The sequence below is a fragment of the Equus asinus genome, chromosome 3 (genome assembly GCF_041296235.1).
Source record: "Equus asinus isolate D_3611 breed Donkey chromosome 3, EquAss-T2T_v2, whole genome shotgun sequence".
In the NCBI taxonomy this organism is placed as follows: domain Eukaryota; kingdom Metazoa; phylum Chordata; class Mammalia; order Perissodactyla; family Equidae; genus Equus; species Equus asinus.
The window spans coordinates 96591341-96842500 of NC_091792.1; the positions used below are offsets into that span (position 1 = coordinate 96591341).

At 41.5% G+C, this 251160-nt stretch overlaps 4 protein-coding genes across 15 annotated transcripts in view; 3 read left to right on the plus strand and 1 right to left on the minus strand.

The window, feature by feature from the left end:
- Positions 1-50459: 50459 nt before the first annotated feature.
- TMEM150C (transmembrane protein 150C) lies at positions 50460-129766 on the plus strand. 3 transcript variants are annotated; one of them, XM_070505525.1, is made up of 9 exons: positions 51056-51097; positions 102210-102294; positions 115192-115281; positions 116142-116195; positions 116321-116353; positions 116801-116868; positions 122459-122586; positions 125229-125406; positions 128570-129766. In XM_070505525.1, exons 3-9 carry the CDS (start codon positions 115202-115204, stop codon positions 128776-128778), a joined length of 750 nt encoding a protein of 249 aa, XP_070361626.1. In that variant the 5' UTR covers positions 51056-51097; positions 102210-102294; positions 115192-115201; the 3' UTR covers positions 128779-129766. The 3 variants fall into 3 exon arrangements, with proteins under 3 accessions (XP_014720704.1, XP_044622161.1, XP_070361626.1); XM_014865218.3 differs by lacking the exons at positions 51056-51097; positions 102210-102294 and adding an exon at positions 50460-50840; XM_044766226.2 differs by lacking the exon at positions 102210-102294 and having other exon boundaries at positions 50958-51097.
- Positions 129767-144930: 15164 nt separating this feature from the next.
- On the minus strand, positions 144931-177058 carry ENOPH1 (enolase-phosphatase 1). 2 transcript variants are annotated; one of them, XM_044766224.2, is made up of 7 exons: positions 176703-177058; positions 159152-159279; positions 157522-157623; positions 155886-156088; positions 153739-153871; positions 151655-151778; positions 144931-145976 (listed from the first exon to the last, which is right to left on the minus strand). In XM_044766224.2, exons 2-7 carry the CDS (start codon positions 159164-159166, stop codon positions 145837-145839), a joined length of 717 nt encoding a protein of 238 aa, XP_044622159.1. In that variant the 5' UTR covers positions 159167-159279; positions 176703-177058; the 3' UTR covers positions 144931-145836. The 2 variants fall into 2 exon arrangements, with proteins under 2 accessions (XP_044622159.1, XP_014720708.1); XM_014865222.3 differs by lacking the exon at positions 159152-159279 and having other exon boundaries at positions 176674-177058.
- A 616-nt stretch (positions 177059-177674) lies between these two features.
- Positions 177675-183032, plus strand: HNRNPDL (heterogeneous nuclear ribonucleoprotein D like). Of its 3 annotated transcripts, XR_001401890.3 has the most exons (9): positions 177675-178354; positions 179146-179314; positions 179417-179578; positions 180059-180190; positions 180341-180455; positions 180994-181164; positions 181515-181607; positions 181981-182085; positions 182773-183032. XR_001401890.3 is itself a non-coding variant. In XM_014865219.3 (8 exons), exons 1-7 carry the CDS (start codon positions 177912-177914, stop codon positions 181583-181585), a joined length of 1263 nt encoding a protein of 420 aa, XP_014720705.1. In that variant the 5' UTR covers positions 177675-177911; the 3' UTR covers positions 181586-181607; positions 182773-183032. The 3 variants fall into 3 exon arrangements, 2 of the variants coding, with proteins under 2 accessions (XP_014720705.1, XP_014720706.1); XM_014865219.3 differs by lacking the exon at positions 181981-182085; XM_014865220.3 differs by lacking the exon at positions 182773-183032 and having other exon boundaries at positions 181981-182106.
- Positions 183033-238342: 55310 nt separating this feature from the next.
- Positions 238343-251160, plus strand: part of HNRNPD (heterogeneous nuclear ribonucleoprotein D) — a 17451-nt gene continuing 4633 nt past the window's right edge. For 4 of the 7 annotated variants that reach the window (XR_011502157.1, XR_011502158.1, XM_070505526.1 and 1 more), the window contains exons 1-4: positions 238343-238882; positions 240754-240810; positions 250097-250265; positions 250878-251039. Coding sequence is in view for 4 of the 7 variants with exons in the window: in XM_070505526.1 (XP_070361627.1) it covers positions 238650-238882; positions 240754-240810; positions 250097-250265; positions 250878-251039 (621 nt within the window). In the remaining 3 variants the exon portion in view is untranslated. The remainder of the gene's footprint in view (positions 238883-240753; positions 240811-250096; positions 250266-250877; positions 251040-251160) is intronic. The other 3 variants (XR_011502159.1, XM_070505527.1, XM_070505529.1) reach the window with 2 other exon arrangements.

Here is a 251160-nt window from a genome sequence, read left to right on the forward strand (position 1 = left end):
AAATGGGAACCTCTACTCCTACGTGTCACCCAAAAGAGCGCTTTCCTCCCCGAGCCCCGTGAGGCCCCACCGGTGGTGACCAGAGGTGGGGGAGATGGACTCAACTCCCACTCCATTGCTATCTCTCTCAGCTTCACCTCTGTGCTGCCTCAGTCTCTGCCCATCTTTTGCCCCAAAGCGGCTGTGCCCATGCCATCAGATACAGACTTCTTAGCCTGCCCACAGTTGAGTGGGATTCCAGCCATTGGTGGCTGCCAGACCAGATCTCATCTTGTAAGGAGCCTTTGGATATGACTGTGGCATTTTTCAGCTGCTTCATATGCTATACATATATTGCTAAGACCTTGTACGGAGTGTCGGTAGCATGCAGTTGTGTTCCAAGATGAATTTATATCAGCATGACCTAAGATGGCCCTGATTGGGAATGTTTCTGTGAACTTTTGACCCCTAAAAGTACTGAACTTACTTGCTTGTCCATTAATAGAAAAGATTATGCTTGAAACAGCTATTTGGAATCTTCTCACAAAAGGAGGATATTCCCCAGCTAGTCCAAATAAATCGAGAAACCCACTCCTCTGAACCTGGGTGTTGGGTCTTTATCTGCGGCAGTACCATGAAGGAGATAAGGATTGGGATGGTTTTGATGAAGTAGTGGATGAAGGTTAGAGCATTCTAATGTCTTCCATATTAACATTTCCTGTAGGTCTCAGCAGCACCTAAGGGAAGAAAGTCACCCTGGGAGGCATCTCCAAGCCTATCTAAGGTGGCCATGGAGAGGTTGGTACATTTTTGAAAGGTTCAGTTTAAAGTAAGGGAACATCCTGTCTTTAGCCTCTTGTGTCCTACAAGGCTTGTTTCAGAAGCTCTCCCCCCTGCATCTAGGTGAGGGGAGCCAGAGGGAAGCAGCTCCAATAGTGCTTATCCCATGTGTGTCATGGCGGCTACACAGAGCTAACCGGCGGCGGCGGAGCCAACTTAAGTGCCCTTTGAGTCCCCAGCTGTGCTCCTGGCCAGCTGTGTGACCTTGAGAAAATCAGTGTTTCTAAATCCAGTTTTCTCATCTGCTGAGAGAACGGATGAAACCAGACTCTTGATCTAAATTGCTGTGTTTCCTGAGACATGTTTTTAGGCTGAACAACATGAAAGTACCATTTACTAACCTATTGAACCTCAGTGTCCTCACCCACAGAATAGGGACAGTAACACTTACGTGCATCAATCGGATAAACGTAGAGGCCTCCAGCACAGGGCCTGGCGTGTCCTCGATCCCCAGCAGACATCAGGTGAGGGTGAGAAGCGTGTCCCAGACACAAGACGGAAACTGAGATGTAGTCAAATAACCGCAGGCTGGAAAAGAGAAGGACCAACATCTAGTTTCGATTTTGCCACTAACTAGCTGGATGGTGAAGGGTAGCAAAATATGCCCAAAATATGCCATTTTGACGTGGGATTATTTTGAGTTAAAGGCACTTCAAAAACCTGCAAGCACATGCAAGAAGGGCACTGACTTCTCCTTTTCTTCCTAAAAGCAAGGGATAAAACTGCCATGTAAAAGATGCCCTCTCTATATGAGGAGGAAAGAAATATTCTCATCGCCAGAGACGAGAAGGGGCTGAGAGAAATCAGTACAAGCAAACCTTGTTAAATGACCCTTATCTTCCTTTAACCGGCCCCTACATTTAGATACTTTTTCACAATTACTACTCTTTGTTCAACCTAGTATAGAAGTGCTTAGGCCCAACCACTTTTGGGGTCTTCATTTTTCTGTGAAGGCTCCCATGTACATGTAATAATAAAATCTGTGTGCTTTTCTCCTGTTAATTTGTCTTATGTCAACTTAATTCTCAGGCCCAGCCTGACTGTCAGAGTGTAAAGGAAAAGTTTTGCCTCCCCTACAATGACCCGAATGCCCTTTCAGAGCTTCAGTGTGCCCTTCTGTAAAGGAACCCGACTGGTTTGGGTTATCCTGTCCAGCTCTGCTATTTTAGGAGTCTTTCTCCCTCCATGTAAAGAAGCCTCAGCATGCCGAGGGCCTTTCCTGCAGTGTGCCTCCACCTGGGCCCTTGCGTGTCCCTCTGAACCCCTGGCCTCCTTCCTGCACCTTCACACCTCATCAGAGGATAAGTCTGCCCTGTAACGTCGTTTATGCTTCCCTCCGCTCATTTTTCTCCTCATCAGGAGCTGGGATAGAAGATTTCTGGAGGGAGGAGGTTGAAGCCAGTAGATAAGGATGAGCTTTGGGGATTATCTGTGAGCTGCGTTTATCCATTTCACTCCTGTCCCCAGTTACAGAGGAGACTGAAAGCCAGTTGCATTCTCAGTGGCCGCTCATGTGAAAAACAAGGAAGGAAAGAAAGAACCTAACTTTTATAATACTTTTTCATTTCCCCATTTTTAGTTCAGGGTATTAGTCAAAGTCGTTTCCTTCCCTTTCCTCGACGTCAAGGAAGTGCTATAAATGACCTGGAAACTCCTCTCCTTCTTCTCCCTGGGGGCTGTAGAGTCCACAACCACCCTACTCCCCGCCCCCAGGAATGTGCCTGACGTCTAAATTTGCACCATCAGAAGCAAGAGGAAGGAAAGCGCTGGCCTTCACGTGCCTGTAAGGCACCAACCTGTGTCTGAGCAGCTACTGTGGGCTCCATGACTGCCTTTGTCTTTCTGCTTCCTCTCACCCTCCCGTGATGCCTCTGACTCTGCACCTAGAAGCCTAGTCAGCCGCATGCTGCCCTGACTTCTCCCAGGATTCAAAGGGAAAAGACCGCCTGACAGCAGCCCGAGCTGGCTAGGACTGTGAAGGCTTTGTCCTGAGAAAGGACCCTTCCTCACAGCTCCTGACCTACGGTTGCTATGGAAAAAAGACGACTTTGCTCTGACCACCTGTCCGAATCCTTACAACTCAGGACTCAGTAAATCCAGCAAATCCTGTCCTCTACAAGGCCACCTTTCTTGTCATTGAGAGAAATCTCCAAAGTTGCTTTTCTGATAGAAGCACCCATTGCTGGGCAGAGCCACCAACCCCTGTGCTGTCAGTGGACAAAGTAACTGGGTCCCATTGGAGTCCACATGGTGTGGTTGTATTTTTATTACAAGATTTCACATAAGCCGGTGTTCATGGTGTATGGATCACAAAACACAGGAGCTATGTGCAGAGGCTGCTCCTTATCTTGGACTGTATGACAACACAGTGTGTGAGGGTGAGGGTAGGGGTGGGAGGAAAGGGACCATGTACATGTTATGATCATTGTGATCATTGGAAGAGGATGAACTGCGCTAACTGGGATATCCAGTGTCTCAAAGCAAGAGCTGATGAGCAGTATAGGTGATGACTTTCCGGTTCCAACAAACAGGCTTCTCACACCTGAAGCCTAAGGAGAGGTAAGACCCACTTCAGTTCCTTCCTGGGCCTGCAGTTGCTGCCCATGAATGTGAGAACGGCTCTGTTAGAGCCGACTGGGCTCCCTCCACTCCTTTCTCTGAACTAAAAGGCCCTCAAGCTCCCAGCATCATAAAGTGCTTGTTCCAGGTGTCCCAACCAATGAGCATGTCTGTTTGCCCTGTTCTCTACAGCTCCTGCGAGACTGAGCTATTTCTAACACACAGGGGAGTCAGCTTGTTAGAAAGAATGCATGCACAGTTGCACCATGGCCAACCAAGGCAAAAAATGATCTCAGAGTGGATGCTTTGGCCTGGATGGTTTCAAATCACTATTTTAAAAGTGAAGACCTTGAATTTACCTCTATGTGGGAAATTTTGAAGCAATGATATTTTGGACTCTCTTCAATCACCTTTTTAGTCTATTTGAAGCCAGGGGCATGGATCAGTTTTAAGACACTGAAATGGACAGGCCATTTTGATGTGATTTTGTTTATCGTTAGTTGACTCCTTGGCCTGCATCTACACAACCTGGGGATGGTTAGATTTTTACTTTGTTGGGAGACAAGTAGCCTAAGGAAAAATAGGCAAAACCCTCACTTGTTTGTCTGTAATGTATAAGAGCTGGATGATTCATAGGTCCATTCTTAGATCAAAAACTGTAGGAATCGACAACAAGCAAGCTTAGAAAATGCTAGATTCTGCTTTACCCAAGCAAAACATGGGGCCAGAAGCCATCCGAGTTCTGTATCCCTATAAAAGAAAAAAAGGGAGGAGGCTCAAGGCCAGAGGATCGCTCAGAAAACGGACTGTCTGTTGAAGGCCATGTAAACAGCTGTAGGTGGAGACAGAATCCTGAGGCTGGGTGATATTCATGGGGACGTCACTGCTATGGCTAGATGTTTCTAAACAAACGCATTTTTTGTTTTTGTTTTGCTTTGAATTGTTTTGGTTTTTTCAGTTTCGATCTAAGAGATGTCTGTAAAGTGAGCATTGCTGTGTCCAGGAAATTGCAGCATTTTAAAACTTGGGAACAATAACATGCTTCAAAGTCAAGTCACTAACCATCACATGCCAGAACGATGTGGATGCCAGAGGTCCATGCTCTGTGTTAGAACTAGGCGGAGCCTGCACAAAGCTCAGAGAGGCCATTTAAACCTTCCCCACACTCTTGTCTTGGTTAATCTGGTTGATACAGTGTCTTTTGTTGTAACATTCAGTCCATTGTTTTTCGTTTGCTTTAAATTCAGTACTGCCACATGAAAGAGAAAGAGAAAATAGGGTAGCTTGAAAAGATGTAAAAATATAATTACTCTTTTGAAAGTAAGTATATTTATTATTTTTTTGCCACCCCCATTTCACATGGCTTTCCCGCTCTAAGTAGATGAATGCTCCTGGCTCATAAATATATAGCACTGATGAGTTACTTCTAATTGAGAAGAACATCCTTTATGACAACTTCTAGGCCACTGATTGTAGCGCATTTTAAAAATTTCTTTTGCATCAAAAAGGAAATCAAATGAAAGCACATCAGGCTTGAAAGACCACTGCTGGGACCAGGGAACCAGTCTGCAAGTGACCCCTCAAATCACTGGAATTTTGTTCAGCACACTGTGACCTTAAGAAAAAATAATGACCAGAAAAAGAAAAAGAAGAAAATCTTCATCAGAAAAGTGTTTTCCGAAACTACACCTAGCTTTGATGACCTTTGGCACAATTTTCTGGATCTATTACAGCTGCATTTATAAAATGATACACGAAGAATTCACAACTCACGTTTAAGAGCTGTGCAGACCACGCTGGTCTTAATCACCAGTGTTTTCCCAGCCCACAGAATGGCAAGAGAGGTGGGAGGCGCTTGATAAATATGAGTGAGTGAGAGAATGCATGAATGAATGAGTGGATAAATGGATGCAGTGCACTGCCATGCAGAAAGGAACTCTGTCTAGCATTGCCGTGTCTCATCTTGTGACTTGTTGCTTTGTTTGCCCTGTTAGAGGTGAAACCCCAGGCAGGCGCGCCCACCTCTGTCTTGTGCACAGTCATATCCTAAGCTTCCAGCAGAGTTTACCATGTAGCAGGACCTCAAAATTTTTGTTGAGCCCTCACTGTTTATGAATACGAATAGGCCCTGCTTTCAGAAACAGTTGACCCAGAAATCCAAACTTACAAAAGGAACTAAATTAGAAGCCAATTCTTAGTTTTATGGAAGTACTTATTACAGGTTTCCTTTCATAAGCAGGCCTTGAAAATATGCCTCAACGTATAAAAGTCTTCACCAACTTTTAAGAAGCATATGTGGTGGGAGACACAAGATACACCTCAGTCTGTGAGGACTGCCCCTCACGGAGCCACGTCCAGATGGGCAGCGTTAAAAGCCACACCTCCCTTCTGAGAGGTCACCCACTGAGCCACAAGAATAAGATTATGCTAAGAAGTGAAACAGGCAAAGATGGTGTTATGAGCTGAATTTTGTCCCCTCAGATTCATCTGCTGAAGTCCTAACACCCAGTACCTCAGAATGTGACTATATTTGGAGATACGGTCTTTAAAGAGGTAATTAAGTTAAATATTGTCTCGTCTGAGTCTTTCCCTGCATTTCACACTGTATTCATTCTCCCTGGATATGAGGCAGTGATTCCACCAGGAGGGCTGTCTTACAGAACCAGCATCTCACCAGCTTCCCAACAGAAAACAGCGCTAAAGGATGTTTTGTCTTTCTTTTCAACAATCCACAGGATTTCACTTAGTTCCCACTATGGGGAAGACACAGGACCGAGCATAGCAGGGAGATAGATGGCTATTGTTTCTGACTCTTAAGAAGGAAACAAACTCACCTGGAAGAGAAGGGATCAAACCTTCCCCACCTCCCATCCCGTTGTCCAAATACCATCATGTCATCTGGACTTTTTTCACAATTACCTTTGTAAACGTGGTGGGAAAATAAGCGGCTTAGTAAGTTTTGAGGTTTCACTTAAGAAGTTGGCCTTGGACTTCCTACATGCGGAGTGGGAGAGGAAATGGTCAGTGTTACAGACAAAAAGAGTTACATTCTTTCACTGAAAATAGGCCAAGCATCTTCAAACAATTAAATACATTATTTCCCTTTAACAGAAGCTCAAATCAAATGTCTCACTCGATCAAATGAAGTTAAGAGAGAAACCATCTGTCAGCTCTGGGTTCAGCTCCAGTAGGCCTGTTTTGAACACCATTGGCTGAGGCCTATTTGTATCATTAAAAAATTATCTTAACTGCCCACTGCCAAAAGTAATTTGCCTAGCATTGTCCAATCCTCGGAAGCAGAACTAATGTTTCCTGTGGCTGTGAAGGTCTGTGAAATAACATCGCAAGATAAACGCCTACAGGCAGCTGGAGAAAGTGAGCTGATAATGGAGAGGAGCCCTCTGTGGGAAGTGATAAGAAAGAGCTAAGGCGCCAAGTGCACCGAGGGCCAAAGGCCACTCTGCAAAGCCTCCGGAAGATGGACATATCTGGGGAATGTGGACTGCATAGACAGGTTTATAAGTAGTCTAGGGAGTGTCACTGGTTTCAGATTCTGGTCCCCTCATCGCCTCTCACCCTCAGATGTAAGATCTAGGAAAGTAGAATGGGGTGTGTGTGCACACGCGTGATATGTGTGCATGAGTGCTCTCCAACTCTCGTTCTTCTCTCCCCTTTCCCTCCCCTCCCCTCCCCTCCCCAATCTCTCTCTATCCCTCCTTCCTTCCTCCTTCTTCTTCTCTTTCTCTCTCCCCACCACCCCAGTCTCTCCCGCCTTTCTTCAACCTCCAATAAGTTACTCTATATCACTTGTTCCTAAGGCCCTTGCTTTGACACGTGTCACTGCTGAGGAGGTGGAGAGCAATCGCGTAAAAGCCGGCCAGTGGCTCAGGGATGCAGGCGGCTGGGGAGAAGCCCAGCGAGGCGCATCTTTCCCTGACTCATGCCTTCTCCAAGGCTGAGTTGTCTCTCCCTCGAAGACTTTGTTTCTCCTCCCTGGCCGCCCTTGGAGGCTGGATGCGTTTTGTTTGCCCCCTGCCCTGCTCTCTGCTCAGAGAGGCTGACAGATGTGCATTGTCTCAGAGAGCTTGGGAATGGAGAATGGGGCCATCCGCAGGAAGGAGGGAGGAGAGTGAGGTCCAGGTGTTTATTCTCGGGGTTCCCTCCCCGCAGGGTGGCTGCAGGCTGGCTGCTCCCTCAACTGACAGTCGTGATCCTGTCTCTGTCTTTGGAGCTGGGGGGAGTGGTGGTGCCCATCTTACTAGCTCTGCTCACTTGCTTGTGGTTGCTTGACACCCGACCTGTGCTTTTGTGAGTAGTTCGTGCGACGGCCATGGAGGTGCGCCTCTCAGATCTTCTCTCAAGAACTTGCTGTTCAGCTGCAGGGCTGCAGTTAACTGACTGCCTTCAAACTTCAAGATCTGTGTTGAAGGGTGTGGGTGTGTCATCGTTGCTGCTGCTCTTTTGGCACGCTCTTCCTGAACAGTGCCCATCCATGACTGAGCTTGGTGGGTACCAGGGCCTGGCCATTTTTGCCCAACAAGAGGGACTCCACGAACTGGCAGTCTTTGCTCCAAGCCCCAGTTGGGTCAGCTAAGACTCAGTCTAATCTGAATCGTGCCCTGAGGCTCCTCTGACCCATGCTCCTTCCTCCCCTTTTCTTTCACAGGTGTCAGATCTGCATCAAAGAGTGAAGGCTTTCCCTGTTCACTTCTGCTACCTCCCCCTTTTATCTTCCACAGGCATTACCTCCAATAAATCATTACACCCCTAACTCCATCCCGGCATCTGCTTCCTGGACAATCCAACTAGCACAGGCCTTTTTAAAACTCTCCTCGAAGGACCTTATCTGATCGTGGCACCTCTTCCCTACCAGGTGCCTGACTGAGACACCTTGATACTCTGAATGGATTTTCACATGAGTTCACATATTGACATGGTGGGGAGCCCCAAGCCCCTCCGGGGCTGCTCTGCCCATGATTGAGGACAAAGAGAAATGAAACTCAGATCCCAGTTCCTGTCACCTCCCAGCTTCCCTACCTGCATTTCCACATCATCCATGTCTCTGCTTCCACCCAGGCCCATCCAGGCCCATCCAGGGAAAGCTGGAGAGATGGGGAGAACCTGCTGGACTGTGGGGAACAAGCAGTGACAGTAATAAGAAGTGCAGTCTCTGGCTCTCCTCAGCAGAACCTTAGAAAAGCTCGTTTAATCCTAGTCAACTGGAAGAAAACATCCAAAGTCACCGAAGCAGTGAGGCAAAAATAGCGTCAGAAAGCACAGAGTCTATTCATTAACCCTGGAACCCAGGCTTGTTCCTCCCTGGGAGTTGGGCTGGTTGGCCTTTCGGGCCTGATCTGCTCTGTAGAGAAGAGACTAAGACGTGGGGCTTCTCTGTGGGCAGGAGGATTCTGAATCACTTAGGGGAGGCCATGGGATGTCTGACACACTTCTGGGAAATATCTAGGCTAGAAATTCCTAGTCCTGGTTTTTTGCAACACTGCACATATTTTCTAATGCTCTCAAGATGGGGTGAGAGCCACAAAATCCTAAAAGCAAAATTACCTTTGTTATAAAAAGCCAGCCATGGTGATCTAGCAGTCAAGATTTGGTACAGCTGTCCGAGTTTGTTTCCCATCAGAGAACCACACCACCTGTCTGTCGGTTGTCATATTGTGGCAGCTGTGTGTTGCAGTGATGCTGAAAGCTATGCCACCAGGATTTCAAATACCAGCAGGGTCACCCATGGTGGACAGGTTTCAGCGGAGCTTCCAGACTAGACAGACTAGGAAGAAGGAGCTGGTCACCCACTTCCAGAAAATTCGCCATGAAAACCCTATGAATAGCAGTGGACCATTGTCTGATATAGCACCAGAAGGTGAGAGATGGTGCAAAAAGATGGGGCAGGGTCCTCTGCTGTACACAGGGTTCCTAGGAATCAGAATTGATTGGATGGTGCTAATAGCAACAAAAAAAACAAATATGTCATAGAGAGCTTGTATCTATAGCCTATATTTTCTAGGGGCATTCTGATTTCAAGGATTCTGGCCTGTTGAAAAACGTACACTTATGATCAGACTTAGGGTTCAGAAAATTTGGTCTTATTGTTCATGCAGCATGTTTAGGAGAAGGAAAGAGATGGAGGAAAAGGAAGTATGGCTGTAATATTCCTGAACTTCAAAAATTCTAAGATTCCTTCCTCTCATATCAGTTATTGGTTCTTTCAGGTAATAAATGAAGCCAATGTTTTTCTATTAGTGTCCCTCAACTCCGAATCTTTAGATTTGTAATTATTTCTTGATTTTCTTTTGAGTCCTTGAAGAGCCAGATGCCAAGATGGAATTAGATGGACAAGCAGTTTGTCGAGGAAAATGCCTATGAAGATAAAGGGGCAGGGAGCAGCAGTAATCACGGAGAAACCTCAAACCATGATGCAGGTCTGACATCTGTGAAAGGGGAGAGGGAAGGAAGGATTGGGTAGGAAGCACTGCTGACTGCAGCATAGTGCTGAGAGAATCTGGGTCAGGTCGTTGGAAAGGCCCTGAGTCAAAATTGCCCATTAGAGGGATCCTGTGTTTTTCAAAAATGGCCTGGATCCAATGTCCCTCTGCATTCAACTTCCTGCTCTTTCGACCACCCACACATTTATCTACATCCCCCACAGTCCATGCGCCTCGCCTGAAATCCAGCAGAGGCTCTCCCCACCTTCCTTCCTGTGTCCTTCATTCCTTGCTTTCTCTTTCCTCCAGGTCCTGCCTCATTAACTAGTCCATTTGTTCCTACTTCTTCCACCTTACCAGTAAGAGGTAACAGCTGGAGCATAAAACAGCATGGTGGGGTCAAGCAACTACAAGGCGTTTGGTATGGCTGGAGCAAAATGTGTGAGGTAGGGACCACTTCTTGGCGTAGCCAGGGCTCCTTACACAGGGCTTGTGGGCTGTGCCAAATAGCTTAAACTTAATCACGTGACAGGTAGGAGCGGGCCACTGAAAGGAATGAATCCGGAAATGACAGTTGGGTCACCTTACAGCCAGTCCCGTTCAGTTGGGCAGCATGAACAGCGAATGTCATAGAGGAGAGGCTGGAGCTAAGGCCTGGAGAAGACCTGTTCACAGATCATGCAGTGGGCCTGGGAAAGGAAGAATAAAGATTGTAAAGAAGAGACCTAGAAACAAAAGTTAGGATGTAAAGTCGTCAGTAGGATGTGAGTGTTTAGTTGTCCTGAGCTCCAGGCTCGGATTTGCATAGCTCTCCCTCCTTTCTCCTCAAGCAGCTCAGCTCGACATCTCCCAAACTGACCGTTTCATCTCCCCACTTCCTAATTCTGTTCTCCTCTCCTGCTTGGGAGTCAAAGTCAACTCCACACCTTCCTTGTGCCTCCGGGGCGGTCAATCAGATCTCTGCAGCCCTGTCTGAGAACCGCCTCTGAAGCCTATATCTCGGCCCTGTCCTGAGTGTCTTGCCTTAGGTCAGCTTGCCTGGACCACTGCAGCACACTCCTCATTGGTCTGCCTGCCTCTGCTCTTGCACCTCCAATTCATCCCCCGTGTTGCTGTCAGTGACTTATGTTATTCCTCTGATTATCTAGAAACCACCAAGGCTCAGGGATGAGCGGTAGGCAGGGGCCATGGTCAGGTGTCCTCCTCCCCTGAATTTAGAAATACGATGCACTTTTAAGAATAAAACTATAGAAATGCATCCTGCAAGGGTGGAACTGAAAGTTTCTTTCAGTCAAAATATCAGGGTATCACCTCGGGTGAAACCAGGCTGTATTAGAATGTAAAGTAGCTATTTACACTCTGTAAGGCATTAGTGTGTCTAAGGGAAGACAGGGGGGGCGTTCATCAGAGGGATGGCGGACAGCATAAACCATGGGTCTGCCGTGAGGATCCCGTATTGTCTGCACAGAGTGCGGGGACCCTGTTAACCTGTGCAGTCCCAGGGTCAGCGCATCTCTGCAATAGACAGGCGTGATCAGACTGTCAGGGAATGATGCCACTGGAAGCATGGCCTCTAACTCTTCTAGCTCTGATTCATTTGCACCACACTCTCTTCTAATTATAATCTGATTTCTCCTATAAGATGAGAACCCACCGAGTATTATAGTCAGCGTGTCAGTTTCATTTCTTGTTGTAATTAATACCCTGGCCTTTTGAATTGCTTCTTGGTCTCTTGTGAGTTAGTCTACCGTGAGTCTTTCCTCAAGGATTACTGACAGAGTCACGGTTCCAAGCCTGCAGAGCTGAGGGCAAGACCTAAGAATGGTGACATCAAAACACCAACCAGAGAGGCCCTTTGGTGGACAGGCACACAGCCAGCCTTTCCTTGTGACATCCTGCTGTCTCAATAAAGGTCTTTTCAAGCTATCACCGCAAGGCCAGCCGTGTGGATGGCTGAGTGAATATCCACTAACAAAGGGTGCAAAGACAAGAAATTGTGTGTGTGTGTACACAAGTGTGTGCACACATGCACAGGTGTCCAGAGAAATGTAACTTCTTAACAACTCTGGGAAACTCAGATGAAGTCATCAATCTGCTAGACCACGTGGTCTTTCATTAAAGTCACACTTTTTGTAAAGTAAATGTTGGGTGGGTAGATGAATGAAGGACTGGATGAATAAACATTAGCTATCTAATTTTTACATTGAACTTAATAGTTCACAGGTGTTAGTACACAATTGCTAAGCTGAATATTTGAGTCCCCCTAAAATTCATATTTTGAAATCCTGACCCCTAAAGATGGTAACATCAGGAGATGGGGCCTTTGGGAGGTCCTTAAGTCATGAGGGTGGAGCCTCACGGGACGGGGGATCTCTGCCCCTTCCACCATGTGAGCACACAGAGAGAAGGTTCTGGCTGTGAACCAGGAAGAGGGCCCTCACCCAACCACACCGGCACCCTACAGACTTCCGACCTGCAGAACTTGGGGCAATAAATTTCTGTTGCTTATAAGCTATTCAGTCTGTGATATTTTGCTAAAATAGCCCAAATGGACTAAGACAGCTAGAAAAGATGATCTGCGAATTTCTTACTGTATTGGAAACAAAATCATTTTTCCAAGTTCCTCATTTCATTTAAAAGATGACTTTAGGGAATAGCTAAATTCAGAATAGAGCCAAATAATAGAATATTATGGATTTTCCCTAAACAAAACAAATGAGGAATTATCTGTTTAAAAACCCTCACATTAGAAGACAATGGCTTAAGCAAAAGAAAGTCTAAAAGCTGTGCTGAAAGGGACATTTTAAAGATTCATACCGAGAGGATGAGAATTCTCTTGATCCCCGAGTCATATTGATATCAGGAGGGAAATGGAGACGATGAATAACATTTAGACCACAATTTTCATCTTTGCAGAAGTGGAAGTGTGGGAAGTTTTCATGATTCCTACTTTTATTAGAACATCATTTTAAATCCAAGTATGAAAGTTTTTGGGAGTGGTAAGTTGTATACAATATTAGCAGTCAGGTGGCACATCTATTAAAATCCAGCTGGTGAACAAAATGATGGTATCGTTTAAAAATAAAATGATAAAAAATGTAAAATGATAAAAGACGTAAAAAATTTCCCCAAATCACCAAGTGATTATTCATATTAATTGAGATAACCGACTATAATAAACTGCCCGCACAGCACCCTTGTTCCCTGCGTCGGGGACCGCGAAGTGAACTCAGAAGAGCCGCTGGGTCCAGGTTTCCTTGACAACCGCTCCCGTAGAAGCCGTGATCAAAGACAGGCTCCCACAAAGCCACGAGGAAGAATAATTGATGATCAGGCTCCCAGATCTAAGATGGCATCGCGATCTGATGATATGGTGTGAACTTTTTCTAAATTTAAATGGAAATTTGAGTGTATGTGTGTTTTAAACCTCACTCCTTTTCCTTCACTGTTGTTTTTTTGTGGAATTCCCCATTTTTCTTTCTCAGTTCCAAAATAAGAAACTTCTTTTTAAAAAGGGTAGCAGCCGCAGTTAAATTGCTGCCTTGGAAAACCTAACCTAGAAAACAATTATTTTTCATTTAAAACCAGCAATCCCATCAAAAGGGCAACCCGTAGGCCAGGCAAAGGTGAGTGGCAAATGGGAGCTGGTTCTGAGAGATTTAACTGCAAATCTAAAAAATCTCCTTGTGTGTGTGGGTGTGCTGGATGCCTCCACGATCGTGGTATGCTGCCGAACAGCAGGAAATTAGTTCATAGCGCAAACTGTCAGAAAAACGCAAGCACACTCCGAGAAAGGGAAGGCAAAGGTTCTACTGTGTCAGCCTTTTTCCCGTTTGCTGGCAGAACAGAGACTTCTCAGCAAGCAATTCCAGGTGCGGAGAGAAACCTGTGTGCCAACGGGAGACAATTGGAAAAGGAGTGGGGATAGGGAGGCGAGGAATAACAATGAGGATAAACAACACAAAGAAACCCAATATGTTGTAACAAAAGGAAGCTTTGAGGTGTTTAATAGCATCACCAAGCCAATTCTGCTCACCCAAATGGGAGAGATCAGAAACGCAATTACTCCAACCCTGAGGAGTGAATACATAAAATAAGAAGCCGGAAGAAAGCAAACCAGAATAAAGACCTCAATTAACAGAAGTACCCTAAGAAATCGCCTTTCTCCTTTCTTGTTTTCTTGGTGAAATTTTAGATGCCTTTCCCCAAATATGCAATTATCTCAGTAGAATGAAGTAAGAAATGAAACTGCAGTGTAAACGCACTACCGAGGAGGAGGGCAGACGCGGAAAGGGAGGGCTGAAGGATGGTTGCGAGGTGCAAGCTTTCCCGGTCACCTGTGTGGCCTGTAATGCAGAGAATCCCACAGGCCCTGACACGTTGATCCTAAGGAAAGCACTTTGAATTATTTCATCCTAAGTAAAGCGACCAGCTGTTCCTCTGTTTCAACAACAGCAAATCCACAAAAAGTTACGGTTCCTTCCTGATAAGAAGGCAAAGTGGAATGTCCAGGCAGCGAGCCACGTCAGATGCACGATTTGACCTCGCCACTTATCGAATGTGGTTTGAGAGACCAGAGATGTGTCTGCATGCAATAACCAAGGTCAGCGAGGCTGTGTAGCCACCGTCTCAGCCAGAAGCACTTACTCACTGTCTGAATGTGAGGACGGTATATAGTGGCAGATGCCGGCTCACAACCCTGGTCTTCTAAGAGAGGGTTCTCAACTCCAAGGCACTCCTTGTAGTTCAATCATTTCAGGAAATGATTGATTCACTCCAAAGACAAATCATTTGAATTAACTTTTTCTTTTAAAATTTAAAGCAATACATTAACTCATTGTTGATGAAGTCGTGGAGAAATGGCTGCTGCCTAAAGTGTCAGTGGGAAATACAAGCTTTCTGGAAGAAAATTTGGTTATGGGTATCAGCATTTAAAAGGAAGTGATTAGATAAGTGGCTCTATCTTCAAAATATCTCTACAGTCTGACCATTTCTCATCACCCACCACCACCTCCCTTGTCCGGGCCACCATCATCTCTTGCCTGCTTTCTGCAGAAGCCTCCAGACTTCACTGGGCTTTCACCTTTGACCTTCAGTCGATACTCAACAAGCGGTCAGATCATATCACACCTCTTGTGACCGTCTGATGACTTCCCATCTCATCGTAGTAAAAGCCAAGAGCTTGCAACAGCCTTACAAGGCCCCTCCTCCCATTTCCTGCACAAGTGTCTCGGACTTCACCTTCTGCTTCTCTCCTCTGTGCTGGTTCCACTCCAGTTGACTAGCCTTGCTCCTGTTCCTGACCTCACCAGGCACACTTCTGCCTCAGGGCCTTTGTACTTGTTGTTCCGTTCCTGGAAATCTTGTACCCTCTCTGTCCTACCTCCACCCCTCCTTCACCAACCTCAAGTCTTTTCTCAAAAGCCATCTTCTCAGTGAGGCTTCCTTTGTCCGCTCTATTTAATACTGCAGTGGTCCCTCACTTCCTATTCCTGTCTCCTGCTTAACTTTTCTCCATAGCATTTATGGACCCATCAGCATCTGACACCCTCTGTAGTTGACAATTTTCATTTAAATGTCATGTAAAAGAGTGATCCCCATAACTCTGGAACACCTGGGGAGTACCCAGGCAGCGGATCTCTGAGTTATACAAACTAATAAAAGAACTCATATGTCATTAAAAAATCAATTTTCTTGCTTTTTAGTTACTTCTCCCTCTAGAAATAGCTATAACTGATATTCACATATGTCACGACTAATATCCTCAGAAGGGAAAAACAATTAACCACTGTGAACAATAATCATTTGTTAGTTTGAGGTCTTCTTACGTCTTACTGACGGCGATCGTATCTTAGCGTCAGATGGACGCTGGAGCTTTCTGTACGAGGTGAGATGTAGGAAAAGTAATTTCTTATGTGCAAATTAAAACATACTGTAATTAATTTAATACAGGCAAGACACCTTCTCAAAATCCTGTTTAATGAGTTTAACCATCAGCTTTCCTGAATAACTAAATAGTACCGCTTCAGCCACGGCATTAACGTCCTTCTGTTAATTTTGCAGTATTATGATTTATGACTTCTTGTTTATTGCTGACACTAATGCAAACTTCTTGAGCCTGGAGTTTATGTGTGTGTTGGGGGAGTGATTCTTCTATTTCCCTAAGTCTGTCTGGCAGTCAGGAATTCAGTCCACAAATATTTCCAGATGACTCCCTGTGTGTTGACACTGCGGACGCAGCATTGGGCAAGCTGGAGAAGGCCCGCCAGCAAACGGAGGAGACAGAGGTTGGACTAGAGCCATGAGTGTTACGAAATCGAGAAGAGCGAGCCCTTGGTGTGTGAAACCGAGAGACCTAGCCTTGCAGAGGGTCCCTGGGGTGGGGGCGAGGGGGAAGAAACACCTGTCTGAGCAGTGGGGTTTAACTCTGAGTTTTCTCGGCAAAGGTGATGGAGAGGAGAGGACTCCTCAGGCAGAGGGAACAGCATGTACAGAGAAAGACCCCAAAGTGGGAGAAAGGATGAAGTGTTCCAGAAGCAGAAAGAAAACCCGTGAGACCGGAAAGGCGGACACGGTCTTGGAGTCGGGGCCAGGAAGGGCGAGGGAAGGCAGGGAGGGTTTTGGGTCAGAGATCGGTTTGATCCGTGCCCTGTGGTCAGTCGCTCTCTGCAGCCTTTTGATTTTCTGGCCGTGTCCTTGCCTAACTGCTGGGCTGTTACGTAAGGACAATTCCAGACTCATTGTCCAGGACTTTAAGGGAATTCATTGAATTCATTTTACTCTCTTTCATGTTTATTTGTAGGATAGAAAATTGATTTTAAATAACCCCTAAAGAACCTAATCAGTAGCTGCTTACGGAAACAAAAGCGATATTTCACTTCCATATTCCCCGACCAGACTGGGCGCGAGCAGAGCTGTGTAGCATTTAGAAGAGCATGCGTTCTGGAGCTTGGACTCAAATCCCAGCTCTGTCACTTGCTTCCTTGTGTGAAGTTGGGCAGGTACCTAATTTCTCTGTGTCTTGGTTTCCTCATTTGTAAAATGGGGGACAATAACAGGACCTCATAGGCGAGGTGGCCACATAATTAATGGTACGAACTGGACATTTTGGAGAGGAAGTGGGTACTAGCCTGGGTCAATGTGTGTGAAGCACTTAGAATAGTGCCCGGCACACAGTAAGGCTGTAATTATCACTATCAAGATGCTTTCATTTATTCCTAAAAGGACTAGAACCACCAAATGATTTCAGATGTCAACATGGTATAAAGGGAGAATTAAGGAATATTTAAAACTCCATGGTGCTGTGGCAGACTCAAAAGTGTTGTAACTGGATGAGGATTATCTTTTGACAGAAAACTAAGCAAAGAAATGAAAACCTAAATAGAAGCAAACCATAGCTGTGCTTAGAAAGACAAGTACTTTTGGTGAGCAATACTGGTTAAATACCAATATTAGCACTTTCTAAAATGAAATTTAAAGCAATCTGGTTTACAGATTGGGGTGTTAATCTGCCAGAAGCATCAATTATATGAGCACTTTATTTAGTTCTGGCTACTAAAGTAATAACTGCTAGTTATAGCAAAATTGAAGATAGGGGGCCAGCCCAGGGGCATAGTGGTTAGGTTCACATGTTCCACTTTGGGGGCCTGGGGTTCGCTGGTTCGGATCCCAGGTGTGGACCTACACACTGCTTGGCAAGCCATGCTGTGGCAGGCGTCCCACATATAAAGTAGAGGAAAATGGGCACGGATGTTAGCTCAGGGCCTGCCTTCCTCAGCAAAAAAGAGAAAGACGGGTGGCTGATGTTAGCTCAGGACTAATCTTCCTCAAAAAAAAGGAAAGAAAGAAAGAAAGAAAATGAAAAATTGAAGATGAAAAAAGAAGGAAATGAAAGTCATTCATTCTCATACCACTAAAAATAACCACCAACATTTTGCTACATGCTCTTGGATGCAATATGCCACTTTTCTGTATGCTTTCCCTGTGCAGGCACAAATATGTATGTATGTCCATCTATCTACTTTTTCAAAATTAAGAGCATTCTATAAATGTAGATGTGTTCGTTTCCTGGGGCTGCCATAACAAAGTATCACAAACTGGGCTTCCTAAAACAATAGAAATTTATTCTCTCACAGTTCTTGAGGCGAGAAACCTGTACTCAAAATATTGGCAGGGCCGTGGTCCCTCCGAGGACTCTAGGGGAACATCCTCCTTGCCTCCTCTATCTTCCGGTGGTTTCCAGCAATCCTGGGGTTCCTTGGCCTGTGGCAGCATTGCTCCACTCTCCGCCTCTGTCTTCACATGGCCTTTTTCCCTGAATGCCTGCGTCTTTGTATGTTCACAAAGCTTTCTTATAAGGACACCTGTTACTGGATTTAGGGCCCAACCTAGTCCAGTGTGACCTCATCTTAACTAATCATATCTGCAAATGCATAATTTCCAAATACAGTCACATTATGAGGTCCTAGGTGGACATGAATATTTGGGGGACACCATTCAACTCTGTACAGCATGTGATGAAGATATCTGACTTGACAGTGTAAGACACAAAATCCTTCCCTCCATCCCGTGGTATCCCAAAGTGAAATATTTGAATCTCCTCTTACCATGAGTCCCAGGAAGTCCAGCCTAGCGTCCTTCCGTACATCCCCCTGGGAATGTCTGCTTACTCACTGGGCTGGGGGTGGGGTGCTTCTGACATCGTCCAGGACCCAGAGAGGACAATGCAACCTCCCTAGGATCACAGGGACTGTGGCCTGGCTGTGGCCTGGATTCAGCCACTTCCCGAGCCCGTGCCTGCCTCCCAAGTGCTGCCCTCGCACAGACTCCTGTTCTGCTCTTCATGGGCCCAGAACAAGCACTGACACTTGTTGGCTCAGGATACAACAGACTACCAGTCCTATTTCTTTCCACCCTCAAGGTAGTTTTATTTCAGAAGACCTTTTGCCTCATCCTGATCGTGAACCTTGGTGACTCTCCCAATCTGCCCTGGAAGAGTTGTTTAACTTTGTTTCAGCAGTAAGGTATCAGAGTCTCAGTCCCTTTCCCCTCAGAAGGCCCCTGGGCTCCTTATGCAAATGAGAGCACTTGCTCCCTGGAAGGATTCGCACTAAGAAGCACTGGGAGAGATCCCGCGGCTCAGCCACGGAAAATAGACTGTCCTCCCCTCAGGCAACAGGTGCCTAACTGCCTTCTTACATTTCAGAACAAGTTACTGACTATTAAATACTTCTTTCCACAAAAGGAAGGTGTGAGTCAGGAGGCTGGTGGTCTCCTATAGACCTAGAGGTATCTGGCATAATTTTAAAGTCGGTCCCCCCACACCACGTCCTACTTTTGAAACTTAGCATCGAGTCATCATTTGCCTACCATCCTGTCACGTGGCTATTCTATGACTTATTTAACTGGTCCCATATTTTGATACATTTAGGTGGTTTCCAATCATAAACTAACTGGGATAAAAATCCTCATTCACTTAACAAGTATTTATTATGCATCTACTAGGTGCCAGCCAATGGTTTAGGCCCAAAGGGTCTAAAGGTCTTGTTCTCAAACAGCTTACCTTTCAGTGACAACAGATGCAAACAAGCAGATGTACGATGTCATGCCTTCACAATCACCATGAAGAAAAATCAGGTAACAGGAGTTGCTTTTCTAGATAGGGTGAGTGGGAGGGGCTTTCCTGAAAAGCTGGTGTTGCATAAAACCTGCCCAATCTGGTGAACTCGAGAAGGCTCTTTATAAGGCATGGCAACACTCAGATGAAATCTTGCCTTTTTTGTTTGTGGTGTTTGTTTGCTAACTATATCACATAGGAATATAAATAAAGTGGAGATCTCTCCGTTAGGTGAAATTACCACTTAGATCAACATAAGTGCAATATGCACAAGCAGCTGATGAATAAACTGGATTTAAAAAATCAATAGCTGTTCAAAAAACTACAATTAATATTATATCTACTCCATGAAAATATGTGTGTTACCAAATGAAGGGACGACATTGTAAACCATGACAAGTGGCCCCCGGATCACATTCAGTTGAGATGTGGCTGGATCTATTGGTAGCACATTCTCTTTTCTTAAGAGATTTGACAGTTTTTGCCCCTCGATAGTTTTCTCAACAAAACTGGTGCCAAACGAAGACCAGCAGAACTACTGACTCTGAAAGTAAGTACTTCACCACCGATTATTACAATTTACTTACTAAAAAACCCAGTCTGCCTTTAAAATACTGTCCCGAGTTTCAAATGCTTGAATATTTTTGTCACACCGAGAACCAAGCTCTTCACAATGTTATACCTTGGTTTTATCATGCTGCAACATTTTAAGTACCCGGGTGTTGAAATGTCCTGACTTCATTGTTAAAGTCTGCGTGTGCTGTTCCAGGTACCAGTCTGGTGCTGCGGAAGAAACAACCCCAGAACTCGGTGGCCTCAAACAGCCATCACGTTACTATGCTCACTCCCTGTGGGGCAGCAGTTTGGACAAGGCCTGACTGGGCAGTTCGTATGCCGTATGGTGCAACAACAAGGTCACTCGGTGGGCTCCAGCTGGTCACTGGGCTGGGCCGGCAGGTCCAAGATAGCTTCTTTCACATGCTCGGTTCCTTAGCAGAGACAACTAGAAAGCTGGGTCCCTTTACCTCTCCATGTAGTCTCAAGGCCCCTCTTCATGGCCTCTCCAGAGAGCAGCTGGACTTCTTATGTGGCAGCTCAGGGCTCCAGGCCTGTGTCCCAAGAGACAGGGGCTAGAAGCTGCCAGTGTCCTAAGGCCAAAGCCAGCAAACTAGCACAGGGTCACTTCCGCTGTATTCTATTGATCAAAACAGTCGCAGAGCCCACCAGAAAGAGGGGAGGGGAGATAGACCCCACCTTTCAAATAAGAGGAATGTCAGAGAATTTGTAGCCATCTTTAATCGGTGACTATATATATATTTAGCTTTTATTATGGAAAATGTTAAACATATGTAAAAGTAGACAAAATAGTATATAAACCTCCATGTACCCATCATCCAGCTTCAACAGTTTTCAACCCATGGCCAATTTGTCTCATCTATGCCTGCACCCTCTCCCTCTATGCCTGTTATTTTAAATCAAACCTCAGACATCATATTAATTCACCCATTGATGCTAAGCTTTAAAGTACTGTAATGAACAGAGAACAGAAGAACTTTTGAGGGAAAATATATTCATTTCAGAGGTTTTTCTTTTATTTATATCAAGTTGTTCTTACCTCTTGGAAGATGCGTTCCTTCCAAGAAATCTCTTAAGTATTTGAACCGCAAAGAACAGCCACTTTGCTGTACAGCTTCTGGTGAAACATGAATGCACCGGACGAGAAGTCAGGACACCCGGGTTCTAGTGTCGCAGCCCCTGACCAGCTGTGTGATACTAGGAGTGATAACAGCTATCTTTGACTGAGTCCTCGCTTGCAGCTCCACATTCACCATTTCACTTCTATTACTATTGCTATTTTACAGATGGGGTTAGAATAGGTAAGCAACTCGCCCGGGAAGAAAGAATGGCAGACGTGGGATCTTATCCAAATCACGTTGAGGCTCCATTTCCTCTCCGTCCCATGGAGTCTATCACTCAAGTTCAACCTACTGCTCTGGAGAATAATGTATTAAGTGCTCGGCAAACCGCTTTGAAAATATTTCAAATTCCAATCACAAAACCTTTTCGAGAGGTAATCTATTTTCACGGCTCAAAAATCCAAACAATGTAAAATAGTGAGGAGTCTGGCTCCCACTCCTGTTGCCATTTATCTCACTCTCCTACCCACTTTCTCTGCACAGGTAACCATCTAATTATTATTTATTTATGCAAATACAGCAAATGTGAATAAGTGCATTCCTATGGACCCCTCATTACACAAATGCAGCACCTGTGTGTGTTCAATCTCTATGCAAGGTATTCCTGTGCCAGCAAATAGCTGGCTTCCAGGTCCTTTTTGATAGCTTCCTAGTACCTCATTGTGTAGATTTACCATCGTTTATTTAACAAGTTCCCTATTGATGGACATTAGATTTTCCCCCCAATCTTTTGCTACTACAGACACTCAAGCACAACGTTTTGTTTTTGTGGGAAAACAGTGATATGTAGTGCCTATGTGCAGATACTATGAGAATGCTGATATGCATATGTTGTGAGGGCCTGTGCGCATGTTAGGAGAGGAGCAACTGGGAGCACAATGCCCTGGTTCTCTGTTTTGTTCAGCGCCATCATCCTTTCCCACTTTTGATACTTAACACAAGGAGAAGTTCATCAGGCTTAACTTAAAGAACTATACCTTCTTTTGGAGTCTTCCCATCAGGGAACCCCCAAGGACCAGAGAATTAAAGCCCGTAGATGTAACATTGTCATTGTCACTTCTATCAGTCTCGTCTGGATTTGCTTATTTTAAAGCTCTGCCTATACAACTAGATCCTTGTGATGTTCACATATTGGTACAAAGGCTGATATCTTAGAAGAACTACTTCTAGGAAAAGGTATCCTGGCCTATGTGTTTCCTTTATCACAGTTAGTGCAATTATAAACCCAAGCGGATTAACCAAGGACATAACCTGGAGAAATCCACAACCAGTGACATAAAAAGAGGGAAGTAGGAGGCAAAATCCAAGGCATAAGGGGAGGGATCTCACGACTTTAGAAGAATAGTTTCTCCTCGCTGTCCTCTCTGCTTCTTCTCAGATGAGGAGGTGATTCTACAGCTGACTTTAAGTAGGGTTGAGTTTGCTGTGGCCTGAGTGAGTGGTGTCGAAGACACCCCCTGATTCCCCACACCTCTCTTCTGCTTATCACTGCCTGAAAGTCTTCTCTTTTGCTTCTCTTTATCACTGCCCGAAATTTCACCAATTCAGGATTCATTTGGGTTAAAAGCATCTCATTTAAAAGGTAAATATCTCCAGTCATTCATGCCTTAAAGTACATTGATTTACTCCATTACCCTATTGGAACACCCAGTGTGGGTCAGCCATGTTGAACTAGAATGTACTGAGGTTGCTGGGGTGGGGTGGGGTCGGGTAGGATGCCCAGGATAGTTTGGAAATGGGGAGCAGGGGGAGACGAGTGGGAAGGGTGCAGTGGGGAAAGGACTCGGGGATGCTGGAGACAGAGAACTCATCATCTCATATTAGAAGAGAAAGGAGGCTGTGGAGAGAGACATGCAGAAGAGAAGTGGGATGGGACCCAAAAGGGACACAACCCTTTTTGTAATTTTACCCAAGAGTGCCCTGCTTATTTGGCCATGTCTCCCAAGAATGCCTCAGTTGCTTAACTCTGGATCTTTCCTCTGTACTGTTTGTCCTGGTTTACTATTCCAACTGTAAATTGGAATCTAGAGATGGCAGGACAATGTCCAACCAGAAAGCAAACATTAGTATACGTGGTTGTTTGGTTAGTGGTATCCTCAATGATACTTTCCCATTGGCACTGTGGTTTAACTACAGTACATTTTGTTTCATGGTCTGGATTTCAAAAATCTCAAACATATCATTACACCCACACCAAGAACATGACTAGAGCAAAGATTTTTAAGAAGGGCTGGAGCTGGGGGAAGAGAAGCAATACACACATTTTCAAAGAACTAAGTCAATTATTTCCAAAATGATTCTGTGGAAATAAATCTCAGCTTCATGCACATCTTAGCTTCTCATCTTCTCCTCTGCAAAGACTCCGCAGGCAGTTGAAGTCTTTAACATAAGGTGCCAAGCTGCCCTATAAATGGCAAAGCCGCCTTAGGCAGCATCTGTGTTTTGACAGATCGACTTCTAGGAATCGGGGGGGAAAAACCATCATGTAACACCGTGTGCAATGAACGCTTTGCAAGCCTGACAGATATTAAGCAATAGTGTCCTACTTCCCGGACTTCTCCTGCCAAGGGTACTTTTGACATCTGTATATGTTCTCTGGGTCTCCTTTTGGTTTTTACTTCATCCCTGTTTGAGTGTTTCTTCCTCACCTGGCCATAGCAAATACTGTATGTCGATCGCTTCCTCCCTTCTTTCCCCACATATCATAAGTTGTATTTCTCCAACATCCCATGCAGCTTCTATTTTCTATTTACCTTGTACCTCAGTCTTATGCCTCTTCTGGAAGACGTCATGGCTGAGCTTCGGGAAGCCAGGTGGTGGGAAGTGCTTACAGAATATTTTAAGTAGCGCTGGTCACCTGTAGAGAACATAGGCCAATACTTCAGATCACATCGGACCAGGACTGCTTGGGCAAACCTGATAATGGCATTTCATTTTCCTGTGCCTTAGTTTTTCCTTCTATAAAATGAAATTCTAAAAAAAAAGGACCACTTAAAAATAGTCCTTAGAGTATAGCACTTTTGCATGCACTAGCTCATTTAATCCTCAGAGCAACTCCATTAGGTGGGTATTTCTATCCACAAACCAGTTTGGCTGGGTTTGGTGGAAATGTTCCTGATTTGGAGCACTGCAGACACTATTGGTTCTGTACATTTTTCTCTCCTTGGCAACAGAACTCTGATTTACCAGATGTCCCTCCCTTGGGAAGAAGGCCCTCACCCAGCTCCGTGGTGAGCTCTGACTAGCCTAAGCCAACCATGGTGACTTTGTTCTCTTTGCTAGTGATTGTTTTTGGGGTGGACAAATGACTCAGTTCTGGCTAACAGAACAGGAGACAAGGTCTGCTGGGGACTTCTAGGAAAATCTTCTAGATCTTAGAAAGACACAGGGAAGAGGCAGACTTTCCAGACTTTGTGCCTGCATTTGTTGCCTAGAACTGCGGAAGCCCCCTCGGGACTATGTAGGGAGCTAGCCCAGAAGAAAACCATCAAGTTAGGATGATGGAGGGAAAAGACAGAAGAACGTAAGACTCTGATGACGTTGTTGAGCCACTGAATTAACCAAGCCTAGATTCACCCTACCTTAGGCCTTCATGTTACATGAAGTAATAAATCTGCTTATTGATTACCTAGCTTTTCTGTTCCTTGCAGCTGAAGACAACCTAAATAATAATAATGTGTCACACTTCACAGGTATGTTTGAGTCTTTTGGCTCCAAAGGGACCACTCAGCTTGCACCCACCTGAGTTTAGGTGCCCTCCCTGAGTTCCTGAGCCAGTCCTCAACTTTGCCTGTGCATTATAATCACCAAGGGGCATCAAGACATGTCCATGCCTGGCCTTCACCTGCAGAGGTTCTGACACGTGGGTCTAGGCTGGGGTCTGGGGTTTGATATTTTTTTAAAAGCTCCCCAGGCAATTTTAATGTGAGAAGCATTGGTCTAAAAGGACGCAAAAAAATACAATTTTAGGACACTTTTTCCTTCTTAACACGGTCCTGCCTCACTGTCCACCCCCGCCCCCATGTTGTTAGCACCTCCTAGACATAGGGGGACCGTACATCCTAGTTTGCTTGGGGCAGTCCCAGTTTGTAACTGTTTCCATGACATAATTATCAATAGCAAACCCTTTATCCTCAAAAATGTCCCAATTTGGATGATTGGTCATTTTACCTAAAAGGACTCTGAGTGGAGCTAGTTTCATCAAGACTCGTATCACCCCCCTCCCCTATTTCAGGTGAGCGTGTGCTACCCCAGCATTGGTAGGAGGCCCACGGGTGCAGAGGACCTGTTCAGCCTGCTGGAGTTTTTAATAAGTGTTTCAGTCCCACCCCTGGAGGCTTTAGATTTAGGGTTGAGAGAGAATCTCAGCTGTCTAGTAGAAAGTTAAGTATTTCCTGAGTTATTTTTATGTGCTAAATTATTTGTCACCTCTCTGATGTGCATGAATCCCGCCTGAAGGCAGGGCAATGATGTAAACGATTCCTCCAGGTCCCCCCTGCCCCAGGATGCTCTGATAATGCACATCCTGCTGCGGCCCTTCAGAACTGGAAGAGGAAATTACACCATGGGAGCTGCTGAAGCAGAAGAGAGCTCTTGATTTAAGAGGTTGGAGTGGTGTTCAAAGCAGATAGCTGAAGCATTGGGCAGGAGAAATTGAAAGGTGGAGAAAGAAAAAAACCAGAGAAAGAGACTGAGTCGCTTTACTATGAGCTAATGAAAGTTTTGGAAGCTTGCTTGGGATTAATAAGACACTTAAGATATCATGCAAGTGGCTAAGACGTGGCCATGCGAGGATACCAGACCTGTCTTCCAGGGCAGCCAAGTGGAGTCCTAATTTTACAGATCTCTGATGAGTTGTGTAGGAGAAAACCAAAGAGCATTTGGAGGACTGCTAGTTGGCATCCAAGAAGCTATAGTGAAAACTTCCAATCAAGAAGGGGCCATCAAGGCTGTCCTCTCTTCTGGACGATGCCTTAGATATTTAGAGAGATTACTCTGTGGGAGGGCAAAATTGAAGGTCCTGAGGACACTCAAAAAACACTGATCACTTGTTGAGAAAGGGAATTCTTTAGAATGTGCCACTTAAACCCCTGAGTTCTCTGACACAACCCAAGAAGAGATTAGAACCTGGAAGAGTGAGTTTCTTGCTTGTACCTCCAAGACAGCAGAGCTCTGCTGCACCTGTAGGAGAGAAACTCGGTCCACTTTGGCGACTGTTTCAGTTATACATTGCTGTGTAACAAGCTATCTCAAAATTTAGTGACTTAAAACAAGGACCACTTATTTGCTCACAATTTTGATATTAGGTCAGGGTTAGGCTGGGACAATTCATCTTAGCTCCATATAGCATCTGCTGGGACAGCTTGACTGTGACCGAGGATCTACTTTCAAGTGGACCCACTCCCATAACTGGCAAGTTGGGGTTGGCTGTCAGGGGCCTTGATCCCCTTCCACATGGACCTTTCCAAGTGGCTTCATAGGCTCCCTCCCAGCATGGAGGCTGGGTTCCAAGAAAATCAAAGAGGAATCTCACAGCCCTGCTGAAGGCCCGGCTCAGAACTGGCACAGCCTTGCTTTCACTGTGTCCTACTAGTCAGAGCAGTTGCAGACCCAGCCCATATGCAGAGGGGCAGAGTAATAGACCCCACCTCTCAGGGATGAAAGTGGCAAAGAATTTGCTGCCATCTTTAATACACTACATGGCCCATGGAAAAAGTCAGCCATAAAGTGTCAAAATACAAGGTTATCGAAGTTATGAAAGTAAAACTTCAAGATAGTCAATGAGAAAGTGTTCTGGTCCTACAAGGAGGAAGGAAAAAGAAATTTGGGGGGGCTCAATATTCCTGGAGATTTGCTGGGGAGGGAGAAGAGACAAAGGTCATTTTCATTATCACTGCTACTGTAATTCACACTCCTGGTGTTACTCCTAAATTTGTGCAGCCAGGGGAACAAAATGTATCTATCTATAGCTTAAAACATCAAAGTTTAAAAGATTGACATATGACTTAGATTATTTAATTTAAAAATATTATGTTAGGGGTCAGCCCGGTGCCGCAGCGGTCAAGTGCCCATGTTCTGCTTTGGCGGCCCGGAGTTCGCCAGTTCGGATCCCGTGTGCAGACATGGCACCGCTTGGCAAGCCATGCTGTGGTAGGCATCCTACATATAAAGTAGAGGAAGATGGGCACAGATGTTAGCTCAGGGCGAGTTTTCCTCAGCAAAAAGAGGAGGATTGGCGGCAGATGTTAGCTCAGGGCTAATCTTCCTCAAAAAAATAAAATAAAAAGAAACACTAAAAAAAATTACGTTAAATTATTTACTACGTGCAAGATAGTATAATAGGTCTTATATTAACTATAAAATTACTCAAAACATAATTTCTGCTCTCAAGGAGCTTTTCAACTGGTTTAGCAAGCATTCATCAAGATGTGCCAAACACTGTGCTGGATGCTGCCAGCTGGTGGAGGCAAAAATAGAAAACACTTACTCCTCCGCCTTCACAGAGTTCATAGTAGGGAGAGAGAGAGGAACAGAAATATTATAAGGTCGTGTAACAAATATGACCCAAGCTCTGTAACTGATAAATTATTTATGTGTATAATAGAAGACAAAATGAAAATATACAATCTTAAATTAAATTAAACAATGGGATTATGGGTGGGCTTTTGTTTTCTTCTTTATATTTTATAGTTTGTTTTAAAAAATGAACATTACTTTTAAGACAGAAAAAATGATACTTATTATTTTTAAATGCCACGTAGTCTTTTAATAGAGGAATCTTCAGAATGTTCTGGGAGCTGAGAGGGCGTCCCTAGCTCCTCCTGGAAGGAGAGAGAAATGTGCACAAGCCTCTTGGAGGAAATGACATCAAAGTCATGGTGTGAAGAGTGAGTAGAAGTTGTGGTTAGTATTTGTCTTTTGGGGGATAACCTTACCTAACCCTCTTATCTGGGGGAAATTCTCTGTCGTGTGGTACTGTTGGGTCTGTCGGGCTCTGTCCCCTCCAGGGAAGTCAGAGAGGTAAGAGACTCCGTTTCCTTCCTCCAGGAAAGCTGGAGCGTGAGCACAAGACCTGGGTTCAGCCTGCCAGACTTCCTGCCCAGGATATTGAATCCGGTGCTAGACGAGCAAAGACGGGATGGGTAGAATTCATCTCTAGCAGCTGTGAAAGGGTGCAATGGTGGCGACAGTGGTGGCTAATGGCAACAGTGGCCAGCAGCAGAGGTGGCAGAATCATGTTACAAACCAGCTGCGTCTCTTGCTCTTGGTCCTCCTTGGTTCCCTGTTCCTGTCTGTATTCTAATCTTGGTTCTCTAGTCTCCTGTTGTTCTGTGAGTCCCCAAAACTCTTACAACAAATTCCTTAGGGAGAGTCAAGATTGGGTTCTGTTGTTGGAAGCAACTGACTGATACAGTAGTTGGCCAGGCAGGGAGGCGGGTGGGTGACAGGATCACAGCATGTGCAAAGACGGAGGAGCCTGAAAGAGTGCATGCAGCACCACATAGAAGGCGAGACCAGACACACTCAAATCTGTACACAGCAGGGAAGAAGTACATGCCACATATCTTGGGGGTGCAGCAGAAGACACGATCACTTCCTGCAGCGTTAGCAAAGATGCAGTGGAAGACATGGAATCAGCTTGATCATTGGAGAACAAGAAAGAAAAGGGTAGTTAGTCCAAGCAGAAGGAAAAGTATATACATATTGAAAAAAATCCATGTGTATTTAGGAATCTAGCAGTAAAGTAGTTCAATGCAGCTGAAGCCTAGAGCAAAGGGGCTTGGAAGGTTCGTAGGTGCTGAATTCTTCTGGTGTTTAATGCCTGCACATAGATTTTGGACTTCATTTGGTAGGTGATAGAGAAACTTGAAGGTTTATGAACAGGAAGTTTCATCGTGCAAGCGATGCTTTAAGATGCTAAATCTGGGGCCGGCCCTGTGGCTGAGTGATTAAGTTAGCGCGCTCCGCTTCGGAGGCCCAGGGTTTCACCAGTTTGGATTCTGGGCGCGGACATGGCACCACTCATCAGGCCACACTGAGGTAGCATCCCACATCCCACACGCCACAACCAGAAGCACTCACAACTAGAATATACAACTCCGTACCGGAGGGCTTTGGGGAGAAGAAGAAGAAGAAAAAAGAAGATTGGCAACAGATGTTAGCTCAAGTGCCAATCTTTAAAAAAGAAAAAAAGATATTACTGCTATGATGTAAGAGAATACTATAGTAAAAACCTGATTCTGTAAAAAATAAAAGTAAAAAAAGATGCTAAATCTGGTGGCTATGGACAGAATGGTCAGTCAGGATGTCGTGCAATTCCTCGAGATGGATTGAAAATGTCTTGAATTAGGCTGATGGCAGTGGGAATGGAGAGGACTAACGTGCAAAACACAAATAAGGATTTGTAAACAGACGGCTCCTCTGTTTAAAAAAAACAAACTAATTTTAAACACGCATATGCACACAATCACTGTGTTTATAAATGGGCTGTATTTACATATATACAGAGTATAACACACCACATATGCTGGCTGTAATTCTTTCCAACTAATAGAGTGGTAAATTTATTCCATACATTATGCAAAACAAATAAATAAATACAGCCAGGCAAAAATGCTCTGTACCATTCCATGAAAGTGTTTGGAGTGTGTGTGAGTGCTTGCATGTGTGTGTGCGCGTGTGTGTGTTTGTGCCCGTGGACTTGGAATGCAGCATGCAGCAAAAAGCTTAGACTACAGATGGAGTTCTCAGATTCCCTCAGGAATCAGTCTGTTTCCCGTAACTCTGCTCATATTGCAGTTGGACCAGGTGATGAAGACAATGGACTGTTGCCAAGGTAGGTGGGAGTTCACTGGGTTTGTCTATAGAAAAAACTCTCATAGTTCCAAGGAAGTGGAGTTTAAAAGGTTCCTTCACAAACAGGATGAGCTAAGGCAATTATGTGATAGACTGAGATTGACTTTACAACCCTTCTGTCATCCAGTCAAGTCTCCACTCTATTCTAGTCTAACCCCTCATTGTCACCCCAAAACTCGGCTCAAAGCCACCTTCCTGACCACAGCATCTCTAGTCAGAGTTAGGTCTCTTGCTTTCCCACGAAAGGGACACGTTGGTCAATTTGTCTGCCTTCATGATGGCCCCTTTCCAGGAGCTGAGTCCCCTGGCTGAGCAGACAGACAGCAGGCTTCGTGACTCTGCTCCCAAACGTATTTGGACCTGACTCAAGACTCATTTATGATATTCCCTTTCTCAGGAATTTGGACTGGGACCCAGGGACTCGAATTAGCTGTAAGTGTTGGATTTGACGATCATGAAGAGTCTGGAGCTTGGCACCATTTGAGGGAAGCCACAGTGAACCACGGGAAAACAGAGCAATGGGATTAGTGTGGAGTGAGAGAGAAATCGATGCTCCAAAGGAAGTGGAGACAAAAGACCCCGTCACCCCAGAAGGAGTGAGAGAGAGATGGAGAGAGAAAGACAGAGAAATGGGGAGACTACTAGCTACTCTGGTTCCTAATGTATTTCAGGTGTAGGAACTAATGTTCCTGGATCTTGAGGGGCCAGGGTGCACTTCCTCCTTGGGTTCCATGACATTTCCCTACATCCTTATAGTGAGCCCTACTTGATTTCAGCTGGTTTGAAGTAATTCCTATTTGCCTCAGACATGTCCTAATTAAGCATCTCGCAGCACCTAGTCTGTGCTCTGCCTTAGCACTTACTGTATTATACTGTAGCTGGTTATTTGCTGTTTCCCTTCCCTGTTGGGCTTTGAACTCCTATGAGGGCAAGAACTTTGTCCTCTACCTCCTTTGTATCCCCAGCACTTAGGAGAGTGACTGGCATAGAGCAGATATTCAGTAAATGTTTAGAAAGTCCTTTCAGAATTAGGGGTCAACCCTTTCACAAGTTGTATTGATTCTGCCTTATCATAACTCTATTTTTCCACTGGGTTTTGACAGCATAGACATTACGCACAAGCAATTGTTTCTGAGCTGCTCTGGGAGTCTCAGGGTGTGGTCGCAGGAGCTGGAAAACACTGACATCTGGGCTGGCAGTGACCTTGAGAGGCCATTGTTCTATGAAACCCTGAGGTGGTTCTGCAGTGAAAGATTGGCTACTCTCTTCTGTTTAAGAACATTGTTTAATTTCACACACAAAAAAAATATTTTAACAATACTAATGGAAAACTAAAATTTAAGAAATTCATCTCTAATGGCGTCACTGCAATAAAATAACCTGTTTTCATATGTCCACTTCCCCTGCTAGTCCTTGTTTGTATGCATTTATATAACTTTTATAAGGCTGTGGTCATCATTCAGATAAATTTTTTCTCTTTTTCACTTAACAATTCATCATAATTATTTTCCATATCGCTGCACAGACTTCCTAAGTTTTATTGGCTCCACAATTTCTTAATTAATTAGATATGCATTAAATTGCTTAAATTCTCCTACTATGGACATTCACATTGTTTCTTTTTCTCTTTTTTTCTTTCCCTTCATTCTTTCCCTGATGGCTCTCTCTAAGGGAAAGAGTTGTCTACACAGGCACAGTGCTAGGAAGAATACAACATCTCTCTACATAATTTATGCACATTTCATGAGATGAGAAAAGATTTTTTATGTCTATGATCCAGCTGGGCTGACTACATTTAAAAAATTATCTTTACATCAAATCAGACTAATAGCCACCATTTATTGAGCATGTGCTTATGATAGTCATCAAAATAACCCTTCAAATAAGCTTTCTCAAGTCTTTGCACCTCCCTTGGAAGATATTATTCCCATTTTACAAAGGAAAAAAGCAAGGCTTAGCAGGGACAGGCTACAGGTCCAGCAGAGCGAAGTCGGAATGCAAATCCAGATCTGCTTCCAGAGACTGTGTTCTTACCCGCTGAGCAGTAGGACTTCCGAAGTGGACTCTGTTTTGAGCAAGATGCCTTTTACAGGTTCTGTGTGCTCATCCCCCGCTTCTGCCTGCTGCCCTTCTAGCATCGCGCACCTGTGTCCTTTGCCTGTGTAGACAACTCTTTCCCTTAGAGAAGGCCATCAGTCTGGAAATCAGAAGCAAGCTTCTGTTAAGCATGCAAGCAGGAATAAACTTTGTTCTTGCTCATCAATGCTTTTTATTTTTAACTTTTTACTGTGAAAATCTTTGAACATATGCAGAAAGAGAGGAGGGCATAATGAATCCCCAGAGGCTGTAATGAACCCAGTTTCAACAATTAGCAACTCATGGCCAATCTTCTTTCATCTACACCCCCCCCCATCTCCCTCCCTCCCACATTGTTTCGAAGTAAATACTAGCTATTGTATCATTTCACCCATGAATATTTCATATGTATCTCTAAAAGGTAAGGAGTCTTTTTAGTTTTAATTTTGAACTTAATATGCAGTAAACCACCTTTTTGTGGTGTGTATAGCTTCACGAATTTTAACACATGTAGATTTGTGTAACCATCATTACAATCATGATACAGAATAGTCCCACCGCACCAGAGGACTCTTTTTTTTTCGTAGCCATAATACCATTGCCACACCTCTAAAAGATTGACCCTCACAAATAGACTTTTAAACATAAACGTGATTCCATTTCTCTACAATCATGAGACAGCTCACTCCAATTCATAGTGTGCCTTTTACAAGAGAAATGTTCACGTCTAGGCATTCAGATGTGCCATGGATAGAACGTGTTCTGAGCATTCTTCAGCCTTCGTTCTGACAAGATGTCCAAACAAACTTGACCGTTTTGTAACAATCCACTTTCTTCTGCATACAGTAACCTTCCTGCTCAAGGTTGTTCCCGTTCTTTGATAGACGTTTCGGAGCGCCCTCAGTTATTCCAATTAGTAGAATTTATCCACCTTAACATGACTAACTGTTTACATTCAAGGGAGGGTGGAGTAGTCTTAATCAGTTTTAGTTGAATAATAGTTTTATCTGAAATAACTCAAATGCTACCTTTATTTCTTAAGAAAATAGTTCAGAATTTTAGATATGGAAGGGAGCTTAAAAGCTATTCACTTGGAGCCTCTCATTTCAGGGATGAGAAAAATCAACTAGAGAAGTTTAAAACCTGCCAAAGTCACGCAGCTGCTCAGGAGAAGAGCTGGGACCAGGACAGGGTCCCCTGGTCTTGAGGGGTCTTTCCACTACACTGTAGCATTGGCCATCCTTTCTCCCTCATTTTGCTGTCACCTGACTGTGGGTTCCATTCCCAGTTACATATCCATATGCCATGAAAAGCAGTTAGGAATACTTTCAGCTACAAAAAAAAAAAAAAAGTGTTTTAGGAAATGTCCGGAAAAGGCAAATCTATGGAGACAGAAAGCAAATTAGCGGTTGCCTAGAGCTGTGGATAAGAATAGAGATGGCCTGCAAACTGGCACAAGAAATCTTTTTGGGTTGCTGGAAATGTTCTAAAACTGGATTGTAGTGGAGATTTTACAACTCTGTAAATTTACTAAAATTGTATGCTTAACATGGGTGAATTTTATGGTGCCTAAACTAAATTATACTTCAGTAAAGCTGTTTTAAAAAAACAGTTGCATACAGATATTTAATTATCTCTTACAACAAGATGTCTGAAGGAGGCGAGTCCCAGCTCGGTTCGGCAGGTCCACAGTGTCCCAGACGCGTGCCCTGGCTGTGGTTTTAGTCCACCCCCCTGAGCATGTTGCCCTGTTATCTTCATGCTCGTCCTCTCGTTGTGCCAAGACGGCTGTTGTTGTCTCAGGGTCAGGTCCACAAACACAGCAACAAGAATAAGGGTATCGGTGACTTCTTAGCTCCCCCTCATCTACTTTATAAGAGGATGCCCCCCCCAGTCGACTTCGTCTGGTCTCTCCTTGGGCAGAACCAGGTCACACGCCACCTTTATATACAAAAAAGGCTGGGAATGTGAGTAAATAGCAAATGAGAGTGGAGTTATCAAGACTGGCTTAGTGCTGGGGCTGGCTACATTGCCTCCCGGAACCAAAGTGAGGCTCTATTGGCAAGAAAAAGGGGCGGGGGCTGAGATGGATATTGAGTAGGCAGCTAAGAGTGGCTCCCACACCAGGAAACTCAAAATGTGCTAAATATGTTATTATTTGTTTAGAGTTTCTATAGCATAATGGTTAAGAGCACAGACTCTGGAGAGAGACTGCTGGAATTCAATCCCAGCCCAACCTAGCTCGCTGTGTGACCTTAGGGGAGTTAATTAACCACTCTGTGCCTTTCTTTCATTCACTGTAAACTGGGGCTAATAATAACACCTACTTCATGCAGTTATGTGAGAATTAAGTGAGTTAATACATATAAAGTGTTTAGGACGACGCCTGGCATACAGTAAGTACTATACAAGTGATGTTACTCTGTACATGTGTAATTACATGTAAATGTGTTATCTTGACACATCTTTTATTCATTGTCATTCTATTAGTCAATAGATATTCATTGGCTATTTAATATGTATCTGACAGTGAGCTAGACACTTAGATAAAACTATGAACAAGATAGACTGCCTCCTGAACTTGCTGAGCTTGCATTCTGATGGGAGAAACCAACAAATATATAAACAAGGTAATTACAGACTGTGATGAGCGCTGTGAAGGAGACACACAGGGTGATGAGACAGAGAACAGAAGGAGGTAGGGCAGGCAGAGAACAACTGAGCTGAGATAGTCACATGAACACCAAAGGAAGAACTTCCCAGGTAGTGAGAACAGTTAGTGCAAAGGCCCTGGGGGAGGACAGAGCTTGGCCTGTTCTAGACTGGACCAGAAAGCCAATATCACTGGAACGAGGTGAGCAAGGGAGATGGCGCCTTGGTGAAGCTGAAGAGGTGTCCAAGCCCCAGACCACAGAGCACCTTGTGGGTAATGGGAGGTGCTTGGGTTTTATTCTTAGTGCAATGAGAAGCCATCAGAAATGGTCTGTGTAACGTGTTTGTTTTTAATCACTCTGGCTGCTGTGTGAGTTGAAGGAGACAAGAGTAGATGCAGGGAGACCAGCTGTAAATAATGATAGGCTGAATGAGAGTGGTGCAAAGAAAATGGGGAGGAGTCCAGGGAACCATTTGTGTGTGTGTGTGTGTGTGTGTGTGTGTGTGTGTGTGTGTGTATCTAATAAGGACCATGTGTTCCACCATTATGCTGGCTCAGTGGAGGATTTCCAACTCTTCCATGTCTTCTCATCTTGGTCAGGGGCATGAGCTGCCTTTTCATTCCATTATCCCTTCTTGAGGTATCTAGAGACCCACCTGCACCACTAGGTAGTGCTTCTAGGTGGTCAAGAAGGGTCCAGGGCTGTTGTACAGAGAGTTGTCCACATGAGGAGGTCTGAGGAGAGGCAAGCATCACTGGCTGAAGGATGGGCTGGTGTGTGCTGGTCACGGTCAACTGGTGGACCTCAGAGAAGACAACTGGGCACTGACTGGGAGGCCCACTGGTGCTGGTGAGAAATGAGGCTTACTCTGGAAGAAACTGGACATTTCTCAGACTTGAAATCTTCTGTCCTCATTGTCCTTGCCCCTCCTCCTCTTCTCTAGCCCCAAAGTAGTGAGGGGAAATTTGTTCTAAAAATATTCACCTGAGGGGCCGGCCCAGTGGCGCAGCAATTAAGTTCGCACATTCCGCTTCAGCAGCCCGGGGTTCGCCGGTTCGGATCCCGGGTGTGGACATGGCACCGCTCATCAAGCCATGCTGTGGTAGGCATCCCACATATAAAGTAGAGGAAGGTGGGCATGGACATTAGCTCAGGGCCAGTCTTCCTCAGCAAAAAGAGGAGGATTGGCAGCAGATGTTGGCTCAGGGCTGATCTTCCTCAAAAAAAAAAAAAATTCACCTGAATCTCTCTGTTTTATAAGTAGTCTTAATAATTGAGTATTTGCAATCTTGGTGTTTTTTTTCTGAAGTGGGTGACTCTTGTCTCTCTTTCTAGGTGGAGCAGGCCCTCAGGAGCAAATGAGAAAGAACTCCGCAAGATGGGGAAGGTTGCATTAATTGTTTCAAATACTAAGCAGACAAGTGCATATATGTATAATAGTAATATGGATAGAGCTGCTCTTATAGAACAAGAAATTGGTTCCATTGCTCTAGTTTGCAAACTTTGGGAATGGGGAGGAGGCAGGAGTGTCCCTACACTCCCATGAGGATAGCCTGGGTGGAGCTGCACCGGATGGCAATTGTTGGGAAGAAGGCCACAGAGTGGTCCCACTAATTGCAACCAAGAAAAGACCCAAGCCAGCCCCACCTCTCTGCCAACAGGAGCTGTTGCTGGTTGTCTGGCAACCATATTGCTCGCTCCCCTTTTAGTGTTAGAAGCTTTAATTAATCAACAAAAGTTGCTGTTGATGTTGTTTCTAATCAGATTTCATCTGTGTAAACCTGTTAATAGGGGAGCACAGGAGATCCCACAGTGACCTGCCACAGCTTCGTATTGCGTGGGTGACCCTACATCTAAAATCATGTTCTACGAGGGCTAGAAGAGCATCGAAGGTCCGAGACTTTATTTTTACTGCTGAGACCCAGAGAATTTGGCTGGCCCAAGGTGACACAACCAGTTGATGGCCCAAGAACTGTCTTAGACCAACGCGGTTCCCTGACAGGAGGTTGTTGGGTAGAGTTTTTGAGTTGGTTTGACTTGACTTCTGCAGTGACCTCCTCCTCACCCACTACTCGGGGGCCTGCCATGCCCATTTGTGATGCAAAATGGCCTTTTTTAAAATTGTGCTTGTGCAGTGCTGAACTTAAACAGTCTCACTAACTCACAGTTAGGGGGAGAGCAGACTGAGCCAGTAAATGTGTTAAAACAAGGCTAGTTCTGTTACTTTCAAATACTGTATCTATTGTGACAAAAACTGTTAACAAAGGTCAGCCAAAGAGAGGTCCAGCCAGCACCCCCAGGGAAAGAATTGGGCCAGCCTGCGTCTTCAAGGCTCAGAGCTCTGTCGCTTCGAAAGGGCCGCCTGAGGAAAGATTGGAGGGCTGGCACTGTGGAGACAGGACCTGTGTAGTCACGGGGCCAAGATTGGCAGACGGTAATGTTGGATGTCTACCTTTCAATGAGCGCCTTTGAAAGAGCCAAAGGTGAGGGAGATAATTAAGTGTGCACACGCAGCGCTGAGCTGCATATAAAAATCTGATAGACTCGCACAGTGGCAGCTGTGGTCTGAGACTGTAGGGCCTGGTTGTCAGGGACCCGTTCTTCAGAAATGAACAGCCCACGGTTTGTAAGTAACTTTGTCCTAGGAGAAAGGCTCCAGATGATTCTGGAATCCAGGATGAATCAGACCCTGTGCTGACTGGCCTACCTTCTTTCACATGTCACTATGGTTTAAATGAAGGTGGAAGCAGCCTTTAAGGAGAAACGGGCAGGAAAAGGTGTTGGAAGAGGAAACAAATAACCTGGAGACAAGACAGGGCTTTGTAAGCAAGGAGGCGGCCCCAGCTTTTTGAGAGAGAAAGAGGAAAGCGATTTTGCAACTCAGGAAGCAAGAATTGAGTGCCTGCCTCGTATGGCAGGAACTGTGCTAAGATGCTGGGGGATCTAAGGTGAGTAGGGTTACCAAGCTGAACAAAGCAGAAGCCCCCTTTCATCGACCCACATTCGACTCAGGGTGTATGTGTCTGAGGCTCCCTTTCTTCTTGGTACTAATTGGTTGTACTCATCCCACGTCAGTCTTCAGCAGCCAGGGGCCGGCCACAGTCCCAAAGTGTGTGTGTATGTTGGGGGGGCGGGGGGGATGCGGTGGAGGGCAGAGGATGTTCTGCTGGCAGATTATGGAATATTTTCAAGCTGTTAAAAAATGATTAATCTTAACTCTCCTTTTTTGAGGCTACTATTACCCCGATACCAAAACCAGACAAAGACATCACAAGAACAGAACCGTAAATGACTATACTCTGTTAAAAGGTCTTATTCATTTCATACGTTTACTTCATTTTTCCTTGTAGTAGATTATTTTGCATATATGTAACTTTAAGGATCTGGAATCCACATTTGTGTTAACATGGCCTCAAATCCCACTTCGCTTTACAAATACTTATTCATCGTTACTATACACGAGGCACCACGCGGGTCTCTATGAGAGCATCATCCATCACGTTGAAACAATCTGCTTATGAGTCTGACTTCCCCACCACAAGGCAATTCTTTTAAGGCAGCATTTGTCCCTCACTCATGCTGTGTCCCCAGCACCTTGCATAGGCCATTCCCATAGGAGTAGGCATTCAATACGTGTTTGGGGAATTGTGTATTGAAATGTGTATACAACTATAATATAAGGCTGAACATAAAGAGTGACACTGTAGGAATGGGGGTTGGGAGATGAATTTGAGGTGAACTTAGGTGTGTGTAGGAGGGACAATAGCAGTGGGAAACAAGGCTGGGAGGTGGGGTAGAATCAGATTGTAGGGTGCCTTAAAGTCATGCTAAACAGCTGGAATTTAATTTTTTATCCAATAGGGAGACTGAAGGGTTTGGGGACAATGAAAGGTCATTTTCATATCAGTTTTTAGAGAGGAGATTCTTATAAAGCCCATATGTGTATCAGTTAGGGGGCTTTCCATTGCAAGTAACAAGAACTTGACTCTAATAAAATTTAAAGAAGGGAATTTAGTGGTTTATAAAATTGAGGTGGGGTTGACTTCAGGCACAATTTAATCAAGACTCCAGCTTCATTTCTCTGTGATTATCTTGACTTTTTCCTCCTCCATGCATGGTATCATTCTCAGACTGGTTTCTCTCATGGTTGTAAGATTGCTGTCAGCAGAAACCAAGACTATTTGCTAGTCCCCCCAGTCATTAATGAAAAGTCCTAAGTTTCACTCTGATTAGACTAATCTAGGTCTCTTTCTCCCATGAACAAATTAATGTAGCCAGGAAAATAGGATGAAACTGGCTGAGGCCAACTGAGGCCACCCCATGGCCAAGAGTGGATCAGTGCACCTAAACTGCATGGCTGCTACCCAGTAGAAGGGTGTCTGGAAAGCTGAGAAGGCAACCAACAACGTGCACTACACTATAACAGAATAAATGTCTAAGGATAGGGAAGAAATTTATGAAAAAGAACAACAGCAAGGGAGAATTTGCCTTACTTTATTAAAATTATCAAAATAGCATGGTATTAGCACGGAGAACCTAGAAATAAATCCAAGTGGATATTAAAATAAGTTCACGACAAAAGTGGCAACTTAATGGTTTATTTAATTAAAAATGCTGCCACATTATCAAGCAAACTGCAAAGAGACCAAGTTAGACCTGTACCTGGTGACATAAATAAAAAATTCCAAATGTATCAGAGAATTAAAACTGAAAACCAAACCAATCAACCAATAAAAACAGTAGAAGAAAATTGGAAAACTATCTGTATAACTTTGAGTTGAAAGAGACTTTTCCAATAAGACTGCAAACTCAGAGGCTATAAAAAAAGAAAAGAAAAGAAAAATTCAACCTTAAAAAAATTTTAAATATTTTAATGTCAAAAACACCAAAACCAAAATCAAAAGAAAAGCGATAAACTGAAAAAAACTGTGAGATATATAACAGAAAAAGGATTCTTACCCTTAATATATGAAGGCCTCCTAAAAATTATCCAATAGAAAAATAGTAGTCAGAGAAATGAAAAGAAAGCATCATTTTGGCAACTTTAAAATATTTAAAAACAATGATAACGTTCAGTCTTGGTGGAGTGTAGAAAGGCGGATATTCTCGTACATTGATGGCAGGAGCCCAAATTGTTACAACCTTTTTGGAAAGATGTCGAGAAATATCTACAAAAACTAAAATGTATATACCTTTTGAATCAGATCTCACATTTAGCAATTTCTTTCACAAATAAAATCGTAAGTACTTAAGCATTTATGTCTAACACGTTAATAGTGGCAAAAAATGGAAACAAACTAAACGTTTATCAATAGGGCTATGGTTAGACAAATTGTGATACATCCAAATTATGGAATGAAACCAGACTCCAACATGATTTAACTATACTTTGTTAGTTGTATGTTTGCAAAAGTAGTTAGGGAATACATTACGAAAACCCACCCTATAGGTAACATCTCTGCCGCTTGGGTCACATGGTAAAAGGTGCTTGAGTTTTTCAGGAACTGAGAGTTGACTCCTTTCCAGTTCAGGCTGGTTAAGACCACTGACTCATCAACTGGGCCTGTACGGATGACTGATAGGTGAGGATTTGACGTCAAGGAGCCAAAAACTCCACCCTTAGATCATGGTAACACTGCCATTTTGTGAACACGTGTCCTATGAAGAGCCATGAAGCTTGACTATGCTTGCGCAAATCATCAATTACTTTGCTTCTCCTTACGTGCAATCATCTAGTCCTGCACTTCAGACCACCCTGCCCCTTTAGCCCATAAATATCCCCAATCCTCATTTTTCTGGGAGGCAGATTTGAGATTTGTTCTCCCATCTCCTTGCTTGGCTGCCTTGTGAATAAATCCTTTCTCTGCTGCAAACTCATCATCTCAGTGATTGGCCTTTCATGCAATGGGAAAAATTAATCTGGTTCAGTAACAAGGATATTTAATAATATTTCATAAGTTGTTAAAAATTGACTTAATTCAACTCATTTTTTGAAGCCAGTATTACCCTAATACCAAAACCAGACAAAGACATCACAAGAAAACTACAAACCAATATTTCTTATGAATATAGCTGCAAAAATCTTCAACAACATACTAGCAAACTGAATCCAGCAAAATACTCAGAGGATTATACACCTCGACCAAGTGGGATTTATTCTAGGAATGCAAGGATGATTTAACACTCCAAAATCAATTAATATAATACATCATATTAATAAATAAAGGACAAAAATGATATGATCATCTCAACAGACAGAGAAGAAAGATTTGACAAAATCCAACACCCCTTCATGACAAAAGCACTTAACAAACTAGGAATAGAAGGGAACATCCTCAACCTGATAATGACTGTCTACAGAAAACCCACAGTCAATACCATATTCAACGGTGAAAGACTGAGTTTTCTCTCCCTAAGATCAGGAGCAAGATAAAGACATCTGCTTTTTTCGCTTCTCTTCAACACTGTACTGAAGGTTTTCACCAGGACAATTAGGCAAGAAAAAGAAATAAAAGGCATCCAGATTGGAAAAGAAGATGTAAAACTCTATTTACAGATGACATGATCTTGTATATAGAAAAATGCTAAGGATCCACACACACAAAAAAAATTAGAATTAGTAAATAAGTTCAGCAAGGTTGCAGGTAACAATATCAATCGCCAAAAGCAATTGTATTTCTATACATTAGCAGTGATATTCTGATTTATAATAAGAGATGTATATTGGGTTTTCATGCACTACTCCTGGCACATACTTCCTAAAATCCTTGGAATTTCCCAAGTGGTAAGAGTGATAAAGTTGTCTTTTATTGTTCATAACAAGCTTTTTTCAACCACACCTGAGTTTATATTAATGAGATGAATTTTAGAAAGCCCCTAAGGATGGGGACTGGTTGTCAGGGAGAATTTACCATGTGACTAGAGGGTGGGAACTTTTAGTACCACATCCTTGACATCTGGGGAGGGGGGTAGGGCTGGAGGTTAAATCAATCACCAATGGCCAATTATATAATCAATTAGCCCTATGTAATGAAGCCTCCACAAAAACCCAAAAGGATGGGGTTCAGAGAGCTTCCAGGATGGTGAACACATGGAAGTGCTGGGAGAGTGGCATGACCAGAGAGGGCATGGAAGCTTCATCCCCCTTCCCACATACCTTGCCATACCTTTTCTGTCTGGCTGTGCCTGAGTTATATCCTTTTATAATAAGCTGATAATCTAGTTAGTAAACTCTTTTCCTGAGTTCTATGAGCCACTCTAACAAATTAACTGAATAGCTGGTTGGTCAGAAGCACAGGTAACAATCTGGACTTGCCATTGGTATCTGAAGTGGGAGTGAGGAACAGTCTTACAGGATTAAACCCTTAACCTGCGGGATCTGATGCTATCTCCAGGTATGTCTACCTGTTAGAATCAAGTTAAATCGTAGGACACCCAGCTGGTGTCAGAGAATTGCTTGAGATGGGGAAAACCCACATATCTGCTGTCAGAAGTGAAATAGTGTTGAGTAGAGTATTGACAGTAGAGGAGACACACAGGAGGAGTGTGTCTTTCTTTACATTTTGGCAGCTGTGGTGGGATTAACCAGACTGGCCCTGACTCACGGAAACATGTGGTTTGGGAGGAAAAAGGATGAAAGGGCAGAAGAAAATAAAGTTAAGAAAACAATTCATTTATAATAGCAACAAAAGAATAAAATACTTAGGCATAAATTTAACAACAGAAATGCAAAACTTATACTCTGAAAACTATAAAACATTGTTGAAAGAAATTAAAGAAGACTTAGATAAATGGAAATCCATGGTCATGGATTGGAAGAACAAAAATATTTGGTCTTAATAATAGTTAAGACGGCAACTATTCCCCAACTTGATCTATAGAGTCAATGCAATCTCTGTTACAATAGCAGCTGGTCCTTACAGAAATTGACAAGCTGATTCAAAATTTCATAAGAAAATGGAAGAGATTCAGAATATACAAAACAATCCTGAAAAAAGAACAAAGTTGGAGGACTGACACATCCTGATTTCAAAACTTACTACAGTAATCAATAAAGTGTCGTACTGGCAGAAGGATAGACATATAGATCAACGGAATAGAATTGAAAGTCCAGAAATAAATCCTCACATTTATAGTCAACTGATTTTCAAGAATGGCGCTGACAATGCAATGGGGAAAGAATAGTCTTTTCAACAAATGGTGCTGGGACGACTAGATATCTACATGCAAAAGAATGAAATTGGACCCCTTTCTCATCCCACACACAAAAAGTAACTCAAAATAGATCAAAGACCTAAATATAAGAGCTGAAACTATAAAACTCTTGGAAGAAAATATAGAAGTAAATCTTGTGGCCTTGTTTAGGGAAACTCTTTTATGTGACACCAAAAGCACAAGCAATGAAAGAAAAAAATAGACAATTTGGACTTTATCAACATTTAAAACTTTATGCTTCAAAGGATTCCATCATGAAAGTGGAAAGATAACCAATAGAATGGGAGAAAATATTTTCAAATCATATATCTGCTAAGGGACTTGTATCTAAAATGTATAAAAACCCCTCACAATTCAATAATTTAAAGGCAAATAACCCAATTTACAAATGGGCAAAAGATCTGAATAGACATTTCTCCAAAGATAATTTACAAATGGCCAATAAGTACATGAAAAGATGATGAACATCATTAGCCACTGGGGAAATGCAAATCAAAACCACAAGATAAAACTTCACTCCACTCATTAGGATGACTGTAACTTAAAAACCAATTTTTTTTTAAAAAGACAATAACAAGGGTTGGTGAGGATGTGGAGAAACTGGAACCTTCACACACTGCTGGTGGCAGGATAAAATGGTAGGATCACTTTGGAAAACAGTCTGACAGTTCCTCCAAAGGTTATCATGACCCCAAAATTTCATTCCTAAGTATATATGCAAGAAAAATGAAATATATATCCACACAAAAACTTGTACATCAATGTTCATAGCAGCATTATTCATAATAGGCAAAAGGTGGAAACAATCCAAATGTCTATCGACAGATACGGGGATAAATAAAATATAGTATATCCATTCAGTGGAATATTATTTGGCAAAAAAAGGAATTAAGTACATGCTACAACACAGATGAACCTTGAAAACACACTAAGTTAAAGAATCCAGATGCAATAGATCACATATTATATGATTCCATTTATATGAAATTCCCAGAATGGGCAAATTCCATGGAGACAGACAGCATGTTAGCAGTTGCAAGGGGCTGGGCGGGGAGGTGTTGGGGAGAGAGTGGGAATGACTGATAATGGGTATGAGCTTTCTCTTTGAGGTGATGAAAATATTATAAAATTGCTTATAGTGATAGTTGCATAACTCTGAATGTACTGAAAATCATTGAATTGTACACTTTAAATGAATGACTTGTGTGGTTTGTGAATTCTCTCTCAATAAAGCTGTAATTTTTTTAAAAAGTGAGTTAGCTTTATACCCATTGACTTGGAGAGATGTCCATGATATACTTTTAAGTGAGAGGACAGAGTTCTAAAGTAATGTATGTACTATGAATCCATTTTTATGTTAAAAATGTGAATATATGTTTGTACGAGCATGAAAAAAATTTCCAAAGGCTCTATACCAGGCTGTTAACATTGGAGTAGGAAAGAAGGGATTAAAGCCAGTGAGAGAGTATTAACTTTTTCTTTATGTGTTTGGATTTTTTTCACTTTTTAATTGAGCATTTAGGACCCTGTATCTAAAAAAGTGAAATAAAGAATGAAAATAAAGGGGCCAGCCCCATGGCCAAGTGGTTAAGTTCACGTGCTGCATATTGGCGGCCCCGGGTTTCACCAGTTTGGATCCTGGGCGTGGACCTAGCACCACTTATCAGGCCATACTGAGGTGGCATCCCACATGCCACAACTAGAAGGACCCACAGCTAGAATATGCAACTATGTCCTGGGGGGGGGGGGGAGGGGCGGGGCGGGCTTGGGGAGAAGAAGGAAAAATAAAAAAGTTTTAAAAACAAAATCTTACAATAAAGAATGAAAATAAAATCATTTAAAAAGAGACTGGTAACACTGAGAAAAGGAATTGGAGTAGGGGAGAGAGTGGAGACAGAGCAAAGGAAATAAGGCAATTGGGTTTGCTGGCAGTGATGACGGCTTGCCCTAAAGCAACAGAAATGAAAAGGAGACAGATTGCTAAGACATGGTAAAAGTAGGAGCAAGAAATAGGAGTTAGTTACTGAGTGAAGATGAGCTCCCTCGAAGAGAAAAGGAGTTGTTGCTCATCTAAGATGTCAGGCTGGTCTACAAATAAGGAGATGTTCCTAGAATTCGGTTTTGAGTTGGAGGTACTGTCTGGCTTGTCAGATAGAGGCTCATGGTAGACAAGGGGTCTGGAAAGAGATAACATCACACAGAGCAAGAGACTCGTTTTAGAAGAGAGAGGACCAAGGGCAGGCTATTGAGGACCACATCCCCATATGGAGCATTCCTGTGAGGGAATGCCTGAGGAGGTAGAGCGGAAGAGGAAAATTCAAGAGACTGTGACGACATCCCAGGAAGAAAAGGACCAGAGAGTTTCAAGGAGGACAAGGAGGTGGAGTAGGAGTCTATCCAGCAGCCAATGGAACTCAGTGCCTGGAGGGTCATTCCTTGTGGACCTACCAGGGAGCATTTCTAACAGAGTGAGTGTGGAATCCAGATTGCTGGGGGCTGAGGGTAAATCAAAGGCTGGACTAAAGAGGAGGTAGCGAGTGAAAACTATGCTTTTGGGAAATTTCTCATCAAAGGGAAAGGAAGTAATGCAACAGGAGCTTGACTGAGAAGGCAGGATCTATGGAAGGCGTTCTTTTAGGATGGAGGATATATGCCCAGTTTACAGGCTAAGGGGAAGAGCCACATGAGATGGACGGATTAGAAACCCTTCAGAGAGTCTTGGGAGATGACAGAACGAAGAATAACAACTGGTAGAGTTAGGCTTGGAAGTCAGATGAGGACCTTCATCTTCTAAGAGGGCAGACAGAGAGAGAATGATAGAAGTGAAAAGGTATTTTTGGCAGACAGAAGTTGAGCCTCTATGCACGGGCGATATTTAAAATATTTAACAACCAGTGCAGAGTGGGCCCCAGCTATCAGACACTGGTTGCACCCCAGGATACCAGAGGCCCACTACTCTCTTCTGTGTTAACTCTTTTGTTGCTGGTTACGGCAAGGTCTCAGGGTAGAGGCTGGGGTAGCCGAGTGGCGGGCAGCAGAGCAGGGCAACAAAACTATAAGGCTGAAGCAACATCTCCTAGCTGGAACTTTAAAAGACTGAATAAAAATTAACTAAATTCCTCAAAAACAATCATTTGTGACAAAAAGAATATCATACTATAAAACGATTAACCTTTAGCTCTCTGATTTAGGGTTTTTTTTTTTAATCAAATAAATAATGAATGCCTTCCATAAACTTAGTGCATGTTGGTAAAAGGTCCAAAGAGAGGGGATTGATTGAAATCAAAACTGTTCACACTCTTTTAGCTTATCCTGCTGCAGAAAAAACAACAGTCTGAGAGTCCAAATGGGGAAAATGGGAATACAGTGAATTTCAGAACACGGAATCTGGAGTTAGTTGAAGTTCCCCCTCTGAGCACCAGTCACAGACCCCTTTGCAACTCTGCTCTCCCTCTGGAAGAGGAGAGTGAGAGGACAAAGAGGAGAGTGATATGACAATACCTAGCACTCAAGAGAATACAGGAAAGTGCTTGGGGATTCCCAGATCACAGTTGCCAAGCACATAATATGGAAACTGTCACCAAGGTAATTGTATCAACCTCAGCCACGTGTCAGCCTCCAAAAGAAGGCACCCCTGTACTTGTCAGTCCGCAGCATGGAAACATTTCTCCCATGCCCCTCCAAAGCACTGCAGGACACTCAAAGGGTCTGCTGGGCCAAGGGCTGCTGGCCCGGTGGAGCTGACTCTCAAGAATTACTAAGGTCCTTGATCTAAGACATGCTGTATGTGGCTGTAGCCTTTTCAAAACAGAATATTCTGACTGAAAGAGACCTTTTATTTAATCCCAGCCCTTTAGAGATGAGGAAACCACGTTAGCCAGCTATTTAGCAGAAGTTTAAACCAACATTTAGATCCACCTGGATCTTTAATCCAGTATCCTTACTTCTAACTCTCTTGTTGGAAAGTTTAAGCTATAATTTATACACACATGAAGGCGGTTTCTTGATACATATCATTTATTTGTAAATCAGGTAAGATGCCAGAATGACACATCTTCAGAGGTTTTAAGGTATAATATGGAATGCATTATATTTTGAATGTATAGCTGATACATTGACCCAGCGGGACTCATGGTATAATCAGAAAACAACTTTATTCTCTTTTATCATGCCTGTTCCAACCTGCTTTAGGGGGCTAGTTGTTTTCTTGCATAGGAATTAATGCACAAGCCCTATGACTTTTTGGGTCACTTTCAAATAATAAAAAGGCCTCTGGTTACTTTTAGTCAAAAATACAGTCTTTATCGGTCATTAATATGTCTGGTACAGTGAAACAACAAAAACCTCCATACTTCCCTGGCAAAGAGGAGTGATGGCAGACTCCCTCTGTATTTCTCCCAGCCTGGGGCTTCTCCCCTCCCACACTCACTAGGCTGCCCAGCTCCTCCAGGATTAAAGGGAGGAAGAGAGAGAGAAGGAGGCGGAACGGCCTTGGGGGACTCTTGCCGGCGCGTGGCTTACTCTGGCCATGGAGATGACACTTTCTCTCATGGGCACTTTCATGGGTTTGTCAGAACCATCCTCACCACCACCACCCTGGGGAGTCTCTCACCACCCATTTCCTTGTCTCAGGCAAGTTCATTTTGTCTCTGATTGGTTGCTTAGATCCCCTCCTCCCCGCGGTCCCCTCCCCCTTCCCTGGCCCCTGGGCATCTGGAGGCAAATTTCCAGCTTCTTTCTGCTGAGTTCTCTGCCTTTCCAAGCAGCGCTGTTGGGCAAGATCAAAGCCAAGCCCACACTGTCTGTCTCACTCTTAGACTCGTCTTCTGTGGGAGTAAATTACTTCCCCCACCATAGTCCCTACCCTGTGTTCGAGCCGCTTTGGCAACCCTGGCCCTTTAGATTTCTCAGGCATGAGCCAGACACCAGTCCATGGTGTTCACCAAACAGCAGGGGACACATCCTGAGCTCTCTGAGAGGCCTGCCTGAAGTCCCTTTCATCAACTTCAGGTGAGAGAAAACCCCCTTGGCCCATCCCCGGGCGGGGGGGGGGGGGGGGTGCATAGGAGGGGCCTCTTAGAACACTTACAACATCTTTTACAGAAACCCTTCTTAGTCCACAGCAGTCTACATTTCAACCCTGTTATACTTCAAGATAAGTGACAGGTTGAGGGAACACTCCTTTGCGAGTCCTACCTGGTAGTCCTGTGCCCTGTTCAGAATGTGAGAATGGTGGGCAACAATTACCTGGGGCCTCTGTCAAAATGAAAATAAAATAATAGCTCTCATTTAACATCCTGTTTCCAAATGTATTCTCCTTCTCTTTGCAATGATCTCTATAAGGTTTTCTTTAATAGCTAGATGTTGGTAAAGGTCAAGTGCCGTTTCGATGAACTTTGTATGGTTTTGTTGTTTATTGGAGATTATTTGAATTATCAGTGGTTGGACCAGGGTTGGCAATAGCTTTGTTATACAGCGATCTTTTTTGTTATAATGAGATTCATTGCAATCTGACCAGCAGCTGGATGCCCAGAATCCCTGGGATCGTTAGTTATGAGTTGCGCTTCTCAAATCTGTTTTTTCAACTGAATCAGGGAAGTGATTTGAATCATAAACAACAACAAATTGGCTGCCCGAATGAAAGGAAATGAGCCAGAATATAAAATTTCTTTGTAATTCTAATTGTTCTGTAGTGGTTTCAGTTAGATAACAAGTTGACTTGTATCAGAAAAACCACCATCCCTACTCAGGTGGATGCACGCCTGTGCTGCCCCCCAGGAGGGTCAGCAGACTTGCTAGGGCAACATGGTGTCAAAATCACTTTGTTTCCTCGTGGTCCTGTGGACCCTGCATATTGGTCTCCATCCTACCCTGCAGTTTGTGGCCGGCATCTACCTCCAGGCCTTAAACGCTGTTTGTTCTGTACTTGGCCCTTTCCTCAAAGCCTGAAGCATTTTGGAACCCTGTCGACAGATCATTTAAGAACACAGGATGAATCTTTATATACATTTTTAAAAAAGACAACCAGCTCTGGGATAGTATCTCGATTTTACACCCATACATGATTTAAAATATCTAAGGTCATATTGAGCACATAGTGGACAAATTCTAATGGGTGGGATATCAAGTCCAATAGAAGAAAGACAAATGCACGGAAAAACTTGTCTTGCTGGTCTTCAGTTCTCTTGAAGCATCACTAGAACCCTCAAGACATTAACAGAATCTGCTTATAGCAGCCAACTCTTCTCCGTGGCCAGCATTTTAACATAATATTTGAGCTGTCAATGTCACTGTCAGGAATGTAATTTATTTCACTCTTTGTGTTTATTTGGATGGGCATTTTGGAGATGAAGGTAGCGGTGATTTAGTGCTGCTGACAAATGGCACTCAGCCTGATGTCCTCACCAATCCAGATTGGTTTCTTAAGCAGAATTGGGCTTGGCTCTAGGTGAAAATTAAAATGTTCAAATAAATTTAACATAGCATAAGGGTTCTCAATCCTCCCATACAGAAAAGCAAAAGTAAGGGCATTTTACAAATTGGGATCCTATTTCCAGGAAAGCCAGTGACTCAGTCAACGGCGAGTCAGAATCACCTGTGACTCTCTGTAAAAATATCATGTCCAGGCCCCATTTCTCCCCTAAGCCCTCACCCTAGGTTCTGACTCAGGGGGTCTGAGGTGGACCCAGGTATTTGCATTTTTTGAAGCCCCCACTGGTGATTCTGATGTACAGAGTTGAGAGGGATCACCAACAGCTTGGGTGGACCCAGAAGTTTTAAAAGAATGGATTGGAAGAAGGTCTAGCTAGAGGGCTCCTTCAGTGACCACGCAGAGCAATGAATGGCATAGAGGGGATGGATGGGGGTGGGAGTGTCACATCAGAGCCGGGGTTCATGAACCTCCTCAAGCAATTCTTAACTTTGAGGGAGTCACAGATCACTTTGAGAGTCTCGTGAAAGCCACAGCTACGCTCCTCAGAAAAATACACAAGGCTAACCCCCACAAAATTTAGCACATACTTTGAGGGGATTCTAGATTAGAATTAAGTTTTTGGTTTTGTTCTTTTAACCAGCTGGATGACAGTCCCATTCATTCAGGTAAGGAAAATGAGAGAGGCCAGCTTCCTGGCCTCAAAAAGCTCACAGTCTAGTAGCCAGGAGAAAGCAGTAGCAACAAATCAATATACACAAACGTAGACAATGATCACAAGAGTTGTGGGGGAAGGGAGAGTTCTGGAATGTTGATTTGGAGAATTTGAACCTTGTGCTTTGAGAGGCAACAGATCATAGGAGACAGGTGTGGTATGAGGCCCCCACAAAAGAATGGAGGTCAGTCTGACTAAGGGAGGTTGATAAAGGAGGACCTACTGTGGGAGTCCCAGGAGGCTACGTTTGGAATAGAAGTTCACAGACAGCGTGTGATAAAAATGGCATTGATCCACGCTGCTGCTGGAGGTCACCGACCTGGTGCCACCGGTGGGTTGGGGTCTAGGGTGGGGTAAGTTGTTAACATGCCGATGAATACGGTTTTATAACAGACTCGGAGGAGACACTGGGAGGAAGAGAGCAAGCTGGTGCTGGGACGGCGGCCTCGGAGCCGCTGTTCATCGCCAGGGTCAGAAGTTGGCCCTGTGTTTGTTCTTGAGGATGAAAGAAAACCGCGGGAGAACGCTGAGCGGCGGAGAACCACATTCAGCCAGTGGGCATGGAAATGAATTTTAGCTGCTATGTGCAAAACCCCTAGGTGTGTGGACCGAAGGAAGCCAGCCAGAAGGTTACAAGGGGTCAGGAATAAATAACCAGCAGGCGGAGGATCCCAGATTCCGTGCTGCCTTTTGTTGGGTGAGGAGCGCCAGGCAAAGCGTCCACAAAGGCTCTGGAAAGCAGCGGTCCACGCTCGGCTCCACCGCGGGTAACTCTTGGGGGCCCCGCGGGGTGGGAGCAGCTGGAGGCCCGGGGCGGTCGGCTCTCCCCCGAGGCCTCGCAGCCGGGACCCCAGAATAAGTCGGGGGCGGGCGCGGCGCGGCGGGAGGGGGCCGGGCGCGCAGATCCCACCCCTTCCTGAAGGAAGCGCCCTCCTCGCCGCCACCACCGCCGCCGCCGCCGCCGCCGCCGCCGCCGCAGGTCACGGCCCCGCGAGGCCGCCGCGGTCCCGCCGCACCGGAGCAGGTAGGCGCGGCGCCCCTCCCCCGGCCGGGCCCGCCGGGCAACCAGGGGGCGTCGGCCCCGCTCCACGCCCAGCCGGGAGGCGGAGACCCGGGCGGCGGGGTCCTCCCGGCCGCGGGGCCCCGCTCCGCTTCGGCGCCCTCCCGCAGCGCCCCGGGCGAGGCGCGGTGCCCGGCGGCGTCCCGGGCTCCCGGCGGAGCTCCCCACGCCCGGAGTGGGGAGCCGGCACGACCCGGCTCCGCCGCCGCCGCAGTGCCGTCCCCGAGCCTCCGCGCCGCCCGCCGCCTGCGGCTCGGCTCCCGTCCTTTGACAGGTGTCCCCGATCGCCGCCCCGTGCAGATCCCCGGGCCTGTTGTGGTCGGGTGGTCCCTGGTCAAGTTTGGCCTCCCACTCTCACTGCCGTTCGCCGTTCACTTTACCGTGAGCCAAGTCAGGCTGGGTTGAGAAGCGGGGGACCCGGGAAGGAGGCACGAACTTGCCTTGCCCTGTGCACCGCCCCCCCCTCTAAATGCACAGTCTTGCTTTCCTGTCCTGGGTGCACACTTGGGAACAAATGGGATTTTCGGTTTCTCCGGGAGATGGCGGTGGGTGGGTTACCGAGGCTGTTTGGTCGTCCGTTGCAATAAAAAAGTGATTAGCTTTGGGTTATGGAGAGAGCCCTTGCCTGGTGATTTTTCTCCTCCTGAAATGAATCAAATCGAGAATGAGAGTGGTTTTCTCATTTTAAATCCGCAAACCTTTTCTCTCTACTCATCCCTCCCCTGCGTCCACCCCTACCTCCATAGCACTTTCTTATATCCGGAACACTGCACTGGTTTTTTGGTCGGGTTTATTGCAGCCAGACTGTCTTTCATGGCTGAGCCAGGACTGTGACCACGAATGTGAGAACGTAGCCTGGTTGGGGTGGAAGCTCCTCTTCTCCAGGAAACCGGCTCCGACTTCCTGCTTGCCAAGTGCTGTGAGGGAACCAAGGATACCAATAATGTGTTTTTTAAAAAAAGTTCTTGGATCTATTACAACAGCACAGCCTAAACGGTAATATGAGTTTCTGCTTCATTTCTCTGCTTGAATCAAAGGCAAATTTTTAATAATGCAGGGCTGTAACTCCATCCTGGACTGCAGTTCATCAAAGGATAGGCAAATGTGGATGTATAGAGTCTATAATAACAGTTAATAAATTGACCTACTTAAAGTTGTCAAGGAAGAATTGTTAGGTTCACATATGTGATATTTGCAGATCAAAGAATTTTAGTCTCAACTCTCATGTATTAAATTCCAAACTTTTTCTTCTCTTGTGTCCTAGAGACACCATGTTTCCAAGATTAGCTGTAGCTGCCATCTCTTAATGAACTAGAAATGTGAGTTTAATCTTCAAGGCAAAGCATAGGAATTTTAATGGTGTGTCTTTATTTATACATTATTTAATAAATGTTTTGCAAGCTCACTAAATTGGAAGCTCAAAAACCGGACATGGTAAATAAGAGGATAAAGAAGTTTTGCTAACAATAATGACTAGTTGGTAGATGTTATGACTTTGAACAAACATATTAAAGTATTTAGAAAATGCGTGTTTATTATATTCTGCCATTAGCTGAAGGCAATGTGTTTGAATTATTTAAAGCGTCTTTATAGCAGTTGCTTAATTCGTATATTTCTTATCAAATGCCTTTCACAGGTTGCCTTGTGAGGGGAGATAGTTTGCTCTGTGGAGTAATTTTTTTTGCATGCACATAATAATGCCTAATGTTTAGGCTTTGTTGTAGAACGGCCACAGACCACAGTCACGCTCACAACGACCTTGCAGGGTTTTTGTGCTCACGTTACCTGCTTTGTGATCCTCAAGAAGGAGGATACTTTGCTTTGCAGTCTTGTCTGTACCTCTTGTTTCCCCTGTGACCTAGGCACACCTCTGCAGCACAGTGGCCAGATTAGCAAGGCAGCCTGGAGCCACCAAAGAGGAAAAGCTGGCTGGCCCCTGCAATCCTAGCCATTGGGTTTCATTATAATCTGGCCATTTGGGATCAGTTCAGAAACCAATTAAGCAAGACAGACACTGACAAGATAATGTATTACCTCTCACTCTCCCCTTCCGGAGAAGAATCTACAGCACTCAGAATCCACACTCCCGTGGTGATTAGAGTTCCGTGAGGCTCAAATGAGCTATGTGCTAAAGTTCTCAAAATGTGATACAAAGACCAAATGTTACTGAATCCGAGTTTAAGTTCATGAAAAGGCTAGGAACAGTCCCAGGGGTGTAATAAATATTTTCCTTATCTTAAGGCAACAACAGAAGTGCATCCCTACTTGTTTAACTGTGAACTTTTATTCCTGGAGCTGACGTGCCATGCATCTTTCTGTTTTTTCATAAGTTGCTCTAAGGACTTGCAAACTAGCTCGTAAATTAGTAGAAATTTAACAAGCTATTGTTATCGCCAAATTATCATTTCCTGGCATGTTTGGATCTTGAAAGATAACTTGTGTCGATGGAAAGTCTTAATGCAAAGAGATTTTAGACAGGCTGATTGGAATGATACTTTGAGATAATAATGGAATCTTTGGCAATCGCCTTGAGATTCAGCCCCACAAGCCAGCTCTGCTAGATAGTGCTTGGAACTCTTTACCAAATGAGAAATGAACAATTTTCTTTTTAGCATGTGTAAATGGCCTTTTTCTAGATCAGTGCTGTCCAATAAAACTTTCTGCAGTGGTGGAAATGTTCTATAATCTGCACCAAATGGTAGCCGTGAGCCACAGGTGGCAATTGAGCACTTGCAATGTGTCTAGTGTAATTGAGGGAACTGAATTTTAAATTTTATTTAATTTTAATTAATTTAAATAGCCACATGGGGCTAGTGGCTACCATATTGGACAATGCAGTTCTAAATTCTCTCCACTCGTTTCCTGCAGAGATACCACTTGATGGCAATTATCCCTTAATTAGAAGAAAGTGGAACTTGGCATTGATAGAACCAGGAGTTAAGATTTGACTCCGTGATCCTGTTGTTATGAAAAAACACTTGCAACTACTCTGAAGAAGGTGTTTTACGTTGAAGTTCAACTCTACTCTAAAAATAAAGTTTCTTGTTTTAATTTCCAAGTGTTGGCTAGCCACAAAAGTAAGCATCCCCCAGAGTTGTTTAGATGCTTGGCCTCAGGTGTCTGTGCTCTTGAACTTATTTTATTATTTGCTGTTTTGCACAATATAGAATCATTTCTTCTTAGAGTCAGTTTCTGCACTTTTCAGTTTTTCAAGGTGAGGGGGATTTGGAGGGAGGTAGGAAGCTGATGGTGATGCAGAACTCTTCCCCACGCCCTCTCCTGCAATCGCAGAAGCCCTGTGAGAAGTCTGACGAAGGAGTACCAGTGCCTCAAGGAGTGGCTGAACTCTCTGCCTTGGCTGGGCCCTTCTTGTCTGGTTTCTTTCCCTTGGGCTTCAAACCCAGATCCTCTCACTCAGCCCAGCCCCTATGGATAAACAAATCCACTTAAAAAATAACCTACCATTATTTTTAGTAAAACCATTGAAATGGGATTTTATTTAGCATCTACCATGTTGGCTCAGTTTTTTAACTAATTTGCTTTCATTAAAGCCATTATTTTGACCATTTAGAGGGACGCACTTTTAATTAGACTTTTTCACAGGACACTGTCTCTCATATTCCTTGGGTGAGTGACGCTCTGTCCCCCAGCCGTGCGCCTGGGAAATCTCTCCCCAGGCCAGAGCTCAGGGTCCTGGGGCTTCTCCTTCTCTGGGAGACACTCTCCCTCAATCAGGTATTTAGAAATTTCTCAAATGTGTTTGTGCATACTAACTAAAATATAAGTTAACCCCTAAGTTGTCTCTGTCCTTAAGGTGTTAGCCCTCTAGGATGACATTTCCCAAATTAGTGTCCATCCCACAAGGGGATGGGCATGCTCAAATAACTTTAGGAAATGTCCCATATGATCTTCTTTTTTTGGAGATTTACAATGCACAATAGCATAGTAAAGCCTCTAAAATGAGATCTATATACTTATTTAACTTTTTTATTGTTAATGTTTGCCAAAAATATTGTCATACAACACTTAGCGTAGTATTTTTCAAATCACACATCCTAGTCATGAGATCAATTTAACAAGTTAGGGTCAGCATTTCTTTTAATGAAATGGAACATAGGCTGGGAATTATCATTGCATCCCTCCGAGAGAGGGTTACTAGTGTTTGATGAAACTTTTGGGTCCCAGTGTAGAGCAAGTGCAAGGCCACGAGGCAGTGGAGAGTGGTGGTTAAGAGCGCTACAGAAACAGGCCCCCTGGGTTCCAATCCTGACTCTGCTCTGCCCAGTCCATGTATAGTAAGCACTATATAAGCATGGTCATTATTTGTATTATTATATAAATGTATGTATGTATGCCGGATCACGATGTAAAATATAAAATACTGCCTCGGAAAGTAGGCTTGAGACCCACTTTGGGAAACACTGATCTAAGACATATGTAATAGCTAACAATAATGAGCAACGTTACTGAGTACTTACCAAGGGCTCCAGGCTGACTGCTGAACCTGGGCAGCCTGGAGACAGAGCCCACGAGTTCAGCCACCTCGCCTCCCATACTGCAATGCAATGGTGGTAGATAGATGGACGTCTGCAGACCTGTGAAACGCCAGCATTGTCCAGCATTGCACAAGTGCGGAAATGAGCTGATGACAGCTATTTTCTGTGTCAGATGAGGCCAGATGGGTGAGAGGGAAGTCATTGCACATTTAGGCCGGAAGAGACCTCACTGCTGCCAGCCTGTGGCCTCTGAAGGCTAATGCCTTTGGACCGAGAGCCTGGTGCCCAAAGAAACCCGAATGACCCAGAGACTAACTACAGATTGTGTCTCCAGACTTCAGTCTTCCTTCTCACTTCCTAACTTACGCATGCTGGTTTGTAGCAAATAGTCACAAATATTCTGAATAGATATTTCTGTCCCATAAATCCCTCACTTTCTTCTACATTCTGAATTATTTGTTTTTCAAAATTACTTCCTGCCCGTAAATGCTTCACGATATATTCTTAATAAATGGAAAACAGTATTGTTTTAATAATTTCATATAAAAGGAGATATCTTTTTGTCATTGTTGTTGTTGTTGTTGTTTTGAGGACGATTAGCCCTGAGCTAACTGCTGCCAATCCTCCTCTTTTTGCTGAGGAAGACTGGCCCTGAGCTAACATGCCCATATTCCTCTACTTTATATGTGGGATGCCTACCACAGCATGGCGTTTGCCAAGCACTGCCATGTCCGCACCCGGGATCTGAACCTGCGAACCCCGGGCTAGCAAGAAGAGGAACGTACGCACTTAACCGCTGCGCCACCGGGCTGGCCCCTCCAGCTTCAATTTTAAGATATCTCCTGTGGCCGGCCCGGTGGCACAGCGGTTAAATTTGCATGTTCCTCTTCTCCGTGGCCCGGGGTTCGCAGGCTCGGATCCCAGCTGCGGACATGCCACCGCTTGGCAAAAGCCATGCTGTAGTAGGCGTCCCACATATAAAGTGGAGGAATATGGGCATGGATGTTAGCTCAGGGCCAGTCTTCCTCAGCAAAAAGAGGAGGATTGGCAGTAGTTAGCTCAGGGCTAATCTTCCTCAAAAAAAAAAAAAAAATTGAGGCTGGAAATCTTTTTTTTTCCCAGTGCAATCTAGAAAGTAAAACTCATTTCATTTTAGAAGTAGATTTCAGTTTTCCTCAAAGGTCAAACTACATCGAAGTGATCGCCTCTCTGTAGACTGTGCCAGGTAGGAGAGAAGAGGCAACAGGCTGTCATTGTGGTTACTTTTCTTCTTGAAAAGGTACAGGGAGGCCAGCCCGGTGGCATAGCGGTTAAGTTCTCACCCTCAGCTTTGGCAGCCTGGGGTTCGCTGGTTCCCATCCTGGGCACGGACCTACACACGTTTATCAAGCCATGCTGGGGCAGGCGTCCCACATATGAAATAGAGGAAGATGGGCACAGATGTTAGCTCAGGGCCAATCTTCCTCAGCACAAAGATTTAGGATTGGTGGCAGATGTTAGCTCAGGGCTAATCTTCCTCAAAAAAAAAAAAAAAGTACAGGGCTCTGTCTAACATACTAAAAATCCTTAAGATATTCAGACTTTGTTCAAGGCTGTGGAATCGTCCATCTCCGAGAACAGTATGCAGACTCTATCTGTAGAATACAAAGGAGTGAGATGAAGTGTCTTTGAAAAAACATAGAAAGTCATGTAACACTTTTAGGCAAGTATAGACAAAGCTTAAGAAGTAATTGTGGTTAACTTCGGCAGTAGAGGAAATTAGCCTGTACTTTACATGGTGTTATTTAAGTGTGAAGCAATTATAGTGAATTATAATGGTTTTCAACTAAATGTAAACATGAATGTCTCCAAAAATAGCATAGCCTTACTATCATCAGACATTTCATTTATTAACAAAGTAGACTTCTTGTGTTTTTTTACACTTATGATGACTTAGCTGCCAAAGAAATATTTTAGATGGTAATCACTGGAAGTTTGAAAGCATAAATTAAAACTGTACGTAACTAAAATGGGTATTATATTTTTTTAACTGGGCTGGTCAATAAAATAGTCTTTCAAATTATTTTTCATTCTGTTGATTCATAAGTGAAAAGGTGTCAATTAACAAATGTTGATACCATTGTAAAGCAATCCAAATAGAAATGTTATTTTTCCCTGAACTTGGAGTGTTTGTGAATTATAATTCTGTGGTGGAATTGTCCTGTGATTTCTAATGGAAATACAGCTCCTGGAATTTCAAAATTCTACTTTTCACTAAGACTTATTTACATAGAAATGTTGGTAACTAAACTGTGCCTACATGCTGTAGCAGGAATATTAACTTGTGGGTGGCAGTTTTTCTTCCTTGTGGTATTATGTTCCCACGTAGCCTAGACTTCAAAAGTATGTCATTTTGAAAAATTATCCAGTGTTGTCAGTGACAGCACCGTGTTCACAAGAACCATATTTATCTCCCTGTAATTTTAGCAGCTAATAGACTTGTTCTTGAGAAAGCTGATTACCTTTTCCATGACATTTTGATTGGTGTTTTTCCATTTTAATTTGAGCTTATATGTGGCATAAAAATTGATTTAAATGAAAAGGAATGGGTTGCCATTTGTATACCAAAATTTTTGTTGTATGTGTATGTGTGTAAAAATGAAGACAAAAATCTTCCGTTAACTAATCTAGGGAAAGGGTACTATTGTGATCAAATAGTGACACATCGTGGTCTTGTAAGATCAGGCCTCTGAACCAAGTGAATGTTCACTTACAGAGCCATAAATCTGGCAATTCAGAAATGGTGTCCTTTATTAGCTATTGGGCAATATTTGTGAAATCGAAAATTTTTGAAATTGGGAAATATTTGTGGTCTCTGGCTCAGAGTAACTTTTGTTTTGCACTGTTACTTCCTCCTTATTCATAACACAGATTTTAACTCATTTTATCACATGGGAAATTAAAGAGGATTGTTCTGGATGATAACTGCTCCCCTACTGAGCATCTAAGAGCTAGAAAAAGCCTTTGAAAGTCACATAATTTATTTCTTACAGTCTTGGCATGACCACAGTCATCACAGAGAGGTGATGTGTAGACTCCATTCTACTTTTAGACTATGAATATTTTACATTAGTTCTTGACATGCTGTTTATCCAGGCTGACTTACCTGAACTTTGATGTTGAACCAAGGCTCACTTCAGTTTCATGTATCTCCTGGTTTGCTTGCTTGTTGAGTATTTACCTTGTCTCTTCAATTAAATCATTGTTTCTTTGTGTATGAATTGTATTATGTAATTTTTTGGTATCCCGCTGGGTTATCTGAGGACAGAGGTTGGCAGACTATTTTGTAAATAAAGTTTTTTGGAACACAGCCATCCTCATTGGTTGCATATTACCTGTGCCTGCTCTGCATCACCACCGCAGAGTTGAGTAACTGAAGCAGAGCCCATCTGACCCATAAAGCTGAACATCTCTACTATCTGGCCCTTTATAGGAAAAGTTAGTCAACCCCTGTTCATCTGATACTCTTCCTATGGGGTCCTTGAAGAAAATGTGAAAAAAATGGCCTATTACAAATTATATATGGCCAATTGCTCTCTTTAGGGACAGATTACACATCTGAATGACCAAATGAATGTTGAATATTTTCTCTCTTCCTGTTCCACTGGCCATTGACTGTGAAAGAAAGTGTCATCAGCTAGTCTTAGGTGTTATATAGACCTGGGTCACTAGCTGTGTAACCTTGAATAAGTTACTTATATCTTTTAAGCCACTGTTTCCTTGTGTACAAAATGAAGATAAGAATGATACCTCCTGGGGCCGGCCCCCTGGCCGAGTGGTTAAGTTTGCGTGCTCCACTGCAGGCGGCCCAGTGTTTCGTCAGTTCGAATCCTGGGCGTGGACATGGCACCACTCATTGAGCCATGCTGAGGCGGCGTCCCACATGCCACAACTAGAAGGACCCACAACTAAGAATATGCGACTATGTGCCAGGGGGCTTTGGGGAGAAAAAGGAAAAAAATTAAATCTTTAAAAAGAAAAAAAAGAATGATACCTCCTGTTGGGAGATAATTCTCCATGCATCCCATGCATTTCGACAGGTCTTACAAAGAGAGGCACTGACTGCCTTCTTCTCAAGGCATGTTCTTCTTCTCAAGGATGTTCGTGTAGTGAACCAACACTCTTGGATGATAGGGATAGTGTTGCCCTCAGAAGTAAAGTGCAGGCATGCTTTTATCCAGTATAATAGATTTGAGTTCCCCCAGCTCAGAGTTCCTCTCCAGTGATGCTACTCACTGCGAGTGCAGGTGTTATGTGGCCCTCTTTGTGACAACCTGCAGGAGTTGGAGCTGGGGAACTGGTGCAAGAAAATGCTGATTACTCCAGCTACTGCTATTGCTGTGAGTAATAAAGTCTTTTGTCTCTGACCCCGAAGTCTTGTGTCTTCTCCCAGCATCCATGAAACTGGGGCAGGCTAGCTCGTGCAAACAGCATAAAATCTCAGACTTTCACAGTTCTTAGACAACTATTCTATGGACTTTTTATGAGAATTGAATAAGGTAATGAATATAAAACATTTAACACAGTACCTGGCATATAGTAAGTGCCCAATAAATGTTAGCCATTAATTACTATCTAGCTGGCTATTAACCTCCAGTGTGAAGTCGAGTCCCAGTTTTGTGTGGACAACTAATATCTTAAGATGATGTTTTTTCAAACTGTAGGTCACCGAGGCTATGCAGTTAAGTAGGTTTATTTTTTTAATGAAACAGGAAATAGAATATAATTGAGTAATAAAATATCTAAATGTAATATGTAGTAAGGATAACTATTGATTTTTAGGACTTTCAGTTTCAGTTATATACATATATATATATATATATATATCTGTATACAGGATTATGATAAAAAATGTATTTTTTTATTGTTGGTCAGGGTCAAAAAAAGTTGGAAAGCCACTGCTGCCCTACTACATGTATGGAACTGTTCAGGAAAACTTTTGTTCGTGAGAGCATCAGATTACTTTCTTAGTTCTCCTTCCTGAAAAGGGCTCTAAAGGGCCATCCTGACACATCTAGATGTCACTGCCGAGAAGAAAAGACCAGAGATTCAGTTTGTTCACCCTCTGCATACTACATGGCTCAGTTTTCCCATGATTGGCAGGAAATGAATATAACCACCCAGGTTATTTTCTGAAGAAAAGGATTTTTGTATATTAGCACTGTTCAATAGAACTTTCTGTGGTGATGGAAATGTTCTGTTTCTTCACTGTCCAATACAGTAGCCACTAGCTATTGAGCACTATTGAGCGCTTGAATATGCAACTGAGGAACTGAATTTTAATTAAAAAAAATTAAAATTTGGATTAATTTAAATTTAAATAGCCATTTGTGGCTATTGGAACACACAATTTTAGGTTGAACGCAAAAGTGTGGTTTCCTCCAGTACAATTAACAGTATGAGTTGGCTTCTGGTACTATCCTAAGGTGTAGTGACCTTCCACTGAGTTGTTCAAACAGCCATTGACCCTTGCCCATGGCTAGCTTGAGCAGACACTGGGGGGAAGAAGTGCTTGACAAGCTGCTACCTTGGACAGCGCCACAAGCCAGGAAAAAGTCGCAAGGACATAGGGGGCAGAGGTTCTCAACCCTGGCTGTGCAATGGAATCATCTGAAGAGCTGAAAAATCAGGCTGCACCCCAGGCCAATTAAGTCAGAGACTTTTTCTTTTTTTTAAGATTGGCCCCTGAGCTAACAACTGTTGCCAATCTTTTTTTTTTTTTGTCTCTGCTTTTTCTCCCCAAATCCCCCCAGTACATAGTTGTATATTTTAGTTGTGGGTCCTCCTAGTTGTGGCATGTGGGATGCCGCCTCAACATGGCCTGATGGGCAGTGCCATGTCCGCGCCAGGATCCGAACTCGCAAAGCCCTGCACCGCCGAAGCGGAGAGCGTGCGCTTAACCACTCAGCCACAGGGCCAGCCCCTAAATCAGACATTTTTTAAAAACTTCCCCGGGTGTGCTATTGTGCTCTCTCAGCTGGGCAGCATCACAGGTGGGCGAGGCAGCCTGTGTGCTTTGATGCTCCGTCATAGTACCAGAGGCATGCCTGTGGTCAGAGGGTAGGGGAAGGGGCACATGAAAGACAGTGGACCCCTATCTTATCTTAAGCAGAAAGACTCCAGCTTATCTTTGGTGTTGGGAGCTGAGTTGTTTTCCTACCCAGTTGCCCTGGCAACAGAGGCTCCCTTGCTCAGTGGGGCCAAAGTGCGAATTTGTGTATGACAGAGTTGAGTTTCAAAGATGGAAAAAGATGGGCTCTTACTGACTGACTCACATGTTCAGTGCCTTCCATTTATATATTCAGTAAATATTTATGGAGTCCCTACTGTGTGTTTGAGATATGCTGTTCTTGCTCCATCTAGTCGGGGAGACCAACATGTAAACAGTTATCATACAGTAGGGTAAGCATTATTATAGAGAGAAGAATCATAGGGGCCTTGAGAGCACCCAAGAGGGGGCACTTATGGGGGGAGAGACATCAGGGGGCTTTCCCAGAGGTGGTGACACCCAGGTTGAGTCTTATAGTATCAGAAAAAGTAGTCACATGAAGAAGGGAAAATGAAAAAAAGAGCATATACAGCCTGGGAGGAGGCCGTGGCTGACATTTTCTGTCCCTCTCAGACTGAACACTGTAAGACAGCTCCCTCCTAGGGGAGACCCTCCCTGCTGTTTTAGCAAACCTCATGGGATATCCTTCTCCTAACCAGCCTTCATTATTTATTCACTCACTCACCTATTCGTTCAACAAGTGTAATTTATTGAGACATTACTATGTGTAGACATGATCTGGGTGCTGGTGATGGAGCAGTGAACAAGCAGACAGTGTTCCTACCTTCAGGGAGTTTTATATTCTGGTGGGGAAGACTGACCAGAAATAAATGAGGAAATAGTATAGTGTATGGCTATGTGCTATGGAGAAAAATAAATTATGGTAAAGAATTTGGAGGTACTGGCCATCCACCTATGTCCACAACCACATCGTCCTACCGCCTGCAGGACCGTAACTTGTGCCAACACGACCTCTCATACCCACCTCCCCTACCCCCATATATCACATCTTGTACTTTCACTACCTCTTAACTTTTTCACTTCTAGTCCTCTGTTGATTTCCCCCTATTTTTTCCTCTTCACCCTGGGAAATCCATGATTAATAAAGTTCTCGACGTTTTTGGCCGATTGCTCTCTCACCCTCCTAAATGGGTCACTGCATAAAAAGGCTTGTCATCCCCAACTTTGAGGCTAACTGTGGTAAACCACCTCTCACCCTTCCTCATCCCTACGCTCCATCCAGCTCCTAGTCACTTCTGTTCATTTCTTGAAGAACTGAAGATCTGGCTCCATGTCTTCCCTTACCTCCCTGACTTTTGTCATAGTCCTTGGCGATGGCACCATCCTAGATGATCTGACTATGAATGTGGTCTCAAAATCCATTGGACCATCTTAGTGAGTTCACCTCCACTAAACCATCACTACTCACTCCCAACCCTCTATCCAAATTCTTGTCCAGCAGGTACTTTTTCACCTCAGAAATCTTAACCCTGGTATCCCATTCTCTGAACAAAGCTATATCTCCTTCCAATTCTTTCATACCCTACTTCCTCTGCCTTGTTAACTTGAGATGTCCAGTCTCTTGACTTCCTTCGACTGTCAAACTCTTCCTTACACATGCAAATATATTCATATGCATCTTCATCTCCTTTCCTCAGAGGATGTGGTATCCATTTTTCCCCATGTTTAAGGCTGGTCATTACTTGAACCTTGAATGCCATCTCCTCATGCCTCCTTCGGAACCTTTTCTCTGTTAACATTCCCTTCTCTTCTGTGGTCTTGTATCTCTCTCTACTCTTTACTGACTTCTTCCCGTCAGCCAAGCATTTGCAAGTTTCTTCCATCCTAAAAAATAGTCCTCCTAGGTTAAGTAAATTAAGGTGGATCTCTATAAGAGAATACTATACAGTCATCTGAAATATTGGTGGAAGTGTATATATCTCACGTGGAAAGATGATCACAAAAATAAGTGAAAAAGTATTAAAACAGCTTTATTAGTGATACTCTTTTCCAAATTTTATTTATTTATATTTTTATTTTTAATTATGATAAAATACACGTAATATAAAATTACCATCTTTAACCATTTTTAAGCATACAGTTCAGTGGTGTTAAGTATATTTACATTGTTGCGTAGCCAATCTCTGAAGCTCTCATCTTGCAAAACTGAAACTCTGTGCCCATTAAACCACAGCTCCCCATTTCCCCTCCTCCCCCAGCCCCTGGCAACCACCATTCCACTTTCTCTATGAATTTGACTACTCTACGTACCGCATGTAAGTGGAATCATACAGTATCTGTCTTTTTCTGAGTGGCTGTTTCACTTAGCATAATATCCTGAAGGTTTATCCATCTTGTTATAGCATGTGTCAGAATTCCTTTCCTTTTTAAGGCTGAATAATATTCTATTGTATGTATAGGGCACATTTTAAGTGATTTCATTTTTGAAGAAAAATAAATTTGTTAGTATATGTAATTATATATAAAATATATACACACACGTAAAAGATTGTACATCAAAATGTTAAAAGTGATTTTCTCTAAATTGTGGAATTTTGGATACTTTTCATCTTCTTGTTCCTGATCTGTACCACCTAAAGTATTTACAATGAACACAGTTCCCTGTTGTAAAGGCCAAAAGAGACAGACCTTCAGTGGCTCCCCGTCAGCTCCAGTCTAGTCAGCCCCATGATCGGCCCCTGCTCTCCTCTCCAGCTCACCTTTCACCACTCCTTGCCTTACCCATGTGCTCAGAGCACCACAGAACTCTGGTCTCTACACACGGGGGTGAGTGCCTTGGGGCCCCTGCCCAGGCCACCGCAGCTGCATGGGAAGCCTCCACATCCCCGAAGGCTCAGCCGGGGTCACTTCTTCCTTACCTGCCCGCCCCCACTCTTCGTGCTGGGTCGGCTGCCTCCCTTTGGAGCTCCCTACTTCCCGGTACCAGTCTCTGGTGCTGCACTTGTTTCCTAATTATCTGTGAGCTGCTTGGGGGCGGGGACTGTGCGTTTGTCTTTGTATTCACAGCACTTAGCACAGAGCCTGGCAAATAAGCTGGGCAGCTTGGGGAGCCGCTGCTTGTTCAGAGGGGCTGGATCGCTGGATGCTCAGAAATGAGGCTGGAAAAGTAGGAGGAAGACTTGCCCCAAGGCCCTTCATTCAGCCACATCCTGCTGCCCCTTGCATGAACCCTGTAAAGATTTAGAAATACTTCACATTCCACTAAAAATAAATTAGAAATTAAAATTGTTGAGGAACACTACATTTCTATCTTAATGATACCGGTGAACTCCGGCCCCCCGTCCTTGGTCATGTGGCTATGCTGGGGCTCCCATTGTGTTGGGCTCATAACATGCGTTTGGTAAACAGCCGTCAACCTCTAATGACCCTGTAGTTCCCTGCCATCAACTCTCTCTTCTCTAAATTCAGTGACTTTCACAGGCTGAGACAGGAGTTATTTGGGAGCCCAGAACACCTTTATTGTCACCCTCCAAGTCATAGGATAGTGACTGGCTGCTTACATTATGTGTATGATTGATCCCAGTCAGGACCCTTTTGAGAAATAAAAAAGTCGAAAGACCTACTGCTGGCATGGCTTTGGGTGCTGTGTTTAAGCACCCTGGTGAGTTAAGACTTGACTAATGAATCCTTGTTGCACTTGATGTTGGACTGGGAGGGGCTTACGCTCGTATTGTGAGTAATAGTGGTTCACACTGGAAAGCTGTAATGGGCCTCTCAAATTTGTAAAACAAATTCCACAGGCTGGTACAGTTTAGTAGTTTGAGATAATTCTCTTACATGTAAAAGGTGGCTTCTAGGCCTTCTTTACAGGGGGATTAAAAGGGCAGAAGGAAAAATGGAAAATAGTTTTAATTTCCGTGGAACTGAATCAGTTGGGGCCATCTTCAGCTTCTCAGCCCACTAGGATTTATCTTGTTTTTCCTTGAGCAAAGTGGCCCACTGTAAGTGATTCACCCAAAGCATCTGAAATAATTTTAGCAAAAATTATTGATGACAGGACATTTAATGTTTGAAATGATCTGTTTTTCAACTGTTGCACCAATACGTGGTATATTGGCCTGTGCTGTTTGCATCAGAATCACAGTGGCTTCATTTAGTGTTTCCTTCTTACCAAGATCGGATTCTTTTTGTAGAAGTTTGGCTAGACTACATAGTCCTGATTATGATGTTGTCTTTTTTCTTTTGTTTTTGCCCAGTAGGCCAGAAAAGGAAGTCACAACCTCACTTGGAACAAGCATTAGACTTGGAGATAGGATGTCAGCATTTAAGTCCCGGCCTAACCACCCTCTATACTGGCTACGTGCTTGGATAAGTTATTTAATTTATGTGTTAGAGTTTCTGTTGTTCATCAGTGACATGTGGATTTATTTGTCAGTCTTGCTCACTAAACTGTAAGCTTCTTCAGGGTAGGGGTTGTGGCTTGCCCATCATTGGAAACTCAGTATGTGGGATGGGGCCTGGCAAGTCAGAACTCGAGAAATACTTGTCGAATAAATACTTCTTTCATGGGTTGTTTGGAAGAGCGGGTTGGATGAGCAGCAGTACAGTGTAGTATCAAGAGCACAGACCTGTGGGGCTGGCCCGCTGGCACAGCGGTTCAGTTCGCACATTCCACTTCGGTGGCCCAGGGTTCGCTGGTTCGGATCCTGGGTGCAGACAGGGCACCGCTTGGCAAGCCATGCTGTGGTAGGCATCCCACGTAGAAAGGAGAGGAAGATGGGCAGGGATGTTAGCTCAGGGCCAGGCTTCCTCTGCAAAAAAGGAGGATTGGCAGCAGATGTTAGCTCAGAGCTAATCTTCCTCAAAAAAAAAGAAAACAAAAAAGAGCACAGACCCGGAGTTGGGCCCCTGGCTCCCAGTCTTAGGGACATGACATCAGGCAGGTTACTACCCTCTGTGCATCTGGGAAAGTGGATGATTGTACCTACCTCCTAGGATTCTGAGCATTAGATGTGCCTGCCACAGAGGAAGTGCTGTATACATACCAGTTATTGATATAACATGTGAAAGGCCTTTGCAGACTGCTAGTCACATAAAGGTAATATTTATTCGATGAGGTCTTGCCAAGTATTGGACACAGTGTGAAATACTTACAGTACTGTGTCTTTCCCTAGCTTAACGAGTGGTAATTCCCTTCTGTTTCACATTTTCCCAAGCCCAGCTAGGGTGCCTTTCACTTGGACCCTTTTAATGACACCCTTGATGTGAATGTAAGGTTCAAAGAAGGGCTGACCTTGGGCTGCCCAGCCCGGAACTGCTGCTTGCTCTCTTTTTCCACTGTTTGCTGTGTAGAAATAACTCTGGTCAATTCCCAGGCATTACAGATTTTTAAGATTGTGTTAAATAATAATGATTTCATATGGGAAATCAGTGTAGTAGTTTCTACGCTGGTGTCCCTGCCTCCGGCCTCTTGGTCACTTGAGTCTGTCATGCACAGTGCTGTCTGCCTCATCTTCCCAGCATTTCTCTTTATAAGATCTCCTTGGCCCAGGAACGCTGGTTCCTGGACCAAACCCAAGCTACTGGAGTTGGCGTTCAAGGCCAGGCATAATGTGAACCATTTTATCTATCCATATTTTTCTTCCATTTCCTAATTGTAGACTTTTACTGCCCTCTCACCTGGATCCAATCTTCTTACTTTCGTTTTCATGGTTCCCACACTGAAATGCCCTTGCTGGCCCATTTTAGTTATTTACATTTGCCCACAGCTTTTCTTTCTTTCTTTTTTTTTGTGAGGAAGATTAGCCCTGAGCTAACATCTGCTGCCAATCCTCCTCTTTTTGCTGAAGAAGACTGGCCCTGAGCTAACATCCGTGCCCTTCTTCCTCTCCTTTATATGTGGGATGCCTACCACAGCATGGCTTGCCAAGCGGTGCCATGTCTGCACCCAGGATCCGAACCGGTGGACTCTGGGCCGCTGAAGGGGAGCCTGCACACTTAACCGCTGCGCCACGGGGCCAGCCCCTGCCCACAGCTTTAAGGCCCACCTTTTTTTGTAGACCTTACCTCTTCCTAAATACTGATTGGCTTCTTCCTATATTATTGCATTTGATTATATTTAATTTAGAGCATTATGAGGTGCCCTTTTAAAAATCAGTATCTTCTCATTAAAGATTCAGACCAGTGCAGGGGAAAAAATTGTTTTTAAGAAAGGACTCGGGCTGGCCCAGTGGCGCAGCGGTTAAGTTCGCACCTTCCTCTTCTTGGCGGCCCGGGGTTCCCCGGTTCAGATCCCGGTTGTGGATGTGGCACTACTTGGCAAAAAGCCATGCTGTGGTAGGCATCCCACATATAAAGCAGAGGAAGATGGGCATGGATGTTAGCTCAGGGCCAGTCTTCCTCAGCAAAAAGAGTAGGATTGGCAGTAGTTAGCTCAGGGCTAAACTTCCTCAAAAAAAAAAAAAAGGACTCAGACTGTTAACTTGATAATATTCAAATTATTATAAGTTTACCAGCTAGGCATTCAGGAAAACTATACTTGTTTTATAGGCGTAAATAAAAACAAATTAACATTTCCTCTTGGCAGCAGTAATTCCACCCTACTGCACGTAAAAAAAGCCCTGGAGTCCAGACCATATGCGGTAAAACAAAATAATATTGTAGAGCAAGACAGGGTTACTGTTGCTGTGAGGGGACTCATAAGTCTCTATTTCTGGACTTTTATAATGCATGAGGCTTCAGCTGCTTTAGTATATCAACGTTGCTTCACTATTAGACTATGGATAGCCTATGGAATTAAGAGTCAGAACCCTGAAATCACTCAAGTATGTAGTAGGATTCCATAAATGTTGTCAACAGACTCATCTGTGGTCTGTTTTTTGCTCCTCCCTGATTTAGTCTGATTTGTACATGTCAATTCACCTCTCTGTACGCATTTAGTACATCTTCTAAAATACCAAGATCTTGTTAAACTTAAGCTATAAGGAAGTAAAATCCTATTGTTAGAGTATGAACATATTACCCGTATCATGAGAATCAGCATCATCTTCCTTTTCTTTCCCCCTCTTTCTTCTTTTCTTTCACATTATGTGACATAATTATATCCTCATCACAAATATTTGAGGGGCTGGCCCCGTGGCTGAGTGGTTAAGTTCATGCGCTCTGCTTCGGTGGCCCAAGGTTTCACCGGTTCGGATCCTGGGCACAGACACGGCATCGCTCATCAGGCCATGCTGAGGTGGCGTCCCACATGCCACAACTAGAAGGACCCACAACTAAAAAAAATACGCAACTATGTACCGGGGAACTTTGGGGAGAAAAAGGAAAAATAAAATCTTAAAAAAAGCACAAACAAATATTTGAGGTAGGTACATTAATCTACTTTTCAAAAATAAATAAATTGGAATACACTGCAGAAGAGGCATTCAAATCTAGACCACTCTTTTTTTTTTTTTAACCCAACTTTTTAAAAATTTTTTTATTTTTTCCTTTTTCTCCCCAAAGCCCCCCAGTACATAGTTGTACATAGTTGTATATTCTTCGCTATGGGTCCTTCTAGTTGTGGCATGTGGGATGCTGCCTCAGTGTGGTTTGATGAACAGTACCATGTCCGCGCCCAGGATTCGAACCAAGGAAACACTGGGCCGCCTGCAGCAGAGCGCGCGAACTTAACCACTCGGCCACGGGGCCAGCCCCTAGACCACTCTTTTATTATACCAACTGGTATTTATTACAGTATAAAAATAAAGTTTAATATGTGAATGAAAAAGATTTCAGTGAGTACTTTTAAATAACCACAGAGCTTTGCAGGGGTTCTCATTTCCCTAGAGGAAATTAGCCAGGATAAAAAGGAATAAAGTACAAAAGAAATAATGCACAGGAAAAAAAAAACTTTTTAAGAAAACGCCCTTCAATTTTGAAGGCTGCCAAGTAATGAACACTAATCTCTTCTTTACTAATTTAACTACTGAAAGAACAGGTAGAGACATCGATGACTTATTTCATGAATCTCCAAATAAAACTAACGTTCTTCAGGATGATTAAGTAGATTGTAAAGAGGGACTTAGACACAAATTTCTTTATGTAGTCGTGTGTTGTGTGTTTCAACTGTTATTCCAGATGAACGTTAGAAACACTGTCAAATTCCAAATTAATCCCCTTGAGTTTTTTTATTGAGTTCTTTGATGTCTGTAAATTAATTTGGTAACAGCGGCTTTCTTCACAGTATTTTAATTAACTTTCCAGGAACATTGATTCCAGTTTTTGTGTCTCTCAAAGTTTTGTGGGGTTTCTTCATGTACATTTCTTATTACAGATAATCCTAGATATTTTATGGTTTTTCTTGCTGTTGTAATTCTATTATGTTTCCACTTTTTTCTGTATATAAAAGCTGTTTGAATTTTCCTCTTTTATCCAGCCCTTTATATGAACTCTCATTAATTCCAATAGTATTTTAATCAATTCTCTGGTCTCATTGTTGCGGATAATAATTCTATTTCTGTATTTCTTATGACTAGACCCCTTATTTCTGTCTCTTGTCTTATTGAATTGGTAAAAACCTGTCAGAACAGTGTTAATAATCATAGTAATAGTATTCATTCATCCTAGTTTTGTTTCATAGGAAAGCTCTCTTTTCACACCAAAAAATGATGTTGGCTGATTGTTTTCAAGAAATACTCATCATAGAATCCTTCTGTTCCTAGTTTTCCTAGATATTTTGTAAGGGATGAGCACTGAACTTTATCAGTCTTTTCAGCATCCTCTTAAGGATTCTCTTATTTGACTTCTTAATGTATTGCATTATATTCATAATATAATGCTATATTTCCTAGGATAAACTCTCCTAAGTCATGGTTTATTTTTCTTTTAGCATACTGTTGACTTCAAATGCAGTTTTCTATTTGGGTCTTTTTACTCATATTATTCATCAGGGCAATATGTATGTGTATTATATATAGTTGCGTTTGGGGATCACCTTGTATATACACTTTTTTTGAGGTATAATTGATATACAACATTACATTAGTTTCAGGTTCAACATAATGATTTGATGTTTGCGCATATTGTGAAATGATCACCACAATCAGTCCAGTTAACATCTGTCACCATACATAGTTACAGAATTGTTTTTTATGATGAGACCTTTTAAAATTTATTCTCTTAGCAACTTTCAAATGTGCAATACAGTATTATTAACTATGGCTCCCATGCTGTGCATTACATCCCCAGGACTTATTTATTTTATCACTGGAAGTTTGTACCTGTTGACTCCCTTTACCCATTTCGCCCACTCCCCTGCCTCTGGCAACCATGTATCTGTTCTCTGTATCTAGGAGCTTGGTTTTTTTTTTTTTAGATTCCACATATAATTGAGATCATACGGTATTTTCTTTTCTCTGTCTGACTTATTTCCCTTAGCATAATGCCTTCAAGGTCCATCCATGTTGTTGCAAATGGCAAGATTTCATTCTTTTTTTATAGCTGAATAATATTCATTGTGTGTGTCTGTGTGTATATCTATCTATCTATCTATCACATTTTCTTTATCCAGTTATCCATCAATGGACACTTAGGTTGTTTCCATGTCTTGGCTATTGTAAATAATTGGCTATTGCAATGAACATGGGGGTAATTGTACATACACTTTTATATCCTGAATTTTCTTCTTTCTATAATGTAAACATTTTCCTCTGGCATTAGAAATTCTTCAGAACATATTTTAATGGCTGCACAATATATTATGGGTGTATTATAACTTCCTTAACACCTTAAAAATATTTTTCATTGCTTTAAGTTTTTCCTAATTTTTTGCTGTTATAAATAATGCAAAGATGAACATCTTTATATATAAACCTTTGTTCATATCGCTGATTGTTTCCATGGTATATTGGTTTCCAAAGGCCACCAGAACAAATTACCACAAACGAATGGCTTGAAACAGCAGAAATTTATTTTCTCACAGTTCTGGAGGCCAGAAATCCAAAACCAAGGTGTTGACAAGGCCATGCTTTGAAGGCTCTAGGGGGAGAATCTTTTCTTGCTTTTTCCAGCTTCTTGGGACTCCTGGCCTTCCTTGGCTTGTGGCAGCATAACTCCAATCTCTCCTTCTGTGTTCACATGGCCTTCTTATCTATGTGTGTCTCTCTGTGTCCTCTCCTTTTCTTACAAGGGCGCCAGTCACTGGATTTAGGGCCTACCCTATATCCATGATGATTTCTTCTTAGGATCCTACGGTCATGCTCTGAATGATGATGTTTTGGTCAGTGATGAACCACATGTACAACAGTGGTCCCATAAGATTAGTACCGTGTAGTCTAGGTATGTAGTAGGCTATACTATCTAGGTTTGTGTAAGTGCACTCGAAGATGTTCACACAATGATGGAATTGCCTAATGACGCATTTCTGAGAACATATCTCCATTGTTAAGTGACTTGTGACTGTAATAGCATCTGCAAAGGTCCTATTTCTAAAAAAGGTCACATTCACAGGTAACGAGAGTGAGGACTTGGATATATCTTTTTTGAGGAGGACACAATTCAACCCACTGTGCTTTCTGTGAGTAGAAATACAAAGCCAAAGGATAAGCCTTCTAAAAATAAGCCTTTTGATACTTACTACCAAATTGTCTTCTAGAATGTGAGAGGGCCCAACTTGTTTATCATTGGTGATATAAAGAGTACCCATTTATCTACATCTTCACCTGCATTAAGTATTACCATTAAAAAAAAATCTCTGACTCTTGGAAAAGATAAAAAGGGAAACTCATTATTTTAAAAATTCTATTTCATTAATTGTTGGTGAAGTTGACAAAATTTTTATGTATTTAATATGGACATTTGAATTCTTCTATTGTAAAATGTTTGTTCACGTCTTTTGCCCATTTTTCTTTCAGTGCATTAGCCATTTTCTTATTGATAGTGTCATTACTTATGAAGAATATTAGCCCTTTGTCATGATGCTTGTAAATATTTTCCGAATTTCTCATTTACCTTTCCATTTTACAAATGTTTAACTTTATGTGGTCAAATATATCAGAATTTCCTTTGTGACTTCTTCCTTTGTTTCCAAACTTCAGAAAATACTTCCTTATTCAGACGTTAGCTAGTTTCCTAACCATGTTATAGTTTCAAGTTTTATATTTTACTCTTTATTTCACCTGAAATTTATTTATGTGTGTTATATGAGATAAGGATCCACGTAGATGGGGTTTTTCCCCTCATTTTAAAATTTATTTTCCAAGCACATTTGTAAATAATTCCTGTATTCTTCATTGGTTCCTTTAAGGCAGTGTTCTCAACCAGAGGTGATTTTTGTCTCCCAGGGACATTTGACAATGTCGGGAGACCTTTTTGGTTGTCATAACAGGAATGTCAGTGCTCTGGGCATCTAATGGGGAGAGGCAGGAGGATGCTAAATGTCCTGCAATGCATAAGTCAGCCCTCCAGACAAAGAGTTATCCTGCTGCAAATGTCAAGCATGCCACTGTTGAGAAACCCTATTTTAAAGTTTATCTTAAACTAGTGAGCCTTCTGCATATTAGATATTAGATGTTATTAAATATATAAGCCACTGCTGCTACTCGCTCCAGAACCTATGCCATAGGTGCTCTTGTGAGAAACAGCTTAGTCCCAGGTCAGTGCCTACATTTCCTTGGGCCTCAACCCTCCCCACCCCAAATTGGAGGCCTTTTTACTTATGGAACACACCTCCTGACGGAATTGCATGCCCTCTCCTTGTTCTGGTTTTCGTGGTACCTCTCAGGTGTACTGTATTGTAAATTGGTAAATCTTCATATTTTCCTGATGCCTCAACATCCCCACAGACTGGCTGGGAGCACAACGCCGCGCCCCCCCCCCCCCCCCCTTATACTACAGGTTAGTGTAATAAGGCTGGTCCCTGCCGTGAGTTCCCCTCTTGCCCTACCCTCACTGTGACCTAGTGACGTTCAAATGCGCCAAGGAAGTCCCCTGGCGCCTTTTGCTTGGGTCCTCCACTCCGTCCTCATTTTGCTCCCCACCTGCTGGGCTGAGCTGCTCCTCCCACGTGTCCCCCCTCTGCTCCCCTTCCCCGCTTGCTGGGGCCTGTGTGTATCCTCAGCTCTTTCACTTTCATATGCCTCTCCGCGGGGTTATTCCCTGTCCGCACCAGACTGATCATCAAAAAAGAAAATAACCCCAAACAACATTTTAAGTAACATAATTCTTACAACACGATTGGCGAGGAGGACAGGATGATCTAAGGCACCGACGGAAAACCCCACGGAGATGCCCTTGGACCGCTCCTGGCTGACTGCTGTCTCCGTTCTTTGGGAAGGCTCTTGTCTTGGCCGCTGTGCGCTGCCGTGTGCTGCCCCAGGCTCCCTGAAAGTATTGATCATGCCCCAATGGAGCGCCCCAGGATCCTGTCTGCCAGCCGTGGCTCGGCAAGAGAGGGAAAGTCATCTTGTCGCTCCCCGGGACACAGAGCCACTGGACAGGTGGGCTGTCATTTCGCCTGCAGCCCCCGAGGTTGGACTAATTAGGGAAGAACCCCTGCCGGTGCGGTGGTGCAGGCGCTACGGAGTGGCACCGAGCGCTGTTAGCGGGGAAAACAGGGTCGCTGTGTCCTAGAGTACGGGCTGGTGACCCCGTCCACACCGCTCAGTGGGTCTTTGAGTGACACTGGTGAAAGGAGAGTACTGCCTCCTCGGAGAGTCCGCATGGGGCCCTGGAAGGGTCCTTCCTGCCGGGGTTGGCGACCCCTTCTCTGCTGCACCCCTTGCTGCTGTCCCCCAACCCCGTGGGGTATCATGGATCCTATCCATGCCGACTGGCGGCTCAGTGTTAAAATGAACGAACAAACAAACAAAAAACAGAGGAAGAGAGGCAGGAGCGCTTTGATCCGGCACCCCTAAGACGCCTGAGGGGTCTCTCAGCTCTCGGAGATTCCGCAGCGCCTGGTCAGTGTTTCTGGGCACTTGGAAGTGCTGCTAGCTATTGACATGCTAAGAATCTCCTTAAATTAAATTGTCACAAAGCACAGCACTTAAAAGACAAAGTTGAGGGCACTATTGCCAGCCCCTCTGAGGAAGCACTGGAAAAGATTTTGTTTACCAAAACAGAAAAAAAGAGACGAGGGGGGGCAAAAAAGGACAGATGATCCCGTGGTGGCTAGGGGACAGTCCCAGGGAGAGGCCACTGCCTAGAGACACCAGGTGCCATCCTCCTCCCCCCTTTCCTCTTACCAACGAGAGACAGAAACCAAAGCCCAGGGCTTCAGGTGCCTAAAGCCTAAAACAGAAAAAAAAGGGAGGCGGAGGGGGGAAGGGAACTGCCACGTTTGGTGGCTACAAACCCAAGGGAAAAAATGAAAGAAAAAAAGGAATTTTAAACTTTACATACTGAGCAAACCCCAGATCTAGCAAATATAGTGGTAATCCTGAATTACTTATTAGTTAAAAAAAAAAAGATAACAACCCTAAATACAGGAAAAAATAAAGATGATTAAGTGAATTAGGTATACGCATATATGTGTGTGTGTATATATATATAACTAAGTTAAAAGAAGTTTCCATAATTTGATCCAATTGGAGATCCAACGTTTATATTCAATTTGTATATGCTGAGGAATTTCTATAACAAAAAGATAAAAAGGATGCTGATTGGCTTTTGCGCCCCTGTAACCTAGATTCTACGTTACCTTGAACATTTGCTAAAATGCACCAATTGACAAAACTTCCAGGACTTAGTACTGGGGCTCAAATTATAGTTATACCTGGGCAGCCTGCTATCTTGAAAAGGTAAGTAAATATGAAATAGAGGAAAAATAGGTATGCCTCACTTTAACTGTAACCTTCCTAAATTTCCCATAGTCATAGTATACCCATTGCCCTGAAATATTCCATAGTAGACATAGATGCCCTAATTTAATAAATAATAAATTTAATGTAAGTTTTTGGTGCTTACAAATTGGCTTGATAAATGCAGCCCCATGAACCCCAGTTAAAATAGTTAATATATTGGGGCCGGCCCCATGGCCGAATGGTTAAGTTTGCGCGCTCCACTTGGGTGGCCTGGGGTTTTGCTGGTTCAGATCCTGGGCACAGACACGGCACCGCTCATCAGGCCATGCTGAGGTGGCGTCCCACATAGCAGAACCAGAGGCACTCGCAACTACGACTATATACCAGCGGGGCTTTGGGGAGAAGAAAAAGAAAAAAAAAAAAGATTGACAACAGATGTTAGCTCAGGTGCCAACCTTTAAAAAAAAAAAAGTTGGGGCTGGCCCGGTGGCGCAGCGGTTAAGTTCGCACATTCTGCTTCAGCAGCCTGGTGTCCGCTGGTCCGGATCCCGAGTACAGACCTACACACTGCTTGGCACGCCATGCTGTGGTAGGCGTCCCACATATAAAGCAGAGGAAGATGAGCACTGATGTTAGCTCAGGGCCAGTCTTCCTCAGCAAAAAGAGGAGGATTGGCAGCAGATGTTAGCTCAGGGCTAATCTTCCTTAAAAAAACCCTTAATAAGGCCCAAAATAAATTAAGATAGGACCTTCAAAGATTAAAACTTGTGATATAAAACCTAATAAAGAAAGGAATGATTATCCCCACTACTTCTCCATTTAACAGTCCAATTTTGCCTGTTCTTAAATCTTAAAAGTAAATAAATGGCACCTCATGATGGTTTACTACGACCTCGTTGCTATGGTCCCGTCCACCAAGGCTCCCATACCCAATACCCAATATTGTTGAAATTACTGTTTCTATTCAATCAATGACAAGTAACTTTTTTTTTTTTTTTTTTTTGAGGAAGATCAGCCCTGAGCTAACTGCTGCCAATCCTCCTCTTTTTGGTGAGGAAGACTGGCCTTGAGCTAACATCCATGTCCATCTTCCTCTACTTTATATGTGGGATGCCTACCACAGCGTGGCTTGCCAAGCGGTGCCATGTCCACACCCGGGATCCGAACAGGCGAACCCCGGGCCGCCGAAGCTGAACGTGCAAACTTAACCGCTGCACCACTGTGCCGACCCAACCAGTAAACTTTTGCTCTTACAGAGTTTTGCTCTTATCAATTGGCTAACGTGTTCTATTCAGTCCTATTTCAGCAGTCTCTGAGCTGCAGTTTGCCTCCACCTCCTAAGGGACACAACATACCTTTCCCAGCTACCCGTTTGGGTACCTTAACAGCTTTGCTATCACACACAATCTCTGCAGGCAAGACCTTGGCTACATCCACCTTTCCTCCAAGAGCACAGGTATGACACTACACTGATAACATCCTCCTCCAAGGAGAGTCATTTGACACACTTGTTAATGACACGTAAGTCCAACATCATTTAGTTTTGGGGGGTTCTAGTGACAGCATACTCCTTGGTTACAAATTTTATTTACAAATTAAAATCAACAGGCCCCCCTCTAAGTTCTTTCAAAAACTCCTTCACCGTTGAGGCTTTGTGGTCTCTTCTCCTGCCTCGTGGAGACTCTGAACCACTTATGATGGCCACTGGTTGCCCCCGGGCTTCTGATACAGGAAACCGTCCCTCTCAGTTCCATGCTGTACATCATTAAAACAACAGATGACTGGCTGCCTCCAGGGTTCTCCTGGAAATAGAGGCTCTCACAAACCGCGAGCCTGTGACCCTCGTATCCACTGGCGCTTATTCTTTAAATCATAAAAACAGCACCCACAAGCTCGGCATGGCTACTAGGGCCTCCTTAAGACAGGTTGGAGCTGAACCTTGGCCTTTTGACATATTCTGCCTACAGGAGGGGGTGGCTTCCCTTGTCCTCAGTCCCTTGCTAGATGCCAGGGTGCTGGAGGAAGTCACCCCTCCCCTGGACCCCTGGCCTACCTGGGGAGCCTCTTGGGATTAACTGAGTGCACAGCAATGAGAGTGGCATTGCTAACCCCATATGTGATGGAGCTCAATGGGATGCTGCTGTGTTCCTTCCATTAGCCAGAATGTCCCTGATAAAGGATGGGACCCAAGAAACAACATACTTGGCCAAACTTAGGCAGTCATCTTAGCACCCGGATGCCATAGCCAACAAATGGCCCATCTTCACATTGATTGTAAACTGTTGAGTTGCTGCCTAAAAACTATCCCCTTCAGGGTAAAATATTTTATAAATCTCTTGCCTCACAGATAGCCAAAATGTAAGTCAAAATCATGCAGACCTCTACCTATACTAAGGTCACAGCACAAAGCTTCTCCAGGACACTCCTTATTCCTTCAGAGTTACAGACGTTACTTCTAGTAACCAAGACACACATTTGCACTTTCAAAATACGCAATGCTGGACTCTTGGAAGAGGCAGTTAATCGAACTGTCGTGTGCCTGATAGGTGCCAGATAGCTAGATTAACTGAGACATATGGTCTTCTCAAACCACTCCTTTTCAAATTCCAGTACAACAAATAAACTGTAATAGTTCTCTATCTTGCCCCAGGCCATAACTTATTTTTATAAATTTTAATTCTCACCACCATCCCATAGGGCTGGAGGCCAGATCAAGGGCATATATTCTCCTAGGACTCATTAGTCAAAGATTGTCCACAGGCCAGACAGCTGCTCATCTGATATAGGACCCATTTGAACCTAAACTACCACCAAAAATAAACAAAAAGCCTATCAGATGTGGCTGCACACTGTTCTGTTGACTGTTGGTCTTGTTACTACTGGTTTGGTTGCTTTCATTGGTTTATGATCTGGAAGCCAACAGCACCTCAAGTGGGTACCCTCTTGGAAAGGATACCCCAATCCCACATCCCATACAACATTGCCGTGGCCCAAAATCTCACTGCTGGAGATGACATAGCCCCAGATGACGTTACTCCAACCCAAGACCTTGCCATTGGAGGTGACTTTACCTCTTACACTAACATCTCCACCACAGGGATACCCCATGGATCACCTCTCCTGTGGCACAAAGTGGACACATATTTTATTTTCTTCTTGAGTTTTCTGTCTGCTTAGCCCATGATTCTGGTATACTCCTTGCTCTCTGCTAAAACATATACCCTACACTTCTGTGCTTAAAGGGAAATCTGCTGGAGGTTACTCAAATTAATGGAACTTATCTTTCCCCGGGAGGCACCTGCCTTGAATCAGTCAACCCCTTGCCTCCCTAGGGAGAGGACCACCCATTCCTGGATGCCTTTTCCTATACACCTCCCCCTGAGCTTTTCTACCACAATCTCTTGCCTCATGTCTCCAACCATGACCACTACAATCACTGTTTCCCCTTGGTTAAACACAATACCACATTCTCAAGGGTACATTGCGCTCTAAATAACGGCACCTCCAGGTACCAATGGGCCCAGACTCATAGGCACAGCACCTTATATATTTTTCTTTGTTGACTCCCCAAAATAGTTCCCTAATAAAACCACGCCCCAGTGTGCAGTGGGTACACTGGGGATTCCCGTAGTTCTTTATCCACCAGGCCCTTCCTTGTTTCCATCAACCCAAGGATGCCAGGCAAAACAGACAGTATTTCTTCCTTTCATAATAGGACTTGCCATAGCCACAGGAGCAGTCAGTGTTGGCACCAGAATAGTGGCCTCTCAAACAAAATCAAATCATAACTGGCAACCAGCACCTTTCAGCGGCCCTTTCAGATCATTCAAAGGCTGCACAAAACATTGTCCCTTATGCAACAAAGCCCAAATGGTAATGAATAACAGGCTGGCTCTTGATGACTTACTAGCCAGTAACCGCATTGTTAACTCTGGACCGGTATAGGCCAGACTCCTATAGGTAGTGGAGGTATAGGAGGAATGGGCCGAGAGGGAAAGATCTCTCATAACATAGCCAACATCTTCCAACAGATTCCCTCAAAACCAGAGATGCCTGGCCTGTTCTCTTGGCTGTTGCCCACAAAGTGGGGTGCCTCGTTGCACATTTTCTTGTCATATGCCTAGTAGGACTCTTCCTGGCAGTCACCTTTATGAAGTTTACCTTCCAGTGGCTAAGTCAAGCCTTTAACAGCTTCACAACCCAGGTGGCAAGTGTTATCTGTCCCAATTAGTATTGGTAATGATACTGAGGCATCACAGGGTTGAATGCATTATCAGTTTGAAACACTTCATATTTTCCTGCTGCCTCAATATGCCGGCGAACAGGCTGCGAGTACCCCGCTCAGGCAAACACCAGTGTGATAAGGCTGGTCCCTACCACGAGTTCCCCTTCTCCTCCCCTGACTGTGACCTAGTGACATTCAGATGTACCAATGAAATCCCCTCTTGTCTTTTGCCTGTGTGTTCCCCCCGACCCCCAATAAAGGCACTTGCCCGCCAGTTCTCTCTCTCTCTCTTTGCTCCCCGCATGCTTGATTGACCCAGCTCCCTGCCCCTCCCATGTGGTCCCTGCCATGCCTCCCTCTGCGAGTATCATCAATCTCTCTCACTTTCCTATGTCTCTCTGTGGCATTATTCCAGGTCTGCACCAGACTGATCATCAAAAAAAACCCATTTTAAGTCACATGATTATTCCTTACAACACATGTACCTGTGACCCCCGACCCTGCCAACCAAACTGCTTCTATTGTATGAAACATCAGATCGTTCCAAACAAACCCTCCAAATTGGGTGAAAAAAGATGCAGCATTTTTCTGGTGATGCAATAATTGACACACAGAAACAATTTTACCTCTGTAACAGTGTAGGAATTTGTCTTGGGACTACTCTGTTAGTTGCTTTGTTTGTTGGTTTTTGCAAAAGACCACATTATTTTTATTAGTGAAGTGTATGATGTACCTTATGTATATACTTTAAGTTTGTGGTAATACTTTAACATATGTTAGAGCAGCCCCCTTCTTGGATCTTATTCCAGATGAAGTTGGAATCTTACTGAAATTTTATGAAAGCTGCATAAAGCTGTGGCCAACCTCGGTGGTCTAGTGATTAAAATTCAGCACATTCACCCCTGTGGCCCTGGTTCCTTTCCTGGCCAGGGAACCACACCACCTATCTGTCGTCTGTCGGTTGTCATACTGTGGTGGCCGCATGTTGCTGTGATGCTGAAAGTTACGCCACTGGGATTTCAAATAGCAGCAGAGTCGCCCATGGTGGACAGGTTTCAGTGGAGCTTCCAGACTAAGACAGACCAGGAAGAAGGACCTGGCCACCCACTTCCCAAAAAATTGACCATGAACACCCCATGAATAGCAGCGGAGCATTGTCTGATAGAGTGCTGGAAGGTGAGAGGATGGAGCAAAAAGACCGGGCAGGGTTCCGCTCTGCTGTGCACAGGGTCGCTGGGAGTTGGGATCGACTCCACGGCACTAACAGCAACAAACATAAAGCTACGGTCGTTAAACTTTAAAGTGTATTAGAATCATGTGGGGAGCTTGGTGAGAAAGCAATTTTCTTGAAAATCTACCTTCGCCCTCTTGTGATTCTGTTAAGTCTGGGCTCAACCCAGGAATCTGCATTTTAACAAGCATCCGAGGGATTTTAAGGCAGTAAGCCCTAGACCCCATCTAGAGATACACTGCTGTGAGTAATTGACACAGTACTGACAACTTTTTACTGCCTCTGCATTTATCTGGGTTGTCTTTTTATCTTTCAGCACAGTCTTCCCACAATATGTTACATCTTGCACCTTGTGAATGTTTTTTTTTTCTATTATATTGTGTAGTTATTATTGCTAGTACACAGGAAAGCTATTGATTTTTAGGTGTTGGTTTTGTATCCAGCCACTTTCCTGTTCTCTCGTTAAATCTAATAGTTTTTCAGTTAAACCTTTCGCAATGGTGAGGTGAGGGCGAGAGTGGAAAACCAGCCCGGCACCCGGGAACCCTTGATTTTTGCCTCCTCCTTTGCGACATTATACCTATCTAGTTTATGTGTCACTGCATTGTCCGAAGCTTCCAAGACATTGCTAAATAAACACTCAGAGGGCCCACCCTTAATTTGTTCCTAATTTTAAAGAGAACACCTCTATTATGGTTTCATCGTTAAGAGTGATTCTGGCTATTGATTTTACATGGACCTTCTTTTTTTTTTTTTTTTTTTTTTTTGAGGAAGATCAGCCCTGAGCTAACTACTACCAATCCTCCTCTTTTTGCTGAGGAAAACTGGCCCTGAGCTAACATCCATGCCCATCTTCCTCTACTTTATACATGGGATGCCTACCACAGCATGGCGTTTTGCCAAGCGGTGCCATGTCCACAGCCGGCATCCAGACCGGCAAACCCCGGGCCACCGAGAAGAGGAGCGTGAGAACTTAACCGCTGCGCCACCGGGCCGGCCCTCACATGGACCTGCTGAAAATTATGTTAAGGAAATAGCCTTCTGTTCCTAGTCTTCTTAAAGATGCTTTTTTTTCTTTTTAAAATAAGGAATGGATGTAGTATCTGTAGGGAGGAAAAATTCTTTTTCCTTCTACCCCTCTATGTTCTCTGGCTGGGGCCCTGTAAATTGACTGGCAAAAGACAAATGAACAAGAGAAAACAAGGTTATGAGCATGTGCGTCCCGATTACACGTGCGAGCACCCAGAGATGAGGAACTCAAAGGGGTAGTTAGAAATTGGGGTCTAATATAATGTTGTATGTCAATTATGTCTCAATAAAAAAGGAGTTTGGGGTCTATATACCTAACTTGCCATGGGAGGGAGAGAAGGGGCACTTATGGAAAAGCAGACAACGTCCTGAAAAGATGAAAGGGCCCTTGGGAGAATGCTGAGAGACACGCTAGGGTGTGATAATGTCTTCCTGGGTGCGGTGCTCACATTCTGTCTCTGAGAAGAGGTTAGAGTTGGTTCTGGGAGGGGATTTATGACAATTGAGTTCCTTTAGGAGGCTCGTTTTTTGGCAGATAAGGGATTTCAGGAACTCCAATGCCTTCAACTCAAAATAATTCTTATGTCAAAGAGACATATTCTGGGGTGGCATGTCCTGACCCCCTGCAAATCTTACTCGATGCCTTCTCCGTGTTTATTTAAGTGATAATATTATCTTCCTTTTTTAAAAAAAAAATGTATATTAATAAAATTCCTAACCCATCCTCACCCTTCTGAAATAACTCATACTTAGTTATGGCTTATTCTTTTCACATGTTCTGAATTTTATTCCCTGCAAAAGCAATCTCTCACCAACTGTGAGAGTTTTAATTCTAAAAGGTAGCTTGCCACAGTTGTCAAAACCAAGGTTTTAGAGTTCAGTTTTGAGTACATAGCTAAATTCAATAAAGGGAAAGTTCTAGGTGGTAACCTCTTCCAAAGCAAATCAGATTTATTGATATTAAAACTTGTGCGGATAGGTAACTTTTTTCCTGATTCAATTTCTTTAATCAGAAAAATTCCTGTGGTTTTCTAATTCATTGAGGGACTGAATGTGCTTTGGTCTTGAAGTCTTCCTTGTATGTTTTTTCAAATCTGGCTAAATACTCCTTAAACTACAGTCATTTAAGAAAATTATCAAAGTACTTGATATCCATCAAGTGATGCTGGCGCGGTGAGCTGAGGAATCAAAAGAAAGACTTCTTGGACTCTCAAGGTCTGGTAGTAGCACTCCTTTATTCAGAGAATAGCAGGGGGACAGGACCCACGGGCAGTGAAGAGCTGCAATGGGTTGAGGGCAGGGCTAAATTTATAAGGCATAGGTATGTGAGTTCTTTCTTTTTTGTTTTTTTTGAGGAAGATTAGCCCTGAGCTAACTGCTGCCAATCCTCCTCTTTTTGCTGAGGAAGACTGGCCTAAGCTAACATCCATGCTCATCTTCCTCTGCTTTATACGTGGGACACCTACCACAGCATGGCTTGCAAAGTGGTGCCGTGTCCACACCCGGGATCCGAACTGGCGAACCCAGGGCCGCTGAGAAGTGGAACATGCGAACTTAACCGCTGCGCCAAGGGGCCGCCCCGTGAGTTATTTCTTTACAAGACAAAGGAAAGGTGATGTAAAAAAGTCGTTAAAATGGTATCAGTGCAGGTGGGGTCTGGTTACTGAGTGATCCTGTAACTTTGGATGTGAATCAGGTCTGATCAGGTCGGGAGGTCCTGAGGATGATAGAGATCAGTATGTAGGACAGGGCGCCTTGGGCTTCTCTCCCCAGGGCACTCTTGATCCTCATCACAAGTACTGCCTGATGATCAATCCATGTATTGAGAAGATGGAGCCAAAAGAGATCTTTCTGAACTACTCAATAGACTTACTCACAAGATCTAAGGACAACAATAATTGTCCTTTTTTTGTTGTTTAAGGGCATATAGTGTGGATATGTAAAAAAAATCAGTAATTCGTAATTTTTGGTAAAGAATCATAAAACTTCATTGATTCAAAACTGTGAGTTATCTTTTATTTTTATTCAGAAATAAACTTGGCCTATAGTTTTCTTTTTTTGGAGGTATGCTTATCACTTTTGGTATCAGAAATATTCTGTTTCCAAAAAAAATTTCTTTGAAAATTTTTTCCATGTTCTAGTATGATATCTTTAACTTTAATATTAGCTTTTCCTTAAAAGTTTGAAACTGTTAAAGGATAAAATTCAGAAAAAGGTAAATTTATGACTTTCATACAGATATAAAAATAAACACATGTTGTAGACTTTATTGTACTCATTAATCAGTGAGGGACCCAGGTCAATGTTATAACCAGTTAAGAGAGATCTTTAGAAATGGACACATTTATAGACCCACAATGCTGAATTGTAGATAAGCGATATTGAATGAATGAATAAATGGACAAATAGAAGCAAAAGTGATTTTTTTCATGGGGAAGGGGGAATCAAACTTCTACCAGACAGAACAGAATTTGCATGTCTATAGACAAGCATCATTTTGCATTGCTCTCAGTTACCTGTAACTTACTGTTGTGAAATAGCTCCCATAGAATCAGATAACCTGGAGGGCTGGCCTCTAGATGATGCATAGTTTTCCATTGAACACAACTTTTTTCCTACAAAAATGACACATTAGTAAAACTAAAGAAATCATTCATTCAACAAAAGTTTGAGTTTCTATCCAGTGCCAAGAAGCTTTTTCAATTTCTTCCTGAATTTGATCCATTTGGACTGTCTACATTTAAAGTCAATTTCAGAAATTCATATTTCCTAGAATATAATCTGTTTCATTGAGATTTTAAAATGTATTAGTGTTCAATTGCTTATAATATTCTCTTATGATTTTTTAAAAGTCTTCTGTATTTTCTAGAACTTTCTTTTTAGTACTTTTTGAACTCCTGTGATTCAAATATCAAAAACTATTGAAAGTTAGACAGTGAAAGTATCTCTCCTGTTTTTTCCTCCATTTGCCTTAATTCTCACTCCACCCAACCAGTAACTCCTATTTGTTTTATGTTTATGTGTGTGTGTGTATATATATAACTAAATACATATAGTTTTATATATATTGTTCTCTGTGTGTGTATCTGTATGTAGATACACACACTGATCAATGTAAATACATATTATAGATACTTTCTAACCGTATTTTTGCATATTTTTATTTTTTAAGACTTTTAAAAAAATTTTTAATTTTTTTTTTTAAGATTTTTTGATTTTCCTTTTTCTCCCAAAGCACCCCGGTACATAGTGTGTGTTTTTAGTTGTGGGTCCTTCTAGTTGTGGCATGTGGGATGCCACCTCAGCATGGCTTGATGAGCGGTGCCATGTCCACACCCAGGACTTGAAATGGTGAAACCCTGGGCTGCCGAAGCGGAGCGTGCAAACTTAACCACTCGGCCACGGGGCCAGCCCCTATTTTTAAGACACTTGATTTGTCAAATTTTCTGTGGTGGAGGTGGTGGTAGTTTAAGAACAAGCTCTTGAATTTCTTTATGTTAATTTGCTCTTTTTTTTTTTTCATTGATTGTTGCTTTTAACTTTATTATTTCCTCCCTCTTTGTTTCCTTATATTTGTCTCTTTTTCTAAATTCATGATGAGAATGCTTCTTTTTTTCTTCCTTCCTTCCTTTCTTTATCATAATGAAAATATTTAACACCACCAGTTTATCCCAGAGTATAGCTTGGGCTGCATCTTCCTACATATTTGACAAATCCAGAAATGCATTATGCATTATCTCTAGCACTGAGTATTGTCATTTTTATTAAAATTTTTACTGACTTGGTAGGCAAACATGTTATCTCATTGTCTTATTCATACTCTTGTATAGGCTCTCCACTGGCTTCTTGTCAGCCTGTACAAACCATTGTGCTCAGTTTTGTCATAGTTCCCACTCAAAAAGACCTTTCTTTGATTCTGCTCTTGTTCAAACTATTGCTCCATCTGTCTGTTTACCAACAAAGCTCTTGAAAGAGTACCTCCCATTCCTTTCTCAACCCAATTGTAATCTGGCTTCTGACCTAGGACTCTATGAAAATGGTTCGTGCCAGTGTCACCAGTGACCTCTGAATTGCTAGATCCAATGATCTCATCTTGTTTCTGGTCTTTCTTGAGCTCTCAGAACATTTGATCTTGTTGACCATCTCTTTCGTTTGAAACTCTGTTTCCTTGGCTTTCATGGCAATATTCTTTCCTCCTTTTCCTCAGCATCCATGACTACTTTTTCACCCTCTCTCCATTGCCCCCTAAACATGAGTGTTCTCCCTGGCTGCATCCTTTCTTCTCATCCCGCACAGTTTATCTGGGTTATTGCCATGGCAACCTTGGCTTGCATCTTGAATCTTGCCTGGAACCTCTATGCAGTAGCTCTCAAATTTCTGTCTTTAACTTCACCCTGTCTTTAACTTCACCCTCTTTTTTGAGCTACCAGTTATTATTTCTAACTGTCTCATTCTCTTCTAAATGTTCCAGAGGCATCTCAAGTGCAACTTGTCCAGGCTATCAAACTTGTCCGTTTCCTTAGGCGTCTTGATTTTCTTTTTGTTATTCCTATCTTAGTTAGTAAAGCCTTACGTGTTACTAAGTCTTTATCTCTGCTCCCTTGTATTATGCTGCGTCTGCCTTGCCTTGGATGCATGAGCCATCCATCTTTTATGCTCTTGTATATTGACTGTCGATCACTGCTAGAGAAAACTCTATGGAGACAAATTCAGGATCTCCCATCTAATTTAGGCCTTCAGTGTGGAACAGGATGGTTTGTATAAGTCTGCTCACTCTCCCCAAACTTCAAAGTGATTACCCTCTTCAGACCCCTATATCCCACTGCCTTCTCTCTCTCTCTCTCAAGAGATGTCTTCACCCTAGCTTTTTACTTTCACAGAGGAAATGGAGATTACCAGGATGAGTTTACTGAGATTTCCACTCTCCTGTGTTTCACCTCTTCCCTCCTGTGGTGGATAATCCTCAAGTACCCTTGAGCCAGTTCCCATACCTCCTGCAGGATCTGGAGCCGTTGGGTGCTCATTCCCTCTCTCCATGTTTTCAACCTCTCCCAGCTTTCCCATTGGCCGTAAAATATGCTTGAATCTCTCTTTTTGGAAAAAGAAACTTCTCTCTTGACCTCTAGGTAGATCTCCCTTTACTTAGGACTGCATATCTTTCCTTCCTTTCTTAGCCAAGCTTCTCTTGAAAGTGGTCCACGTTCACTTCATCTACTCCCCGCTCCCTGTCATCCTGCATCGTCACAGTGAGACTTCTACCCTACAATTTTGCTGAAACTGCTCTGATAAAAGCCATCACTGATCTATTAACTGGCAAATCCCTCGGCTTCTCTTCAGCCCTCAACTTGACCTCCCTGAAGTCTTTGAGACAGCTGACGCTCCTCCTTCTTGAAACCCTTCTGTGGCTTCCATAGCAAAACTGTGTCTTGTTCTTCTCCTGTCCGGCTGATTATTCCTACTCATTCTCCTTTGCAGCATTCCCTTTGTCCTCCCATTCCAGGTGTCCCCCTTCCTCTGTCCTTGGCCCTGCTGAGCTCTGCTCTCTCCCTTTCCCTTCCCACTTGCTCATCTCCTCCCTGTGTGTGCTCTCCTGAAGTGGTGTATCCCCTGCACTTTCATGGCTCCCACTGTCACCAGTATGCTTAGACTTCCAAATCAGTATGTGCAGCCTGACTGTCTTCCTGAACTCCAGCCCTGGATTGTCTCCTGCCTTCTGAACATCTCCACTTTCATGCCTCAAAGACACCATGAAACTTGATTAACCAAGATGATGGGCAAAGAGGGCCAAGGAAGTCGAAATAGTAAGAGAGAAAGGAGAACAAGAGAGGGTCGTGGGAAGGAGAAACAAATTGTAAACAAATTTTCATGCTTCTCTTGCTTTGCCCCTGCTGTGTCTAGGGCACTGGCCACCCCATCCCCACTTTTCTCCACTAGAGCTGTGGTTCTGAATGTGGTCCCCAGGCCGGTAGCATCAGCATCACCTGGGAACTTGTTAGACATACAGATTTTCAACCTCTGCCCCAGTCCCCGTGAATGAGAAACTCAGGAGTGAGGCCCAGCGATCTGTGTTTTAATAAGCCCTCCAGGTGATTCTGATGCCTGCTGATGGTTGAGAGTCCCTGCAGCAGTGGGTTTCCTGTTCATTCTTCACGGCCCAGTGTCAGTGTTACCTCATCTGCAGAGCCCTCCCCGATGCTCTCAGACAAAATTAATGACTTCCTCCTCTGTTCTCCCACAGTACTTTATTCATGCCAATTATACAGCACTTATTCTATTATACTTAGCTCTTTAAGAGTCCTTCCTCCCCCATAGATTATAAGGTCTAGGGTTATTATTGATCTTTATATTTCCAACACAGGGCACCGCGCCTGGCATGAAGCAGACGTGTGTAACATTATCACAAATTACATCCGTTTTTTCTCCCATGACCCCTTTCACTCCCTCCTGACCATTTCTTTTTCTTCCTTGAACCTGGCTTCTGTGTATGAGTAAATCATCAGGATGAGATCTTACCATCCAAAAGCAATGTTTTCATTGGGTCCAACTTTCAACCCCTTCATTTCTCTGAGTCAGGGTTCAAAGAGAGAAGCAGAACGACAGGTGGAGATAGATAGATTACCTGTGATGGCCTACAGGGTTTTGGACTTACGCGATTGTAGAGCTGGTTAAACTGGGCCAAGCTGTTGTCTTCACGTCTATGCTGGAGCTTGAAGTTCACAGGGCAGACATTTGGGAAGAGAAAGATAGATGAAAAGGGGATGTGTCAGAGGGAGGAAAACTGGATCCAACAAGCACACAGTGGAACTCATGAGCATGAACTGGAACCCATGAGGACAGACTGGAACCACGTCAGTTCTCCTGCCTCCAACCTTGAGGAAGTGGATGTCCTGCCACAGAAGTGGGTGCCTCCTGCTGTCCCAGCGGCTGCCACACACGGAGGAGGGAGGTAGCAGATAAACAACCACGTGCGGGAGTTACAAAAGCGTCTTCCCCAACCTTCCGAATGTAAAAGCAAAAGAGCTCTGTGCATCTAAAATTATTCCAAAATAAATGTGGTTTGTTTTTAATGGCTGTTGCTTCACTTTTACCTCCAAATCTCATGTGAAAAATGTCTCTTGTAGCCCACTCTCACCAGAAACATCCCAGCAAGGAAATTCTGGAAAACTTTGTTCAGGCTAGCCAAGTTGACCTGTTACAAAGCCACCACAAAATGCATGTATCTGATTCTGACATGCCTGGTATTTACTCTCTGAACTAAAAGATCTGAGATAGGAGCAATAGTTTGCAAAAAGAACCCACTGTGGGCTGGGTGGTGAGGCAAAACCCTTCCTAGATTGGCTGGCAATGGAATTGGTTCCAGAGAGATGGATAAGAATTACATGAGGACATCCCAGGGGAGAGAAAATCATGACTCAACGGAAGACCCTGAGTCGCCAGTGAAAGGCATAATTATGCTGAGTATACCGTCTGTACTGAGGTAAGATAGATTTTAGAAAGATTATCAGTAAGAATTCAAAGCAAAACCATCTGAATTTAATTAGAACATCATCCACACATTGTAGTTAATGGAGGGTTTTTGTAAGTAGCAAGTGTAATAAAGGATAATAGAGTTTAGTGGAATGTAGTGGGCAAGAGCTTGGACTCAACCCTTTACTAGCTGTGTGACCTTGAGCAAGATATTAAACCTCTGTAAGCCCTTGTATTCTCATTTGTAAATTGGCAATAATAGTCTCTACCTCATAGAGTTGGTGCGATGACTTAGAGAATTCCTGCTGCCAGTATCTCGTCATCACCGCTGTTGTTGTTACTGTTGTTGTTATTATTTCCCTACCAATACTTTGCAGGCCGGTTGATTCCAAAGGCTCAGTAATACCTTTGACCTCTCTAAGTAGCAGGTCAGTTTAGCAGATACGATCCAGCATTGATTGCCAGAAATTTGCTCTGCTTATTTTTATGCTTCCTTTAGATTCAAATATAGTTGCCCTTGTCTCCTCAGCCCCAACCCGAAAATGCATTCCTGCGCTTTCCTGTAAAAGCTCTCTTTTCTTTAAGAAAAGGGCTTTGCAGCTTTTCTCTACTCCCTGCTCTACTAGCCCTTCAGCAAGGATGGTTTTAGAGCCCAGGATACAATGGCTGGAGCTCCAGCGGAATGGGGTGATGTTAAGGTGATGGTGTGGCCTCCCTGTAGCAGAGTCTAGGGACTTGTTTTGTGGGGCCGTGGAAAAATTGACCAATGTTTGCCCACAGCCGTGGGTATCATTTTATAACCATAGCCAGAAGCTGTTAAGTGTTTTTCTGCCTGAGAGAAAAGACTGGCTATCTCTTTATCTTTGTTAAACAATAAAAAAACAAAGAATGGAATGTTATCCTTTAATTAAAGAGCTATGCTAAGCTCTTTCTTTATCCTGATTGTCACTGAGTTTTCATAGATCTGTATCTCCTGTGTATCTTCACTCTCATTCCTCTCTCCTCCCATCTTTAATTGGGTTTTCTGGTTTGTGACCACTTTAACGGGAGACAAATCACTGAAGTAGAATTTGGAAATAATATAGTCCCTTCTGGTTTTATTACTCAATTTCAGTATTGATTGGATCCACAAAATGTACTTTCACTTACATACCTTTCTTTTAGAACAAAATCTACTGATCCTATCAATGCAATAATTATTTTTTCCTTTACTAAGCCCAAGCTGACTTTACTACAAGTACAAAATTTCCCTCGGTGGAATAAATTAAAGGGTTTCTATTCATTGAAAGTTGTGTACTGCAGGCCCTACCTCAGCTATGTTTTCAAGAATGAAATGTATCAACCATTTTTTCTGCTTATACCTCCCACCTCCAAAATATTTTTTTATTAAGGTCATAATAGTTTATAGCATTGTGAAATTCAGGTGTACATTACTGTTTATCAGTCACCATATATATGTGTCCCTTTACTCCCTGTGCCTACCCTCCAACCCGCTTCCCCTCTGGTAACCACTAATCTGTTTTCTTTGTCCATGTCTTTGTTTATCCTCCACATATGAGTGAAATCATGCAGTGTTTGCCTTTCTCTGAGCGCCTTATTTCATTTAACATAATACCTTCAAGGTCCATCCATGTTGTTGCAAATGGCACAATTTTGTATTTTTTTATGTCTGGGTAGTATTCCATTGGATATATATACCACATCTTCTTTATCCATTTGTCAGTCGATGGACACTTGGGTTGCTTCCACATCTTGGCTATTGTGAATAATGCTGCAATGAACATAGGGTGCATAAGTCTCTTTTAATTGTCAATTTCAAGTTCTTTGGATAAATACCCAGTAGTGGGATAGCTGGATCATACGGCATTTCTATTTTTAATTTTTTGAGAAATATCCATACTGTTTTCAATAGTGGCTGCACCAGTTTTTTTCCCACTAGCAGTGTATGAGGGTCCCCTTTTCTACACATCCTCTCCAACATTTATTATTTTTTGTCTTGGTAATTATACCCATTCTAACAGGTGTAAGGTAGTATCTCATTGTAGTTTTGATTTGCTTTTCCCTAGTAATTGTGATGTTGAACATCTTTTTTTTTTTTTTTTTGTCTTAATGTCATTTTTTTTTTTTTTTTTTCAGTTGTACATTTTTGTTAGTCATGTTGTGGGTACACCACTTCCCCCTCCGTGCCCTCCCCCCACCCCCCCTTTTCCCTGGTAACCACCGATCAGATCTCCTTCTCAATATACTAATTTCCACCTATGAGTGGAGTCATATAGAGTTCGTCTTTCTCTGACTGACTTATTTCGCTTAACATAATGCCCTCGAGGTCCATCCACATTGTTGTGAATGGGCCAATTTCGTCTTTTTTTATGGCTGAGTAGTATTCCATTGTGTATATATACCACATCTTCTTTATCCAATCATCAGTTTCTGGGCATGTAGGCTGGTTCCACGTCTTGGCTATTGTAAATAATGCTGCGATGAACATAGGGGTGCAACGGACTCTTGAGATATCTGATATCAGGTTCTTAGGATAGATACCCAGTAATGGGATGGCTGGGTCATAGGGTATTTCTATTTTTAACTTTTTGAGAAATCTCCATACTGTTTTCCATAGTGGCTGTACCAGTTTGCATTCCCACCAACAGTGTATGAGGGTTCCTCTTTCTCCACAACCTCTCCAACATTTGTCGTTCTTGGTTTTGGATGTTTTTGCCAATCTAACGGGGGTAAGGTGATATCTTAGTGTAGTTTTGATTTGCATTTCCCTGATGATTAGCGATGATGAACATCTTTTCATGTGTCTATTGGCCATATTCATATCTTCTTTTGAGAAATGTCTGTTCATGTCCTCTGCCCATTTTTTGATCGGGTTGTTTGTTTTTTTGTTGTTAAGCAGTGTGAGTTCTTTGTATATTATGGAGATTAACCCTTTGTCGGATAAGTGGCTTGTAAATATTTTTTCCCAATTAGTGAGCTGTTTTTTTGTTTCAATTCTGTTTTCCCTTGCCTTGAAGAAGCTCTTTAGTCTGATGAAGTCCCATTTGTTTATTCTTTCTATTGTTTCCCTCAACTGAGGAGTTACAGTGTCCGAAAAGATTCTTTTGAAACTGATGTCAAAGAGTGTACTGCCTATATTCTCTTCCAAAAGACTTATTGTCTCAGGCCTAATCTTTAGGTCTTTGATCCATTTTGAGTTTATTTTGGTGTGTGGTGAAAAAGAATGGTCGATTTTCAATCTTTTGCATGTGGCTGTCCAGTTTTCCCAGCACCATTTGTTGAAGAGACTTTCTTTTCTCCATTGTAGGCCCTCTGCTCCTTTGTCGAAGATTAGCTGTCCATAGATGTGTGGTTTTATCTCTGGGCTTTCAATTCTGTTCCATTGATCTGTGCACCTGTTTTTGTACCAGTACCATGCTGTTTTGATCACTGTAGCTTTGTAGTATGTTTTGAAATCAGGGATTGTGATTCCGCCGGCTTTGTTTTTCTTGCTCAAGATTACTTTAGCAATTCGTGGTCTTTTGTTCCCCCATATGAATTTTAGGATTGTTTGTTGAATTTCTGTGAAGAATGTTCTTGGGATTCTGATTGGGATAGCATTGAATCTGTATATTGCTTTGGGTAGTATGGACATTTTAACTATGTTTATTCTTCCAATCCATGTGCAAGGAATGTCTTTCCATCTCTTTATGTCATCGTCAATTTCTTTCAAGAAAGTCTTGTAGTTTTCATTGTATAGATCCTTCACTTCCTTGGTTAAGTTTATCCCAAGGTATTTTATTCTTTTCGTTGCGATTGTGAATGGGATAGAGTTCTTGAGTTCTTTTTCTGTTAGTTTATTGTTAGTGTATAGAAATGCTACTGATTTATGCACGTTAATTTTATACCCTGCTACTTTGCTGTAGTTGTTGATTATTTCTAATAGTTTTTCTGTGGATTCTTTGGGGTTTTCTATGTATAAGATCATGTCATCTGCAAACAACGCGAGTTTTACTTTAATTCTACTATTTCCTTCTTGACTTTCTGTCTCGATGATGTATCCATTGATGTAAGTTGGGTGTTGAGGCCCCCTGCTATTATTGTGTTGCTGTTAATTTCTCCCTTTAGGTCTGTTAATAGTTGCTTTATGTACTTTGGTGCTCCTGTGTTAGGTGCATATGTATTCATAAGTGTTATGTCCTCTTGGTGGAATATCCTTTTTGTCATTATATAATGCCCGTCTTTGTCTCTCATTGCCTTTTTTATCTTGAGGTCTACTTTGTCTGATATAAGTATGGCAATACCTGCTTTCTTTTGTTTGCCATTTGCTTGGAATATTGTCTTCCATCCCTTCATTCTGAACCTGTGTTTTTCTTTACAGCTGAGATGTATTTTCTGGAGGCAGCATATTATTGGGTCTTGTTTTTTAATCCATCCAGCCACTGTGTGTCTTTTGATTGGAGAATTCAATCCATTTCTATTTAGAGTGATAATTGTTATATTATGGCTTAATACTGACATTTTATCTCGTTTTCTGGTTGTTTTGTATTTCCCTTGTTTTTCATCCCATGTATTTCTGACTGCCATTTCAGTTTGGTAATTTTCTATGATGGTTTTCTCTTTATTTAGCATTTCTGTCTCTATTTAGTTGTTACTGTGAGGTTCATATAAAAGATATTGTAGATGAGATAGTCCATTTTCTGATAGCCTCTTATCTCCTTAGCCTAAGCAATTTCTGTCCCTTTTCTCTTCCCCATCTAAGTTATTGTTGTCACAATTTATTTGCTTTGGTGTTATGAGATTGTGATTGAAATGAAGTGATTATAGTCATTTTTTCTGCTTTCCTTCACTTTATATTTAATGTTATAATTGTTTGCTAACCTGTTCTGATGGAGAACTGCAATTTTCTGATTTTGTCTGTCTGTTTATCTCCTTGCTCAAGGCTTTGTAAACCGTCTTCTTTTTTTCTTTATTTTTTTTCCATGTATGAGGGCCTTCTCAATCATTTCTTGTGTGTGGAGGGGGGTCTTGTGGCGATGAACTCTTTTGTTTATCTAGGAAAGCTTTTATTTCGCTATGATATCTGAAGGATATTTTCACTGGATAGAGTATTCTTGGCTGAAAGTTTTTGGTCTTTCAGAATTTTTAATATATCATTCCACTCTCTCCTAGCCTGTAAGGTTTCTGCTGAGAAATCCACTGAAAACCTGATAGGGGTTCCTTTGTAAGTTATTTTCTTCTGCCTTGCTGCCCTTAATATTTTTCCTTTGTCATTTACTTTTGCCAGTTTTACTGCTATATACCTTGGTGAAAGTCTTTTAGCACTGATATAATTAGGAGTTCTTTTGGCTTCATTTACATGTAATTCCAGCTTCTTACCAATGTTTGGGAAGTTCTCAGCTATTCTTTCTTTGAACAAGCTCTCTGCCCCTTTCTTTCTCTCTTCTCCTCTGGAATACCTGTGATCCTTATGCTGCATTTCCTAGTTGAGTCAGATATTTCTCAGAGATTTTCTTCATTTCTTTTTTTTTTTTTTTGAGGAAGATTAACCCTCAGCTAACATCTGCTGCCAATCCTCCTCTTTTTGCTGAGGAAGACTGGCCCTGAGCTAACATCTGTGCCCATCTTCCTCTATTTTATATGTGGGACGCCTACCACAGCATGGCTTGCCAAGTGGTGCCATGTCCACATCTTGGATCTGAACCAGCGAACCCTGAGCTGCCGAAGTAGAACGTGCAAACTTAACCGCTGTGCCACCAGGCTGGCCCCTCTTCATTTCTTTTTAATCTTAGTTCTTGCTATTCCTCCATCTGAAGCATTTCTATATTTCTGTCCTCTAAATTACTAATTCTGTCCTCCATATTGTCAGCTCTGTTTTTTAAGGATTTTTGGATTGATTTTTATCTCATTCATCATGTTTTTCACCTCCAGCATTTCTGTTTTTTTTTCTTTTTAGAGTTTCAATCTCTTTTGTGAAGAATTCCCTCTGCTCATTAATTTTATTCCTAAGTTCATTGAACTGTCTTTCTGAGTGTTCTTGTCGCTCATTGAGTTTTTTTGTGATAACTATTTTGAGTTCTGTGTCATTTAGATTGTAAATTTCTGTGACTGCAGGATTGGTTTCTTGAGACTTGTTATTTTCCTTCAGATCTGGAGTGTGAATGTATTTTTTCATGCTGTTTGATGGAGTGGACGTTTGCCTGAGCATAGCAGTAGTATCTGGTCGCAGATTCCACCTGCCACCACTGGTGGGGGCAGGAGCTGTGTTTTCTGAGCCCATTGTGTCGCTGGCAGTTGTGCCCAACCGTTGGAAGCTGTTCTGACAGAGCCCGTCTGCATTTGCTCACTAGCTGCCACTGCTTCACACATGTTGGTGCAGGTCCTCTGGTGCAGTCCCCTGTGCTGAGCAACTGGCCAAGCTGGTGCACCAGGTGGGATGGGGAGGGAGGAGGTCCTTTCTTTCCCACCCGTGCTCCTGCTCTGCCCTCATCAGCAGCCTGCCTGGGTTGCTTGGCTTGGTGGGGTGGCCCCCATGGTAACTAAGCCACCTGGGTATGGAGCATTCCCATGGGCTGAGAAGCAACTCTGAGAGCGAGAGCATTCCTAGGAGGATTGCCTTTTCCCTGTCTCCTCTCAGAGTCACACGCTGGCCCCTGCATGAGGTCCCATGCCCTAGAATCCTGCTGTTGGAGATGGGGAGGAGAACTACTTCCCTCCTTCCACTTCCTGGGGGACCCAATATCCCTGCCTTCAGATGTACAGCTGTGTGGATCTCTCAGATGTCTGTTGTGCTGTGTGGATGTCCTCTGTTGGTTAATGAATGTCCTTTTTGTTGTATCTTAGTGGGGGAGAGCCTGAGGGAACAGCTCACTCCACCATGATGCTGACATCACCCCAAAATATTTTTTGAATTCATCGTTTCTTGATGTCCCAACTGCTACTCCTTTGGTTCAAGATACCAGTGTCTCTCTCCAGGAACATTGCAATAGCTTCCTGCTCCCCTAATACTATAGCCTTACTGAAACCCTCTTCACTGATAAAATAAGTTCATGATCGAATTGCGTTTCTGTGGCTTTGTCTGTACTCTGCCCAGAGTGCCCTTGTATTTTCGTCTGTCTGGTGAATTCCTTCAAGACCATCTTAAATGTCACCTCCTCTATTAATCTCTTCCCTGTTTCCTCACTGGGATTATGTATGCCTTATTTTGGGTTTGGTGGGGCTTGTTTGTATTATGAAAGTTACTACATTTGCACTTGTAATTATTCATTTGTGTCTGTCTCCTCCTCTAGACCCCTTGAGGACAGAATCCTTGCCCTCTTTGTACCTGTGCCTTCCCTGCTACCCATACAGTTCCTGACCCAGATATGTCACTTGGTAAATACTTGTTGTATGACTGAAAATACAGTCGTTTTTTCAGGTGGTTATGTAAATAAGAAGGAAAAACATAATAAATAAGTCAATTACTTGGATATTTTTCTGAAGAAACTAGAGAAAGCTGCAAGCAGCTTGTTTGCATTTTAAAAGAAATGGGCTTTTCATTTACAGCTAGAGGATGAAATGCAGGGCTCTCAAGACACACTTCTCTCTTTTTAGAAATGTGTTGTGTCTCCATAAATGTATAGTGAATGTCTTTGGAAAGAGAAGAACACAGATTTTTCTGCTGCAAAAAAAAAAAAAAATCAAAGAATAAAATGATACTTCTGAGATAACTTTAGTTTCTGCACCCAATTTTGAATTATAGTCTTGTTTTTAGTTGCTGTGTTTTAATAAAGTAGGTTATTTTGACCCTACCCACTCTTTCCTCTCATTCTTTTATCATCATATAGAATGCTTCCGGACCATACAGTTGGCTATCTGATGCCTCTCAGGGTAGTACACATTTTGATTTCATGCATTACGATGCCAACCTTTCTTTGTACCCCAGATAAACAGAATCATCTCTTTATCTCTGTAAATCTATCATTTACCTCAACTGGAAGTAAAATTTCCAGTGCTACTGACCCCTAACTGATTTCCAGAATATATTCTGTGATGTTCTGTTGGAGCTTACTCTCATCATATCAAAAACCATTTCAAGGATTTTCAATGTTGTGCTCTCTCTGCACTGTTTCATCTTAGTCAGTTGTGGATTTGGGTGAGATAACAAGGACAGGGCACACCCAGGCTAGGTCACCAATCCCAACCAAAGAACTCGCGAGGAAGAGAAGTGTGGTTAGAACATGGGGATGGCCATCCTTCCTGTGGCCTTCTAGCCTGTTTCTCTACCTCCTATGTCTTTATATTTCAAGATAATACTGTAACAAAGAGCAAACTTAATCCTCCTAAAGTGCCATCTTCACCTCATCACTAATAAAGGAACACTCAGTGCTCCCCCATAACTCAAGAATGTAGTCCCCCTTCAGTCCTTCTCCTGATGCTGTCCAGGCCCCACACAGCCTGGCTGCAGACACCTCCCAAACCTTGCCTCCCACCTCACATCCCACCTCACATCTCTTCAACCAAATGCCCCACTGCCTCACGTCCTTCTCTCCACAAATATTTTCTATTTCCTTTTTAGGCAGTGTCTCTTTGGTAGCCTTCCTTTCCTGTTTAGTATTTTACAATTTTATTCATCATCCAAGGCCCAGCTCAAATGCCACCCTCTCCTTGGACCCTGCATGGTCAGAATTAGTTACTTGTACTGTAGTGTAGACACAGATCTTTGTTTTCAACGTATGTATAGCAACTATCAAGTTACTCCTTAAGTGTAGTTATTTGCATCGACATTTCTGTTCCTTGAGCCAAAATTCATGCTTTTGTTTTGCTTTTTCAGTTCTTATGTTTCCCATTTCCTAGCACAGTGCCTTTCATTCATTATTCACCAAATATTCATCAAACACCCTACTATGGGCCAGGACTTGTTCTAGACTCCAGGGATAAGAAAAGAAACAAAAGATAAAAATCTCTACCCTCTTGGAGTTTACATTTAGTGTAAGAACAAAGTCTGTTAATAAAATAAATAGGTAAAATTTAGTAATAGGGGCCGTGGAGAAAAATATGGCAGGGCAGTGTAGAAAATTCTGAAAGTGAGGGATGAGATTGATTTAAAATGGATGTTCAGGGGCTGGGCCCATAGCCAAGTGGTTAAGTTCACATGCTCCACTTTGGCGGCCCAGGGTTTGGCCAGTTCAGATCCTGGGTGTGGACATGGCACTGCTCATCAAGCCATACTGAGGTGGCATCCCACATGCCACAACTAGAAGGACCCACAACTAAAAATATACAATTATGTAACGGGGGGCTTTGGGGAGAAAAAGAAAAAATAAAATCTTTAAAAAAAAAAAAAGATGTTCAGAAGACAAGACACACAGATGACCCTAACAGATAAATGGAAGGTGCTCAGCATCACTAATCATCAGGGAAACGCAAATCAAAACCACAATGAGATATCATCCCACACCTGCCAGAATGATTATTATCAAAAAGACAAGAAATAACAAGTGTTGGCAAGGATGTGCAACAAAGGGAATGGTTGTGTACTGGTGATGGAACTGTAAATTGGTGCAGCTGCTATGGAAAACAGTATGGAGGTTCCTCAGTAAATTAAGAATAGAACTACCATATCATCTAGCAATTCTACTTCTAGATATTTATCTGAAGAAAACAAAAGTACTGGCTTGAAAACATATCTGTGCCCCAATGTTCATTGCAGCATTATTTACAATAGCCAAGATATGGAAAAAACCTAAATGTCCATAGATGGATGAATGGATAAAGAAGATGTGGTGTATATATACAATGGAATATTATTCAGCCATGAAAAAGAAGGAAATCCTGCCATTTACCACAACATGGATGGATCTTGAGGGCATTATGCTAAGTGAAATAAGTCAGATAGAGAAAGTCAAATACCATATGATCTTACTTATATGTGAAATCTAAAAAACCCAATCAAACCAAGCTCATAGATACAGAGAATAGATTGGTGCTTTGTCAGAGGCGGGAAGTAGGGGTGGGCAAAATGAGTGATGGTGGTCAAAAGGTACCAACTTCTGGTTATAAAATAAAGTCCTGGGGATGTAATGTACAGCATGGTGACTATAGTCAATAATACTGTATTGTATATTTGAAAGTTGCTAAAAGAGTAAATCTTAAAAATTCTCATCACAAGGAAAAAAAACTTGTAACTACGTATGGTGACAGATGTCAGCTCATTTTGTGGTGATCATTTCACAATATATACAAATATTGAATCATTATGTTGTACACCTGAAACTAATATAATGTTATATGTCTATTATACCTCAATAAAACAAAAATGGATGTTCAAGAAAGGTCTCTTCAGGAAGGTACCACTTTGGTGAAGATTTGCGGGGGTGAGGGAGCAGTCATATGTATTTCTGGGGGACAGTGCAGGGAGGTGCCGGGGGCATCCAAGGTCTGCATGGAGGCCAGGGTGCCTGGAGGCAGGGAAAAGTAGTGGGCGAAGTCAGAGGAGTGGGCGCTGGGAGGTAGGGGCCTGGGCATAATGCCATGTGTTTTGAAAGGATCTCCCTGGCTCCTGTGGTGAGGTTTAGGACCTCTTTGGGATCAGGATTTCCTGGCACATTGCATACGGGGTGTGTGAGAAATTGAGGTGTTTAAGGTGACCCTGAGGCTTTGGGCCTGAGAAACGGGAAGGATGGAACTGCTGTTAATGGAGAAGTGGAGACTGCCGGTTTGTTAAGATCAAGATGATATCTGTGACTTCTGACGTATAAAGGTGCCCACAAAATGTTAAGTAAAAATCTCACACATCTACATATGAGGGAAAATGTTTACCTATCCCGGAAGGATATGTGTTTAACTGTTAACAGTTTAGGGCGTGGCATTCCTGGGGGCTTTCACTTTCCATTTTCCAATCTTTAATTCCGTGTGTATACAATCCACAAGTCCAGTGATATGAGGGGAACAAAAATGCACAAGGCTTGGCCCAGCTCTCAGTGTGTGTAGAAAGAGGGCAAAGAGCAGAGCTGGTTAAGCAAGAGCCATCATACCCGGGGAGTCTACCCAGGTCCAAGGTCTCCGCTCTCAACTTCACAGCTTTCTTTCATCATTTACGAGCTGCTCAAACACTGGAGGCCAATTCACAATGAGAAGTTCATGAGACGTTTCTGAATGGAGTAGAAATGTATTCACCGTGAGGCAAAAGTAGCATTAATTGTTGGCTTAGGAAAATCCTTTCTTAGGAGTAACTCCATTCAGAAAACCATATTATAGGCCAAAAGGGGATTTGGTAAATATAGATCTAGAACAGTAAAAGTGAGGATATTTATATCAAGCAAGACTGGTTTGGCAAATTGCTATTCTTTACTGTCGGGTTGTTTCTTTCCAGAAAACAAACACATCCTAGAAGAAAAGCAACTTTTCCCGTGTCTCGCACTGTTCACACACACTCAGAATTCTGAGGGTTTGGCTCAAGCAGTCAGCACATGTGCCCTTAATTCACACCAGTCAAGGAACAATTCAAGATATTAGGGGGAGCATAGCTGATTTGAGAATCTGAATAACATGCTATAAATTAGTTATCTGCAGAAAGAGAACAGGTTATCTGTTTACTCACGAATACTGTCTTTCTACAAGAAAACTATTTTCTCAGTCTGTTCTTTGTGAGGGGACCGAGTCCTGCAGAGCTGTTAAGGGTGAGTTATGCAGGTACCATGGCTGGGAGGGAGAAGCAGCACAGGCAGGTGGCAAGTCCTGAAAGGCAGAACGGTGCTCATCATGCAGAAGCTGGGCAGCCACACCACAGTGGGGAGGAGACTGTTGGTCTAGGGGTGGTACAGGAACAAAAGGCAGGAATTTGGGAGAGATGGCCTGTGTGTCATAGAAGCTGCTTCCCCGACCTTCCCCCTTTCTTTCCCCTCCTGCCCGAAGGTACTGGGCATCAGCATGTGATCCCTCTTCACAGGGACGTAGAGATGGGCCACAGAAGGGAGCTCCACCTGAGCTGTGAAAGGGACAATTGGGAGAGCACTGTCCTACAGAGGTACCCAGAACCAAAGCCAAAGCATCCTTGGTCTGCTTGGAGGGCCACCAAGGGGCACGATGCTGGGCCAGCGTATTGAGCAGCTTGGAATTCCAGCTTCACGCCAGTCACCGCTTTCAGAGGGTTGGGGAACGCGCCAGTCTCTTAACAGCACTTGTAGGTTGTTGTTCAGTTTGCACACCTCTACGTGCTTCATTCCTTGGTTAACTGTGGAACCACATTTGTTGCTGATTTTCCTAATTTTGCCCCTAATTCTGCAGGCATACCGTTAGTTATACCCTATAGCCTCCTACATGCTTGAACTTAACATGAACTGACGTCTTCTGTGGGGATGAGGGGTTGAGGAGCATAGAGAAGGTTGATAATTTATAGGGTCTGATCCAGGTGGTTTTCTGTACCGGGTGCTGTATGAAACGAGAAACTGCTTTAGGTCAACCTTCCACAACGTGCGTGCAAGGCCCACTGGCTGTGGAGGAACAGGCATCCGGCAGTTGACTACATTTTACGCGTCCCTGGTCTCACTGGTTTTCATTCTGGTGATGTAGTGGTTCTGGGTGTTTGGGGGAGTTTGGGTTCTGAGTTGTTGATTAGTTCTGGCCATGGGAAGGATGCAGGGTGATGTATGACCGTCTTCAGTTCCAGTCTGAACTCCACAGAGCAACCTCTGGTCTGGTATATTTCATGTGTTTTTTTTTGTCCTTCCAAAGAAGTCATCAGCATAATTTCTAAGAGACTGTTGGAGGGGTTTTTGTACAAGGTCACGCCTTGCTTCACCGAGAGAACATTAAAACCTATTCTCCGTTCTCTTTCAGGTTCCTCACTGAATTCCTAAGCAGTCACCATTAAGCTGGAATAAATCTGCAGTTCTACTTTTTTTTTTCCTGGATCACAAGTTGGGTGGGCATCAGTGATATTAAGACAATTATTGATGACAATAGATTACGGATTATAGAGTGCTTGCCATATGCTTATCAAAGAGCCTTATATGTGTTAACTCCCTTAATCCTCATGGCAGCCCTAGTAAGTAGGTAGTATTATGATCCCATTCTGCAGATGACAAAATTGAGGCATAGAGACATTAAGCAATTTGTATAGCGTCACCCAGCAACTAAGTGGCAGAGCCTAGATTTGAAACTGGAGAATCTGGGTCCAGGTCATGTACTCATGGTTCTAGCTCTGTTCTGTGTTCCCACTATAATGGAGTGGAAGAATTATCATTTTGACCATCACCTTTGGTATAACACGTCCACCAAGCTGCTGCCAGTTTGTTGGGTGAGGACACCCAAGTTCAGTGTTTGGGGTTTGACATCACATGCATTAGCCCTGCATTTCTCAGCCTTAGCGGTCTGCCACTAGCTACGTAAGAGACCCCCTAAATTTCCTTCTCAGATCCCCTTCTCTTGAACTTACTGGACTTATCTGTCCTTTGGGGATTTTTTGTTTGCTCTGGTTAGTTTCATGTTTGGTTGTTTCTCTTCCTTGAACCAGGCCTGATGTGATGGTGTCAGAGCCTAGCAAGGGGGTGCCAGCACTGTGAGGAGTCACTGTCTCTTTGGCACTTGGCGCTGTGACTGTGGGCCAGAGAGGGTTGTTGTGATGCTCTTTCCAAGTTGTGGACCAGAAACTTCTGGGCACAAGGATTTCATTTTCAGTTAGCTTGTGGTCAGACTGCTTCACAGGGTTTTGTGTGTTTGTTTTTTGCCTTAGGGATAGAAAGCCACATGAAATAATTGCATATGGCAAAGAGCCTAGAAAAGATTCTTTAGACCTGCTGAATCAGGCATGTCAAGAGTAATCACCTCCTTGTCATCTATAAAATAAAATTAGTAACATTGCCCAGCCTTTTTTATACCTCCCAGGATACTGTGAGTATTCCTTTGTTCCAGATCTATAAAATACAACTAGCTCGTTAGGGAAAAGGTATGTTTATGTGTTTATAAAACTTTTGTAAAAATTCTGTATAAAAGATTGGTCACTGCTAAGTGAGGAAGCCATTCCCTGGCCTTCATTCTTCCACGTTCTTAGGAAACCACCTAGTCACTTGGAACATCTGATTCACCAGGGCAGGATTCTGTTAAATTATTCTTGCCTAAGAGTCCACACACCTCTCAAGTAGCTCATGCACAGAGTGACTTTGTCATTTCTATATGGAATAATGTGAGGTGTCAGATAAGATATTTGGGTTGCAGTTAACAGAATATCTGAATGTTTTAGCTAAAGTCAAAGGTTCAGCTGCTGTAACAAGAAACCCAACAATAATGTGGCTTAAAAGTGGAGTGGTATTTTTTTTTTCTCATGTAACAGTCCAGGGTCAGTGTCCCATATCAGTGGGGGAGGTTCATGATAGCCAGGGTTTGTGACAGCCAGGCCATGCTCAACATGGCTTCTTTGTTCTGGTCATCACCATCTCAGCCCATTGGAAGTGAGCGTTTGAGAGATGTGTGTGCCAGGCCAGGAAGTGGCATACATCTCTTTTGCTCCCATTCCATTGGCAGGAATTTAGTCACATGGTTACTTCACTGTGTGGAGGAGGCTGGGCAGCCATTCTTCTAACACAATGGAAGAAGGAAAGAATGGATTTTCATAGACAGCTAACAGTGTTGCTACAGTCAGTTCCTCTGGGCCTTAACTATCAGTGAACGCCCTACTTCCAATACATAGAACACACTCGCTTCATCCCAAGGGAGACAAACAAAAGCCCATCCAGTAAATGTACGACCTGAAAGTCCATGGTCCCTGGGTAATGCACAGTCCTTTCCGTCAGGTTCGGATGTGGTTCCTAATGGTCCGGCAACCTGTGAACTAAAAGGCAAATTATCTCCCCTTCTCCACTCGTACTCGATACACAATGGCGGAACAGGGGTAGAAAACCACAATTAAAATTCCCATTCAAAAAGGAGGAGAATGAAATGCACACAGCAGCCCCGGGCCCATAGCAATCCTGGAATCCTGGGGCAGGTAATGGGAGGGTCCTCTCCCTGGCGGAGGAGGAAGGTCCCTGATTAGACCCTGGCTCTGCTCTTCAGGAGGACCCCTGTGTCCATGGTTCTGTATGTCCCTTGGCCTTGCCCTTGGGGGAGGGGTGCTCTTCCTTTTCAGTTTCCTCTTTCACCAAATCTGAAGAAGGGTGTTGGGGGATATGCCCTCCTTGGTGGCTGTCCAGCTTTTGCAGCTCACTGCCTGCTGATGTAAATTTGGAGAGAACAGCGGTCACCAGGTTTCGTGGCTTGGCTATGGTATCTTTGCAAATACAGTTCCCTCAGAAACTCAGCTGGCATCTGATCTATTAACTTCCAGACAGTTCACATGCTGCAGTGTCTTCCAAAGTTTATTCCAAGACCTGGGTCTTGAGCCTGCTTTATTTCTTTGCTTCCTTGCCCTCCACACCTCGCTCTCTTAGTTTAGGGGCAGCTGTTTTGAGGCCTCTGAAACTAGACTTCGGAGGAAGGCAACACGCTTTTTCTCATCTCAGATCTCATGCTGTTCTGGGTGTGGAAGCCATTGGCTTTTCCAGCCCTTCAAGGCACCAAATTTGTACTCTTCTGTACAGGCTCTTTTCAATCATCTCTCCTAAATTTATAGGCTCAAAAGGAATGTGGTCTGCCTTCCAAGTCAGACCTATCAGGTGACAGTTTTGTCTTTTTTTTTTTTTAATAATCCAGAGACTTTCTTGGCACAGACCAGATTTTTGTAAGACATTTCCCCGTGTCTCTTCTTTTTTTTCAATTGTGGTAAAATATCGTAACATAAAATTTACCATTTTAAGTGTGTAATTCAGTGGCATTAAGTACATTCACATTGCTTTGCAGCCCTCACCACCATCCATCTTTAGAACTCTTTTTATCTTGCAAAACCAAAACTCTGTACCCATTAAGCAATAACTCCCCACTCCCCCTCTCCCCAGCCCCTGGCAACCGCCATTCTACGTTCTGTCCCTGTGAATTTGACTACTCCACGTAGCTCATATAAGTGGAACCATACAGTGTTTATCCTTTGGTGACTGGCTTATTTCATTTAGCGTAATGCCCTCAAGGGTCATCCATGTTGTATCATGAATCAGAAGTTCCTTCCTCTATAAGGCTGAATAATATTCCAATGTATATATATACCATATTTTATCTATTCCGCCATCAATGGACATTTAGGTTGCTTCCACCTTTTGGCTGTTGTGAAAAATCCTGCTGTGAACATGGGTGTCAAACACCTCTTCAAGTGTCTGCTTTCAGAGATATGTATCCAGATGTACATATCCTGGGTATATACATTTTGGGTATATATCCAGAAGTGGAATTACTGGATCACATGGTAATTCTGTGTTTAATTTTTTGAGGAACCACCACGCTGTTTTCCACATCAGCTGCACCATTTTACATTCCCAGCAACAGTGCACCTGGGTTCCAATTTCTCTACATCGTTGCCAACACTTGTTATTTTCTGGGTTTCTTGTTTTTGATAATAGACATCCCAATGGGTGTGACGTAGGACTTCATCTTTTTTTGATGATGTGTTGGGTTTTTTCTTACTTTTTTTATTATGGTGCAATATCTATAACATAAAATTTACCATTTTAATCATTTTTAAGTGTACAGTTTAGTGGCATTAATTACATTCACAATGTTGTGCAGCCATCACCACTCTAAAACTTTTTCATCACCCGTTGATGAAGTTTTTAAAAGTAAATTTTAGACATTATGACAGTTGATCCCTAAATACTTAAGTGCATCTCTAGAAAATAGAGACCTTTTCCTATGTAATACAATACTATTATCATATGAGCCTTCACTCACATTCCATTGGAGAGAACTTACAGTGCCACAATTACTTGAAGGGGAGGCTGCTAATTATAATATAGTTGAGCACCCACTCATTCAATTATAACAGAAGAAGGAAGAATGGATTTTGGTGCTTTCCTAAACTACAGTAAAGTAACAAATATGTAACTGATTCACATTACAAGAATTTTGGGGTCTGGCAATATTGGGAGTTTGGTATAGTGTCTCAATGATGCTACCAAGGAGTCAGTTCTTTCCACCTTTTACTCTGCCATCCTCAGTATGTTGTCTTTGGATCTTCATGTTTTTTACCTCATGGTTACATGATGGCTGCCATAGCACTAGCAATTATATTTTCACAACAGCATCCCAAATGGGAAAGGAGGAGAGTGGGCAGAAAAGATACTTTCCATTATCAGGGATGCAACCCCTCTGATTTGCTACTCGGTAGACTTCCCCTTGCATCTCACTGGACAGCTGCAAGGGAGTCTGGAAAGATTCTTGTCAAAGGGGAATGTGATATCTATGATTGGCTTGGCCAGTCATGACTTATACCCTTGGGCTGAACACATTGCAGTCCTGAATAAAACTAGTCTCTCTTAGCTAAGAAAAAGAGGAGAAATGACCTTTGGGTTGGCAATTATATCTGCCACATGTGGGCAATATTTTTTAATATTATTAAAGGTATAAATGGACTCTGAGAGGATCTTGGCATAGAAACTCTAAGAAGATATCATCAAATTGAAGTACTGGTAGCCCGGACTTCCTTCTGAGCTTATTCCGTGAATGGTGTAGGGACAGTGTGTTCCATCTGTTTCTGAGGAAAAGAATCCTTGGGGCCACCAGCGTGAAAGGGTCCCTGTAAGTCATCTGTCAACTGAATGAAGGTGATTGGTTTTAGGAATCAAGAGACTATTGGGGAAAAACTAGTCACCATTGGTTCAACTTAGGAGTCATCATATTCTTTTGGAGATGGTAATATTTTACAGAAATCCTTTACTAATTAATATACTGTCTCTCCCAGTGCTCATGAAAATTATTTGGGGGCAAAATTGACCTCATATGTTGAAAAATATTCTTTATATCTGATTAAAGGAAGTCATGTATTCTTAGGGTGACACCAGGTCACTCAAATTATCATACTTTCCCAAACTTAGGACTCAGTGAAAACAATGTTTTAACTGTCAGCATAATGAGTTGGTTGTATTGGAGATCTCCCCATGCTCATTTATATCTGAGAGCCTACGAACATTTTAGGGACAAAACCAAACCAAACAAATAGTCTTTGTCATTACCACTTATAAATGCATTACGAAATAACACAAGCCCTTCATGTTTGCTTGTGACACAAATGGAAAATAACTTAAGATTCCCAGAAGGTTCAAAAAAAAAAAAAATCAAGGCTGCTCTTGGTTCATAGACACTGTGACAATCCTGGTTGTTAGTGGTGATTCACCCATCTTTCCTGCTCCATTCCAGCTGGCCCTGAGAGCAGAATGAAAAATTGCTTTGGCATGGAGCTCATTTCGTAATAAATTAAAAATGAAAAGAAGACAACTGAAGACCCCAAAGATCACTTGCAGTGGAATATAGTTAACATTTATTGAAAAGCCAGCAGAGGCTAGGCACCGTTATCAGTGCTTTAAATGTATTTTCAACCCTCATAAAAACCCTATGAGGTCAGTACCGTTATTATTCCCACCTCACTGATGAAGAAACTGAGGCAGAGAGGACTTAACAACCAAGGTCATACAACTAGTACGTGGCAGAACCGGGATTCCGAGCCCTGGTGAGCTGCCTCTCACCATTACCCCGGGTTGTACAAAATCCTTCCAAGTCATAACAGGCAAATCTTTTCCAGCCCCAGAAAATATTACTTTAACTTCTGGGATATTTCACTGTCATTATTATAAGTATTTTCTTCCTAATAACGTTTTAAAATCTACAAATGAAGACGACCCAGTGGGCTTTACTTTCCCATTTGTAGATTGGAGGAGTTTTACTGTCACCTGATAGAATAGGAAGTTTGTGTTCAAGGATTATCGTGGAAACAGGGTGCTATATTCTTTGACTCCAGTAGCTTCACCAGATTAAACTGTAAGAATCATCTGTTTGGAATTTGGTAAGACAGGTGTGATTATATGACCTCAACCTTATCAAGACCCTGTTTTTGAATCAGTTAAAGTAGTTGGAGTCTCAGGTGCGGAGCTAATGTGGGCTTAAAGTGACACTGTTTGCTTCCATGAGATTGTCAGTTTTCAAATGGCCAGCTATTCACAGCTAGATTTACAGCTAGAGCCTTTGCAGCCAGAAGACTTACAGAGGAACAAAAATGACAACTGCAAATGTTTGATGCAATTCATTTTCTCTCTGAGGAAGAATGAGAGCTTTAGGGGGACAGGGAGCAGATCGGGATTTTCAGCTTCTGACTCAAAGGGTTGGAGAGACCCCATTATGCAGTCTCACTCCTGCCACAGATGGGATGACAGAGAGTGAAGAGCACTCAAACTTTGAGAATGGTATTTATTGGAAGAACAGAACACATGATAGAAGTGTACAGAAAGTTAGCAGTGCTGGCTCTCTAAGAGGATTTGACCATCTGGATAACAGCTTTGCAAATCTTGTAGATAAATTATACCATTTTGAGGAGAGTCTTCCAAACTGAATCTAAATGCCAGAATCCTTCCAAGAAGGTTTATGCAATTCTGGCTTTTTTCTCCTTTTGTCCAAAACTCATTAGGTGACATTTTTGGTCCAGATAGAGTTTACAATTTGGGACATGGGAACAACTATCCTAAGTTTTTCACCACTGGAAGATTAATATCAATGGAGTAAATATTACACAGAATAAAAAAGAAGTATAATTCGGGGCCAGCCCAGTGGCACAGTGGTTAAGTTCGCACGTTCCACTTGGTGGCCCCGGGTTCACTGGTTCGGATCCCAGGTGTGGACCTATGCACCGCTTGTCAATCCATGCTGTGGCAGGCATCCCACATATAAAGTAGAGGAAGATGGGCACAGATCTTATCTCAGGATCTCGGGAGCAGTCTTCCTCAGCAAAAAGAGGAGGATTGGTGGCAGATGTTAGCTCAGGGCTAATCTTCCTCAAAAAAAAAAAAAAAAAGAAGAATTCATAATGCAAAGATAAAACTATCTCAGGAGGGTGGAGTATTCCTTCCTTCTCCCCATCTTTCCGTAAAAAGCTAAGGAAAAATGTACTCCCCTAGCTGGTAGGTGCTATGTTGATATAGCTCAGAGAAAGAGTGGAACTTGTCTGTCCTAAGAAATGTAAGTAAGGTTTGGGTGACACCTTCTAATGTAATTGGAAGCAATGGACCAGTTTATTTTAATGATGTCTGGAAGAATGGAAGAAAGAACCATCTCTGTTTTAACTTTTCTCAGATAACATTGAGGCAGTGAAGAGAGTTAATTTAATAGATCTATTCATTTATTCTTTGCAGAGGTACTTCCAGTGAAATATCTGAACTTGTCAAGCCAGAATAGCTCAGAGAGTCTTATGAAACCAACCAAATCAAACGTTCATCTCCTGGCATCTCCTGGAATCCTCCTCCAGCACAAAGAGCAGGGAGCACATCAGTGTTGTTTCTCTACTGCAGCTTCTTGGTCACATTATAAGCCGGTGTGGGCTGCTTTAGAAGGACAAATGGACTATTTTGGACAAGAAAAGAAAAGTATGTGTAACAGAGTCCCCTTCTTTGGTTAACACAGTCCCACCAGGGAGGGAGAAAGAAGTGAAAGGACCGAGATATGTCAGATGGGGCACTGGTAGGTTAACAAAACCGGAAACTGGTCCTGAAACAGCTTTTTACTCTGATCTTCTGGTCTCCGTGATAACTCAAAGGTGGGTAGGGAGGTGAAGTAGGTAAGGGAGCTTTCCCCATACACACACACACACACACACCCCACTCATTGTTCTGTTCTTAAGCTCATGCTTGTCAGTTGCCAAAAGAACCTGGCATGGTAGGGTATATTATGGCTCAAGTGTGTGTTCTTCATTATAAGACTCTCCCTTTACTACTTCAGAGAACTGACTTAGATCATCACACATTTCCTGATCCTTGTCAAAGTGATTTATAAACTGTCTAGGGTCTCACCCAATTCAGTAAGACAAGAGAGACCTATAGTTTAAAAATACATAACCAGATCACAGATTTAAATGTAAAACTATAAATCTTGTAGAAAAAATACAGGAGAAAATCTTTGAGATAAAAGGCTAGGCAAAGAGTTCTTAGGTTTGAAATCAAAAGCATGATCCATAAGAGAAAAACTTGGTAAGTTGGATCTTATCAAAATTAAACTTTTGCTCTGCAAAAGACCCATGCAAACAAGTGAAGTTACCTGCAGCATATACAAAAATTAACTCAAGTGGATCAAAGACCTAAAGGAAAAGAGCTAAAACTATAAAACAGAGTAAAACATAGGGGGAAGGATTCATGATATTGGATTTGACAGTGATTTCTTGGATAGAACACCAAAAGCATAGGCAACAAAAGAAAAAAATAGATAAATTGGGCTTCATCAAAATTCAAAACTGTAGTGCATCAAAGGACACTGTTAACGGAATGAAAAGGCAACTCATGTAATGGAAGAAAATTTTGCAAATCACATATCCGAGAAGGGATTATCCAAAATGTATAAAGAACTCCGACAACTCAACAACAAAAAAAACCAAACAACCTAATTTAAAAATGTGCAAAAGGCGTGAATAGACATTTCTACAAAGACGATATATAAATGGCCAATAAGCACATGAAAAGATATTCAATATCACTCATCATTAGGGAGATACAAATTAAACCCACAGTGAGATACTACTTCACACCCATTAGGATGGCTATACCATCAAAAAAACAGAAAATAACAAGTGTTAGCAAGGATGTGGAGAAATCGGAACCCTTGTGCATTGCTAGTGGGAATGTGAAATGGTACAGCTACTCTGGAAAACAGCTTGATGGATTCTTTAAAACTAAACATGTAATTATCATATGACTCAGCAATCACAATCTTGGGCATTTAGTCCAGAGATATAAAAACTTACGTTCACACAAACACCAGTACACTAATGTTCATAGCTTCTTTAGTTGCAGTAGTCCAAAACTTGAAACAACCTAGACATCTTGTAATGGGTGAATAAACGAACTTGGTGCATCTATACCATGGAATACTACCCAACAATGAAAGGTACAAAACTACTGATGAACACAAACCTTAGATGGATCTCCAGGGAATTATGTTCCCTGGAGTCAAAAAAAGTCAATCCCAAAGGTTACATACTATATGATTCCATTTGTATAACATTCCTGAAAGGATAAAACTGTAGAAATGGAGAAAGGATTAGTGGTTGCCAGAGATTATAAAGGAGGATACAGGGGAGGGAAGTGAGTGTAGTTATAAAAGGGCAACACAAGGGATTTTGGAGGTGATGGAACTCACCTCACATTGGCTCCCCTTTTAGGAAGGTCTGTCTGTCCTGTACCTTGACTGTAGTGGTGGTCACACAAATCTACACGTGATAAAACTGCATAAAACTAAAAACACAGGGGTGCATGTAAAGCTGGTGCAATCAGATGGAGTCAAGGATTATCTCAATGTCAATATCTTGATTGTTGATATTGTCCTGTGGTTATACAGGATGTTACCACTGTGGGGACAGACTGAAGGATATACAGGATCTCTCTGTATTATTTCTTACAACAGCATGTGAATTTGTGATTGTCTCAAAAAATAAAAAAATAAAAAGGCATAACCCATGAAAAAATCCTGAAGAAACACCAACTTGGTTCCACTGGAAGCTAAGAATACAACTAGCTATAGACTTATTCTTTCTCCTCCCAACGCATCCTTTTGAGTTAAGAAAGGGCAATTTCATCTATCATTAGGCATGAGTACAGTATGGTTTTCTCAGAGTTTCGATATAAGGTTGCCCTATGAAAATTAAATAGTAAAAATAAAATAATTTAGGAGAGTAGCCATTAGCCATCTTAGATGCTTCCAAAACAAAATAAGAAAAGCAGTGCATGTGGAAAGATAACCAATGAGTAGAATCTCAGGAAGACAGGCCCTCCTTCAATATGTGTATAAGGTTAAGGTATTCATTCATTTTTTTGGAGAGCCATCTGAAGAAAGAAACTATTACTATCAGGAAGGATGTCTGCGTCCTTCTAGAAAAGCAGGAGTCACGAGATGAAGAAAGTGTTGAGCCATCCTGAGCCCTGCTTTAGAGGGAGGGTACCTTGTCTGAACACAAGTATCGATCTGCTTGGCAGTTATAGTTGGCAGAGCTGCCACTTATGGAACATGTGGTATGTGTGAGGGGCTTTGCCTGCATCGTCATTAATCCTCAGCATCATCCTACAAAATAGAAGTTATCTCCATAATTCAACTAAGGCTTAAGAGATGAAATAATTTGTCAGCGATCACACAGCTAGTGAGTGGCAGAGCTGGGTTTCAGTCCTATGCCTTGCCATACCATTTCCATTCCACTATACTGCCTCTCTTTAAAGTTAATTGGCATATAAAAGTATTGTAACTTGATGCTATGGTCTTAGAATTATCTCATTAACTCTGTTCATTCTACTTTCCTGCTTCCGAGTTTTGATTTCCCATATAGACGTTCCTAAAAGGTGAGCCAATGTGAGTATTTGTCCATGTGGCAGCTGTGTTTCTCACTGTACATTAATAAGGTGGCAATCTGATCTATTCACCAGTCTGTTGTAAAAATGGTTAATAAGCATCAGTTCTTCTGGGGCTGATAATTCTGGGTACATTGGAGCATTCTGTTCCTGCAAAAAAATAAGATACTGGACTTAGCTTAACCTCCAAGGTACTACCACCTTGTGAGGCCTCAATCTTTGACGTTCTTCTCCCTCCTAGAATTCAACAATCTTCATTTAGCGAGATGGGGAAATGGTGTTACAGATTTAAGTAACTCGCCCAGGCCCATAGAGTTGATTACCGGCAAAGCTAAGCTTGAGAACTAGGTCTCCTAACTCTTATTGCAGTGTAACCATTTTGGCTGTACTCATCCTATTGGGCAGCCCTATTTCAGGGGCAGATCTAGAATAATTGGTTTACACGCTCAGTCAACATTCCTGTTTTCTGTACTTCCTCTACATCTTGGCCACTAGTGGAATTGTTTTTTGTTAGCATAATTGATAGCTATATTATGAGCCCACAATTTTCTGTACATAAATAAATGAATAGACACTAACTAGCCATGTTGTATATGCTTAAAATGTTCATCATTCTTTCACATGATATAAACTGGGTAGCCATGCACCACCGGTTCATACAATAGCTTTTAGGTATTTTATAGAGTGTTACATATAAATAGTTGTATTCGTTAGACCTCACCTCAATTATTTCCACCACCCAGTATAGTACCTGGCACAAGTAGGGTGTCAATACTTGTGAACTGGATTGGATAGGATTAGATTGGACTAAATTGATTGAAAAGTGGCTTTAATGTCTTTCAGCTCTTAGACTCTGTCATTTATTTAACACTCTTGCCCAGATAAGTGTTCAGACGACAGCATGACTGTTCAAAGACACATTATGAGGCCCAGGTGTCTGTCCCCTGGCCTGAGAGGTCTACTTAATCAGGTAGGTCAGTTCTGGGAACTAACGCCTTTCTGACACCTTGCAGGTTGCCAGCCTCAAGGGAGGGCCGTGTTCTCTCTCTGGTCTCAATACTTGGAAGGTCCAGGGAGTCTCAGCACGTGAAAGCAGATAATCATGGAGGTGCTCAGAGATGTGGCAGTGCTGGTTCAAACGCATAAATGATTTGTTGCAGTTCATTGTAAAACCCAAAACAATGAGCATAGGTATCTCCTTAGAGGTACCTATGAATCACATTCTGTTTCTCAGGTCACCTGTGGAGGTCAATAGGGCAATTTATTTTCTTGAAACAAGTGTTTTTTGCCTTAAGGATTGTTGATATCCAGTGTCTCAAATAAATTTTGTCTGATGGTTTTGGGCAAAGAAGTAAAGTAATAATTAGTTATTACTTTCTGTTCTATACCAATAATTTTTCATAGACACTTCTGAAGCTTCTGTTTTTCACTTCATTTTTGTGGAGAAATTTTTATTCATATATTTTTGCTTTCATATAGAACATCCAAAATTCCTGACATCTGTTTTTTCTTTTCATTGTGTTTGTTGGCACTAATTTAAAGTTATACACAACGCATTCTTTTCTAGAGCATTCATCTTTAGTGTTCTGAGATAGTTGCTCAATAACATGTCATGAGAAGAGTTCAGATTTGGAAAGCATCTGTCATTTCCTCTTGCGTTGCTAATTTATTTAGTAACCATTTGTTTCTAAAACTCTCATCTGCCAGGCTGTAAACCTATGTAGGTGTTGGATCCATAGACCTAGAAATCCATAAATGTTAATGATAACACTAGAAGTAGGTTGGAGTATGCCTTTGGTACCTAGCTCTTCTCCTAAAAATCTTTACCCAAACCCTTTGTTCTTTCTTTTTTTTTTTTTTTAAAGATTTTATTTTTTATTTTTCTCCCCAAAGCCCCCCCTGGTACATAGTTGTGTATTTTTGTTTGACTTGTGGGTCCTTCTAGTTGTGGCATGTGGGATGCCACCTCAGCGTGGCCTGATGAGCAGTGCCACGTCTGCGCCCAGGATTCGAACCGGCAAAACCCTAGGCCGCTGAAGCGGAGCGCGCGAACTTAACCACTTGGCCACGGGACCAGCCGCCGTTCTTTCTTAAACACATTGATACTTATATTAGGATAAGTGTCTTTATGAGACTATTTCCATCAGTTCTCAACTAAGACTCTGGAATATTTAAGATGGTAGACAAGAATCATCCAATGTTAACTGCTCAAGGAATTTACCACATGCGTAGGTGGCAGTAATGATACTGATTTGAATAATAGTTTCATAAAATACACTTTTTTTCAATTAAAGTAAACTTCCTTTCCATCTTGAAAGAGTGAAGTACATTTTTGCCTTAGCTATTAATACCTGTTCATTTTATTTCAGTGGTACAGGCATGGATGGGAAGAAATGCAGTGTATGGATGTTTTTACCTCTTGTATTTACTTTGTTTACTTCAGCTGGATTGTGGATAGTGTGAGTATTTTCTTATTTTATTATTTAAGGACTCCAGTGCAATGTAGATAAAAATGTAAAGTTTTGATAGTATATGGTGTACCTATATGAATGTATTTATAAATACTTTAAAATAATGTTTACTAAATCAACCTTGCGAAAGTCCCCATTTCTCTTCCCTTCTTCTGTGACCCAAAGTAAATAACAAGAGTGAGTAATAAATTTGCAAAGCAGGTAGTGAAGAATACTGGTTTTATTTTGTGTTCCCATGTTCTTCCAGGATTGAACATTCTGTAAACTGGTGATATGGATTCATTATTTGCAAGATTTGCTAATTTGACACAAACGTGCTAAGTATTCCATTCACAGTACAGTTCATAGTCCAGGTTTTTTGTGTGTGACTGGGTCTAGTACGTTTATAAATTGTTATCATTACATTGGAAGTCTTGGCTTATCACAAAACATTCCCACACTTGCTTATGTCAAGTACCATTCACTTTCAGAAAGTTGTTTTAGTCCCTTGCAGTTCATTAAGAAAGGTGGACACATATTCCTGAGAAATTAGAAAATTTGAATTCTAATTTTAGTTTGCCCAAAGTTATAAAGTCTTATTTCTTTGTTTTCCAGTTTTCAGATTATAATGATGGCCATTAATTTGGGAGGGGTTTCGAAAATTACAGAAATATTATTAATAATGACATTTGAACTTCAAAGAACTAAGTGATCTATAGGTAAAGCATTGTAGTAACAGAGCATTTTCCCAGTTAGAAAAAAAATGAGTATGATTTAATGTGGTTGGCCTAATAAATCTGGGAAACAAATGTCTTGTTTTTTGAAAAAATTTCTTTTTCGTATAAGCTTTTATTGTTCTTTCTTCATAGATACTTTATAGCTGTGGAAGATGACAAAATTTTCCCATTAAATTCAGCTGAAAGGTAAAGTTCATCTCTGAGTAATGCATCGTTCATCAGTAGACTTAACAAAAACTTTGCCTTGGGGAGGTTAAATTGTGCACGAATGACTGTGCTTTGACCTGAGTTCTCTATTTTTTGTTATCCAGGAAACCTGGTGTGAAGCATGCACCATATATAAGGTAACTTGATAACTCTCCTCCCGTCTGTTAGATCTTGGAAAAGTTGGGAGGTTCTCAGTTCCAGCTATTCTAATGAAGTAGCATGGACTGAGTGGCTTATAAAGAACAGAAATTTATTTCTTACAGCTCTGGAGGTTGGAAGTCCAAGATCAGGGTGCCAGCATGGTCAGGGTCTGATGAGAGCCCTCTTCTGGGCTGCAGACTACCACTGTATCCTCACATGGCAGAAAAAGGACAAGAGAGGTCCCTTTTATAAGAGCACTAATCCGTTCACCGGGGCTCCATCCTCATGACCTCATCACCTCCCAAAGGCCCCACCTCCTAATACTATCACACTGAGGGTTAGGATTTCAACATAGGAATTTTGCAGGGACACAAACATTCAGTGCATTGCAGAGGGTTATAGATTTTAATTCAGTAATAACAAAACATTTCATATTTTTCAAGTATTGCAGGCGATGAACCTCCTGCGAGCTGTGTGTTTAGTCAAGTTATGAACATGGCAGCATTTCTAGGTAAGAAGTGCATAAAGAATGTTCTGTGTCCTTTGGTACATTTCTTTTTTATTTTCAATTCTCCTAAACCCATATCAGAAACATGGTGGGCCTAGTCGATAATTTGGTGTCTATCATGTCAATATGCTGAAGCTAGCTTTTTGTTTTGAGGGTCTTTTTTCTCATAAATCCTTTATGTTCACCCTGCTTACCTTACATTTTCTCTTCCCTTTACCATCTTTATCGTTTCAGTGTATTCTTGACTTTATTTCTTTTGCTGCATGAAATAATATATTTCACGTACCATAAAATCCTGCTTGAAAATGTAATATTGTGCAATATGTTTGCTTTAAGAAGAATGCCTTAATTTATCCCTTCGCTGGCAAAGATGAAAAATGCATAGGCTCTATGATAAATATTGATGTGTGTAGATATTGTCTTTAAATCTAAAGGTCAGCATTAGCATTAAGGTGACACTCTCGCTTGTGCCTGTACACATTGGAAGCTGGCAAATGGAGACGTAGGTTAAAAAAGAAGAAAAAGAAACCGCTGTACTCATGTCTGGCCCCAAATCCCCACTTTTTCCTCAGGGCCCAAGACCCTCATTTAAAACCCCGCCCCTGTGTTCTGTGAGTGCTTCCGTGACTTGGTGGTCCTCCAGGGATCACGGGAACCAGCCGTGCTCTCTGTCCTTTTCCATATCAACCTTGTATACCATCTCATCAAGGCCAGGCCTCCCCAGTGTCTTTCAAAGGGTCAACTAACCATCATCGTTGGCAAACTGTGGGGGATGGCCCAGTGACAGCTAAATTTTTCAACAGTGGTTTTCTGGAAATGGTACTTTTGATAGTGAGACTTTCACTCCAAGTAAAAGATAAAGATGATGTTATTACTGAGGGAGTATTTGGCTTTCATGACACTTGTCCCCCAAAGAGGGGACTTGTTATTTATGTATAACTCCTCCCGACCCAAAAAAGTTCCTACTCACTCTTAACATGTTCTTTTTTAATGTTTGCTATAGGAAGAGGGAAGACCTATAGAACTCACTGGAAAATCAAGGGAGAGGGTTGGCCCAACATGCACCGTGGGCCAAATCTTAGTTCAGAAGGCTCAGAACAGGAGAAACACGGAGAACGTTCCCTATGAGGCTCAAGAGGCCTCCCATGAACCTGTGAGGTTCAAAGAGAAGAAAACTGGGGAGCTTCTCTGCAGGTGCTAAGACTGCTCCCTGAAGCTAACCTTTCCCTACACAGGCTCCCCTAAAGCGTATCCCCTTTGCCTGAGCAGGAAGTGTCTGGCAGGCATGGGATGCTATGCCAGCAGAAAGGAAAAGGTTAGCCGTACCCTGATGCTGGGGTTGCTGAATCTTTAGAGAAGCTCTTCTCTTCATGCCCTCGGCAGGCAGGATTTTCATGTCCCAGATATTCCCAAGCTCTGAGAAAGGTGGTACTGACAGCAGCCAGTGCACCACGGCCGGTCCTCATTAGTCAAGTCTTGTCTTCACTGCCTTCAGCCTCAGAGCTGCTGGGAGCTTTATACTCACTTTTTTCCTCTACTCTGGACACCACTCTTCTGAAAAGATCTAATAAACTTACTCATACCAAGGCATAAGTGACTGCTAGGGAGATATTTGCATTTAACAGAGCCCAAAGCCCCAAGAGTGAATCTTGAACTGAGGGGTCAGGGACCTTCCTAGCCCCTCTGCAATCACACCACGTCGGCCTGCAGGTTGGAACCTACTCATGATTATCCCCATGGGCGCAATAATAACAGTAATTAATAGCAGTCATTTATATTCCACAATGCGAAGTGCTTTGCAAGTACTACTTCATCTAATCACAATATATAAAGCTTATAAAAAAGCTGCTACAAACTGGCTGTCCTTCACTGGACTTTAAAGAAACCAATGAACATGTTGGAGGCCACATATTGTTTCCTTCATATTTTTAAGAAAAATTGATGTTTCCCAATAGTCTTTAGTATAGAATCTATAAAATACCAGTTTGCACAGCTCACAAATTTATCCAGTTATAAAGCTTATGATTAACTAATTATAAAAGCATTCCCAAAAACAAAGTAATGAAAACAAGTTCCCCTCTTCCAGATGACATTTGTCATCATCTTATTCTCCAGTCCGCTGCTCCACCAAGAAGCAATTAAGCTCTTCCTAGCTCTTGCTCTAAGATATTGCAGCATCCAGTGTTTATTCTTTATTATCTTTCATCATTTTAGTGCCATCTGGTAGACACAAAATGGATTAAGATTAGTGTTCAGTGGGAATAAACCAAAAATAATTTATTTATCAACTCTGGGAGTGAAAAAGAGTCAGTTTACTAATGATTCTTGCTTTAAACGGTGGATGCTTTCGTCTCCCCAGGCCTCTCGCTGTTAGACCTCAGACTATTACTTTAGACACATTCCTGACTTTAAGAAACAACCTGGACTGCCTGTAAGATTTTTTTTTGGTAGCCCTGTAGGTTATAATTTACAATCTACAAATGAGTCGGTGTAGCATTTATTAAAATTAGTTAGCAAAGATCTTTTATCTTTCTGATGGACCAATCAAAGCACGAATGCTCAATTATTTTCTTTAGAGAATTAGTTATGCTCTTTGTTCAGAATCCACACTTTTATTTCTCCTCAGGGGAAAAAAAAGACCTAAGACAAATTTGTTGAAAAGAATATTATTTTCTGCCCTGGAGAGGTTGTGAGGAAAGGCTAACAGCTGAATGATTTTGGTCACCTAATAGCAGCCACTCTCCCTCAGCCAAAACGTATTGATTGCCGTGTTCTGCTGCAGTCATAAATAGGAATTACCGATGCATAAACAGTAAAACTAAACAAAACAAAAAAGAATTTGGCCAGGCACCAGTTTAGAACTGCAATGAAGAGCTACTCGTTCAAATTTAAAATGCCAATCAGCTCAAAATAAAAAATTTAATAAAGAAAATAAGCAATTATTCTAGTATTTGTGTTCTTTTAAAATAGGCAGATAAATTAAATAGGGGACTCTTGTATAGCAAAGGACTGTTCTAAATACCGAAAAACAACAGAAGGGTGGGTTTTAAAAATCTTTTCTAAAACTGTTAGCGAAAGCCAAAATTTTTAATGAAAGTAAAAACTATTGATCAGAATGTTAATGTGGTAAAAATTGGCTGGCATATTTAAAGATGGCTTTGACAGTGCCCTACTGCCCAGAAGTCTTGTTCAAGAATGTATAATTAAATCACTACTTCGTTGAAAATGAACTTCATAACAGACAGCCTCAATCGGCCTCCATTTAAACCTAACTGCTAATATAACTGTTAAAGCACCAACATCTTTATTATTTCCACCACCCTAAAAATTCAACTAGAATCTATTTTAAAAGAAAAGTATGCCTAGTCTGAGCTGATTAATAATGGAGTTAATAGGTAAAAAGGAGAAAGTGTGGTGTTTGGAACGCAATTCTGGAAGTTAGGAGCGTTGGGTTGAGTTCCTGTCTTCAAGTAGGTTTCCTTTTCCTACTTAATTTCGTCATCTGTTCATGATAAAATGATTTATCATCCATATTACAAATGGGAAGCCCAGCAATGCTTGGGCCAGGAGATGAGACATGTCCCATGTTTACTGGAGAGAAATGAGTAACATGGAGAATGGCCAATGACTCTTTCCTCCAGCCACAGTGGAACAAACGGACTGGCTAGGCCCAGATGAAGAGCCATTTTAGTGTCTGCTTCAGCAGGGATTCAGGGCTTCGGCCAAAGTTCCAGCACGATCCTATTCCTCTAAACTAAATGACAGCCACCAGAGAGTTCCCAGGGTAACACTTTTCACTAGTTATTTTTAAAAGAAACGAAATGTACCGTCTTGGTATTTTGTCATTATGTCCTGACTAATATCCATACACGCTTCATTAGCAGATGTCTCCCATGATGCCCTGTGTTGAGGTTTCTGGTGTTATCTAATAGCTTGTCTATCTGATGATCACTGTGCATCAGAGTGCTTACGTTCAGCTTCTCCTCTCCCACTTCCTCCTCCTAGTCCCATCCTAAAAAGTAATAAGAAATAGTGCTGATTTTGTCACCCTCTAGGATAGTGATTGCCATTATTAATAGACTTCTGATATAATTCCATTAGGTTGGAAAACTATTGTCAACTCAAGTATTATTTATTAATTTTATGATCAATAGTGGACATTAACTAAAACAAAACATACTAAAAGCTAAATTAGAGCTGAACAATTTGAGATTTCATATATTATGGTTTATTTCCATTTTGTTTCCCAAATCCAAACATTAGCCAAGGTATATCCCATTCTTTGATCAGAGGCGCTTGAAAGTGAAAGTCAACTTATTGAGCTTAACTTCATAGCTCGAAACTATGAAATTCAGCATTCTTTAGAAATGCCAATTTATGGATAGGTTTTCTTTTTTCATGGCTACTAATAATGGCCTTAATCAAGGTAGAACATTTAGCAAATAATTACCTATTTAATTGCTGTATAAATAGGGTAATTCTTGAATTTCTAATTTTCTTGCCTGCTAAACCTTAATGTCAGAATAAATTGTTTTTGGAAGTAGTAAGTGCATTTCCTTATATGTAGACATAATTTATATTAACTACAAGTGCTTTTTTTTTTAATCATGTGTAGACTAACCTCTCCCAGCTTTCTGTATAAATATGAAAATAGCCCTGCACTAAGCAATTAATAAAAGGAGATTCTTATATTAGTGACTTGAGTATGGACCATCCTCAAGGTTACTCTTAGAAGTTGGGTTTGAAATCTAGGTAACTTACTTCATTCTCTGTTCAGATTCTTTAAGAAAAATTTGCTTCAAAAGATAGAGTGGTCTTTTAAAATGAGTAATTAATATCCTTTGGAAGAACTGAGCTCTCTCATTATAACCAGTATGATTTTTAGTACATACCAACCTGCACAATCTGCTATCCAGATTTCATAATTTGATTACTATAACTGTTCTAATTTGGATTAACTGTCTTTGTCCTTTGACCATGACCCCCCCGCCCCCACCCCCCAGGTAGACTCAGAGGGAAGGGGGAGTAAGGCAGTAATGAAGGGCTTTGTCTACCAGCCTTTGTCTTCCTTTCTATCCCAGGAGGGATTTCTCGCACAGGGACCAGCAGGTTTATTGAGACGTGGAACTTTGTCTTCCTCCCCACGTTTCCTGCCCTGTGTGTTCTGACACTGTTCTAAACTAAAGGATGACTGAATCAGGGAATTCTCCTGCCATGGGCTGTCTTTATCCCCGTCTTATTTGTTGTGTGTCCAGCCTCTGCAGTGTTCTCCTAAGCCAGTCTGCCTATGCTGACCTCGTTTTCGGAAACTCTGAGAACAACACTATTAACAGTTCTGTCATCCTTGCATCACCCAGATAACATGTAGCACAGCTGCTTCAACTCCTCTCCTCTTCCCCCAGGTTAGGGATAATAAAACGTCTAAATAATCATAGGCATCTATGGAAAATTTCTTTAAAAAATTGTCATTTCATAGATTTAAAAATGTACTGTAGCGATGTTTAATTTTGCACATTGTGGCTTTAGAATTGTGCCTCATAGTCTAGGTTTATGATTTAAATTTTGTAATTTTAACATTTTGTTATATTCCCAGCTCTTGTGGTAGCTGTTCTGCGCTTCATCCAGCTGAAACCAAAGGTTTTAAATCCGTGGCTGAATATTAGTGGATTGGTGGCACTGTGTCTGGCTTCCTTTGGCATGACCTTACTTGGTAATTTTCAGGTACTTCACTTGGCCTTTTTCACTTCCATCTCACACTTCACCTATCTGATTATCATAGCCTCTGAGTTAAAGTCACTATCTGCCCATATACTTCTGCACAAATCTGTAAAAAAATGCTAATAGTGGTTCCTAATCTGCACAGATTCTCCAGCAGTCAGCCCTTATGGTCTTTCAGCCTGGTCTCCCTAAGTTCACATTACACATGTGAGGTTGCTCGCTATGCATTGGAAACACAGCATGGCTATTCAGGAAAGTAGCTACTGAAATAGCTGTTTATTTTCTACAAAGGATTTCAAAGTGCTTTATACTTTTTTCCACAATAAATTGTATCCTAATGTACCTTTCTAGAAAACTAATAGGATCATTACCTTTCTATAATTAAACACGGAACATCCTTTTTGGATGAAAGCTTGCATTTCAGATTAGCAAGTTCACACACCAGTCAAGTTTGAAAATTCAGAATTTCCCTAGAACACCTATGACTTGTACAGATATACTAACACTAACTCTTCTTCCCAGAAGTTTAGAAGCCCAAGGTCACAACATTTAAGAATAATGTCCCTTGCCAACACCATCACCCCCCGCTCTTGACCTGAATGACGTCGTTTGTAAAATAGGCAAGGAGACCCCTGAACTTTGACAGTAGGTGTCTGATTTCCCTGCCTTCTCTCCCTCCCCATCATCCTCCAACCGATGCTATGTGTTGTTGCTGGAAACTTCCTCCTTGCAGTCAAACACTGATCATCACACCTCTCTGTGTCTATTGAGTGAAATCCAAATGGCACAGACATCCAAGAAAATATGGTAGTGGGTTTTCTAAGACTGTCTCTTGTTCTAATCCTCAGTCCTGATAATTCAGGATGACTTGTTCCCCAAGACTTCCTCTGGCTTATAGTAGCAGCTCAATAAGTATTTTTGACTTGATGGGTTATTTGCAAGATAGGCAATCCCACCAATTTCCTTAACTAGTCTAGATCTCATCCCATGTCAAGCTAGACAACAAGAAAGCTGATTCTTAGAACATGTTGGCTAGGACAGTGAATTTTCAGGGGAATATTTGAGTGGTTATCCTGTTAAGCTCCATAATGTTAGGGCATGGAGCATTTGTTAGTGAAATTTGGGTGGGAGTCCCTCCCCCACTTACCTGTCCATGCTGCGGGTGCTGGCATGTTGTAAAGTGCTCCACAATTATCATTTCTCTCAGCCAGGCCTGGAATGGAAGTTCCTGAGTAGATGTTTTGTTCTTTACTAAAGTCCTAGAAGAATCCCAGAGACTGGGTTGTTTTGGTGAAGCACAAATATTCAAAACCATGAATGATGATGCTACACATGAAGAACACTTTCTGGAATATCTACAGAGAATACACAGGAAACAAATAAGAAGTTAATTGCTTGCGGGGAAACCAAGTGCCTAGTATATGAGATGGGAGACAGACTTTTCGATCTATACTCTTAAAATTTGTAAAAGTTTGAGCCATGTAACTATATTATCTATTTTTAAAATTAAGTTAAAAATAATAAGTGAATAGACTATATGCAGTATGGAAAACCAATTTCCTAGAAGTAAAATTTGATTTGAGGAATTATTATTTAAAATAAGTATCAAAAATACATTTTTTGAACTATGAGGGAAAAAAATGGCTTCTTCCAAAAAAGAAGACAAATCCTACAGCCAAAAACAATAGAAAAAATTGTAAGGGGAAAGTAATATTGATTTGATACAACCATTTTTCACAGACGAATGTCAAACAATAAAACATCTGAAGGCAAGAGCAATTCAAAAAAAATATTTTCACCATGTTTTAAAAGCCATCTTTTCAACAATAGATTTTATTTTCTTATATGTGCAGTTTAAAATATACGTAATTAGTAAAGGTTTTTTAAGTGACATATATTTTTAAATACCACTGGGTAATGATTGGGGACTTTACATATCTAACCCCCAACTAAAATAACTTGAATGGGTCTCCTTTAGCTTATTCAAAGGCTTGACAAGGAATCTTCAAACCCTGTTGTCCTTTAATGGGTCTCCAGATATGCAAAAAACTCATAGGTAGCAGTTTTCTTATAAAAGGAAAACAAAACAGAACAAAGTCCCATTAACAATGAATTGGTCACATTACACAAGCCAGTTTTGTAGGACTGAAGAACAGCCGAAGTATTATTAGTTGTCTGTGCCAATGAAATCTTGACCTACTTAGAACTGGTCCTCTTCAGTTAGTCAATGCAAACCCAGATGCTGGGTCTCACTTCTTAGTATGGAAAACAAAGTTTTGGGTGCACGTTTGTAGAAATTTTGACATTTCCCTTTTCTGTGTAACTCTCCTGCCTTTTCTTTTACTTTTCCACAAAGCTTTTCTGGAAAATAAATTTGAGGAATAGATTATCACTGCCAGTATGGCTGTTCTAAAGAAATCTTTTGAGTTTTGGCGGTAATATTAATTTCTCTTCTCCTCAGAGTTCAAGTCAATTGAGAACAGGCATAAAGAGCCAGTGGAGATGAAGGACTTTCATCTTTCTAAAGTCTGTCATCCCATTATGGGGATATCACCTTACCTATTCTTCCCTCCCTCATGTATTCCATTGGCTTGTATGTCTTTTCCAAATGGACCTCCACACGTCATTATCTGTTCATCCCATAGCTCATGAATGATGAGGAAATCCATAATGTTGGAACTTCCTTGACCTTTGGATTTGGCACATTGACCTGCTGGATCCAGGCTGCATTGACACTCAAAGTCAACATCAAGAACGAAGGACGGAAAATTGGAATTCCACGAGTTATTCTCTCAGCATGTATCACTCTCTGTGTGGTCCTCTGTATCCTTTAAATGTGAAAAGGTTCTTTGCCAGTGAGACTAAAACATAGAGGGGCCGACCTGGTGGCGCAGTGGTTAAGTGAGCACTTTCCGCTTTGGTGGCCCAGGGTTTGCCTGTTCGGATCCCGGGTGTAGACATGGCACCACTTGGCAAGCCATGCTGTGGCAGGCGTCCCACATATAAAGTAGCGGAAGATGGGCACAAGATGTTAGCTCAGGCCCAGTCTTCCTCAGCAAAAAGAGGAGGATTGGCGGTAGATGTTAGCTCAGGGCTAATCTTCCTCAAAAACAACAACAACAACAAAAATAGATAACTTGTCTATGTGGAAAATTGCCACTCCCACTTGGTTAGGATATACTATCAGATCATCTCAGAATCTTAGACAAAACAGAAAAGTAAATGGGTATAAAAACTAAAACTCTCAGACCTATTTTTTGTGCCAAAGAGGAGATGGAGAACTAAGAAGAAAACAACTCTGCCTGCTCGAGATTGTTTTAATCTATAGGAATGGTGTCATAGATCCTCCTTACCATTAATGATATAAAAGCTTCCCTTTGTGAAAAGCATAGAGTGCACAACCAAAAGAGAATTGTGATTTTTTCCCCTCCATCTCAAAAAAAATTTTACTTTATTAATGGCCTTGTTATTTCATTTACTTTATTAACTCTAAAATGAATTTTGAGGAACAAATACATTTGTATCTTTCAGGAAAATAAGTAAGCTTTCCTGGAAAACAAAGTCAAGAACTAGATTACCACTGCATGTATAGTTGTCCTAAACAAATATTTTTGAGGTGCTGTTCATTTCCCTTCCTCCCCTCAGAGTTTGAACCAATGGAGAACAGACAGAAGGAGCCAGATGGGGATGAGGAAGTCAGCCTTTATTCCTGGGAAACTTGGAAAGGAGAATGCCATAGGTCTCCTATCTCACACCCTGGAATTCAACTTATCCACCCAGTAGCTACCAGAGAAACCAGGGAGAGGCAGAGGAAAGCGAGCGCTTCACTCAGCTTAACCCCAAACAGATCCCAGGGAAAGAGACTAGTCTAGGACGGAGCACAGGGACCCCCACTTACTGGTAGTGTGGCCCAATGGAAGCTGGCCAGTTCCAGTCCCATCAATCAGATCAGTCACTCATTCTGTGGTGATCTTAAGTGTTCACTCCAGTAGGTCCTCAGGACACCAGAGAGGAAGGGAAAGGTTCCTAGATGGTAGGCTGTATAGTCATGCACTGCATAACGACATTTTGGTCAATGATGGACTGCATATATGACAATGGTCCCATCAGATTAGTACCATATAGTCTAGGTGTGTAGTAGGCTCTACCATCGAGGTTTGTATAAGCACTGTAGGGGAGGAAGAAATTTTCCTCTACCCTCTAGGTTCTTCTGGCTGATCTAAGAATTAAATAGACATGAGACAGATTAACAGGAGAAAAACAAACGTAAGTTTAATAACATGTATACATGGCAGAAACCAGGAAAACCAAGTAACTCACCAAAATGGCCAAAGCCCTCACCTTAAATACCATCTTCAGCTAAAGACAAAAGAAGATCTGGGTGGGCAGAGTCAGGGACTTCAAAGGGAAGGAAGGCGATTCACAGATAGGTGAAAAGGAGCAAACATTTGGAAAACAAGTGTTAGTTTGGTCACACAGAAACACACAGAAGGAAGCCCAACAAACAGGCTTTTCTGGGTTCCTCCTTGTCTGCCACCTAGTTCATGTCATGCTAAAGTGATAGCTGGCTTCCCAAGACAGGTTTTTTTAATCTGAATTCTTTTAGGCAGTTCAGGGAGAGGTAACAAGAAAAACTTTCTGAGTCCTTTGTTTCTTAAAAATAATCAGCCTAAAATAATCCTCATCTTAAAGAAACACATTTTGGGGTGGCAGATTTTGTCCGCTTCAGTACACTCTCTGATGTTTGCATAAAGACGAAATCGCCTAATAATGCATGTCTCAGAGTGTATCCCGTCCTTAAGCCATGCATGCCTGTGTAGCTAACACAATTACACATCTTCAACCATGTAATAGCCAATATTTATTGGGCACTTATAATGTGCTAGGGGTTATTCTAAGCACTTTAAATGTATCAACTCCTTTAATTCTTACTTAACGACTAAGAATAGGGAAACGCAGAGGTTAATTTACCGAAGATCACACGCAGTAGGTGGTGATCTTAGTTTAAACTCAGGCTCAGGTTTTGCACGCTTAACCACTGTGCCATCCCTCCTTTGAGAAAGTGGCTTTAAAATATGAAAACAGTTAGCTTTCAGAGACATTCTCTGGTAAGCGGAGTATTTGAAGTCTTTTATTTCTTCTTCCCTTGCAAACTCTTGGCCTTTCACTGAAGCGTGCTATGAGCCCTCTCCTTCCCCATCTGCATATATACGAATGTGCGTATGTGTATGTATGTATGGGGGGGGTGTGTGTGCCCCATATACGTTCAGGCATAGGAGTCTCATCTGTTTATTGTTTCTTTAATTGCATATTTTCATTGGGGCACAAGTTTAAGTGTTACACCAGGAATGAAACTAGCCTATACAGTGTTGTCTGAAAGACAATAGTAAAAATTGGACAGAAGAGGAAGAGGGGTCTCTTAGACATTATCAGTAGCGTGGAGACAGATGCAGCTTAGATGGAGGTAGTTAGTGATTTCGTCTGTTCAAAATTATTTCTGCAGATATAATGATGACGGAGTGCATGGTCCTTTGCAGTGATTTTTTAAAAGATTATTTTTCTGGCCAACTAATTACTTCGGAATTGTAATCCTTTTGCTAATCTCACAGTTTATTAAGAAGCCATGGAGTGTGGTGGTTGAATGCGTAGCCTGGGAGTCAGAGGGCTTGTGTTTGAATCTCAGCTCCACCAGTTTATACCTGTGTTACCCGTTTGGCCTCAGTTTCCCTATTTTTAAATGAACTGATGATGATAATAGGATGTTCTGAGGAATAAGTTAGATATTCCGTGAAAGCACCTAAAAGCATGCTTGGCACAAAGAGCTCAGTAATGTTATCTCACATTATTCAGGTCGATGTTTGTGTTCAGCAGCTCCGTCAAGCTAAAGGGGGACAGCCAGACTTTTCCTGTAAGCTGTCTCTGCCCTGAAAAGAGCCCAGTTCTGATGTGGCTGATGGGAGTACTTTCCTTGACTGCTTCCTCCCAGACTTCATCCTCATGTCCCAAGGCATCCACATGTATGCAGCCAGGGTCCAGTGGGGCCTGGTCATGTGCTTCCTGTCTTACTTTGGCACCTTTGCTGTGGAATTCCGGCATTACCGTTACGAGATTGTCTGTTCTGAATACCAAGAGAATTTCCTAAGCTTCTCAGAAAGCCTGTCTGAAGCTTCTGAATATCAAACCGACCAGGTGTAACTCGTCAGTTTTTCCTTGCTGGTGAGGCAGGTGTGACAGTGTGGGAGGGACCAGGAGGACACACTCATAGGACTTGACACATAACCTCATGACACATTTTACACACACACACAGACACACACGTTCATGGCCACATTTGCCAAACGAGCTTTTCAGGGTGAGTTATTTCTTTAATGAAAAAGCACAAGCCCTTATGTGTCAAAATACATGCTGTTACACGGAAAATATATGCACGACAGAGCAAGAAGCTTGTGCATGAACACCTCTCTTCCCCTCTCTCTCCAAGTCCCCCCTGCTCTTCTCATTCTCTCCACACATTTCAGACATCGTGATCGCCCTACCATGGAGTGGGGCAGGCTAAATGCAACATGGGAATAATGCCAACTCCCGAAGTTGCCTTCAGATCCAAAGAGCTTGGAACCAGCTCATGAGGAAGTTCTGAATCTGGCACTACAACTCTTGAATGGAAACTGTGTAGAGAAGTGATCCTGTGTAACCTGTGGAAAGGCATGGGATCGAGGATAGGACTTTCCCACAAAAACTCCCTTCATCATTGTTCAGTGGTTGGCTGCACGCATTCAATGAAAAGATTATGCTACAAACTGTGAGCGTGAAGCCCACCACCGTGATTTGGATTTTACTGTGACTGAGAAATATTTCCAAATGTGAATATTTGTAGGGACATTGTCTGCCGGGAATGGAACAGGATGGCGGCAGCAAGGATGCGGTTTCGTTTTTGCTTCCATAGTATGCTATGTACAGTTTTTGTTTTATATTTCAGAGTTTGCCTTCTTTTTTTTCTTTAAGTAGCTACTATGAGCCTCTCAAAAAGGCCTCCTGGACAAAGAAGATGTGGGCCAAATGCAAGAGCTGAGCTTGTTTTGAGTTCGACCATGATAAAAGGAAAGAAAAGGTCACTTGCAGGCTTAATTTGCTGCTTTTATGTTTGAAGCTAAGAAAATGTTCACAGAAAAGCACAAAGAAATATGTGTGGAGGTAATAAAAAGAGCTCCTGCTGGACATTTATAAAAGATAGGAGTTTTAGAGCATCTTGTTGGAAGTCCAAATCAGAGGAGAGTTTCTTAATATGTATCTATAGCTCAAATTTGGTATTTGGGGGGTGGGGCGGGTTAAGGGCTTTTCCTACTTGGAATTTGTAGAAGCCAATTAAAATATTACCCTCCCTCCCAAAAAAACTGGCGCAGCTGGTCCCCTGCTGCCCAACACGTGGTTCCCACCTGCTGAGTGTTCAGAACTCAAACTGTAGGCCTGGGCTTTTGAGGCTGTGCTTCACAAAGAAGAGCAGACTTCTGAATGCGAAATGTGCTAGAGTGGGCCAAGTTGACGGACTCTCCATGAGTGCACTTTGTTTCAAGAAACCCCCAGATTTACTTCCTAGGGGCCTGGGATTTCATGGAATATAATGTGAAAAACACTTTTTTAATTCAAACGCTGAGTTTCTTGAGGAGGGAGTCAATGACTTTTCATCTCTATACTGATCCCCACCCCCTAGCGCAGTGCCTGGCACAACATTAGGTGCTCAACAGCTGTCAATGGAATAAAATTACCGGTCATTTAGGGTAGGAAAAAGGAGTGTCGGAGACTCAAAGATGAGTCAGGGAGAATAGAAGACGGCTGTTTCGTGGACAGGAGTGGAAGAAATCATGAATAGGGGTCAGATGGCGAGTGAGAATGCCTATAAACGTGAGTAAAATGCGAGGAAAAGAATCAGGCAGAAGACATTCTCCTATTAAAAAGGCATCTTACTGTAAATAGTCCAAGGTGACATTTATTATTTTTGAATACTGCTTTTGGTTTTTTTTTTCATTTTTACATTTTAAAAATTTTATCAGAGAACAAAGATTTATGAAGCTTCCTTTTACTCTACACAATCCAAATTAAACAGCTTTTGGTGATGCACTGTACACTTTCTTAAGAGAATATCTAATAGCACATTTTAGCAGAATCAAGCAATGACTGGCATTATTCATTGGGATCTGACCACTAAATAAAATTCTTTTACGGAGAATTCTGGTTCCTTTGTTTTTTACCCTAACATTTCTTCCCTAATACTGAAGAATGTATAAAACTCAATCAGACATTAGGTTATAAAGGAACACCTCAGTGTCACACTGGCAGCATATTTCCAGGGTGTTTTCCAACATGAACAACCAATTTTCTGATTCTCTGGACACCAACTGGGTGCCTGTAGTTCAGTTCTGACACTAACTACCCAGAGTTATCATCAGACCCCGCAGGTTTAAGGGCTCAGTCCCACAAGACTGCCCTCACTCATTTCAGATGCCATGCCAGGTCACCCACACCTGTGACCAACTTAGCTATAAAACTGGGGGTTCCCATTACTCCCTTCCCTTTTAGGTTTGATAATTTGGTAGAATGGCTCACAGAACTCAAGAAAACACTTTACCTCCATTCACCTGCTTATCATAAACGATATAATTCGAGATCAGCCAAATGGAAGAGGTGCTTAGGGCAAGGAAGGGGAGGGATGCAGAGGCATGCCATCCTCCCAGGGTTCAATGTGTCCACCAAGCCAGAAGCTCTCTGAATCTCACTGTTCAAGAGGTTATAGAGCTCCATCTCCAGCACCCTCTTGACCCCATTCCTGGAGGTCAGTGGGTCAGGAGGTCTCATCACTTCATCTTTTTGGTGACCAGCTCCATCCTGAGGCTGTCTAGGGGGCCCACCCTAAGTGATCTCATTAGCATAAACTCAGGGGCTCATTATGAATAACAAGACACTCCTATCACTCAGGAAATTCCAAGAGTTTTAGCAGCTCTGTGGCTGGAACCCAGCACAAAGACCAAATATATTTTTGTATTATACTACACACATAAAGATCAAGATTACAGAACCTGCTGGGAGTTTTCTAGGAGGCCAAGACCTGGGAATCTGCATTTGGGATGTGCATCCTGGGAGGATTCAATGCCGATGGCTCAGAGAACAAAATCTGAAATACACTGAACTACATCTTTTGGTAGTCCAGCTAAATCTCTTGAAAACAAAGTTGCCCTCCTGGTTAAGAGAGACATATTTTAGAAGCAATGTTAACATTTTAAAGGATCGATAGTTTTGATTAAGTGAACTGACAGTGTTTTATTACCTGTGTTATTTATTGGGTTTTCTTTGCCCCTGCTATGGGAATGTCAATGAAAATAACCCATAACCAATCTATAAATGAAAATTTGGGTGAGATTATTCTGAACCAAAATGTGAGGACCACGGCCTGGGGCCTTTCTTCCCGAAGGAAGAAAGGGCAGCAAAGAAGTGGGGTGTACAGAGTGGTTATATACCCCCAAAGAGGGTGTTTCACATAGGATTGAAATGTCCCTTTTACAATAGTCACAAGACTGCTCTGTCGGCACAGCGATTGATGGATACAGCAGGTAGGTCTGCTCTTGGTGGACACAGCAGGGTGGCAGGTCTGTTGTCTTGTCTCGAGCTGGGTGGTCAAAGGTGAGCTGGGTGATCAAAAGTGAGCACAGCAATCCGTTCCTAGCCTAAGGAAAGATGCTTATCCTTAAGGAAATGCCAATGTGGGGGGAAGTTGCACCTTTATCTTAAGGGCATTTGTTCTTGCTATAGTAAATGTTTAAAGCAGATATACAATGCATGCTCAATGGCCATGTCAGGCCCTTTTGGAAAAACAAAGTCAGGCCCAATTAGGTTCACACTAAATGGCTTCCTCATATACTCCAATATATCCTATTGCTTGCTATTTCTGTTTGTCATGAAAGTCAAACTTTCGAATCTTGAAATTTATAATCTACTGGTTACAATGGAGACTGGACCACCACTGTTTATTTTGTTTTTGTCCTTAGGCATTGTGTCAGTCAGGAGAGGTTGGGTTTTACTATCCCAAAGTAAAACTAATAAAACAAAAGTTCATTTCTCATATTAGACGTCTATCCAGGTTGAGGAAGGGGGCTCTGCTCATTGCTATGAGTCAGACTCTGGCTGAGAGAGGCTTCACCTCAACACGTTGTAGGGAAGGAAGACATTTTCCTCTACCCTTCTAGGTTGTTCTGGCTCGTCTAAGAAATTGACATGAGACAGAATAACAGGAGAAAAATCAAAGTTCATTAACATGCACACATGGGAGAAACCCAAGAAAACTGAGTAACGCATCAAAATGGCTGAAATCACCACCTTAAATACCATCTTCAGGTAAAGACAAGAGAGGATGCTAGGGGTAGTGGTTTGGGACTGCAAAAAGGAGGAAGGCAATTCACGTGGAGATGGAAGAGCAAATGTTTGGTAAACAAATGTTTGCCATGTTATGTAGGGACAATGGGACATGGGGAGGACTTTGATCAAATGGGCTAGGTTCCTCCCTGTCTACCACACCTAGTTCATATTATACTGTAGTTATCTACGGTGATAGCTCCTTCCTGAACAGGGCTTCTATCTTAAATTCTTTTAGGCAGTTAGGGGGAAGGTCAAAATTTCTTCCCGAGTCTTTTGTTCTTAAAAATAACCAGCCCAGGGCCGGCCTGGTGGTGCAGTGGTTAAGTTCACACATTCTGCTTCTCGGTGGCCCAGGGTTCGCCAGTTCAGATCCCGGGTGCAGACATGGCACTGCTCGGCAAAAGCCATGTTGTGGTAGGCGTCCCACATATAAAGTAGAGGAAGATGGACATGGATGTGAGCTCAGGGCCAGTCTTCCTCAGCAAAAAGAGGCAGGTTGGCAGTAGTTAGCTCAGGGCTAATCTTCGTCAATAAATAAATAAATAAATAATAAATTAAAAAAATAACCAGCCCCAAATAATCCTTTAGCCAAAGAGACACATTTTGGGATGGCAAGTTCTGCTCCCCTACACATGCTTCCACAATTGCTGACAGCCAAAAAAATGTGGCAGACTGCTCACTGGTTCCTAAAACTCCTGCTAGGAAGTGACAAATATCACTTAGCTTACATTTCATTGGCCAGAGCAAATCACAAGGCCGTATCTGAGTGTGGCACTCCTATCATGTGCCCAGAATGGGAGAAACATTTGTGAACCGCCTAGTGACTACCACAGGATTCACAGTAAGTTTTTAAGACTTCATTAGTCATTGTCATTCCTTTGAAATGGGAATTCCAAAGAACTGGTAAAGAACCCATCACCATACAAAAATAAGAGAAAAGGGGCCATCTATGGGATGGGGATAGAGCACCAAATTACAAGTGCGAAGAACCATCTAAATAATAGTTGAATGAGACATATGCAATTCCACTGAGCCTAAAGACTCTCGGCCACATCTAAAATGTGCTATGTCCCCCAAAGCAGTGGGAAGCAACAGTTTGGTGGAAGAGGAGGAGTCCACGTATGAAATAAGTTGATTTTCCCAATCCTCAGCTCCATATCAGTTCGGATTCCCCATTAACCCTCCTCAAAGTGAGGGTTCTGAGAAACAGCAAATATCCAAACCTGAAGTCCAGAGAAGGGAGGATGGGTGAGGAGGCTAGGTTCCTCAATGGAAAAGCAAAGATCTTTCCATCAGCATAAAATATGCTTTCGTTTCCCCTATCTTTAAAAAAAAACAAAGTCCATATTTGCTGTCTCCAGTCCTTCTCGAATCCACTCTAATCACACACTTGCTCCTACCACTTCCCTAGATCCTTTACTCAAGTTCTCCGAAGACCTTGTAACGTTATATACAGTGCTTAGTTCTTTTAATACCTTATCTAGACCCATACGCAACACTGCACAAATTGATCAGCACCTCTCCACCTCCTTGCTGAAAACACCTTCTTCACTTGGCTTCCAGAACCTCATGCCCTCTTTCTTTGCCTCCTGCCTCACTGTCCAGTCCTCAGTCTCCTTTGCTGGGCCCTCTTCTCCCTGACATCCTAACATCGGAGTGTCCCATGGCTCAGCCCTTGGAACTCTTCCTTCCTATCTGCACTCTCGGTGGCCTCATCCAGTCTTCTAGTTTTAAATATCGCCATATGCCGACATCTCTCAACGTCTCCAGCTCAGACCTCCATCTTAAATGCCACACCTGCAGATTGAACTATCTCTGTGACATCTCACTTGAAGGGCAGCTCAAGTTTAACATGTCCTGATCTTATCCCTTTAAATTCATTCCTACTGGAGTCTTCCCATTTAAGGACAACTCATCATTCAGTTGCTCAAACTGAAACTTTGAAGTAATCCTGTCTCTTCTTTCTCTCACACCCCAAATCTGTCAGCAAATCCAGTCTGCTCTACCTTCAAATTACACTAAAATTCATCCACTGCTGCCATCTGGTCCAAGCCACTTCCATCTCTCCTTAACTTTTATAATAGCCTACAAGAAGTGGTCTCTCTGCTTCCATCATTTGCTCCCTTCAGATTGTCTTCAACACAGCAGTCAAAATGATCTTGTTAAAAGCTAAATTAGGGACCAGCCTGGTGGTGCAGTGGTTAAGTTTGCATGTTCTGCTTCTCGGCGGCCTGGGGTTCGCTGGTTCGGATCCCAGGTGCGGACATGTCACCACTTGGTAAAAGCCATGCTGTGGTAGGTGTCCCACAGATAAAGTAGAGGAAGATGGGCATGGATGTTAGCTCAGGGCCCGTCTTCCTCAGCAAAAAAAAAAAACAAAAAAGAGGAGGATTGGCAGTAGTTTGCTCAGGGCTAATCTTCCTCAAAAGAATAAAAGCTAAATTAGGGGCTGGCCCCGTGGCTGAGTGGTAAGTTCATGCACTCTGCTTCAGCAGCCCGGGGTTTCACCAGTTCGGATCCTGGATGCAGACATGGCACCGCTCATTAGGCCATGTTGAGGTGGTGTCCCACATGCCACAACTAGAAGGATCCACAACTAGAATATACAACTATGTACTGGGGGGATTTGGGGAGAAAAAAAAAGATTGGCAACAGTTGTTAGCTCAGGTGCCAATCTTTAAAAAAAAAAAAGCTAAATTAGATCATTCACATTCCTCTGCTTAAAACCCTCCAATGGTTTCTCTTATACTCCAATTAAAAACTCCAATCACTGAAATGCCCTACAAGGCCCAACAAGACCTGCCTCTCCATCTTTCATTCTCTTTTCCAGTCCCTCCAACAGTCAGGTGTGCTCTGACCTCAGGGCCTTTGCACTTGCTGAGACCGCTGCCCTGGACAATCTTCCTCCAGATGTTTAAATCTCTCACCTTCCTCATCTACTCAGATATTACCTTTTTGCTGAGGCCTCCCTGAACCTCTCAAATCCAGTGCCCCACCCTCCAGTCCACCCCAGCACTATTGCTCTTTCCAGCTGTATTTTGCTTTATAGCATTTTTTTTTTTTTTTTAAGATTTTATTTTTTCCTTTTTCTCCCCAAAGCCCCCCGGTACATAGTTGTGTATTCTTAGTTGTGGGTTCCTCTAGTTGTGGCATGTGGGACGCTGCCTCAGCGTGGTCTGACGAGCAGTGCCATGCCCGCGCCCAGGATTCGAACCGACGAAACACTGGGCCGCCTGCAGCGGAGCGCGCGAACGTAACCACTCGGCCACGGGGCCAGCCCCCGCTTTATAGCATTTTTAAAACATGATCCTTTGAGTAAAATTCTACCGTGCATAATGCTAACACATTTTACTTTACTTATTTTGTATCTCTCCACCCCTAAAATGCAAGCTCCATGAAGACAGGGGTATTTGTCTGCCATGTACCCAGCACTGAGAACAGTGCCTGGCACGGAGTTAAGTGATTGATAAATATTTTAAAAGTAAATGAATGACTGGTGGCCCCCAACCCCTGACTTTTTAAAGATTTAGTCTCTTAAACACGAGCTGTTCAGTGTTCAAGGCTTTTAGGAAACAATGGCAATGTGGTGGGATTTCAGAGGATGCCACTGTCCTCCTGCTTCTCATAGCAAACAGCTTTGTTTCTTATGGAGGACGTTCTAGATTATAAAAAGGGTTATTTCTTATGATGTCCGCAGCAACTAGTACACATTAAATACCCAAGTTCTGGGTAGGACCTGAAATAATCCTTCTGCAAACTCTGTGTCAGGACCTGATTCCCTCTCATGTAGCTTCAAAAATAAAATGGGGGCTAACTGGGTCCTTACCTGACGAAAATTGCATGAATGTCATGTTTTTAAGACAAGAAGCTGAACTGACCCTGTAGGTCATACTGAGATTTTTTACTTTAACTCATCAAAAACTCGGCCTACAACTGCTGTTGGGGTCAGGATAAAGAACAGGATGTAAGCTGAATGAATATTTCTGTAGCAAGCAGAACTAAGGGATTTATTTAACAGGCAATATTAGAATAACATCTAATACCACTAGATTTTTGTAAACCAAATTTAGATTTGTAGCCAGGGAGAGTTAAGAGAAATGAGAGGAAAGGGCTTTGACTAAACACAGGAACAAAGTCGATTCAGGGATTAGCGGTACTCCAGAGATGAGTCCGTGACACGCTTTTTGCTTTGCCTGGCAGGAGACAGCTTCCTCCAAACACAGTGGACTTCCAGAGCATCTCTATAAACACAACCAGGACTTGCCCTTGAAGCTTTAAGGACTACCTTTTTCTAGTACAAAACCTGAAAGCACTATGCCTCTTATTTGTAGTCTTTTTCTACTCCATTGCATTTTATTCTGTAGGTAATAATGGACTCTGGGAGTTTCAAGCACAGGCTGTTAAGAATGGGAAGAAAAGAACCAATTTGTGAGGCATTATGAAAAAGACAAAGGGTGTCATCTGTTGCCTATGTAAGGAGGGTGAAGGGGAAAGAAAAATCAAAGACATTCTGAGGTTTCAAGCCTGCATGACTGGGAAGATGGAGACACTTGCAAAATCTAGGAAGATAAGAGCTGCCACTGGGTGGAGGGAGGGAGAGGGAATCATGAGACAATCTGGATGCTCCTGACTGCACACTCCAGCTCAGGCCCTTTAAAAGGCTAGCTGTGCTGAGAGGGATGAAAAAGTCTGTCCCCTGCTTGGTAGCATTTGATTCACTTGGTGACTGTTCAATTTACCGTGGCTGCCCAACAAATTACCACAAAATGTAGTGGCATAAAACAACTATTTATTATGCTTACAGATTCTGTGGGTCAGGAATTCAGACAGGACACAGCAGCCACAGCTTCTTTCTGCTCCATGGTGTCTGACGTCTCAGCTGGAAGACTTGCGGGCTGGAGGCTGGAAGCACCCGAAGGCTACTTTATTCCTATCCTGGAGATTGAGGCTGGCCATCAGCTTGGGGCCTGAGTTCCTCTTCACACGGTCCCCTCCACCTGGGCTAAGTTGAGCTCCCTCACAGCACGGTAGCTGGCTTCCTCAGAGCAAGCGTTCAACCCCCAGCCCCTGAAACAGGGATACAGAAGCTTATCCTTTCCATAAGCTAGCCTGGAAAGTCACAAAGCATCACCTCAGTTGTCCTCCCGGTTGTAGCAGTCATAAGCTCCCACCCAGATTCAAGAGGAAAGATCACAGGCCCCCACTCTCGGTGGGAGGAGGGTCAAAGTCACAGTGTAAAGAGAGCACGAGGTGACATCAGTGAAAACAGAGGAATAAGCAACACCAAAAGTCCGTCCCTCCAAAAAACAACAAATAGACTGGCAAAAGCTGTCAGAATCAACTTTTCAGAATTCTGGAAACTAAGTAAAAGCGTGCAGCAACCAGGGGAATGCTAAACCAAGAAAAACAGCTGAATCTCAGTAAAAACAGAATTTTGTGGTGTTTTAACTTACCTTGGTCCATCCCTGCTCCCCAGCTTGGTGGTGGCCTTGAAAATAACAGGTAAGGACACCACAGGGAGCAGAACAACGGACCGCATTCGTGAAGGACTGTGGTTGGGTGAGTCGTGTATCAGTCGGCTCAGGCTGCTGTAACAAAATACCACAGACTGGGGGGGTTTAAACAACAGAAGTTTATTTTCCCACAGTTCTGGAAGCTGGGAAGTCCAGGTTCAAGGTTCCGACCGATTTGCTTTCTGGTGAGGGCTCTCTGATGTCTCTTCCTTCTAAGGACATTAATCCCGTCGGATTAGAGCCCCACTGTCATGACTTCATTTAACCTTAGGTACCTCCTGAGGCCCTGTCTCCAAACGTAGTCACACTGGAGGTTGGGGCTTCAACATATGAACTTGAGAGGGAGAGGCTGGGGGTGGGGGAAACAGTTCAGTCCCTAAGAACCTGTCTGGTAGCTCTCTGGAGGACTGGTTCAAAGGGTTTACCTTTACGTTGCCTAACTAAGAATCCTGCCACTGCTGAGGCAGCCAGCCAGAGGCATGTGTCAAAAACATTTAAAGACGAATGTATTAGTCACAGCTAACTGAAGCAATAAATAACAGTTGGGGCAAACAACAGACTAACCGAAAAGCCTGAGAGGAAAGAATGGAGAATGAGATGCTTTGGTAAACAACGGCTTTGAAATGCTCTGACATATTCCTGGAGTTATGGGTTCAACTGTGTCTCTTCAAAAGGACATGCTGAAGTCCTAACCCTTAGTACCTCAGAAGGAGACCTTATTCGGAAACAGAACCATTGCAGATACAATCAATTAAGTTGAGGTCATGCTGGAGCAGGACAGGCCCTTAATCCAATACTACTGGTGTGCTTATGAGAAGACAGCCATTTGAGGACACAAATACACAGGGAGAATGCCATGTGCAGGTGGGCACAGAGATTGGAATAATGCCTCTACTAGCCAAGGAATGCTACGGATTGTCAGCTGTCACCAGGATTGAAGCTACGAAGGATGGAACAGATTCCCTTTCAGTGACTCCAGAGAAATCAACTCTGCCAACACCTTGATTTCAGACTTCTGGCATTCAGAACTGTGAGAGAATCAATTTCTGTTGCTTTAAGTCACCCAATTTGTGGTACCTCGCAGCCCTAAGAAACTAATACAATATGTAAATATTTTTACAAACTATAAATGTATTTGTTGTCTGTAATTCCTTGTTTTCCCATCGGATGTAAAAGACAACTGCATAAAGCAATAATTATAAATCCATGTTGATGGGCACACATGTATAAAGATGTAATTTGTGACAACAACATAAAGCGGGGGGAGAACAGAGTTATATCGAAGCAAAGTTTGTACCCTATTAAAACTAAGGTAGTATTAATTAGAACTAGACTCTTATAAATTAAGATGTTAATTAAAATCCCCAGAGAAACCACTAGGAAAATGACTCAAGAATATATCGTAAAAGAAGCAACCAAAGAATTAAAACGGTATACTAGAAAATATCTATTTAACACAAAAGAAGGCAGTAATGTAAGACTGAGGATCAAAAACGATATAAGAAATATAGAAGTCAGTTTTGAAGTACATAATACAGTATTGTTGACTATATTCACTATGCTGTGCATGAGATCTCCAGAACTTACTCATCTTCTAGTTGCATGTTAGTACCCAATAGCAAAATGACAGAAGTAAGTCCTGATCAGTAACTACATTTAATGTAATGGATTAAAATCTTCAGTTAAAAGGCAGAGACTGGCAGGACAGATTTAAAAACATAATCCACTATATACTGTCTATACAAGACAGATTTTAGGTTCAAAGACAAAAAAAAAGTTGAAAATAAAAGGATGGAAATGATATGCCATCTAAGTAATAACCAGAAGAGGGCTGGAGTGGATACACTGGTATCAGACAAAACAGACTTTCAGACAAAAAAGGACATTCACTGTAATGTCAACGGTGAATCCATCAAGAAGACACAACAATTATAAACACATACAGATCTACAACAGGGCACCCAAATAAATGAAGGAAAAGTTCAACAATAATAGATGGAGAATTCAATACTCCACATTCAATAATGGATAAAACAACTAGACAGAAGATCAACAAGGAAATCGAAGACAACACTACAAACCAACTGGACCTAGAAACATCTATAGAACACTCCATCCAACAACAGAACACACATTCTTCTCCAGCGCACAAAGAACGTTCTCCAGGATTTAGGCCATAAAGCAAGTCTTGATAAATTTTAAAAGATGAAAATCATACAAAATATGTTCTCCAAGTACAATGGAATGAAATTATAAATCAATAACAGAAGGAAATTTTAAAAATTCACAAATATGTGGAAACTAAACAACACGCTCTTAAACAACTAATGGGTGAAAAAAACAATCACAAGGCAAATTAGAAGATACTTTGAGATGAATGAAAACACAAACACAAGATACCAAAACCTATGGGATGCAGTCAAAGCAGTGCTCAGAGGGAAACTCAGAGCTATAACTGACTACATTAAAAAAACGAAAGGGGCCGGCCCCATGGCCAAGCAGTTAAGTTTGCATGCTCCGCTTCAGCAGCCCAGGGTTTTATCATTTCAGATCCTGAGCACGGACCTAGAACCACTCGTCAAGCCATGCTTAGGTGGCGTCCCATGTAGCAGAACTAGAAGGACCTACAACTAGGATATACAACTATGTACTGGGGGGCTTTGGGGAGAAAAGGAGAAAAAAATGGGGAAGGAAACAATGAAGATTAGAGTGGAGATAAATAAAATAGAGAATAAAAAAAAAACAAAAACAAAAGTCGGTTATTTGAAAAATCAAGAAAATTGACAAACTTTTAGTTAGACCTCATATTCTCTGCTCAGTTCAAACTAATCTTACTTTTGTTCCCACCACTCCACTGGGCTGCGCTTGTCCAATCCAAGGGTCTCTGCTATTCTCAACTTACTTGAATTCTTATCACCACTTGACACATTTGAGCTTCCTTCTTCATTTGGTTCTCATGCCACTCTCCAGGTTTTCCTCCCTTGAGGCCCATCCTTTTCCATCTCTTTTGCTGGCTTCTCTTCTTAGATTGATCTCTAATGTTGGAGCCTAAGGGGTCTGTCTAGGCTCTCTATCAACACTCTTCTTATGTGACCATATTCCAGACCTTTTAATAGCATCTCTAGGCCAATGAACTCCCAAATCTGATCTCCAGCCAGGAGATCAGAACGGAACTTTAGACTTAAATCCAACTGCTTTTTGGTCATGTCTACACTGGCATTTCACACTCTACATGCTACATCAGTGGCACCACTGTTTTCCCAGTGGCACCATCTATCCAATTGCTCAAGCTAAAAATCTAGGAGTTACCTTTCCAAATTCAATCAATACGTAAGTGCTATTGTTGTCACTCCTAAAACATATTTTGAATGCATCTACTTCTATATATTTCCATTATTGCCACCTAAGCCAAGCCACCACCATCCTTTATCTTCATTATTCCAATAGCTTTCTATCTTAGATCTAATAGATTGGCTCTCTCAAGCACCATTTTATCCACTAATTAGAGAAGCTGGAAACCTAAAAAGACGTCCCAAACACCCTTATATGTAGAGTTCTGGGTTGGAATTAGACACTGCCAAATAAATGCACTAGCACAAAGTTTGTAAAGAGAAGCAAGACAGAGGCAATCTTCCCACTGGTGTGGCTGTTGGTAAGCAAGGTCACAAAGTGCAAGTGTTTGGAGGAAGTTGTAATGGTTGGACTCCTTATTCCATCCATGAAGTCTGGCCAGCTTCATGGATGTGAGTAGCAGTGTCAGTGGTGGCAGGCTCCCTGAACTCTAGATTACAACTACTGTGGGTGATCTTCAACTCCATGGTCCAGAGGTAGTTCCCCTGACTGCTCCTCCTCCAGTCTTTCCCATTGATTTCTTCACGGAATGCTCTTCCTTCTACTTTCTTACCTATTTAGTCTTTCATACTGTTCAAATTAGGTGTCACCTTCTTAGCACCTCCCTGTGAAAAGCCACTCTATCCTATTCTCTCTGCATAGCACTTACTGGTATCTAACTTTTTGTTGTTGTTTATTTATTGGCTGCCTCCTCCAAAAAATGTATCCACCATGAGAGCAGGGAGGGACTCTGTCCTCTTATAATAGATCCAGAGCAGACTGTAGATGCTTAATAAATATTTGAATGAATAACTTGGGTTAAACCTGCAAGCAGAGTGAATTCTACTTCTGTTAGATACAGTTACTCCAATGTGTTAGCAAAAATTGCAAATAATTCTTAAATATTAGATTGAAGATAATAGCATTTTGCCATCTGGGCATGGGTAGTAGGAATAACAAATTCTTTTCATTTACCTATTTCATCACATGTTACATTCATCTTTGTACTCTGATGGGAATTTTAAAAACCTGAAAACAAGTCCTTTTTAACAATGTGCCTGGAAAAACTGGCCATCCAAAAATCGCTGATTTTTTTTTAATGTGACTTAGGGGACAAGGCGGGGAGAAAATTAGCGGGCGGATTTCATTCAGAATTATTGCCACTTTTTCCAAATTACTCTGACTCTTGCAATATCACGCTATTGGCTCTTAAGTATAAATGAACTATACTCATTTCTCTTAATGCTACCTCTTAGCTCCATCTGCTGTTATCTGTTGGCCTCACACTTGATAAGGTCTCTGGAGAAACAGCACCATCTGCTGGCAAAGGCTGCTGTGCACCTGTCTTGGCAATAGGCCAGTGGCCAATTCTAAACTGAGAGATCAGTTAGACTTCGCAACTAAGGCCAGCCTTCCAGAGTGCCAAGCAGGAAGCCCTGGTACTCCAGGAGTGCTGATAAGATGAGAGAACCCCCTTTGCCTGAGGCTCCTCTTCTAAGAAACTAACTTGAGTTGTGACCCAAGATTAGACATCAGTGCCACTGTGGGAAGGAGAAGAACTGATAAGAGGGCTTTGTCCCCTGTATTCTTTACAAATAAGATGCTGAGAAAATTTAGTGCCCTTATTGTCTTTTTGGAAATTTCAGAGGTGAGCTCCTTCCTCCTTCCCTTGCTAAGGACCATGAATTTATCTAGATTCACCTCGTCGCTCCCTACTCACTTTCTAGGCAGTTTTCCTCCCTCATGACCAGTCTACTTTGTATCTGAAGTTTCTAAGATCTAAGCTGAAGAATCAAAGATCCTTCTCTATCACATTAACTATGAATGAGTTTCTTAGGATCTAAGAAATAGTCCACTCACTCACCTTTTTCTCTTCCTTTCACATCCTACTTTCACAAAATGAATGTGATACTGCAACTTTCTCTTAATTTTTGTATCTATCTCCATCCTCAACTACTCAATTAACTATAGTTTTTCTGGTACCCTTTTTACCAAATTCATATGTCAAATCTAACCCCGAAGGTGATGTACTTGGAGGTGGGGCCCTGGGAGGCCTTTGACAGAGTCCTCATGAATGGGCTTAGTGTCCTTATAAAAGAGGCCCAAGAAAGCTCCTCTGCCCCTTCTGCTATGTGAGGTTAGAGAGAAAACTGTGGTCTGTGAGGGAACAGGCCCTCACCAGACAATGAATTTGCCAGCACCTTGATCTTGGACTTCCCACCCTCCAGAACTGTGAGAAATAAAATTTTGTTGCTTAGAAGCCCCCCAGTCTCTTAGTATTTTGTTACAGCCGCCTGAACGGACTGAGACGCTTCTCCACCTCACATCTCTGCTGACTAGATACTGAGCACCCTCTTTTCCTTAAATTCTTTTCTAAACTAGACCCTGGTGCATAACCTTCTCTCATTGCTTCCTTACTTTTCCAATTATTCCTTTACTATCTTAAGTGACATCTTTTTCTGTCGTCTTCTCATGAGCTTTTTCAGAAATTGTATGAAGTTCAGCCTTTTATTACCATTTGCAGCTTTGCTATTATTTACAAATTACTCCTATTTCTAAGATTCACTTAAATTCATTTCCCTTTTACTACTCTTCTATATTTTCATAATCCTTAGATTTCTTAATTAGCTATTAGAAGATAAAAATTATCAACATAAAATCTTTTATATTCCTTGTCCTCTCATACTTGCAAGGCTAATTCCTTTTCCTTATTCAAAACATTTCCAAAATTATTCCTCCAAGATTTATTGCAGTTTTTCTTGATTAATTAGGAGAATAATTGCCTCCTTCAATAAATATCCTATCTTCTATAACTCAAATATAAGATTCTCAAAAATCTAAGAAACCCCATTTATTTCCTGAATGCTTACCATCCAAATGAAATAATAACCAATGAGGTTAGCTATATATGCACACATAACTCAAATAACAGTCAATGAGTTTCTAGTGGTATTCCATTAAAACACATGCACACCCATACCCCACACATACACAATTAAGGCAAAAACTAAAATAAAATTCTCATTTTTCAATCTCTCTTTACTTTCTCTTTTGCTTATGGCACTATGTGGTATAGTTTAGGGACCTACATAAAACTGAGTGAAGAAGAAAATGTTTTTATTAATCACAACATGAAATTGACATGACATCCCATCAGAACTGAACCAGGATAAATAATGCTATTATAAAATTTACATTTCTCACATCTATTTCAGAGGAAAATATTACACATTAGGGCTCTTCTAGGTTTTATGGAGTGATTTCAGTAAACCTTTCTTTAATAGTAAATAGCAATTAACATATATTCTCAAACTGTGCTAAGTAGTTAGAAAGGTGACTATAAAATCTATAATGACAACAACTGACAGGATTAGGACGGTTTTGTTAAACATTAAGAACCACATTTCTATTTTAGCTGTTGCATCAATGCACCATTTTCATTGGTAAGGCAACTGCTTGCTGTGAGTGCCACGATGATTAGCAAGTTTCTTAAGTGACACTTTATTAATCAAGACTCAAATGAGTTTCCTTTCCCAATTTTGCTCTCTTTTGGAGCAGAAACAAACAGCTTTGTCTTTTGTATATAGGGAGGATGATTATTAAGAATAAGTTTTTAGAATACCTCCAGTTTTTAAAACAACAAGGCTTCTGAATAACTTCTCAAACCTACCTTTCCATTTTTGTGCACAACTTGATAAACATAACACATTTGATCTGTATTGTAGCAATTTCTTCTATCCAGTATATTTTGCCCTCAATAAAGGTTAAAGTTGTGGTTTCAAACAATGTCTACATATAAAGCATCTTTAAATAAGGAACAGATTTTTTTTCCACTTAATCGCCTGTGAAAGGTAATTTGAACATACACATATATATGCTTGCATACATACGTGTGTCTATCTATGTATTTCTTTAAGTAAGTTACTTTCACCATTAGAATAAAACTAGACTACAGGGACAACTCTGTGGAGACAGTCTGGTCTTCCTCTGAGGTCCTTTGAAGCGCCTAGGGTGAGGCAGGCAGGTCCAGTTCGCTGAAGGAGGTGATGAGGCTGTAGTAGGTCTTCTCATCATCCGTTAAGCCCGCGTTACCAGGTCTCACCACCACGGCTACGTGCACATCCGCTTCCTCCGCAGCACTGGCCTCTGTGAAAATCAAAATATGGGTCAGAAATGTCAAAACATCATGTCTGAGATTTGCTTCAAAGTAATCGGGGCTGGTGGGAATATAAGAAAGAAGCCTGGCCCTGATTTGATAATTGTTGAAGCTGGAAGCTGGGCACATGGGGGTCTGACTGCATCATTCTTTCTTTCACATAATTTTTAACCTAAAAATAAAAATTTTAAAAATATATAACTGTACCTGACAGACTAGAATGGCAGTGTGTCCGAGATTTTTGAGCTTTTATCAGGTGCTTATGAGTGCAGAAATCAGAGCCACGTTCTGTGCATAATCTCCCTCCGCACCCTCCCATCAGTCCTACAGAAACCTGAGCTGTCCCCAAACAGCAGGCTGTCAGTAGGAACACCACTTAAGCAGATGTGGGACAAACAGTATTCTATGATCTAATCAGACCAAAATACCTGCTCCCACATCTGGAGCTCAAATGGCTCATACCCGCTGGCTGGGCTGCCCATCTTCTTTGCCTGGCAAATTCCTACTCTTTGATTTTCAGCTCAAATATCTTATCTTCCAGAACCACCACCATCTGTACTGGAGCAGCCTGTGTGCTCCTTTAACACCTTGTATCTAGCTCTATCATGACAATATGAATTGGCACATTATTACCTGTTGCCTCTCTCCTCATTAGACTGAGTGCCTCAAGATAGATGACTGCATGGTGGGTAGAAGTAAAAACAGGACTAGTAAAATGAAACTAGGTAACCCAGGTATTGCAGGGGATATCTCTAATACACCTTGGGTTACATTCCTCTCTCCATTTTGTTTCCATGTGAAAGATAACAGCTAACATCTTATATTAACTTAGCATCTACTATGTGCCAGGTACTATTCTAGGAACAGGGATATGTGAAGAAAACAAGGTTCCTGCCTTCATGGAGCTCCCATTCTCACCTAAACCTTCACAACAACCCTGACATGGTTAGTATTACTATCCCTGTTCTATGGATATGGAAACTGAGAGCTAGCAAGTGGTTTGAAGCTAGCTAAAGTCTGACATTGTGAATCTGACTCTAAGGTCTGTGCTCTGGAACAACGGTCAGCAAATTATGTCAACAACAACAGCCTGCCACCTGCTTTTGTAAATAAAGTTTTAGAGGAACACAGTCATGCCCATTCATTTGTGCATTATCTATATAGCTGCTTTTCCACTACCAGGACAGAGGTGAATGGTTGTGACAGACTGTAGGACCTGCAAAGCCTAAAATATTTACTATCTGACCCTTTACAGAACATGTTTGCCAACCCCTGCTCTACAGCACTCCTACCCCAAATGTGGTCTGTGGCTCAGCATTGTGGGAATCACACTGCACTGTTGTTAAAAATGTAGCATCTCAGGTCCCCAGTGTGGAACTACTGAATTAGTATCTGCAATGTAACAAATCACTCCTCTGCACAGAGGGTGAGTTTTGATCAGAAGTTTCAAGGAAAGAAAATTGCTAAGAGAGGAGGCATTCTAGGCAGACATAAAATATACACGTAAATATTGGAAGAAAGGAGCAAGTCTGTGTGGGAGATAGGACACAGGTCAGAGAGACGGAGCACACTTGGACAGAGAAAGCAGAACGTGAAGATGGGGCCGGCCTCGTGGCCGAGTGGCTAAGTTCACGTGCTCCTCTTCGGTGACCCAGGGTTTCGCCAGTTCAGATCCTAGGCACAGACATGGCACTGCTCATCAGGCCACGCTGAAGTGGTGTCCCACATGCCACAACTAGAAGGACCCACAACTAAAATGTACAACTATGTACTGGGGGGATTTGGGGGAAAAAAAAGATTGGCAACAGTTGTTAGCTCAGGTGCCAATCTTTAAAAAAAACAAAAACTAGTGAAGAATCTGAAATATGTTCTATGGAATTTAGATTTGGTGTAATAAAAAACCTCAGCAGTTTCTCAACCTTTCGGAAAACAGTCGCAGCATCTGAATGGATTAATTAAAGGGCAGCGGTACGCAGGCAGGTAAGAAAGTCCAGAGAGAGCCAATGTCTCTGCCTCTATCCACCTCCACCAGTGTCTGTCTTCTGTCTGTCACCTTCCTAGAGCAGAGTGCTGACCACTGCCCCCTGTGTGTGGAATCCCTCCTGAGGCCAGCTCTGCAGATGACGTTCTACTCACCCCCAGTTCCTAGCCTGACTGCCACAAGCAAAGCTTTCCTCCTGACTAGCAGCCCAGCATCTCCACCACGTTGAGCCATCATGATCCACGTGGGACTCAACACTAGCCAGTGGCTGTTCCACATTCAGCCTCTTACCTAGATCTCCAGGGGGCAAAGTGTGGTCCCTAAGCATCTACTTGTTCTTTGGTATAATATTGAGACACTTAACTCATACTTGACTTAAAACCCGGGACCTCTTTCCTGTCCTCCAGGGGGAAAAAGGCTTTCAGTTCTCTCTTTCATACTTGGGTATTATTTGGAATATGAACTTAGTCTTCCATTCTGCCTTGGTGATGGAAGTCTGGACACGTGGTACCAACACACAGGATCAGAGATAACAGAAAAGAGCAAGGCAAGCAGCCAGCTGCCTAGCCCCATCCCAGTTACAGATGAGCCCAGTTCTGGCCTTGCTGCCTAACCACGCATTGGATTGGCAGAAGACAAGGGGCAGGAATAAAACCTCCTTGTGGAGGACTCAAACAGCAAATTTCATTTTAGGGCCAACTCGGAGATTATCTCTATTCTCTAAAATTAAGAATAGTTTCTGGTATACGGCCTAAGGAAATGGCTTAAGTGAAAAGAGAAAGACTTGAAATTATAGATGTACTATGATGGCAGCTAGAAAAAAAATGTGGCTAGAGACAAGAATAAGAAGCTCTAAGTGGTCTTAGGGCAGGGGTTATAATGTAACCAAAAAGTAGGGGATAGAGTGAAGGTCTGGGGATCATAATACACTCAGTCCCAGAATGCTCAGGGCAGGCAGACCTTGTGGGGAGCTCCAGCCACAAAGCAGATCTCTAATTCTAAGCCTGAAGAAACTTACCATCCAAAGTGCTAGGGAAATTAAATAGAGGGCTAACCAAGGATTTTCATCTCCAAGTGCCCCTTTTGATGATTAAATGGAAAAGCAAAGAATGATTGAAGAAAAGCAATTCACAGATTAAACCAGTTAGACTCAACTCAGCTGAGCAAGGCCTATCTCCTTTCCATAGGAGCAAAACAAAGCAAAAGATCTTCAAATTATCTTTCCTCACAGAAACTGCTGGCACTGCCCCCAACCTATGCTGTCAGTAAAGCAACCTCCCCAGCCCAGCACTCGAAGCCCCCCAAAGCCATTCAAGGAAGACGGGATATCGTAGCTTTGAATCAGTCAAAGGTTTCTATACAGAAATATGACAGGCAAATATCTACAGTACATTTAGTTCAAAGTAGAAGCCAGGCGAAATGGTGGTTGTTGAGGCTAACGCTCGTTGATGGTACATTCATGTGGCCTGGCTACCTAGTTACACAATGAACCTTGAAGCAGCGTGTCCGTGCGTCTGACTCTCTACTTCAGTGCAATCAGACACATAAACGTACAGTTTCCAGGATATACAAAAATGAGACAACAGTTTGTAGAAACCCTTGGCCTATGAAGCTGACAGGAGATGCAGGACAGAGGGTCATCTCCCCTAAATCTGCTGAGTTTTCAAAACTCAAGACAAGAAATGGCAGCATTCTGGTACCATCTACCTACATCAAAAATTCCAATCTAGATCCACCAAGGCCTGAAATGTAACAGAGACAGAAACAATTACTGGATGTCCACTGCACGTCAGGTAAAATGAAGCCTGTTCTACCTCTCTTTCTCTGGAAAACATTATAACTTCCTAAAGGCATTAGATGATCTGTGCCGGTTAAGATTTTCTTAAAAAACTGCTAAACTGCTTAGCAAATTAGTGCTTGCTTATATACCTATAACTTATGCCTGACACAACAGGCCAAAAGCTCAAGGGTCAGCAGCCAAGAAAGAATATAGCTCACACACACCACCTCCAATAGGATGCCTTTGTCAGCAGCCTAGACTTGCCGTGGGCCCTACCTCTGAAAGTCCTTGTGAGTAGGGGTGGCTCCAGTTCTGGGACAACAGACATAAGGTCTAGAGAGAGGAATATTGCCCAGGGGCCCAGGAGTCAGGTGGAGTCTACCAGGCAAGAGAGCACTCCTCTGCCCCCTCTTTTCCCTAAGGCCCTTCCCTTCCCCAGCCTGCCAGCACAGACACGGTATGTCAGAGCGGCTACACAGTACACAAAGGCCTGTTCTGGAGGTAATCAGAGCGGCTACGCAGTACACAAAGGCCTGTTCTGGAGGTAAACAGAAACTTACAATCCAAGATGAGGGGAAGAAACACAAATATGTAAAACTGCCCTCAAATACAAGTGCAATTATAACACACCAAAAGTAGACTCCCTGGGAGATGCATAAACTAAGGAGAATGACCACGCAATCAAAAGCTGGAGCCGGGAGGGGGGGCGGGGGAGGAGTCTGGGAGAGCCTCATCAACCAGGGGCTTTCAGGTAAGAACCACAGAGACCACCTTCCCCCAGCACCCTCTACCTCCTCGCTTGTTGCTCCTTGCTTCCTCACCCACTACCACTTCTTCCTGTAACTCTCTAGAGCACTCACATTCTTACACAGACGCTGGAGTGAGAGTTTTACATTTGGTCAAAACTACTATTGAAATCACCTAAATTGCCAATAGAGTATAGTATATACTGTTTTGTGCATTCAGTCCTTAAATAATAACGCATATGCAAACGTATCGTATATAATAAAGAGGGCCATGCTGGGCAAAAAAGATGTCTATCTCAGGGGCTGGCCCCGTGGCTGAACGGTTAAGTTCGCGCACTCCGCTGCAGGCGGCCCAGTGTTTCGTTGGTTCAAATCCTGGGCGCGGACATGGCACTGCTCATCAAACCACGCTGAGGCAGCGTCCCACATACCACAACTAGAAAGACCCACAACGAAGAATATACAACTATGTACTGGGGGGCTTGGGGGATAAAAAGGAAAAAAAAATAAAAAATAAAATCTTTAAAAAAAAAAAAAGATGTCTATCTTTATAAACAGGTGAATCACATGCAGTGAGGCCTAAAGACCACAATGTGAGGGGAGGCTGGGGGACTGAGACCACCTGAGGGAAGGTGGAGATGAGGTTCCACTCACCACGGGCAGTGCTCATCAACTGGAATGACAGTAAGACAAAATCACTCCACCTACAGCCCTCTTTCTCTCTCTCTTTTTTCTGAGGGTGTATAGCAGACCTTACTGCTGTTAAACACATTTGATGCAGGTCCTCTGTGACCTTACTGTCCTTAACTAGCCATGCACCTACCCTCACACTCTTGCCCACATGCTCCTTCCCACCCTTAAGTCTTCTTGTTATTTTCCCGTCTCATCAGAGAGAGTGTGTGTGTACGCAGAGGGATGGATGGGGAACCAAGGATGAGTTAAAACGAGAAGAATTAGTCTTTCCAATGCTACTTCCCCACACACAATGCCCAAAGATGGGTCAATGGAGAGGGAGGCAGGTAGGTTGGCTCTTTCTTTTTATAAAACTGTTTTATTTTTCAAGGGTCCGCACACAGACTTTCTTTAAAGAGGCAATGTGCTCGCAGTCTTAGGCTCAGCTCCTATCCTAGAATATACAATACAGGAAGTCAGATTACTCACCTAGAGTTACGTCTGTCAGAAACAAGATGTTGTTGGTCGAGCACCCAATGCTGTCTGCAATCTTTCGATAACTCTCACTCTCCACTTTGTGTCCAATCTTGGTATCAAAGTGACCATCAAAAAGCTGAACAGAGAGAAGGAAGAGGAAAGACTGATGCTCCAGATCCACTTGCCACCCGAACCCGTGTCTCTCATCCCCATCTCTGAAACATGGGACAATCATGGTGACTTCATCCACTCAATAAACACTCACTGAAAGTCTACTTAATAGAGAACTTTATGGAGGCTATAAAAAGTAAATATAAAGTAAGACTTTATAGAAATAAACATTTGGAAAAAGAACACTACCAATTAAATGTATATAAGATCACTTTATAATCTACTCGGTTTTCTTAGATGAGCACTAATTTTATATCCAAAATCTTTTAAAATATACATGCCCTACTTTCCATCCTTAAAATACTATTTGCACTCACACTGCTTATTGGACTGAGTTTCATTCCTGACGAAATCTGAACACTGTCCTTTTGAGCCCAGAACAAAGATTTCTTTAACCTGCCTCATTAATAAGCTGTTACTTTACTTTCAAGAAACTTTCATTTTCTAATTAAAACATTTTGAAATTCTACCCAAGAGCTAAAATATACCCTTGCCATCTTAGAAATAACTGGGGTCAAATGTATGACTTGCTAATTTAACTGACAGTAATTAAAATAAGTCCACATTTAGGATCAGGTATTATAAAGTGATCTTTTAAATGTTTTCAGAACTTCTCACAGACTAAAAACAAGCCTAACGATCATTCAAAGACAAATTAAGGTACTAGTAATATTATGATTTTTTTAACTTTTAACAGTTAAGATTGCTTTTGCATATTTCCTCTCTCAAGCTGGCCTCACTTAGTAACTGGAGAATAAACCTGTATTATTGAATTAGGCAGGTAAGGACTGTGTCCTGCCTACCATCACCGTATTATCTGATTCATCAGAGAGAGCAGAAAAGGAGTTTACATCTGTATTCAGAGAACAGTTACCAATAATTAAGGAGCTGTATTACTGATTTGATATTTGATTTAAAACTAAGATTAAAAAAAAAAAACTAAGATGAAAAGCAGAGAAGTACTAAAATGAGAATTTAACCATTTCCAAAGCCAAAGTGTTCTCTGTATAGGGTAGAGGCTCAACAAATATTTATTTAAAAAAACAGTTGATTGAGTGACCTACTGCATATCTCTAAGTTCAGCCTCATTCAGTCAGCATTTCTTTGTAAAATCCTAAATGTATTCCCTTTTCCCAATGACCAACCTGTCCTCCAGGGGGTGTAGGGATGGTGGGACAGAGGGATGGCAGGAATTTTCTCATGCACAAGAAATGTAATAGGTGGCCTTGATTTATCAGTTTAATAATATGCCCAATTCTCTTACATGAGAGTGTTGTTTTGGCTGAAATAAAATCTCTCTCTCTCTCCAAAGTGCCAAAACAAATGAATCCACCTTGTAGTCTGCCGCATTCAAGAAGTTCGTGTGTTTTTTTTTGGATAGTGGCATGTGCCACTATTTTACATCTTACCTGCTACTTTAAACAATCAAAAGAAGCAGGCCATTTAGTTTCCTTTGGGTTGACAATTTTCTAATATTGGCAACATAGTTGATTTACAAGCTAGCTCAAGTCTTATTTAGCTGTATTTTTTATCCACACACACATAAAGTTGGTCCTAGTACTACTGACATCAGAATCACTTACGCTGGATATTTAAAAATGCAGATTCCTGACTCCCACCCCAGATGTGCTGAGTCAGATTTGCTAGGAAGCAGGGCCCAGGGACCTACAGTTTTAATAAACTCCCCAGGTGATCTTTATGCCAACTAAGTTTAAGAACATTTGATGCAAAGACTGGTACCACAGAAACATTAGCCTTCCCTATAACGTATTCCCCAGTTTTTCCACTTCTCTGTACAACTTGCTTGGCAAATATAAATACAAGTATCTGAATGGAGATTTAGCTTATAACTGTAGCACATTCCTTTAACATTCATTATTTCATGCTTTGATAGTGTCAAAAAACAAAGTAATCAGGTAACCTACCTCAAGAATATCTCCCTCTGTAGAATGCCCAAATAAGAGTTTCTGTGCCTCTACACTCCCTGAAGAATAGATATACACCTTCATTCCGGCCTCTCTCCATTTCCTGACTGCTGGAACTACATCTTCAAAGAACCTAGAGGGAAGACCATGAGTTAAAATGCAGGAACGTGTTATCCAGCCAGATAAAAACCAGCCAAACTAGTTGCCACGAGTTTCTCTATTTGTGCCCAAATAGTCACCACAAGAAACAACTCCATGAGACTGTGAACTCCTGCAGATCTAACAAGTGTGCCACTGGAGATCCAGGATCACAGCAGATTAGAAGCAACAATTTAGGTGGACAGAACAGTTCCTGACAGCCCAACTAATGACAGTAAAAAGTGATTGCATGGGGCTGGCATAGCGGTTAAGTTTGCCCGCTCTGCTTTGGTGGTCCAGGGTTTGCCCGTTCAGATCCCGGGTTCGGACCTACACACCAGTGACTCAAGCTATGCAGTGGTGGCGTCCCACATACAAAATAGAGGAAGACTGGCACGGATGTTACCTCAGGGCCAATCTTCCTCACCCCCCACCCCCAAAAAAAGAGATTACAGATAAGGGGATGAAATAAGAGTGATTTTTTAAATTCCCAAGGAACTCAAAAAAGCAAACAAAAATATTGTACTATTATGTAATCTTTGATGTAATTCATGACAAGAAAAGGTTAAATTATGTCCAGTGTGCCTCAAGAAAGCATGGAAATGCACCCAAACAATTAAAGAAAAAGCACTTGGGGGCTCAAAGCTATTAATCTTTGATTGGCTGGAAAATGGAACCACATTTCTTGAGAACTAAGAAAACGTAAAGTTTTACTATATAGAAAAAAAATTATGTAAGAAATCACTTAGCAGCCTTGTACCATCTCACATTAGCTCATCAGCAAACAGTGTCTGGTTTCCTGATTCCTGACACTCAGCCTTGTTTACCGGACCTACAGCGCCTTCCACTTAGTGGTGGAAATAACCTCACAGGAGATGGGTGAAACGAGAAGCACAAGGAACTTGAGAGGTGGAACCAGTCATCTTTAAAAGATTAACTGGAAAACGTCAGAGAAATCTTCTACTGGAGAAAACAGCTTAACACACTGCACTAATTGAAGGAAAGAGATCAAGCCATTCCAAACCAGCACACATAATTGTGGGTTACTTTGAGTGTTACTCCGCACTCAGGGAGACAAGATTTTTCCACGTTGAATTTACAGGCTGTTATTGCTCCAAAGCAGGGCTTAGAAGTCTAAGATAACTTATTTCAAGTGCCTGGTTTTACAATTAAGGAACCAAAATGAAGAGAAGGAATGGCTTACTCCTGTGAGCATAGTTTCCTGGCTCCACTCTCTTGTTTTACAAAGTGAACTAGCTGATATTTCCAGATCATTGGCCTATCCTGAAATTCCAATGCATCCTTTAAAAGGTGGAAGGAAGCCCCTTGTAAAGTACGTAAGTAAAGGAATGGCATCTCACTTGACAGAAAAACAAAAAAATAGACGCAGCTGGAAACGGTCTTGGATCTTAGGGTTTACATCAGGCAAAGGCCTAAAATCCTTAATGGCAGTGTCTTATTAAGAATTTCTTGACAACACCGGACTCATGAATCTCCTTTGGCAGAAGTGCTCCCAGGAACTCCACAACCAGGACTCAAAGGGTCTGTGGAAGTTGCTGGAAGAGCTTAGAACAGAGTGGTACTGCTGACATGCTAAGTAACCCCAAAATGACAGGGTACCTAATTTCATAGCATTCTTACTTCTTAACAGAGCAGAAAGCAGATAATCTAAGGGTCCTGGGAAGCAGTCCAACAGTGCTGTCGCTCATATGCTAAGAATCAAACATGATTTAGTCCAAGTTCCTATTTTCTAGGAGGCTGTTTCAAACTGGCATTAAAAGTCCTTCAATCATACCACAAAACCAGACATGCAGGTCTGCGGAATTCAGCCGGGTGAAATGCTTTATCCCAGATTTGAAAAAACAACACATTCACTTGTTAGAGTTAAAAGACTGTTGATTTTATCTACTTTAATAACCACACAACTAACGCTGGAGAGAGAACACCAGTGAAAACTGTATTTGGTTTTGGGAATGGCGAAATGTTTAGTCACTGGAGCGGCTACATACTCTGCCTTCATGCGCCCCGCTGTGAACGCTGCCCTCCATATGTGGCCCTGCAGCTGCTTCAGCGCCGTGGTCTTTCGGTCCAGAGACATCTGCCAGCACACATTATCCACCACGGCCTGGATCACCTGTTGCAGGTCAGCCGCCCCATTGTCAGACACAGCAGGGATTGGGACAGCCCCTTCCAGGTGGGAGTCCTCTTCAGCCTTTAAGTCATAAACAACGTGAAGTTTGTTTCCTACTTATGTAAAAAAAGATCACTTAAAATGAGACTGGAAAATGATGCAGACCAACTTTCTCCAACTATTCTCAGCACTGAGCACCCTTGAAAATTAAAGTATCCTATACTTTGAGGCTGATATGAATGATTGCTAAAAGAAGCTAGATTATAATTAATAAATTCACATTACCTTCCTATATTGCTAAAGGCTAAATTTAAACCAGAAGGCATGTTGTATGTTAGGAGAGAGAGAGCACATAATGATAAAATGATATAGCAAGACCTGGTTTGTTGATTCACTTACTAGGATCAACAAGCCAGGACTTTAATTAAATCTGATCATTTCCTCTGCACCATAACTAACTGAGGAAGAAACTAAGAAAATCTTAATAAAATTAGCTTATGCCTAGAAGTCAATGAAAAGAAGCTGGTGAAGCAATGACTAAGGTTGGTTCACATTCAATCTCCTGTAAACTCCCATATCTTGTAAAAATTCTAACAGCTATTTACAACAATGACCCTGTAACAATGCATATGTCCAGTCTCTAAAGACTCAATGATTTACACACTACAATGAGGGAATATGGATGTATGTTTCAACAAGAGTTGAGACATTGAAAAAGGTAAGGGAGGGGAGTGTTTCAGACTAACTCTGAGATATCTAGAATATTCAACAAACCCAAATACTCCATGCCCCAAAGGATGTGACTATATTTCCAATCCTACCCTCTAACAATAAAAAACTTACAGAGAACATTCCACATTGTCCAATGTAGAAAACTAACTAGAAAGTAAATGCCAGAGAGTTTGCGCTGCACAGCATGTAAAATCTTTGCCACTGAAGCAATTTTAATAAGAAATACAACAGAACAGGAGTTTCACAGCATACAATACAGAAGGAGAAAACAGACTAAAAACCAGGGGGAGAACAGAGCAGAACAGAGCACGTGATACTAAGGCGGGTATAAAGGCTAGGCCAAGTGTGAGCTGGGGGAGAGGTGTGGAAGGGACGTGTGGGCGTGAGGGCCCAGGAGCACTGTGGAGGGGTCAGCAGGGGCTCATGCCACGAGGCAGGTGAGTGGAGAATAAGATGGTGAGGTGCTGTCACTTGGCGACATTAACGAAAAATGCAATGAGATGGCACAAAACCTTTTGCATTCCACCCAAAAAGGGTTTAGTTTTATAAATACATATTTTTGTGCAATTGAAATACTCCATAAAGAGGAAATTGTAGAGACCATGATCTGGCCATTTAATTATGCCCTGTGCATTCCTACGCAGGCAAGTCACTGCAACTTCCATCCCTGTGATCCAGAACACTTAACCTGAAGCACACTCAGAGCATACTCTAAGTCTCTAGGTATCCTCAATTCTAAGACACTTGGGAATGTGGAAGCAACAGAGCAGAAATGTCCCAACCTGTCTCCTCAAAAGACCGACATCCTCCTGGCACTCCTCTTCTTCCCAATGTGTCTGCAGATACTCTTTAACATTTTCTTTGATGTAAGGAAATAAAATGTCCTGGATAAAAGAGGAAAAGAAAAATCAAGAATTAGCTTTAGTCATTTGCATGAGATCAAGTTCAACAATCTCACCTTAGCTAATTGCAGCAAAGAAGCCACTGAAAATGTCATTGAAAATTGCTGCTGTGGATAAATGAGTGAGACAGAGACAGATACCAAGAAACAAATGAACTAGATCAAGAGTCAGCAAACTACAGCCCACGGGCCAAATCTGGTCTACTTCCTGTTTTTGTAAATGAAGTTTTACTGGAACACAGCCACACTCATTTGTTTACACAGTGTCTATGGCTACTTTGGGGCCACAATGGCAGAGTTGAGTATTTGTAACTAAGACCATATGGCCTGAGAAGTCTAAACATTTACTATTCAGCCCTTTACAGAAAAAGTCTGCTGACTCCTAGACTAGATTGATAGACTGCGTCCTCGAGGGCAGGGATCAGGCGCGTCTGGCTCACAGCTGTACCCCCAGTGCACACCCCAGTACGTGGCACACGTACGTGAGATAACTCACATATCTGCTGAAAGAATGGTGTCCATTCATGACAAACGTTTAAAAAAAAACCCTGATCACCACGATTCTTTCTTGGTAATCAGACTACCTATAGAATACTCTATAAGAAACTGACATGCAAAACAATTCAGAAATAAATAACCTGTCAGTAATCCACGCATTGGGAACATGATTTCTCTTAAATCAAGTTTTTTACATTTACTTGAAATTATAACATAGGTATCTTTTCAAATCAAATGTGGCACATTCAGTAATTTTTTAGTGTCTACTACATGCCAAGATATGCTAGTCCCTGAGTGGGGCATGGAGAAGGGGATTGAAAAGCTACATAAGTCACAGTCCCTTTTCTCAATAAGCTTCAGAATCTAGTGGGAGAGATGGAGGAGTAGCAGGCAAACAAAGAATTGTAATGTGGTGTGATGGGTGAGACGAGCAGACTACGGGCAGGATGCTGCTGCAAATCCAGGGTAGAATGGCTCTGCAACAGTCTTAGCAAGAACCAGAGTCTGAAAAAACAGAAAATGAGTCTATGCTGTGAGTCTAGGCCCCAAGAATAAAATTCAGAAAAGGCCTTATACCATTAAAGGAAATCCTATAACCAAGTTGAATTCAAGAGGTCTGTTTATTTAAATTCATTACTCATTTAATTATTCATTTACTGAATGCTCAGTACAGGGCAGGCCCTTGTGGGAAAAACTGGAGATATAATTGTGAGCAAAAACCATACATGATCCCTAATCTCAAGGAGCCTAGTAGTAGAAACACACATTATACTTAAAAAGGTACTTTAATTAATGCTACAAATAAGAGGTACATAGTACTATTAGGACACAAAATAGGAAAATGTGCCCTAGTGAGGGAGGTCAGAGAAGCCTCACTGGAAAAGTGACAAGAGAACTGAGATGTAAGGCAGCGATGCTCAAAGTGTGACTGAGGACCCCCAAGAGTCCTGAGACCCTTTTAGGGGGCCCACGAGGCCACACTATTTTCATAAGAGTACTAAGATATTATTTGCCTTTTTCACTTTCATTCTTGCAGGAGTGTATAACAGAGTCTTCCAGCAGCTACAGGATGTGTGGTATCACAAGAGACCCAAAGCAGCTAAGAGAATCTAGCTGTTCAATAGCCAGACATCGAAGAGGCCTGCAAAAATGTAAAACAACGCCACTCTTTCAACCAAGTTTTCCAAAACAAACAAACAAAAGTTTTTTGTATAAACATATTTATTTATTTATTTTAACAAAGTAATGGGGTTTATTCTTATTGAAAATGAATTAATATTTTTAAATTTCTCAGTTTTTATTTCTAGTATGGTAAATGTTGATTGATATAACCCACACAAACAAAACTTCTTTGGGCCCTCAGAAATTTTTAAGAGTATAAAGGAATCCTGAGAACAAAAAGTCTGAGAACCACCAAAGGTGAACAGGATTGAGCCGGAGAAGAGTAGAGGAGAGCACATTCCACACCGAGAACACGGAGCAGATGGCAAAGGCTCTCCACAGGGTCACCTCATCCAGTGACTGCACAGGCCAGAGGTTTCCACATGTTTCCATGCCACCTCAGGTGGGCAAAGGGCCCTTAAGGTAAGCAATCCTATTCCCTGCAAAGAGGGCTCACTACATGTAATAATAAGAGTAGACTCCAACTCATGACACACCAGCACCCGCCATCACAGGGTCATTTGTGCCAAAAAGCACACCTGTCTCTTCTGATGAGCACTAACCAGACCCTGCCCTGCCCAGCTTCGTGGGATGCAGGGAACATCTGAAATCACCGATCTGCGCTTTCCCCCTCTGCCCTTTCTGCAGCCTCCTCGTTACAAGCTTCTGGATCTCCACACTTTCTTAAACACTGTCACAAGAGTGTGAACGAGGGCAAAAAGAGAAGAAAGAAGCTGGCAGAAAACTTTTTATTTTATTTTCCACTAACAGCCCTGAGGGATGATATGGTTAGGACGTAGTCAATACATCAATATGAACAAAACCATGTTTTTTCAGTGTGCACAGTGTTTCCCTGACTGAAGCAAACAAAAGTTTGGCTACATAATTAGAACTTTTTAATATTTCCAAAGACCCAAGTCTAAGTTCAACTTAAACTGCACTCCCCAAATGAAAATGCACAACACGAGAAAGTTATTATGGCTTTTTTTAAATGCTAAGAGTGAAGCATTTACCTCTCTTCATAATATGTTATTCAAATTTCACCTGCCCTAATAAAAATAAAGAAGTCATTCAATTTTGCCTGTTCTCATGTGGCATTCCAGTAAGTAATGGATCATTCAGCAGACTCAGAAGCATGTAAACAGTGATCAAGCAAATTTTTTTTAGCATACTTGACAGAAAAGCCTTGTTTAAGCTCAATAAAAACTCATTCTTGATCTAAAAGAAGGAAAATGAAGAGCTAAGATTGACAACTTTTTCTGCAAGTGATTCCTTTTACCATATGATATAGTTCTGATTTTCTTTAAATACTTAGTTTTCCCCTCATGCCCCTCCTTATTCCTTCCTTTCTCTTTCTTAACATCTCTCCCCTTCTCGTGCACTGTGGTAGGACTGCAAACCGGCCCCCCACTTGAGAATGCTATCCGAGAAGATGTAGTAAAACTGAAAGCAGACACACACAGCTATTCCTCTCCTGGGCACAACCACAGAGAAATTCATATGCACATGTGCACAAAGAGGCGAGTAAGAAGATGTTTATTGTAGCACTGGGAATAATAGCAAAATAATTGGAACCAACCTAAATCTTTATCAGCTTGAGAACAGATAACTGGGGTATATTTATACTCTAAAACATGACATAGCAGTTAAAAAAGAACATACTAAAATCATATTTACTAATATGAACATAAACTCTAATGTATGAATAAAACTAATACAAAATGGGATGTACTCAGGGCCTCAGTTACATCTGTAATGTTTTATTTCTTTAAGATCTGAAACAAACATAAATTCAAAATTTAATCAGCTTTGTGGTGGGTACATGGTCATCACATTAATCTTCATTATTGCTTACTTAAAATGTTTTACAAGTAAAAAACAAACAAGTAATTTTGATCCCTTATCCCACACCTGCTTCTTTCTCACTTGGTCATCCTCCCCAAGTGTCATACCTCCAATATTCACCAACTCCCAAACAACTGGAAACATTCCTGGGGGGAAGCCTGATTAGACTCAGGGCCTCCCAGGGACTAAGGAGGTAAGTACTCAAGAGTTATAAAAATGCATGTAGCGCTACACTACTTCCGTGCTTCACGAAGTCCAATTTCCTGTATCTAGCTTTACTGGTACCAAGAACAATTCACGAAGAGTCTGAATCCTGAGAGTCCCGGTCCCTAAACTCTGTGGGTGAGGAGATGAAGAGGACAGACTCCCGGTAGCACGCCAGGCCGGAGTCCCACCGCTGCCTGTTACCAGCTGTGTTCAACTAACTCATCCTCTCTGAGCCTCAGTTTCCTCATCTGCTAAGTGAGAATAATAATACCAAGCAAACCCACTGCAATAATTAGAGATAACCAGACAGATGGAGAGCACCCAGCATCTTACCACTTATTATATTCTCCAGCACAAACATTTAAACTGGGCAAGGATCACCTTTGACCCAAATGTAGTGATAAATAATAGTAGAGAAGTTCCCAGAGGATAAATCACAAACACAACCAACTCATTCATTCAGCATTCACTGAGGAGCTACTGAGTGCCAGATAATGGAGTTTCAACCACAGCCCCTCTCCTCAGAGGACTCAGAGAAACAAACGGTGCAAGATTTCAAACAATTCTAAACTTTTAGGAAAAGCTTTAAAAGTTAGAGATTACTTTAGAATTCCTGATCATCCAATTTGCCCCTTTCCTCCAGACATAAAACTCCCCTGTGCACTGAGTAAGCACAAAGCTAGGCAAAGAAGTTAGAACTTAGTATAACACCTGCAATATCAATATTACCTGGGGTTGGCATGTTAGCAGAGTGTTTTCTATTTTAGTGCAAAAGTGTTACTGCATAACATAAAAATGCATGGGGCAAAGAACTAAACCGTGAAAATTTCATCCATTCTTTCAACACACTATTGAGCACTGAGCATCTATTACGTGAGAAAAATGAATTGCCTTCAAGTTGCTTATTTTAAAAAGCCAGTAATTATATCATAGCCTGACATGTGCTATACCATGTGAGAATGCTCTAAAAATACTTTTTAAAGCTGGTGTTTCTTACCCAAACCTGCTCACTGAACATTTTCAGGCTTTAGAAGTAATTCCAGAAGTAACGGTGATGAAAAATGTTTCAACTTCAGTTATAATCCATTTATGGATAATTTCAGAATGTTATAGTATGAAAAAAACGCTGCAGTAAATGCAGGATTCTACAAACCCGAGTATTTTTAGTCCACCAGGCACCAAAAGGGTTGTTACAGTTTACTAGTACACACAGAACTAAATGAGAGCATTTGTCTTTCAGGGGGCTATGATTAAATTCCACTAAATGCTGGAGGGGATGCTATGCAAGCAGCAATTTATATTACGCTCCAGAGCTCAATGGTAGTTTTCTGAAAGAGCTCCATTAAGGGCCACAAAATTTCTGAAGATCTAATTAAAGAAGTTGCCTCATAAATGTTTAGAAGTCCAAATATGGATTTGCTTTATGGTCAAGTGGTTGTTTAATGAAAAGGTCATAGAATCAATAAAAATAAAACTGTTACTATAATATTTACTCAAGTCTTCTTTGAAGAAAATGGGTAATAAAAAGGTAATGGGTAATACTTAGAGTACAGCTGTTTAAAGAGACTACTTTAAAAACCTTCCAAAGGAACTACATAGTGCAAATGATTTATAGTATTTGAGATGTTAATTTTTTTTGAGTTCATAATAGTTTACATCAATGTGAGATTCCTGTTGTGCATTATTTCTTGACTATCACTACATAAGTGCTCCCCTTCACCCCCTGTGCCCACCCCTCACCCCGCTTCCCCTGGTAACCACTAAACTGTTTTCTTTGTCCATGTGTTTGTTCAGTCTTTCTCAGTCTGGCTTCCTTCGCTTAACATAATTCCCTCCAGGTCTTTCCACATTGCTGCAAATGGGATGAATTTGTCTTTTTTATGGCTGAGTAGTGTTTCATTGTACATATATACACCACATCTTCTTTGTACAATCATCAGTCAATGGGCACTTAGGATAGTTTCCATGTCTTAGCTATTGTGAATAGTACTGCAATGAACACAGGGGTGCATATGCTACTTCGGCTTGTTGATTTCAAGTTGTTTGAGTAGATACCCAGTAGCGGGATAGCTGGTCACAAAGTAGTTCTGTTTTTAGTTTTTTGAGCTATCTCCATACTGTTTTCCATAGCGGCTGCACCAATTTGCATTCCCACCAGCAGTAGATGAGGGTTCCCCTCTCTCCACACCCTCTCCAACATTTGTTATTTTTAGTCTTAGTGATTATAGCCATTTTAACAAGCAGAAGGTGGTATCTCAGTGTAGTTTTGATTTGCATTTCCCTGATGATTAGTGATATTGAACATCTTTTCATGTGTTTATTGGCCATCTGTATATCTTCTTTGGAAAAATGTCTGTTCATATCCTCTGCCCATCTTTTGATCGGGCTGTTTTTTTTTGATTGTTCACTTGTGTGAGTTCCTTATATATTAGAGATTAACCCCTTGTCAGACATATGATTTGCAAATAATTTCTCCCAATTGGTGGGTTGTCTCTTTGTTTTGATCCTAGTTTCTTTTACCTTGCAGAAGCTCTTCAGGCTGATGAACTCCCATTTGTTTATTTTTTCTTTTGTTTTGTCTGAGGAGACATGGTAAATCAGAAAAGATCCTTTCAAGTTCAACATCAAAGAGTGTATTACCTATGTTATTTTCCAGGAGTTTTAGGGCTTCAGGACTTATCCTCAAGTCTTTGATCCATTTTGAGTTTATTTTTGTGTATGGCGTGAGATAATGGTCTACATTAATTCTTTTGCATGTGGCTGTCCAGTTTTCCCAACACCATTTATTGAAGAGTCTGTCTTTTCTCCATTGTATATTCTTGGCACCTCTGTCGAACGTTAGCTGTCCGTAGATGTGTGGTTTTATTTCTAGGCTTTCAGTTCTGTTCCATTGATCTGTCTGCCTGTTTTTGTACCAGTACGATGCCATTCTCACCACTATGACTTTGCAGTACATTTTGAAGTCAGGGATTGCGATGCCTCCAGCTTTGTTCTTTTTTCTCAGGATTGCTTTAGCAATTTGGGGTCTTTGGTCGCCCCATATGAATTTTAGGATTCTTTGTTCTATTTCTGTGAAGAATGTCATTGGGCTTCTGATTGGGACTGCACTGAATCTGTAGATTGCTTTCGGTAGCATGGACATTTTAACTATGTTTATTCTTCCAATTCACGTGCATGGAATCTCCTTCCATCTCTTTATGTCATTATCTATTTCTTTCAGTAATGTCTTATAGTTTTCACTGTATAAGTCCTTCACCTCCTTGGTTAAATTTATTCCTAGGTACTTTATTCTTTTAGTTGCGATTGTAAATGGAATTGTACTCTTGAGTTCTCTTTCTGTAAGTTCATTATTAAAGTATAGAAAAGCAACTGGTTTTTGTAAGTTGATTTTGTACCCTGCAACTTTACTGTAGTTGTTATTTCTAATAGCTTTCCAATGGATTCTTTAGGATTTTCTATATGAGATCATGTCGTCTGCAAACAGCGAGAGTTTCACTTTTTCACTCCCTATTTGGATTCCTTTTATTCCTTTCTCTTGTCTAATTGTTCTGGCCAAAACCTCCAGTACGATGTTGAATAAGAGGGGTGCTAGTGGGCATCCTTGTCTTGTTCCTGTTCTCAGAGTGATGGTGCTCAGTTTCTGCCCATTGAGTATGATGTTGCCTGTGGGTTTGCAATATATGGCCTTTATTATGTTGACGTAATTTCCTTCTATCCCCATTTTGTTAAATTTTTATCATAAATGGCTGTTGGATATTGTCAAATGCTTTCTCTGCGTCTACTGAGATGATCATGTGGTTATGAGAAGTTAAACTTTTTTGAGCCAGAAAATTAAACAACACAAAGGAAACATTGGTGGGCTAGTATTTCTCTATTAATCTCAAAGGACAAAAAGAAAAGGAAAATTAAGTGGCTTGATGGGTCTTAAAAACAAATCAGACTCTCTACACAAGAAATAACACAGGTTACAAATAGACTATAGAGTGAAATTCTATTCTGAGGAACATCTAATGCACAGAGCAAAATCTAGGGGAAAACACACATAAATGTTTACAAAAGTTCTCTCTGAGTCATGCGATTACAAGGAAAAAACTTTTTTGCATATCTATTTTCTACAATGAAAACGTATAATCTTTGTTTAAGTTGAAATATAAGTGACATATAACATTATATTAGTTTCAGGCGTACAACGTAATGATTTGACATATGTATATATTTCAAAATGATCACCACAATAAGTCCAGTTAACATCCATCACCACAGTTAACAAATTTTTTCTTATGATGAGAACTTCTAAGATCCACTCTTTCAGCAACTTTCAAACATACAACACAGTATTATTAACTATAGTCACCATGCTCACATTACATTCCCAGAACTTACTTATTTTATAACTGGAAGTTTGTACCTGCTGGAGCACTTCTAATGATGGGAATTCACTACTTCTTGGAGTGCTCCATGACATCCATCAGCTTCAGCAGTTGTAGTATCAGCACTGCTCCTTAAATATCCCCCCTGAAGACCACAGTGGGAACCACCAAGAGAAGTTTTGGTGCTCTGGCTGCTACGCAGAGCTGCAGGGGCTTAGAAATTAGAACTCGCAGTCCCTATCTTCATAAGGTAAGCCGGGACATAACCATTCCCCTTTGAAGGCTGCAGCCTTTAGGAATGAACAGTGGATTTCATTACCTGCATTCAAAATGAATTAATACATGTGTTGCTGATGACACAAAAGTGTCTTCTAAATCCCATTAAAGAGATTAAACTGTAATTAAAGAAAGTTAAACTGTAATTTAATTAACTGCAATGAATCACAATGCACAAGGGAAGGTTATCATCACAAGGGGCTAACAGTTGGGATAAGGTTTAAAAAAGAAGCACAGAGGGGCCAGGCTGGTGGTGTAGTGGTTAAGTTCACATGCTCCACTTTGACAGCCCGGGCACCATGGGTCCAGATCCAGGGCACAGACCTACACACTGCTCATCAAGCCATGCTGTGGCAGGCGTCCCATAAATAAAATAGAGGAAGATTGTCAAGATGTTAACTCAGGGCCAATCTTCCTCACGAAAAAAAAAAGTTTTATACAAAAATAAGTTTTTACTATAAAAAGAATACCTATCTTTCTTTAGTGAAGGGGTGACATGAGGTGAGCTATAAGTATGGAATATTTTAAGAACCATCATACAAGACAGGACTTTTCAGAGATAAACACAAGATAGCCTTAAAAAGTTTATCTGAGGGGCTGGCCCCATGGCTGAGTGGTTAAGCTCACGCGCTCTGCTTCGGTGGCCCAGGGTTTCGCCAGTTTGGATCCTGGATGCAGACATGGCACTGCTCATCTGGCCATGCTGAGGTGTGTCCCACATAGCACAACCGGAAGGACCCAGAACTAGAATATACAACTATGTACTGGGAGGCTTTGGGGAGAAGAAGAAAAAATTGAAAAAAAATTTTTTTTTTTAATTTAAAACAAGGTTTATCTGAGCAAGATAAAGGCCTACCCACATATTTAAAAAGGTATGTGTGGAGGATATATATTAAAATTGGTGACTTTTGGGGGGTCAATCTGACGACATTTCTTTCAAGAAGGGTCCAAATGACTTCACTGTATGCAGAGGAAAAAAATCAGAAGGAATAGTCACCAAACTTTTTTTTTTCGTTTGAGGAAGATTAGCCCTGAGCTAACTACTGCCAATCCTCCTCTTTTTGCTGAGGAAGACTGGCCCTCAGCTAACATCCATGCCCATCTTCCTCTTCACCAAACTTTTAATGGCCATCTCTGGGTGTGAGAAGCAAAAGAGGGCACTCTCTACACTACGCTTTTCTGTAATGTTTGCAATTTATAACAAGCATGAATTAATTTGGGGGGAAAAATACTTCCCTCTATCCTCATTAACAGTTTCCATAAAATAATGTATTTGGCATTTTAATTTAATTGTTAATAAAAATGTCAGTCTTTTATGGCTTTTAATTTCCATTGTTAGCTGACTTCTTCCTCTAAAACTTGTGGTTTTAGAAATGCTGGGTCAATGAAAATTCTAATGACACTCTAGAAATGCTTCGGTTAAATTGCATGCTGTTCAAATAAGATAAAGTACCACCTTGAGGAAAACTGAAATGGCAAGGATAGCAGAGACTGGGAGAAACTTAATCCCAGCCCCTCTCAGGCCCCTTCTGGAATGCACCATATCCCCATCACCAAGCATTTACTGAATGCTTCTGTGCAAGCACTGTGCGAGGCTCTGGCCTCTGTCCTTGAGGAGCTCTCCGCATTGCTGGAAGACAGGACACAGAGACAATCTCACAAGGCAGCATCTGCTACAGTGGCAAATACATGGCCCTGCAGAGGAGGGAGAAAGAGGACTGAAATTCCTGCTCAAACAAAAGTCCTTTGAGAGCAGAAGCAGGTCTTACCTCTGTATTCCCACAGCCTAGCACAATAAATATTTTTTAAGTCAATGAGCACATGGAACCAACCTGTAGTTGGAGAGGAAAAAGTATGACATTCCAAGCGAGAGGAATGGTGGTGGCGTGAAAGGGCATGACCTGAATGGGCATGTTCAACTATAAACAGTGTAAAGGAATAGAGAGATATAAAGTTGGAAAACCCACATTCGTTGAAGTTCAGGAGTTGAAATTTTATCTCTTAGCCAAGAGGAAACCACAAGGGATTTTGATGGTGCAAAGAAAATCTGTTTATGTAGCTGTCTTCCTTCCTAGGTTGCATGAGGGTGGCAGGTAGGTCTGGAGGATTTTGGATCCCTAGCAGAGCGTGGCACATGATAGGTATTCAAATAAATGCGAGACAAAGGAAGGATTGATTATAGAAAGATTATGGAAGGTTCTGGAAGAATAAGAGATCAGAAATTAAAGACAGAGGAGCTTTCTATACATCTCTTGATATACTCAGACCCAAGTAAGTGATTCTCCGAAGGCTCCTCCCTTTGTTTCAAGTTGAATCAACAAAAATCCTCTCACATACCACCACGGGTATGTCTCCCTTTGGGAAACATTACTCTAAGCAATAGGGAAAGTTGGGGGAATGTTAATCAAACCATCAACAACTACTTATTGAGGCAGTCCTGCCATCCCAGTGCTTCCACAAGTTCTTTGAGATTAGCAGTGTTCTGGGTCTCATTCTTAACGTATTTCTGGCTAGGGCCATAAGGAACAGAGGTGGAGATAATCACAGTGGGGAAAAAATCGAAAGCATGCAGGTTCCAATAAATGTTAGTTCCCCCTTTTCCTTACTGATCCTTCACGAGAACTTTCTACTCCACCAGTCTGATACTTCCTGCATCGTAATCAATGTTTCTATGGGGCTTGATAATTTTCAAAGGCTTTTGCATTTCATCTCATTTGATCTTCATCACCACTTTACAAGCACGGCAGATCCTACTACCCCATTCTTGCAGATAAGAAGCCTAAATTCATAGACTCAATGAAGACAGGGAACGTGCCTCAACTGCAGTTACTGGTGTCAATAATAAATAGCACAGGTAGAAGGCAGTGTCTGGATTTTTTTGTCCCTGTGGGTGGTCACCTAGCGGTTTCACACTGAGGGCAGAGTGGGCATCATATACGTATTCTCAGAGCTGAGAACATTAGAAGTGACAATACTTATCAAACGAATGTTTAACCAAAGTTGAGAGATACTACCAGACAATGCAAGCTCTCTTCCTAGAAAGACCATAAAATTAACATAGCAGTTTTCATGAGAAAAAATGTCAACTTTAACATTTCCCAATTATTTTCTTCTAAAATATATTGTTGAAATAGAACATAAAAGAGTAAATTACCAGCATCGTTAAACAATCAAGAATACATTATTTCTAAAAGTGTTCTAACATAAAATATATTCCAAAGAAATTTATTAAACAAACACCAGGAAAAACATACAACCAGGATTCTCTTTTTAAAGGGAATCAAAATCTTTATCATTTTGATTTTCAATTAAATGGGTATCTGCTACTTCAAATAAGGATTACTTAGAGGATCAAGGATTTGTCTGCGTAATTCCTATTTTCTAACAGAAAGTTTATTTTGAGATCTTTTCTTTTCCCTCAGTCTAATTCAAAACTTTGCCAAGTTATTTCATTGTCTAAGGTAAAACTCCAGCCCTAAAAAGTCTTTACCAACCCCCACACCAACATAATCCTTAAACACCAACACAATCTTTAAAAAAAAAAAAACCTGTCAAATCTTAAAAAAAAAATATTATAGATCGTATCCAACACCATAAATGCTAAATTTCAAAACAAAAGCAGAGCCATTATAAAGTCTAACTCCACTGTAGCCTAGAACCTGTAAAAGCATGCTAGTCAGAAATGTTTGTGTTAACTAAGTGTGGTAGGGAGAAAAATGCTCCCCACCCTCCTATGTCCACGTCCTAAATCCCAAAATCTGTGAATGTTACTTTACATGTAAAGTAAATGATGTGATTAAAATAAGAATCTCAAGATGGGGAGATTATCTTTGGATTATCTGGTTGGGTCTGATACAATTACAAGGGTTCTTATGAGTGAAAGAGGGAAGTGAGAAGGTCAGAGTCCAAGTCAGAGAGGGAGAAATCAATCTGAAGATGCTACACTGCTGGCTTTGACGACAGAGGAAGGGCCCACAAGCCAGAGAATGTGGACAGCCTCCAGAAGCTGCAACAGGCAGAGAAAGAATTTTCTCCTGGAATCTCCAGAAGGGACACAGCGCTGCCAACACCTTGATTTTAACTCAGTGAGACCCATTTCAGAGTTCTGACCCACCAGAACTGTAAGATAATAAATCTGTATTGTCTTAAACCACTAAGTTTGTGGTAATTTGTTACAGCAACCATAGGAAACTAACACAACAGGTTTAGCAAGGCACTATTTACCTGCCTATCTGCCAGGATACCCAAAGGCTTACTATGCAGGTCCCTATTGTACATACACACACAATTACATAAACATTTAACTGTACTATCTAGGTAGTCCGTCAGGTACATATAACTACTTTCTTTTTCTAATATTCTATTTGTCCTTTAAGAAAGACATTTTTGTTTTACAGTTCAGTTCTGGAAGACGATTTGCAAAAGCTGAGGAAGCGGCCATGTGCTTAATGCTTTGGTGTCTACCAGGCTTATTTCGTTACCTTGCTCTCTCCTGTATACAGGCTTACTCATCCATAATCAATTGACTTGACCTCTGAGAGGTTTCAGTTCTTGTTAATGACGACAGACCTCCTTTAATTCATCTGTACCCTCTTGCTTGGTCTGCTTTATCACCCCAAATGAGCCACTCGAAAAGAGCAGCGCTAACAGGCCTATGAACAGGTAGAACTTTCAAATGTGTATAGAGCCTAAATACTCAAAGTGTGGCCTGTGCACCAGCAGCATCAGCACCATCTGGGAACCTGTTAGAAAACCAGCTTCGAGTCCCGTTCCAGGTCCTCTGAATCAGAAACTACAGTTTAGCAAGATCCCTCAATGATCTGTATACACATTAAAGTTTGAGAAGCACAACTATAAAGAGCCATTGGCAAGGGTACCCACATGCCCCACTTAATGGATTTTAGGGACAAATATCCTAATCAGGTTCATACTTTTGGTTAATGGAAGCTTCTTAATTATTACAAAGATTTTATTTTCAAACATGAAAAGTTTTCCTAAGGCGTAAATGAAAAACATGCCCCCCGCCCACTACTCCCACAAAATTTGTTGGGATGATGGATGAAATATTGATGTAAGTATATTCATTTATTTAATAGTTTTTTCAAGGGCTAAGCATTCATTAAACATTCACAGTAGCCTTATGAAGTAGATATCCCCACCGTACAGCTGAGGAAGTATGTACCTAGACTCAGAGACATTAACTAGCTTGCCGTAAATCATAGACGGAGGCAGCCAGAATGCTAATCCAGACCTGCGCGGTCTCCAAGCCTATCCTTGTAAATACTACTCTATGCAAACAATCCTCATTATTTGCAGATTACATATCTGCAAATTCTCCTACTTGCTAAAATTTACTTGTAACCCCAAAATCAATACTCGCTGTGCTTTCCCGATCATGAGAACAGGTACATGTAGCAAAAATTTTGAAACACCGTATGTACACATTCCCAGTGCAACATGACGCTTTTCCTTCTCATTTCACCTCTCGTATTTTAAACAAGTGTCCTTTCCAGAGTCTATTTAGTGCCACATTTTTCACATTTTGTGCTTTTTTTATTGGTGGTTTTGCAGTTTAAAATGGCTCCCAAGCAAAGCACTGAAGTGCTGTCTAGTGTTCCTAAGCAAAAGAAAGCTATAACGTGCCTTATGGACAAAATACAGGTGTTAGACAAACTTCGTTAAAGCCTGAATTACAGTGCCATTGACCATGAGTTCAATGTTAATAACTCAACAATATCTATTAAATAAAGCAAACAGAAACACATATAAATCAAGGTTATGTATTGATCAGTTTATGAAAATTTTGTGCCCAGAGGCTCACAGGAACCTAAGCAAGTGTTTTCTATAGGGGCAACGATTCAGTATTTGCTAATACAGGGTTCGCATTGACTTTATAAAACATAACTACTGCAACTGTTGTTTCACGTACAGACTCGACAAGTAACAAGAGGAAAGCCACCAAATTAAAGAGCATTTTCAGGAAGAAGAGATCATTTTCCCCAAACTCAGAAACAATAGCTGAAGGTTCCTGACAGAATAACTACAGGGACTGGTGATGGTGTTATTTCATAGGCTTACACACTAAAAACATCAGAATGATACAGCGCCCAAGGTCAGAAAACAAATATTACCTCACCATGGACAAAAATGAAGTGGTGGCTCTATGGGTGCATACAGCCTAGGGGCAGACAAGATTCCATAGGGTAGGGGAAAAGAATAAAACAATATTCATGTGTACATACTAGTTTAATCTCATCTTTAAGTTGCAATTTATAACTTACTAATAGTACAATAGTTTGTATACACAATTTATAAATTTTATTGGTAGTGCCTGCTCCAATTCTGCTGATGGTGTACACAACCAAAAAATGTTAGGCGATCACCACTGTAGAGGATCAGAGCCAGTACCTGAAAAACTCCAGAGGCATGTGTCCCGCACTGAGGGGCAGGGCTGATGGCTTGGAGGACTCAGATTGACCGGGGACATCTAAGGAAACTGGACTCTACCGCTGCTCTGGCCCCAACAAGTTGTGATGATGCTCACACAGGACATCCCTCCAGGCATCAAGTGACCATATGAGAAATTAATTAGCCAGCTGCAGCATTCACTAGATGATCCTAGCTAGCAGCCCTTCCTGCTCTAGAAAGTTGACAACTCTATGACTCAGAGAAAATAAGAAATAATAGCTGGTAAGTGAAACCACTGTTTTGTTGTTGTCTGGAGCCTAAGGGCTGAGGCATGATAGAGCAGTAGGCTGTCCAGAGAACATCATTTTCCAGACTAGGAAGACTCTACGGAATCCTATACGATATCCTGGACCCTTACTGTTATCTTATATAGTTAAGCTGCATCATAGACACATTCAACTATAAGTGCTCAGACAGAAAAAAAAAGGAAGGGGAAAAATAACCAGAACCAGTGCTGGCAACCTGTCTGCCATTCCACTCAATGAAGACGTTCTGTTCCCTGGGACAGTCTCAGTTTCCCAGTGTCTCTTACAGTATGAGCTCAGTGTAAGGCTCATGTTTGACACACATTTTCCCTTTTTTTTTTTTTGAGGAAGATTAGCCCTGAGCTAACTACTGCCAATCCTCCTCTTTTCGCTGAGGAAGACTGGCCCTGAGCTAACATCCATGCCCATCTTCCTCTACTTTACATGCGGGATGCCTGCCACAAGCATGGCTTGACGTCACAAGCATGGCTTGACAAGCGGTGCGTAGGATCGCGCTTGGGACACGAACCGGTGAACCTCGGGACGCAGAAGTGGAACGTGAGAACTTGGCTGTGCCACAGGGCTGGCCCTTGACACACATACTTTTCTTTTACATCACCTAATCCCAAACCAACTACTTCCTCTGGTGCTCAAGGGAAAAAGCAGGGATACGTTTCAACCCTAAAGGAAAAAATGACCGCATACACTTACTGAAAGATGGAAATTAGCCTTCAAAGAGGACTGACTTCCTCAGGGTATTTCAAGGGTAATTTCTTTTTTTTTTTCTTTTTTAAAGTTTTTGTTCTTAACCACTATGCTAAACTACTTCTTTTTTTTTTTTTTTAAAGATTGGCACCTGGGCTAACAACTGTTGCCAATCTTTTTTTTTCTGCTTTATCTCCCCAAACCCCTGCTGTACACAGTTGTATATCTTAGTTGCACGTCCCTCTAGTTGTGGGATGTGGGACGCTGCCTCATCATGGCCTGACGAGCGGTGCCATGTCCGCGCCCAGGATCCGAACCCTGGGCCGCCACAGCGGAGTGCGCGACCTTAACCACTCGGCCATGGAGCCGGCCCCTCAAATTTCTGACGATACTCAATTTTCACAGTATACAGTGACTGCAGAACCAAATCCCCAAAAAAGTAAGACTCAATTTACTTATTAGTTATCCTGGTTCCAAAAGATCACTCCTAAACCTATCACCAAGATGAAGTGTAAACTGAAATTTGTTACCATATACTTTCATGGTACTTCGTATGGCTTAAAGTGCTTTCCTATCAACTGTGTCATTTTAACACGCACAGCAGCCAAACAAAGATGACGAACAAGCACTGTGCTTCCCATTTCAGAGGTCGAGCGCAATAATGGAAAAAGTAAGAGTTTCTGAGTCAGACAATCTGGGTTCAAATCTCAGGCATACTGTTCAGTTTTTCAGAGCCTTAGTTTCCTATCAGTCAAATGTAGACAGTGCACACATCGCGCAAAGTTTCTCAGGATGAGCCAGTAGACAAGTCACATGTGTACGGTCCCAATGTTTGTTTCCTTCCATCATTCCACAGGAAGTAGGGCTACATGTTCCAACACCTAATGCAACGAAAAAGCCCAAAGTAGAATAAACATCTCACACTTCCCAGCTCCATGCTCAGAGGTTCCAGAAGGATGTAATTTAGCATCACTTTAAAAGGTGTTCAAAAGATTAGTCTTTCAGATACTCTGCTTAAAGTTTTTTTGTTCAAGCAAATTTGTGAAATACCTTTCTCTTGAAGACTCACAAAGCACGTGTGTGTGTGTATGATATAAAGGCTCTGAGAAGTTGTGCAATAAAGAAACCCAGATGAACACGTATAGCCTAACACTTCCCAAAACTGCATTTAATAATTAAATCTTTTTTGCATAGATGCTATAAACATGCACAGACCTAATGTTCTTCTGAACATACTTTCAGAAACATCGGTTTTGACATATTAATGTGTAACAAATTAATAAGAATATTAGATTATCAGTAATATTATTAGCAATAGATTAAAAATCAATATTAATAAAATAATAATAAATTATAGGACAAGGCACAAGAAACTATCATTTTAAACAAGATCCTGAAATCATTGTTTTGCAGCCTGCCTTTAATTTGCCTATAGATCAATGTCAACCTCAAAAAAATCTATGTAGGTCACTAAGGCATTTTTACTCTCAGAAAGATCTCAGAATAAGTCCGCCATAAACAAAGGTTCTAAGAAGTGGCTCATACTATGATCTGGCAGAAGACATAGTAGGGGGGAAAGAAGGCAGAGGCACCTCATGTGTTGTAACAAAGCTGATTCGCATGAGGTATCTTATTCCCTAAATCAACTTTCCAAGAATGGGAGATACCATATACCACAACACTGCCTTCCTGTCATTAGCCCTGGTCTCCTGATGAACATGGAAAGCGAGAGAAAGCCAGAATGGAGATAGTGAGCTGTAAACTATAAACCACAAAGATGAGGAATCCTTTTTTCTCTGAGAACTCCAAGAAAGCAGTTATTCTGTCACAATCAACAAGCAAAAGAAAGTCAATTCAATTATGAGCATTTGCGTGATCCTGAATATTTCTGCAGAGGCATCTGGTGTGATCAAAAATTTGAAAAAACTGCCAAACTGGATTTCTTAAGAACCTGTGCTAAGTGGTCAAGGTATTGTGATTCTTCTAAAAAAATTTTCAAGTCGTTGTTATATTGGAGTCCTAAAAGTGTACAATGATTTTATATTATAACCCATATCAAGAAAATCATTCTTCACAAGCAATTTTTTATTTTTTTGCTGAGAAAGATTCACCCTAAGCTAACATCTGTTGCCAGTCTTGCTTTTCCTTTTTTTTTTTTTTTTTTTTTTAACGTGAGCTGCTGCCACAGCATGGCTACTGACAGACACAGACAAGTGGTGTGGGTCCACGCTGGAACCGAACCACGCCAGGGAAGTGCAATGCACAGAACGTAACCACTACACCACCACACCACCGGGGCTGGTCCCACAGATAATTTTTAAAAATAAAACTAAATTTACACAATTTAAAAGCTCAATTTGCTGGAAGATGGGTTTTTCTTTCTTTGTAAACGATATCTCGACTATTCTTGTATGCAGGCCCTTCTGGTCAATGCTTTCATCTTAAACTTCTGTAAGTCATATAAAAAGACCAGGCCCAAAACATTCTTTAAAAATGATACTAATATTTGCTATTTCCTTATTTTGACTGACGAATAGAATATGTGTAAAAAAAGAACCTGATATAACGCAAAGTCGTAAGCTTGTGAATTAAGTGTAGACAAATGTTGGTTAACAGTGACACCCCAGAAGGAGGGCTTTGGGTAAGAGCTTCAAGCTCCCATGGTTTTTTGAGAAAAACGAAGGAAATCTAGACGTTTCTTCCACAGCCTGACCAATCAGCGCCGTGTGCCACAGAGCCTAGTCCAGCAACACACAGGGTGCAGTTCGGCCACGAACGGCAGGAGCGGGAAGGGGCGAAGAGCAGCCGTCAGCGCCCAAGACACCACGGCGCCCTCAAAGTCATCTTGACAGTTCAGTCTTTCCATTTGGCGGGACTGGAGCCCCCCAGGACCCCGGAATCGCGGCCGCCGCCTCTCCAGGCCCCACGCAGCACAAAGCAGGCGCTCACCAGCCCGGCGGGGGCGCCCACCTCGCCTGGCCCCGCGCGGGCGGACCCACCATCCTCCGCCCCTTCTCGCCACCACCTCCGTCCCTTCCCACTCATCCGTATCTAACCAAGGGCGGGGCAAAGATGGTGCAGCGAGAAGCACCCCCGCAGCCCGCCGCAGCCCTTCGACTTCCTCCCGTGCCACTGCGGCAGCAAAGCCACACCGCCTCTCCAACGCCTTGTGTCTCTAGTGCAAGGTCGGCAATATTTAAAATTTTTTTTAATTGTTTTTAAGCACAAGTAAGTTCCCCGCTCCCTTCCGCCCCTCACCTTCACGAAAGCAATCGGGGTTGTGGTACCTTCGATATCTAACAGGATCACAGTGACTTCGGCGGGCACCGAAAGCACGACCATTTCCCCACCGGATGCGACCACCCGAATCGGCCTACTGGTAGGGAGCGCGGAGGGCGGCGCCGGCTGCGCCCCAGCACCGTCCGGGGCCTCCGACAGCCCCGCGGCAATCTCGGAGCGGGAAACCGCGCGTGGCCCGAAGCGCGAAGGGAGACCACCTCCGCGCCCCTGGGAGCCGAGAGGGCGGCGGCGGCGGCACCGGGACCCGGAACTGGCGAGCCGCCGGGGCAGGAGGCCGAGACCACGTGGGCAGGGAAGGGGGCGGCCCGCGCAGGGATCCGAGGGGGAGGGCGACGGCAGCGGCGCCGACGCCGATTGGCAGCCAGAGGGCCTCGAACCCGATCCGTCAAAATGGGCCTCGCGTGGGCGGGAACAAAGGAGCGAACGCGGGAGCCGGGCGCTCGGGCGCGCGCTCTCCGCAGACTGGTTGAGCGAGCGGGAGAGGCCCGGGGCACGTGCAGACGGGAGCCCCGCGAGTGGCGCGCCGGGGATGTGAGTGCCCCTTGCCCTCTACGGCACCTACCCCCTCCCCGCCCACTGCCTCCGCCTTTGCATATTTACAGTAATCTGACCGGGCCCGCGCCCCCCTCCCGCCCTCTGCCAGCAAAAGAGGCCGCGCCGGGTCCCGGTTCCGGCTCATCGGCAAGGCAGGCCCGCCGCGCCCCCTCGGCCTGCGCGCCGGCGGTCGTAGCGGAAGAGGCGCTCGGGCCACGCCGCTGCCCGGAGGGGCCGCCGCGCGCCCGCTTCCTGTTGGGCTGGTTTCAGCCAGCTCGAGGACAAAACACGCGTGCGCGCGGCGGTCGGACGGGCAGACGGGCGCGCTCGCTGCCTCGCCGCCGGCGCCGGGCGCAGTCCGCCTTTTTCCGGAGCGGCCCGGCCGCGGCGCTAATCGGTAGCAGCTCCCGCCGCAGCAGCTCGGCACTCGGGGACCGAGGGCGGAAAAAGGCGGGGTTGACGGCTCTTGGCTAGGAGTGGGCTGGACCGGACGCCAGAGACAAAGGCGCTCAAGGCAAGAGGGACTGTGGCCCTGTGACGACGCTGCTTGGGATTTTTGACTCCAGGACTTTTCGCCCTTTCGTTTTTCTCTTCTGACGCTTCTCTCCTCCCAAGCCCGCGGCCCCTCACCCGCGACGTCGCTCCTCACCGGGAGGGCCGCGATGGAGGTCCCGCCCCGGCTTTCCCATGTGCCGCCGCCATTGTTCCCCTCCGCGCCCGCTACTTTAGCCTCCCGCAGCCTCTCCCATTGGCGGCCGCGGGCGCCGCGGCAGCTCGCCCCGCTCCTCCCTTCGCTCGCTCCCAGCGCTGCCCGGCAGGGGGCGCGCCGAGCCCAGCGCCACGTCACCGCCCAGCAGCCCTCCCGATTGGCGGGCGGGGCGGCTATAAAGGGAGGGCGCAGGCGGCGGCCGGATCTCTTCCGCCGCCATTTTAAATCCGGCTCCATACAACGCTCCGCCGCCGCTGCCGCCGCGACTCGGACTGCGCGCCAGCACCCCCCGACCGACAGCTCCGCCGCCATGGAGGACATGAACGAGTACAGCAACATAGAGGAGTTCGCAGAGGGGTCCAAGATCAACGCGAGCAAGAATCAGCAGGATGACGGGTACCGCACGCTTCTCCCTTCTGCCCAGCGCGCCGCACGCGCCTTTCGTCCCTCGGGAGCCGCGCGCTGCCCCCATTCCTGCCCTGAGTCCGCTCCCCGCGTGCCCCCCGGGCTTCCCTGGCTTGGAGGGAAGAGGAAAGTAGGAGACGGAGGGGGTGACTGAGAGGCCGGCGGAAGGTGGGGGAAGGGCGGAGGGGTTGGAGGAGGAGGGCGGCGGCGTCTGTGTCCCGAGTGCGCAGGCGCCGCGTGGGGCCCGAGGGGGAGGGGCCGGGCTGGCTGCGCCGCATGCTGCAGCTGCCGCCGCCTCTTCATTGTGTGTGTGTTGGTGCTCCGCGCAGTTTTTCTGGGGACAGTTTAAGGAAGTTTTGGCTTGGGAACCAGTAGACAACTGGGTCCCAGATCCCCAGAACGCGGTCTGATGAGTTTAGTTGGAACGTTGGCTTGACAGCTGAGGAAGAGGGTGGAACTAAGTTGTGAGGGGTTGGTTTAGGAAGTTGGATTTTGTAACCTAAAATCATCGTTAACGTGTCATGTTGGCCTTGTTTAAACTTGGCATTGTGTAGTGTGGAGAGCAAGCTGTCCACTGTTTTCCATAAGTGACCTTGATGGAATTTGGGGATTTTTGTGGTCTGTGGTTATGTATATCTTTAAGCGTGTATTAAATTATCTGTACGTAGAAGTAAATTTCCCCGTACGTAGTTCATAGGTAAACATCATTAATCCCAGAACTGAAGTAATCGTTTTGGGCTACTGCTAACTTTTTTTTAAAAAAAAAACACTTTTATTTCTAGTAAAATGTTTATTGGAGGCTTGAGCTGGGATACAAGCAAGAAAGATCTGACTGAGTATTTGTCTCGATTTGGGGAAGTTGTAGACTGCACAATTAAAACAGATCCAGTCACGGGAAGATCAAGAGGATTTGGATTTGTGCTTTTCAAAGATGCTGCTAGTGTTGATAAGGTAGGAACGTGTTTTGCGTTGTGCTGTTTTTGTATACTTTTTGTGTGTTGTTCAGGGGCTTGATTGTACATTGCTGTCAGCTTAAATAAATCTGTCTTCTAGGTTTTGGAACTGAAAGAACACAAACTGGATGGCAAATTGATAGACCCCAAAAGGGCCAAAGCTTTAAAAGGGAAGGAGCCCCCTAAAAAGGTTTTTGTGGGTGGATTGAGCCCAGATACTTCTGAAGAACAAATTAAAGAATATTTTGGAGCCTTTGGAGAGGTGCGCTGATTCTATATTTACATGTGTTTTATATTTGTTGTGTTTATATAACATTCATCCCTGGCCCACTTCTTACAGAACAAATTCACATGTCAGATGAGGATGGGATTAAAATACCACTCAGATCCCTTCCAATCACCACGTCTTAATCATTGCTTTCTGTGCTGTAATGCAAACCAATATATAATTTATTTTGGCCAAAACATGGATGCTTTGGTATGGTCAGTGTTTGGACTTAATAACTATTGGTGTCTGTTCAATATGAAATGATATTAAATAAAGCAAGTTTTGGTTTCGCTTCTAAATGCTTCACAGGTAAATCACTCTCGTTTGATGGTAATGATAAAGCAGCAGTCTCTATACAGAAGTCATCTGATTAGAATAACAAGTTGAAGCTTGAAAAGGACTTGTGACATTCTAAGACCTTTTGGTAGCTTTTTACCGTTACTGGGTGATCTTGAGTGTGCATCTTGATTTCAGATTGAAAATATTGAACTTCCCATGGATACAAAAACAAATGAAAGAAGAGGATTTTGTTTTATCACATATACAGATGAAGAGCCAGTAAAGAAATTGTTAGAAAGCAGATATCATCAAATTGGTTCTGGGAAGGTAAAGCCATTTTAATTAAATGAAAAATTTAAGGAGTTTGTGTGCGTGTGTGTGTGTGAAATTTTCAATCTGCTTTGAGAAGGACAAAATGGCTTAACATTAGAATTTCTGTAACCATTCTCTTTGCTTGCTTTCAAAACTTGTTTATAGTGTGAAATCAAAGTTGCACAGCCCAAAGAAGTATATAGGCAGCAACAGCAACAACAAAAAGGAGGAAGAGGTGCTGCAGCTGGTGGACGAGGTGGTACTAGGGGTCGTGGCCGAGGTGAGACTTAATGCTTGGGAAATGGCTCAATGGTTTAAGCTGTCAGCTGCCAAATATGAATAAGCCCATAAGAAAGTAAATCCAAATTTAAACTTTTCCAACATGGAAAATGCTTAGCTTAGTGGGTGGGGTTTTGTTTTTAATGAGTTGACTGGTTTCACTTCTTCAGAGGATGGCCACTCTGACAGTGTCATCACTGATGGGGAAATTATACTATTAAATGTATTTTAAATTACATGATACACCATGGAGTGATAGGTTTTCTTGGGCATTAGTCCTTGTTTTAAAGCCAAACAGTCTACCTCTCTTCAGCTTTGTCCTGATTTTCTCTTAAATTTAGGAAGCTTGATACTGGCACAATTGGACTTTCTGCCCCCTTTTTTATGACAACTAGAAAAATAGTTTTTTCAAGCAGATAGCATTATGGATGTCTGTCCTGCCTTTTTAAGATTTGCAGAGTGAGAGACGGGAATGCGTCATTTTATGTTAGCATTGGGGTCAGAAGTTGTTTCCTAACGATCATTGTGCATTGTTTCAGGTCAGGGCCAAAACTGGAACCAAGGATTTAATAACTATTATGATCAAGGATATGGAAATTACAATAGTGCCTATGGTGGTGATCAAAACTATAGTGGCTATGGCGGCTATGATTATACTGGGTATAACTATGGGAACTATGGATATGGACAGGGATATGCAGACTACAGTGGTAAGAATATTTAACTTAATTTCATAAACCCAATGGTATTAAAATTCAGTGTTAAAAATACAGTCCCATTCTGAAATTGCTTGTGTGTATGGGTTTTCCATTTATTGAAGTGTTGAGAGTTAACATTTTTGAGGCATCTGATAGTCATAGGATGGTTACACTAATACAGGGGCTTTGATATAAATGTTCTAGAATAAGTGATAATGATTAGTTTATAATGGCTATTAAAATATGATTAGTTTAATGTTTGGCATGCACAATTTTACACGTTTAATAGTTTTTAAATATACTTATAATGAAACCATTTCATAGAAACTATCTAAATACAAATTTTTGTCTTTTCAAAATAGGCCAACAGAGCACTTACGGCAAGGCATCTCGAGGGGGTGGCAATCACCAAAACAATTACCAGCCATACTAAAGGAGGACATTGGAGAAAACAGGTGTGTATAAGAGTACGAGAAACCAGTGGAAATGTCTAATTTAATTTAAAGATCAATAGACAAATGAAAAATAAGTAAAAACAAAATATTATGTAGCCTGTTTTTACTAAATTGTTCATTTCTTAATTGCTTTATGAGCCTGTTTTGCCTAAAGTGTCTATAGATCTTTAACTTTAAAGTCTTATCTCACTTTCTTTAGTATTACAGAAAAACTTAAGAGTTTTTCTGTTTGCTTTGTGTACCAGGTGGTCTAGAGGAATAATTAAACTTTTTTAGAACTATTAACAGGTAAAGTACTGAAATGGGTACAACTTAAGGAAAACAAGAATGTTGTCTTCTAACTCTGACATTATACCTTGTTTGTACCCGCCAGCGGGAACTTCATTGCAGGCCGTGTGTCACCCTGACCACGTCTATCTCTGGGGGTCGCACGTTGCGGGCAGAGCGCAAGGCATACACCAGAAAACGCTGTCCTGTGGTATGGTCTCTTCCAACTTCATGTACCAGCGTAAAGATTAAAGTGGAAAACTTCAGACTTTGGCTTCTTTTTTAATCTTTTTGAAGATTAAGTGTCTAAACTTAACTTAAATGGTTTTTTACAGGAGTTAAAGTACATAAATGCCTTTTTACAGCTTAATCATTTTGGTCTTCTGTTTAGTGTTGTATTTCAATTGTGGAGCCTCATTTTAAGTGTTCATTCTTTAAGATTTAATGCTTGCTTTTTCTTTTTATAGCTAATAGTGAAATCTACAAACCAAAACAAGAACTTTAAAATCTGGGATATAAATTAAAGATCATATGCACAAAACATTTCATTTTCTTGCAATATAATAAGCTTATTAGAAATTCATGTTTGTAATAGCATTTTACTTGGTTTACTAGAGATGCTTCTAGTAGACCTTAATCTAGCACAGTTCAACCTGTGAATATGGGAAGGTTGCATTCCCAGTTTCTCTTCTAAATAGATTTAAATTAAATACCATTTGGGAATTCCAGGGTGAATTTATTAATTACCCAAGCTGCATTTTGCCAATGAATATGCATGTGATCTTTAATTATTGAAGAAAAGAATAAAGTGAGGACTTAAAACAGTTCATGAAAGTGGACCTTTGAAAGCTTGTCAAGAGTTGCACAAATCTAATAGCTATTTTGTTTTTGTTTTTAGGAGGAGATTGCTAAAGTAACCCATCTTGCAGGACGACATTGAAGATTGGTCTTCTGTTGATCTAAGATGATTATTTTGTAAAAGACTTTCTAGTGTACAAGGCACAACTGTGTCCACCTGTATATAGCTGCCAGTTAGTTTTGTTTTTACTTTGTCCTTTGCTATCTGTGTTATGACTCAATGTGGATTTGTGTTTATACAAATTTTATTTGTATGATTTCATGTTAAACCTCAAATAAATGCTTCCTTATGTGATTGTTTTTCTGTGTCAGGTACTAAATAGCTCTGTAAAAGTGTAATTTTAAATAAGCAATAATTAAGGCACAGTTTATTTTGTAGGGACTGTTGGTCCATAGGGAGAAACTGGTCCTTTTTGAATAGCCAGCTACAGTGTCACCCTGTTCCCCATTTTTGTTAGATGTATTCTGTGCTCTAAGGCTCCATTTCCCTGTTAACCGTAACTGAGGCTTCCACCATACCTTTGAATAATGTTGTTTCCTTTCTGTGTATCTGGAAACTTTGTCATGGAAGTCCCTGTGACAGAGTCATAGCATTGTGATTAGTGGAAGCTTTTTAGTAGACCATAAGTCTTCTGGGTTATGTTTTGGAGAAGAGTGCCTTTTTAATGGCAGAAAGCATGTTGGTAGCTCTTTATGAATGGAACAGAATTTGCTTTCTTCATGTCTTTGGAAAGCTGTTTGTCATGATTTGCTAAATACTTCTGACTTCATTAGTGGTCTGCTAAAAAGAGCTTTGACTAATCATGATTGTTCTTGGTAATAATGTCCAGATATACCCAGGGAAAAAGCACTGTCAAAGTGTGGTAGGAGCTACAGTTTAAGAATATCAAAAGTAGTTACATTGTAACAAGGGTTTTGGCCGATAGGTATGAGGTTATTAAACTTTGAGCAAAGGTTAAGATATTGGCAGTAGTAGCTGAGTAAATTAGTTGTGTTCTGTTCGTATTATGTTACAGCAAGCACCAAACTGAACAAGATGTTTTCTATTGGGGCGTTCTTAGGAAGCTGTGTTATTGGGTGTTAACTTATGTAGTATGAGTTCTTAGAAAAAGTCATGGTAGTAGATCTCATCATTTTTAATGCAGTTAGTGCATGAGTTAAATAGTTAAGCAAATCTGTATTCAGACATAGGAAGGAATAGTGGGAAAGGTATACTTTAAATCTTCAACATTTATTAATGCAAGTCTAAGTATGATTGAGTCATGTCGTTACAGCAGATCTTCCTGGTGCATTAAAAAGAGTTTCAGCTCTAGATCTTTTGAGGATTTCCTGGATAAATCTGAGCTTTGAGTTTTACATGCCGTGGTAGTTACTTGATTTAAGTTAAAAGTTTTGTTTCTGTAGTTCCATGTTAACTACTAGGATTTGGTGTTCGTGTGCACACATGCGGAGTAGCTGACCTCACCCTCAACCAAGTGTAAATTTTTTATGCTGATGAACCTGCCTTTTTTTGTTTTATTCGGTGCCTGCAACTTTCTTTGTTCCAATGATGTTTGTATTTGCTGGGCTATCAAGTTAAAATGCTCTTGGCCTTGTTTTGCTCCTGTTTTGCTATTTGACCTTACACCTAGGCCAAGTACCAGTGTTGGCTATTGCAAGGAATTCTGTTTATTGCAACATGCAACCTTAGGGAACAGAAGGAAGATTTTCATTTTAAGTTGTCAAAGTCAGTAAGTGCAGTGTCTTTAGAGCAGTGAATCCTGTAAGTTCAAATTTATGATTGGGTGACAAGTTGACATTGAGATTGTCCTTTCCCTGATCAAAATGAATAAAGGCTTTTTAAACAAAATCAAACTTCAATCAAGTCTTGATATATATATCGACTTTGAAGAAATATGCTGCATCTAGAGATTATTGTCAGATCTTTTACAAAGATTTGGGGGAGTGAGAATGCGCTTGTTTTTTTCCCCAAGGGGGCTTTGGACTCTAGATTTAACTCAGACTGTTGGCCCCATAAATGCCAACTTGAAATATGCGTTTCCAAGGCTAATTGCTCTAGGCACTTGTGCTCAGATGAAAGGTTGATAAAGTTAAGATCAAGGTGTTATTCTGAAGTACTCATAAGCTAAGTAATTCGACAAGTTAATTAAAGGAGTAGGGGTAGAAATTCTGAAGTACCAGTGACGAGTATTTACTAGTCTGTATATCTTGTTAAATACCCTTCCCGAATGGTTATGACCAAGTTCTGTGTGGTGGTACTCATCCTAACAGAAACTTTCTTAGAGATTTCATTGATTAACAAGTTAATATTCCATAGTTTCATAGCTATGTTTGTAATACTATGAATATTAAGAGTTTGGGATACTAACATGGATAAGCAGAGCTTTTATTCCATTCTCTTTGATGCGTCTTAGTTTTCATAATGATGACAGGGACTGAGCCATTAGCTAATCTTCATAAACTTTAATACAAAGACATCTGAAAAAATTGATCATCACTTGTTACCAAGATTTGATAGGATGTCAACCACAAGATGCTAAGTTTTAGTGATTAAAAGTGGTTCAAGAATACTGCACGTATGTAGACTTCAATTTTTAGTTCAGAAAATTGTGTGGGGGGATGTGTATACCATTTAAATTGATGTAGTGTTAAAATCAGGAAAAAACCTGTAAAAACCTTTCAAATGTTCCAACCTAAAATGCTGTTTACTGTGGTCTCAACTTTTTGAGCAAAAGCAATGCAACTTTATCTTTTGTATAAAATCATTCAAAAATATGTTGCCATAAAAATATAGCCTGTTTGTTTAGGTTTGGTTGGGGTTTTATACTTTTCTTTGTTTTGAAATAGTTGAATGTGGAATTTTAGCAAGTTTTGGCGAATAGCAAAAAAACTCACCTTTAACTTCTCAACCACTGGTTTTTGTAAACTAGGAAAGGATACAGTGTTCTTCAGATTACAGGGCTATGTTGAACATTCTGAAGACTTAATTTGTACTACTTTTAAGTGGCAGTTTAATCTCCCATTTTACATTTCTGTCAGTACTTGTTCAAGAGCGTACTCCCATTTGGGGAGGCGCATCATAATCTCAGAGGGTGGTGGGTTTGAAGTGTAGTTTGAAGAATATTCAACATAATTCTTTTTTACTTAGAATCTGAATTTCAAATAATGCATAAGATTTTGGTTTCTGAAAGATCAGCACAAGTTAGAAATAAGTGAGAAACACTCTCCTGCAGACAAGGTTGCTCATACTGTTAAAAATGGTCATCTTTTGAGAATCTGACCAAAACTGAATTATCTTCAGACCAAAAAAAAAGCTCATGTTTATACATGAAGAATTATTTTAAATACAGTTTCGAGGAAATTACACAGATTTATTTGAAAGCCATCTAGTTTAAAAGGCTCTTGAAATCGTTGGTTTTTATGGTAACAAGCTGTCTAAAGTTCATTGAGTTTTTGCTCTCATTGGTGAGGTAGCACAAGGGAGTTTCTTCAGATGTTCTCTACTTGGGTGTTTGTGTATTGGCTGGTGAACACTCATATAGGATGATGGTTTTATTGGAAGACTGGAATGGCCAACTCCGCAAAAGGCCCTATGCAAAACTTTAATCTCCTGATTTTTCGGAAGTTAGCTAACTGAAAAAAACTCATAACGTTTTGGAATCTTAAATTTCTGTCAAGCTACTAAACCACCAAGCTGCTCTGAGGCCTAGATTTTGAACAGAAGCGTTTGTCACTTCTGGGAGTGATCTTTCTTTTGGTAAACGTCCTCCTCGCCCTGATTTTTTTTTTTCCTTTTTCTCTTCAAATCTCCACAGTACATAGTTGTATATTCTAGTTGTGGATCCTTGTAGTTGGCATGTGGGACGCTGCCTCATCATGGCCTGAGGAGCGGTGCCATGTCTGCGCCCAGCATCTGAACCAGCAAAACCCTGGGCTGCTGAAGCAAAGTGCACGAACTTAACCACTCAGCCACCGGGCCGGTCCCTGGAAGTGATCTTTAATCGTTAAGATTGGTTAGCAGTCTTCAACACAGTTATTTTGTGACTGCTGAGATCTTTTGCAGGAAAGAAGGATTTTATTACAATTGATTCATTCTTGTGCCTCTGATGAAACGAGCCTGGGTAATCTGGAGCAACTAAATCGTTCCCATGAGAGATCAGTGTTATGGAATTGACCATGAGTATGTAGGTTGCTCTTGAACCATGAGATATTTGGGACATAGAGGTTTTTCATAGACAATGCAAGCAGACGGATGAAAGGAGGGTGTGATAGTAGGGTCTAAGTGGTATTTTAGGGTAGTTCCAAAATTTTTTATTACCAGGAAACCCTTTAAATATTTCTCCCCAAGGACTTTATGTTTTGAATGGCTTTACTTTTCAAATATGTTGTTCTCGTTATGTAATGACATTTCTATTAATGACAGGCATATAGCTATCAGAACTTCTAGAGTGTGATAATCAACATCATATCACCAAGTTATAATGCCATCTAAATTCAGAGAAACTATTTTTGTTAGCTTGTGCAGATTTTTTAATAGGTGATTTCTATCAGACTTTTAAAATACTGAAAATAAATCCAAGAATTTTCATTACTACTTTCTAGGACTTTAGAACTGCACTTAACCACATCACTGAAGATAAGGAAAAATAAAAGGCATTTTTGAGTATGCATTACTTTCACAATCTGGAAAAAAATACTTTAAAACAAAGTATGGACACAATTACAATTTTTAAAGATGATGCAGTTGAACAACTTCATCAGAAATAAAAAGACCCCCCCCCCACATTACACCTTTGATCTCATTTAAAATACATACTTCTATTTTTTCATATATTTATTCTTTAGCTATAGTCCATGTAAACATAGGATTTAAAGCCTGTCAAAACTAAGAATAACTCCAACTGTGGCATAGGTCTTCCCTTATTAATTAAAATTATTTCAATTGCTATTAGCATGCTGTTTTGGACCACTATGATATAGACATTAACAAAAGGCCTTTTAGAGCTAGCCCTGGTGGCCTAGTGGTTAAGTTCAGCACGCTCTGCTTTGGGGACCAGGGTTCAGTTTGCTAGCACAGACTTACACCACTGTCAGTGGCCATGCTGTGGCAGCAGCTCACATATAAAAAGAGGAAGATTGGCAGTAGATGTTAGCTCAGAGCGAAACTTCCTCAGCCAAAAAAGAACAACACAAAACCAGGGGCCAGTCCCATGGGGTGGTGGTGAAGTTCAGCATGCTCTGCTTCAGTGGCCTGGGTTCATGGGTTGGGATACCAGGTGTGGACCTACACCCATCATCAGCCATACTGTGGCATCAACCCACATACAAAAAAAGTGGAGTAAGATTGGCGCAGATGTTAGCTCAGGGCTAATCTTCCTCAGGGGAAAAAAAAAGGGCGGGGGGACTTTTATTTTCCCTCTATTCCCCACCCAAAACAATGACAAATTCAGGTGTACCACTCCACTTCCAATTCTGGGCTGGTGATGGGATTTTTTTTTTCTCCATATCTTGGATCCCAAGAGAGGAGGATCTTCTTGGTGTTGGTGGCAGGTACAGAGATTTGCCATTGAGCCACAGCCAAGATCCAAGATCCACAGTACTATGGGCTAGAGTTTTTTTAAAAATCTGAATCTTTTAAAATTCTCTTGGGTGTAAATATTTGCTGCTTGAAATGAAATCATTCTCATACTTCATTAAGGATACCAAGGGGCAAATTTATCTCTCTGCCTTTAAAAGAAACAATCAAACAGACGCTCTTAACCAGGAAATACACAGACGTTGATTACTGTTCTCTTGACAATTCCTTTGGGAAAAGCATGCAAACTCTTAGTATAACTTGATTAATAACAATGGTCACAGTTAATTAACTCCATTTGTCGCCATGAGAAAGGAAAAAAGCATTACATGATGTCAAATGTTCTCAGAATTACTCCGTAGACTGCTCCTAAGGTCACAATCCTCTTCTTTGTTTATTTAGCATTACCTATTCACATCCCCATGCATTAGCACAGTCCTACATATAGTGTAAGAGTATGTACTCAGGTGCACATATGTATACCTACCTAAGATAAAAGGTATATAATTTTGCAAAAAGTATTTACTTGCTTCTGCTTTCAAGCAACTATGGCCTAAGTAGTTCAAACCAATCCTTCTGAAGACAAGCAGGATGAAATAGTTTTAAAAATCTTGAAAGAACTGAAAGAGCTAAAAAGATAATGAGAAATTCACCTGGCTAAAATCTAAGAGAAGGTCAAAACCTAGAAAAGTAAGCCTAGCACTCAAAGCTGGGTGTGATGGCCTTACCGGACAAAGGGCACAGAAGTCAAAAGCCTAGGTCAACCCCAGGTGGAGATTCTGATAGTCCAATTACTCTGTTAAACAAAGGGCTTCCAAGGGGCTATACTTTCAAGAAAAAAGACGTCCCAGGTTCCTCACCTGGGCAGTTAAGGGAACCTCAATGTCAGAATTTAGATTAAGATGGTCCTGGAAAGGAAAGAGGCCGTGAGTGCCTGGGAAAAGCAAATGAAAATCTTTTCTTCATCCTAGATTTCTGATACTTTTTTGATAGTTTTTCTGATAGTTTTTCAAACATAATGCCTAGCACATAATAAAAAGCCACCACAAGTGAGAATCAGCACAATGAACAAATCCAGGATGTATCAGATCTCCATGCTTATTATGTTGAACTAAAATATAAGCTTGAAAAAATATCTCCAGGGAAGAGGAAATGATAAAAGCATCACAGCAGATTCGATAATCAAACAGAACTTATACAAATGAAACAATACAATAAATGAAGTTTTAAAAAGGTAGATAGGGGTCTAACAACAGATTAGACATAGCTTAAGAATTATTAAATGAAACTATCCAAAATGTAGTATGAAAGGACAAAAACATGAAAATTGCCGGAAAGAACCAGTGACATAAAGGATATAATGGGTAGGTATCACATGTTTAATTGGAGTTTTAAAAGAAGAGACAGAATAAAAGGCAATATTTGAAGAGAGAATGGATGAACTTTTTCCAGAAGAAGGACAATCTACAGATTCAGTATACCAACAAATTGCAAGTAGGAAAAATACAGAGAAATCTATACAAAGATACATCATGGTGAAACCAAAATATTCAACAACAAAGAGAAAATCTTAAGAGCAGCTAAATATAGGTCCAACTACCAGTAAGCAGGAAATACAAGAAATAGAGGCACATGTTAAACTACCATGAGGATGCAACCATGCAAATCTAGAATGTGGAAAATTCAACAGTTAGAATGTCCCATTTCTTCAACAAATAAATAACATGAAAAAATGAGGTGTGGAGGTGCTTCTAAGATTAAAAGAGACTTATGGCAAGCAACATTTATTATGGTAAGATAGCATTTAAAGTGCAAATCATTATTCTTTAATTATGACAGTGCATGGGTTTTGTGGAAAACAGAGACTACCTTCCCGTGTTTGGGGAATTCCCATCATATGAGTCTTGGTGAGAAGGAAAGAGTACTACCCAATATAGAAATTTAAAAATCACTTTCCCAGGCTCCCTTACAGCCCAAGCACAGATATGTGACCTCAGCTCTATCAATCAGAATTCACCTAAATTAGACTTTGAGATAGGAGCTGGTGGATCGAATTGATTCAGTGGAATCAATGCTAGGACAGGTGGCAGTCATGGTGGCAGCCACTTTTCTGATGGAGAGGTGGTTCTAGCAGCAACATCCAGTATCTAGGATTGATGGTGTCACTGTTGAAAGCAGCAGCATCTGTGTACACCAGGAGCAGCAGTAGTAGAAATAGGGGTATCTCTAAAAGGAGCCAGTTCTGTGGTATGATTTTGGCAATGTCCTGGATGAGAGTTCCCAAGTGTGGCTTTCCAGCTCTCCTGGAGAGTCTGAGGTCCTAAAATAGTCATTATTAAATTCATTTTTAGCTCAAAAAAATAAAAAGAGAGTGAGGAATGGCTATTTTACATATTAATTGGAAGCAGTTTCAGAATAGCAAAGTGAGGACATCCAAAATTTCACTTCTCCATAAAAGCAATGAGAACAGTGGCAAAAATTGTCAAAATCAGTTTTTCCAGAACTCTGAAAATAGTCTTGCAATAATCTAAGGACATTTTTTTTTAATGACAATCTCAGAACAGTGAGATTTGTGACATTATAACTTCCGTATAAGAGAATACAATGAACAATTTTATACCAACAAATTAGATAACCTAGGTGTAATGGGAAAATTCCTAGAAAGACAAAAGCTACCGAAACTACATAAAGAAGAAATAGAAAAATTGAGTAAATAAAGAGATTGAATTAATAAGTTTTTTAAAACTTTCCATGAAGAAAAACCCAGGACCAGATGCTTCACTGGTGAATTTTACCAAAATGTTTAAAGAATTAACACCAATCCTTCACAAACTCTTCCAAAAAACAAAAGAGGAAGGAACACTTCTCAACTCATTCTATGAGGCCAGTTTTACCCTGATATCAAAACCTGACAAAGATATAACAAGAAAACTACAGACCAATATCTTTTATGAATATATACACACAAATTCTCAAAAAAAAATTAGAAAATAAAAACCTAGGAAACAGAATCCAGCAACATATAAAAAGCATTATACACTATGATCAAGTGGGATTTATTCCAGGAATGAAGGTCGGTTTAACATCTAAAAATCAATGAAGGTAACACACCATATTAAAGAAGATACTAAAGAACAAAAACCACATGATAACCTCAGTAAATGCAGAAAAAGCACTTGACAAAATCCAACACCCTTTCACGATAAAAACATTCAATAAACTAGGCCTAGAAGGTGTTACGGACTAACACGTGCCCCCTCTCCCCAATTCATACGTTGAAGCCGTAATGCTGAATGTGACTGTATTTGGAAATAGGGCCTTTAAGGAGGTAATTGAGGTTAAATGAATTCAAACACTGGAGGCGGGGTGGGGAGGGGGGGGAACTAATCTGATAGGACTGGTGTCCTTATAAGAAAAAGAAGAGACATTAGAGATCAATCTCTCTCTATACATACACACAAAGAAAAGGCCATGTCAGGACACAGCAACAATGCAACCATCTGTAAGCCAGGAAAAGAGGCCTCACCAGAATCCAACCCTGCTGGCACCTTGTTGTTGGACTTTTAGTCTCCAGAACTGTGAGAAAATAAATGTCTGTTGTTTAAACCATGCAGTCTGTAGTATTTTCTTATGGAAGTCTGAACAGACTAATATAGAAGGGAATTTCCTCAACCTGATCGTCACTGTATAAAAAAGTCCCACAGCTAACATCATACTTAATGGTGAAAGACTGAATGCATTCCCTGTGGGATAAGGAACTAGATGAGGATGTCCCCTTATTACTTCTACTCGACATTGTACCGAAGGTTCTACCTAGGCCAGTTAGGCAAGAAAGAGAAATAAAAGATATCCAGATTGGAAAGCAAGAAGTAAAACATCTCTATTTGAGGATGAAATGATCTTGTATATAGAAAATACTAAAGAATCCCAAAACTATTAGAAGCGATAAGTTCAGCAAGGTTGCAGGGTACAAGATCAATATACAAAAATCAGTTTTTATTTCTATACACTAAGAATGAACAATCAAAAAATGAAATCAAGAAAACAATTCTTTTTACAATGGCATCAAAAAATGAAATGCTTAGGAATAAATTTAACAAAGAACTATAAGATTTGTAAATAGATAACTAAAAAACATTGTTGAAAGAAGTGGAAATATAGCCCACATTCATGGATTGGGCTCAATGTTAAAATGACAGTACTCCCCAACTCGATCTACAGATTCAAGGCAATCACTATCAAAACCTCAGCTGGACGTTTTGTGGATATTGACGCTGATCTTAAAATTCTTACGGAAACGTGAGGGACCCAGAATAGCCAAACAATCTTGGTGAAAAAATAGCAAAGGTAGAAGACTCATGCCTCCTGATTTCAAAACTTCTTACAGGGGCTGGCCCCAGGGCTGAGTGGTTAAGTTGGAGCACTCCACTTTGGGGGCCCGGGGTTTCACCAGTTTGGATCCTGGGTGCGGACCTAGCACCGCTCATCAGGCCATGCTGAGGTGATGTCCCACATGCCACAACTAGAAGGACCTACAACTAGGATATACAACTATGTACTGGGAGGCTTTGGGGAAAAGAAAAAAAAAAACAGTTTGGCAATAGATATTAGCTCAGGGCCAATCTTAAAACAAAAAACTTCCTACAAAGCTGCAGTAATCAAGACAGTGTTGCACTGGCATAAAGATAGACATATAGATCAATGGAATAGAGTTGAGGGTCCAGAAATAAATCACTACATTTATGATCAATTCAGTTTTGACAAGGTTGTCAATACAACTTAATGGGGGAAGAATAGTATTTTTGACAAACAGTGTTGGGACAACTTGATATCCACATGCAAAAAATAAAGTTGGACCCCTACCTCATGACATATACAAAAATTGACTGCAAATAGATCTAAATGTCATAGCTAAAACTATAAAATTCTTAGAAGAAAAATAAAAACACAGGAGTAAATCTTTGTGACCTTAGATTAGACAATACTTTCCAAAAGCACAAGTGCAAAAGAAAAAAATGAATAAATTGGATTTCATCAAAATTAAAAACTTGTGCTTTAAAGGACAAGTGAAAAGACAACTATCAAGTAAGTGAAAAGACAACCCACAGAATGGAAGAATATATTGCAAACCATATATCCGATAAAAAAACATAACTAGAATATAAAAGAAAAACTCATAACTCTGAAAAAAAAGACAAATAAGCCAATTTTAAAATAGGCAAATAATTTGAACAGATATTTCTCCAAAAAAGATACACAAATGGCCAAAAGTACATGAAAAGATGCTGAACTTCGTTAGTTATTAGGGAAATGCAAATACCAAAACCACAATAAGGTACGGCTTTGTACACACTAGGATGGCTAAAACAAAAAGACGGACAATCAGTTCTGGTGAGGATGTGGAGAAATTATCACCCTTATACATTGCTGGTTGCAATGTAAAATGGTGGAGCCACTTTGGAAAACAGTGTGACATTTCCTCAAAAAAAATTTTTTTTTTAAGATTTTATTTTTCTTTTTTCTCCCCAAAGCCCCACAGTACATAGCTGTATATTTTCAGTTGTGGGTCCTTCTAGTTGTGGCATGTGGGATGTCGCCATAGCATGACTTGATGAGAGGTGCCATGTCCGTGCCGAGGATCCAAACTGGCGAAACCCTGAGCCGCCAAAGTGGAGTGAGAGAACTTACCCACTCAGCCATGGGGCCGGCCCCTCCTCAAAAAATTAAATGTAGAGTTACCATATGACCCAGCAATTTCACTCTTAGGTATATACCCAAGAAGAATGAAAACATGTCCACACAAAACTTGTAAACAAATGTCCATAGCAACATTATTCATCACAGTCAAAATGTCAAAACAACCCAAATGTTCATCAACTGATAAATGGATAAACAAAATGTGGTATATCTGTACAATAGAATATTATTTGACTGTAGAAAAGAATAAAGTGCTGATACATACTACAACATGGATGAAACTTGAAAACATCATGCTAAATGAAACTAACTAGACACAGAAGGTCATATATTATATGATTCCATTTATATGGAATGTCCAAAATATGTAAATCCATAGAGATAGAAAATAGGTTAATAGTTGCCCTGGGACTAGGTGAAGACAGAGTAAGGAATGACTGCTAAAATGTGTATAGGATTCCTTTTCTGGGTGAAGAAAAGTTTCTAAAGTGGTGATGGTTGCACAACTCTGTGAACATACTACAAACCATTAAATTGTATATCTAAAAAGATTAATTTTATGGTATGTGAATTACATCTTTTTAAGGTTGTTACTAAAAAAAAGACACATGCATCCAATACAAAGCATACACCTTGATGTGAAACAGATTTGAACTATCAACTATGATGAGAATTTTCAAACACATTAAGGGAAATTTGAACATGCACATGACTAAGGTACTTAGTTACCTTTTAAAGAAAGTTCTTACCTGTTAGAGATACATACAAACATATTTATTCTAAAATGATATGGTATGTATAGCATAAAAAGAAAGAGGTAGAAAAAACAAGATTAGAATAACTGATACTTTTTTATAAGATCATGGTTATGATTTGGGGTTTTCAGAATTTTATTCTTTTAAAGGAGACTATAAATAACCTTTGTACAATATTCTTTATTACTTTGGATTGGAGTAATTCTTTCTTGTACATTTCTCAAATTTTAAACCTTTTGCCATATTCCTCTCCAGAAAGAGTGAATAAACAATAGAGCCATTTACAACACTTTTGTACTAATTTATTTATTTTGTGTCATTTGCCAACATTGGTCTTTACTTTTTTTTCTAGCTTAAGAGAGATATAATAATAGCTCAAGCTGTTTTAGTTTGCTTGCTTTATATTTTAACACGACTGACCTAGTAAGTTAGTTCCTAAAATGCAAAAGAAATTTGATTATTTACCTTGTAAGTTTGTTACTGAAGCAGGATGTTTTGCCTCTGTCATTTTGGCCATTCAGAATATTTTTTATATACTTTTTTATTTTTTGGTGAGGAAAATTAGCCCTGAGCTAACGTCAGTTGCCAAGCCTCCTCTTTTTCCTGAGGAAGATTGGCCCTGAGCTAACATTGGTGCCCATCTTCCTCTATTTCATATGTGGGCCACCGCCTCAGCATGGCTTGACAAGTGGTGCTTAGGTCTGCACCCAGGATCCGAGCCCACAAACCCCAGGCCGCCAAGCAGAGCTACAAACTTAACCATTATGCCACCGGAGCAGCTCCAATATATACCACTATTTATACTTTATATTAGCCACAATGTGGACAGTTATTACATCATATAGAAACTGACCTACATACAGAGAAAAATTAAATTGGCCAAATGTTAGACCATCTAGTACAATGGTAGAATCCTGAATGATTAAAAAGATATTGCTTATAATTTTCTCAAAGATTTTCTAAGAAAGAAATAGAAATTATCAGCCTTTTATTGAATTCCAATGAATATTACTGGTAGGAATATCAAATAAACATGATTTCCCCTAAAACTGCACATGATACATACTTCATTTTAAAAAAATCACATTTCTTTTTATATCACTCAAAACTTTAAATATTGACCCTGGAAAGCTTAGAAATAAAGAACTAAAAAATGAAACTTTCAACTGATAAAACAAAAATCTTTATTAACTTAAAATTGAAGAAGAACAAAATCTTTTTGATGAAATGCAGATAGGCAAAACTAGAGCTGGGAAAATTTGATTTGGTAGAAATTATAGTCATAAAAGGAAATTACAGTGGCAAAATCTACAATGGTAAAATTAGATAAGGGCAAAATGTGATCAAATTTTCAAATAAAAAAATTGATTCTGATTGAATAATTTCAGAGAAATAAAAATAAAATGATAACCATTGGAAATGATTTTACTGCTCTCCATATAAACTTAAAGATTTTAATTTACTTTATATATTAGCTGAAGAAAAGAACTGATAAGCCATCAAGGTATCATTCTATTAAAATATATTTGTTAATAAAAAATATGTAATAAAAAATTTCCTAGTCTCAAAACAGCAGCATAAAAAGTACTCTTAATTTCATATTAAATGTGTGGGGGGTGAGGGAGACAGGTTAGAAAATATTTTTACTTGTTAATTTTTTCCTTTTGTCTTTATTTCCTGATGACAATTTTTTGAAATAAGTTTGAAAATTTATTTCCTACCACAATTCAGATGTACAGAGGAAAAAACAGAAGTTCTTTGTTTTTTGTTTTCCTCTCACACTAAACCTTTTATTCAGTGGGAAAATGCCATTCTAGTCTGTCCTGACATTCTGGGATTCTGTGATTTTTTTTTTCCCCCAAAATAAGACTTTATTCATGGCTCCATAGTAAATCATCATAGGCTGTACCATAATGCATTTGTTACCCCAATGACATATATTTAAGTTTGGCCAATAAAATAACATTGTGGGGTACAACGTAAGTTTTTTTTTTTAAACCTAAAACTATTCTGACCTTCCTCTTATTCAGTGGAAAGAAAAATTATTAAATATCCATCCAGTTTAAGTTTTGACTACCCCAATAATCTAAATGATCTATTGAGATTCATTAAGCCAGAACGAAAAGTATCTGGAGGAAGTCTGATAGCAAGACAGAGTCTTACACAAGGTAAGGTAACCATGGGAGTGAGGTTCCATCATTTTTGCCATATTCTATTGGTTAGAAGCAAGTGACAAGTCCACTCACACTCAAGGGTAGGTGATTACACAAAGGTGTGAATATGAGAAAGAAGAGATAATGAGGGGCCACCTTAGAGTTTGTCCACCTAGCTGGAAAGAAAGAAAGTTAACAAGAAAGATAATACTCCAAGAAGAATGCATAATAAATTGAAAGTACAAAATAAGGTGGCTGGAATAAATCCAAACATAACAGTAATCACAATGTGAATGAATTAAATTCACCTGATAAATGGGTAAAATATAGACAAATGTTGGGTATGTCATTTATATGAGATATACCCAAAAGAAAATGATTCAAGAAGGTTAAAAATATTGGCATTGGAAAACATACAGCATTACCATACTAACAATAGCGATAGGGAAAGTTGAATTTAAGGTAAAAGCAATAAAAGAGATAATGTGGAATATTTCCTACTAATAAAAGTATAAAACACTGGGAGGACATAATAGTTTTGAATATTTATGAACCAAACAAAACAGCTTCGAAATAAATAAAGCAAAAATTTTTAGAAATCGAGAAAAATTTAACAAATCCTGAATTATAATGGGAGATTTTAATACACTTTTCTTAGAAAAATCAATAAATCAAATAAACAAAAATATAGCTTTTGAAGATTTGAGTAGGGGGCTGGCCCGGTGGCCAAGTGGTTAAGTTCTCGCACTCAGCTTTGGCAGCCTGGGGTTTCACCAGTTCGGACCCTGGATGTGGACATGGCACCACTCATCCGGCCATGCTGAGGCGGCATCCCATATAGCTTCAACCAGAGGCACTCACAACTAGAATATACAACTATGTACCGGGGAGCTTTAGGGAGACAAAGAACAAAATAAGATTGGCAACAGATGTTAGCTAAGGTGCCAATCTTTAAAAAAAAAAAAAAAAGATTTGAGTAATACAATGAGCAGCTTGATTTAAAGAAATTGTTATAAAAAATGATAACGTTTCACAACTTGAAGGACCCACAAGTGAAACATACAACTATATACTGGAGGGATTTGGGGAGAAAAAGCAGAAAAAAAAGAAGATTGGCAACAATTGTTAGCTCAGGTGCCAATCTTAAAAACAAGAGAGAATGTCTTAAGCCACAAAGAAAATTACAACACATTTCAAAAGACAGAAATCAGTTCATGTTCACTGAGTGCAATGCGGTAAAATTAATAATTAGAAAGAAAATAGGGGCCAGCCTGGTGGTGCAGCGGTTGAGTTCGCATGTTCTGCTTCTTGGCAGCGCAGGTTCGCCGGTTCGGATCCCAGGTGCGGACATTGCACCGCTTGGCAAGCCATGCTGTGGTAGGCATCCCACATTTAAAATAGAGGAAGATGGGCACGGATGTTAGCTCAGGGCCAGTCTTCCTCAGCAAAAAGAGGAGGATTGGCTGCAGTTAGCTCAGGGCTAATCTTCCCCAAAAATTAAAAGAAAAGAAAAGAAAAGAAAAAGAAAATAACAGACATAAAGAGATCCAAACAAGTTGAAATTAAGAAAAATCATATTAAATGTATATATAGATCTGAAGCTGTATCCTAACTTCAGAAATGTCATAATAAGAAAAAGATAATCTCAGAAAAGACAGCATGCCATATATCTCTGGTTCTTAGAGACTATCCTTTAGACTCCTGCTCCCCTGGGGAAGCTGCAATTATTTCTGCCCCCCTCCCATTTACTAGGACCCTGAACAGCAATGAGTCCAGCGTCCCCTCCTCCAGACTTTCCTTGACATTTCAAGGCTCTGGGTAGCAATATTTTGGGGGTCAGAACAGTGCTAAATATATTTACTTGTTAATCTATTTAATTTTCACAATAACCCTGATGAGAGAAATCCAGTTAAGAGAGTGTGAAATAACTTGCTCAATGAACATCTGTTGACAAAAACCTCAGCAAGAACAAATAATTCATCCAATGTCATGTCCTGTCACAGCCAGGAATCAAACCTGTCTGGCTTGAAAGTCTGTGCCCTTTTATATACACAACACTGCAATTTTGTGTTCAGAGCTGTTTTGCCTAGCTTGAATCCCCATGGAAAAGTTTATCAAGATCATCTGTATAACCAGTCTGTACTCTGTAAGTATATTAAACCAGTAATAATTGATTTACAAAATCTCAATGCTTTTTTTTCTTTTTGTCCTGAATAGTGTTAGAAAAAGCACCATCTCACAATTTCTGCAGGCTTTAAACCTGAAAACGTAAAAATTAGCTGGGACCAAGAAAGTAAAAATATGCCCTACTCTGCATCAGTCTGGGAGGACAGATACAGAGAAAGTCAGCTGCAAATTTCACAGGAACTAACGTTTCCCCCAAGGACATGGTGCAGCTGTAAAGCATCATGACAACCCCCTTCCTTGAGTGGCTACTGCTTCTCTGAAACCGTAGACTGGAAACTTGGCTGTTTGGAATTCTATCAGGAAGAATGAAATATCCCACTCTCTCCAGGAGAATCTAAGTCGCAAAGAAACAACCTTAGGGATTTCCAATCCAGGTGCAGAGCTTCAAAGAAGGGGTTTCTGAAAACAACATGCCACTTTTACCTTAACTTTGTTGTTTCCAAGGAAACAGGAGCCTGTTCAATTTTTCAGTTCAGATCTGATGTTGCTCCCTTTACATACAACTCTGCTTTGCTTTGATCCTATTAAAATTCTGCTTCATTTAAATTTCACCTAAATGTCCCCTTTCCCCCCAATCCTATAACTCTTAACCTTTCCTTTGTTTAGTGAGACAGCCCATAGTTTCTGGGTGTGGTCTCTCTTGTTGCAAAATGTAAATACACCTTCCTTTGACTTCAGGTTTGTCCCTGATGGTCTTTGGCTGATTGGGCTAGTTCCCATGGAGATATGGCCAAGACTGTGCCGCCATGAACCAGGACATCAAGTCAGTAATAATAGGCACATCTGAGATCCTTTTAGTTTCCCCTGCTTGAGGCCTCTCTGTCCTTGACTGCATGGGTTTTGTGCTGAATCTGGACTTTTATGATCTCTTGGCCCTTCAGAGTCCTGCTGATTTCTTGAGTAAGTAGACACGGCAACTTAGCCTTGCGGTTAGGGCTCAAAACTCAAAAAATATAAGTGATATTTGAATTTTTGACCAACTGTCAGCCAACTTCTTATGGGTCGCCTGCTAATCAACTTGCACTACTTCCTGGCATAACTTCACAGAGGATGGTTTGGAATTGTAGTGGCTACTCTGAAGAACTTGACATAACTAAGATTGTTCATTTTAGAGATGCCTTAGAATAGAAAAGAATAAAAAAATCTCTTCTGAGGGGATTGTCTGTCTTATCTGTCTAAAAGAGAGGTCGTTTAGTTTAATAAAGACTCTATACCTCCTCAAATATCCTTCATTTCCATTCTTAGGGGATTATTAAATACTGGCTGTTTTATCTGCGGCTTGATAAAATTGTCAAGAGCTGGAGTTACTATATAAATCAGTTGTAACAACTCATGCGTGTGTGTGTGTGTGTGTCTGTGTGTGTATGTGTTTTGAAATGGGTTTTTCTAGACCTAAACTTCTTCCCTTTCCTTGCAGCAGAAAGATTATTAGCTTTTCTCCAAAGATAATTTTATATTTGTCTAAAACTGGCTCCCAATGACCTTTTTTTTTTCTCCTTCTGTCTTCTCACTCAGAAATTTTAAAGATGAATTGACCAGCAAAAAATCATTCTATTGTCATGTGTGCACCCTAGGAATACCTAGTCCACATAAACAGTCAAAAATTTCTAAAAAGAAAAGAAAAAGTTAATGCTGTTTTATGTAAAATTAATGCTAATACTATATTTTAATTTTTGTAAGACAAAAAAACTTCTCATGCTTTAAACTATCTAAATTTTTTATATTGGGCTTATGAGTCAAATAAGTTGTCCTTTTCAAAAATTGTTTAAGATTAAAAATGTAAAATGGTGTTTAATTAAATGAAAATGTAATGATAGATGTCTTTTAAAATGTTTTGATTATGTGAAATTCTTATAATACTACAAATCATGAGGCCTTAATACATTAATTAAAATTGTTATTTCCAAGTTCTTAGTTAAATTTTTGAGACTTTAGAAAGTAAGTTAGTAGATACATAATCTTTGGAGACTTGGATGATTTCTAAGTAAAAAATAATACAAAACTTTGGTAACTCAATAAAGTTTCAATCTACTCTTATTCTTGAACATTATAAAATGACTATAAATTAACAGAATGTGCTAATGCTTTGATGTCATATATGGGTTTGTTTTTCCAGCTTAAAACTTATAAAGATAATCTAAAATGTGTACTCAAAAAATTAGGTAGAGGAGCCGGCCTGGTGGCGCAGTGGTTAGGTTCACACGTTCCGATTCAGTGGCTTGGGGTTCACCGGTTTGAATCCAGGGTGCGGACATGGGACCGCTTGGCACCCCGTGCTGTGGCAGGCGTCCCACATATAAAGTAGAGGAAGATGGGCATGGATGTTAGCTCAGGGCCAGGCTTTCTCAGCAAAAAGAGGAGGATTGGCAGCAGATGTTAACTCAGGGCTAATCTTCCTCAAAAAAAAATTAGGTAGATATTTCTTAGTTTACTGTCTTCTAGTCTTCTCTCTGTCTGGAGAAAACAAAAGTTGGTTACTTGAAACACCATGTGATGTCACTCATATGTGGAAGATAAACACATGGATAATGAGAACAGATTAGTGGCTAGCAGAGGGGAAGGGGGTAGGGAGACGATGAAAAGGGGTAAAGGGGCACATATGTATGGTGACGGATAAAACTAGACTATTTGGGGTGAGCATGATGCAGTCTATACAGAAACTGATGCATAATAATGTACACCTGAAATTACACAATGCTCTAAACCAATATGACCTCAATAGAGTAATTTAAAAAAAAAATTGGTTACTTTGGTTAAAGGTAGTAATTAATAAAATAATAGAGACTATACTCAAAATAATTACAGAGAAATATGAACACGTATATAACATAATGGATATAGCTTGTCTATTTCCTTTTGTGTTGTTGTTGTTGTTCTTTTTTAAGATTGGCACCTGAGCTAACAACTGTTGCCAACCTTTTTTTTTCTCTCCAAATCCCCCCAGTACATAGTTGTATATATTTTAGTTGTGGGTCCTTCTAGTTGTGGCACGTGGGATGCCGCCTCAACGTGGTCTGATGAGTGGTGCCACGTCAAAGCCCAGGATCCGAACCAACGAAACCCTGGGCCGCCGGGGCGGAGCCCTCGAACTTAACCACTCGGCCACAGGGCCGGCCCCATCTTGTCTATTTCTTAAGTACATTACTGGTTTATTTAAATGCAATTTTAAGTAACAAACACATTGATTAATTTAACATCCTGATCAGATTAATTTTATCTTAAACCAAGGTTAAAAGCTTTAATTTTATAATATATTTATATACTCATGTGCTTATATATGTCTAAACACAAACATATAAATGCATATTAAAATTAATTCAAGTATCGTCTGTAAATAGTAAAATAACAAATTTAAGGTATAAGCAATGTTACCAGATTTATTCATTAAAAACGGCTTACAAATTCTTTGCTACGAATTATTACATGGATAATACCTTAAATAAAAGAGTCAAATTAGAATTTGAGTTTTCTTTTTGAAAAATGACCAGGTTAGTATGTGCGCAGATATCAAACATTCTTTTTAATCACCCAAATAGTCTATTAATTCTCTGGACTTCTGGAATACTCTTGAAGATTTTGACCTAAAATTCCTCACTTTGAAGTTAAGCCCTCAGCAATCACTGTTCCTTGTTGCTGTGGTTTTTAAAAATATCTAAGAAGTATATCTTGAGTTTTAAAAATGACGACTTCTGGGGGGCCGGCCCCGTGGCCGAGTGGTTAAGTTCACATGCTCTGCTTTGGCAGCCCAGGGTTCCGGAGATTCGAATCCTGGGGGCGAACATGGCACCGCTCATCAAGCCATGCTGAGGCAGCATCCCTCGTGCCACAACTAGAAGGACCCACAACTAAAATATGCAACTGTGTATTGGAGGGCTTTGGGAGAAAAAGGAAAAATAAAATCTTTTTAAAAAATTATGACTTCTGTTCATATATTTTCTTCTCTGACGATTCTTCTTGATTTTATCTTTACCGTGTTAGGTCCTATATTCAGAATAATAAAAATTTTAATGTGTTTTTTGTGCTTAAAGTATCTTTGTGCTTCCTGGAACGGCTACTAGGTAATACAAAGATTTGCTCCTTCACCTTATAAAAAGTAAGTATGATTGACAATAATTAAGTTTGTTTGTACATTCTTCCAATTCTACTTCAACTACAGTGGGAAGCTTCTTTTCCTTTCTTCTTCTTCTTTTTTTAACCAAATAGAAAATACTAAAAAAAGGAAAGAAAGGGGGAAAATCCATACTTTTATCAATTTTCTATAATGTGTACACATTATTTTTATTTTAAAAATAAGTAATATTAAAATAGATATTATTTTTTCAATTAGAAAGTTAGACTATCAGTCAAATGCATATTTAATTTACATTACTTTGTCTGAGTCTGTCTTGTTAAGCCAAGAGTTGGGAGACACACAATAAGAAAATGAGTGTCACTGGGTAGGGATAATTTTTGGACTGTGGAGAAATGGCTGGGGCAAGGAAGGGCTATGGGAATCTGGAGTCAAAAAGAGGACTCAGGGGTGTGGAAGGTGGAGGATGTTAGGGGAAACAAAAGATGGGAAATTTGATTTTTCACAGACAAATGAATGAGAAAAACCTGCTCTGAGTACAGCACAGAGCAAGTGAGCAATATAGTACTGAGATGAAAGAGATGAAAGAGGAATGTCCAGAAGTTGGTGTGTAGGGTGATTTACCCAGCAGTTTGGTGTACTCACCAGGGATGGCTAGGTCTTTCCTCCTAAAGTGAAGAGCCCTGGGAATTCTGGGCTGGAAATGTCAACAGATCATTTTACCTATTCAGAACTCAAATTTCCACTTTTATTTTGAGTTGAGAAGAGTAATGTGCTTAACATCACTGAAAGTCTCTGGGGACTTCCTTTCTTTTTTGTTTTTTGTTTGTTTGTTTGTTTTAATTGAGTTATTGATAGGTTACAATCTTGTGAAATTTCAATTGTACATTAATGTTTGTCAGTCATGTTGTAGGTGCACCACTTCACCCTTTGTGCCCACCCCCCACCCCACCTTTCCCCTGGTATCCACTAAACTGTTCTCGGTCCATAGTTTTAAATTCCTCATATGAGTGGAGTCATACACAGATTATCTTTCTCTCGCTGGCTTATTTCACTTAACATAATTCTCTCAAGGTCCATCCATGTTATTGCAAATGGAATGATTTTGTTCTGTTTTGCAGCTGAGTAGTATTCCATTGTATATATGTACCACATCTTCTTTATCCATTCGTCTGTTGATGGGCACTTAGGTTGCTTCCACGTCTTGGCTATTGTAAACAGTGCTGCAATAAACATTGGGGTGCACAGGACTTTTGGGATTGCTGACTTCAGGCTCTTTGGATAAATACCCAGTAGTGGGATGGCTGGATCGTATGGTAGTTCTATTTTTAGTTTTTTGAGGAATCTCCATACTGTTTTCCATAGTGGCTGCACCAGTTTGCATTCCCACCAGCAGTGTGAGGGTTCCTTTTTCTCCGCAACCTCTCCAACATTTGTTGCTATTAGTTTTAGATATTTTTGTCATTCTAACGGGTGTAAGGTGATATCTTAGTGTAGTTTTGATTTGCATTTCCCTGATGATCAGCGATGATGAGCATCTTTTCATGTGCCTATTGGCCATCAGTATATCTTCTTTGGAGACATGTCTGTTCATGTCTCCAGCCCATTTTTTGATTGGGTTGTTTGATGTTTTGTGGTTGAGTTGCGAGAGTTCTTTATATATTAAGGATATTAAGCCTTTGTCAGATATATGACTTGCAAATATTTTTTCCCAGTTAGTGGGTTGTTTTTTTGTTTCAATCCTGTTTTCATTTGCCTTGAAGAAGCTCTTTAATCTGATGAAGTCCCATTTGTTTATTCTTTCTATTGTTTCCCTTCTCTGAGAAGGCATGGTGTCCGAAAAGATCCTTTTAATATTGATGTCAAAGAGTGTACTGCCTACGTTTTCTTCCAGAAGCCTTATGGTTTCAGGTCTCACCTTTAGGTCTTTAATCCATTTTGAGTTTATTTTGGTGAATGGTGAAAAAGAATGGTCAATTTTCATTCTTTTACATGTGGCTTTCCAGTTTTCCCAGCACCATTTGTTGAAAAGACTTTCTTTTCTCCATTGTGTGCCCTCAGCTCCTTTGTCAAAGATAAGCTGTCCATAGATGTGTGGTTTTATTTCTGGGCTTTCAATTCTGTTCCATTGATCTGTGCACCTGTTTTTGTACCAGTACTATGCTGTTTTGATGACTGTAGCTTTGTAGTATGTTTTGAAGTCAGGGATTGTGATGCCTCCCGTTTTGTTCTTTTTTCTCAGGATTGCTTTAGCAATTCGGGGTCTTTTGTTGCCCCATATGAATTTTAGGATTCTTTGTTCTAATTCTGTAAAGAATGTCATTGGGATTCTGATTGGGATGGCGTTGAATCTGTAGATTGCTTTAGGTAGAATGGACATTTTAACTATGTTTATTCTTCCAATCCATGTACATGGAATGTCTTTCCATCTCCTTATGTCGTCATCCAATTCTCTCAGAAAGGCCTTGTAATTTTCATTATATAGGTCCTTCACTTCCTTAGTTAAATTTACCCCAAGGTATTTTATTCTTTTTGTTGCTATTGTGAATGGTATTGTATTCTTGAGTTCTTTTTCTGTTGGTTCATTACTGGAGTATAGAAATGCTACTGATTTATGCACATTGATTTTATACCCTGCAACTTTGCTGTAGTTGTTGATTACTTCTAACAGTTTTCCAATGGATTCTTTGGGGTTTTCTATATATAAGATCATGTCGTCTGCAAACAGCGAGAGTTTCACTTCTTGGCTCCCTATTTGGATTCCTTTTATTCCTTTTTCTTGCCTGATTGCTCTGGCCAGGACCTCCAGTACTATGTTAAATAAGAGTGGTGATAGAGGGCATCCTTGTCTTGTTCCTGTTTTCAGGGGGATGGGGTTCAGTTTTTGCCCATTGAGTATGATGTTGGCTATGGGTTTGTCGTATATGGCCTTTATTATGTTGAGGTAGTTTCCTTCTATGCCCATTTTGTTCAGAGTTTTTATCATAAATGGCTGTTGGATCTTGTCAAATGCCTTCTCTGCATCTATTGAGATGATCATGTGGTTTTTATTCCTCAGTTTGTTGATGTGGTGTATCATGTTGATTGATTTGTGGATGTTGAACCATCCCTGTGTCCCTGGTATGAATCCCACCTGATCCTGATGTATGATTCTTTTGATGAATTGCTGAATTCCGGTTGCCAAAATTTTGTTTAGAATTTTTGCATCTATGTTCATCAGTGATATTGGCCTGTAGTTCTCTTTTTTCGTGGTGTCCTTATCAGGTTTTGGTATCAGCGTGATGTTGGCCTCATAGAATGTGTTAGGAAGTTTTCCATCTTCCCTAATTTTTTGGAATAGCTTGAAAAGGATAGGTATTAAATCCTCTCTGAAAGTTTGGTAGAATTCCCCAGGAAAGCCATCTGGTTCTGGGGTTTTATTCTTTGGGATGTTTTTGATTGGTGTTTCAATCTCTTTCCTTGTGATTGGTCTGTTCAAATTGTCTGCCTCTTCTTGAGTGAGCTTTGGGAGATTGTAGGAGTCCAAGAATTTATCCATTTCCTCTAGGTTATCCATTCTGTTGGCAGATAGTTTTCTGTAGTATTCTCTTATAATCTGTTGTATTTCTGCAGAGTCTGTTGTTATTTCTCCTCGCTCATTTCTGATTTTGTTTATTTGAGCTTTCTCCCTTTTTTTCTTTGTAAGTCTGGCTAGTGGTTTGTCAATTTTATTTATCTTCTCAAAAAACCAGCTCTTTGTCTCATTGATCCTTTCCACTGCCTTTTTCGTTTCAATAGTATTTATTTCTGCTCTGATTTTTATTATTTCTCTCCTTCTGCTGAATTTGGGCTTCATTTGTTCTTTTTTCTCTAGTTCAGTTAGGTGTGCTTTAAGGTTGCTTATTTGGGATTTTTCTTGTTTGTTAAGATGTGCCTGTATTGTGATGAATTTTCCTCTTAATACAGCTTTTGCTGTATCCCATATGAGTTGGTATGGCATGCTATCTTTTTCATTTGTTTCCAGGTATTTTTTTATTTCTTCTTTAATTTCTTCAATGATCCATTGCTTGTTCAGTAGTGTGTTGTTTAGTCTCCACATCTTTGTGCCTTTCTCAGCTTTTTTCTTGTAATTAATTTCTAACCTTATAGCACTATGATCTGAGAAGATGCTTGTTATTATTTCAATTTTTTTAAATTTGTAGAGGCTTGCCTTGTTTCCCAACATATGGTCTATCCTAGAGAATGTTCCATGTGCACTTGAGAAGAATGTGTATTCAGCTCCTTCAGGGTGGAGTGATCTATATATGTCTATTAAGTCCAATTGTTTTAGTTTTTCATCCAGCTCCACTATTTCCTTGTTGATTTTCTGTCTGGATGATCTGTCCATTGATGTGAGTGGGGTGTTGAGGTCCCCTACAATTATTGTGTTGTTTTTAACATCTTCCTTTAGGTCTGTTAATAGTTGCTTTATGAATCTTGGTGCTCCTGTGTTGGGTGCATAGATATTTATAAGCGTTATTTCTTCTTGATGAAGTGTCCCTTTGATCATTATATATTGTCCCTCTGTGTCTCTCTTTACCTGTCTTATTTTGAAATCCACTTGGTCTGATATGAGAATTGCAACACCTGCCTTTTTTTCCTTGCTATTTGCTTGAAGTATTGTCCTCCACCCCTTCACCCTGAGTCTGTGTTTGTCCTTGGGGCTGAGGTGTGTTTCCTGGAGGCAACAAATTGTTGGATCTTGTTCTTTAATCCATTTTGCCACTCTGTGTCTTTTTATTGGAGAGTTCAATCCATTCACATTGAGAGTGATTATTGATGCATGTGGACTTAATGCTGTCAATCTGTCGCTCATTATCTTGTTTTCCTGTGTTTCTTTTCCTGTGTGCTTTAGACTACCCATTTAATACTGCAATTTCTTATGCTGGGTTTCTTAGATTTTTCCTTATCTATGATTTGTGACTCTGTTCTGTACTTTACTTTAGTGTCTACCTTGAAGTTTGTATTTAGAATCTCGTGTATAATATAGTCTATTCTCTGGTGGTCTCTTACTTACTCGACCAATACTGATTTAGACCCTTTGCTCTTCCCCTCCTAAATAATTATTTTCATTTTTTATTCCAACTCATCTTATTAATTTGTAGTTAGAGTGCTAAGATCGTCCTTGTTTTGGTAGTTTCCTTATTTTTACCCTAATGCTATAGTTGAATATTTGCTATCCTGTTCTGGTTCTATCCATCAGTCTCCCTAGTCTGTGGATTGTGTCCCCTTTCTCCCTTTTTTCTTTTTTCAAGTATGAGAGCCTTCTTGAGGATTTCTTGTAATGGAGGGCTTTTAGTTACAAATTCCCTTAACTTTTGTTTGTCTGGAAAAGATTTAATTTCTCCCTCATATCTGAAGGAAATTCTTGCTGGATAGAGTATTCTTGGCTGGAGGTTTTTATCCTTTAAAGTTTTGAATATATCACTCCATTCTCTCCTAGCTTGTAGGGTTTCTGTAGAGAAATCCACTGACAGTCTGATAGGGGCTCCTTTGTAGGTTATTCTCTTTTTTTTCTTACTTCCCTGAGTATTCTTTCCTTATCATTCCTATTTGCCAACTTTACTATTATGTGCCTTGCGGTGGGTCTTTTTACATTGACAAATCTAGGAGATCTAAAACCCTCCTCTACACACATTTCTCCATTGATCCCTAGATTTGGGAAGTTCTCTTCAATAATTTCGTTAAGCACACTTTCTGCTCCATTTTCCTTTTCCATATTCTCGGGAATTCCTATGATCCTTATGTTCTTACTCCTCATTGAATCCATTATCTCTCGGAGATTTTCCTCATTTTTTTTAATTCTTAGTTCTCTTTCGTCCTCTGTCTGGCACCATTCAGCCTGTCTGTCCTCGATTATGCTGATTTGCTCCTCTATTTTGTCTACACAGGCATTCAGGGAATCCGTATTCTGTTTTATCTGGTCCATTGTGTTTTTCATCTCAAGTAATTCTGTTTGATTCTTCTTTATGATTTCAATCTCTTTTGTGAAGTAACTCCAGAACTCGGCTTGTTTCTCTATCTTTCTCTCTACCTCATTGAGTTTTTTGATTATAGCCGCTCTGAATTCATTATCACTTAGTTTACCTAATTCCAAGTCCTCAGGACTTAATTCTGTGTTTTTATTGTTTTCCTTCTGGTCTGGGGCTTTTATAAATTGCTGGATGGTAGAGGAGCGGTTTTTTCTCATGGTGGTAGAATTCAGTTGCCGTTACAGCCTGTCGCCACTAGATGGGGGTCGAGAGCGGCGTGTTAGCTCTCCGCCTTGGGGCAAGATGGCTGCGCCCACTGGCTTTGTTAGGGGGGAGGGGCTGTTACACGCGCCGGTCTGGGTTCAGATCAGTTCTGTTCTCTGGTCTCCCAAGGCCCTTGATTTATAGGGTCCCCGCGGACGGAAGCTTTTCCCCCGTCAGCGGGTCTCCACTGAATCAGCAGCAGGAGTCCTGAATGATCCCCCGGTCTTGCGGCCCCTCCCCCGCTCCTTCCCGACCCGCGCCGCAGCTATCGCAGACTCGAGGGGAGGGAGCGATGTTCTCTCCTACCGTTCCAGCGCCTCCGAAGGTATAAAGCTAGGTTTATGATCTCCGCCTTCTTGGTATTGTAGGTCTCTAACGAGCTGGCATTATGTTTATTCTCTGAAATTCAGTTCTTCCAATCTTTTGTTGTATTTTGGAGGGGAGAGAATCCCGGGTCAGCTCACCCTGCCATTTTCCTCCGCCCCTCTCTCTCTGGGGACTTCTTAATGTACAGTGTTTTATTCTAAAAGAGGACCTTTGACCTCAGATAGTAGTATGCTTCGGAGGAAAAGGGATAGAGGCATAACAGCCATGAGCACAAATACGTATGTGCGTGTCTCTCCTCCTGTCCATTAGCACTTGTGACACACATTCCTTAAAACAAACCACTGATTCAATAATTGGAAATATGAATTATATCAATGAAAATTATATAATAAGCTGAAGATTTCTACAAGCCCAGCCAGAAAGTATAATACCTCAGCTAACTACATTCTCCTTTGGAATTTTATTCTGTTTTTTTGCTCAAAAATATTTTTAAGTTTATATTCCTAAAAGCAAAACAAAAGGTACTTATAGCAATACTAAAATGAGCAACTGCTTCTATTCATCTTTTTATGTGACAGTTTTGTCGAGATGTAATTCGCAAAGCATACAATTCACCCTTTAAAGTGCACAATTCAGCAGTTTTTAGTACATGCACAAAGCTGGGCAACCAACAGCACAATCAATTTTAGAACATTTTGATCACCCCAAAAAGAAACCCCATACTCGTTAGCAATCATTTCCCATTTCCCTCCAAACTCCCAGCCCTAGGAACTGTTACTCTTCTTTCCCTCTTTATAGATTTGCCTATTCTGGGCATTTCATATACATGGAATCATATGTGGCCTTTTGTTGCTGACTTCTTTCACTAGCATAATGCTTTCCAGGTTCATCCATGTTGTAGCATGTATGAGTACTTCATTCCTTTTTATTGCTGAATAATAATCATTTGTATGGTGTGCAGAAAAGCCTAAGATTGGCCGTCCTTAGAAAGTCCTCCTTGCAAGGTTGGCCTTCGGCCGGCATCTGGGAACTTGGATCTGGGAAGATTCCCACCGTTCCCTAACTGGTAAGAGTGGTTTACTCTGCCTTAACCGTTTGTACAAACAAAGTGCTTTATGCTGATCACCTCCTTTTCTTCAGGGAGTCTAGAATGTGGGCACATGTTTGGCACGGGGTACCCATATGACCAGCACCCCATTAAAACCTTAGGCACTGAGTCTCTAGTGAGCTTCCCCGGTAGACAACATTTCACATATTTTGTCACAGTTCATTGCTGGAGGATTGAAGCTCATCCTGTGTGACCCCACTAGGAGAAGACTCTTGGAACCTTGTGCCTGGTTTCTCCTGGCCTTCACCCTGTGCCTTTATCCTTTGCTGATTTTGTTCTGTATCCTATTGCTGTGATAAATTTTAACCCCAAGTGTAATTGTGTGCCAAGTTCTGTGGATCCTCCCAGTGAGTCATCAAGTGTAGGGGCCGTCTCGAGAACCCCTGACACATGGGAATATATCACCTTTTACTTATCCATTCATTAGTTGATGGACATTTGGGTTATTTCCACTTTTTGGCTATTTTGAATCATGCTGCTATGAGCATTCATGCACAGATTTTTGTGTAAACTTATGTTTTAATTTTTCTTGGTTATTGTTGTATAATAATTTGTCTGGCGTTTGTCCCCGGTTCCTGGGAAGAAGAATAAAAATTCTTGGAATTCTCCAAGTAATAAAAGTGTCTTTGTTTTTCACGAGCTCTTTGGATAACAAACGATTTTATGCTAAGAGGTGACTCATGGTGGACCTCTAGATGGCTTCAGGATGTGGCCTGACCATGTGATTAGAGGTTTGGGGCTTTGAGTAGTGTGCTACCAGCCCAACCTCTTGACCTCTAAGGAGGGGAGGGGGCCTGGAGATTGAATTCACTTACATGGCCAATAATTCAATCAATCGTGCCTTTTAATGAAATCCCAATAGAAATTCTGAACATTGAACCTCCATGGAGTTTCCTGGTTGATGAACACATCAGTGTGTCAAAAGCGTGACATGCCCTGAGAGGGCACAGAAGCTCTTGCACTTGGGATCCTCCTAGACCTCCCGTGACGAGTCTCTCATTGGGCTGGTTGTACTTGGTATCCTTTATAATAAAGCTATGGTCATAAGTATAGTGCTCTCCTGAGTCCTGTGAGTCATTCTAGTGAATTATCAAACCTGAGGGTGACATGGGAACTCCTGAATTTGTAGCCAGTGAGTCGGAAGTGCAGGTGGCCTGAGGACGTATGACCTCTCATCTGGTGTCTAAAGAAAGGGCAGTCTTGTTGGGGTCTATGTCTTTAACCTGTGGAGTCTAACAGTAGCTCTGGGTGGGTAGCATCAGAATTCTTTGCAGGACACGAGGTGTCTATCTAACAAGGAAATTCCTGGGCCACATGATTTCTATTCATTTTGTATGTGTTTTTCCCTGAGCAAAAATACTTTCATAAGATAAACCAAATTGAATGTCATGTTTGGTAAATATTCCAAGCCGTTTTTTTGTTCTTCAGAGACTCCAGAAATAAACTATTCCAACTCTCAACTTTTCAGATGAGGAAAACAAGGCCAGTGAGAGAAACAAGACCCAGAAATGTTGAAAATATAAAAGCAAATCTGTGCTTTTGATTGGCTGTTCAGAACTGTTCACACTGCGTTTTACTGCTATTTTTCAAGTATTATTAAAACTCAAATTTAATCAGAAATAGGCAAATTTACAAAAATTTGGCCAACTATTCCAACTCTTTTACTTGACAGATGAGAAAAAGAGGGCACAGCGGAATAAAGTGACAAGTTTACAGTGGTAAACCTGGGTCTATATTTATAAAACTTCATAAAAAAGAATATTAATGTAAATTTTTAAAAATACACAAAGAGTGTTGTTTAAAGTGCGTGTGTGTGTGTGAGTGTGTGTGTGGTGAGCTGGTCAGGAACGCTCCAAACCTGTGATTGCAGAGTGAGTTTCTCATAGATTTCTGTCTTCGATCTTCATACATAGCATATACCCAGAATCTGAAAAACTATTTCATACCTTAGCCTTCTGTACGAGCTACCTGTTGTGAAACTCAACATTATGGGCTTCTGTTCTTTGCTAAACTCATAGTAAAAACTTTCACAAAGCCATCAAGTTTCAAAAGTGTTGTCTATGATCAAACTTGTGATGGGTTAAGTTTTGGGGTATATAAAAGACATATACAATTCATGATCACCAAATGAGTGAAGGAGCAGAAGTTCTAGAAAGACCACTGTACTGGATATCAGGAGCTAAGGGTTTTAGTTCCAGCTCTGATACTTTGTCAGCGAACTTCAACAAGACATTTAGCTTCCTGGCCTCATTTTCCTATTCTGCAAAAGGAGAGGCTCAGACTTGGTCTCTAAGATCTCCTTTTTTCTTCTTCTTCTTCTTCTCCCCAAAGCCCCCAAGTACGTAGTTGTCTATTCTAGTTGTAGGTCCTTCGGGTTCTGCTATGTGGGATGCTGCCTCAGCTTGGCTTGATGAGCGGTGCTAGGTCCACACTCAGGATCTAAACTGTGAAATCCCGGGCTGCCAAAGCAGAGGGTGTGAACTTAACCACTCAGCCACAGGCGCAGCCCCTCTGAAATCTCTTCTGCTCTGACATTTTTTGCTTCTTTATGTCACATGACCTCTAGCACATTCACACAGTGAAGATTTTTCTGCTTTCTTTTCTTAGGATTTGAATTTTGGCTTCAAATATCTCTTTACTTCCTGCAACTCATTTCTTCCTTTTGGGTTCAATTTTCTTCCCCATAAAGCTGAGTTAACCACATTAATATCTGAAAAGAGTGGACTTTAAGGGATAAGAGGGAACAGTATGAGGGGGTTGTTGAGGCCCAGGGCAGGCCACCCCAAATATCCCACAATAGCATATTGATTATTTTAAATTAAAGTTACTTGTTTTGACTTAGTAAAGTCCAATACATATGTATTAAATTGATTTTTCTCTTGTTAATTGGGTCTTGTGTGAATTTTATTACTGGTCCAGCCATAAAAACTTAAGAGGCGGGTAGAGGGGGAAATTTCCCTAAATTCGACAGTTTTGGTGAGCCAGGCAGGAAAATCACCAGCTAGCAAACTGCTTTCTCCTTGAGGCTGCTGCAGCTAAGAGATCCTAGGACATCTGACACAGAAGCCAGCAAAAAGGTAAACTTTCTTACCATGTCAGCCTCCCAGATCTCTGTCTGCAGGGTCTGGTGGGAATGAAAGTGATGAGTTTCCTTTTTCTTCCTCTCTCTTTCTAAATTTACATTAGCAGGAGAAAATATTTATAAAACTAGTTTTTGGGCAAGTGACTCTGGTAAAGATTTGGGTCAATTACTCTTGTTTTCTGTTGATCGCATTCCTCCCAGAGATGGTCATTGTTTTCTTTTGTCTCTGCTAGCCAGAGGATGCACGTGCATCTGGCGGGCAGCCAAGTAGGCTGTGGATCCAAGCTTAGGGAATCTAAAAAAATTGGGTGAACTTTTGGCGTGCTAAGTCACCCTATTCTGTTCAAAAGAAGGGGAAACACAGGATTCCCTGCTGTTTAAAAAGCACTTTTTACTTTCTTAGGCTAAATCTGGAAGTGAATTTTTTGGATCTTAGGAGGCCTGCATCCTTTGCACCTTCTTTTGGGGACGCCTCTTGCATCCATGGTTAAGCCATAAAAAGGCTTATTGGTTGGAGTCACTATCAAGATTCTACTCATCAACGGACAGATGATGGATCCTTTGAACTGGAAAAACTAAAACGGAAAACCCTTTTAGCAAGCTCTCATATTGGTATAACAGCTTGCTGTTAAGACTCCCTTGATAAGATGGAAGGAAAGAAATTAGAACAAAAATCAAAGTCCATACAGATCGTTCCTATTTGCCTTCAGATCTTTGATAGTATTGTGAAAAATGAGGACAATGGAAGTATAATTGTCCAGCATTTAAGAAGAAAAAGAGAAAAAATATAATATAACAGCTGGACTTAGGGACTCCCTAACAAGATGAGAGAACAAAAATTTAGACTTACACAAAAATACATTGTAAAAACTCCTTCTTAAAATCCAGCCCCATCTGCCTATGTTAGCTTCCATTTTTCCTACAAGGTTTACAGAGGGCACTCCTGCCTAATCTCTAAGAGCATACAGGTTACTCATGTAAATACTGAAGCCAGAAAATGAGTTTGGCAGAAATACCAGGCAATAGGACAGGCAATAGGGCTCACTTTGCTGGGCTCTATAATCAGGCTCTGTCAGCTTCAGACCTTCCTTTGCAATATCTTTTACAAATATAACCTAGAAGCCCCTCCCAGGAATTTGTGTACCCTGGACAACAGCCCTTTTACCTCCACTCAACAGCCATTCTGTAATGCTCAGTCAAGAGAGGAAAATAAAATTTCTCATTGTCCCTTCAGACCCATTGGTTTTTGACCCTTTCTCTCCCAGGGATAGCTATTGCATTCTTGCTTTTCTCATTTTGTGTCCTAGGGGCTTGGTTGTTCTTCTCAATAGTAAGAGCTAAGTTTTGCTAACAGCTGTGTAACTCTCTGTATTTGCCTTTAAAATCTTTTATTACCACTTTGGTTAAATAGATAACTAAGTACTGTTTCACAGTGACCTCTGATCCTATATGACCAGTGTTTTAAAACCTGTTTGATATTTTTGACAAACTTCCCAAAATCAAATTCTAAATGAAGTCTTTTGACCTCAACTAACTGGAACATTTCAAAGGAAGTGTTCTCTCTCCTTGTAAAGAGGAAAATATTAAACTAATTGGGTTTATTTGACATGTTAAATTACATGGGAAGCATTGTCAAATAAGGAATAACATTAAGCCTTCCTTATGTTGTATCTGTATATGTGAGATATCATCTGGAAATTACGAGAAATTCCTAAAAATCTAATATGTCCTAGTATAACATTATCAGTCATAATTATACTTATCTCAAAATGTTGTATGTCACAGAAATAACCACATTTCTTTGTCAATTGCATTATAATGAACCATTTTTAAGTCTTTTGTCATTTATAGTTACTCTGATGCTTTTGCAAAAATGCTTCATAGAAAAGAAACTCATAAAACTGAACAGAGGTCTCTGTCATCAAAATTGAGGCCCACACTAAAGGGATTGAATCTGAGTGTCAGGCAAATGCCCTGGGTAATTTTTTTTTTTGAGGAAGATTAGCCCTGAGTTAACTACTGCCAATCCTCCTCTTTTTGCTGAGGAAGACTGGCCTTGAGCTAACATCCATGCCCATCTTCCTCTAGTTTTTTATACATGGGACGCCTACCACAGCATGGCTTTTGCCAAGCGGTGCCATGTCCCCATCCAGGATCTGAACCGGCGAACCCCGGGCTTCCAAGAAGCAGAACGTGGGAACTTAACTGCTGCAATACCGGGCCAGCCCTGCCCTGGGTAATTTTTGTGCAAAGGCAGTAGCAAGGGAATCTATAAAGATTGTGACTTATGTGGATGAAGTCAATTCTGCTTCTGCAAAAAAGAAAAAGACCTGTTATTGCCAGACTTTTGCCATCCTGATGTCCTTGTAACATGACAGCAGTCTGCTCCTAAATCAGAGAAATTAAGATGGGTAAACAGGGGCCGGACCTGTCACCGAGTGGTTAAGTTTGTGTACTCCACTTTGGCGGCCTGGGGTTTGCCGGTTTGGATCCTGGGCGCAGACCTACACACTGTTCATTAGGCCATGCTGTGGTAGCATCCTACATAGAAGAACTAGAATTACTTGCAACTAGGATATACAACTATGTGCTGGGGCATTGGGGAGGAAAAAAAAGAGGAAGAATGGCAACAGATGTTAGCTCAGGACCAATCTTCCTCACCCCCCCCCCAAAAAAGATGGGTAAACAATGGCTATAAATTAAACAAACAGTTGGGGCTATGGGAAGCCCAAGATGGCTATTTGGTTCTTCCTGGATCCCTGGCAAACCCCATTTTTCAATTTTTGCATTCCTTCATCCACCATAGGAAAAAGTTTTTTGTCCCCAGAGACCTCAGAACTCCTCCCTCTGGGTCCTTTGAGCACCTTCAGCTGGACTTCATTTAACTGCTACTTAGTATGGATTATCAATATGTTCTTATTATTGAATGTATGTTTTCCAGATGAATTAAAGCCTTCCCTTGCCACAAAGCTGATGCTCTCACAGTGGCAAAGAAACTGTTAGAAAATGTGTTTCCCACTTGGGCATACCTTCCAAGTCTCCAGTTATCAAAGCACCCACTTCACAGCGCAAAGCATATGAGCCTTAACACAAAATTTGCAAACTTTTTGGAATTATCACTGTCCTTATCACCCTCAATCATCAAGGAAGTTTGAGAGAACTCATGGAAAAAGTGGATTCATGCAGAACAAGAAATAATTAGATGAGACTAAATGAACTGATGAGGATGATTATAATTTTTATGACTTTTTTCCTGAACTATTACTGTTTTTTTAATCTTTTATTTTTCTAGATTTAAGGAAAGCTTTTTTCCTTTTCTCTTGAGCTATCTGTGACTTACAACAATTTTGTGAATTATACCTTCATAAGTGGAATTGAAACAATTACTTTTTCTCCCTACCTGATCCCTCCGGTATTCAGAAACTCTCAGTGAGTATGCTTATTCATGATAATATATTTATTTGCATAAGTTCTATAAGAATCCGTACTCCTTGTAACAGGACACAATTGGGAACATTGGTTATATTACCAAGGCATTGACCAGAATGACATGTTTGGGAGAGACATGCATAAACTCAGATATGACCAAACAGCTATACGGAACTAAGGTTGACTCTATGAAGCCAATAAAGCCCCTTGGAGAAACAGCCTAGTAACTTATTTACAGGGTTCCCAACAGCCTAACCAGGTGAGAAAGAAGGTCACTTCCTGGCAGGTGCAAGAACCTCAAGATATGTTTGGAACCTCAAGAAGAGAGAAATTCACCCAAATCTGTAGGGATTGCAGGTGGAATGTGATGGCAAGTATTTGACTTGGCTTCTTAGCCTTGAGTGGCTATTAAAAGTTCAATCAGGAGATTCCTTGTAAAAAGTTCTAACAACGCAAATTTGAAAGACCCTAGATGATCAATTGCTATTCTTGTTGTACTTAAGTAAATAACTAAACCAAGTTTATTGAAACTAGACTTATTTTGCAAATAAATAGGCCTAATTTGACTATCTTTGGCAAAAAAAAAAAGGTGATTTTAGAGAAAAAAATTGTTGCAGTAAAAACTACAATACACACTTGTGGATGTTAGATTCTAGTGCTGTTAATTTTTCTTGAAGTTTTGTTACTTACCTAGAAACTGGACTGGCTCCTAAATTCTTCTAGTTTCCTCCAGTATCAGGCTACAACTCTTCAAACTAATGTTTCCAATTTTTCTCCCACCTTTGACTTGAAATCATTGAGAACTAAAGCTACCTTTTTCCCTGAAGCCCTGCAAACTGAAGCTAAACAACTTGACATAAACTTAAGAGAGATCACCATAACAGCCCATATTTAGACAATTTTTGTGTCTGTTGCTATGCAAGCTACTCAGAAAGTTTACCTGAACACCCAATGACATCATCAGAGACATTTCAAACCTCAAAATATGCTTCGGCCCTGACACCTAGAAATGTTCTTGACTGCTTGGCCTCTAAGCTCAGAAACTGGATTATAATTTGCTCCCATCATTAACCTTTGTTTTTCTTCTATTTCCATAGAAATGCTTCTTATTAAATACTTGATTGCTTTCACCATAGACCTAACTTTGGGAACCCACCTGCAAGACCCACATCCTGAAATGAGACAGAAACTCTTTAACTGAACTGATACATTTTCAAGACTAAAAGATCTGTGGGCCAGCCCTGTGGTCGAGTGGTTAAGTTCATGTGCTCCACTGTGGCGGCCCAGGGTTTCACTGGTTTGGGTCCTGGGCACAGACATGGCACCACTCATTAGGCCATGCTGAGGTGGCATCCCACATGCCGCAACTAGAAGGACCCACAACTAAAATATACAACTATATACTGGAGGTATTTGGGAAGAAAAAGCAATAAAAAAAAAAAAAAGATTGGCAACAGTTGTTAGCTCCGGTGCCAGTCTTTTAAAAAAAACACTAAAAGATTAATTCAATGAAATAATGGAACAATCTACCATGTCAACTTATTTTTGTTTTTATTTTTTTGGTGAGGAAGATTGGCCCTAACCTAACATCTGTGCCAATCTTCCTCTATTTTGTATATGGGACGCCCCCAAAGCACGGCTTGATGAGTAGTATGTAGGTCCATGCCCAGGATCGGAACCCACGAACCCTGGGCCACCAAAGCGGAGCACACAAACTTAACCACTATGTCACTGGGCCATCCCCTTACCAGGTCAACTGTTAATATGTGAAACTTCCAGAGAAGTTTCAGAGGTGGGAACTGTTGGGGCCCAGGCTAGGCTACCCCAAACTATCCCACAATGGCATATTGGTTATCTTGAATTAAAGTTACTTGTTTCACGTTAGTAAAGTTTTGGCCCTCCTCTCTTTGTTCCCCCTGAAAGCAGGAAATAAATCTCCCTGCACCAGGAGATAGAGACATCCTTATCACCAGACCTAGGGAATTCAGGGTTGAGAAGCCTGTGTAAACAAACTTTGTTACTTTTTACTAATTTACTACCTCAAGCCTAAACTCTGCTCAAATTTCTCACTAATTACATAGCCTCAACCTAAGTTTCTTTGACCTGTCACAAATTTATTGTTTCTTTGTATAAAAAGATATATAAACTCTCTGCTTTGTTCCCTCTCAGAGCACTATTTGTTATTTTATTTTGTTTTATTTTATTTGGTGAGGAAGATTGGCCCTAGGCTAACATCTGTGGCCAATCTTCCTCTGCTTTGAATGTGGGATGCTGCCGCAACACGGATTGATGAGCAGTGTGTAGGTCCACGCCCATGATCCGAACCTGTGAACCCTGGGCCGCTGAAGTGGAGGGTGCAAACTTTACTACAGTGCCACCAGGCTGGTGCCAGAGCACCACTTTTTTATGATGATCTCCCACACATATGTATTAAATTGGCTTTTCTCCTGTTAATCTGGTCTTGTGTCAATTTTATTATTAGTCCAGCCATAAGAACTCTAGAGGGTAGAAGGAGGAATTTCCTCCTATGTGACTGGGTTCAGGGCATTTACCCCAGAATGTGCCAGTTTGGCATGTGGCTTACTTCAAGCCAAGGCAATCAAGGCCCAGTAGACTCAGGAAGATATCTTTACCTGGACTTAACTACCTAAAAGAATTTAGATAGGGGGCCGGTACCAGGAAGAGAGTTATTACCAGAGACACCTTTTTATATCAGAAAGACTTATCCACATGGCATGGCAAATATTTGCTTACCAACCATTTTTTCTTCCCATCTTCCTATGAATTGTTCCCTTCCCCTTTGAAGCCCCTGACTCCTACCCACTTCTCCTGAGTTCAGGAGGGTATATAAGCCTCAATTGCCTAAGTGCCTTTCAGTCTCATGTCTTTATGGGGCTCTTGTACATATGAAATTTTTTGTTTTTCCCCTATCAAAAACATAGGAGAAAATCTTTGGGAACTAGGCCCAAGAAAAGACTTCTTAGACTTGATACCAAAAGCACAATTCATAAAAGGAAAAATTGATAAGTTGTACTGCATCAAAATTAAAGCTTATGTTCTGGGAAAGCTCCTGTGAAGAGGATGAAAAGATAAGATGTAAGCTTGGAGAAAATATTTGCAAGTCACACCAAAGAAAAAGGACTATTGGGCCAGCCCAGGGGTGCAGCAGTTAAGTTTGCATGTTCTGCTTCGGCGGCCTGGAGTTTGCCAATTTGGATCCTGGGTCCAGACCCACACACTGCTTGTCAAGCCACGCTGTGGCAGGCGTCCCACATATAAAGCAGAGGAAGATGGGCACTGATGTTAGCTCAGGGTGTCTTCCTCAGCAAAAAGAGGAGGATTGGCAGCAGATGTTAGCTCAGGGCTAATCGTCCTCAAAAAAAAAGAAAGAAAGACAAAGGACTAGTATTTGGAATATATAAAGACCACTCAAAATTCAATCATAAAAAAATTAACAGTTAAAGTAGAAGATGAGTGAAAGACAGTGTTGTTATGATTTATAATACTAAATATATGGGGCTAGCCTAGTGGTGTAGTGGTTAAGTTTGCGCACTCTGCTTCAGCGGCCCGGGGTCCATGGGTTCGGGTCCCAGGCCCAAACCTATGCACTGCTCTTCAAGCCATGCTGTGGAGGCATCCTGCATAGAAAACAGAGGAAGATTGGCACAGATACTAGCTCAGGGCCAGTCTTCCTCACCAAAAAAAATCCAACAACAACAACAAAAAACTAAATATATTTTTGGTCTTGATTACTTCCTGGCACAGAGCTCTCAAAGACCTTGTAATTTCCTAAGTGATTAGAGCAATAGGGGCATCTTTTGTTATAATAATTTTTATTTTTGTCCTCAGTTTCTGAAATAGCTTCAGAGCAATACAGGGGAAATGTGTGTCTTTTGCTATTCATAAAAATCCCCTTTCAACCACACCCATATGTTAATAAGTGATTTTTGGAAAGTCCCTAGATAACCACATGATGGGCCTGGTTGCCAGGGGAACCAACCATGTGATTAGAGGGTTGGAACTTTCACACTCCACCTCCTGACCTCCAAGGAAGAGAGAGGGACTGGAGGTTGATTTAATTACCAATGGTCAATGATTTAATCAGCCATGCCTACATTAGAAGGCCTCCATAAAAACCCAAAAGGTCAATGTTTGGGGAGCTTCTGAGTTGGTGAAAACATAGAGGTACTGGTGATGAGGATCAAGCCTGCCCCAGGGAGAAAAGCCCAAGGCATCCTGCCCTGCATACCCATCTCTATCATCCAGGAAGCATAGGACGTCCTGACTTGATCCAATCTTGATCCAATTCGTATCCAAAGTTATAGGATCATCCAATAAGCAGACCTTGCCTGCACTGATATCATTTTAACGACTTTTTTACTTAATCATTCCTTTGTCTTGTAAAGAAATAACTCATATACCTATGCCTTACAAATTTAGCCCTACCCTCAACCCATGTTTGTAGCTCTTCACTGCCCATGGGGTCCTGTCCCCATGCTGCAGTTCTTCCCTCCCCATGGGGCCTGTCCCCATGCTACTCCATGCTATTCTCTGAATAAAGGAGCACTACCACCAGACCTTGAGAGTCCAAGAAATCTTTCTTTCTACTCCTTGGCTTGCCAAGCCCACATCACTGGGAGGGTGGTGCATCCAGAGAGGGCATGGAAGCTTTGTGACCCTTCTCCCACACTTTGCCCTATGCGTATCTTCCATCTGACTGTTCCTGAGTTGTAGTCTATTATGATAAACTGATGATCCAGTAAGCAAACTGTTCCTGAGTTCTGTGAGCCCCTCTAGCAAATTAGTGGAGCCTGAGGAGGGAGTTGTGGGAACTTCTGATTTACAGCTGGTTGGTTAGAAGCACAAGTAAAGACTTGGACTTGCAGCTCTGAGCCCTTAACCCGTGAGATCTGGTGCTATCTTCAGGTAGACAGTATCAGAATTGAGTTAAGTTGTAGGCCAACCAGCTGCTGTTGGGAGAATCTGAGAATTGCTTGCTGTTGGGGAAAAAGCCACACATATCTGGTCACAGAGGGCATTGTGAATGTGAGTAAAGGAGAAAACAGAGTGCTTTCCTTTAGAGTTAGTGTCAGAAGTGTTGTGAAGTGGAGTGTTCTTAGTGTGAGTGTAGTGGTAGCAGAGTAGAGGAGAAACACAAGGAGAGTTTTTCCTCGTCAGCATGTGTAGGCATTTCACTGAAGGGGATATACAGAAGGCAAATAAGCACATGAAAAGATGTTCAACATCACTAACCACCAGGAAATGCAAATTAAAATCACAATGAAATAGCACTACACATCTATCAGAATGGCTGAAACAAAAGATAGTGATAATACCAAATGCTGGTGAGGATGCAGAAAAAGTGTACCATCAGACATTGCTGGTGGGAATGTAAAATAGTACAGCCACTCTGGAAAACAGTTAGGCAGGTTCCTATAAAACAAAACATGCAATTACCATTTGACCCAGCAATTAAACTCTTGGGCATTTATTCTAAAGAAATTAAAATTTATGTTCATACAAAAATCTGTACATGCACGGTCGCAGCAGTTTACTTAGAATAGCCCCAAACTGGAAGATGTCCTTCAACAGCTGAATGGTTTAAACAAATTAGTGCATCCATATCGTGGAACACTGCTCAACAATAAAAAGGAACAAACTATTGATACATACAACAAGCTGGAGATGGATCTCTGGGGAATTTGCTGAGTGAAAAAAAAATCCCAAAAGGTTGCAGACAGTGTGATTCTTTTATGTAATATTTCAAAACGACAAAACTTTAGAAATAGAGAGCAGCTTAGTGATTCAGGGATTAATTGATGGGAGGTGGGTATATTCTGAAGGGGCAGCACCAAGTGCTGGAACTGTCTATGTCTTGACTACGGTGGTGGGTACACCAACCTACATATGTGGTAAAATTGCATAATGTACACAAAGTAAAGTTGGGTAAATGTGAAGAAGATTTGCAGATTGTATTAATGTCAATTTCCTGGTTGTGATTTATACTGCAGTTTTTGCAAAATGTTACCACTGAAGGAAACTGAGTAAAATGTGCATGAAATCTTTCTCTGTAATTTCTTACAACTGTGTGTGAATCTACAGTATCTCAATAAAAAATTCAAATAAAGAGGGGCTGGCCCCGTGGCCGAGTGGTTAAGTTCGCGCGCTACGCTGCAGGCGGCCCAGTGCTTCGTTGGTTCGAATCCTGGGCGCGGACATGGCACTGCTCATCAAACCACGCTGAGGCGGCGTCCCACATACCACAACTAGAAGGACCCACAACGAAGAATACACAACTATGTACCGGGGGGCTTTGGGGAGAAAAAGGAAAAATAAAATCTTTAAAAAAAAAAAAAAAAAAAAAAAAAAAAATTCAAATAAAGAAAAAACGTTTGGTGGAATTGCTATTACGATTCTCAGGGTGCAAATCTTATTGAAATAGGCGATTAATCTGAAAAAAAAAAACTACTACTCTTCTGTAGCAAATAAATAAATTTATATTATACAATCAGCCTTTCAGCTTTTAATTCTTTATGTAATATTAGACATTCAATCACCTGGGCTCAGAGCTGTGACATGGAAAATTTTACAAAATATCCTAGAACATTTTCTATCCAAGAGATTAAGAAACCACTGAAGAGGGGCCGGCCCTGTGGCCGAGTGGTCAAGTTCACACGCTCTGCTTCGACAGCCCAGGGTTTTGCCAGTTCGTATGCTTGATACGGACATGGCACCGCTCATGAAGCCATACTGAGGCAGTGTCCCACATGCCACAACTAGAAGGACCCACAACTAAAAAAATACACAACTATGTACTGGGGGGCTTTGGAGAGAGAGAGGAAAAATAAAACCTTTAAAAAAAATTAAAAGAAAGAAACCACTGAAGAAACTTCCCCAGTATAAGTAAAGACTGAAAACGGTGGAAGGATGTGAGTAACTTTAAAAAACCAAAACCAGAGGCTGGCCCAGTGGTGCAGCAGTTAAGTTTGCACGCTCCACTTTGGCGGCTGGGGGTTCGCCCGTTCCAATCGTGGGTGCGGATATGGCACCGCTGGTCAAGCCATGCTGTGGCAGGCATCCCACATATAAAGTAGAGGAAGACAGGCACAGAGGTTACTCAGGGCCAGTTTTCTTCAGCAAAAAAGAAGAGGATTGGCGGCAGATGTTAGCTCAGGGCTAATCTTCCTCAAAAAAAAAAAAAAAAAGCAAAAAAGCAAAAAACCAAAACCAATATGTCTTTACTGATCAACTTAGATGATTGCTTCCTACAGACTAACAGCCTGGCAGCTAGTGGGCCATGGTGAAATTCTGATCATACACTCTACTAAGTGATTACAAACCACATTGATTAAAAAAAAGTTATAAAAAGTGATTTGTAATAATAAGAGAAGAGAACCAAGGACAAATCTTGGAGAATAGTAGATTCTCCAAGAGAAGAGGACAGACCAGAAGATCTTAGTGGCAGAATTCAAGAAGCGGTACCACTCCGAAGTTTATACATCTATTTTTGTAGAGTCAGAGTGGGTTAGGAGTAGAATGAAGAGGACTTTTTCTTTTTCACTCTATATACTTCTGTTTGTCTTGATTTTTAGGGTAAAACTATATTCATGTATTACTTGTGTACTTTAATATTACTTGGAAGTAAAAATAAGAATACAGTATGAAATAAAATAATGAAGCTCTGCAAGTGGTAGACAGTGCGAGGATACTGGCTCCTAGACCCAAAAAGAAGAGCTGTTAGACTGTTAGACTCTGTGCTAGGCCTGTCGTGCCGATTGTCTCACAAGAGGCCGTAATGAACTGCTTTGTTAACCATATGATGTTTGGCAACTTCCTGAGGAAGAGCCTGGGGCCAGCCTCGGTCTCTGCTGTGGCCAGGGAGAGGTATGTCGTCTTCCTGGAGTATCTTGCTGGAAAGTGATACCAGTCTACAGTTTCCCCACAGTTGACAATCACTATCTGCTTTTACTAATTTGTGGGGAAGGTCATCCATCTCTTGCAGAAGAGACCTAGGATGTACATTAAGGGACTCTGAAGTGCTAGGTCAGAAGATGGAGTACTCAGGCATTCTCAACAGTGTTTTCAATAGAAGGTTGGCAAGGGGAAGGAAGAAGAATGATATGGTATGCAGATGCTTAGCTGCATAGAATGTGGTTTCCTGAGTCACATCTTTGGATACTGAAAACTAGTATCTCGCCTAGGAATAGAGTTCATCCTTAAAGGACTAGGAGAAAACAGGTTCCCCTGGAAATATGCCAAAATGATCAAGAGGGCTTTAATTAAATGTTGAAGAAGAGGGGGGAAAATCCAGATAATGCTAAATCTATATATGATGGAAGGCAGCTGAAATGACAGAATGATAATGAACAGAAATCTGAAGTCTTAAAGTTATCAACATGAGATGGTATTTGAAGCTCTGAGTATAGATGAGAACTCTCTATTCTCTTCTTGGCTATCTCCTGAAAACTACTGTGTGATTGCTTGGCTGTTTTTTGTTGGTTTCAGCTTTGAGGTCTTCCATAGTCAGTGAGGCCAATGCTCAGAAGACAGAGATGGGAATGAAGGGGGCTGGCAAGCCTTCCAAAAAGGGCCCACAGGCTGGCAGTACCCACCACAGGCCGAGGCCTAGTTTTCAGATTTCTAGGTACAGATTCTGCCACTGTACAAACACACAAGCCACTGTAAAAATCAAAACGCCAATTTATTAATTTATCTATGTACAATTTTAGGGACAAAGGAAGGTTTTGTTTCCAGCGGCCTGAACACTTACAGCTGCCAGGAAGGATAACACTTTCCTCATATGAGGGTAACTATGGGGCTGAATTATTAATCAAAGGGTGATTGACTCAGAATAAATCCAAGAAAAGGGTGAATATTAATCTGAGGGATGCAGGAAATGGTAAAGTCTGACTATTTCCAACCCTACAAAAGAGAACTTCTCTCTAGTGATAAAAATAGCCATATTCACTAAATTAGAAATTTTTTTGGAATTCCAAACTGGAGGGCACTAAAGAGTCACTGCAGTGTTATTTTCATAGTATATCTATTCAATAGAATATTGGACAGTCATTACAATTTTAGCTATGAAGTTTACACAGCAACATAGGAAATACAGATGGCATTATATCTGATGGAAAAAGCAGGACATACAATTATATTTTACACTCTAATTCCACTGTTTTTTCTTTGAGGAAGATTAGCCCTGAGCTAACTGCTGCCGCCAATCCTCCTCTTTTCGCTGAGGAAGCCTGGCCCTGAGCTAACATCCGTGTCCATCCTCCTCTATTTTATATGTGGGACGCCTACCACAGCATGGCTTGCCAAGAAGTGCCATGTCCACACCTGGGATCCGAACTGGGGAACCCCAGGCTGCTGAGAAGTAGAACATGAACACTTAACTGCTGTGCCACGGCCAGCCCCTAATTCCACTGTTTAAAAGCAACCACATTGGGGCTGGCCCCGTGGCTGAGTGGTTAAGTTCCTGCGCTCTGCTGCAAGCGGCCCAGTGTTTCGTTGGTTCGAATCCTGGGTGCTGACATGGCACTGCTCATCAAGCCATGCTGAGGCAGCGTCCCACATGCCACAACTAGAAGGACCCACAACAAAGAATATACAACTATATACCGGGGGGCTTTGGGGAGAAAAGAAAATAAATTAAAAAAAATAAAAGCAACCACATAAGGGAAAGAAACTGACACCAAACATCAAAATGCTCAGAGTGGTTCTAATAGGAAGGTAATCTTATAAGTGATTTGTCTCTATTATCATTGCTTTTCAAATTGAAAAAGTTTTCTCATGACTAAAAAAAATTTACAGCTGGATTGTATGTAGTGATTCCTGCTTTTTTCTTTCCAGGTCTCCCAAGAGTCTGCATGGAGTCACTAAGTAATCATCCAGCCTCATGTCACTTCCTTTTTGTTTTTTCCTGACAGAACTGGTTATTATACTAAATTAGTAAAATGCTGTAGAAGCAGTATATCCTGATCTCAGCATAGCATTTAAAGTATCTTTGCTCTTGACCAAGGTTCTTTGGGTTACCGTAATAGAAATCTACTCAGATTTGTTCATGGAAAGTGTGAATCTAGGGGAACCAGGAGCATTGCATACAACCCAAGGGAGGAAGTTCAGCTGAGGACGGAAGTCAGTGACTGGTATGTCATCAAGAACCAAGGCAGGGGCCGGCCCAGTGGCGCAGCGGTGAAGTTCTCACGTTCCGCTTCGGCGGCCCCACGTTCGCCCGTTCGGATCCTGGCTGCGGACATGGCACCGCTTGGCACGCCATGCTGTGGCAGGCATCCCACGTATAAAGTAGAGGAAGCTGGGTGTGGATGTTAGCTCAGGGCCACTCTTCCTCAGCAAAAAGAGGAGGATTGGCAGCAGATGTTAGCTTAGGGCTGATCTTCCTAAAAAAAAAAAAAAAAGAACCAAGGGAGATACCATCTGTCTTGTCACAACCACATGGTCTCTGGTTCTTTCTACATATCTGCTTCATTCTCTCTCTCTCCCCCTTCACACTCAAACCTATGTTCTCAGCTTCTCTAATCCACATGATGCAAAAAGCCTGCTCAGTCCTATAATCAAATTTCCTCCCAGCTCTAGCCCTCTGGCCAACTGCTTAGAGACCCAGTATCCCAATTTCAATTCCCAGGACAGAAAAGTCAATTGATCAGCTTGGGTCAGGTGTCCACCCTGGACTTGGCTTTGGCAGTGGAGGTGGGAGTGGGGTCACGTAATATACATTTGGCTTCAAAGGGGCCACCCTTGTTTGGGGGAAGAGTTCAGAGAAAGGAGTCATGGCTTGGCAGGCAACTCAAGAGGTATTTACTACCTGGGTTTCTCATGAGTCCTCAGAGTCAAGGTGGGGAAATGGGAGTTGGCTGAACACACAAAAAGATAGACTGTAACTGCCTAAATGACCACAGCCACAGGAGATAAATCAATGACATCCTGCAGAAGGTTTCTAGAGGGAGTAACTTTCAAATCTTAAAAGTAGATCTCCAGTAGCATCCAGGAAGCCTCTGTGTGGCCTCTGTCCTGATCAACATTTTTTCATTAAAGTCTTGGATTCTTTGGGCCTCATGAATTTGTGCTTCCACTTTCCCTAATATCCTCAAATCTTCTCTATTTCCACCTCTGGCCACACTCTTAGCTAATGACAGACTTCTTAGCTGGCAGAGAAAGATAGAAGGAATCAGGACTGTTAAATAAAAATTTGATAGAGTAAATTTAAAGATCAAATTGGCTTTATTAAATGATTCATGAATTGGGTAGCATCCCATCCAGCAATAGAAAGGAGCTCCATCGAGCTGCAGAAAAGGAAGGGTTTTTAAAGGCAGAGAGGGAGTAATAAAAGGAAATTATTAGCAAAGAATGCATTGTTTTACGGGGCTGGCCCATGGTGCAGCGGTTAAGTTTGCATGTTCTGCTTCTCGGTGGCCCGGGGTTCGCCGGTTTGGATCCTGGGTGCGGACATGGCACCACTTAGCAAAAGCCATGCTGTGGCAGGCATCCCACATATAAAGTAGAGGAAGATGGGCATGGATGTTAGCTCAGGGCCAGTCTTCCTCAGCAAAAAGAGGAGAATTGGCAGTAGTTAACTCAGGGCTAATCTTCCTCATAAAAAAAAAAAAAAGAGAGACAAATGCATTGTTTTAGACAAGATCTCCCTCCAAGGGAAGAATGGAAGAAGTCTTTCAGTGGATTACCTCCTAGTGCCGACCAGGAAATTCCAGGTTGGCTGGTTAAAGGCCACATTCCTGGGAAGGTTGAAACACAATTAGGTTAAAGATTAAGTCTTGGTTTGCACTGCGGGGCCTAACATAAGTGACTCCATTTGGGGCCTATTGATTCTTTTTTAACAGAACTAATTATCTGTTTGTCACCAAACCTACAGATTGACCTACATCTGACCACCAGCCTTCCTTTCCTCCTGTGCTATGGATGAATTGTCTCTGCTCCACCATGTACACTGGATCCCATCTACTCTCACCTACTTAAGAACTTGGCTTCTCCAATTATTGCCCTATTTCCACCCTACATCACTAATTTTTGTCTTCCTACTGGATTATTACTATCATCATACAACCACGGCATAATACTGACGAAAAAAATCAGCCCCCACAACTAGAGCTATATGTCACCTAGACTGCCAGTTAGCCGTAAAGTTAAACTCTCAGCAGATCGAAAAAACTTTTATGTTTCAGTCCCCTTGAGCAAATACTGTATCCCCTTTAAGAAATGTTTTAGCAGTCTTTACAAATAGCTTTCCAAATTTCTTAAACTATGGTCAACACCATAGAATATTATGCAATGTACTTTTTCCATTGGGGTCTTCCAGGATTTGAGTCTAGTTATTGGTCTAGAAGCAATGAAATGAGAGATGATAGGTCTGGGTCTTGAGGAGAATCAACATTCCTCTGCAAAGCAACTACTTCAGGACAGGCCATCAGAGGTTCTTCAGGCAAGAGGAGGCCAATCTGCAGACAGTAGATGGACGAGATTCTGATTGCTGCTGTAACAAATGACCACAAATGCAGGCACTTCCAACAACACAAATTCATTATCTTACAGTTCTGGAGGTCCCGTTGGGCTGGATTAAGGTGTTAGCAGGACTGCATTTCTTGTGAAGCCTTTAGGCAAGAATTTCTTTCCTTGCCTTTGCCAGCCTCTAGATCTCACATGCATTTCTTGGCATGTGGCCCCCTTCCCCTGTCCTCAAAGCCAGTCATGCATCATCTTCAAATCTCTCTTTCAGACTCTGACCCGCCTCTCTCTTACAAGGACTCTTGTGATTGCATTGGGCCCACCCACATAACCCAGGACAGTTCTCCCATTTTAAGATCCTCCATTTAACCACATCTCCCCAATCCCTTTTGCCATGTAGGGTAACATATGCACAGGTTTGGGGGATTAGGATGTGGACATCTTTGGGGCCATTATTCTGCACCACGGCAGAGGTAAAGCTTTTTGCTGGCAAGGAAGGCTTGGCAAAATTCTGGGGTTCAAGGTCCTCAGTTTCATTGAAATCTGTCTAAATATCTTCATCTAATCTAATACTCTCTCTGATCAATACTTTTAATTTTAACATAAGAGAACGTGCAGGTGAATTCAGTTTGCTTTGTAATTCAGCCATCTTCATCATCAGATCTTGGGCTTGTTTCCCAGAAATCTTGACTCTTTGGCTTCATCAGGTAAGGATTTTTTTTTTTTCCCCAGGCAGGTCAGAAACTTTCTGGTTCCTTATCCAGACCTCAAAGTAGGAATTTACAGCTTAAGCTTATCATTTTCTTTCCTTAAGTTCCCCAGTATAATTTGAAATAGCCACCCCACTCTACAGTCCTTGTACCCTTTATTTCCACTATGTTATCATATTGCAGCAATGTCTTGGTAGCCCAAGGTGATAATTAAACATTTGCAACTGTACGCTGTGGACTACTAATGCCATTATCACTGGTGATGGAGTCCTTTCAACCTAATGGGATCAGAGAACCAATTCCCATCCATAAAGTTCTGTGCCTCCTAGAAACCACTTCTATTACCAATAACTAGGTGCAGTGAGGAAAACAAAGCCACAGCAAGTATTCTGGAATAAAGAGATTTAAGGTAGGAACTGAGGGTAGGCGAATGCAGGAGAAACTGGAGGAGTGAAGGTCTGGGAGCTGCAGCTGAAGGATTAGAGAACATTCACTAATGACTTTGGCTTGAAGCACTGGAGCAGATGGAGAAGCCAGAACTCATGGAGGAATGTAAGAAGCCAGGGCTTTTGGAGAAGTCTGAGAAGCTGCCATTTATGGTCTCCTTGACTGTAAAGCAGGAGTTTGCACAGTAGTCTGGGAAGCCATTGTGTTTGCCTGCCACAACTGCAAAGAAGAGCTTGTGGTAAGATCTAAGAAGCTTGAAACTGCCACAATCTCCTGGGAGAAGGGAAGTCTGTGAAGCTGCCACAGCCTCCTGAGAATACTAGCTTCTTTTCTCCGCCTTCCCACTCTCCTGTGAGTGCCACTCATTGGCAACTTGGAGCCGTAAAGGGAAGAGGACTCTGAGAAAAGTTCCTGGCTTCTCCTTTGCCATGCAGAGATGGTACAAGTGGGTGGCAGTAACGCAAAGCTGACAACCAGCAATTCAGCATAGTTAGAATACTTTTGATTTTGAGAAATAAACTGGCAAGTCAAACTGGCTTAAATGAAGCAGGGAATTTATTGAGTCATGTGACTAAGTCTAGCAGTAGGGATAGCTGTAGGTGGAAATCAATCTGGTAGCTCAAAGAATGTGACTAGGATCTGGTATCTTGTCCTCCGTGTCTTGGTAACTCTTCGTTGCTCTTTGATTCCTTTCTTCATAGAAATCTTTTTGTTGCAAAACGGCTGCCAGTGTTTCTCTCAGCTACATGCTTCTCAGTTTATGAACGACCAGTGAGTAGGAGTGTGTTTCTTCACTCTTGTCAAAGGGAAGTGCTTCAGTGTGACTGGTTGACTTAGGCCCCGTGCTCTTCCCAAATCCAGGGTGACGAGATCATTCTGATTGGTGGATACCATGTTCCCTATCCTTTCATCCCACCCCACTGGCTTCTCCTATGCTGTTATTAACAGAAGGGAAAATCAACGCTGGGGGGCTCCAACCCCGAATGCTTAAAACAGTAGCCAAAACATGAAGGATAGGAACCAGTTAAACAGAATAAACTCCTCCTGCTATGGCCAGACGGATCATTTGATGATGTGCCACTACTTTTATAGTGTGATTCTTGAGCAACTGTACTGAGTCTGAGTGCCTGAGATCGCTCAGCCCTGGTGCAAGGAAGCAATTACTCTCATGCAGCTTGTATGGGATGAGGAATATCAGACACCTCAGAGCCTCCGCAACAAGGAAAGGCTCCAAATAGTCCCAGGACAGGAAATAGGTTCCTAAACTTTTTTGGAGGATTTCAATATTTGTTAGTTAAACCTTAATCTGAAGCCCAAACTTTTCTGTATTATGTTCTCTTTCAATAATTATTCCCTTGAACTGTGGCTCCTACAATCTAAGTAGGACAATTATAAAATTAGCAGCTGAAAGAATCTTAGAATTACATTATGAAGCAAAACCTGATACTATTTGGCTTCAGCCTTGGTCTCTGGGAAAAGAAAGAAGTCTGGAGTATCCAAGATGCCAGAACTCATTTGAAGTCAAAATATTGTACCTATTCCAATGCCTGAGGTAGGATTACAATAAGGCTCTGGACCAACCCTAGCTGTAGCAGCTAAGCAAAATTTCATCCTCGAGCTTCAGAAACAGGGAGAAAATAAAAAAAAAATACTGAATTTAATGAAAATACTAGTCTTATTCTTTATTGGGAATATTACCAATGATATTAGTCCAACGCTTGTTTTATTTATTTATATATTTATTTTTCCTTTTCTCCCCAAAGCCCCCCAGTACATAGTTGTATATTTTTAGTTGTGGCTCCTTCTATTTGTGGCATGTAGGACGCCACCTCAGCATGGCTTGATGAGTGGTGCCACATCCACGCCCAGGATTCGAACCAGCAAAACACTGGGCCGCTGAAGGGGAGCAGGCAACCTTAACCACTCGGCCATGGGGCAGGCCCCTCTTGTTTTATTTTTAATGATCCACTGTTGTCATTACAGCATGTTTTCCTTTGTAGAAAATATCATTCTAGAAAAGATAAAGTCACATGACCATATATAAATAACACTCCATTTGTAGATTTGCCTCTTGTCAGAAGAAATCAACCATGAGAGGCTTCATGACAGTAGTTTTCTAACTCACCTCCCTGATACTTTCCTTAGAGTCCACTGTCCATACAACATCCAGAATGATCTGGATTATTAGAATCCTGATTGTAATTAACTGGATTATTCTGACCACTTAAAATTTAAGCCAGGTCATGTCCTGCCCCTGCTCAAAATCCTCCCATAGTTTCCCATCACATTTATAATAAAAGCAAAGTGCTAACCACTGCTTACAAGGCCCTGGGTGAGCCTGTTCCTGGATACCCCTCAGGTATGATCTATTATGCTGTTCCCATTACTCTATTCAGCCACACTGGCTTCCACCATCCACTACAAGTGCCAAGCACACTCCTGCCTTTGCCTTGTAAAGTCTCCCCCAAGCTATGTGTATGGCTCTCTCCCTCACTTCCTTCAGGGATCGACTCCAACAGCTACCTCCTTGAGGAGTCCTCTCTGACCACCCTAACTAAAACAGCACATATTCTGTCTCTGTACCTTATTCACTATTTTCCTTCCTATCATTACCTAAAATTCTGTTACACATGTACTTATTTTGTCTGTTGTCTCTACCACTAGAATGTCAGTTCCATGAGTTCAAAGACCTTGTCTGTTTTGGTCACTATTATAGTCCCAGTACCAAAAACGTACCTTTGCCATTAATGTGTTGCATGGTTGAATGTGAATAAATTCAACTAGAAATAACTCCCGTATTTATGTTAAGCACTTAGATGAATCAAGATATATACATATATATATATATATATATTTTTTCTTTTTTGGAAGAAGATTAGCCCTGAGCTAACATCTGCTGCCAATCCTCATCCTTTTTGGTGAGGAAGATTGGCCCTGAGCTAACATATGTGCCCATCTTCCTCTATTTTATTTGTGGGATGCCTGCCACAGCATGGCTTGATGAGTGGTGCTAGGTCCGTGCCTGGGATCTGAACCCATGAACCCCAGGCTGCCAAAGCAGAGCACGTGGACTTAACCGCCATGTCACCAGGCCGGCCCCAAGATAGGAGGTAGGATTTGGTGATTGATTGGATCTGGCGGGTGAGGGAGAGGACCATATCAAGAAATCCCTGATTTTTGCCAGGGGCACATGGGTCTGTGGAGGTGTCATTTACTGAGAAGAGGAAGACCAAAGAAGCTGATTTGTAGGGAAGATGGGGTTCAGTTTTGGACATCTGACACTTCAAATGCCTGTGGGACATCCAAGTGGAGATGTTAGGTAGGCAGTTAGATATGTAGGTCTGGAGTTAGGCAATTACATTTCCTTACTGTTTGAATCCTTTTTGACCTAGGTGTTTTTTTTTCTTTTTTTTGAGGAAGATTAACCCTGAGCTAACATCCACCACCAATCCTCCTCTTTTTGCTGAGGAAGGCTGGCCTTGAGCTAACATCCACGCCCATCTTCCTCTACTTTATATATGGGACGCCTACCACAGCATGGCTTGTCAAGCGGCGCCATGTCCGCACCTGGGATCCGAACTGGCGAACCCCGGGCCACTGAAGCGGTAGGTGCGCACTTAACTGCTGCGCCACCAGGCCGGCCCTCTTTTTTTTTTTTATGAAGTTTGGCCCTGAGCTAACATCTGTGCCAACTTTCCTCTATTTTATGAGATGCCACCACAGTGTGGCTTGACGAGCGGTGCTAGGTCCACGCCTAGGATCTGAAGCTGTGAACCCCGGGCTGCTGAGGCAGAGCATGCGAACTTAACCACTATGCCACTGGGTCAGCCCTAGGTTTTCTTTAATTGAATCTAACGGCACCCTATTGACATCTCTGTGGTTAAGTAGAACTCAGCCTCTACGATGGACTTTTGCTGAAGTAAAACTTGACTGTCCACAGTGATGGGGCCTCTATTTTAAGTGAAGTGAGAGCTTCCTGACAACCAGGAATGATGACAGAGAATGTTCAGTTTGGGCAGTTGGTCACTTCACCTAAAATCACAAGCTAATTCTTCAACAAAATGCTTAAATCCTGCTGAGGGTGTTCTGCAAGTGAGTAAATGGCTGTTTAACATGGTTGTGGAAGCTCAAGTGTGTGTACCTTGTGTAGGAAATGGGTTCTTCCTGTTTCTTCTTCTGGACACTGTTTATTCTAGGTGGCCAAATGGAATGCATATTCCACTTGAAAAATTTGAGCAGAGGCTATGCTTGCCCTGTTTGTAGAGTGTATTCAGCAGATTCAAACTGTGACTCCTTGATCTAGGTGTGTACATCTTGTCCTGGGTTCAAGTGATTCCAACTTAAATCTCAAGTAAACTTTTTGTTTGCCTTTTAGAAGTACTCTAGTTTTTTCTGCTGTTATTCCTTCACAAAGGCTGAATTCAGTGAGGATCCAGTATTTCAGTGTTACCTGAAACACACTGGAAAGCTCCTGAGACGACAGAATTCTTGCTGGCATGGACACTGAGAGACAGTATTGCTTCCTTGCAGTCGTTTGGGCCAGTCTAGCACAGCACCCATATACAACCTTCAGTCCCTTAAACATTAAATTCTTACCTATCATGGTGGAGTAAAAGTTTGATTTTTCTCCTTCTTAAATAATTTCACACATCAGCAAGAGGTTTCAGGAAATAATATATTTTTTAAACCAGGAGTCCTTACTTTTTTTTTTTTTAAAGATTAGCACCTGAGCTAACATCTGTTGCCCGTCTTTTTTTTTTTCTCCCCAGAGCCCCCCAGTACATAGTTGTATATTGTAGTTGTGAGTGCCTCTGGTTGTGCTATGTGGGATGCTGCCTCAATATGGCCTGATGAGTGGTGCCATGTCTGCGCCTAGAATCCAAACTGGCAAAACTGGCCCTGCCGAAGAGGAGCGCATGAACTTAACCACTCAGCCACAGGGCTGGCTCCAGGAAGAGTTTTTGTGTCAGAGATGAAATGGGATGGTGGGGAGAAGAGACTTAACTCCTTGGAAGCACACCTAGTTTGCCCTAAAGCCCTGAACCTAGCAAATGGGAAATATGTAGTATTTTGTCATTCAATAATCCAACCAGCAATTAGTCTATTATATGTGCCTAGGTCTACGTGTGGGTATGTGTGTGTGCACATGTGTGTAGGGTAGGGTGGATATGCAGAACACATTACCTTCATTCTCCAGGAACTCATGGTCTAGTACAATTGCATATTTAAAATAAGTAAGGATAAAGGGCTGTGAGATCAGATGATTAACTCTGCCTCAGGGAGTCTGGGAAGGCTTCACAGTAGTAACATTTGATTGTGGTTTTGAAGGATGAATAGGAGTTTACTCAGCAAATGAGGAATGTTAAAAGAGCTAGGGGTGAAGTTAAGTGAGTTCTAAGAGGAACAACGGGTGGATGTAGGAGCTTAAGATACAGAGATTTAGACCACAATAAGTGGGGATATGAGCATATGGCATCATACATACTTATGTAGCATATAGTAAAGGTGTTATCTTTAAAATCATTCCTAGCTTTTCTGGAATTTTTAATAGAAATTCTGAGAAGTCCAGAAGCTACTGGGTTACATGTGAATTACAATGAACCTTTTGGGAAAGCCTATTACTAAAAGTGGGCACGTCTAAAGCTGTCTTAAGAGCAAAACTATCCTCTCTTGAAGACGGAGAAGATTCAAGAGACCTCCCTTCAGGTGATCTTCTTTTTAGTTGTCTCTAAATTAGAATATTTGGTTTGAGCACCGTACCCACTCTCTCCGTGGCTACTATTTTGACACGTAGAGACATACCCGGAAGTCACTATTACTTGATCTAAGATGTACATTCTTGGCATTGCGTGTGCGTGATCTGCTTAATACAGGATTTTGGTAAGATCACATTTTTAAGACATTTACAGAACATGATCTGTATTCTTGAGTTTTAATTATTCTGTAATGCAAACTCTGCTAGCTTAATAGTAAAAAATGAGATACTTTTAATCTTCCCTTGAGATTTTTGGATAGCGTTCAACGAACAAATTCACTTAATTACATATTCGAAGACAAGTATTTAAACTCTTCAGAGTTCCTTGCCATATTTTGCACTGCTCTTTGCTTCCTCAGTGTTTGGGCACACACTAAACAAGTAAATAATTATTTGCTGGCTAAAGAAGTACTTAAAAACTTGATTTTCTCCTGGGTGTACTGCAGGAAGCCGCCAATCCCAAAGCCCGAATAACCCCGTTTCCAGCCCCAAGGCTTCTGGGATTCCTAACATGTCTGTTACGGAACTTTACTGTTAGGCTGCATGAAACGCCTACCGGTGTTTTAAAAAAACCAAACCCCACAACACAACAAACTCAAAAACCTTGTAAGGATGATCCACAGCATTTATATATTCTATTTAGGACAAGCACCTAAAAACATTAAATGAAATGAACCCCTGGTTGACCTAACACACTTCCCAACTGTTCGTATTTTCAAAGAATCGCGGCAGGTTTTAGGATCTTCACATAAAGCAAGCAAAACAAAACAATCCCTGCTCCTTAAAATATGCAAGTTATCTCCCTCTTTTGACGAAAAACTCCAGGAGAAAAGCAGGCAAGCAAAAATCTTACTTGGAAAGCAAATCTTAAAAGCAGCCCTAACCGTCAGCGGCCTCGGCCTGCTCGCCTGGGGCTGGGCAGCGCGGTGGCGGCAGCCGGGGAGACCTCAATGTCACCGGGTCGCGGGCAACTACGCGGGCGGAGGAGGTGCGGCAGTCCGCGCCCGCCCGCAGCTCAACGCGACGCCTCGCACCCGGGACGGCGAGCCAGGCCCCCGCCGGCGCCGCGCTGGCCGAGCCGGAGGCACGGGGTCGCCTCCGTTCTACGTCTGGGAGCTTCGAGGACACACGAGCCGCGAGTAGGCGCCTCCCCTCCCCGACCCAACGCCGCAAGCGCGCAGGGAAGAGTGGCCCTCCCGGAGACGCCACCACAGCAGCGCCCGTCGCCGCCGCTCCCACTCCCAGCTAGGGCGCGGGGATGGGGTGGGTGGGGGAGCCGCCTCCAAGAACCCTCGGCTGGGCGGGGACAGAGGAAGGCGCCCCTCTAGCCGCGCCTTCGAACCAGCGCTCCTTGTTCTCGATGGTCCCCGCGCGGCCGTGTTAGTGAACGCCATTTCCGGTTCCTTTTAAAGGCCCCAGGCTGTGCGGCGCAGCGCGTGAGAGGAAGGTATAAAAGGGAGTGAGAGGGCGGGACCGAGGAGGAAGGGGGGGGGGTGAAAAAACTAGCGGTGGAGGGGGCGGAGGAGGTGCAAAGGGCGCGCTCGCACGTCACGTGACCGGGACGCGCCGTTCTTCCGTCGGCCATTTTAGGTGGTCCGCGGCGGCGCCATTAAAGCGAGGAGGAGGCAAGAGCGGCCGCCGCTGCTCCTTATTCTTTTTTAGTGCAGCCGGAGAGAGTGGGAGTGCGCGCCGCGCGAGAGTGGGAGGCCAGGGGAGCAGGCAGAGCGAGGCGCAGGAGCCTTTGCAGCCACGCGCGCCTTCTCCGGCTTGTTGTGTGCTTCGCGCGGTAGAGCGGGCGCGCGGCAGCGGCGGGGATTACTTTGCTGCTAGTTTCGGTTCGCAGCAGCGGCGGGTGTCGTCTCGGCGGCGGCGGAGGCAGTAGCACTATGTCGGAGGAGCAGTTCGGCGGGGACGGGGCGGCGGCGGCGGCAACGGCGGCGGTAGGCGGCTCGGCGGGCGAGCAGGAGGGAGCCATGGTGGCGGCGGCGCAGGGGGCAGCGGCGGCGGCGGGAAGCGGAGCCGGGACCGGGGGCGGAACCGCGGCCGGAGGCACCGAAGGGGGCAGCGCCGAGTCGGAGGGGGCGAAGATCGACGCCAGTAAGAACGAGGAGGATGAAGGGTGAGTAAGGGGCGGCCCGGGATAGTCAGGCCCAACTAGTCCCCCCTCCCCCTCCCATCCCCCGCCATTAGGCCTCGTTCCCGCTCTCCGCCCGCCCTCCAGGACCCCCTGTAGCCTCCGCGTACTGTCGGCCGCTTGTCTACGTTGGGCTCCCCGGGGCTTTCGTTGCCTTCTCTCCCTGCCTGCTGCTCGCCCCCTCCCCCATCACACACGTTTCCACCTTTAGCCGTCACCATGCTGCTCCCCGGCCCGCCCTCCTTCCCTCCCTCGCCGTGGGTCTCCTCCCACCGACTTAGCCGCCAGGATTTTTTCCCGCCTGTCGAGGGGTACCTTTTTTCTTTACCCGCTGTCCCCTCCCGTCTCGGTTTTCTAAAGTCCCGGGCATAAAAACGCAGACAGACACAAAAGCTTTTATGCTTGGACTACTGAGGTTTATTTGGTGCTTCTCACTCCACATCCCGCGACGATGCGATTCTTTATAAGCACATGGTCCGGGGGACGTGTGGGCTGTCCACTTCTGCTGCTCCCGCCTCGGCTTCAGGCCGAATGTTTTCTAGTATTTTGAATAAGTTTCGCCTCGATCTCTTCGTTTTCCCACTGTACACTGTTGCACAATGGCTTGTTTACCTAGTCCCTATTTCACAGCCTACGGAACAAATTGGGACTGGTGAAATTCCCCGAATCGCCTGTTGGTACGTCGGTTGTGCCCCACGGGCTTTCGCTAAGTTTCTTGTCGGCGGGGCCTGCACTTGACTGGAGCTGTTCCTGCCTCGGGCTTGCCGCCTGCCCTTCCCCCACCCCGCCGAGTTATTCCAGCCGCGCACACTTTTCGCGCCCTCAGCTATAGGGTTCCCCAACTGTTCGTACAGGTTGTACTCCGACCTTACTTTTCCTGTGAAGTTTCCATTTTTTTACAAAACCGTTTTTTCCTCTCCCGCTGCCCAGGATCCTTTTTTGGTCTCTCTTGATTTCTCCTTTCCGCTCTCTTACCCCCTGTTATAGGAGGCCCACCAGCCGCCTTTCCTAAAATAAACAAATCCTGTATTATGCTGTGGCACGATTGTTTTTCTGCACGTTTTTAAATACTAACTTGCCTCCTTCAATTTGACTAAGTTATCTGTCACTTAAAGCTGCCTTTAATATATTAGAATGCAGCATTTGGGAGCGGGAGCGTACGTAATACAGGAGTTAGCAGGAGGGACTAAATCAGGGTTCTTGGTTGGGTTTTCTTATTCCCGTTACAGACTGCTGATCCTGGGTTAACGGTTCCATTCCTTTTTGTAATGAGGGAAGGTGTGTGTGTGGTTTTTTTTCACTGTAACAAGGAGAAAGGTGTTGGTGGAGAGTAAAAGCAATAAAATGTCGCTTTAACACAGTATTAGAAAACATGATTTCCATGATTCGGAAAAAGCATAAGATTTGCAGGGGGGAGAGAGAAGCACTTTGGAATATAGAATTTAATAATCTCAGCCCAGGCAGGCTGTTTTGCTGATTGTGCTGGCTTTGGGAGAGTGGAGGTGGGATGGGAAACTAGTTTTTCTTAATTAATCAGTTATCTTGAAACTTTTATGTATAGCTTAATGTCAAAAAGGAATATGTTAAATATTTGGGAACGTAAGCCTTGGACATTTTGGTTTTTGTCTTCTGAATTCTGTTATTTGGACAGAGGCACCAAAATGATAAATTGTATATCTTGTTGTTTGGGGCAGGCTTTTTGTTAGTCTTGATTTTTCTAATCGCAAAGCTAGCTGCCTTTGTAGTTATCTACTGTTGAACTGAAGTGTAAATGAATTAAAGTTTTTAACCCTAACAATGTCAAAAACTAAAACTAGAATTTTGATTGGTTGCTGTACCGGTTGTTAATTCCCTAGCCATTCAAACTCCTCCCCACGACACTCTGAAGCAGCGACGGCACAGCGGGAAGAATGGTAAAACTTTTAAATTTTATTTCTGTATTATAAAGGTTTCAGTAGTCATAACATGTAGAGGCTGTGTATTGGTTAGTTGCCCATTGATCCCCAGGAAATTCTAGACATTAGTACAGTAGGGTATTCTTGTACCTGGGATATAAAACCTTTTTAGGCATTGTGCGTGATCTTTGGGCAAAATTGATGCCATTACATGGTTTTTGGTCTGTGGTAATGCATGTAGTTGTGGTTTGGCCAATTAAAGCTTAATATGATTAGTAATATTTTTACATCTGGGCAAGGAAAAATATTACTTTTAATTTCAAATTTGATTTGTTTTTAAGTTGAAAAATATTTTTGTTGGAATTCTAAGTTTAATGCTAAATATGAAGGTAACTTGATATAAAATTGTGTGTTTGAAATGTCTTGCATGTTATACTGAAATATTCTGGACATGTCAAAAGTAAAACAGTTTTAGTAGTGTTGTGTATATGTATTGTGCAAAAATGTATCTTTTGTCACCAACCATGTTTGTAAATAAAACTAATAAGATTTGGATATGTACTAGTCTGAGATTGGCTGGTGTGGCTTTCCACTACAGCTCTTATCAGATATTTTGTTTTCAGTGTGATGTGGCTGGAATGTTAATTACAGCTGGTTGACATGTATTCACAATTGCATGACTTCTTTTTGGAAGGCTGGTAGATTATCTTTATTCCTCTCCTTCCTTTTTCCTTAAATGTCCATCTTCTACCTTTAGAATTATATTTGAGTTTTCCAGGAGTTTGTGTCCATCACCACTGGAGTTTAGAGGGCCAATAATTTGCAAATAGTTGACATATCTGTTCAAATTATTTTCTGTTTTAAGAGCCCAGTTGGGATAACCTTTAAATTTTACACGAGCTTTACTTACGACTATATTCTCATACACTGAAAACTCTCCAGTTTTATATTGCAAGTAAAGCAGACTGGAAACAGTATGCAAAAGAGAAAAGCAAAAAAAAGAGACTGGGGTCAGAGTTTGACATTCAGAATAAAAAGGTTTTTGATGAAAATTATCCCCTCTATTTGCCACTGTGATAGTTCAGTTTCACTGCTAGTTACTGGTGGCAAACTAAAGAAAGATTAAACTATAACTGTACTTGACTTTTCTACTCCATTACATATTTCAAATCTTATGTAAGCAACTATCTTCAGTAATTTGAAAGGATCATAAACTTAGGTTTGAAGGTCACTTGACTCTTGTAAGAATTATACTTGCCCTCCTACCTAATACTTTAACTTTACAAGTTTTTTGAGTGACCTCTTTAGTAAAAATGGACAATTAAATACTCAACAGTTAATGTACATTTTAGATTATGATCAGTTGTCATCCACTTAAAATAGGGGTTTACTGAGGTCACTTTAAGTTAAGGAAGTTTACAATTAAATAATGTTCTCAAAGTCTAATATTTGACTTTTTAAAATTATCGCCCAATTGCTCAGCCTCATCCTGTTACAGATAACTGTTTTTCTTTTTGAACAAAAAGGCTCTCAAGACCTTTAAACTTCTTTGATTTCTGTGCGCTTGCCACCCTATCTATTCCTTTCTCTATCTTAATTTGACGGATATTGGGTAACAGTTTCTTAGCAGTCTTAATAGTTTGGATAATAGTGGTTACCAGATATAAAATGATCTGTATTTAATTTCCTAAACACGTTTCTGCATTGCTTTTCTTTTCACAATTCTGATGAGAATAAAGTGGTTACGATTTCATCCTAAAAATATTTTAAAAATCAATTTGTTATAGACTTAAAGTTGTATTTTAATTTGAATATAAGAATAAACAGCTGTTTTGAGGAGGACATGCCTGTTATACCTCTAGTGGATGTTTCCACAGTTTCCTGTGGACCTTTGGAGTAATTATTCATTTCCATAGTAAAATACCTTCCTGAGTGCACCTCTTTTTAATCTTTCCAACTTTAACATCCCTAGTTTTTACTTATAAGCTATTGCACTGGAATTTCCCGTTATGGGTGTAGATTCATTTTGTTCTCTACAGAGCTGCAGTTCTTTTTAGGTTAGGAGTTTAAAATTACTTAGTGCCTGGCAAAATATACATGCCATGTAGCAAGCTACTTGGAGGCAGAGTTTTTAAGTAAAATCTCATGATTATTGGAAAACTATAATGTGTTAGCTTTCAGACAATTTTACAAGGTAGGTACGTTGACTTGCCTGCATTGGATTGGGCAGGAAACAAAATAGTCCCATTCAGTTATGAGCCAAAGTATAGCAATACTTTTAACAGGACAATTGATCTAGTCCTTTAAGCATCAGTGTGTGTAAGCTTAAGTATGATTCTTTTTTGGGAATTTTGTGAATTCTGCTATAGATTGTCTCCTGTCTAATTTTTAAGAAATGGGCCTACACATGTTTCTGTTTTAAATATTTGAGATTATAATCTATACCCTAGTGCTTCTGGGGCATTCTGAACATTGTTTGCTTTGTAAAACAAGTAACTCTTCGAGCAGCCTCATGCCAGATTTTGTTGGCCTTTGATTCAGTAAAGTTGGGTTTACTGTAAAGTTGAGACCCTGAGTAGAAGGGTCTGAATTTTAGCATTTTTGGAACCTTTGACAAGTTTCCACTGTTAAAATTGCAGAAGTTGTTGCTCCCAAATCCTGAGATGAAGAACATGTAAGGGAAGAGTGTTACATTCTTTTCATTTCAAATTCTTATCTATTATGAAAGATACTAAAAATCACCTGACCTTTTGGGTTTGGAATTGGAGGATGTCATTGAAGTTTTTCAGTGCTGCTTTTTGACGTAAATATACTTGCCTTAAGCCTGGGGGATTTTTCCTCAAGTCATGTGGCCCCTTCTGTAGACTAAATGTATATTTACTGTGTATTTTTCATATTGCCCAGATATTCTGTCATCTGTAAGGCTGCCCTAATATAAGAAAGCTTTGAATCTACTATTGTCATGTGTGATTTATGGCCAACGAGGAGGAGGGTTGGTTTTAGCTTTCAAGTGATACATGCCATACTTGAAAGCATTTTCAAAAGGAATAGAATAGTAACTTTTTTCCTATTCCACTTAAAGTTGTCCACCACGAGTGTGTGCAGATTCACAAATGTAGTGAAACATAACTTCTGTTAGTCCAAGTTTTATTTGACTTTAGTTTTGCTTCAACGTTTTAGTAGATAGGGCACTGAACTGGATGCTGGAAGCGTGGGATCTGTTTCTGTTACTTCACTCCCAACAGTGTGGTCTCAGGTAATATAACATGTTTGTTACTTGGTTTGCTGATCTCTGTGTTGGAAACAATGCTCACCACAGGAAGATTGACTACATAGCCTGCTTTCATAGCTTGTATGTATTTATCCCGTGCCTTAATAGTTGATACTACCAGTGATTTACTCCTGTGGAGTAAAGGTAAGCATGTTTTAGTTTCTGGAGTATTATATTGCACATTGGAACTAGACATTTAAGACTATTTGGGGGTGGGGTGGGGAGACTTGTGTTAACTGGCAGTGTTTGGCCAATAATCAAGGTGATAGTTTTAAGTATTGGGTTATGTTCTGTGAACTCCTGCTTATCTAGACTTGAAACTACCACAAAGCCCAAACAGCTCGGAAATTCCCCCACTCCTTTAGTCTTGTGAGAAAGATGGGTGAAATTGTGAGAAAGATAGGTGAAAAAGTATCAGCAAATATGCTCAAAAAGCAACCAACAAATGGTGTTATGGAATGAATCTACTATAGTTTTTCCCTTATACTATTAAAAACTAATGTGATTTTAAAGCGTTGCAAGGTTCTAAAATTTCATCAAGAAAGGAAAAATGTATTTTCTGAGTTTAGTGTTGATATCTAAATTGATTTCCAGTAGAAAACTTTATAGAATTGTGCATGTGTAGCAATCTCAGTTAACCAGAACCTTAACCTCTAGGTTAAGGAAACACCATTCCTTAACTTCTAGGTAGATGGGAATTTACCTTATAAAGCTGATTGAAAGTTTATTTTAAAAGTAAAAATAGAAGATGTCATTCCTGCATTGGAGTGACATGAAAAAGGAGAGATTTTGGGTTAAACATTTAAAGTTTATTTAAAAACTGTTGTGTTTAATTTATTAGCTATTATGTTTTCAACTTAGTTACTTTTGGTCATTTAGGGTCAATCTAAAGTATGAAGTAAAGAGATTTAATATACTAGGCTAGAGGAATTAATCTTTTTTAATGATTTGTTAAAAGTTTGTCAAACTCTTTCCAAAGGTATTTTTTATACAGATTCTAAAATGATTACCCTACCACGTGATACTGTATAGTTGGAAAAAGTAAACTCCTTCCCCCCTTATAGGTAACTAGTGACTTAATTTTAAGATAGATCTATAATCTCTAAGGAAAGATACTCATTTATGTGTTGATGAGATTTCATTATACTTAATGTCATTTTAGGATTTTTAAGGGAATAATTACAAAGGTGAAATACCAGAAAATTTATTTGCATGAAGATTATTGGTATACTTGATTAACATTACTCTAAAAGGTGACAGTGATTGGGTAGTCATGTTACATACTTGAAATGTATATCAGATTGATATTTTGTTGTATTTTTTAAACTGTCAGAACTTGTTATGGAACCACATACTGGAGATCATGAATTGTTAGGAAGTGTATGAAAGTTATAGAATACTTCTTTTTGTTCCTATTCCAAAATTAGAAGGAAATGTAATAGTGTTTATCATTTTACTTTGAATGAGGTGTTTCACAGTGAAGGTTTGTTAGGGGAAGTATCTTTAAATAAAATACTTCTGTTGACTTTGGAGTGTTAAACTTAGTGACTTCAATAGTACAGGGAATAAGTTTTCCTGGATGGGAAAAAATAGTATTTAATTAGAACATTTTCCACCAGCCAGCACTGTTCATATGTATTGCCTTTTATGTTTTGAAATTATTCCTTACTAAAATTACTGGCATTCGTGTAGACTACAGATAAGTCATCAAGATGATTTTGGAATCACGTTTCATTTAAGAGTCTTAGAAACCCAGTTTCCAGTGTGTGTATCTTTTACATGGAATATTAAAATAATTTCTGGGTTACTTTAAGTCTGTAGCGTTGAAAATAATCTTAAGATCCATTTATATGAAACTCATCCTGGCCTTTCCTTCTTAATGTTGGAAATTTCATATAGCCCATGTAGATTTTAAAAAGTTAAGCCACTGAGTAAATGAAGTTGCTTTATTAAATTATATTTAGATTGTGCTCTACCCCTTCTAAATAATTTACTTTTGTGAGCACTTAGGATGGGTCAGACTATGTTCCCTTTAAGTGTGTTTGTTCATGTAATCCTCACTGAAGATATATGAGCTAGGCTCTTAGTTCTCTTTTTTACAGATGTGGAAACAATCTTGGAATTTCTTTTTTTTTCCTTAGGGTCATCCTATTAGTAGGTCGTAAAGGTAGGATTTAAACCTAGGCAGTTTGGTTTACTGCCTCTAAAATTTACTTTCTCTAAAAGACAGTGTCCCACGAAGCAGCCAAAATTCCTAAATGACACTGCATAGCATTTGGATAGTAATCTGCACTGAGTTGTGTAACTTTATGCCTGTCATTTAATTACATAATATGGTGTAAATTAATAACTGTAAAAGCAAGGAGATTTCAATTGTTGAGTAAATGGTTTAAATTGAATACTGTTGCCTTTGGGGTGCTAAATAGCTTACGGATAGGATTAAGAAGTTAAACTTTGTTAATAATACTGTAGTTGAAGTCCTACATTTTAATTGGAATTATTGATTCACTTATAACTAAGGATCAAATTTTAAACTTAGATTGCAGCATTAGCGGCCCGTTTTTGTTGATACTTGACCAAGTCTCATGATGTAGTTTTAACTTGGCTGCTTAAGATGTTTCTGAAGTTCTGTCTCTGCATTATAAAGTGTTTGCACATCTTGACAGGAGTGGGAGTGACAGCAACTTGAAAGTCAGTCTTTTGTATTCAAGTCTGCAGAGGTAATCTGGACGGACAATAGGTATTGTGCTTTAAGCAAGATACTGCAATATAAAATATAGAAAACTTAAGTTGGTATCATTTTATACCACCTCATAATTTCAGGGAGAGCATGTCAGAGTGCTGGTGTTCTAGAGAGGCTAAAGTAAGTTCCTGTTTATCCAGAATTAAGATAAGACCTTTTCTTACTGTACTGTACCGTTGTATCTTGGTTTGCCTGCTGTGTAAAGAGGGAATGGATTTAGTATGTTCCATTTAGGAGAGGTGGAATGGATTTAGTATGTTCCATTTAGTAAAGATGGAATGGATTTGGTGCAGTGTGTGTTCATTGTAGTATGTTCACCTGTCTGGTTATCAGTTGTACAGCACCCTTATTACAGAAGGAAAAGAAAGTGCTTTTGGGCTGTCAAAGTGGTGCATTTCTCTCGAAGAAGAGTCACTTAGGCTCTTGCTCAGAGAATACTTTTTTTCATATAAAATTTGAAAAGTTTGAGTGCTGGTTACCTTCCCTACCCAATGGAAGGGGGAGGCATTTTAGAACAGCAACTGGTGATTAATCAGGCAAAAATGAAAATAGAACTTTTTAAAAAGCTAAGAAATGAAATGCAGTTAGTGTATTAATAAATGGCTCTGTAATTTCAGAAGACCCTATGGGCATGCAACAGTAGCTTAATATATTAGCGGTGAATGACCCTTAGAGTGTTAAATCATGGTTAATGTATTTCGTTAAGAAGGCGGAAGTGTGTGTGATAGGTTGTAGAGAAAATTAATTCCAAATAATTGAAGGGTGAAAAACAACTGGAGAGAGATTAGGGAAGGATAGCAGTGCTTTAAGGAGGGTGGGATATTTGGCTCCTCATTCTCTAAAGGTGCTGGATAGCTGAAGTTTTACTATGTATTTTCCTCTAATTTTTTGAGAAATAGTAATTGTATGGAATCTGTATAAATTACAGTTGACCAGAATATTTAATGTTCTGGATAAATGGGATTTGATTGTTATTTTAGGAAGGCTAGCATCTTCAGTGACCTTTTAGCTCTAAGATAGGCACATTTAACAACTTCTCTACTAAAGGCTATGTTAAAGGTGGGACGTTTCTTTAGAGAACACTTTATTGGGCCACTTGATGAATTAGTATGCTTAATCTACTATTTAAGAAAACTGACTTCCTGTGCTGTGAAAAACATTCGGGGCTTGTGAATAATTACAGAACATGCCTCATTCTTGGTGTTATAGTTTACTTCTTTCTAATGGTTTTCTGTTTCTTAGTTTTAAGTTAAGAACACTTGACCCAATATAAACATTGCCTTGCCTAAATAAAGTCAAAACTTGCTCTGTCTCAATATCTGAGAAACAGACCAGACTGCCACAAAATTTTCCTTCCTTTCAGCTTTACCTTTTTAAAATAACACTTTTGTTATTCTCTTCAGGAGGTTAAAATAATTTCAAACTGTTAAGTTATTGATGGAAAATTTCTGTAATACTCACGTTAGTGGTAATTTAATAGTTAAATTTCAACTTTATTGAAGTTTCTGTTCTACAACTTGCCATGGATATCTGAGCAAGAGATCATTTTTTTATACTCAGTTCTCTTTCTCTTTAAAAACATAGCCGTGTCCTCCTCACCTTGAAAGGGTAAATATTGGTAATGGACTTTCATCTATGAAGGAAGTGCTCTGGATCTTGAGGTTAAAAATAAAGTGTTTAAGGCAATTTACGTGCCTATGATTGGATATTAGAAGGTGCATTATTTGAATAAAAGAAAATGTAATTTTGAAAATACCTCAACTTTTTTTCATGGAATTGGCAATAAAGATTAAAAGTAACTATACAACATTATGGGTGTTTTTGTTAAGTTCATTTGATTATAAAATACAAAAATAGTTAATAAAGGTTACTTCAAGCATGGAAATTTTGTTAGAGGAAGTCCTGAAGTTAACATATAAATGGCCCACCTCTAGAGTACATGGACAAGTTGAAAACCTAATCTGAGATGGGAAGCACAGTATATGCTTAAAGTAAGACTTTTTTTGCATTAAAAGTTAATTTTGTCATTAGAAGTAAAAACAAGTCTGGTAGGAGAGTAAGTAAGATCAGTAACACCTCAGTTAATCTGGCATCTTTAGGGAGAAGCAGAAGCAAGATCTTATTCTAGGGACAAAATTGGCCTTGTTGCAAAAATTGGCTTTGGTGGCAATATCATAAAAGCCCACAAGATGGAGATGTTTTCTGCTTTAATTTCTTTCTGGGAGCTGAAACTTAGAACAGCATCTCTATCCCTACCCCTGACCCACCCCAGTTAAAAGATGAGAAATCGTTGAGCAAGCATGGTTTTATTACCAGGGTGAAATTTTTAGCCCTCACATAACAAATTCTGACAGTTTACCCTTAAAATAAAAATCTCCAGTCCTGTCTTTTTAAAGGGTAGGAGGTATATGTTTACTCTTTTTGGGGGGGTGGGTGCAAAGGGGGCAGATACAAAAAGGGTCACAGAGCTGCCAGATCTGAGCTTTATGGCCTTTTGCTGTAAGAAAAAAACAGTTTCACCCTAAGGGGTTTTTTTGGAGTATATATTTTTGGTCTTAAAGTGTCTTGGTGGTTTCCACTTACTACCTGTCACTTTTAGCATTTTAAAGATTTAAATAATTTACTGCTGGTTAACTGAGGTTCTACTGTAAATAAATCATCTAGGTTACTTAGTGGATTGTGCTTCAGTGGACGATTCTTTTTGTTCACTAAATTGTTTACGTGATTACTTTTTTTTATTAAGGACTCTTAGCACATCAAAAAACTGCTTAGAACTTAATTGTGAGACTATGATTTTGCATTTTATGTGCTAAGAGTGGTTAATGAGAGAACTGTTAAATAGACAGGAGCTTCAGTATAGACACATGCTGGTTGCTGTGATCACTGGGGACTGCATGGCCTTTTTACAAGTTTAATGAAGATTTGGAAGGGAAATTCGAGGCTAAGATTCTGTATTTTGCTATTACCAGTATTTAACTTGTAATTTAGGAAAGACTTAAGGTACAATATTTTTACTTTGGGGATACATTTATCTTTTTGGCAAGTCAAAAGACTTAATCTGCTGCTTGCTCACTATTTTGTAATTATGCAGGCACAGCAGTGATAAGCAAAACTTTCCAAAACTGGAATAAGATTTTCTTAATATGTGGTTATATAGGAAGAATACCATTTTAATATGCTGCCCAGTAAAATTGGTGCAGTTTGGAAAAGGTAGTATTATGTGGATACTTAAGGCAAAGTGTATTTTATTTTACTTTTTAGTATGTTAATATTGCTTTTTGTCTTTACAGGAAAATGTTTATAGGAGGCCTTAGCTGGGACACTACAAAGAAAGATCTGAAGGACTACTTCTCCAAATTTGGTGAAGTTGTAGACTGCACTCTGAAGTTAGATCCTATCACAGGGCGATCAAGGGGTTTTGGCTTTGTGCTATTTAAAGAGTCGGAGAGTGTAGATAAGGTAGTGTGTTATGTGTTCTGATCAGTTAATAAAAAAAAGCGGATAGTTTGATACAATTAATTTGCCCATTATTTGTGATTTCCCATTTTGCAATTATACAAAGGAGGAGATACAGTTCTTGCCAACACATTTTATGAAGAGTGTGTCAGATTCAAGAATTGTTTACTGAGTACCTTCTGTGTGCCAGGCTCTACTAAATTAAAATTAACTTAAAAAATAATTGAGACTTAAAGACACCTAGTTAAAAGGGTGTTGTGATGAGTTCACAGAAGTACAGATTTTGCTAGGCAAGAGACTTTTGACTGAATCATTTTAGTCTTGGGCTGAGGAGAAGTAGCAATCATATTTGTATTGCTGACAGTTAAAGATGTGATGGTTTTTTATTAATTGATTAAATTTGTATCTCCCCGCCGTACCCATTCTTCCTGACCTTTAAGGTTAAACACTAGTATATATTAGCTGATGTCACATCACCACAATTTGACAATGTAATTGTGAGTCAGTCAACATATGCCTGGCATTAACTACATTTATTGAACTATAACTATTTTTGTAAATAGACTCTGAACTTTAAGATATACATATTTAAAATGAAAACTTCAATTTCCTTAGGTCATGGATCAGAAAGAACATAAATTGAATGGGAAGGTGATTGATCCTAAAAGGGCCAAAGCCATGAAAACAAAAGAGCCTGTTAAAAAAATTTTTGTTGGTGGCCTTTCTCCAGATACACCTGAAGAGAAAATAAGGGAGTACTTTGGTGGTTTTGGTGAGGTATGTGGTAATGTTTTGACCCAATTTTTGTCAAAATTAGTGTGAATATCATTGTTACATTATGGATTTTTCACTGAGTTTTTCAGAGTTTTAAAGTTTGAACAGATTATGTGATTAGTTT

Excerpts from the sequence above, each read along its gene's own strand:
- TMEM150C (XM_014865218.3), top strand. The coding sequence starts at position 115,202 with ATGGATGGGAAGAAATGCAGTGTATGGATGTTTTTACCTCTTGTATTT. Across the intron at positions 115,282-116,141 it reads TCAGCTGGATTGTGGATAGT|ATACTTTATAGCTGTGGAAG; the intron begins GTGAGTATTTTC and ends CTTTCTTCATAG. Across the intron at positions 116,869-122,458 it reads GAACATGGCAGCATTTCTAG|CTCTTGTGGTAGCTGTTCTG; the intron begins GTAAGAAGTGCA and ends TTATATTCCCAG.
- ENOPH1 (XM_014865222.3), bottom strand. The coding sequence starts at position 176,757 with ATGGTCGTGCTTTCGGTGCCCGCCGAAGTCACTGTGATCCTGTTAGAT. Across the intron at positions 156,089-157,521 it reads TCGGTCTTTTGAGGAGACAG|GCTGAAGAGGACTCCCACCT; the intron begins GTTGGGACATTT and ends TATGACTTAAAG. Across the intron at positions 153,872-155,885 it reads GCGGGGCGCATGAAGGCAGA|GTTCTTTGAAGATGTAGTTC; the intron begins GTATGTAGCCGC and ends TCTTCCCTCTAG.
- HNRNPDL (XM_014865219.3), top strand. The coding sequence starts at position 177,912 with ATGGAGGTCCCGCCCCGGCTTTCCCATGTGCCGCCGCCATTGTTCCCC. Across the intron at positions 178,355-179,145 it reads AAGAATCAGCAGGATGACGG|TAAAATGTTTATTGGAGGCT; the intron begins GTACCGCACGCT and ends TTTTATTTCTAG. Across the intron at positions 180,456-180,993 it reads TACTAGGGGTCGTGGCCGAG|GTCAGGGCCAAAACTGGAAC; the intron begins GTGAGACTTAAT and ends GCATTGTTTCAG.